This window comes from Balaenoptera acutorostrata, chromosome 4 (genome assembly GCF_949987535.1).
Source record: "Balaenoptera acutorostrata chromosome 4, mBalAcu1.1, whole genome shotgun sequence".
NCBI classification, from domain to species: Eukaryota; Metazoa; Chordata; class Mammalia; order Artiodactyla; family Balaenopteridae; genus Balaenoptera; species Balaenoptera acutorostrata.
In genome coordinates, this window is record NC_080067.1 from 40,408,710 (window position 1) to 40,679,612 (window position 270,903).

Consider the following 270,903-nt stretch of genomic DNA (forward strand, 5'->3'; position numbering starts at 1 on the left):
ACAGTTCTGAAGCAGCAGTCTAATCCCTGTCTCACTTTTGGAAGGTAACTTTTCACCTTAATGCATATTGCCCTCTCCGTAGAGGAGGGGAAAAGGTATGGACCTGCCTTCCTGAGAGCCAAACAGCCCAGAGAAAGGCTCCATTTTGGGAAACCTCGTTGCTCTGTAAAAAGTACCCACTAAACCAGAGAGGTGATTCCAGGAGGAGTTAGCAAAAAAAAAAAGTGCTGTTCAGGTTTTCAGCTGAAAATGGTATCTTTGGGCAACTTTTTTTTTTTTCATCAGAAGTGACCAAACAAAATTAAGATGGCAAAGACTTCCCTGGTGGCGCAGTGGTTAAGAATCCGCCTGCCAATGCAGGGGACACGGGTTCGAGCCCTGGTCCAGGAAGATCCCACATGCCGTGGAGCAACTAAGCCCATGCGCCACAACTACTGAGCCTGTGCTCTAGAGCCCGCAAGCCACAACTACTGAAGCCTGCGCGCCTAGAGCCCGTGCTCCACAAGAGAAGCCACCGCAATGAGAAGCCTGCGCAGCGCAAAGAGTAACCCCCGCTCGCCGCAACTAGAGAAAGCCTGCGTGCAGCAACAAAGACCCAACGCAGCCATAAATACATAAATAAATAAATAAATAAATAAATAAATATTTTAAATGGCGAGACCTCTGTCTGAGACCTAATCCTTGTCCCAGCTCTACCCCATTCCCAACCGCTCACAGAATGGATCATGTGCCCCTTATGTTGAGGTGACCACTTATTTGCTCTCCCGCCTCCTTGAAAGAACGAAAATTATGTTTTGCCACTGATTTAGCCATCTGAAACTCGTCTCAGCACCCTTTCCTGGGTCTGAAGCTGCTGTCTCTAACAGTGCCATCTCATTGTGCTTTGTATCAGTTAGCACTAGAGAAATCTTAAATAGCTTACATACAAAGCTGTTTTTAAGTTTTATACTATTTTGAAACTTTGCTTCTTTCGGGGCACACTGGTCACCCCATCTGGCTGTGAGAGCTCTCTAGTCTGTGGGCTGGCAGTGTGCTGATCTTTTAAAGCTTCTTTCCCCACCCAATCCCCCCTTTTTGGTGAGGTTTCAGTGAGGTTTGTTAGGTGTGCATCCTGCAGCTTAATTGGCTTAAAATGTACTCTCCTTTGGTGTGGTCTCTTTGGGGGCCAGATGGGAGAAAGAAAAACCAATAGTGTAACTGTTTTGATACTGAAAATTGATAAATGTCTTTTTGAAATAAAGAACCAGTCCCTCCCCCCTAATAAAAAACAAAATAAAACAAAACAAAAGCAGGGACTCTAGGAACCAAGAATCAGCCTATCTTCTACCGCTTTTAATGACCCACTTGCAGAATTTGTGCTATCTGTTCCTACAACCTTATACCTGCTGCGTTAGAGATCCTGATTCCCAAGGGAGCATTGCTTCCTAGAAACAACATTAAGTTTCACTGAACTGGAAATTGAACTACTTTGAACTCCTCATGCCAGTGGATAAGCAAGAAAAGAACTACTCTACTGACTGGTTTAGTTGACCCTGATTGTCATGAGAAGGTGGGGTTGTTGCTACACAATGGGGGCAAAAACAAGTACATCTGGATTGTAGGACTCACTGAGGCACCTCTTGGTGATTCTCTGGCCATGAATAGTTGTAAATGGACACTCAAAGCAACTATTGCCTGACAAAGGAAAACAACTGAGGGTTCAAATCTATCAGGGATGAAGGACTGGGTCAACCTACCAGGCGAGCAACCTACAGCAGCTGAAATGCCGACTGAAGGTGAGAGAAACTAGAATGGGTGACAAACGAGGTAACTGATGAATATCAGCTATGATCCTGGGACCAGCTGCAGCAGTGACAATTGTACCTTGGTTTGTTCATCCTCTTTAAGTCTTGTTGAGAAATGGAAACTGACTGATACTTGGAAGGACCGGCCTTGCATCTTCCTTCTTAATGAAGTACAGGAAGTATATCTTGTTCTCATACAAGATCTAGGGTATTATAACAGGATGCAAGTAAATCTGATTGGTTCAAGGGATGTAGTATAGGAGACCCAGCTAATGTATCACCCAGGATGCACTCATCCCTGCCGCCCATTCCACCCAGGCATCAACCATCTGCAAGTCTTCTAGCTATTCAAAATATCCCTACAGTGGTTAAGTCCCAGCCACTGCCACTGTCATCGTACACTGATGGTCCCCACACATAGCCCCAACTGGCACGTGGAGACTGTCCCATTGCAGGCCAGAGGCTCTTGTTGCCCCAGTGGCTGCCTGGAGGGTCTGCATAATACAACCTGGACACATAGGAAGTTAATGCCTCATAGAGTGGATTTCAGCACTGAAAGAAAGTAGGTAGGAAGGAGAACAGGAGATAAAATTTGCACCCTTCCTTCTCTACAATGGAGTGCTCTGAGATGCAGTCTTTCCATATGGCTTCTCTGGAGACATCCTGCAAATCTAGGCATCTCGTTCATGGTGTTGTGAAGTTTTGGCCATCTCAGTAACTCATCCCTTTGAATTTTCTCTCCTTTTTCTGCCTCAATTCCCTTTGACTCTCATTCTTGCTTCCCTGGGAATGCAGCCACCCCACCCTACCCCCAATAAAACGTTAGCATGTCAAACTTTGATGTAGGGTTTTTTTGTGTGATCCTGAGCTAAGATGTCAGCTATTTTAATTTTTTTAAAAAGTGGGTGATTCAGGACTCTCAGTTTCCAGTCCAACACATAAAGAGCTTAGAAGTCACCATTCCTTCCCAACAAGGAAAAATCTAAGCAAACCAAAAAATCAACAATCTCTTCTAAGATCTGTCAGAGAAGTGAGGTCACAAGGCGAACTGCTGCCCCCCAAATTGGAGAGACACACAGGTGAACACAGAAAACCACAACTTACCATTGCAGAAATCCATGAACAGACATCTCCATGGTAACCAGTGCCAGGGCAGGAAAATCTGAACTGTAATTGATGAATTGATGATGGAGGCTCAGTGTGGACAAGTCTGAGACTTAAAAACTACAGAAGGAACCAGTGATGGGGCGGGACGGGATGGGGGGAGCAATTGCTCACACTTTTGTGAGTTTCACCTCACAGGTCCTCACAGTCAATACTGGAGGAAAATCCCCTCAACCTTCCAGCAGGGGAAAAAGGAAAAGAAACCATTTTGAAATATGCTAGAGGATTCTGTCTTCTCAAAAACCACCCCCCCCCCACCTCCACCCCCACCCCCAGGAGAAACTATTTTACCAAAACTTAACCTGCTGGGGTTTTATCAGAGCCTGACCAACTTGAGGGAAGGGAAACACCCAACTCCAGCCCCATCTAACCATCCTGTACCACCTAAGCAGGGGGTGGGGGGGAATACTTAGAAGTACTGGTGAACTTCACAGTCCAGGCACACAGACTCATGAAAAAAGGGAGACCTAATCACAGGACTTTCAAATGCTGCCCACTCCTCCTCCACATGTTACCACCACAACATTAAAGACTTACATACTTCAATTCCTGGTACATCACATCCACCTTTCAACCAAAAATTACAAGGCATACTAAAAGGCAAAAAATACTGTTTGAAGAGGCATGACAATCATCAGAACCAGAGTCAGATATGGTAGGAATGTTGGAATTATCACAACAGTAATTTGAAAAAAACTGTGATTAATATGCTAAGGGTCTTGATGGTAAACGTAGACAACATGCAAAAACAGGACATGTAAGAACACGAAGTAGAGAGATGGAAATTCTAAGAAAGTATCAGAAAGAGGTACTAGAGATCAATAAAGACGTTTGATGGGCTCATTAGGAGAATAGATACAGCAGAGGAAATAATCTCTGAACTTGATGATATGCCAATGGGAACTTCCAAAACTGGAAAGCAAAGAGAATGACGAATTACAAAAAATAGTACAGAATATCCAAAAAATATAGGACAACTATAAAAGGTATAACATACACATAATGGAAATAGAAGGAAAAGAGAGAAAGGAACAGAAGAACTATCTGTAACAACAATGACTGAGAATTTCCCCAGATTAAATGTCAGACACGAAACCACAGATCCAGGAAGCTCAGAGAACACCAAGCAGGATAAATGCCAGCAAAACCACTACAGATTGGTATTGAAACTTCAGAAAATCAAAGCTAAAGGAAAAACCTTGCAAGAAGCTGGAAGGAAAAAACCCTTACCTATAGAGCAACAAAGATAAGAGTCACAACCAACTTCTCCCCAGAAATCACAGAAGCAAAAAGAGAATGGAATGAAATATTTAAAGTGTTGAGAAAAAAAGAAAAAAAACCCCAACAACCAAACCCTATTATCCTAGAACACTGTGCTCTTTGAAATATACTTCAGAAGTGAAGGAGAAATAAAAACACTCTCAGACAAACAAAAATTGAGGGACTTTCTTGCCAGTAGACCTACCTTGCAAGAAATGTTAAATTCTTCAGAGAGAAGGGAAATGATATAGGTCAAACTCATATTTACATAAAGAAGAATATCAAAGAATGAATAAGTGAAGACCAAATAAAAACTTATTTTTCATAATTCTTCTAACAGCTAGCGATTTATTTAAAATAATTAAATAACACTTTTGATTATGTTTGCTTATGTGTGTACATATAAAACACACATATATGTGTGTATATATGTATATGTGCTTATATATGCATATATATAAGTGAAATGAATGACAGCAATGAAACAAGGGAAGGGAGAAATTAGGATTATTTTGCTATTATAATGTATTCACACTACTTGTGGAGTGGCACATAGGCATATCTTGTTTTACTGTGCTTTGCTTTATTGCACTTTTTACAAATTGAAGGTTTGTGGCAACGCTGAGTGAAGCAAGTCTACTGGCATCATTTTTCCAAGAGCATTTGCTTACTTCATGTCTCTATGTCACATTTTGGTAATTCTTGTAATATTTCAAATTTTTTCATTATAATATTTGTTATGATGATCTGTGATCTTTAATATTACTACTGTAATTGTTTTGGGGTACCATGAACTGCAACCATATAAGACAGCAAACTTAATAAATGCATGTGTTCTGACTGCCCCACCTACCGGCCATTCCCTGCTTCTCTCCCTCTCTCCTCAGTCCTCCTTATTCCCTGAGACACAACAATATTGAAATTAGGGAAATTAATAACCCTACAATGGCCTCTAAGTGTTCAAGTGAAAGAAAGAGTTGCACATCTCTCACTTTAATTAAAAGCTAGAAATGATTAAGCTTAGTGAGGAAGGCATGTCAACAGCTGAGATAGGCTGAAAGCTACGCCTCTTGTGCCAAACAGCCAAATTGTGAATGCAGAGGAAGAGTTCTTGAAGGAAAGTGCTACTCCAGCAAACACATGAATGATCAGAAAGCAAAACAGCCCCATTGCTGATATGGAGCAAGTTTTATTAGTCTGCATAGAAGATCAAAATCAGCCATAACATTCCCTTAAACCAAAGTCTAATTCAGAGCAAGGCCCTAATTCTCTTCAATTCTCTGATGTCTGAGAAAGGTGAGTAAGCTGTGGAAGAAAAATTTGAAGCCAGCAGAGGTTGGCTCATGAGGTTTAAAGAAAGACGCTTTCTCCATAACATAAAAGTACAAGATGAAGAAGCAGGTACTGATGTAGAAGCTCCAGCAAGTTATTCAGAAGATCTAGCTAAGATAATTAGTGAAGGTGGCTACACTAAATAACAGGTTTTCGATGTAGATGAAACAGCCTTACATTGGAAGAAAATGCCATCTATTACTTTCATAGCTAGAGAGGAGAAGTTGATGCCTGGCTCCAAAACTTCAAAGGACAGGCTGAGTCTTGTTAAAAGCTAATGCAGCTGGTGACTTTAAGTTGAAGCCATTGCTCATTCACCATTCTGAAAATCCTAGCGCCCTTAAGAATTATGCTAAATCTATTCTGCCTGTGCTCTATAAAGGGAACAACAAAGCCTGGATGACAGCACATCTGTTTACAACATGATTTACTGAATATTTTAAGCTCACTGCTGAGACCTACTCCTCAGAAAAAAGATTCTTTTTGAAATATTATGGCTCACTGACAATGCACCTGGCCACCCAAGAGTTCTGATGGAGATGTACAATGAGATTAATGTTGTTTTCATGCCTACTGACACAACATCCATTCTGCAGCTCATGGATCAAATAGTAATTTTGACTTTCCAGTCTTATTCGTTAAGAAATACATTTTGTAAGGCTATAGCTGCCATAGATAGCAATTCTTCTGATGGACCTGGGTGAAGTAAATTGAAAACCTTCTGGAAAGGATTCACCATTCTAGATGACATTAAGAACATTTGTGATTCATGGGAAGAGGTCAAAATATAAACACTAACAGGACTTCAGAAGAAGTCGATTCCAACCCTCATATATGATTTTGAGGGGTTCAAGACTTCAGTAGAGGAAGTGATTGCACATGTGGTAGAAATAGCAGGAGAACCAGAAGTAGAGCCTGAAGATGTGACTGAATTGCTGAGATCTCATGATAAACTCTAATGAATGAGTTGCTTCTTATGGATGATAAAGAAAGTGGTTTCCTGAGATGGAAACTGCTCCTGGTGAAGATGCTGTGAAGACTGTTGAATTGACAACAAAGGATTTAGAATATTACATAAACTTAGTTGATAAAGCAGTGGCAGGGTTTGAGAGGACTGACTCCAATCTTGAAAGCAGTTCTACTGTGGGTAAAATGCTATCAAACATCATTGTACACTACAGAGAACTCATTCATGAAAGGAAGAGTTAATCAATGTGGTGAACTTCATTGCTGTCTGATTTTAAGAAACTGCCACAGCTACCTCAGCTTTCAGCAAACACCACCCTGATCAGTCAACAGCCATCAACATTGAGGCAAGACCTTCCACCAGCAAAAACATTACAACTTGGTGAAGGCTCAGGTGATGGTTACCATTTTTTATCAAGAAAGTATTTTTTTATTAAGGTATGTACATTTTTTCAGAGATAATGTTATTGCACACTTAATAGACTACACTATAATGTAAACATAACTTATATGCACTGGGAAATGAAAAAATTCATGTGACTCACTTTATTGTGATATTCACTTTATTGTGGAGGTCTGGAACTGAACCCCCAAAATCTCCAGGGTATGTCTGTAGTATTATCTGAAAGTGGACTTGGATTAGGTGTAAATGTATATTGCAAACTCTAGGGCAACCACTAAAAATAGTAAGAGAGAAAATGGAATCATAAAATTATCAATTAAAACCACAAAAGGCAAAAAAAGTGTGAAAGACAAAAATAGGAACAAAGAACAAATAGAAAATAGTAACAAATATGGTAGATATTAATCCAACCATATCAATAATCACTTTAAATATCAATGATCTAAATAAACCTATTAAAAGACAGATTGTCAGAGTGGATCAAAAACCAAGGCCCAATTATATGTTGTCTAAAAGAAACCCACTTTAAATATAAAAACACATAGAGATCAAAGTAAAGAGATAAAGATATACCATGCTAACACTAATCAAAAAGAGTGAGAATAGTTACATTAATTTCAGACAGCAGACCCAGACCAAGGAAAGTTATAGGAATAAAGATGCACATTACATAATGATAAAGGGGTGAATCCTTAATGTGTATGTATCTAACAACAGAGTGTCAAAATATATAAGGCAAAAAACTAAAATAGATGGAATACACTAATAGAGTTGGAGAGTTTAATACTTCTCTATCAGTAATGGACAGATCCAGCAGGCAGAAATTCAGTAAAGACAGAGTTGAACTCAATAACATCATGAGTCAACTGGATATAATAGACATTTATTGATTACTTCATCCAGTAGCAGATTACACATCCTGCTCAAGCTCACATGGAACATTCAAGATAGACCATTTTCTGGGCCATAGAACATACCTTAATAAATGTAAAGAATATATATCATACAATGCCTGCTTTCAAACCATAATGTAATTAAACTAGAAATCAATAATAGAAAGCCAACTGGAAGGTCTCCAAATACTTGGAGATTAAACACCACACTTCTAAATAACCTACGAATCAAAGAAGAAATCTATATTCATTAAAGAAATTGAATTAATAATTAATAACCTTCCAAAACAGAAAGCACCAGGCCCAGATTGGGTTCCCTAGTGAATTCTACCAAACATTTAAGGAAGAAATTATACCAATTCTCTACAATCTCTTCCAGAAGATAGAAACAGAGGGAATACTTCCTAACTCATTCTATGAGACCAGTATTACCCTAACACCAGAACCAAAGACATTATTTAAAAACTACAGCCTAATATCTCTCATGAACATTGACGTAAAAATCCTCAACAAAATATTAGCAAATAAAGTCCAACAATGTGTAAGAAGAATTATACACTATGACCAAGTGGGATTTCTCCCAGGTATGCAAGGTTGTTTCAACATTCAAAAATCAATTAATGTAACCCATCACATCAACAGGCTAAAGAAGAAAAATCACATGGTCATATTAAGAGGTACAAAAAAAGCATTTGACAAAAGCCAGCATGCATTTATGATACAAACTCTCAGCAAACCAGGAATACAAGGGAACATCTTCAACTTGATAACGAACATCTACAAAACACCAACAGCTAACATCACACTTAATGGTGAGAAATTCGAAGCTTTCCTGCTAATATCTGGAATAAGGCAAGGATGTCCACTTTTATCTCTGCTTTTAAATATTGTACTGGAAGTCCTAGCTAATACAACATGACAAGAAAAGGAAACAATAAAAGGTATTCAGATTGAAAAAGAAATAAAATTGTCTTTGTTCACAGATGACATAATTCTTTACATAGAAAATCTAGAAGAATTGACAAAAAATAAAAAAAAAAAAACCTCCTGGAACTAATAAATGATTATAGCAAGGTTGCAGGATACAAGGTTAATATGCAGAAATCAATTGCTTTCCTTATACCAGGAATGAACACGTGGAATTTGAAATTAAAAACACACTACCTTATATATTAGCACCCCCAAAAATGAAATACTTAGGTATAAGCCTAACAAAATGTGTACAAGATCTCTATGAAGCAAGCCTCAAAACTCCAATAAAATATCAGTATATCTAAGGAGAATAAAATAATTGGAGAGATTGCATGTTCATGGATAGAAAGACTCAATATTGTCAAGATGTCAGTTCTTCCCAACTTGATCTATAGATTCAGCACAATTCCAATCAAAGTCCCAGCATATTGTGGACATCAACAGACTATTTCTAAAGTTTATATGAAGATTAAAAGACCCAGAACAACCAATTCAATATTGAAGGAGAAGAACAGTGCTAGAGAGGATGTGGAACAATAGGAACTCTCATTCATTGCGTGGTGGGAAGGCATAATGGTACAGCTATTTTGGAAGACAGTTTGGCAGCTTCTTATGAAACTAAACACAATCTTACCATATGATCCAGTAATCATGCTCCTTGGTACTAACTTAAATGAGTTGAAAACTTATGTCTATGCAAAAACCTACACATTGATATTTATTGCACCTTTATTCATAATTGCCAAAATTTAGAAGCAACCAAGATGTCCTTCAGTAGCTAAATGGATAAACTGTAGTACATTCAGACAATGGAATACTATTCAACACTAAAAAGAAATGAGCTATCACACATGAAAAGACCTGGAGGACATTTAAATGTGTATTTCTAAGTGAAAGAAGCCAATATGAAAAGGCTGTATGGCTCCAAGTATATGACACTATGAAAAAGGAAAAAGTATGGAGACAGTAAAAAGATCAATGGTCTCCAGGGCTTGGGGGTGGAGGGGGGGAAAGATGAATAGGCAGAGCATAAAGGATTTTTAGGGCAGTGAAACTATTCTGTATGATATCACAATGGTGGATATATATCGTTATACATTCATCAAAACCCACAGAATGTGCAATACCAAGAGTGAACCCTAATGTTAACAATGGACTTTAGGTGATAACAATGTGTCATTGTAGGTTCATCAACTGTAGTAAATACAGCCACTGTAGCGGATGATGTCAACAGTGGAGGAAGTTATGGATGGGGCCATATGGGCGGGAACAGAGGGCATAGCGGAAATCTCTGTCCTTCCTGCTCAGTTTTGCTATGAACCTAAAACTGCTCTAAAAAATAAAGTTTATTAACTTTTCAAAAACTGGGTTATTCATGGACGTCATATGTATGGCAACATAACTTTCTAATTCTTTTTCCTTATATTTTCAACTACCATACGTAATATGTTTCTAAACGTTTGGACATTTGGAACAAAACCAATATATTATGTCTCAGCATCTCTACCAGCTGGTGGCTCCCTAAAGACAAGTCCCTATTCTCATAATCCCAGAAGCCAGCTGAGTCTCTAGCCCAGAAGGGATGTTAACCAAATATGCACTAAAGTCTTCACAAAAGGCAATGGTGTATAGGGGAAAGAGAACCAAAGTAGGAGTTGGATTAACATTTCTTGGTGATTTCCTAGGCCCCATGACCTTGGGCAAATCACACGTTCACTGAGATTAATTTTCGGAAGCTACGAAATGGTGATAACCTCATCTCTTCACAAAATTGTTGTAAGGACCAAGCGAGATGCACCACAGATAAAACTATTTTTAAATTGCAGAATCCTTTACAAAAATCAGCTACTCTTACTCATGGGAAATGACTAAATAGACACTAAATTAAAAAGGAGAGAAAAAGATGGGCTGGACGGAAAAAGGGAAATGAAAAAATTAAAGGGAAACAAAGATAAATTCAGTCATCACCACACTTGAAACAAGATTCTGTGCTTTTTCCTCCTTCCCTGCACACAACAAACTGTGACAGCAGACACAGGTTTTCTCTCACATTTTCCCTAAGTTCTCATTCATCAATGTATCAAACATTTACTGAATACAAATAAGTACCAGGCCTTGAGCTAGGAAAGGGCACAAGGCCTAATCAGTGCCCTCAGAGAGGTCTACATCTAGTGGGGTAGGCATACAAGTGAACAGACTGATACAATCGAGGGCAGTCAAAGGCCCCCAAATGGAGCTGAGGGATTCTTGATGGGTTGGGTACAACCAGGGAAGAGGAGATGACAATCAGAGAAGGCTCTCTAGAGGAAAGGACCCTCCAGGATACATCTTGGAAAATGTAGTGAGTAAAGGAGGAAAGGGCAGTCTAAGGCAGAGGAGACCAGGCTATAGAAACAAAGGTACCGAAACAAAGACCTTATATGCAAAGGCTATGGAAACTTATTCCATAAGCGATGGGGATCCACTAAAGGGTTTTAAGTGGGAAAGATGGCTTGATCAGATTTATGTTAAGAAGCTTTACAAGAGGGAGGGGATATGGGGATATATGTACACGCATAGCTGATTCACTAAAAAAAAAAAGAAGCTTTACTCTGTCCTCGTGGATACTGCCACTGCTGCAGGCAACTCTCCCAGGCACCTGTCGCTGCCCAGGCTTGGAATATTCCACCCAGCCTCTAAGAAAGGAGTCAAATGAGAGAACTTTGAAACCTCACAGGGCTTGCTCTAGTCAGACTTGGCAGAGAATGGGGGCTTCCTGGACTCTCTAGCTCTCAAAAGAAAAAAATTAGAAAGCCTGTTAATATCTTGCTTGAGATCTCACTGGCTATGTGATTTCCTTGTAACTGAGTGAGTCCCTGATCCATCCTCCAAACAAATGAAACCCTGGTCAGGAGTCTAACCCGAGCACTGAAAGCTTGCAGTAAAATTTAAGCTTTATTGCTTCCTCTTTCTTGTTAGGCAACCCCCAAATAGTAATCATGAATTCACTTTCCCTTCTCTTCCTTAGTCTATCAGTAGAAGAATACTTCATGTATGGGCGACAGACACACACACAGGGTACCTGGGCGATTGGTCTCATAACCCATCACTTGGCACCAACCATTTATGTTACTACTAAATCACCTTGAGATAGGGTTGACATCCGTATGTAAACTCCTGGATTTTTTTAAGAATACAGATTTCTGGGACTTCCCTGGTGGCGCAGTGGTTAAGACTCCACGCTCCCAATGCAGGGGCCTGGGTTTGATCCCTGGTCAGGGAACTAGATCCCACATGCATGCCACAACTAAGAGTTCACATGCCGCAACTGGAGCCCGCATGCTGCAACTAAGGAGCCCATGTGCTGCAACTAAGGAGTGGGCAAGCCGCAACTAAGGAGCCCATGAGCTGCAACTAAGACCTGGTGCAACCAAATAAATAAATAAATAAATAATCAGAATGCCTCTATATCCATTAAAAAAAGAATACATATTCCATCAAATTAAAAAAGGCAGATAAATTCTATACCTTTTTGCAAATGAATTTCAACAACTTTATACCATGTTAATCTCTTTAAGACAAAGATACTTTAAAAACAAACCAAGGTCTAAGGATGGAACTTTGTGGGTTCAGGACCCCCCAAGATGATGAAATATCTCAGGTTCACAAAGGGATGGAAGATGGGTCCCTCTCCTTTCACCATTACACCCCTACCCCAACCAGCATCCCAGTGCTTGTCCAAAGAGAGGAAGACCCTCAGCACTGGGGAGAAGTTCAGGGTTGGGAACTGAGAGAAAGCAGAGTCTAACTGCTTTCCTCCCCACTCTCCCCACACACAACAAAGATTCAGGTGGCCTAATTGGCCAAATACAGCCTCTTGCCTGCATTGCCTGCATACCCTCCACCCCCCCGCCCACCCCCCCGTCACACGCAGGATTTGGGAGGGATTTTTAAACTGGCAACATCATCACCAAATGCAAATAAACTCATTACATTGAATTTCTTCTCAAGTCGCCTTACAAATATGGTCTTTAAAGCACAGTGAAAACACTCAAGGACATGAAATGCTGCTTAAAACTATCCCTGTAGAAGTGATCTCTTCTGTTGCAAAGAGATGAAAAGGCAAATATTTCTGAGTGCTTCAGGTTCCCTACTCAACAGTCATCACATGAGCTTCAATTGCAAAAAAAAAAAAAAAAAAAATTCACGAAGTGTTTAAAAATCTCCTTTAATTTTATTTTCATGAACTCCAAGAAGAACATCGTTGCAGTTAATGTTACAAAAAAGCAAAGAGGGACATCTGAACATGCAATAAAAAATGGATTCACAGTGAAAATAATGTATGTTGGTACTAAAATATAGTTACTTGGCTCCCTGAAGGGAAAAGCTTTCTTCTAATTATCTATTCACTTGGGTTTTATCATGAGAAAATATTTTTTTTTCTGGAAAGCTTTGGGAAGTTTTCAATTTGTGCTATACTGTTATTGTTAGCATCTGCTGGAAGTCCCTCATTCTGAAAGCCATTATTTGCAGTCTATAATTTAATCAGAAAATTCAAAAGTACAACAAATAGCTTGGCAACTGTGTTCTTGTTACATACAAAGCCATTAGCAAAAATATGTAACAAAATTTATGTGAAACAAACAATTTTGTTCTTATATACAAAAGTTTGCTTTATTCCTCCTACCCTCACAGCCTACTCAAAAATGAGAGGGTGTGGAGGGAGCAGCTACCAATCTCCTTTGAACTCTCCTTCTGGGTGGGGTAGAGAAATCTTAAAAGTAAGTTAACTATTTGAATCTTCTTTTAACTGAGTTACAAAAATGCATCTGGGCTTCTCAATAAAGAACAAAAACTAGGAAAAATGATAATGGCTTTAAAATAAAGAATTCATCCCTTTGTCCTTTGTAAAATCTCTTAACAGAGAGTAAAAATGACTACATTTGTGACTGTGATCTGAGGACACAGAGCAAAGAGCATCTTGGTGAAACATACGGACGGTAGAAACCAAGCTGCTGAGAAGTTTCACATCTAGGGCATGCACATACATCATACCGATAGAGTTTACAGCTCAGGGGAGAAAGGTCAGAAAGGTACACGGGAAATGTCACCCGAAGCTACATACAAACGCATGAACAAGAAGAACACACGGAGTCAAAGGGAGACGGTAATGCAAGTCTAAAAATACATTTTAAAATCATCTCAAAGCCAAGGAACATATTTACTGAAAACTCGGACATTCTACAGAATATCTCGTAAACAGTGAAAATGCAGCTTATTTAAAATGTAAAAAAAAAATAAAAATAAAAATAAATGCAGCTTTATGTAATTCACAGTCTCAAAAGAAAATAAATTTCTGGTTTATCATCACTGCTCGGCTCGGTCTGCAAAACGGAATGATGTGAACAGAACTGGTCGGCATGGCCGGAGCGCAGGGCTGCGCACGCGCCCTCGGGGATGCCGCGGCCCTCCACGCCGCAGCCGCCCTTGGCGCTCCGCAAGTAGCCCGCGATGTACGAGCCGGTGGAGTGCCGGTTCCCCGCGGGCGCCGGCGCGCAGGGTTTGCTTCGAAGAACCACTCCTCCCACAGGGCTGGGGTTCACACTTTTCTGCTTGTTGGCTTCCTGCTTTTCCTTGGCCCGACTGGCAATATTGCGCACTCTGCTCTGACTTCTGGATGACAACTTTCTGACCAGGGCCCTGGGGAATTGATTGACATCTTGCTTGGAATACAGCACTTGGCAGCCGTCTTCCTGGTCAAAGGACACAAGCTTCCGCAGTTGTTCGGTCAGGGCATCTATAGGCTCTAACGACTTTGTTTTCACAGTTACGCCCTTCTTGTCTCTGATGCCAGTTGTAACAAAGCTCTTACTAATACACTGGTACTTGCTTTCAAAATTACAGGCGATGTCCTCTGATGTTAAGTCCCCCAGACTTTTGGATTTGCAAGGACTGGGCAGCTTCAGAGCAGGCAGAGGAGGGTGTGTGGACCGCTCGGGGGCAGGGTCATGCATGTCTTGAACGCTAGACAGGGGCCCAGGGGTCTGGTTCTTTTTTGCATCTGAATTTGAGAAATGGTTATGCATAAAACCAGCACCCTGATAGGCTAGATGAGAAATATTTTGATTTTTGACATCTTGAATACTGTTGAATATTTCAGAGACAGAAGAGTGGAGAGTCTCTTTACAGTAGCCATTTCTCAAGCCTCTTTGAAAATGTTCCACCACATCCTGACTGTATTTCAGTTTTAAAGGAGAAGCGAGGTGACTTGTGCCCTCTCTCCTATATCCATAGGTTGTTAAAGGCAGACTTTGTGAGTCTCCATCCATTTCCACGAGACTGCTCTCCCCAGAATTTAAACAGAGAGTGGCATCCACTATTACATCTTCCAGTGTCAAGTCAGTGGAAGTGGCAGGGCTGCGGTTCTTCAGTATTTCCCAGTCTTTTTTGTGGGTGGGACTTTTTGGTAACCAGCAGGGAGGATTATTAGAGGACAGAGGCAGATTGTTTTCCATGGCCCGTGTCTTGGTCTTCCCAGAAAGGTCATCATCTGCTTTAGTTTTAGAGACAGGAGTGCAGATAGTTTCACAAACAGCTGCATGTGTTGAGCATTCAGAGTTATCGTGCCCCAAGAATGCAATCTGCTCAGGAGATGAGCACAGGAAGGATGACTTGGGTTTTCCACTGGAAAAGCCATGCTTGAAGGGCATTTTTAGGTCCATGGTAGGCAAGGGAGGATGGCCCGCTACCACACTGGGGCTCTGAAGATGCGACACAACTGTGGGGTTAACCTGGTCTCTGGTCTCATCAAACTGGCCAATCAGTGCTGAGATGGAACTGCCAGGCTCATTCTCATTTGTCAAAGTGACATTATCAATAAGATGGGAAATTTCACTCTCCTGGAGAATTGCAGTGGAATGTAAGTCAGGTGTGTCAGAACAGAGAGTAGAGACATCTGACAAAGAAAAGGATGTTGCAGCTCTGCCCTTATCCCAATTACCTTCCAGCTTCTTAATCTCCAGATTGCTTTGAGAAAGGATGCTTCCTGACAATGCGCTTTTCCCTACCACGAAGCCCCCAGCATTCCCGTTTTCCTTGGTTTTCACACCACACAGATCTTGTGTTAGGATAACTGCAGGGTCACGAGCCAAATGCTGCCTTGGGGAGAGGGATTTGTTGGTGCACTGGTGTTCCTGGCGATCACTTAACACATTTGATTTGGTTCTCCCACCCTTTGGACCTGGTACCAACTGTTCTGTGATTGACAAGTTGGCGGTAGAAACAGCAGAGTCCCCGTGGCTGATGTCTTTGTGGAGGAGAGCGCTGGAGGAAGCGGATAACCTTTTGTTGAAATTTGGAAAATGTTGGTCTTTTATACTTGCCTTCCCATCTCTTCTGCCATCCTTATCTTCTGCTGAATGAAACAAACAATATTTTAAGTGACACGTATCACTTTATGTAGGACCTGCAAACACTCATGTTTGTCTTCAGACAGACAAATGGAAAATGTAAATCTGTTACATCGTGACAGAATATAATTATGGATTGCATAGATTTGCAACAAAGTGTCTGTGTGATGGATAAATGGTAAAATATAGTAATTTCACTGAAACTTCCCTTTGAATAGCTATTACATCAGCTAAGGATGTAATATTCATTGTAAAAAAAAATGTCAATGAGTTACCATACTTTTACAGTGAAGATTACCTTAAGTTGTTTCCTATTCAGATTTGTACTACACAGAAGCATGGCAATAAAAACAGAACAAGACAGCTCTGTTAAACAAAGTATTGTGGTACCTGTAAGCAAGATACTGTAAGCTTTCAAAGTTATACATGTGTTAGAGAAAAAAAAAACCCCACACAAATCATTTTGAAAAACATTTTGGCAAAATACTGATTTTAACCAATTAATTTCTAAAACAAATTGGAGGGTGCAATAGATGCATTAAAATATCAGTATCTGTTGACTTTAAAATGTAAAAATAAAGACTTGGTCACCAATTCTATACCATTGCTAATATCTAATTTTCCGTTGATCCTATTTTTTTGGTTTTAATACATAAATTTCATATTGCATTCTCCCCTAAAAGAGGCAGTAAGATATCAGGCACAGTAAGGAAAACTATAAAAATACACAATTCAAAGTAACTTGGGGTACCCCATCCTGTTTAGTATAGTGCTAAGACAATATTGATATTAGGTGTTCAAGGATTCTTAATCACATTATTTTAATGGATTTTATGCTTTCAGTTATGAGAATCAAGAAAATATGTTTAACTTTTTATTAAATATTTTCCTAACTAAAAAAATTCATCATAATAATTTGATAAACCCAAAAATGATAAGGAAAAATATAAAGATTATATGATGTTACCACTCAGATAGCCACTGTAAGCTTTTGTAGAGGGATAGAATTATGTATACAATTTTTTATTCTGAATTTTTTCCACTTAATTTTTCTTCTACATGATAACTTGAATCATTGCATGGTTATGTACTGCTCCATATTTATAAGATTTATACTTTATTATTAAATATATTATGCTATATATATATATGAATAACTTATATAAATTTCCTGTTTTTTAAAGGGAGGAAAGAAACATAACTATTCCTTTCTAACTCACCTTAATGGTAGTAACATCTTAATTGTGGCATTACAGGATTAATTGTTACTAATTTCTTTTGCTTTATTTTCCCCCCAAAATGGAGTTATTTATATTTATATATAGTTTACTTTCCCCCAAAATGGAGTTTTGAAATAAATTTGAAAGCATATATTTCATCTCTTCTCTGATACTGCTCTTAGCAAAATTTCAAACTTGTTAACTGCCTTTTTCTCCTTCAAATAAAGCATTCAAAAATTGGTTTGTCTCCCTACAATATCTTACAAAAAAAATCAATACAAGCAAAGTGGTGTTTGTGAGAAAACAGATCATTGAAATTAGATTGCATGATGAAAGAATTTTGCTAAAAGAAACAGGTATCACATTCTACTGTCTGAAGTGATTTTGATTTAATTAAAACTTACTTGTTGCAGAGACCTCACATGGACACAGTTTTGGTGCTTAAATTATCTAAAATAGGGTGGGGGAAGAGTCACCGACACAAGGCAAGAGCTCTTTGGTACACTGTAAAGCAGATATCACTCTTTATCACGTTCTTGATATGAGTGAAGCATTATGCTTAAATTAGGGGAAAAGATGGGTAATGCCTGGTTCCTATGCCTGAGGAATCTGTGAATGGACAGGAGCTGCAGATGTGCTTTCTTCCCTACCAACATCCAGCGGTCAGGGAAACGAGGCCACAGGAAAACAGCTAATAAGCTACCTCTTGAGGAAGCAAAGATTTCTCAAGTGAAGAAGGTGGATTACTTTTAACATCTGGCTTTTCCTCTTTCTCCATAAACATTTCCAATTGTAGCAACATGTTATATGGTGGGAAAGAAATATAACTAAACTCAACCTCAGAAAAGTCAATTTAATTCTATTCCTCCTCAGAAAATCAGTAAATAGTGTACCCACTTAGAAAACCATGATCTCTGCTCATATTTTGCAGGTTTCACCTCCCTCTGTGGTACCTCATAGACCCATAGGCTCCACGCCATCACATCTGATCCCTCACTGTCAATTTCAGATGCCAATGTTATTTCGAGGCTTTAGGTGACTAGGAGATAGCTCTTCTACCACCCACTCCCCAAAGTTTAAAATATGGTCTAAAAGGTAACACTGTAATGTACTGTAATGATTTATTTTTCAGTATATTTTACTTTGACTACAAAATGTCAGCCATGTCATAATGGTAATTAGGGACCAAAATGGGCCTTAAAGGGGTGTGTTCTTAGAGAAACTTAAAGCATCTTACCCAGAGAGTTTTCTTTTCCTTCTGTGTCTCTTGCAGTTTCGGATATAGGCAGCGACAGAGCCCCCAGAAGACTTCTGTCAACAGGCATAGAGACAGGGCGTGCTTGCAAACTGCGTGTGGTCCTTCTCAGGACCCCATCTTGATCTCTTGCAGCCTCAGACACAGAATCCTTTATCTCTACCATCTCTTGGAAGCCCATTTTGCTCTTTTTTCTGCCTTTGGCTGGAGCACTGGCTGTGCGTCGCAGAATCCTATCTCCAATCGATCGCTTCCGAACATAATGGGAACTGTTTTCCGAAGAGCTGTGCCTGGGATTCTTATTGAACAGCCCCTTCAGACCTTGGAGCTGTCTGTTCTGAAGACACAAAAGGACCAAGCACAAGTTAAGCAAATACCACTGTGTCAACTGCTTGCCTTTTCAATGACAGCTCCATGAAAAATGGATACAAAACGAAATCTCACAGCCACTGAAGAATATTCAAACCAAGAAAACAGCAGCTCACAGCATGTTTGCACAACGTCATGCACATCTTATCAACCTGACTTTGGGAGGAAGGCAGCCTCCCATTTTCACAACCAAGCTTTCCCACAAGTTTCCTGCCCAAAGATGACAAGGTGGTAGGAAGAGTTTCCACAGTGAAAAGACTATAATGAACTTGAGCCACCTTAAAGCAACAGATGCATGTTTTAAAGTGGTGAGCAGGAAGATGGAGCGATGTGAGAGAGCATGCCGCCATGACCACTGAAAGAGAAACGCGCCAGCAACAACCAAGCACCATGCTGAGAAACTACCTTTGTAGCTCCTAGAAAGTGCAATATAGTGTAACTGGGGTTGAGTATTAAAGGGCTCCACTGCAAGGGGGAAAAAAGCACAACAGAACACGATTTGGGCTCATTCAAGAAGGCTGCACAAGTAAAAACAGAAGGAGATAGAACACATATGCTCTATAAACCCTTTCTCCCACTTTGGATTTTTAGTCACAAGTTCATTCATTGCTCAATTCACCACCATCATGTTGTGGTTTATGAATATCAACCCAAACACACCTTGAAGGTAATAAATGACTTACACATGGACATTTATTTAGGAGAGAGAACACAAGTCCTACAGAACACCTTCTTGGCTCAAGTTTTTTTTTTTTTTTAATTAATTAATTAATTTATTTATGGCTGTGTTTGGTCTTCGTTTCTGTGCGAGGGCTTTCTCTAGTTGTGGCAAGTGGGGGCCACTCTTCATCACGGTGCACGGGCCTCTCATTATTGTGGCCTCTCTTGTTGCGGAGCACAGGCTCCAGATGTGCAGGCTCAGTAATTGTGGCTCACGGGCCTAATTGCTCCACAGCCTGTGGGATCTTCCCAGACCAGGGCTCGAACCCGTGTCCCCTGCATTGGCAGGCAGATTCTCAACCACTGCGCCACCAGGGAAGCCCCTTGGCTCAAGTTTTTAACAAACTGATTTTTATTACTTCCCTCAAGCATGTTAAGTGCTAGAGATGCTGCTTTGTTCACCTGGGATTCCTAGAAATTCAAGAATCATTTTTCGATCATTTACATTTGTGTATGTTTAGGCCAGAGGAGAGAGCCCAACAAGTAGCACAAATAGAAACCCAGGACTAAACACAGAAAGTCATAAAACTTTATCACTCTTAGAAATTAGGATCCTTAGCACCTCACCCCTCCCAACTGATGGATGTGAGAATAAACACATACCTCCTATTTCCGGCCAAATTGGTCCACTACCTGCCAGTTGGATTGTAGTCTTTAATAATATTAATATTAGCCAACATTTTTGAGCATTTACTATGTGCCAGGCATCTTTTTAAAAATAAAGTATTTGTTTATGAAGTAGGTACTATTTTTACCCCACATGTACAAATAAGGAAGCGGAAGCACAGAGAATGTATATACCTCTGGAGGAGGAGCTCCAGGCAAAGCAGACCTTCTGATAAAGAGCACTGGACATTCCTGGGCCCTGGTCAATGCTACAGTCCCTCCAAATCACATCTAGTCCTGAAAATTGATTCCAGTGGCCAAGTCCCCAATTACTTGGCATTACCAGAGGACAGCCTATTGATTTGTAAATCTCAAGTGAGCTCTGCAATGAAGAAATTGGCATCAGCAAAGAGCTAGAATACACTTTTATGGTCTCTTCCTTTTAAGTCCTGTGGGTGGCTTTTAATTCATTCGTGATTTTTAGGTTTCCAGTTGAATACAATGGCACTAAATGAATGCATCCTGCCTAGAACTGGCTGGGATCATAGCCCGGTTAGTACAGGGAATTCAAACATCTGAGACTACATTTCCCACTGCAGCCAGCTGGGTCTTTTTAAGGATTATAATAAAATTCAAATATGTAAGTCTATCTTTACTGTTTTAGTCAAACAAATGATTGCCCTAGAGAGTAATAGTTTTCTCAATTCTTTTAAGCCCAGAGAGGGCCCCTAGGTGGAGGGAATGAGTACACACCCCTAAAAAGAGGAAGGAGCACACATGGATGGAGACCTGTGGGCAGGAGAGCACACTGAGAACAGTGTGGGCTGGGCTTCCCTAGAGTTTTCTGTTAAAAAAACAGCTTGTCAAGATACACGTTCCCTTTTATGCAATGAATTAGAAAACTTTATTAAGGACCATATTATTGTTGCATGTGGCTTTAAGCCCTGTGATCTTTCTTACCTTTCCATAGATTTCATTGATTGTTATGTGGACAAATATGGATGCTTCTGTCAGTCCTTCCAAATAGACATGCCGGTAGCCTGATAAAAGTAGAGAAAGTAGTTTCCTTTTAGTTGAACTTGCATTTGGCTTTCCCATGGGTGCAACAGAATTAAATACCTGACTTTACTATAGTTCTTTATGTTAACACTCACATTATCATATAACACATATTTTATATATCATATATGCCATGGATCATGTATATCACATATCATATATTAAATCTTCCAAAGAAAAGGAATGGTCAGTCTAGAGAGAAAAGGCCAGCCAGACTTACCAGGCACTAAGCTGCTAAAGGTCACAGTTCTTTGGCCAACAAAATCTCGTCCAATCGGATCGTGATCCCACACAAGGAACCGAACCAAAGCTATTTCTGGCATGTGTACTGTAAATGTGAGGGTTTCTTCCCACACAGGGTTAAATCCTCAGAGAAATAGGAAAAGACAAATTAGAAAAGCAAAGGGGTTGGCTAAAAATGATTTAGCAGCAACATCTGCAAAGCAGACAGTGAAAATTGCTTGCAATGGTTATTAAACTCGTGAAGACGACTGAGCCACCCTGGGATGCCTTACTGAAATAAAGCCTTGGAATTTACCCCATTGCTAGAAAATAATTGGTAAGAAATTGCCTGTAAATCATTACATCAATTCTAATAATCTTTGATGCCAAATTGCACTGTAGAGAAAGCTCTTTTAGACAATATCCAGAATGTTTCGATAAGCTCAAAAAGTATCTATAGTAGTGACCTAAGAATAATGTTTTAGCAAAAGCAATAAAGAATGATTCCTCTCCCCACCCCCATCCCACCCCAGTAGAATGATGCTTCTCACCCACCAAAGATTCTGCTGCTGTAAGCATCACCAGCAAGCATTTTGTAAGGTTTCAATGCTATGGTACATATACCATCCCATTTAATTCTTATGGTAATCCTCTAAGGGTGGCAGGGCAGAGGTTTTTTTCTAATTAAGAAAAAATATATATTACTGACTTTCAAAAATATATAACTCTTAAAAATTACACAAGTAACCCAGGCTCACTTTTTTTTTTTTTTTTTTAATTTTATAGCTACTTTATTTATTTATTTATTTATTTTTTTTGGCTGTGTTGGGTCTTCGGTTCGTGCGAGGGCTTTCTCTGGTTACGGCAAGTGGGGGCCACTCTTCATCGCGGTGCGGGGACCGCTCTTCATCGCGGTGCGCGGGCCTTTCACTATCGCGGCCCCTCCCGTTGCGGGGCACAGGCTCCAGACGCGCAGGCTCAGTAGCTGTGGCTCACGGGCCCAGCTGCTCCGTGGCATGTGGGATCTTCCCAGACCAGGGCTCGAACCCGTGTCCCCTGCATTAGCAGGCAGATTCTCAACCACTGCGCCACCAGGGAAGCCCCCAGGCTCACTTTTTAACATAGGAAATATAATGCTCGTTTTATAGTCGAGAAAAACTGATGTTCAGAGAAAATAACATGCCTAACATCATACAACTAGTGACAGAGCCAAAGGAGACGAGGCACTGCTGATTTCCAGTGGCTTCTCATGAAGCAAGACCTTAATACATGAAAGATGACATAGTTTCATAGCTACTGAAAATAAATAGGAAAGGCATATAATTCAACTCAAATTCTAAAAGGCAAAACCACGTTTATTTCTTGGTAAAATTCTCTCAGATAAAATAATTAAACTGATAAAAATTCAAGTACTCTATAAGTTTGTTTTTCTTTTCTAAAAATGAAAATTCATGTTATTAAATGTATGCGTTCAGGAGGCATCAGCCACTTAACCCTAATGCCTTAGCTAATGAAATAATTACGGACTGAAAATCATTGAGATGTCCCTCCTGAACAAGAGAAGAGATACTTTTTGTTGACTTAGTGATGACATCTCAATTATTTCTGAGACCAAAAAAAATACATTGAGCATTGGTAGGAAAATGCAGTATGGGAAGTTTGCTTATTTTAAGCATGTTATTTCCTAAGTAACAGGTTTGTGCTACTCTTGAACCCTCAAATTCCTTTCCTTAAACTCCTCTTAAGGTCTCTCTAGAAACCTCTAATTTCCCAAACGTTTTGAGGATTGGGGTTTAGATTTTTTACAGTATTAAGGACTAGAGATTGAGAAAAACACGCATGCAATAATGTTTGTCATATGTATGAATAAGTACAACCTTAGAAGATTACTGTGAAAAAGACATGAGGCTTGAGTAAAGGAAGTTTTCTTTACATGATGGCCAAAACAGAAGAAGAAGGCTGCCCATGCACCGCAAGTACATATTCAAGAAGTAAACTTGCCAGAGCATGCTGCACTTGCCGTTACAGCTGTACATGCTCCAGAAAAAAATGAGAAATCATTAGGACGTGGGCTTCACAAATGAGAACTTTGAGGCAACTCATGTCATGAAAACAATATAAAAATATAATGAGTCATTTTCCTACATGAAGTTTTAACCCAGATCTTTAAAATATAATTCATTTCACTAGAAAAAACCATTTGCTTCAAAAGCAGGAGGCTTGAGAGCCTAGATTACAACATCCGTCAAGATATACCATGCATCAATCCCATATTTACTTAGTTTTATGTGTTGAAAAATCTTAACAAAACTCAGATGGCAGTTACAGATTTTAGAAATTTGTTTCTCTTCCATGTAGAAAAATTCTCTTTTTTAGTGCAAACTCTATTTCTAGAGCATCCTTATTAAAAGTGAACAGAGATTATAATCTTACCATTGTCATCTACCACACGAGTTTGATCTTTACAACAATCTACTGGCAATCCGATAATTTCAACTTCTACAAAAGGATCAATGATCTATATAAATAAAGAAAGTATTACTACAACTGATAAATTTCTACACATGTTAATTTAAGAATATTGGCCAAAATATCACATATCAACAGCAACCCATTTATTTAGGTGCTTACTAAGAAAGAGAAATTGTATCAGATTCAACAGAGTCAACTATGAAGCAGGAATAAAAAAAGATTACATTGTTATTTGCCAATATCTACTAATGCTACAAAAACTTAACCCGATGAACCTTCAACTCCAATTGAAGGTATATAACCAACAGAAATGAGAGCTTCTATCTAGGCAGAAATGCTCAGAGCAGGTGAATTCATAATAGTCACACATTGGAAACAACCTAAACGTCCATTATGAGTAAGATGGATAAACTGTGGAATATTCATTTAATGAATACTACACAGCAATGAAAAAATAACAAAGTTGTGCTACATAGCCATAATGTGGAACAAGCCAGACACAAGAGTGTATACCGTCAGAGTCCATTTACATAAAGTTTGAGCACAGACTAAATGAATCTGTTTTGACAGGGACTGGTATTTGATGGGGGGAGGAGAGGACTGGGAGTAGATATTGACTGGGAGGGTGGGCGGAAGCCTTCTGGGGCTTCTGGATATGTTCTACCTTGATCTGCTTACATAATAATTAATCAAGTTATCCACATTTGATTGGTGTACTTTAATGTAGTTAAATCAATTGTGTACTATGATGTAAATTTAAAAGTATTTAAAAATAAAAAGATGAAAAGGTAATCAAAAGAAAAATATGAGTGTTTAGTGCCCCTCCTCCTCACCTTCACCTCCCCCATACCCCCTGCCCTCTGGGAGAGGGATCCTGCTTTGTTTGTCATCTGTGAGCCCTCCTTTGTAGTGCCAGTACTGGATAAGTAGCAATGAAGGAATAAAATCCTAAGGAACCCAGAAAGGAGAGAATTATGAAGTCTGGGAAAACATATTTTTAGGAGCTTGGAGAGTAAGGAGAATACAGTTCTGGAGGGAACTTCACGGAATATGAGCTAGAGGTATGATAGAAAAACATTTTGAGACAATTAGGTGGATAGACACACTTTTTGTTTACTAAATAAATCACAGCTAAAGTTTACTCATTTTTCCATTAATTCTTTGATGCTAGAAGTTTTTCCTTAGAATAGAACACTGTGGTAAAACTGTACCATTGGGAGTCTTGGATTTGGGGGCAGCTAATAAATATGACTAAGGAAAATAAAATTAAATTCCTTAATCTTAAGGAATTTAAGAGGTTTAATTTAAGTTTAAATTAAGGAATTTAAGAAGCCACAGGCTTGAAGAACAACTTCCTGCTTCGACACTTGGTTCCTGTGCTGGACTTCGGCAAGTTGTGTAACTGTCTGTGCTTCAGTTTCCTCATCTGTAAACCTAAGATAACAGTGTCCACTTCATCATGCTGTAATCCAGGTGACATGCTGGGAGAATGGAACTGGATAGTGGTAGCAAGATTAGGGAGAGATTTGGGAGGTAGAATGTCCAGGAGATGCTAATTGAGTAGCTGTGGAGAGCAAAGAAAAGGTGAAAATTAAAGATGACAATCAATTTTCTGATTAGGAGCAAGAAAAATTATTATTTCATTCTCAGAGATATGAACAGTGCGAGAGATCACAGGCTGAGAATTCAGGGGGACTAGAGGGGGGGAGAAACTATATTTTCATTAGCCTCTGACTAAAACACAAATAGTAGACTATTAGTACTGTAGTTTTGTGCCTGGCAGAAATCACAGATGTTTTCAAGTCCCATTATAGTTGTTGCAGAAATCTCCGTGTATCACCCATACTTATCACGACTTCAAAATTCTAATAGTTATTCAACCCCCCTCTAGATCCTGCTATTTATTGCATATATATTTGTATGTCACAGTTTGTTTTTAATATACTGATAAGTGAATTTCAATATAATTTGTCCTGTGTACCTTTATCTATTTTATTTTATGCATTTAAAAACATTATTCTGAGAAGGGGTCCAAACGCCTCATCAGATGCCAATGGGTTCTATGGCTCAAAAAAGAGTTAAAATCTCCTGACAGAGAACCTCATAAACCACAATAAGGAGGTTGGACTTTATTTTAATTATAAAAGAAAGATAATCCTCATACATTTAAATGATTACTCTAACCCCACAGACTATGCATTACAAAGATAAAGAAATACCGATGCAGTGAAAAACACCTGGAAGAAACCTCCTTATCCAAGTAACATTATCAATCCTAGGATAAACTGACATAATGTGGCCCCTGATATGATACACTGAGAAGGATACACATTGCCCATGTAGTATTCCTGCCAAATATGTTTAGTCTGATTCTAATCATGAACAAACAATCAGGTAATCCAAACTGAAGGACACTCTGGACACAACTGATTTGGACATTTTTAAAAATATCAGTATAATGAAAACAAAAGCTGGAGAACTGTTTTATATTTTAAAAGACCAAAGAGAAATGACAACTAAAAGCAATGTGTGATTCTTAATTGGATTCTGAATCTAAAAAGAAAAAAAGAAGATGTAAGAACAATTTGGGGACAATGGGGGAAAATTGAATATAGATTTTATATTAGATAACATTAGTGTACCCACAAACTATTGGGTATAAGATAGGCTCCAGGATGTATTGTACAACGTGGGAAATACAGCCAATATTTTGTAATGACTATAAATGGACAGTAACCTGTAAAAATTGTATAAAAATTGTTTTAAAATAAAATTTTAAAAAATGAATAAAGTTCTGATGGTCTAAAAAAATAAAATAAAATAGAAAAAAATATATTATTGTACCGATATTAAATGTCATGGGTGTAACAACTGTATTGCGGTTATACAGGATAACCTTCTTGTTCTTAAGAGACAAATGCTGAAGTATTTAGGGATTGGGGTCATGATGTTAACTTACGCTCAAATGACTCTCCAAAGAAAAGAAAATGCATATATATATACACGCATATATATAATTAAATTTTGTTATATTTGCTTTATTTCTCCCTTTCATGTGGATAAGTATATATGTATGTGTATATGTATATTTATGCACACATTTACACATGAAAGGAAGATAAGGCAAAAGTAACAAAATTTAATGACATAACTGGTGAATCTAGGTGCTGGAGATATGGTGTTCATTTTATTATTCTTGCAACTTTCCTGAGGTTTGAAATCTTTCAAAATAAAAAGTTTGGGGGAAAATATAGGAAGTAAGTCTTCCTTTTTGCAGACAATAAAGAAAAATGGAAAGATGAGGAAGTAAGGATAAACTTTCTGATACTACCAAAATAACTATTCTTGCTGCTGAGAGAACAGAATTGGAAGCAGGGAGGCCAGTGAGCTGGGAGGCTACTGCAGCAGAACTGCCAAGAGATGATGGTGGCCTGGATTAGGCTGAAGGCAATGCAGATGGAAGACATGGTCCCACCTGAAGCTCCTACTTTCTGAGAGGGAGGACATGGGGCCATCTGCTGGAGAAAGCGATGAGAACGAATGTTTGAGGAGAGACGAGGTTGAAAATAGCCACTGTGGAGAACAGGATAGAGGACTGATCAGGGGGGAGTTGGGATGGCAGTGCAGCACTACTCGTGGGTCGGTGGAGATCTGAGACAGAGTTGATGGTGGGACCACTGCAGAGCTGCTTGGTTTCACCATCGACATTCAAGATCCAGAAAGGATAATTTAACAGGTGGGAGTGGCAAAGAGCCTGAAGTGATGGACCACTCCTGAGAGGATGGACATGAACAGAGGAGGGGCTGACAGGTAGGGAGAAAATGGAGGCTAAGGAGGCCAAGAGCAGGTGGAGTGGGGATAACGGAATGAAAGCTCTGGAAAGAGCGGAGGCTGTGGTCACAGAGGGAGACATTTTACAATCACGCAACAGAAGTGCAGCAAGGCAAGAGCCAGCCTGTGGCCAGGGAGCAGGTGGCCAATGTGCAGCAGAGGTGAGGGTCACAGTGGATGAGGCAGGCGGACGGAAGGTTAAGATGTTCTCCTAGGCAGCGTGTCTATTAATAACGAAATTGCTCCTTGCATCTCAGTTCAGCATTGCCAGTGTCAGTCTTGAATCGTGAACTGAATTGCATTGCACTCATGCCTCCGAAATAGATGATGCACTGCACTCCAGAAAGAACTGTGTGTGCTTTGCCAATAAGTCAGTCAATATCTGATGAGCTGAGGTCAGTGCTCATTTACAAACACACATACACACAGAACCCTTAAGACATTTCAGATGAAATGTAAACACAATAAAATAAATCACATAATTAACCACTTGGTCGTATACAGCTTACCTCGCCTCGGTCTCCAAACATGGAATCTGGAGGTTTGGGGAGTTGCTGCCCGCTAATCACTTTCAGGATGAACTGCTTCTTAGGGTTGGCAGGAAGTGGATCACCAGAGAAAGGGTTGAAAGTACCTAAGCCAAGTAAAGCAGAGGTTAAAAATCTAGGTTTGGTGGCATGGAAAAATACACACACACACCCACATACCTTAAGCTTGCAGAACAAAGAAACAATAGATGCTGGATTACTATAGTGTTTCTTAAAGCAAAGAAATTATCACATAACTATCAGCGTGTCTTTTGCCTGAAGGCAATGCCAGCTGGCATTTCCATAGCTGTGTTTTTTTGTTAGAATCTATGCTCCCAAAGGCCAGAAGATTGGACCCATTTAAAACAAGTGTCTGTGATGCAATTTTCAACCAAGGCAGGGGGTAAGAGGAACATTTTATTTGAATGTCCGTAGTATAGAAAAGGGGAGCAGTTGTCAGATTCACATAATTTTCCATCCTAAACTATTGCAGGTATAGAGTGAATATAATAAACAGAAAGAAGACCTGAAATTAAGTAAACAGCATAGCAAGAAAACACGCAAAGCACAAAATTCTGAAGACACATCTGTCAACAGTTTTTTACCTGAACTGTTAAAAATCCAACTTGGAAATTTTAAAAAGAATTTTAATAAGCAGAACCAAAAGGAAGTGTTTTTGATCTAACATTGCATTACCTTTTTATGTTGTTGGTGTTAGCACTGTTTTGTAATTGGAATAAACTGACTAAAAAGGGCTTGATAAAATTGTTTCAGGTGTTATTACAATTTTGCCAGCAGGTCTCAGACTCATACTCCCTTAGAGAGTTTCTGAAAGCATTCAGTGAATATCATGCTGGACCACTGGATTTCAGGTGACAATCCACTGCTATTATCCATGTCCCTCTTTAAGTGCATAACATCACAAGGAACATTCTAAACATCACGCTACCCAAATATTAAACAGTTGTGACAAGACTTCTTTATTTACATTTCAATACCGAATTCATCTCTTTTTAAAAAATCATGTTGCAAAACAGAGGCATCACACTTTCCACAGAGCTCCTTCAATAGAGGTCTCCTGCGTTCAGAGCCGTGACTATGAAATTAACACACACCTTTGCACATCTGCTGGGGTTTGAGGACATAGCCGCAATTGCCATTTGTCTTGAATTTGGCTCGATTTAACTGCATCATTCGCCCTTCAGACTGGTAGTTCAATGCCACTGTGCAAGTTCAAAGTTTAAGAGAATTAGGCAAGACGGCAGCGTGGAGTCAAGACACACGGAGAACCGCTCCTCCCCGAGGCATACACACCTAGCTGGCAACCTGCGTTCCAGTAGGGCAGAGGGTTGAAGTTACTGGAATCGATGCGGTAGGCGGAGGGATAAATCCTCGTGAGCTGCTTCTGATTATAAATCATGAACTGCTCAGATTTCTGCTGAACCACCTGATGTGCTCTTGTTTCACTGAATGATAACACATTTCCTGTGGTTCCTAGAAGTTTTTAACAAAGAAAACAGAAACGTGAGAACTGCTGCAAAGAAAACACCACTCATAAAAGATCTTATAATGATGTCGGATTACACCCATAATAAAAGGCAGAGCAAAAGAGTGAATTCAACCAGAGCAGGCGCAGCTCCTGAGCAAGAAAGGTCTATAAAGTTCCACTCTCGGGACTCTTTTGCCATCTCAGATCAGAGCTGTGCATCTTGCTCAGATAACTGCCTATTTCTGGATCCCACATTCTCCCAAGAACTCAATCATCTCACTACTTCATGTCTATCTGACTAGTATGAAGAGGACAGACAGGAAAATTATTTTCTAGGTGCATGATTCAAACGGAATAGCTTTGCCAGAGATCAAGACACCTATGGATAAATAAAACTATCTTTGTAACTCATTCCTGATAAAAGGGAGACATTCATTGAAGGCATTCATCTAAAAAGCATACATATGAAACACATTAAGTGACAGCATTCAGAGTTGAAGAAAATAAAGGGAAAAGACCAATTCCAAAACAGGAAAATTGGGTTTTAAAGTTACTTTGAATAGAATTATGAAACCAGTCAAAACCTATTTGGGAGAAAGGAATAATAATGGAAAAAGAATTCAAAAGAATATTATAAAGAAATAAAAGTTTCAGAAACAAGAACAGTCATCCACCTAGCCAGATTTATAAATAATGGAAAAGTAAAGGGAGGTTAAAAAACAGGAAGCCTATATTAAAGTTTCTGCTTGGAGCATCATCAGAAAGGGTTAATCCAGGACCAACGAAGCTACAAGTTAGGGGGTCATGATGGAGTGAACCTCCAATTATTTAATATCTTACCCTTTTCTCCCAGTACTATCTTTTGTACCACATCTAAAATGCTCCCACCCATCCCACCCCTTCACCAGACATCCATACCTCAGCCCCAAAATGACCACCCCATGTCATCTGGACCTGTTGGAATAGACCAGCCTAGATAAAGATCCAAACTTGCCCAGAGTCTCATTCTCATTCCAATGTGTGCTCTGAACCCAGACTGAGGGACATGGCCCATGAAACAAAGGAGGTGAATTATAATCTTACTGGGCCTGAACTGTATCCAGACTCTGCATGTTTATTCATGCACACAGTCTCCCAGGGCCCTTGTTGTCCTTAGGGTTGTACACCCTTAGTTATTAAACACTGGCCAAATGACTAGCAACTATACTCTACAGCGTGGAACAGTCATAAACACAAGTGGGAGGCAAAGAAATTAGAGGATTACAGTGTTTAATCTGACGATTTCCCTCATATAGACTCTTTCCTTATCAAATATATCAATAGCTTATTGACATAACTTAGCATAGTTTACATATCTCAAGCATACTAAAAATGATCATATTTGTAGATTTTGATGAGGAATACTTTGAACATAAGAGAAAATATAGTCTTTTTGACAAACCACATGCAGATGGAGTAGCACTAAAATTAGTACCACTATTTTCTCTGTCTCTCTACATAAATTACGCACACCACATTATCAGTAAGATGAACTTGCTAATTAGGTACATGTCAATTAGTATATTAATAGAGTTGAGTTGCTTTGCATTAGGATGAGCCATGCATTCATTATCTATTGCTTATTTTGTGGCTAAAACACACACACACACAAAAGACAAAAACAGATAAAGTTCAAGAACTAAATAGTCCTCAATATTATTTTCCATTAAGCTAATAGGATTATGATTACCTAAGGCATGTAGTAGAAATTATATTTCTATGAACCAAATATACCTTTAACTCCATTAAAATACTTCCTGAGTTTATTTTCTAGCTGTGGGCAGATATTACAAGAATGTGATGTTCAGGTACCACTTCACACTGGTCAGAACAGTCATCTCAAAAAGTCTACAAAGGGCTTCCCTGGTGGCGCAGTGGTTGAGAATCTGCCTGCTAATGCAGGGGACACGGGTTCGAGCCCTGGTCTGGGAAGAACCCACATGCCGCGGAGCAACTGGGCCCATGAGCCACAACTACTGAGCCTGCGCATCTGGAGCCTGTGCCCCGCAACGGGAGGGGCCGCGATAGTGAAAGGCCCGCGCACCGCGATGAAGAGTGGCCCCTGCTTGCCGCAACTAGAGAAAGCCCTCGCATGAAACGAAGACCCAACACAGCCAAAAATAAATAAATAAATAAATAAATAAAGTAGCTATTAATTAAAAAAAAAAAAGTCTACAAATAATAAATGCTGGAGAGGGTGTGGAGAAAAGGAAACCCTTCTACACTGTTGGTGGGAACGTAAATTGGTACAGCCACAATGGAGAACAGTATGGAGGTTCATTAAAAAACTAAAAATAGAACTACCATATGATCCTGCAATCCCATTCCTGGGCACATATCCAGAAAAGATGAAAGCTCTAATTCGAAAAGACACACATACCCCAATGTTCACTGCAGCACTATTTCCAATAGCCAAAACATGGAAGCAACCTAAATGCTTATTAACAGAGGAATGGATAAAGAAGATGTGATACATATATACAATGGAATATTACTCATCCATAAAAAAGAATGAAATAATGCCATTTGCAGCAACATGGATGGACCTGGAGATTATCATACTAGCAAAGTCAGACAGAGAAAGACAAATATCATATGATATCACTTACATGTGGGATCTAAAATATGACACAAATGAACTTATTTACAAAACAGAAATAGACTCACAGACATAGAAAACAAACCTATGGTTACAAAAGAGGAAAGGGAAGGGATAAATTAGGAGTTTGGGATTAATATATACACACTACTGTATATAAAATAAAGAACAAGGTCTTACTGTGTAGCACAGAGAACTAAATTCAATACCTTGTAATAACTTATAATGCAAAAGAATCTGGAAAAAAAAAGAATGTGATGTTCACTTGCTGAGAATCCTACAGGTTCTCATGTTCTCACATGTGAAATTAATTTTTTTTTAATAATTGTCACCATCTAAAGAAGGAATCAACACCAAAGGGAAGAAAATCTGCAGATAGAAAAAGATACCCTTGTGGATTGGGGGGAAAAAACTAAAGATTTGAGGAAAGAATCCTGGAGGTTGTGAGGACATAAGACTCAGCACAATGTTGTTTTCCCTTCACTGAGACATGAGAAAATGGGAGATTCTGACGTACATTTCTCTTCCACTAAAATTACAATTAGATTGAAAACCCATATGACCACAGTTTATTTTCATAAGCACCCATTAACTGAACAAAATACAAGTGAGAAAGGAAGAGGATAAAGAGAAAGAGCAGCTAGCAGGAAATTCAGGGTAAGAACAGTTGTAACTAGAATTTCTCAACTCCACATACGGCAACTGATGTGTAAGAAACTGTGAAAGAGTCAATGCTTCTGAAATTTCTGCTCCTGTTGTTAAAATTGCAATCTGTGGATTAAATTATTTTCATCAAGGTCAAAATTTTCAATGAGAAAATACAGGGCGTTTCAAGATGTTGTATTTGTCAATTAATTTCCTCTTTCTTCTAGTCATTCACACTTGGAACAGCCATCTGTGATCTGGCCATCAAACTAGGTCAAGTCTCCATAGTTTGAAGACTGGGAAGACCTTGCTCTGATACATTTGTCTTTTTAATAATAATAAAGTCTTCCTCTGCCCTGTTGGAAATTTCTCTGACCTCTAGCCAATTAGGCAAAGTAATCAGTAGAGCCCTCCCTGTAAGCTAAGCATTGTACCAGCAATCAGTTTCCTGACACTCAAGCTGGATTCTACACAGTTCCAGAAATGTGTGCTGATGATCCGATTAACAAAAGTTTAATTAACAATTGACAAAGAAAGGTCAGGAGTGTGTATCCAGAAGAAGAAACACTCAGGCCTTACCATCATCCACAATGTCCTGGGCTGCCACGGAGTTTGTGTACACAACCAAATCAGAAAGCTCTCGACAGAGCTTCATGGTTTTCCTTCGGCGGCCCAACCTGTAAAATACACACCCAGGACTCATGACATTTTAGAGCTGGAAGAGGTTTGGGCTTTTGGTTACTCCACCTTCCCTACTTGCTCCTGATGGAGCCAGGATTAGAAACCAAGTGTGATTTTTAGTTCAGCATTCTCTCCACCACAACACCGTACTCATGTGGCTTTTTTCACCACTCAGCCAGACTTTATTCACAGTCTCTTCTCCTGAATTTGTGAGTTCTATTGTGAAGGGCTTGATTGCCACCATTACCCAACTATGGAGTAAACCAGAGTTTAGCAGGGAATCACTCTGCTTCGTCAGAAGGAGAACCTGGACTAAAAAGCAGTAGGGATACTGTACTGTCAGTCACAAGAATCCTGTATCTAAAGATAAATACACCAAACTTTCCATAGTCATTATCTTCTAGAGGTATAATTACAGTGATTTTTGTTTTCTTCTTTATGCTTCTTCTATATTCTTCAACTTCTTAAGACAAACATCCATTACTTACTCTCTCTGTACGTCTATATCATCTGTATCCCATAAACCACTCCTAGGATCTGCTCTACAACTTTACAAATTCTGCTACTTACTCTTTGCCACAGTAAAATTCTCCATAGATTATCACATTCCCCACACAGACACACTTTTTTCCTCTAGGAAAACATATCATCATTAAAAACTTCAATCCCCACCAAAGGAGATACACAAATGGCCAATAAGAACATGAAAAGAAGCTCAATATTAGTCATTAAGGAAATGCAAACTAAACTACAGTGAGATACCACTGAATATCTACTAGGTTGGCTATAACCAAAAAGGCAGGCAATAATGAGTGTTGGCAAGGATGAGGAGAAACTGGAATGCTCATATATTGCTGGAGAATTTTAAATGGTACAACTGCTTTGTCAACATAGTTTGTCAGTTCCTCAAAAAATTAAACAGTTACCATGTGACTCAGGAATTCCACTTTTAAGTATATACCCAAGAGAAATAAAAACCTATGTCCACATAAAAACTTAGAATGTTCATAGCAGTATTATTCATAATAGCCGGAAAGTGAAAACAACCTAAATATCCTTCAGCTAATGAATAGATAAATGAAATGCAATATATTCATACAATGGAATATTATTCAACAATAAAAAGGAATGAAGTACTGATACATTCTACAACATGGATGAATCTTGGAAATATTATACTAAGTGAAAGAAGCCAGACAAAAAAGGTCAAATATTGTACGATTCCATTTATATGTAATGTCCAGAAAAGGCAAATCTATAGAGACAAAAAGTAGATTAGTTGGTACCAGAGACTGGGGGAGAGAGAGATGGAAAGTCGCTGCTAATGGTAGAGTTTCTTTCTGGTATGATGAAAATGTTCTGGAATTAGATAGTGATGATATAGATTTATTCACTCAGTGAATATTTATTGAGCATCTATTGGAGATAAAATAGTGAACAAAACAGACAAAAATTCTTACTGTAATGATACTTATATACATTCAACAAAAGAATTAAGGCCAAAATGTGTCAACAACTCATTTTGCCAAGAAGGAAGACATGCACATAGACAGGTATAAAAACCAATGGGAAGAAGAGTCCATGTTCCTCCTTTACCATGTAATTAGGAAATTCTCTAGCCATTGGTAAAAATCTGGTTTTGTGAAAGCAAATGATTATAAATCAGTGTGAGGGAGGTAATGCCTAGAAATGACAAGTAAAACTCCCAGGACACTCCATAACACAGAGAACTTCTGTATAAAGTTAGCTCTTTTTAATCCTTATTTAAAATTGAATTATTTTATTGAAGTCCCAAAAGGACACCGTCATCGATGCTTGAGCCTCGATAGCTATTACGGGCAAATCTCTAATTGACTTAAGAGCAGCATGCAACGTGATTTCATGTGATAGCTTCCCTGGCTATATGATTCAGAGTCAAGCCTTTCTCAAACTTATATTTGAGAACATTCACAGCAGAGGTCTCCTGGAAGGTAATTCTATTTCTCTTATATCCTTTACTGTAACTACATATTGAATTTTCTGTACCCTAAGGGTAGGAACCATGCACATCTCCTTTGCCCTCACTAATTAGTTACTATTTTATGTATGGACATTCTGTTGGAGTGAAGCTCAAATATAAAATTTAATTGAACACTAAATGTGATTCATTCCTATAGGACCTCTATGCCTCCAATTTCGTTTAGTTTCAGTCTTTTGATAAAGTCACAGAGGGGGGTGTGTGTACATGTGCACGTGTTTGTATATCTATCTATCTATGAAGGATATAATTTACATTCCTTTGTGAGACTTACTGTATACATAATTTGCCAGAAAATCCTGTATCAAATCATGTGTCACAATTTGGGTTCTAAAATTATGGCCATTTTACTCATCCCAAATTCTACTGGCAATAATAAAGAAAACAGCAGCTAATATTTTTGAGCACTTAGTTAATTGGAGTAGGGCTCATCAAGCTAAATAGCTTAATTCCTTTAATCCTTACCATGACCCTAAGAAATAGATACAAATGAGGAGCCTAACTTGCCCCGTCTTAAAGTTGGAGGAACAAGAGTTTGAAGTCTGGCTGGTTTCAGATCCCTGACTCTTAACATGTTCTTGTCATCTATCTTCTCCTTCAGTCTCCTGTGAGAGCCCCTCTGTACTAGTTCATGAGGTCCCTCTCTCTTCCCTGAAGATATCTTTTACCTGACGACTGCTACAGCCAGCATTTATTAAGAGCTCACTGTGTGCCAGGCAGCACAAGTCCCCTACATGTTTTATAATCTCACATCCTGTTGATCTTCACATGTCCCACTGCAGAGCTCTTTACCTTGCAATCTGATTTCCTAGACACGTACAAGTAAAACAGCCAAGCTGATGTGGATGGAGAGGCCCCAGGAGCCTGAGCAAGAAACATGGAGAGCTTTCTCACCTGTACAGCTGGCCGGTCTCCTTGCCAGGATTCTGCTGTGCGTCCTCCTCCTCATCAGCACTATAAGATTTAGACCGTGATTTTGTGGTTTTCTGCCGGAAAAATCAGAGTTCACTTAACACAAACTCAGCGCATCAGGTACATCTACGACATACGGAGAAATGAGCTTTAAAATAGACACACACACACACACAAGGACAATTACTTGGAGAAAAACAACTGACCAAATATTGCAGCTTGCCTCACCATCAATAATAAGCATGTCTGTGGCTCAAATTATCTTAAAATATCAAGGCAAAACTGAGGGTTTCATGCTCTCACATTGACTTCTAAGCCACATAAAATGTAGGTCTTAGACTATTAGTCATGCATTGAAGGTCTCTATGAGGGGTAGGGTTAAAGTTGTAATATCTATTTAAACGATTATAAGGGATAAAGTGTCCTCTTATATAGGAAGCTCACTATTCCTTTGACTTACTTATAAAAGGCAGATTTGATAAAAAAGACAAGTAGTAATTTTTAAATGAATAACTACCACTCCTGCTTTTGTTCAGTATGCACTCAAAAACCCATCTAAATCAAACTGTTCATTTGAGACTTTGACCCATTTTAATTTCTAGAGCAGAATGAAAATTGTTACCTACAGGAGTCAGGCTGAAAGACTGTAGGACTAACCTGGTGTCTTTGGACAGATTAGCTGTTAGACATAAAACCTCTTAGGAATGATGCACTTTCAGCCCCACCACATTGGAGATAACCCTAATATTTGGCAACACACACCTCAACAGTACAAATGATGGGGAGGGGCCCGAGTAATTGCAGGAAAACTTGCCACCAAAATTACAGCTTCTACAAACAAAGGTAAGACTTTTAGACAGAGTGCCCTGGACATTTTGGGAACGTGGCTTAGAAAAGGAAAGGGACTCCATCCCCACATTACCATGGAACCAAATCAACTTCCAGATTTTCTCATTCTCAACAAATAAAAAAAATCAAACTACACTGTTGGCATAAACACATTCAACTCTACTGCACTGACAGCGAGGCGCCAATTTAGTCTAGAACATTTTTACGTCTTATTTATGCCTTGAGAACCTCAGTGCACATGGCGTGGACCCAGGCATCTGATGATCTCATGTTCCAGACTGGCCTCTCACCAAGCTGATAAATGGGCTCATCTCTCAAGCTTCCTATTGTGCTTTTTTAAAGGGTAGGACAAAAACATCTGTTCTAAAGGATTATTATTTTTGTGATGATTAAATGAGATGACATGGAAAGTCATTCTGTAAACCACATAATATTAACTTTCAATTTAAAATACTATTAATACTTATTTAAATAACCTATAAATAGTCTTGTAAACATTAACTCTTATGACTTGAGACATAATAAATTCTAATTCTATAGTAGCAAAGGTACTCCCTAAAAGCTTTACTTTGGAAAATAATTTTAATTTAAATGAGTGGTTGTCATCAAGAAATGAAATATTCTCCAATTCCGCATATAGTTAGTAATTTGAGGTGTTACAATAATAAATCTGTCTTTCCCAGGTTCATTTTAAAATATAAAATGCAGAAAGTAGAAATAAGTAATGAATTGCCAATGATAGATATTTGGAGAAATGATGATATATTTTCTTTACATACAGTTTTGACACATCTTATCACAGTTAACATACGACATAATCAGTTTTTCATGTTACTTTTTTATTTAATGTTTTGCATGTTGAGCTCGTCAGAGTGATCATCTTTTAATGGCTGCATAATTGTCCATTGTGTGAATGAATCATGATTTACTTAAGCAGTCTTTATGGGAGAACATTTTGGTTGTTTTCAGTTTATTATGACTATTTTGTCCAACCTTTTAATAAATTATCCTATTGATGGGGCAGGAAATTCCAGATACAACATTCATTAAAGTACAAGAAATGGCCTTGGAGAAACCTCATGCATAAAGTCCATCACTCAATAACTGACTTCTTATTTAACATGTTTTACCTTTTTATTGAAGGTAAAGCATACACTTAGAAAAGCACAAGAATCGTAAGTGTACAGCATGATGGCTTTCCACAAAGTGAAACCACCCAAATGAGGAAATGGAATATTATCTGCCCCAAAGCCTTCAGATTCTCCCGTTTGGTCATCACCTTCTCCCCAAAGGTAACTACTATCCTGACTTTTATCCCATAGATTTTTTTTTGCCTGTTTTTGAGCTTCATATAAATGGACTCAAACTGTATGTACTCTCTTGGGTCTGGCTTCTTTTGCTCAACGTCATGTTTACAAAGATCACACTATTGCATGTAGTTGTAATTTTGTCATTCTCATTGCTGATAAATATTACCTTATGTGAATACGCCACAATTTTTATTCTTTCTAATGCTGATGGACGTTTGAACTGTCTCCCGTTTGTACTACTGCAACTAATGCCCCTGTAAATATCGTTGTTTCAGTCTCATGACACACACCTAACAATGGAACTGATAAGACATGGTTCATAGAGCGGCTTTAGTTGGTACTGGGAAACAGTGTGTGGAAGTAGCTGCACAAAGGCAGGTTCCCATTAGCAGCTGATGAGAGTTCAAGTTGCCCAGCATCCTCACTAACACATGGTGTTGTCAATCTCTTTATGTTTGCTGTTTGTGGTGGGTATACATGGAATCTCATCATCATTTTAGTTTGCATTTCCCAGAGGACAGATAAGGGGGAGAACCGTTTCCATATTAGCCACTTGGATATCTTCTGTTGTGAAGTTCATTTAAGCCTTTTGCTTGTTTTTTAAAAATTAGTGTGCCTTTTTTTATTGATTTGTAGGAATTCTTTATATATTCAGGAAAGAAATCCTTTGTGGACTTGTATAGAATATTGAAAATATTCTTTCCCAGTATGCTATTTGCTCTTTGATACTTCTGATGAACAGAAGTTCTTAAATTTTAAAATAGTTTAATTATCAACTTTTTCCTTTTCTGGGGTCCTCTTTGAGAAATCTGCAGTTATTCCAAGGTCATGATGATAATCTCCTGTCACCTCTAGACTCTTTAAATTACCTGAATTATGCATACTTATCTTTCTTAATTCGTACCTTATGTTTTCCGAAGTTGGTCATGAGGGATCGTCCATGTGTTTTCTTTCCACTTTCCTTCACATCTGGATGCTGAGTAAAGAAAGTATAATATGACTATTTTTCTTCTTTGTTTTTGTTTTTTCCTTAGTTCTGGTGGAAGGGCATGGAGTCCCTCTCTCCTTCCATCTCCAGGTGGGCAGCCAGCAGGTCCTGCTCTACCCTCCACTTCCCTGAAGGTGGCTGTGTCTGCCTTGAGACAGGGGGGACGCTACACAGAGAGACCTGGGCACCACCAGGAGACGGCAGCTGCCAACAGCTCCCCAAAGCTGGGGTCAAGGACCTCTCAGTAATGCCCAGGCGTGCAGGCCTCTCTAATGCCTGTTCACAAGGCTCTCTACAGCACAGGATGTATTCTTTTGAATGCCCTGAGGGGGAATAAATCTTCAGTTAAAAGTAGATTTAATTTTGAAAAATGGCCAAAAGTCATTAACAGCCAATTCAGTTGACTGAAAAAAACTAATCAGACTGATCACTTAATTACTACTTAGAATTTGGAAACATTAAAAATAAATAAAATCCAAGTATATCTATGAGGCAATAAGATTGTTTTTCTTTAAGTAAACTGCAACAGAGCTTATCTGTTCATTGAAATCATTCCCTCTGTGGTGAGCACAGGAAAGATGTATTGTAGATTCTTAATTCCTCCTCATGTGAATTACTTTTCCAGGCTAGAGATCTCTTTACTCTAGGGGACAGAAAGACCACTCTGCTAAAAGGGTTTAGACTCTTTTCCAATTGTCATCCTTAAAAATGTGTATTAGGTGATTCACTGCTAATTACATGATGTAAGAGGAGACCAATAGGCCCCGCCCTCCCAGGACTTTCAGCTGAACAGAGATAATCTCATAAATGGAATAAATGTAGGTGAGCAAAACCACCCAAAATCAAAAGGTCAGGGAGGGCATCTACATATATCCATGGAAACTAATCAAAGATGCAATGCGGGATGGGGAGGGGGAACAGTGAGAACTGGGTTGGGGAAAAGGCAGTTCAGAAAATACTGGAGGAGGGTGGGTGGCAGGTTTACAGGGTAATTTTAGTTGACTGGTTTTTATATATTGACTGCCTTTGAAGATCAATTAAAGCTGATCATTAACTATTCAAAATCCCTAGAATTAAGAAAGTAGTAAGATATGGTCATAGAAGTAACACTGCTCTTCAAGTTAGGAGACCCAGCTCTGCCACCACGTCGCTACAGGTCCCCCATCTCTTTTTTTTGTTGTTGTTAAGGTGATTTAAAATATTATTTATAACCTATTAGAAAAGTTTTACAGAACTAGGCTTATTCAGTCTGAAGAACAGAGAATTGAAAGGGTGTTTTAAGGTGAATGAGAGTCTTTCTGATGGATTTAAGTCTAAGCAGGAAATTATATACATCAATACATTGATGGGAAACAGAAGCTGAACACATAAGAAATACCCTGGGACTCAGAATCAGATGGAAGGAGAGGGATTAATAGGTGAAGCAAAACATAGGAGATTCCAGCACACACTCTGTGCTAAAGACTTGCTCCTCAGTCCTCTTATCTGTGACATGGGGGAGGAATGGACCAATTAACCTCTGAGTTCCTCTCCAGTTCTAGTAGCTCATCTATTAGTAGGGAGACCATGTCATCTATAGTCCAAAACAGGACTCTTAAGAGTGAAATGGGGGCTTCCCTGGTGGCACAGTGTTTAAGAATCTGTCTGCCAATGCAGGGGACATGGGTTCAAGCCCTGGTCCGGGAAGATCCCACATGCCGCGGAGCAACTAGGCCCGTGAGCCACAACTACTGAGCCTGCACTCTAGAGCCCGTGAGCCACAACTACTGAAGCCTGCGCGCCTAGAGCCCGTGCTCCGCAACAAGAGAAGCCACCGCAATGAGAAGCCTGCGCACCACAACAAAGAGTAGTCCCGCTCACCGCAACTAGAGAAAGCCCGCTAGCAGCAACGAAGACTCAACGCAGCCAAAAATAAGTAAATAAAATAAATAAATTTATTTTTTAAAAAAAGAATGAAATGGGGCACCTTTAATAATTACGCTGGGACAATAGGTATAAAGCGAGGTTGCCCCAGGCAAGTTGAGGTATAAGGTCATCCATTTTAATAGGCACCTGCTATGCCCCAAGGATTATGCTAAGTGTATTACATATATTCTCACTTAATATATACAACCATCCCTGGAGATAAGTATAATTAAAATCCTAGTTTTGCAGATAAGAAAAACAGAAGTATAGTGAAGTTAGATAATATGCCCAAAGTTACAAAGCTAGTTGGTGATAAAACAGGGGTTCTGTGTAGTTCTGTCTCCTCTCTGGCTTTCTCCCCCTCCCCCACTCTACACTCCTTTATGTACCAGAGGAATGCACACAGATATCTCTCCCCAACTTGACCTCTCCTTGAGCATCAGCACTGCATCTTTCATTGAATCCATGGATCAAACACTGTGCTAGGAACTCGACATGAATACAAGAGAGACAGCAAGCAAGAGAGATGTAGACTCTGTCCTCCCTGGGCTTGCACTCTTATAATGGAGACAAATGATCATAACACACTATAATAAGACTATGATGGGGAAAGTTCAGGGTACTGCCTGAGGGCACGGGAAGGCCATCTACCTAGACTTGAGGATCAAGGAGGACTAATAAGGGGACATGTTACAAAAGTTGAAGCCAGAAGATAGGCAGACATTATCTACGTGAAGTAAGGAAGAGGAAGTGTGCAAGGAAAAAGTAAACACAAAGGCCAAGTGCCAGGCACATGGCACCTTCCAGGAAACAAAGAAAGGCAGGGGTTGGGTTGTGTATTTGTACTCTACACACGCACATTAGCGGACAAATCAGAGTTGGGGTCAGATGGTGGAGAAAGGATCTTTTGGGCTATAGCTTTCAATTTGAGCTTTACCCTCCAAACTATGAAGAGCATTTGAATGGTTTAAAATAGGAGAGTGATGTGATCAGATGCATGTTTCTGAAATATCGCTATGGTAGTGGTATAAATGAGAGACTGGAGGGAGAGGGACAGCAGCAGAGGTGCAAAAGTTCATGGAAGGAATAATTAAGGCTACCCAGATGGCTGTAGCTGGAATGTCAACAAAGAAGTGAATTCAGAACTCTAAAGAAGCAGACATCCTTCTACTAAGTTCTTCCAGCGTGAAGGATGAGAATTTCATTTTTATTTTACTTTGGGGATCTCCAGGAAAAAGCTGGCCCCAGTAGCACACAGGACTGCACTGCTGAGTGACGATCCAGGAGGGAAGGGAGGTGAAGTGACGAGCTGTCCTGAACCCCACAGCACATTCTCAACCTCGGCTCTACATGTGCATATGTATCTGACGCAGATGGACTTGTCTCAACAGTAACTTGTCTTTGCTTGCCACTGAACCAAAACCATACTTTAAAACTAACACAACAGCAGGGTTAAAAACCCTAACACTTCGTAGTCCAGTTTATTAAAGTTGCAGGCTCCATTTACTTTCTGCAAGTCTGATACGTTCTTGCAGTCACCCAGGTTTAAGGGAGAGTAAAAAATAAGAAAAAGGAGGATGAGTTTTGTCCTACTACATCTCTGAAATTTGAAGTCCCTTACCATCTTACCTGATGGGGAAATTACCATTAGGATCTCTTCCATAAAAAGAAAGATGGGCTTGATTTGTTTCTGCAAAAATCCCCAAGACCTGCTGTTGTCTTTCCAGTTGGAATGATCTAGGATGGAGCAAAGACTTCTCCAAAAGCATAAGGGGGAGTGACTGGCCCAGATTAGCCAAAGAGAGTTCACCAGGGAAGAAGAAGCAGAAATCAAGCTGGGTTAACCGAATGTGATTTTACAGACATTTGTGTGGTTTAAACTAAGAGGCTGGAGGGTCAGGGAGGAAAGGGAGAGGCTTACTGGTATTTATAGAAATGTTTAAGAGAATTCAAAATTGTATGATAAACTGTAAGGGCAGTAATGCTGTAACTGACATTTTGGTTGTCTCCCAACATGCCATTCTGCCCCTCCAGCATGCAGGGGCAGAATGCATTTTCAGAGGGGCAGACCTTGGTGCCAGTTCCAGGGGTAAGTTCTCATTGGCATTAGCAAGCCAATGGTATCCTACGCCCTTGCCAGATTACTGTTCCAAGAAGGACACATATGCAAGGCCACCACGGGGATCAACTCAGGGGTGGGCACATGAGCTAAGATGCCCAACCAGCGCTCAGCACAAACTCTGGTTTGTTGGATGAGGCACATACACTGTCTCACTCTCTCTGGACTTGGACCAAGAAACACATAGCTCAGGGGCCTGTTGGCAGTCACCCTGCAACCACCAGGAGAGGGGGAACCGACATGGGATGAAGCTAATCACATGGTAGGTAGAACAGAAAGACAGGTCTTTGATGACCCTGCTGAGCCTCTGAATTAAGCCCACCTTGAAGGCCACTCTGCAAATGAACTTGCCACTTACCTAACCCAACACCTTTCTTCATTATTTAAGCCATTTTGAATTAGGATTTCTATGTTTGGAAACTAAACAGACCTGAGAAACAGCCAGGCGTTTGAATGGCTGGACTTCTGTAGAGTCTAGAAAGTTACCACCAAAGCTGAGTGGTTGCTCAGATCCAAAAGTGATGGTCTTCCCTCTGCCTGGGGAGCTCTGAGCCCTGGAGGATAGGCGAGAGTAGCAGGGGAGGCTGCTATCAGCTAAGCCAGTGACCACATGGATCTCCTCTGGTCCAGAATACATGCCCTCAATGTCCTGCCATGATAACATCAGTAAACCCACTATCCCTCTTCCTTGCCCATTTATGATATTTTTATTAGAAAGCAGAATAAAAACCTCAGCCAGAGCCCAAACCATTCATTCACTCAGCAACTATATATGAAGGTCATACCAAGTCCCAGGCACTATACAAGTCAGGAAAACAATGGTTATCAAGACTGACATGGTTCCTGCCTTCATAGAATCTACAGTCTAGTTGAGAAGACAGATATTGAACAAATAATTGCAAATGAGTAGGAAAAAAAAACACTTCTTGAAAAAGAAGATATAACAGGCTAACATCAACAATATAAAAGGGGTAGCTAACCTAACCTAGGGGTCAAGGCAGGACTCATTTAGAATACCACATTGATGCTGGAATTTAAAAGCCTAAGTAGGAGTTAGCCAGAGTAGATGTGGAAATGGAGTGTTCCAGGCAGAGGAAATGGAACGTGAGGAAGACCATGGCATTTAGATGGCTGTGGCTGGTGTGACATCGTGGGTGGTGGTGTGGCAGGGAAAATGGGGAGATCTGAGACAGGAGAGGTAGGCAAGGATGGAATTATGTAGTTCCTTGAAAGCCCAGTTAGTTTGTAATTTATCCCAAGTATAATAGGAAGCCACTGAAAAATTTTGAACAGTGGAGTGACATGATCAGATTTGCATTTTTAAAACGTCATGCTGATTTCAGAGTGAAGGTTAGATTTAAAGAGGGCAAGAGAAGTCTAAGTGAGAGTTAACATTGGCTTGAATTAGGACACAGCCGTGGAGAAGAAGTGGACAGACACACACATTCAGAAGGTGTGATCAACAGGGCGTGGAGGCCGCCTGAATGAGTCCCACCCTCACCTGAGCACAAGTGGGGAAGGTGAATGCAGGGGCACTGGGCTTTGTCCTGAGGGTCCCAGTGAAGGAGTATACGAATCATTTCTACACCCACCCACGCACTTTAATCTATTATTCACTATTTCTCTCCATTTTGCAGGAGGAGATTCTCATTTTTCCAGCAATATGAGGATAGAAATGGAAGAAACTGGAGAAGCCTTCCACAAATGACAAATGATCAGAAACAAAGCATGAGGTGCTTTCTTTTTCCTGTTGAAGGACAAGTACAAGAGGGAAATGTATACCTGCTTCAGGTGTGCATTTAAGCCTTCATGCGTGGCCTTCAGTAGTGCCCTCACTGTGAAACTATCAGGATCTTCCTTGTCTCGAATTTGAGATTCTTTTAACAGCGACTCCAGTTTTTTCCTTATGAAAGATTCCACCTGATGCTCAGTGGTCCCGTTATTCTGCGAAGAATTAAACAGTGGAAATAATTTCCCTTAAGGAACACAGAATCACTTAGAACACAGCCTTCACTCAAGCCAACATTGCTGCTATAATTTCTCTCTCAATTACCTGTAAGAAGTTAAGCTTATTGTACTATTTTTTGTCCTTCTCCCACCAGCCCTCCACCAATCCCATAAAATAATGATGACTATGACTGCATTCAACCTTTTACAACCCTATAGTCTTATTATCATTCCCATTTCAGAGACACAGAATCTGATGTTTAGAGAAATAAGTTGATCAAGGTTACAAAGCTAGCAAAGAACTGAGGCAGGATTCCAACTCAGGGCTCCTAAGTCCTTCTCCCCACACTACTTTACACTTTCACTAGAGGGAAGGCCACGGAAAGTTTTGGGAGAATAAGTTTTCTGTACCTACATAGGGAAATTTGAACAAGAATATGCTATTTAAAACAAATCACTTCCTTCACTGAAGGGAAAAAAGTGCTATGGAAATATTTGGAAAGGCGGATTATTCTGAGATAAAATTTCTTTCCTATCTCTGCCCCACTGTGTAATTGGAGGGAATTCACTACTGACCTGTGCCGAGACTCAGCACTGTAATTACCTTAAGATCACAACTAATTTCAAGTGTTTTGGATAACAAAGCTCTGCCCGTGTCCAGGGGGTAATTTACACAATGTTTAAGTGATCAAGGGACCCAGATTTCCTAGAAGTCTGCTTAGTGCAGGTTTTTGGCCCCCTTGTTCTACCTGAAACCAATGGCCCAGGCTCTGTTCACTGCTTCTCTCCTTCTCAACTCCCTCCCCTTCCCCCTATGTCCAACACCATTCCATAAACTCTTCAGCCACTTGCCAAAGGCCAACCCACCCAAAGGCAAGGAAGGGGCACTCCTCCCCCAGAACAATGCCCCTAGTCCTCACCAAAAGTTTAAGACCCATTTTTCCACTTGCAAATTTGTTACTAAGTGGCCGTTATATTTAAACAAGAGAATGGGCAGTTTTTCAGTAATGCATTCATTTTCACAAAATCTTATATGAGCAAAGCAATATAAACACAAAGGGAAATTGGAAAAAAAAAAGGTACATCAGAATAGGTTATTGAATTTCCCTGTATTAATATCACATGCATGAATATCTTTAATATACCCAGTGAATGAGGCACTCCACTTCACTGGAGCCCTCAGGTCCTGCAGGAGATGCAGAGGTGGAAAAGAGCTGGCCTTTGACATCAGGAGCAAAGATCCCATTAGGCTAACAAGGGCATGTTCCTAAATATCCTACCAAGGTCCTCACAGCTGCCTGCAAAACCACAAATGACCTGCACAACAGAGGTTCTGAGAAGGAACACAGCATTCCTGCCTGAGTGACCAGAAAGACCTCAAAGAACAGGGGGGACTCTGTATGGTAACTAAAACTTCAAGAGTGATGAAGAGATGTCATCCATCACTCTAGCAAAGGTTTTACATTACCAAAGCGTGTTTTATAAACATAGGAACAGATTCGTTTTCCTGGAGCAGAAGTTCATGAAGGGGGCTAGTGGCAGATCAAGTTGGAAAAGTACTTTGGGAACAGGTTGTGGAGATGCCTGAAAGCAAGAAGTCAAGAGGTGTGGAGTCGCTGAGTGTCTCTGGGTAGATAAGTGTCTGAGTTGCATTTTAGAAATAACAGTAACCAGGCAGCATGTACAGAAAGAGAAAAGTTACCTTACAAATGAAAAGCCAGACGTGAGGATTGGTTCAAGATGGCGGAGTAGAAGGACGTGCTCTCACTCTCTCTTGCGAGAGCAGAGAGCACTGGAATCACAACTAACTGCTGAACAATCATCGACAGGAAGACACTGGAACTCACCAAAAATGATACCCCATATCCAAGACAAAGGAGAAGCCACAGTGAGACAGTAGGAGGGGTGCAATCACAATAAAATCAACTCCCATAACTTCTGGGTGGGTGACTCACAAACTGGAGAACACTTATACCACAGAAGTCCACCCACTGGAGTGAAGGTTCTGAGCCCCACGTCAGGCTTCCCAACCTGGCAGTCCGGCAATGGGAGGAGGAATTCTTAGAGAATCAGACGTTGAAGGCTAGCAGGATTTGATTGCAGGACTTCAACAGGACTGGGGGAAACAGAGACTCCACTCTTGGAGGGCACACACAAAGTAGTGTGCGCATCGGGACCCAGCAGAAGGAGCAGTGACCCCATAGGAAACTGAACCAGACCTACCTGCTAGTGTTGGAGGGTCTCCTGCAGAGGCAGGGGGTAGCTGTGTCTCACCGTGAGGACAAGGACACTGGCAGCAGAAGTTCTGGGAAGTACTCCTTGGCGTGAGCCCTCCCAGAGTCCGCCATTAGCCCCACCAAAGAGCCCGGGTAGGCTCCAGTGTTGGGTCGCCTCAGGCCAAACAACCAACAGGGAGGGAACCCAGCCCCACCCATCAGCAGACAAGTGGATTAAAGTTTTACTGAGCTCTGCCCACCAGAGCAACAGCCAACTCTACCCACCACCCGTCCCTCCCATCAGGAAACTTGCACAAGCCTCTTAGATAGCCTCATCCTCCAGAGGGCAGACAGCAGAAGCAAGAAAAACTACAATCCTGCAGCCTGAGGAACAAAAACCACATTCACAGAAAGATAGACAAGATGAAAAGACAGAGGGCTATGTACCAGATGAAGGAACAAGATAAAACCCCAGAAAAACAACTAAATGAAGTGGAGATAGGCAACCTTCTAGAAAAAGAATTCAGAATAATGATAGTGAAGATGATCCAGGACCTCGGAAAAAGAATGGAGGCAAAGATCGAGAAGATGAAAGAAATGTTTAACAAAGACCCAGAAGAATTAAAGAACAAACAAACAGAGATGAACAATACAATAAATGAAATGAAAAATACACTAGAAGGAATCAATAGCAGGATAACCGAGGCAGAAGACCGGATAAGTGACCTGGAAGACAGAATGGTGGAATTCACTGTTGCGGAAAAGAATAAAGAAAAAAGAATGAAAAGAAATGAAGACAGCCTAAGAGACCTCTGGGACAACATTAAAGGCAACAACATTCGCATTATAGGGGTCCCAGGAGAAGAGAGAGAGAAAGGACCAGAGAAAATATGTGAAGAGATTATAGTCGAAAACTTCCCTAACATGGGAAAGGAAATAGCCACCCAAGTCCAGGAAGTCCAGAGAGTCCCATACAGGATAAACCCAAGGAGAAACACGCCGAGACACATAATAATCAAACTGGCAAAACCTAAAGAAAAAGAAAAATTGTTGAAAGCAACAAAGGAAAAACAATAAATAACATACAAGGGAACTCCCAGAAGGTTAACAGCTGATTTCTCAGCATAAAGTCCACAAGCCAGAAGGGAGTGGCAAGACATATTTAAAGTGATGAAAGGGAAGAACCTACCACCAGGATCTAGCTGGCAAGGACCTCATTCAGATTTGATGGAGAAATCAAAAGCTTTACAGACAAGCAAAAGCTAAGAGAATTCAGCACCACCAAACCAGCTCTACAACAAATCCTAAAGGAACTTCTCTAAGTGGGAAACACAAGAGAAGAAAAGGACCTACAAAAACAAACCCAAAACAATTAAGAAAAATGGTAATAGGAACATACATATCGATAATTACCTGAAGTGTGAATGGACTAAATGCTCCAACCAAAAGACACAGGCTTGCTGAATGGATACAAAAACAAGACCCATATATATGCTGTTTACAAGAGACCCACTTCAGACCTAGGGACACATACAGACTGAAAGTGAGGGGATAGAAAAAGATACTCCATGCAAATGGAAATCAAAAGAAAGCTGGAGTAGCAATACTCATATCAGATAAAATGGACTTTAAAATAAAGAATGTTACAAGAGACAAGGAAGGACACTACATAATGATCAAGGGATCAATCCAAGAAGAAGATAAAACAATTATAAATATATATGCACCCAACATAGGAGCACCTCAATACATAAGGCAACTACTAACAGCTATAAAAGAGGAAATCGACAGTAACACAATAATAGTGGGGGACTTTAACACCTCACTTACACCAGTGGACAGATCATCCAAAATGAAAATAAATAAGGAAACAGAAGCTTTAAATGACACAATAGACTAGATAGATTTAATTGATATTTATAGGACATTCCATCCAAAAACAGCAGATTACACTTTTTCTCAAGTGCTCACACAACATTCTCCAGGATAGATCCCATCTTGGGTCACAAATCAAGCCTCAGTAAATTTAAGAAAATTGAAATCATATCAAGCATCTTTTCTGACCACAACGCTATGAGACTAGAAATCAATTACAGGGAAAAAAACGTAAAAAACACAAACACATGGAGGTTAAACAATACGTTACTAAATAACCAAGAGATCACTGAAGAAATCAGAGAGGAAATCAAAAAATACCTAGAGACAAATGACAATGAAAACACGATGATCCAAAACCTATGGGATGCAGCAAACACAGTTCTAAGAGGGAAGTTTATAGCAATACAAGCCTACCTCAAGAAACAAGAAAAATCTCAAATAAACAATCTAACCTTACACCTAAAGGAACTAGAGAAAAAAGAACAAACAAAACCCAAAGTTAGCAGAAGGAAAGAAATCATAAAGATCAGAGCAGAAATAAATGAAATACAAGCAAAGAAAACAATAGCAAAGATCAATAAAACTAAAAGCTGGTTCTTTGAGAAGATAAACAAAATTGATAAACCATTAGCCAGACTCATCAAGAAAAAGAGGGAGAGGACTCTAATCAATAAAATTAGAAATGAAAAATGAGAAGTTACAACAGACACAGCAGAAATACAAAGCATCCTAGGAGACTACTACAAGCAACTCTATGCGAAAAAAATGGACAACCTGGAAGAAATGGACAAATTCATGGAAAGGTATAACCTTCCAAGGCTGAACCAGGAAGAAACAGAAAATATGAACAGACCAATCACAAGTAATGAAATTGAAACTGTGATTAAAAATCTTCCAACAAACATTAAGTCCAGGACCAGATGGCTTCAGAGGGGAATTCTATCAAACATTTAGAGAAGAGCTAACACCCATCCTTCTCAAATTCTTCCAAGAAATTGCAGAGGAAGGAACACTCCCAAACTCATTCTATGAGGCCACCATCACCCTGACACCAAAATCAGACAAAGATACTAGAAAAAAAGAAAATTACAGACCAATATCACTGATGAATATACATGCAAAAATCCTCAACAAAATCCTAGCAGACAGAATCCAACAACACATCAAAAGGATCATACACCATGATCAACTGGGATTTATCCCAGGGATGCAAGGATTCTTCAATATATGCAAGTCAGTCAAAGTGATACACCATATTAACAATTTGAAGAATAAAAACCATGTCATCATCTCAATAGATGCAGAAAAAGCTTTTGACAAAATTCAACACCCATTTATGATAAAAACTCTCCAGAAAGTGGGTATAGAGGGAACCTACCTGGACACAGTAAAGGCCATATATGACAAACCCACAGCAAACATCATTCTTTTTTTTTTTTTTTTTTTTTAAAGGATTTTCTTATTTATTTATTTATTTATTTATTTATTTTTGGCTGTGTTGGGTCTTCGGTTCGTGCGAGGGCTTTCTCCAGTTGCGGCAAGCGGGGGCCACTCTTCATCGCGGTGCGGGGACCGCTCTTCATCGCGGTGCGCGGGCCTTTCTCTATCGCGGCCCCTCCCGTCGCGGGGCACAGGCTCCAGACGCGCAGGCTCAGCAATTGTGGCTCACGGGCCCAGCTGCTCCGTGGCATGTGGGGTCTTCCCAGACCAGGGCTCGAACCCGTGTCCCCTGCATTAGCAGGCAGATTCTCAACCACTGCGCCACCAGGGAAGCCCCGCAAACATCATTCTTAATGGTGAAAAACTGAAAGCATTTCCTCTAAGATCAGGAAGAAGACAAGGATGTCCACTCTCACCACTATTATTCAACATAGTTTTGGAAGTCCTAGCCATGGCAATCAGAGAAGAAAAAGAAATAAATGGAATACAAATTGGAAAAGAAGAAGTAAAACTGTCACTGTTTGCAGATGCCATGATACTATACGTAGAGAATCCTAAAGATGTCACCAGAAAACTACTGCAGCTAATCAATGAATTTGGTAAAGTTGCAGGATACAAAATTAATGCACAGAAATCTCTTGCATTCCTATACACTAATGATGGAAAATCTGAAAGAAAAATTAAGGAAACACTCCCATTTACCACTGCAACAAAAAGAATAAAATACCTAGGAATAAACCTACCTAGGGAGACAAAAGACCTGTATGCAGAAAACTATAAGACACTGATGAAAGAAATCAAAGATGATACAAACAGATGGAGAGATATACCATGTTCTTGGATTGGAAGAATCAATATTGTGAAAATGACTATACTATCCAAAGCAATCTACAGATTCAGTGCAATCCCTATCAAATTACCAATGGCATTTTTCACAGAACTAGAGCAAAAAATCTTAAAATTTGTATGGAGACACAAAAGACCCCGAATAGCCAAAGCAGTCTTGAGGGAAAAAAATGTAGCTGGAGGAATCAGATTCCCTGACTTCAGACTCTACTACAAAGCTACAGTAATCAAGACAGTATGGTACTGGCACAAAAACAGAAATATAGATCAATGGAACAGGACAGAAATCCCAGAGATAAGCCCACACACCTATGGTCAACTAATCTATGACAAAGGAGGCAAGGATATACAATGGAGAAAAGACAGTCTCTTAAATAAGTGGTGCTAGGAAAACTTGACAGCTACATGTAAAAGAATGAAATTAGAACACTCCCTAACACCATACACAAAAATAAACTCAAAATGGATTAGAGGCCTAAATGTAAGACCAGACACTATAAAACTCTTAAAGGAAAACAAAGGAAGACTACTCTTTGACATAAATCACAGCAAGATCTTTTTTGATCCACCTCTTAGAGTAATGGAAATAAAAACAAAAATAAACAAATGGGACCTAATGAAACTTCAAAACTTTTGCAAAGCAAAGGAAACTATAAACAAGATGAAAAGACAACCCTCAGAATGGGAGAAAATATTTGCAAAGAAATCAATAGACAAAGGATTAATCTCCAAAATATATAAACAGCTCATGCAGCTCAATAGCAAAAAAACAAACAACTCAATACAAAAATGGGCAGAAGACCTAAATAGACATTTCTCCAAAGAAGACCTACAGATGACCAAAAAGCACATGAAAAGCTGCTCAACATCACTAATTATTAGAGAAATGCAAATCAAAACTACAATGAGGTATCACCTCACACCAGTTAGAATGGGCATCATCAGATAATCTACAAACAATAAATGCTGGAGAGGGTGTGGAGAAAAGGGACCCCTCTTGCACTGTTGGTGGGAATGTAAACTGATACAGCCACTATGGAGAACAGTATGGAGGTTCCTTAAAAAACTAAAAATAGAATTACCATATGACCCAGCAATCCCACTACTGGGCATATACCCAGAGAAAACCATAATTCAAAAAGACACATGCACCCCAATATTCATTGCAGCACTATTCACAATAGCCAGGTCATGGAAGCAACCTAAATGCCTATTGACAAACGACCTGATAAAGAAGCTGTGGTACATATATACAATGGAATATTACTCAGCCATAAAAAGGAACGAAATTGGGTCATTTGTAGAGATGTGGATGGATCTAGAGACTGTCATACAGAGTGAAGTAAGTCAGAAAGAGAAAAAGAAATATCGTATATTAAAGCATATATGTGGAACCTAGAAAAATGGTACAGATGAACCAGTTTGCAGGGCAGAAATTGAGACACAGATATAGAGAACAAATGTAAGGACACCAAAGGGGGAAAGCGGTGGGGTGGTGGTGGTGTGATGAATTGGGAGATTGGGATTGACATATATACACTTATATGTATAAAATGGATAACTAATAAGAACTTGCTACGTAAAAAAATAAATAAAATAAAATTCAAAAATTCAAAAAAAAAAAAAAAAAGAAGAAGAAAAGCCAGACACATTGGTTCCCACTACGAGCACTAAGACCAATGTGCTGGTGGGGGAGTTGATACAGGTGAGAGAGAGTTTGAGAGCATTTTGCATAAAACAAACATATATTGAGCTGTTATATGCAAGGTGAAAACATTGATAAGGTACAACCCCACTGTCATAGAACTCTCAGTGTCACAGAGGAGACAGACACATCAGTGCATAATTACACAACAGGTGCCTGTAGGGTGACAGATGGGCACACAGAGGAGGGGCAGCTCGCCCAGCCTTGGGAATGCAGGAGAGACTTCCAGGAGCAGAGGACGCTTGAGCCGAGCCTTAAAAGAGGCGTGTATTAGGCTCCTGTGGCTGCTACAATAAGTTACCACAAACCTGGTAGCTTAAAATGAAGAGATATTTATTTTTTCACAGTTCTAGAGGGCAGAAGTATGAAGTCAAGCTGTTGTCAGTGCTACTTTCAGCCTCCCCAAGGCTCTCAGGGGAAAACCCTTCCTTGCTTCTTCCAGGTTATGGTGACACCAAGCACTCCTTGGCTTTGGCAACATAACTCTTGTCTCTGCCTGTCTTTGCATGGCCTTCTCCTGTTGTCCCCACTCCTAACATTAATAAAGGATGAGCTGCAAAATAAGGACCCACAAAATGAGGACACTTGTCATTGGATTTTTAAGGGTCACCCGGTTAATTCAGAATGATCTCATCTCAAGATTCTTAACCTAATTACATCTACAAAGGGTCTTTTTCCAAATAAGGTCAAACTCATAGGTACCAGATGGTAAGACTTGGACATATCTTCCGCTGGCCACAAATCAACCTTCTACAATGGGTTGTATGAATAAGAGTTGATAATCTGGCAAAGAGTAGGGTAAAAGCATTCCAACATGAGCAAAACTTGAGCAAAGCAGTATCTATGAGAACTAGTAACCTATATGAACATGGAGAAAAGAGCACCGGGAAACACAGAGAAAGCAACTAAGACTTTATATGTTGTGCTAAGGCTTACAAAGCGCTGTCATGTAACAACACTTTGAACCACGCAAGACCCTTTAAGGCAGCATAAGACTAGCCAGATTTTACTCATAATGATGCAGAGGCAGAAAGATTCAACACCTTGTCCAAACACACATGCCTATGAAGTGGCTGAGTTGGGACCTAAGACTTCCAATTCAAAATTCTGTGTCTACTTCACCATACAGCGCTGCAGTCATCCCTTTTCTACTGTTACAGAAAAAGATAAATTCCTGAGTCAAATTAATCATATTTTAAATAATCTTTATTCCTACAGGACATCTGGGAAATAAAGCATCACAATCTCTCTGTAGAAAAATATACAATAGTAGGTTTCACTTAAGGTCAGAAGTGAATCCAAGAGGGACTTCCCTGGCGGTCCAGTGGGTAAGACTCCACGCTTCCAATGCTGGGGGCGAGGGTTTGATCCCTGGTCGGGGAGCTAAGATCCCACGTGCCACGCAGCCAAAAATAAATAAATAAATAAATTTCTTAAAAAAGGAAGTGAATCCGAGAAAGGAAGTCCAGGTCTCAAACTCCCAACACGTTTCATCAAGTGACCCAGAGCCTGGCAGGGAGCACGTGTGTTGAAAGATCCAAAAGAGAAAGCGTGTAAGAGCACCTAGCATGCCTGGTGTCGCACAAATGCCCCAAATAAGTAAGCATCAGTTTCCTTGCCTGGCTCAGGGCCACGTGAGGAGTCAGAGACAGCGAGGAAATGAACCGTGGCAGTTATGCCCAAATACTTTCAGCAACAGCAAAACAAGGCTAAAGATACAAAGCCAGACCGACTGGTGCTGGTGAAATAATGAATGCTTAACACAAAGGCTATAATTATTCACTTCACAGCCTCTCAACACTGGGAGTTGCTGAAGGAACGATATTTCTGCCTGTTGATCTTTTTCTTCCCTGTGATTTACAGCACAAGAATAAATAAATGTGTGGCTGAGGTTTCATTAATATATTATCGTTCGGCCCCCGAACCCAATAGCACTACTGAAAGAGGGCTGAGACACACTTAACCTGGCAACGGTCAGCCACCGTGCAGCTGCAGCAGGGACCAGAGCTGAAAGCCATACGCATCTTGCTCTTTTGTTCCCTGAGCGGTGGGAGAGGGAGGATATTGCAGCTGGAGTGGGGCGGGGAGGGGAGAGCAGCCCTTCAACATTGTCTGGAGTAGTTTCCACCTGAGCCGCAAGCAGGCTTCCTAATTCCCATTTCTGAGAAGCAAATATGATCTAGGAATATCAACCACAAATAAATAAGTCAAATACAAAACACATTCTTGTTTTGTCTCCAGCGTGAGATGAAAGGATCACTGGAAACAGAGAGGGCTGACCACTTCCAGGCTGGGAAGCAGCAGGAAAGGGGAGGGAGTGGTTTGGGAGTGGGCTGCCCCTTAATGAGGGGTTCTCTCTACCACCATGCAGAGTGGTGCTCTATCTGGGCTGCACACTGGAATCACCAGGGACATGTGGCAAAATTCCAGGCCCCACCCCAGACCAATTACATGGGATCTCTGGGAGAGGACCAGGGCATTGGGATTTTGAAAGCTCCCCTGTCATTCCAATGTGCAGCCAAAGTTGGGGCCTTTGCTTTAAAAATGAAAAACAAAACACTGGAATATCTCACTGTCCCAAAATGTCTTTTTTCCCCCTCTGGGCTAGAGTTGCAGACAGGAAGGATAATATATTAGCTGCCCTTTGTGAGTGCCTTAGAGCTCTCCAAGCTGGCCACCTGAGTGTCTTGGGCTGAAGAGGAGCTGCTTCTCAGCCATCCGAGGCTGTGCATTTACTCCTGTCCTCTCCTGTCTCCTGCCTGCTCCTTTAGCTCCCTTAAAACACTTTCTTCTGCTCAAGGACCAGCTCAGGACTTACATTAGCGATAATCATGCTGCAGCTGCTATTCTTCTTACTGATCGTATCTAACATTTACTGAGTACAAATTATGTGCCAGGCATTGTTCTGAGTTCTTTACAGAGTATGAACTTAACCCTTATGATAATCATTTTCCTTTTTTTTCTTCAGTTAAATAATGATTTCATTCCTTTACTACATAATAAGTCAAATTTATACAACTATGGCAGAGGATGAGAATGGCTTATATTTCCAACCAGGAGAAGTCACTATTCCTTTTTGTAAAACTGAAGTATAGTTGATTTACAATATTATATTATATTATATTAGTTTCAGAATGGAAGAAAATATTTGTAAACAATGCAACCGACAAGAGATTAATCTCTAAAATATACAAACAGCTCATGCAGCTCAGTATCAAAAAACAAACACCTCAATCAAAAAAGGGACAGAAGTACTGTGGAAAATGGTATGGAGGTTCCTCTGAAAACTAAAAATACAATTACCACATGATCCAGTAATCCCACTCCTGAGCATATATCCAGAAAAAACTATAATTCAAAAAGATACATGGACCCTTATGTTCATAGCAGCACTATTCACAATAGCCAAGACATGGAAACAACCTAAATGTCCATTGACAGATGAATGGATAAAGAAGATGTGGTACATATATACAGTGAAATACTACTCAGCCATAAAAAAGAATGAAATAATGCCATTTGCAGCAACATGGATGCAACTAAAGATTATCATACTAAGTGAAGTAAGTCAGAAAGAGAAAGACAAATACCATATGATATCACTCATAAAATATGACACATAAGAAACTATCTATGAAACAGAAACAGAATCAGGAACACAGAGAACAGACTGGTGGTTGCCAAGGGGGAGGGGGGTGGAAGAGGGTTGGATTGGGAGTTTGGGATTAGCAGATGCAAACTGGAATATATAGAATAAACAAAAAGGTCTTACTGTAGAGCACAGGTAACTATATTCAAAATCCTCTGATAAACCATAATGGAAAATATGAAAAAGAGTGTATATATATATGTATAACTGAGTCACTTTGCTGTACAGCAGTAATTAACACAACACTGTAATTCAACTATAATTCAATAAAAAATATATTTTAAAAAAATGGGCAGAAGAGCTAAACAGACATTTCTCCAAAGACATACAGATGGCCAAAAAGCACGTTAAACGATGTTCAACATCACTAATTATTAGAGAAATGCAAATCAAAACAACAATAAGGTATCACCTCACACCAGTCAGAATGGCCATCATCAAAAAATGTACAGACAATAAATGCTGGAGAGGGTGTGGAGAAAAGGAAACCCTCCTACACTGTTGATGGGAATGTAAATTGGTGTAGCCACTATGCAAAATAGTATGGAGGTTCCTTAAAAAACTAAAAATAGAGCTACCATATGATCCAGCAATCCCACTCCTGGACATATATCCAGAGAAAACCATAATTTGAAAAGATACATGCACTCCAATGTTCACAGCAGCACTATTTACAATAGCCAAGACATGGAAGCAACCTAAATGTCCATCAACAGAGGAATGGATAAAGAAGATGTGGTACATATATAATACAATAGAATATTACTCAGCCATAAAAAAGAACAAAATAATGCCATTTGCAGCAACATGGGTGGACCTAGAGATTATCATACTAAGAGAAGTCAGAGAAAGACAAATATCTTACATCACTTATGTGTGGAATCTAAAAAAATGACACAAATGAACTTATTGACAAAACAGAAACAGACTCACAGACATAGAAAATAAACTTATGGTTACCAAAGGGGAAAGGTAGTGGGGAGGGATAAATTAGGAGGTTGAGATTAACACATATGCACTACTATATATAAAATAGATAATCTACAAGGACCTACTGTATAGCATAGAGAACTCTACTCAATATTCTGTAATAACCTATAAGGGAAAAGAATCTGAAAAAGAATAGATATATGTATATGTATAACTGAATCATATGATAGCTCTATTTTTAGTTTTTTAAGGAACCTCCATACTGTTCTCCATAATGATTGTACCAATTTACATTCCCAGCAACAGTGTAGGAGGGTTCCCTTTTCTCCACACCCTCTCCAGCATTTATTGTCTGTAGATTTTTTGATGATGGCCATTCTGACTGGTGTGAGGTGATGCCTTATTGTAGTTTTGATTTGCTTTTCTCTAATAATTAGTGATGTTGAGCATCTTTTCATGTGCTTTTTGGCCATCTGTAGGTCTTCTTTGGAGAAGTGTCTATTTAGATCTTCTGCCCAATTTGTGATTGGGTTGTTGTTTTGATATTGAGCTGCATGAGCTCTTCGTATGTTTTGGAGATTAGTCCCTTGTCGGTCAATTCATTTGCAAATATTTTCTCCCATTCTGTGGGTTTTTTCATTTTGTTTATGGTTTCCTTTGCTGTGCAGAAGCTTTTAAGTTTAATTAGGTCCCATTTGTTTATTTTTGCTTTTATTTTCATTTCTCTAGGAGATGGATCAAAAAATGTCTTAAGGCAATTTATGTCAGAGAGTGTTCTGCCTATGTTTTCCTCTAAGAGTTTTATAGTATCCCAGCCTTACATTTAGATCTTTAATCCATTTTGAGTTTATTTTTGTGTATGGTGTTAGGGAGTGTTCTAATTTCATTCTTTTACATGTAGCTGTCCAGTTTTCCCAGTACCACTTATTGAAGAGACTTTCTTTCCTCCATTGTATATTCTGCCTCCTTTGTCATAGATTAGGTGACCATAGGTGCATAGGTTTATCTCTGGACTTTCTATCCTGTTCCACTGATCTATATTTCTGTTTCTGTTCCAATACCATAGTGTTCTGATTACTGTAGCTTTGTAGTATCGTCTGAAGTCAGGGAACCTGATTTCTCCAGCTCCGTTTTTCTTTCTCATAATTGCTTTGGCTATTCAGGGTCTTTTGTGTTTCCATACAAATTGTAAAAATTTTTGTTCTAATTCTGTGAAATGAATCACTTTGCAGTACACCTGAAACTAACACAACATTGTGAATCAACTATACTCCAATATAAAATAAAAATTAAAAAATTAAAAATAAATTGCTTATTCTTATAATATAGAGTCTGTTAATTTAGTTGCTCTCAGTAAGAATCAGAATTTAGACCCCTTATTCTTTCTGTTTTGTCTCAAGATTTTTTCACATAGTAATAGCTTTTTTAAAGAGTAGAGATCCCCAGGAAGATAAGGAGATAAAATGGATGACTTCAAGATTCTCAAGATGTTATGGCCAGTCACACAATGTACTTGTGCAAGGTCATGAGAGTCCCCTAGGTTTGTAGACCTGCTCCTTCTCCAGGTCAGAGGTCAGTGTCAGCCACGAGAGGACACTCCTACCACAGTTCAGAGCCAACTGGGACAACCCCTTCCCAGGAGTGTGAACGCAACTTATGAAGGTGGGAGGCAGGTCAGAGAGCCAGAAAAACATTTTGACGTATTATTTTGATGTCCATTTAGAAGATGAGGATAAAGAAACTGAGGCCTAGAGTGGCAGAGCCAGGCTTTGACCTAGGCTCCAAAGCCTGTGTGTTTGATGACTGCTACCTAGTATGGCATCTGACCTACTCTGGGTATTCCAGGCTGCCCTCAGCTCTCTTTCCTCTGAATTCACATTCTCTTAAGTCAATTCCACATGACATAACAATATGTCAAGTTTGTTATTATTTGTTGCCAGTGTGATAAGTGTGTCTCTCCAGCTAGATGAACTCCCCAAAAGACATAAATTTGAGAGGTCATACAAAATATCATGCTTGAGAGCAAGGATGGCCCATATAATTTTCCTCCTCTAAATTAATCACTAGATTAATTACTTTATCTATCACAACCCCATTTTCCTAATCTGTAAAACATTAGAAATGATAGTTTCAACCCCATCCCCATGGCTATAGGAATAAAATGAAATTCTATAAGTATAAAGTCCTTAGCATAGTGCTGGTGCTAATAAGGGTTCAACAAGTGGTTCATATTTAAAAGCTGATTTTAGCTCAGGTATAAAAAAATAATAGTACAATGTCAGAAAAATAGCAAAAGGTAATGTTTCTTCAGAGCTGTTAAGCATACATTTTAAAATGTTATTAGAGCAACCATTCTTCATATACATTAAGAAAAAACAAAAAAATACTGTCCAAAATGAATGTAAGTCTGGGTTTGTGCATCTGTACATACATGTGGGTTTATATATGACAGTGTACATTCATGCTTTGAAGTCCCCCACTGCTCCAATGACAGAAGAACTAACAAAGAGAAAAGTCATAATCTTGGTTGAAACAAAATAAACAAGATCACTGCAGATCATAAATGTAGCTGAGCTCCACATTCACAGTGGGAAAAGGTGGCCAAGAATTTGTATCTTATAGTACAATAGAAACTAAAAGTGCTCCACATGCTGTGGGAGATTAGAGCTGGTCTCTCAACATGAAACCAAGGTGGTGAAGAAAGCTGGAATGGGATCCTCGCTTATAATAGGAAACATTAAAAAAAAAAAAAAAAAAAAACTACTGTGAGGAAGATTCAAAATTTAATATCAAAAGAGGGAAGAATAAGAAGACAACCAAAGTGCTGGTTTGCTTGGTGACTGAATGGGTAATATCTTCAGCATCTCTAGTGTCAGAGAACTCTCAATCAATGTAAGGTCTGGTTAGGAACTTGGGGCACAGGTGGGCTGTGTGTGTATGTGTGGGCACCATGGGGGTGGGGGGTGCTTAGTGTTCAAGTAGAAGCAATCCCAAAACCACTAGATAAGAAGGTTAAATACAGAAAGAAGGAGAATGGAAGGGGAAAAAACATTCCACTCAAAACTGAATATTCAACCCAAAATTCTAAAACCCATGTGGAAAAACTAACGCTAAGAGGGAGGGCTAAAAACATCAACACACGGAAAGGAGACTTACTCTTTCACTTTGAAATAAATATGTTTAGATGCTCAAAGATATAAAGAAATAGCTCCATAAAAAGAACAAGAAACTAAGAAGCCAAACAGTAAAATAAGAACAGGTGTCTATGAAAAAAAAAAACAATAAAAATTTTGTAAATCAAGTATATAGTCATTGAAATTAAAAGAATAGCTGGGATAAACTCTGGACCAGACGTAGTCAAAGAGATAATTAATGAATTGGAAAATAATACTGTAAATATATAGTACCCAGAATCAGCAGAGACATAAAGAAAACATTAAAGAATTAAGAGATATAGAAAATAAACTAAGATTCTAACCTAAATCTAATAGTATTTCCAGAAAAAGAAGACTGATGAAATGGCATAAAAACATATTTGAAGAAAAAAACTGTTGAGAATTTTCTAGAATGAAAGAAAACATGAGTTCTCCAGTAGGAAGTGAATACTGAGTGCTAAGAAAAATAAACCTACTCCTAGTCATTTAATAGTGAAGTAACAGAACAGCTAGAATAGAAAGGAAAGACGTATTACCAACAAGAAATAGTTGTAGAAAACAAACTTATGGTTACCAAGGAGGAAAGAGGGAGGAATAAATTGGGAGATTGGGATCGACATAGACACACTACTATATATAAAACAGATAACTAGTAAGAACCTACTGTATAGCACAGAGAACTCTACTCAATACTCTGTAATGACCTATATGGGAAAAGAATCTAAAAAAGAGTGGATATATGTATATGTATAGCTGATTCACCTTGCTATACAGCAGAAACTGACACAACACTGTAAATCAACTACACTCCAATAAAAATTAATTTAAAAAAACAACAGGGATAGTTGAGTTCTCGGCAATAATTCTCAGAAGATAATAACTTTGAAATATAAGGGAAATATATACATACACATATCGATAATAAATACAGTACATTAGACCTTAAATGTTCATTACCTTAACTCTCTGGCAGGGCAGGGAGGAAGAAATTGTATCATATACTAGAAAACAACTGGAATCTTCAGCTCACTTTCCACTCCTCACCCCTTGTCACCAGGATGCAACAGCATGCCCAGCACGTGGGTGTTTACCAAGGAACAGGACCTCACAACATCATGAGGTAACTCATCCTTTCCATGAGCGCTGACAAGTCTTAAAACAACAAGATTCATAATCGCCCTTAAAATGGCTCAAATCATAAAATGAATAACTTAGGAAAGAAGGTCAATCTAAGGTAGTAGGGAGGGAGGAAACTATTAAAGTGTTTAGTGTGAGACATGCAGAGTGAATAATGGTTTTAGGGTACTAACATAACACAAAAAGTGGTTACATGTTACTCTACTAGGGCTTGTTTAAACTTGTTGGAAGGGTTGGTGTTCACGGGATGAGCTTCATGTAGGAGACAGACAGCTTGATATTTGTGCCTAAGAAGCTGGCTGAACCCAGATTCAGAGAGTGCAAGGAAAAAGATACTGAATAGCTCAGCAGAAGACGCAAATAATCAGTGAGGTTGAACTATGGGGGTGGGAAGGCTGTAAGGCACACTGACATTAGAGGACCCCTTAAAGATGAATAATGGTGAGCTGGCCCCACTGAGTCAAATCTGTTAGATTACTGTGCTGTGGTTGAAACGAAGCTGTCCCCGGAGTCTTTGAGCTCTGTGATTCTTGGGTCATTGAACACACCGGCTTTACCTATGGCTTATTACAGTATGAGCCAGATTTTCTCTATGGCTCAAGCCTCGAATTAATGAGGTAGAAGCTTAAAGGATTCACTTAATTCAAAAGAAAGCAGTTCTTAAAAGAGCAAAAGCTTAGGGTGTGGTTTGAATCCCTTAGCTAGACGGTAGACTAGGAGGAGTAAGAAGGCCAGCGTGAGGGTCCTGCCTCCCTCTCTGTTCTAACGTCCGGGTAAAGCTGGGAGAGCCACAGATCCTGCTTCTGACCTCTGCATCTGCTGTTCCCTCCGCCTGGAACAACCTCCCCCAGATATGAGCATGGCTAACCTCGCCTCTTTCCGGTCTTTGCTCACGTGTTACCTTCTCTGTGAGACCTTTCCTGGCCATCCCATCTAAAACGTCAACAGACCCTTTACACACACACTTTCTACACTTCTTCCCTCCCTTTTTCCCTTTAGCACTTACCACTGCCTAGTACACTACACGTTACTTATTGTCTATCCTCCCTTCTCCCACCAATGCAGAGACTCCACGAAGGCAAAGATTTTTGTCTGTTTTGTTCATTGATATATGCCCCAACACCTACAGCATGTTGGTGCATCTCCAACAGGAGTTCCTCCATAAAAATCTTTTGAATGTGCCAATGAATCTTGCATAAGCCCCATGACAGCTAGCATTCCAGTGTTCACGAATGCTAAGCTGAAAATCTTTATTTATTGCAATAATTCAGATATAACTTATAAATCTAACCACATTCTGTTAACTTAAAACTGAGGTTAAGAACTTCCTCTAAGGTAATTATTGGTTTCATACAAACTATGCACAGTACATCTGCCTTTGCAGAAGTATGATGAGACACTCGATTTAGATCAGACAATTTACATTCAACACTCAGATAAGGCATTTGAGCCCTCTGCTGACAACAGAACTAGAAATTGACCGATTACGGGATAACACTTTGGCTTTCTAAATACAGCACAGCCTTTTCTCAGAAGAGCTCAAAAATAGATCAAAAAAAAATTTTGAAAAAGATGAGTAAAAACCTTATATATTTCCACTAGAATGTTGATTTCTTTATATATTTTCTCTCTTAAAGTCTAACAGAGAGACACTTGTAAAACGTTACAGGTAAGGTGCTCTCCACTTTCACTTAGGACCAAATCAAAGAATCCAAATGAAAGATCATGGCTATCTTTATGGAATCACATTCTAAACTCTCGACCTATATGTGTTCCTAGACATCAACCAAGAGACTTTGAAGATTGAGAGGAACCCAGCTGGATATTTTCACAGGTGAATTTATTGGTGTGTTTCCATAAAACTATAGCTAATTCTCTTTTATAATTATAGATATTTAACTTAGAAAGTTAGAAGGCTCACTGACATCAGAAGAAATTTTATATTACTGGGTGGATTTAGAAACTAGAATAACTTGGGTTTTACTCAGAGCAATAAATGACTATTGTGATAGTATCAATAGCTAAATTTCCACCACTCATTTTCACTAAAAACTACATTCCCTAAACACATAACTTAGTCAAGACTCTCTGCTCCTTGCTTCTAAAGGATAGACTACTCTGAGGCTGGCAACCAAGAGTTTTGGGAAACAAGACACAAAGATATTGAAATTCAGAGACAAAAATCTGGCTTATAAAATAAAGCTTAAAGAAAGAACGAAATTACCTATAATCGCAAGTAATTGATTACAAAAATAGCAATTAGCTGGAAGAGCAAAAAAGAAACTAAAATATTAACTGTGTTTTCACTTATGTAAATCTCTTGAGATTAATTTTCTGTAACCATAGCCCTATTAGTGGTATTTAATTGAGCTAATAAAAACTATTAAAAGGCAATAGATTAATACAGATGGTAATTTTTCCTTTTCACTTCAAGGCTGAGTCTTCTCCACTTCATCCCTTCTAAAATGCATTAAAGCCAAGAAAGAACTATCTACTGAGACTTCAGCTGTCATTAAGCTCTTGCCCTCTTTGAAAATAATACCAGCTCTCTTTAATACCTATAGGAAGCCATCACAGTTACTATTATTTCAAAGAGAGTAGACTTTTTTTAATGATGTAGTAATTGAATTCAGGGCAATAATGTAAATTAGCAGATTTTATACAATATTTCTCTTTTTTTAGAGGGTAGAATAATTGTCCAGACATCTAGAGGAATACTACTTTTCTGTAGAAATGAAATTGTAAACCTTACAACAAATTAACATGAGCAGGTGCTACTCTCAGATTGTCATATGTTCCTGGAAATCACGTGAGTTGTAGAAGGTGGGGGAAGTCAAGAAGCCCTAGTCCCCCATAGTGATGGGGGGTGGGGGAGGTCTTTAAGCCTTACATTTCTCCCAGGTTTGCATTTCCACTGGATTACCTGGCTAAATGGTGCTTTTCTACAAAGGCAACTCCTTGATCTAGGACAGAGGTCTGAAGCACCATGCAGTTGGCAAACTATTCTATGCCATTTTATCTGAAATGTGGCAAATTTAAGATTTAGCCAAGAGACCCATGTCTGGAAGAGCTTGGAAATCTTCTGGTCCAAGGTACATTCTCTTAGGGAGGGGATGAGCATTCTAGAGAAGCGTACACACTTGCAGCTGGGTTCTGCGAGCCAGCCTTGACAGGCAGCCTGGCGGGGCTTAAAGCCCATTTATGTAATCAGACAGTGAAATTTCCAACCACAATTTGAGTTTTGACCAAGCTGTAATAGCAGGGAATTTGTCCCTGGAGAGAGGGTCAGATGGGTTAATCACTAACATTCCTTCCAACTCTAGGACACAAGAATCCTTGACTCACTCACTCAATAAACATTTGGGAGTCTTTGTGTCAGCACACAAAGTAATTTTCAATAAATATCCTTTTTACACTACAGCCACCATATCTGTGAAGATTCCAACACAGCAGCAATTTTTTCTGTAGCACACAGAGGGTAAAAATTATGGCCAAGCCTGTAACTTACATAATGGAGCTTGAACTTGCACTCATCTTCAATTTCATCTGCACTGTCTTCATCGGAAACTTCCCCTTCCTCTGCATCATCTCCAAGGTGATAAGGTAACTTCTTGCCCTGAAATGAAACAAAACACTCAATTTAAAGATGAAAATTCAGCAAGATAGGGGTATGGGAATTAAGAGGTACAAACTACTATGTATAAAGTAAGCTACAAGGATATATTGTACAGCACAGGGAAATACAGCAATTATTTTATAATAACTTTAAATTGAGTCTAATCTATAAAAGTATTGAATCACTATGTTATACACCTGAAACGAATATAATATTGTAAGTCAACTATACTTCAGTTAAAAAATAAAATAGGAAATGAAAAATGAAAATTCACAATAGCCAAAAGGTAGAAATAACCCAGTGTCTACCAACAGATGAATGGATAAACAAAACGTGGTATACGCATACACTGAAATGTTATTCAGCTTTTAAAAGTAAGGAAATTCTGACTCATGTTACAACATGGATGAACCTTGAGGACATTAGGCTAAAGGAAATAAGCCAGTCACAAAAGACAACTGTTGTATGATTCCACTTATATAAGGTACCCAGAGTAGCCAAATTCATAGAGACAGGAAGTAAAACAGTGGTATCCAGGGGCTGGAGGAAATGGGTGGTGGGGAAGATGGGAGCTGTTTAATGAGTATGAAGTTTTGGTTTTGCAAGAAAAGAGTTCTGTACATGGCAATGTGAATGTACTTGACACAGCTGAATTGTACACTTAAAAATGGTTAAGATGGTAGGTAAGTTTTATGTTGTGTGTATTGTACCACAATTAAAAATAATTTTTAAAAACTGAAAAATGAAAATAGACTGTCATACTGAGAGAAGTTAAGTCAGACAAAGAGAAATACTGTATGATATCGATGCAGAATCTAAAAATAAATGATACAAATGAACTTATTTATAAAACAGAAACATCTCATAGACTTAGAGAACAAACTTATGGTTACGGGGAGCGGGGGAAGAGATAGTTAGGGAGTGTGGGACTGACGTGTACACACTAATATATTTAAAATGGATAACCAACAAGGACCTACTGTATAGCACAGGGAACTCTGCACATATTATGTAACAACCTAAATGGGAAAAGAATTTGAAAAAGAATAGATACATGTATATGTATAAATGAATCACTCTGCTGTACACCTGAAACTATCACAACATTGTTAATCAACTATTCTCCAGTATAAAGTAAAAAGTTAAAATAAAAAGAATGAAAAATGAGAATAAAATTTGTTATCCCCTTGCCAATCATGACTTCAGACTGACTTGAAGGCAGATCGCTTGAATTAGGGGCAAAACAAAGGGAGAAGAGACTTTCAAGAAAAGGCAGTTTTATTACTTCCAATTAAATACAATTAATTAGGGATACTATATTTACAAGTAAAAATCAGACCAGGCTTCTGTTCGAGAATATATGACTCGTCATAAACAGGCATCACCCCATCCCATGTCCTTAGAGCAGCTTGTTCTCCTGAGCAGGTTAAACGCACCCTTCTCTCCTGCTGGCTGTGTCCTCTGCACTGACCAGACCTGCTTTTATGGACAATGCAATGACACTCCTGCCCAGCCAGAACATGCCCCTCGCAACCACTCACCAACACACTTTAGGAATCAGGGGCTTTTGGACAACAACGGGGAATTCTTATAACAAAATGGTAGAAAACCCAAGTTATAGAATTATACGCACATTATGATTTCAATGATATATAAAAACTCAGGGGAAAAAAATCTGGCAAGAAATATGGCCCATTATTAGGAGTACGAATCTCTGGGTAACAGCATTATGGGTGATAGTTATTTTCTCCTTTTCTACATTTCCTAATTTATATTCAGAAAAAGTAAAAGTAAAAAAAAAAAAAAAAGCAGAAGCAGAAGGCATGGCCCAGGGGCCTGATAAGGGCTTCTAGGACAGCTAACCATCTGTATCAGTAAAAGCATCTTACTTGTAAGCAGAAAGGAATATTAATAGGAAATTGAATCACTCCCAGAATCTTGGGGGTCAGAGGGGGCAGAACCAGACTCTGTGGCTAAGGGACCAAGGTCACTGTGGTAGACAGCCTCTAAAATACCCCCAATGGTTCCTACCTCTTGGTATTCATGTACTTCTATAATGCCTTCCCCTTGAGTGTGGGCTGGACCTAGTGACCCCGTTGAATGAATGGAATACAGCAAAAGCATAAAGATGGGGGAAATTCTTTAAACGTGGAAGGATGTTCATATGCTTGGCAGCCAAAAGTAATGATAAATTTCTAAATATCATCCCAGACTACTACCCAGGCTGACCTTCTCTAAACTAGAGCTCCAGTGACTTCTGTTATATATTCCTGCTCTTCACACCGTGACTGGCCTGCCTTCAGCACTCTGGATCTTCCCCTCATCCACTTCTCCTCCCTCCACAGGACCACCAGCACAGTCAGATTTTCAGAGAACTCTCCCTCCCAGTTTCCTGCATCTTCCCTGATACCCAAAGCTCTTGACCTAAAGGGCTTGGCAAAGAGATAGATTCAAAGTTGGTTAAATCATTTATGTAATGAAAGCAAAATCTATATTAAGAATCCAAACTCTTAGAATTTGAATACTTAAATATTTTCTTCAACTTACAAAAGGATGGTTATAGGTTTAAAAAGGTGGTATTTAATTTGCCTTCATACCCCTATGTAATATACTTATTTGTATGTGCTATCTGCAAAGTGAAAACTACATTCTTTTCCACAGGAATATATATAGCTATAGATATATAAATGTGGCACTAAGCTTCAAATCCCCTTTACTTAAATGTGGCAGTAGGTGGGGAAGCAAGGAGAGAAAGTTGCCATCTAGAGTATTCACAAGGCGCCCTCATTTTCAGTCCTTTCAAAATCCCATTAAAAGACATCAGGGCCATATCTTCTGCCAGCTTTTTCCACATTCCTGGTCTTTGAAAGATACTTTATACAGGCAGATAGGAAGAAAAGCAACACCACAGAAGATTGTTTCTTAACGCCTCTTATGAACAGTGTTACGCCTAAGGAAAATGATAGAATAAACTTAGGTAGAATTTTATGAACTTAACAGTGGTCCAGTGTAAACAAAGAATGACCTAGGAGTCCCCTTCTCATCTACATACTATTTCATGCAGGAGTCACACTCAAGAATTAGATTAATTCCTCCATGGTACATGGAAATATTTCTAGAGACTGGAACCATAGCCATCTCTTAGCTTTTAGCTGCACGGCCCCAGGACAGCGGTAACTGCTCTATGACACATGTGTAAAAGTAAAATGCTTGGACCAGATAAGTTTTCTTTCAGTAATGAGTCTATTGAAAATTACTAAGTTCGTTATTATTTTTGTTCAAAAGCAAATTTTTGTTTAATTTTTAGGAGATACATACACACACAGTTGGCCCTCCGTACTCAAGGGTTGGTTGAATCCGCAGATGTGAAGAGCCAACTATACTAGGCCATTTCATATGAGGGGCTTGAGCATTGTGGATTTGGAACCAATCCTGTGGGTACTGAGGGACTAGTATGTATCTCTCTGTGTGTGTGTGTGTGTGGGTGTGTGTGTGTGTGCATACACACACGGTTGGAAAGTTTGTGTGTCACAGTTATAATAATAAACAACTTGCCCATCTCCAAAGTGGTAAGTAGCCATTCAAATGCTGCCTTTTGGATCACAGACTGCTCTGATGCTAAAGGAACTTAGGAAAATCAGTTCCCTTTTTGTTGCTTCAAATGGGAGTGTGTGGGTCCCGAGATCTAAGAAATCTCCTTAAAGTTTGGAGAAGGTTACTACTAGCAAATGGACTGCAGCTGCTTTGAAATACCCACAGCCCACATTGCTGCCACTCCTTCCAACGAGTGCCTCAGGTCTTCTGGCTTCAATTCTTCCTGGTGCCCATTAGCCCTAGGACAGTCTATGCCCAATGATCCAAAGCCCAGTTATGCAGAAGGGATTCAATGAGTTCATATCAAATATTCCTTAAGTTCCACTGTCCAAATGAGAAGTATTTCAATCAGATGGACTCATTCTGCATTTAACCTTCTGACGCTTGGCTAAAGACCATTTGGGAACATGGAAACATTTACAAGGCTATAAAGCTGACACTGAGCTTTCTAACCTAGCAATCAGTTTTCACCACAAGAGACTGCGTTAGCAAGACTTCAGGAAAATTGACCTTAACGTTATTTCTCGCATTATATAATTGGAGCTTTTATTCAAAATGCTTTCACACGTACAAATGCCCAATGACACCCCTTTGATGGATTCAGCCTATAACTCTCATTTAACTGATAGAAAAACAGGTTTTGACCCATTCTAAAGATGAATACTTTCCATCTTTCCCATTTGCTGTCCTCTCTTAAAGCCCCAGTTAAAGTCTTGCTATGAAATTACACTATCTGACTTTCCTGTGCCTCCTCTGTGATATTTGGTTTTTGTACACACCCTTTTTAAGTAAAATATAACCCCATTTGATCATTAATACTCTACTGCTTTTCCTTAGGTTTTTAGTCTCAAAACAATACAACTATCCAAGATGCTTTTAGTCCAAACACACAAAATTAACTGCAATTAAATAAAATCACGTCAGCAATTTGAGAACACAAGGAGCTGTCTTTCTGGCTATTCCTTGCATTAATAATATTCATTTCAGGTAGCAAGTTTTCTCCCTCAGAAGATCTGTTTATGAAATGCCATTCTATTCACCTACTGCTCCTCCGCATACACACGAATCCTATGGGGCACTGTGTCTGAACGTGTGCTCCACTTTGAAGCGAGCTCTTCTCACTTACATAACCAAGGCTGACCAACCGTGAAGACTTTTTTTTGACAGACAGTTATTGGAGCTTGAAATGGCAGAGAAGAATCTGAAAGAAATGCTTTTGGATACTGACACATGTAATCCAGGGCTCCCGTACACAGACCCCTCTCCAGCGTCAACTACTACAGACTAAAATATTCAGTATTTGGTTTACAGTATTGAGGTTCTCACTTCATAAATACAAATCCCAGCATACGTGGTCAGTCAGTAACAAGCTTTTTCTGAAGGTATGACTATAAATAAGTTGGAACAAGGTGCATGCACAAATCTAGACAACCCTTCATATATTGACTATTATTCTCTTGATAAACCAGTTTTCAGTCCTTAAGGGAGGGAGGGCTTAGCAGGTCATTAGTGCCTTTTATTGCATTCCTGAGGTAATTACCTTCACTAGGATTTTGCCTTTCAAACTTTGAGGGCTTGGAAGCTGCTTGGTCTCTCCTGTGTCTACAGATGACAGGTCGAGTTTGTCTCGGAATATTCCTTTCAGGTACTGAGCAATTTTCCTTTGCTGCTGGACACTGCAGTGATTCTCAATAGACAGTATGACCGGGAACCTGAGAGAACAGCAGCACATTGTAAAGGTGTCGAATACAGCAACTCACAGGGACTTTGGGAAATTATTCTGTATTCATTATGTTCTTACAAGCCTAGTGACAGTATTTGTGAGAGAGGTGATAATTAAAATGCTTCTAAAATGAAAAAGATGAGAGATGCATTAAAAAAAATAACAAACTCCTCTGGCCAAATATATTTTACCAGGCATAAGGGGTGAACAAAATACCAATCCATATGAGATGACTGAGTCTAATATTTTGTAGCTCTCTCTCTCCCTCACACACACATGCACACACACAGTACATATATTTTGTCTCTTTTACAAGGAAAAATAAAAGAGAAAATTTTGAGAGATAAGAAACCTAAAGAAAGAAAACTCATAAGGTAATTTTGTATTATTTATTCAAAAGTCTAGAAACATCTAGGAGACTACTATCATTAAATGAAGATATTTACTCTAAAAATATATATTCAACACACAGCTTGAAAATTACTATTGAGGAAATAACACAATGGAATTTTGTGTTTTATAGCATCCTGTGTCAGGCATTTCAAAATCATTTGTATAGAATTATATACTAGTCTTTACTTTCAGAAAGGAAAAAAAAAAAGTCAAGCATTCACTCTCCTCCAGCACTCAGGGTTCTGTGCAGAGAATGTGAGACCCCAATGGAGCGATTAGTACAGACAGCCTTAGGAACCAGCAATGATTCCATGACCTTACTCCTCTTCTGACTTTGTTTTTTCCTCAGAAAAACAAATTCAGGCTTATTTTCATTTTTTTTCTAGTTTCCATCACATATCTTCTGAAGTACTAGGCAATATATTTTTTTCCGGAATAGTCACACCAATATTTAACTTGCCTAATACGTCTATATGGAGAAAAAAATTTATTTATGTGCTTGTATGAGAAGCACAAACTCCACAATACAGGCTGTGACCTCCTGAAATTACATTCTATCCTCATTAGTAAACCTGATGCCAGAGGTAATACGAGAGATGAACCTTTGTGACTGAGGTCGGTTTGGTTACCGGACTATAATCTGTTTGCTCCTGTGTCCTCACATGGGTTTTACCCCAGAGTGTTAGAAAGAGAGAAAAACAGCAGACTAGCAACCTTGAGTTGTCTGCACAGTCACATCAGGGAGTTCTAGCAATGGATTTTTAAATTATCAATCTGTTTATAAAAAGGCTATCAGTGTCTAATGATGCTTGGTGTATGAAGCAGTGCTCCTCGACAGGGGCTGGGGTGATTGTGCGGCACCCTTCCAAAGGGACATTTGTCAATGTCTGAAGACATTTTTGGTGGTCACAGTGTTGGGGATGGGGGTTGCTACTGGTGTTTAGTGAGTAGAAGTCACGAATTTGCTCACCATCCTGCAATGCACGAGACAGTTCCCCATCACAAAGAATTATCTGATCCAAAATGTCAATAGTGCCAAGGTTGAGAAACCCTGGTGTTAAGATGCGACTAAGGACTTCCCTGGTGGTCCAGTGGTTAAGACGCTGCCCTTCCACTCAGGGGGCGTGGGTTCGATCCCTGGTCAGAGAAGTTCTGCGTGTGGTGTGTTGAGGCCAAAAAAAAACCACACATGAAACAAAAGAAAACATTTTCAGTTTGGGACTTCCCTGGCAGTCCAGTGGTTAAGACTCTGTGCGTCCACTGTAGGGGGGTGCGAGTTCAATCCCTGGTTGGGGAACTAAGATCCCACATGCTGGGCGGCACGGCCAGAAAAAAAAAAAAAAAAAGATGCAACTAGAACTTAAAGCTGCACTTTTAAAATGTGCTAAACAAGCTTATTAACTGTTTTAATTTGAAGTGCTTTTCTCCTAAGGATCCCCAGACTTTAAGTAAGCATAGTCAAGTCACCAGAGGGTCCTCCGAAGTACATAGACAGGAGGTCTTCTCAATGCCCTACTTCACGTGTTGGAAAATAACGGCAAATCACTTCATCAACTTGGCTAAGATTAGTAGCAATCAGGGTAAAAAGACCCATCAGAATTTAGTACTCGGATTCTTCCATGTGGAAGGCACCACAAACCAAACCTGCTATGCAGCAAGTGTCTCTCATCAGAACAGCACTTTAACTTCATATTTAATTAATGAGAAGATGAAATGTTAGAAATTTTAAAGGCTACTAATGTCTATAAAATTAATTTCATGCAATTGTAATTTTAATTTGCCTCTTTTAATGCAAAAATCATTTCTTGAATGTCTGGTATATTGCAGGCACTGGCTAGGCAATAAAGAATGAATAAGGGGGAGTTCCCTGGTGGCCTCGCGGTTAGGATCCTGGGCTTTCACTGCTGGGGCCCGGGTTCAGTGCCTGGTTGGGGAACTGAGATCCTGTAAGACGCACATAGCAGCCAAAAAAAGGGGGGTGGGGAATAAAGTTTTATTTTTAATTTCTTTTAAAAATGAATGAATAAGACATAGCCACATATTTTCAAGGAGTTCATGGTCCTAACTACTTAAAAGGAGCCAAGTCACCAACAGTTGCAAGAAGGTGCTGTATGATATGATAGAAATATGTTGAGTGCTAAGGACAGCGAAAAGCAGCATTTAAATCAGTTGTAGTATTGGTAAGTTTGCCAGAGGGACAAGGCCTAAGCAGTCTTCTAGGATGAGCAAGAATTGGGCAGGTGGAATAATGGAGATGAGTGTTTCAGACAGAGAGAACGGCACAGGTGAGGGTAGGGTCTGTGAAAGCACTGAGATCCCTAGGGACTCCGGAAGACAGTCAGTGACGGCAGAAGCCCAAGTCTCTGTGGAGCAACAGTGGGAGACAACACTGGAAGAGCAGGAAGAGGCCAGGCCTTGAAGGGCACGGAAGGCATGACCATGTACAACAGGGAGTCTTTGAAGGACTTCAAGAATCACAACATCAGCTTATATTTTCAGAAAGGAACATACTACACCAGCGTGGAGGAGAAACCAAAGGGAAATGAAAATGAAGAGGAGGCAGTGGAGTCAAAAGATAATGTAGCAAGTAGAACTGAAAAGATTGGCTGAATCGAGAGTGGACTCCCAGTTTCTAGGTAAAGCCATTGGTAAACAGTGCTAGCCTCCTAACTAGAAGGAAATGGAGCAAGGGGACGCTTGGCGGAAGGAAAGGCTGAGTTCAGTTTGGGGTGGCGGCCCCGTGCTGGTAGGAGTCTTATCCTCGCTCAGTGTTCAGGTTCCCCAAACCTATCATAGTGTGCCTGGCTTAGAGTGGGCGCCTTTAAATATCTAAGTAAACGCCTGCATAAATAATGAAATTTGTTAATTTTCAGGTACCTATGGGATACTCAGATGAATTTGTAATAAGAATTTTTCAATATATCTCTGAAACTTAGGGAAAACGTTCTGGATAGATAATGGGCAAATAACCAAAAAGTAGACCAAGGACAACAACTTAGGAAATAGTGACCATTAAAGGAGTGAGGAAACGGACTAGAAGACCGTAGGCTAAAGAAAGAGGTCGAGAAGCAATGGCAGCAATAGAGGAGAGAATGCTATAATAGAGGCCCCCCAAAAGCAAGTATTAAGGAGGAAATTATCACCATTATCAAATGCCAAGGAGGGGTCAAGCAACATAAGGACCCCAGGCACTTCAGTATACATAGGACATCCAGCAAGTCTGGAAACCAAGATATTATTATTTTATTGTACTGCAATATAATCCCAATAAGCTATTTATTATGTATAGTAACCTGTGTTTCTAAACTTTATAGACACTCTGTACACCCTGGCCTTAGAAATTTTGAGGTCACTCTTTGTAAGAACATGCTTCGAGGAGGCAACATCTTGAGAGAGAATGGGGTAAGGAATAAAGGGAGCACAAGAAAGTATGTACATGTGGCCCTTGTTTGTTCGGTGTTTTGTTGGGAAGGAAGGAGAGAACCAGGGCAGGAGAAAGCGAGACGTAGACTCCAAGGAAGTGTGTGGCTTGGTGGCCGTGTTACATCAGGCAGTGGTCCATGTTCCAGCTGAGCCTGGCTCCCAGCTGCTGCTCTACTTACTCGTTCTTCACAAAGGCATGCTTGTTGATGGTCTCCACAACATCTCTGAAGAGGATCTTTGAAGTGAGCGTGTAACCGTGGTGTACGACCGGCTCTCCATCGGGGCCATCCCAACAGTCAACTGCCAAAAACAGAATGTCACATCAACAAGCCAAAGTTTCTGGTGTGTCCTGATAGTTCTGGAAATAGCAGACAAGTATTAAGTTTATTGTTTGAGCTTATACGTATTATGATCATGACAAAGATGTCAGACCGAAATGAGTGTTCTGGCATATTTATCACAATAAGGAATTAGAGATTATAAATGATTTACTGCAAGTGCTTATAGTTAACAAAGAGGTCATATACATAAGCAGCTTAGCATTTACCAAGAACTCTCATTAGAAACTGATCTAAATCCAATCAAGTATGCCTGAGCATAGTGATATTTCTTAACAGGTTGTTTCTCTAATTTTACTTCTTCTTATTCAGTTTACTATAGTCTTTTAATGTTTCAATGACCCTCTCAAATCAGTAACCGGGTTTTTCATCATTGTCCTCCTAAACTCATTATGTTTCCATTAGATTTATTTCTATTTGATTAATTTGACAGTAGTTCTAAAATAGCATTGACTTCTTAACTTCCAATCTTCAGGCCCTGCTAAGATTTATGTGAATATAGGCAAATGATTTAATAATTTAAAGTATTGCTTCCCCATCCATAAAAGGAAAACTAAACACAGGACTTGAATCATAAGTTTGAGTGATTTATAAGTACATGAAAAGTTGATTATAAACCTGCACGGCACACAGTAATCATTATTGTCATTGATACTATTGATACTGTTACGTGTATGGACAACCTCGCTGACCCCCAGCTGGAGAAAGACCACAGCTTCCTCACCATCCTCCCCAACTTAGAGTTTGCCTTCCCTTGTTTTACACTTTGCCACCAGGCTAATTTCTCAAAACACTGCTTTCTCCATGTCACTACTTTGCTCAAAAGCCTACTCAGTGCATAACATAGCTTCCAACACATAGTATGTACTCAGTAGGTCTATGTTAAATTTATTAATAAACAACTTATAGCAGCTCCTGCCTGCTTAACACCAAGGTCCCTATCTCTGGTGCTAGAGACTGGCTAGCCATTCAACTAAGCCTGTTTTCTCTCTCGTCCTAGCTCACAGGTAGACTACAGTTCCCAGCCTTCCCTTGCAGTAGGACATGGCCATTGAAATGTGGGCAGAAATGGTGTGCACCACTTCCAGGTCTGCTTTATGAAACCCTGCCCTCACAGTTATCCATGCCCTCTCTTCTGCTGTGAGTTTGGAAGTCATGTGCTGAAGATGGCACAGGCACAGACACAGAAGGAAAGAGCCTGTACCCCTAAATCACTGCTTGAAAGAGTCACCCATTAAGAACAGCTATTTCGGACTTCACATAAGAAATAAACTTCAGTTGTTTTAGGGCACAGAGATTTAGGCTTAACTGTTAAAGAAACTAGTTAATTAATATCTTAGCTCCTGTTTGACAAGTCAAACTTATTTTCTCCTACTTCCAACCTCACACTTATTCTTCCAGTTAGGCAAGCTTCCTCACATATGATCCTACTTCCATGCCTTTGCTTCTTTCATTTAAGGTCAACTGAAGTGCCCTCTTTCACTTTGCTTATCTCAATCTCAACCAAGGGTCAAATCCTTGATTAAGGATTTAGATACTAAACCAGGATCCCCCATAGAATTTTGCCAGCTCTCATGCCATTGCCCTTCCTTATGACACGGGGGTCACAAATTCAAATACCAACAAGAACCTAGCAGGTCACATAAATAAATGTAGCAGCCAACATGAAATGTGTGTCTAAATGAGGTAACTATTTCTCACTGTCAGTCAATCATTCCTAAGTAGGAATAAGGACCCAGTTACCAGATCTGAGAAAACTCAAAGGTCTCTTTCCTCTCTCTTTCTGTCTCTCTCTGTAGATAGATGAGAGTTGGGGGGGGGGGGGGGTTCTGTTCCCTAACTAATACAGTTACATATATCAATTAAATACTGCCTATTAAAATATCCTTGGCGGGGTGGGAAATGGAAAAAGGAAAAGGAGAAAGTAGTTTCAAGGTTAAAACCATTGGAATACTGGAAATAAAGTTTAAGAACAAATATTTTGGGATGCTATCATACAGTGTTGTACTGTTCCTTTGGGCCTGTAAATGAGGTCAAACAGATAAAGGCATCTTCTCGGAAGAGATGCTCCATCCCTCTTTTGACATGTGCTTGACATTCTTTAATTTGTCTTTGGATATAAGTGTGAAAAGAATAAACAGGTGTTTCAAAAGTATGTAACTTAAACAATATACCCCAATTTATATCCCATTTTGGAAGAAAAAGGGCATAGGAGGGTTTCTCATAAATGAGCTAATACATTTTCAAAAAGAATGCAAAGTAGATGAGGCAATGCCACAGCTGACTTGATGATCATGTACACATAAAAATATCTCTTCATAAGAAACTACTTTGGGGGCTTCCCTGGTGGCGCAGTGGTTGAGAATCTGCCTGCCAATGCAGGAGACACGGGTTCGGGCCCTGGTCTGGGAGGATCCCACATGCCGCGGAGCGGCTGGGCCCGTGAGCCACGATTGCTGAGCCTGCGCGTCTGGAGCCTGTGCTCCGCAACAAGAGAGGCCGCGATAGTGAGAGGCCCGCGCACCGCGATGAAGAGTGACCCCTGCTTGCCGCAGCTGGAGAAAGCTCTCGCACAGAAACGAAGACCCAACACAGCCAAAAATAAATAAGTAAATAAATAAAAAATAAAAATAAAGGAATTCCTTTAAAAAAAAAAAGAAACTACTTTGGTAATGAAAGAAGGAGCCCTTTTGCTAACATTTATAACACAGGCAGAATATGCATAGTTGAGGATGGTTCTCCTAACGTTCACTTTTTAGGTCTATTTTATCATTTGTCTGTTAAATGAGGATAGCAACATCCCCAAATGGTGCTGCCATCTGAACGCGTGGCATCCATAGCCAAGTTCAAATGGCCATGAAGAGCTCCTGTAAGAGCTAGTGCTATGATGAGAATGTTGGCAAAGTAGAAATCCTCTAACCAATCTCCTAGCCACAAAATAGCCAGGCCCATTTTTTCAATCAGACCACATGTTAGAAGCCCCCAAAAGCACCCTGACAAACAGCTGGTCAGATCTGAAGGCCAGCTGAGAGACTAACATGACAGCTTTTCATAGTGGAACTCAAAATGTTCCACCCTGATAGTGCTCCCAGAGATAACAGGAAAAGTTGTAAACCGATTACAACAACAATACGTCAGTTCCATAATGAAAGTGAAAATCCCCTGGACAGAACATCCATATTTATAAAGCAACTAGGGCTGAAAATCAAGGGAAATGAAAGGCTGTGTAAAAAATGTCATCAATCTGATTTGCTGGCAAACTCACTTCACCAACAAAAGACTTATTCGTCTTCCCCAAGACACCATATATATCCTGACCGAGGACATTGTTGCAGCTGAACTAATGGAGATGGAAAACACAGTATTATCAAAATAGAAGGTTGAAAGTGGAGAGATTCTTCAGGTCACAATACCATGAAAAAACTGTCCAGAATCATTACTCTCCATCTCTAAGAACTATACTTGGCAAAAGCTGCTTCAGAAAATTATCTGTGGAACCTGAAATTTTTAATCCATGACCTGCTACATTCTATAAATCAGGTTCTTTAACTCCTAGCTGCAGCTGTTTAAGAATAAAAACAACTTCATCCAGAAGCAAGGTAGATAAAGCACCACTGGGTGTGTATAGATTGGTGCCTCCAGGTCCAAGCTTGAAGTGTAAACTAAGATCTTCAAATTACAGGGCTGACAGAAATTGTCAGGAGAGCATGAAAAATCATGTTATCAAGTTCTAAAGTCTTCAGGAACACCTAGATATTTAGATGCCAAGCCTAATCACAAGTCAAGCAAATGCCTCCTGTTAAAGCCAACCTCCTCTCTGTGCTGTGTATTGTGCTTCCTAGTCTTCCTTATGTGACCTGATGGCCCTTATTTGATCCCCTCCTTGGGCTGGTCATGTCATTCAATGCTTGTTCTTCCAAAAACCCCAAAGGCTTCCTGGAGAAGCAAAGTGGGGGAGTCAGACAACTTGGGTTCAAATACCAGCTTCCAAGCTTCCTAGCTATGGGACCTTGAGCCACCAACCCTACCCGAAGTTGGGGTGCCTTCTTAAGGAGATTATTCCATCTTCCTTAGTGTTGTAAGAATTAAAGAAGAATGTATGGAAAGCACTTAACCAGAACCTAGCCCACAAAAGGAGACAAAATCATAGTGGTTTCCCTGTTCCTTCCCAGTATATTCAAAGCCAAGGTGACAACCATAGTTTCAGACAGGAAATAGAGCAAGTACAAAGCTGACCAAGTCTCTTAGATAAACACAGTATAATGCTTCTTCTCAACAAAACCTTCCAGAAATAGCAGCTTGACTTTCACTGTCTAGTCACAGATTATTCCAATAGTGCAAACTTCAAGCCAAACAACAGAGGAGAAATTTGCTGACGCAGGCTTGGCGAGGGAGATATTTGAGAGATTGCACATCCTTTGAAATTATATCCAAGCTGTGCATCTTCTCAGTTTGTGTGAATGTCTGGAGCAAGCAACACCTTTTACACAAGGAGGGCAAAGATCAATAGCTTCTATTACTTTGGTGACTGGCAAAGAGGAAGAAAGAAGGTACAAGGGAAGGCCCATGTTCAATTTCATCTGCTGCACACAATTTCCAAAAGCTAATTTTAAAATTAAAAGATCCCTGAAAAAGCTAAAACTAAAAATTATTTGTGCCTTACTATAAATTATCTTAATCAGATAACTTTCCTTCTTAATAGCCCAAGGAACGCCAGAGAATTAGAAGATCTGATTCAGTAAGGAGTTGATCATTAGAACATGGTTAAACTTGGGTAAGACACTGATTTTGGACAGAGAAATCAAAAAAGAAACGATTGGGCACCTGAAAGACCTGAAAAGCAAAGGAAACAGTACAGGGCAAAGAAGTAACAAAATTGCAAAACTGTCTGGAGTTGACTTTCACTTCATGGAGTCACCAGAAGTCATTTTCCACATTTGGCCTCCAAGAAAATGTCACCATTTAAAATGATAGGCAACCATCACTCTGAAGCCAATAAGGGTGTGTGACCTGGCATCTCTATGCATGACAGACTTGTAAAACTGCTTGAGTGCTGAGTGAACAAATGGTTGAATAATGGCTGAGAACAGAATGTTACCTCAAGACCTTTTGTTGCTCAAAATGTTTTCCTTTATGCTCATATTTTATAAGCATCTTCATTATCTAGTTGCTTAAGCTACTCAATTATCAGTCACTATTGTCAGTAGGTGTTCTCTGCATCTACTGCAAAAATTCCATGTCTTAAATCATACACTTCCAGAGGGCTAAATTTGTAGTGGTCCTAATGTTTCTGTATGCAGATAGTTTTTAATACCTGTCCATTTAAAAAATATGTCAATTTGCCTTTATAACATTACTACTACTATTACTGTAACATTACATATGCTACCTTTTGTAGCAGAAAATTCTTTAAGCCAGAAACTATCTGACAAAGAAGAGCTCCTCTACTCACCAGTATTATCTCACTGCCCTACTGCTTTATTCATCTCCCTACACTATTCCACCACCCCAAGAACAACTTGCTACCTACTGCTGACTCCCGTATGCTCCCACCAAAAAGCAGTTCCCCTTTGCTCCATGGAATCTCCATTCCAGTGTAAACAAACCCCCTTTCATCAGCAGATTCTCTAACAAATCCCCTTTCATCATCAGACTCTCTGGAATTCTTCCTCAACCTCCTTATCTTGGTTAACAACCAGTTTACCTGGGAGGATACTACTTCCTTTCTCCACAGATGCTTTTTTTGTATAAATCACAAAATGAGGATGCTACTTTTAAACAACTGTTGTTCTACATTCATTTAAAAAATCCCCCCACTTTTAAACCTCACTTTATCCATCTCTACCTTCCTGATGTCTTCCAAGTGCCTTTTCCGTAGCATTCTTCTTCTACTTAAGTATGTGGTTTACAGTTTTTAATATCCAATTTTTGATCTTTTAATTTTTTAGCTTTGCATCTCCCTGTCAGCGTCCTTTGACTTAAAAGTCCATGTGGGCAATCTACCCAGTCGCTTAACCTTGACCTCAATGCCAACAGCTCCTTGCTTCACTCTAATCATGCTCACCCACCACACGCCCTGCATATAGTCATCACCTCAACTATATCCAAAATCCCACCTTGTGATAATAATTCTCTCTTCTTGTTTATTGTATGTGTGATGCCAACATTCTCAGTATTTCTGTTTCTTTGAATCTTCTAGTCTCTTAACCTCATTTTGTGGCCCCTTCATTTCCTTTTCTAGTTCATGGACCTACTGTCACTTACTTAAAAGAGCTCTCATCAACATCTTGAAGATATTTTATACGACCTAGAAATCCAGAGGCTTGGATCAATTCTAGAATCTGTCTTCACTGCTCCTATACCTAGTCTGTTGGGAATGGGGTGGTGGGGGGCAGTCTGAGCATGCAGATTTGTTATACTTCATGTATAACAAAAAGACTGTTTTGTTAAAGACTGTTTTTGAAATTAGCTAGGCCTTCCCCAATTTATCTTGTCAACTCCTTTCTCATTATTTGCTGATCTTTTTAAGCCCCCCATCCCCCAGCCAACCTCCACCCACTCTACACTTAGTGGATGGTGTTCTCTCCTACTATCCTGAGAAAAGAGAGGGTATCAGGCATTGAACCATTTTAAAATTTCTTGTCCCCTACCCCACCTAAAAACAAAATGAATGAATCCTCATTTTCCCCTCTTCCAAGTCTCAAAACCTCCCCAACCCTGTATCAAGTCTTCCCCTAATGCAGAAAAAATGCCAAGTGACTAACTCACAGCAGATTAGCTACCTGACCTTCCCACTGAAAGGCCACCAAAACTATACAGCAAAAGACACTAATAACCTCCCAGCTGTCAAATGCAACCAGACTGGACACTTAGTCTTTATTTTACTTTTCTATTGCATGGGACATTTTTGACCATTTCATCCCTTAGGTCCAAGTGACTGCTTTGTGTTGGTTGTCTTCGTCAGTTCCCCTTGTTCTTTCTGCTTCGAAAGGTTGGATTGCATAAGTCCTCAGGCCTTGTTCTCTTTGCCACTCCTCTAAGTGATCTTGTCCACTGTGATGTACATTTACACACGAAGGTCTCTGTAAGTGATCTTGTACACTAACACACAGAAAACTCGGAATTGTGGAATCTTTATCTTTTCTGGATCCTTCTGTTGAGTTCACATATTGTTATTTAATTGACTGATAAAAATGTCCACATAAATATTACGAAGTCGCTATAAACTCAACCGATGGAAAGCTGAACTCATTAATGCTCTTCCTCTCAGTCCCCACAGTAGGTGATGGCACCATCATTCATTCCAGCTCCCCCCTTCAAGCCTTACATCCTTTACTTTGCTCACCAGGTCCTGTAAGTTTACTTCTTTAATATCCGTGTAAGCATCTCTCTCGCCTAGTCTAAGCTTTTATGATCCTTCCTTTGAATCATTTCAATAGCCTTCCCACCATTCTCCTTGCTCTAGTTTCACCTTCCTTCCCCCACCACAAACATACATCTTAAAGAAAAATTATCTTCCTACACTGCTGCCCAAGCAATCTTTCTAAACTGCAAGTCTGACCGTATCACTCTAGGTATTAAAACAATCCACTGGACCCACGTTACCAAAAGCTAAAGCTGAAATTCCTTATCACAGCACTCAGAGCCCTTTATCGCTGACCCAAGTCTACCTTCCCAGGCTAACTGATTTCTCATCGTATTTTATGTCACCCCTCACTTTCTGTATCACCTCTCAACCACGTTTGATCCAACTGGTGGAATTCTCACACCATACTATGATTTTTACTGTCCACCCCTTCTTTTTTTTTTTTTTTTTTTTCGTCCACCCCTTCTAATGACTGTGAGCGCCTTAAAGATAGAAACCACGTCTTACATCTGTGTCCTCACCCCCAGGAACCTCCTAGAAATTTAATAAGTGTTGGCTGATTGATAGACCATGAAGTATCTTAAAAATAAATATTTATCCTGAACCATTTTTACCATTGTTTAATCAAAAAAAAAAAATCTTTCTAGGAAAAACTTTCACATTCATCACAATTTTTCAGCACCTGATTGTGTGCCTCCCAAATGCTAGTACAAATCTCTCTCTCTGTTTGAAGTGTCAGGAGGAACCAGAGAGGATTATGAGTTAAGAATGACTTTACAGTGAGTGGGAAAATAGTTCTGATTAGCATGAGTGCATTTTTTTAGGTCTCCATTATTTACACTAGACGTGCCTGACTAAAGCACGTGTGCGCCCACACACACTCGCGCTCAAAGCACGCACCTTCCACGCAGCGACAGCCCTCCTGCAGCACCCGTGCGTACATGTCCACTTTGGACTGAGACAGGAGCTGGTCCCCGGTCAGGTATGTATTGTGGGAGGAAGCGATGTAGTAGTGGCACAGGGGCTGGTCCATGTCCTGGTACACTTCATGGTGCAGTGGGTTAAATATGTCACAAGCAGGACTACGCATGAAGTTCGTGAAGCCTTTGGAAATGAGAGAGAGTGAAGTACTATAGCTTTGAAGCATATATACTTAACCGACTCTAACAAGGACAAAAGAGATCAAAGTTTGTTCATACTGATTACCTCATTTACCTTCAGGACAGCCTTTGCAGGGAATACCGGGGCAATGGGAGATGTGCTTCAGATCAAATAGACAGTGTCAAAAACTGAAATATGACTTTGGGGAGTAGCAGTTTAAATATAACCTACAGAAAAACAGACTTTTTAAGAGTTTTGATTGAGGGAGGGAGGGGGCTTATTGCAAAGCTCTTCAGTAACTGCGGAACTCAAGCTATGATTATTCAGTGTGACCTAATGGGTGGCTCATGCAGTGTTCAAGCCATATTTATCCTAAGTGATATACTGATCAACAGCAACCTGATAGGTTATTAAGTTGATTTGAAAAATAGTATTGTCAGTGCCATAGCTGAGGTAACAGGTCAGAAGTTAGGCATAGCTTAAAATGAGGGTATGATTATTTGACTATGAAACTGGTTTGGCAAGATGCTACTAATGGCTAGCACATTTGAGAAATGTGAAAAAGTATTTCAAGATTACGTAGAAAACCCCATCAGTTTTTCAAAAACATAGTGCCTGGGTAGGAGAGGCATTCATTAACATATTAACAGATATGTGAATGTCCTACAAGTACCTACATGGAATGATTATTAGGGTAAATTATTTCAAGTCTTCAAGAATCCTGTGGTAAAACTACCAGTGAATATCCTCTGAAACTCTGGAGAATTTCTTCATGCTCATCTTTATGGCCATAACTTCGAAATCAGGTTTAACTCCATCTTTTAAGGCCCCACCAAAGAAAAGATTCATTTATTGGTAAAAAAAAAGGTCCAAATTAGTTTATCTTCTTTGGTTGTTTTTAAAATAGCTTTTAATTATATAAATATTAAATAATTTCTCTTCGTTTTAATTAGCCTCTATCCCTGGAAGTAAACATACAGTATCATACCCCCTTGTCCACACTGAGCCTGTTTGGGGGAATAGGAGGCCAACAATCAAAATTGGTAAGATAAACCACGGTATCATATGCTCTTGCAGGAAGTGGGATGCCCCAGTAGTTTTTTATATTAAGATTATCTATTCTGCCTGGGACCTGTTCTCTTTTGGAGAGCAGCCTACAAATTTCTTTCCCTACATATTTTAAATACATATGACTTACAGATACATGTAGCTATATTCATGCCATATCATTTATACGTAATATCCTAGGAGCTAGATTCTGAATATATAACTGTGGGCAAGTTACTTAATTTCTTTTTTCTTTTTTTTTTTAAATTTATTCATTCATTCATTTATTTTTGGCTGCATTGGGTCCTCATCACTGAGTGCGGGCCCTCTCTAGTTGCAGAGAGTGGGGGCCACTCCTCATTGTGGTGTGCAGGCAGCCTCTCCCGTTGTGGAGCATGGGCTCCAGGCACACGGGCCCCAGCAGTTGCGGCATGCGGGTTCAGTAGCCGTGGCGCAAGGGACTAGCCGTTCCATTGCATGTGGGATCCCCCGGACCAGGGCTCCAACCCGTGACCCCTGCATTGGCAGATGGATTCTCAACCACTGCACCACCAGGGAAGTCCCAAATTACTTAATTTCTTTAAGCCTCACTTTCCTCAATTATAAAATGAGATAGTCATATTAACAAAATTTGTGGTTCCTACAACCTCTCTACCACTACCAACTAGGGAAAACAAATTAGTTGCCAACATTTAAAAACAAAAAAAACCAAAAAAACATGTTTACTTATTTTAGGGCCAAATTTCCCTTCATGAGATTATCTGGTTGAGACTATTTCTAAAAATTAACCATTTGAGAAAAGTCAAAATATTTCTTGGCATCTATCATACATAGTGGCATCAAGTTGACTTGCCTGGAGTAGAAAATGCTACTGTCCTTGCAAAAGTAAAAGAAACAGCAAAATCATGGCATCTGTTTTGTAGGAAAATATGTGTGTCATGGGTTTTATTTGAATCATCTGTAATTCCAAGGTTATCTCCCTATTTCTTTTCCTAAAAATTTTGCTAGAATGTAACTTAGCAAACTGAACTGAGAAATGAGAAATTAAGGATATTGGTTATTTTACCTTCTATGCCAAGGACATTTTTTGCCTTATTTTCTTCAGAAACTTCAAATTTTCTTATGACGTCAATACAATAGTCTGTTGTCACATTCGTCATCTAAACAAAACAGAACAATAGTACAGTACCTGCAATTTCATGAGATATGTTCCTCTATGCTAAAAGGGCATACTGATTTTTTTTAAGCATTCGTGATACAGTGCAAAATGGTTAAATGAGCCATATTTGAGGTTACTAGTGTCATAACTACTTAACCTTTGGAAAATGATCATGATCTCAGTATTCCTTATACCTTTCAGATTTAATCAGGGAAAACAGTCCTTCAACTACTAGACAAATGTTCTCTATGAAGCAACAAGATTAATAAAACCAAGTCAATAATCAGTGCAAATGCATTGCCAAGTATCCACTCACTGTAAGCTAGTAGTTATCTGCAAAAGTAATGCTTTCTACACAAACACTGAGGTTTGCTAATCATAAATTGTATGCAAAAAGAAAATGACTCTCTACCAAAGAAGCGTATTCTAGGTAAATCCACCTGTGTGTTTATAGCTACAGATCCTTCAACCGATTCATGAGAGCAGTCTGCCATGGTGACTCAAGAACACAAAGGTTAGCAAAAGAAAATAAAAATAAAAAGGCAGGTGAGAATTCTGGAGTGAGAATGCTTGTATTCAAATCAGCTGGCTCATATTATTAACAGTGTGGTCTTAAATAAGTCACTCACCTTCTCTGTGGCTACCTTATAAGGAAGTTGTGGGGATTAAATTGATTAATATTTGTAAGAAAAATGTATGGTACCAAAAAAGCAGTATATGCTAACATTACTGAGTTAGTCTCAAGTTTGCTGCATGTACATTTCATGCTTAGTATCACTGGGAAAAGCAAACTCTTTGAGAATAATTTCTTTAATACTAATAAAGGATGCAATATTTTTATCAAAAATCCATTCAGCCCCACAATCTCACAATGGTATTTAAATATACTAACAAGCACCAGAGCAGACAGCAGAAGCAAGAAGAACTAAAATCTTGCAGTCTGTGGAACGAAAACCACATTCACAGAAAGATAGACAAAATGAAAAGGCACAGGACTATGTACCAGATGAAGGAACAAGATAAAACCCCAGAAAAAACAACTAAATGAAGTGGAGATAGGTAACCTTCCAGAAAAAGAATTCAGAATAATGATAGTGAAGATGATCCAGGACACTGGAAAAAGAATTGAGGCAAAGATCTAAAAGATGCAAGAAATGTTTAACAAAGACCTAGAAGAATTAAAGAACACCTAGAAGAAGAATAAACAAATAGAGATGAACAATACAATAACTGAAATGAAAAATAGAAGGTATTTCTACTTTTTTTTTTTTTTTTTTTTTTGATTCTAGAAGGAATCAATAGCAGAATAACTGAGGCAGAAAACGGGTAAGTGACCTGGAAGACAGAATGGCAGAATTCACTGCCACGGAAAAAAATAAAGAAAAATGAATGAAAAGAAATGAAGACAGCCTAAGAGACCTCTGGGACAACATTAAATGCACCAACATTCACAGTATAGGGGTCCCAGAAGGAGAAGAAAGAGAGAAAGAACCTAGAGAAAATATTTGAAGTGATTATAGTTGAAAACTTCCTTAGCATGGGAAAGGAAATAGCCACCCAAGTCCAGGAAGCACAGAGAGTCCCATGCAGGATAAACCCAAGGAGAAACATGCTGAGATACATAGTAACCAAACTGACAAAAATTAAAGACAAAGAAAAATTATTAAAAGCAGCAAGGGAAAAACGACAAATAACATACAAGGGAACTCCCATAAGTTTAACAGCTGATTTCTCAGCAGAAACTCTACAAGCCAGAAGGGAGGGGCATGATATACTTAAAGTGATGAAAAGGAAGAACCTACAACCAAGATTACTCTACCCGGCAAGGATCTCATTCAGATTTGATGGAGAAATCAAAAGCTTTACAGACAAGAAAAAGCTAAGAGAATTCAGCACCATGAAACCAGCTCTACAACAAATACTAAAGGAACTTCTCTAAGTGGGAAACACAAGAGAAGAAAAGGACCTACAAAAACAAACCCAAAACAATTAAGAAAATGGTCATAGGAACATACATATTGATAATTACCTTAAACGTGAATGCATTAAATGCTCCAACCAAAAGACACAGGCTTGCTGAATGGATACAAAAACAAGATCCATCTATATGCTGTCTACAAGAGACCCATTTCAGACCTAGGGACACATACAGACTGAAAGTGAGGGGATGGAAAAAGATATTCCACGCAAATGGAAATCAAAAGAAAGCTGGAGTAGCTATACTCATATCAGATAAAATAGACTTTAAAATAAAGAATGTTACAAGAGACAAGGAAGGACACTACATAATGATCAAGGGATCAATCCAAGAAGAAGATATAACAATTATAAATACATATGCACCCAACATAGGAGCACTTCAATACATAAGGCAACTGCTAACAGCTATAAAAGAGGAAATCGACAGTAACACAATAATAGTGGGGGACTTTAAAACCTCACTTACACCAATGGACAGATCATCCAAAATGAAAATAAATAAGGAAACAGAAGCTTTAAATGACACAATAGACCAGATAGATTTAATTGATATTTATAGGACATTCCATCCAAAAACAGCAGATTACACGTTCTTCTCAAGTGCACACAGAACATTCTCCAGGATAGATCCCATCTTGGGTCACAAATCAAGCCTCAGTAAATTTAAGAAAATTGAAATCATATCAAGCATCTTTTCTGACCACAACGCTATGATATTAGAAATGAATTACAGGGGAAAAAACGTAAAAAACACAAACACATGGAGGTTAAACAATACGTTACTAAATAACCAAGAGACCACTGAAGAAATCAAAGAGGATATCAAAAAATACCTAGAGACAAATGACAATGAAAACACGATGATCCAAAACCTATGGGATGCAGCAAAAGCAGTTCTAAAAGGGAAGTTTATAGCTATACAAGCCTACCTCAAGAAACAAGAAAAATCTCAAGTAAACAATCTAACCTTACATCTAAATGAACTAGAGAAACAAGAACAAACAAAATCCAAAGTTAGCAGAAGGAAAGAAATCATAAAGATCAGAGCAGAAATAAATGAAAAAATACAAACAAAGAAAACAATAGCAAAGATCAATAAAAGCAAAAGCTGGTTCTCTGAGAAGATAAACAAAATTGATAAAGCATTAGCCAGACTCATCAAGAAAAACAGGGAGAGGACTCAAATCAATGAAATTAGAAGTGAAAAAGGAGAAGTTACAACAGACACCGCAGAAATACAAAGCATCCTAAGAGACTACTACAAGCAACTCTATGCCGATAAAATGGACAACCAGGAAGAAATGGACAAATTCTTAGAAAGGTATAACCTTCCAAGACTGAGCCAGAAAGAAATAGAAAATATGAACAGACCAATCACAAGTAATGAAATTGAAACTGTGATTAAAAATCTTCCAACAAACAAAAGTCCAGGACCTGATAGCATCACAGGTGAATTCTATCAAACATTTAGAGAAGAGCTAACACCCATCCTTCTCAAACTCTTCCAAAAAACTGCAGAGGAAGGAACACTCCCAAACTTATTCTATGAGGCTACCATCACCCTGATAGCAAACCAGACAAAGATACTACAAAAAAAGAAAATTACAGACCAATATCACTGATGAATATAGATGCAAAAATCCTCAACAAAATACTAGCAAACAGAATCCAACAACACATTAAAAGGATCACACACCATGATCAAGTGGGATTTATCCCAGGGATGCAAGGATTCTTCTATATACACAAATCAATCAATGTGATACACCATATTAACAAATTGAAGAATAAAAACCATATGATCATCTCAATAGATGCAGAAAAAGCTTTTGACAAAATTCAACACCCATTTCTGATAAAAACTCTCCAGAAAGTGGGCATAGAGGGAACCTACCTCAACATAATAAAGGCCGTATATGACAAACCCACAGCAAACATCATTCTCAATGGTGAAAAACTGAAAGCATTTCCTCTAAGATCAGGAACGAGACAAGGATGTCCACTCTCACCACTATTATTCAACATAGTTCTGGAAGTTCTAGCCACAGCAATCAGAGAAGAAAAAGAAATAAAAGGAATACAGATTGGAAAAGAATAAGTAAAACTGTCACTGTTTGCAGATGACATGATACTATACATAGAGAATCCTAAAAGTGCCAGCAGAAAACTGCTAGAGCTAACCAATGAATTTGGTAAAGTTGCAGGATACAAAATTAATGCCCAGAAATCTCTTGCATTCCTATACACTAACAACAAAAGATCAGAAAGAGAAATTAAGGAAACAATCCCATTTACCATTGCAACAAAAAGAATAAGATACCTAGGAATAAACCTACCTAGGGAGACAAAAGACCTGTATGCAGAAAACTATAAGACACTGATGAAAGAAATTAAAGATGATACCAACAGATGGAGAGATATACCATGTTCTTGGATTGAAAGAATCAATATTGTGAAAATGACTATATTACCCAAAGCAATCTACAGATTCAATGCAATCCCTATCAAATTACCAAAGGCATTTTTTACAGAACTAGAACAAATCATCTTAAAATTTGTATGGAGACACAAAAGACCCCAAATAGCCAAAGCAGTCTTGAGGGAAAAAAACGGAGCTGGAGGAATGGGACTCCCTGACTTCAGACTATACTACAAAGCTACAGTAATCAAGACAATATGGTACTGGCACAAAAACAGAAACATAGGTCAATGGAACAAGATAGCCCAGAGATAAACCCACGCACCTATGGTCAACTAATCTACGACAAAGGAGGTAAAGATATACAATGGCGAAAAGACAGTCTCTTCAATAAGTGGTGCTAGGAAAACTGGACAGCTACATGTAAAAGAATGAAATTAGAACACTCCCTAACACCACACAAAAATATACTCAAAATGGATTCGAGACCTAAATGTAAGACTGGACACTATAAAACTCTTAGAGGAAAACATAGGAAGCACACTCTTTGACATAAATCACAGCAAGATCTTTTTTGATCCACCTCCTAGAGTAATGGAAATAAAAACAAAAATAAACAAATGGGACCTAATGAAACTTGAAAGCTTTTGCACAGCAAAGGAAACCATAAACAAGACGAAAAGACAACCCTCAGAATGGAAGAATATATTTGCAAATGAATCAATGGACAAAGGATTAATTTCCAAAATATATAAACAGCTCATTCAGCTCAATATTAAAGAAACAAACAACCCAATCCAAAAATGGGCAGAAGACCTAAATAGACATTTCTCCAAAGAAGACATACAGACGGCCAAGAAGCACATGAAAAGATGCTCAACATCACTAATTATTAGAGAAATGCAAATCAAAACTACAATGAGGTATCACCTCACACCAGTTAGAATGGGCATCATCAGAAAATCTACAAACAACAAATGCTGGAGAGGGTGTGGAGAAAAGGGAACCCTCTTGCACTGTTGGTGGGAATGTAAATTGATACAGCCACTATGGAGAACAGTATGGAGGTTCCTTAAAAAACTAAAAATAGATTTACCATATGATCCAGCAATCCCACTACTGGGCATATACCCAGAGAAAACCATAATTCAAAAAGACACATGCACCCCAATGTTCACTGCAGCAGTATTTACAATAGCCAGGTCATGGATGCAACCTAAATGCACATCAACAGACGAATGAATAAAGAAGTTGTGATACATATATACAATGGAATATTACTCAGCCATAAAAAGGAACGAAATTGATTCATTTGTTGAGACATGGATGGATCTAGAGACTGTCATACAGAGTGAAGTAAGTCAGAAGAGAAAAACAAATATCGTATATTAACGTATGTATGTGGAACCTAGAAAAATGGTACAGATGAACCGGTTTGCAGGGCAGAAGTTGAGACACAGATGTAGAGAACAAACGTATGGACACCAAGGGGGGAAAACCGCGGTGGGGTGGGGATGCTGGTGTGCTGAATTGGGCAACCGGGATTGACATGTATACACTGATGTGTATAAAACTGATGACTAATAAGAACCTGCATATAAAAAAACAAACAAACAAAACACCTAATAGTAAACTTTCTTTGGGTTATTTGTATGGACATACAATATGGACAACTAATATTGTTGTCCACATATGGACAACTAATCTATGACAAAGGATTAGTTGTCCACATATGGACAACTAATCTATGACAAAGGAGGCAAGGATATACAATGGAGAAAAGACAGTCTCTTCAATAAGTGGTGCTGGGAAAACTGGACAGCTACATGTACAAGTATGAAATTACAGCACACCCTAACACCATACACAAAAATAAACTCAAAATGGATTAAAGGCCTAAATGTAAGACTGGACACTATAAAACTTTTACAGTAAAATGTAGGAAGAACACTCTTTGACATAAATCACAACAACATTTTTTTGACCCACCTCCTAGAGAAATGGAAATAAAAACAAAAATAAACAAATGGAACCGAATGAAACTTAAAAGCTTTTGCACAGCAAAGGAAACTATAAACAACATGAAAAGACAACCCTCAGAATCGGAGAAAACATTTGCAAAGAAATCAATAGACAAAGGATTAATCTCCAAAATATATAAACAGCTCATGCAGCTCAATATTAAAAAAAACAAACAACCCAATCCAAAAATGGGCAGAAGACCTAAATAGACATTCCTCCAAAGAAGACATACAGATGGCCAAGAGGCACATGAAAAGCTGCTCAACATCACTAATTATTAGAGAAATGCAAATCAAAACTACAATGAGGTATCACCTCACACCAGTCAGAATGGGCATCATTGGGCTTCCCTGGTGGCGCAGTGGTTAAGAATCTGCCTGCCAATGCAGGGGACACGGGTTTGAGCCCTGGCCCAGGAAGATCCCACATGCCGTGGAGTAACTAAGCCCGTGCACCACAACTACTGAGCCTGTGCTGTAGAGCCCGCAAGCCACAACTCCTGAAGCCCACAAGCCACAACTACTGAAGCCCGCACACCTAGAGCCCGTGCTCTGCAACAAGAGAAGCCACTGCAATGAGAAGCCCACGTACCGCAACAAAGAGAGCCCCTGCTCCCTGCAACTAGAGAAAGCCCGCATGCAGCAATGAAGACCCAACGCAGCCAAAAATAATAAATAAAAATTAAATAAATAAATTTAAAAAAAATAGAATGGGCATCATCAGAAAATCTACAAACAACAAGTGTGGAGTAGGTGTGGAGAAAAGGAACCCTCTTGCACTGTCGGTGGGAATGTAAATTGATACAGACACTGTGGAGAACAGTATGGAGGGTCCTTAAAAAACTAAAAATAGAACTACCATATGACCCAGCAATCCCACTACTGGGCATATACCCTGAGAAAACCATAATTCAAAAAGAGTCATGTACCACAATGTTCATTGCAGCACTATTTACAATAGCCAGGTCATGGAAGCAACCTAAATGCCCATTGACAGACGGATGGATAAAGAAGATGTGGTACATATGTACAATGGAATGTTACTCAGCCATAAAAAGGAATGAAACTGGGTCATTTGTTGAGATGTGGATGGACCTAGAGACTGTCATACAGAGTGAAGTAAGTCAGAAAGAGAAAAACAAATATCGTATATTAATGCATATATGTGGAACCTAGAAAAATGGTACAGATGAAAAGGCAGAAATAGAGACACAGATGTAGAGAACAAACATATGGACACCAAGGGGGGAAAGTGGGGGGGGAGGGTAGTGGGATGAATTGGGAGATTGGGATTGACATGTATACAGATGTGTATAAAATAGATAATAAGAACTTGCTGTATTAAAAAATTTTTTTAATAAAATAAAAAAGATCAATCAATCAATAAATAAATATACTAATGATAGAGGAAGCTAACTTTGGAGCCAGTATTTTATATTTCAATGGTATTCTCAAAAATTCCATTATCTCTTAGGTTCAATACCTATGCTTTAGTGAAATCTAATTCAAACTGTCTATTTAATAGCACTTAACTTATTGCAGGGGAAAAAAAAGCTCTGTTATGCAACCATTTTTTGTATGTTTGAAAGAGCACAGAATGCTTTTTTTCCCCTAAAACTAGCTGCATAAAGGCTAACACATTCTCTGAGTAAATTTTATAACCTTTACTGCATGCAGAGGCCTACATTACCAGACACCACCCGAAAATACCGTATATAAATGAAACCATGCTACCTGCGAGGAACTCAACTGACCTAGTCTGGCTTTAAGCAGCTCATTAATTTGTCTGCTATAAGCTAGAGAGACTTATCACATGCAGTCTAAAAGATAAATAATTTCTCACAAAATAGAAAGAACCAAATTGATAAAAATTGTATATGCCATTGGAAGACTGAGTTTACATTGCAATTATTTGGTTTACGAGGCCATTTGTTCAGAGATGTTGGGGCCTTGCACTAGACTCAAGTAGTCTACCAGGAGCCCATGAGATCTAAAAAAATTCAAGCCAACAAAAAAAAAAAACCCCGGCATCCTGGGATGGAGCTAATTGCCAATGAGAACATGTTACTAGCTCAAAATACAAAGCAGAATGTGTTAACAAAAATCATCATATTTTAAAAGTATTCATTAAATTGGTGAAAATATCAGTAGGCATTCTAGGAAGCCCACAATTTCCTGGGCACCATATAAGAATTAATGGGAGCTAATCCAAAATTCAAGTATTAAGGATTAACTCAGTGAAATACATTAAAAGCTATAACAATGAGAATTGAAATGTAAGTCAGTCTGCTCCCATCCTTCCACCATCTCTGCTTTCATTTAATTAACTTCCCAATAGCAAAATCTTGCATTTTACATAATTGACTTTTTCGGACCTCACTTTGAAAGTTACATTGGGATTTTACTGTATGAATGAAGGTTTAACATAGTTTAATGCTCTTTATTGTTCTTTTTTCCCTTGTTTTGCTTTCTATTTGACATGGCTGATAAGATGAAATAGAAACATTTTCTCCCTGTTTCCCGTGGAGTTCACTTGAAAGTCCTGTTTGCTATCAATATCTGAGCCACTCACTGTCTCTTAACACTAGTGATTGTTTTTTCTATACAGGGCAATTTGTGCTAAAAGAAGAACTTGAGGAAAACTTGATTACGTTTATATAATGTAGTCAATGCTATGCAGTTTATAAAAAGCTTTTACATCCATAATCTTAAATAGTTCTTGTAAATTTAGTATCTTTATCCTCATCCTGTAGGTAGGAAAACTGACACTGAGAATGGTTAATTATCACAACCAAAGTCATAAAATCATTAAAAGGCAGCACCAAAGTTCAAATGTCAACCTTCTCAATTCAAGTCCAAAGCTTTTTCTTTTATGCTGTATCTACTGTCTGGGTGTTTTCTTTTTTTTTTTTTTCTTTTTTTTTTTGTCTGGGTGTTTTCTTTATTTCTACTAAGAAATTGAAATACTTACTTTTAAAAGTGATTATTTTTTCAGTATAGCTGAAACTCCTGGATCTTAACTTTTGAAATTTTTGCAACTTTCAAATCAGTTATCATAATTTGACCTCTTTGATGATTCCAGATTGGAATGACTCCCCAAACACACAAAACACAAAATCATAAAATAATTTGCAAAGAATTTTAACGTTCCTAAACTCTCTTCCATTTATTTTTACCAAGTAACATATCCATAATTAAGTCAGTCAAAACAGAGACGCTTATGACTAAAAGCAGAATTCCCCCTCTATACGCAGAGCCACTGTCCAGAGGTAAAAAGGCCAACATCTCTAGATATTTCTTGTGGAATGAGTCTTTATACTCCTAATTATTATGTTAATGATGCTATTTTCTATTTCATACACTTTAAACATTATCTCTTAACTTTTTATTGTTTTTAAATAAAGACAACTCTTTTGGGCCAGCAAAACTAACTTTCACCCTCTATCCATCCTCCCAATACAGTTATATCTTAACTTTTATTAAACTACAATTCAGTATGTAAATTGTCCTGAATATGCAAATGTTAACATTAGGTCTATTGTATAATCTGATTGTGTTTCTATTCTTACAGAATTTTTTTCTGATTTAACTGCTGGAATTCCCATCCATTCGTTTAATTTGTATTGTCCCTATCACAAATTCTTCCCAATGACTCTAATGGTCTCTTGGTATAATTTTCCACAACAAAGGCAAGAGGGAATCCATGAATTCCATTTTTTCCACTATAAAGGTCCTCCTTCCTCCAGGCTGGTTGAGTTCTAAAATTTCACTCAGCTTTTTGTCCCAATTTCATTCTGTCACTCTTATCAAAGAGCACTTGAGAGTTAAATTATTTATTTCTTGCACATATTCTTGTGTGTGTTATGTGTGTTTTTTATTCTGTGCACACATTTGGTTGACAAATTGACCAGGTAGAAAGTTCTAGGTTGGAAATCACTGCTTCATGTTTTTTGGCTTCCAGAGTTGCTGTTGAGAAGTCTGATGCCATTCTGATTCCAATCCTTTTTACAGGACCTGTCTTTGTTCATTAATTTGATAAGGCTTTTTTTCCCCCCTTTCTGCAAGTCTTTAGGGTTTCATTTTATCCTTGGCATTGCAAAATTTCACTTTGATTTGTCTTTGCGTGGATCTTTCTACATTCACTGTGTTTGGCACTCAGTGGACCCTGCCAATTTAGACATTCCTCCCTTTTGGTGCTAATCATTTTTTGTATTACTTATTTGATAATATCCTCCCTTCTATTTTTTCTTATCTTTTTCTGTAACTCCTGTTATTCAGATAGTGGACTTTCAGGATCGATCTACTAATTTCCTTATGTTTTTCCATTTCTTTTCTGTTTGTTCTCCTTTTGGGACAATTTTCTCAACTTTATCTTCTAAGCCAACTAATGAATTTAGTTCTCTGCTCTCTTCTTCCTCTGAATCTTCTTTTCTCGTAGCATCTTTCTCTTGCTTCATGGCTGAAACTTTTTTAATCGCTCTGCTGTATTAATGTCAGTTTTTAAAGTTTCCTTCTCCCTGCATTGCCTCTATTTCCTCCAAGTTTCTTGATTCTATTTGTTTGCCTTTGTCTCTTTTTTATAGCAGAGAATTTCCTCAAACGTGGTAAGCCTTGGTTATTTAAAACCCATTTTTTAAATCGACTATTTAAAAACCTATTTCAAACTAAGGCAAGAAAAAATGGGCTGGAAGCTCTGTATTCATGAGCAGAGCTTACTGACTAGTGGGCTTCACTGTAGAATTCTCTGGCTGGACTCAGGAAAATTCTGATGTAAATATCTTTAGGGGTTTTTTTTCCCTTGGGTTGGTGTGTTAGTTTCCTAGGGCTGCTATAATAAAGTACCACAAACTCAGGGCTGAAAACAACAGAAACTTATTCCCTCTCAGTCCTGGAGGACAGAAGTCCAAAATCAAGGTGTTAAAAGGGATGATTCCCTCTGGAGACTTGGAGGGAGAATCTATTCCATACCTCTCCCCTTGCTTCTGATGGCTGCTGGCAAATCTTGGCATTCCTTGGCTTGGAGCTTCATAACTACAACCTGCTTCCATCTTCACACAGCCACCTTCCCTCTGTGTGTCTATGTCCTCTTTTCTGTTGCTTATAAGAACACTCATCATTGGATTTAGGGGCCACACAAAATGTAGGATAATTTCATCTTAACATCCTTAAGTACATCTACATAGACCCTACTTCCAAATAAGGTCACATTTACAGATACTTGGAGTTAAGGACTTGGACGTATCTTTTCAGGCTACTATTCAACCCACTATAGTCTGTAATATGCCTCTAAGGAAATTTTTCCAATGTCCTACTTGGAAGGGATAAACCTGGGATCTGAACCTTGGAAGAGGGTTATTGCTCTCACACTTCAATGCATAAATGTTCACTTAATCTTTGTATTCATATCTATTTTTGTGAAATAAACCTCCCAAAACTTAGAAACTTAAAACCACCACCACTTATCAATACTTGCTCACAATTGTGTAGGATGGTAAGTGGGACTGAGTCCGGCCACACGGTTATTGTGTTTTCACCTAGGGGTTACTCACATGACTGCAGGCATCTAGTCAGGTGACTACAGTCAGATGGTCCAAAATGGCCTCACCAACATGACTGTGGCTGGTGCTGGCTGTTGGCTGGGCCTCATCACGTGGTCTCTCCTCTTCTCGCTTCCTCACATGATAGTCTCACAGCCCCAACAGGGCAAGAGCGGAACTGCCAAGGCTCCCTGAAGCCTACATTCCTTGTACATCAATTCTGCTACAATCCATTAGTCAAACCAGGTCACAAAGCCAGCCCAGATTCAAGGGGCAGAAAAACAGACTCCACCTCTTGATGGGAGGAGAGGCAATGTCACGCTGCAAAGCCACACACATACAGGGATGTGGGAGCTACTGTAGCCATCTTTATAAACCATCTGCCACGTTCCTCATGTTTCAGTGCCCACACTCAGGTGTGCCTGGTATGCCTCAGCCCAGATTCTTTTGGTCCGTCCTCCTCCAGCTCTTATTTTCAGTTTTATGCCAGGGTGGAGAAGGGACAGCTGTCCTGCTGCAAGAGGTAGGGGAGAGAATCTGGAGCCCTAACTACATCTGGATCAGACTTCCAACCGGTGCTTGTGTTTTCAACCCCTGCTCTTCTCCTGTTTTCAGAGTATCATGTGAATTTCATTTTTGATCTTTCTTGGGTTCTTCTGGGCAAGTGAACATGCTTTGTGGTTTCTTTCTCCGTGGGCTTGAGTTTCAGTGCTCCGGGGTCTCTTTTGGATCAGACAAGTTTTAAGATTTTGTTGTTTCTGTTTCCTCTCCTATTCTCTTTGTCCTTGTGGTTTTACAGGGGGGAGAGGTCTTTTTACTGTATTTTTGGGTAATTTCAGCAGGGAGTAGAGAAACCTCTCTAAATGAGTGGTCATTCAGTTTCCAGCTGAATAAGACAACCATGATGGTTATTTATCTCCCCAGAATGGCTACTCTCACTCATCCAAAAATTAATCCACAAATTTCAAAGCATTTAAATACATGACTATTTCACAGAAAAATGTCATTTGGGAACTATATTCAAGGGAGAAAAAATATTACAAGACATAATTACTCTGAACAGTCTCTCACTGCTTTAACTGTGAATAATTAAGAAATAATGAAACAAATTCAGGAAAGCCTCTTAAAGGAATGCTTTTACGATGAGGAGAATGCTTTAAAAAAAAAAGATAAAGGTACACTAGCACCAGAAAGGGGTAGTTATAGCAAAGAAGAATTTATAATTATTTCTCACAAGAGAGGTAAGATTAGAATGACCATGACTCTCACCAAACAAGTCTGGATTCAGTAAAGGGTAATGAAGGGAGAGGGAACAAATGACATCTATAATTGGATCAGAAGAATCAAGGAAATATTTCAGCAGAAAGAATAAAAAAGCAAAAGGAGCAACTGTTAGAACCACCACAAAGGGCTAATGTATAGGTCTATGTCATAAAGTTCAGTAAGAAGAGGGCGCTGTAGCATGGGATCAGAAAAGTTCCGAAAATTCCCCTGGAATTGACCATCCACATGCATATTTCAGACAAAAACACTACATAAATAGAAATCTGCTTTTGACTTATCTATGGAAGTAGCTTTTGCTCTTGGTTAACAGCTAGAAGCGTTTGCAAGCTGTAAGGGCTCTTCAATATTCCTGCCTTCTCTTCCTCACTCTTCAATCCATGAGAAACAAAAAGATAAAAAGAAGGTAGAGCCTTGCTAAGAAAGGTTGTCAAGGAGAGTGGGGGGAATGAAATCAATTTCTCACTCCTGAACAAAAACTCTGAAAAGAATTGAACTCAAAACACATTCAGCGCCAGTGCCAAAAAATGGATAGGAACTCTGGAGGAGATGAAGGTTGCTTTTTGGCAAACAGGGGAAAAAATGAAACAAAGAGCCTCAACCAACTCTCGTACTCTGGAACCACAGACCAGTGGACATCTGTGATCTTGACCTGTGGATGTAAGGAAGCAACGGAAGAGAAACCTCAGCCAACCGGCTTCTTCCTTAACTGGCACTTCTTCACAGATATAAAAGACAGTAAGAATTTACCTTAGCACATCATATTTTAAGGATGAAAGTCCTAATCAAACAGCAATTGGACCTGTCAGAGGCATAAATTCAATTTGCAAAGAGCTTCAGTGGAATAAAAATCTGACTCACAGGCCAATATTTGAACTCCCATAATCCCGGACAGCATATGTGGCCGGCAGTGATATTTCATTTCACAACTGAGTAAATCTGTAAAATTTGAATACTCTGGTGTCTACACCAATCTTACGCCATCAGAAACAAATGAATTTCTGCCATATGGATCATCAAATTGCCTCAGATTCGCTCCACTGTGAAAATCCCATTTTGAAACTCAAAACCCCACAAAACTCTTGACTAATGACCCTCCTGCTGCACTTTTAGATCATGTCCAATTTTTCTCTGTTTTAAAGAATGCTGAAATGCACAACTTTATAACTTTTTTTTTTCTATACACAATTATTTCCTTAGGATGAATTACTAGATGTAAAATGGATTGGTAAAAATTTTATATATTATATAAAATTTAATGATAAAACTGCCCATAGAAAGATTGTACCATTCCCCAGCTTCACCAGAAATATAAGAAATGGACACCATGTTTGGTAGTATATTTTTTTTAACCTTTACTAATTTGCTGGGTGAAAAATGGTCTCTTAACATTGTAAATCAACTATACTCCAATAAAAAAATTTTTTTTAATGGAAATAATGCAGAAGCATATTAAAGTAAAAAGTAAAATTCAAAAAAAGTCTGTTTTATTTCACATTTTTAAATTACTAGTGAAGGATGAACATTTTTAATAGATCATTGACGTGCAATTTTTTTTATATGTTTCAAATGTTTTGCACATTTTTCTATTGGGGAGTCATCTTTTCCCTAAATAGTCTATGAGAGCACTTTCCATATTAAGGAAATTCACTATTTCTCTCTTTTGTATATTATAAATATTTTCTGAGTTTGTATTTGACATTCATTTTATGATGTTTGATATATTGGACCACATATAAAGTTTCAGGACATTAATATTTTCCTTTATGGTTTATGCCTCTTGATATATGATAATTTAAAAAAATTTCTTTCACATTATACCTATATGTAGCTTCAGGCTAGTTTAGAAAATTAAACCGGAAACGCGTAATCATCTTCCAGGAGCAGATGTCACAAAACACTGGCTTCTGTTTTCCCCAACTAAAATTTACCAGTTGAATGTCAATATAACAAAAGGAGGGAAGAAACATATGCCCCTTAGCAAGTGACATCCACTATTGCTATTCAAATGGATTGGGTAAATTCCACTAGCACAAATGAATTTGAAGTCACTTTCTTTTAACATTTTAATTTCTCACACTGCTGTGCTTCTGAATATCTCTGTCAAAGGGCTTTCACATTCATCATCCCAATCAATTTTCAATCTGACATTGTGAGATAAGAAAGGTAGGTATCGGGCTTCCCTGGTGGCACAGTGGTTGAGAATCTGCCTGCCAATGCAGGGGACACGGGTTCGAGCCCTGGTCTGGGAAGATCCCACATGCTGCGGAGCAACTAGGCCCGTGAGCCACAACTACTGAGCCTGTGCGTCTGGAGCCTGTGCGCCACAACAAGAGAGGCCGCGACAGTGAAAGGCCCATGCACCGCGATGAAGAGTGGCCCCCGCTTGCCGCAACTAGAGAAAGCCCTCGCACAGAAACGAAGACCCAACACAGCCAAAAATAAATAAATAAATAAATAAATAAATTTTAAAAATTTATTAAAAAAAAAGAAGGGTAGGTATCAGCCCCCCTTTGTACAGATCAGGAAACCAAGGCTCAGAAACAATACTGATTGGCCTGCGCAAGATTCTCCAACCGATAAAGCTTGCAGGATATGAAACGCAGATTTTCTGTACCCCTGGTCTAAGGTTCTTTCCACTGTACTGGGAAGAGTTCTTCTGATGACAGTGCAGGAGTAGTTATAATTGCAGGTAAACAGGGAATAGAGATTTAGAAAGGGCATGTTCTCTGGGGAAAAATAATTCTTCTATTACCCCATTCCCATTTTCTGCCTATCTTAAGAGCTAACTTTGTTAATGGAGAATCTCTGCCTTTGCCAAATTATCAAACTAAAATAACTGATTTTGATAAAACATTTTGCTAACACTATCTGGCTTAATCCTTAAAGCAACAACAAAATGTATAAAATCTGAATCTGTAATTCCTAAAATGTATGTGATTGTGGTAATGGGATAAAGTAAGATATTACCAGGTCTAGTGTCTTTTTTCTGACACCACCAACTCTCTGATTCTCCGACACTAAGTGGGTATCCAACAATGCAATTCAGTTATGACATTAACCATCTGGAGTTAGCATTAGACCCTACAGGGCTCAGTCCCACAGACTAACCCCACTTCAGATGCCAGCCGCAAATGAGGTGCTCAGGTTACCCCCACTTCTGCCTGGCCTACTACAAATTTGGGAGTTTGGGACATTACTTAAAACAGTAAAAATAGATTTTAATCAGTAACTATTGCAAAACGGAAAAAGAGAGCTCAGTATAGAACTGGCTTATTTTCGAATACAAGTGGGGATTTATAGCCAAGGAGCAAGGTAGGGGTCAGTGGAGGCATAAGAGGGGATTCTGGCTAACCCGACCTAACAGGATTCTTCCTGAAATGCAGGCCAGGGTGATCAAATATCACCCAGGGAATTGTGGTAGGCAAGGAACTTTATCAGATATTGAGGACGATTAGATATCGAGGATGGAGATTCTGGTTAAACTGACTTAGGATTCTTGCTACAGCTGGCTCTTAAGGACAAGGCCAAAGGATGGAACCTTCGAAAAAATGGCTCAAAAGAGCCTGCTTAGAGTTTGTTTCATTAAGGAGAAAGTCTTTGTCAATTCCCACAACTCAGTTTCCAAGATTCGTTAGAATGACTCACAGAACTCAGAAAAGTGATTTACTTACTATTACTGGTTTATTATAAAGTATACAGCTCAGCCAAAATGAAAGAGATGCACAGGGTAAGGTATGAAGGAAGATATTTACCAATGAATTACTATATTGCTAGTTAAGAATTATGTCATAGTTAATAAGCATCTAGCTATATCATTACTATAAAGAAAACATTACCATGGTATCTGAAAGGAAACACATGAGTTAATTGTCACTACTCTGTGGAAAAATATGCATATTTAAGGTTAAAAATTGTATAAGTGTTCAATTTGTCACTCCCTCTTTAAAGATGCTGGAAACACATTTTAAATAACTCATAGATAAGATTTTTGTGGAATTGTGATATTTACCCCTCTATCCTAAATTTAAAGTATACCTACACCCAACTTCAAGAAAAACTCATGTATCTTTCACAAGTATTTTTAAGTAAACATTCAGTTAACAGTCTAATGATACCTTTTGCTCCACCTTCAAAAACTGAGCCAGTTCTTCCACAGTTAGGTGATCTTTCTTGTCACTGTAGCTCAAAAGCAGCAAATAAAGGTCCCGTCTCAATGACATCATTTTGTAAAAAACACAGAACTCTTCAAATGTCAAAGTTCCCTGATTCTCATCTGTATCAGCTTCCTGAAAGAGGCATAGAAAATAACAAGGCAGTGTGAGAGTTTGAAATAGGAAATTCAGTAGCCGGAAATAATATTTACTATAAAAAAGGCTAATACACATTTCACAAATGGTAAACAAGTTCTTTTCAAGCACACATGGATCAATTTAAAAACTGACTATATATTAGGCCAAAAAAAGTTTCAAATTATAAAGAATCAACCTCATAAAAACTAATTTCTCTGATCACAGTAAATTTATAAAGCAACCAACAAAGCTTAAGAAAAACTGTGTCTGGAAAAAACACATTTCTAAATAGGAAATGAAACATACAGAAGTAAACGCACGCACCACATACAACTTGCGTGATGCAGTAGTTAGAGGGAAACTTGAAGTTTTCAATGTATAAGCAAAGTAGATTAAAATCAGAGAAGCTAATAATTCAACTCCAAACGCTAGAAAAAAGTTAAGCTAAAGAAAATAGAAGGAAATAAATTATAAACAAAAGCAGAAAGCAATGAAATAGAAAACAAGCAGATATAACATCAAAGGTGAGCAATTAAACCAAAAGCTGGTCTTTTGACAAAACTAATAAAAGAAATTTTGGACAAGACTAATCAAGAACAAAAGAGAGAAAATACATTTAATGAAAATTAAATACATGATGAAAATTAATACATGATGAAAATTCTAGTCTCTCATCAGCTTCTGAACTGCGATTCAATCAAATAATTTTTACCTATAATAGAATCTGTCTTAATTCTGCACAGGTAGCTTATTGCTCTTACAGCCATCAGCATCATTGGTACCTTTTCCTCCATAAAAGCCTGAAAAATCCAACTGGACTGATCGCTAGTTGAAATTATTTGTTCCTAGTAATTATTGAGCAAGGATCTTTCGCCACGTACCTGCCTTCAGATTGGCTGAATTTGTCATAAGACCATAAAACTGTTGGGGATATATAATGAGTAACCAATCCATTTACATGATCTCCTTTCTTTTAAGTGAACACAGTTGTAGCTGAGCAAAAACTGACAGGGACTGAATGGCATTTTGAAATTCATAGATGTTGTGACATACAGTCAGCTGGTATGTGGTTTTAAATACAGTTTTGAAAGTCAAAGTGTGTATAAAAATATACTTTTTTAAACTTTGCTAACTTTGGGTCAATTATGAGCAAACACTTAGACCAATATTTAAATCGTACACTGTTTCTTTGTGATGCTGTTGGTGTGCCTTCTGTCATTTTAAAGGCAGAGACAGATTGGTCTACAGAATACCAACATTTCTGGTATTGGAGGCTCTTGGTTGTAGAGTCTTTGCATCCAAAGAAAGTAGGTCTAATGTTCACATTTCTGCCATAACTTTGTTTCAAAATTATCTAACCCTGGATCGAGAGATGATACATTTTTCAAGACTTCCTTGGAAATGCCTAAACCATTAAGAACAGTAAAACTCTAAGGTTTAAGCAATAGCATCAAAGACTTCAAAAGAAGCTATCCATACCTTAAAAGATTATTTTTTTAAAAAACCAGTTGAATCTTGCACTGCAACAAAAAGGCAAAGAAAATTCCAGGAAGGCTTTAATGTCTTTACCAGCAATTCGTTAAAAAAAAAAAGTTCCTTAAAATAATACTAAGATCTTTGTTTCCATCACTCCACCCTGAACACTCACAGAACTCTGCTACATGCAAGACCTATGATAGAAATATTCTACATACAATAAAAGCCCAGCTGCTTCTCTAGTCACTCCCGGCTTGAGAAGTCTTTCAGTCTTTAAATCCAAGGTCATAAAAAGAGACCTTAATGTTTTCTTAAAACTTCTCTAAAGCATTAACTTTGAACTTGCAAGACTTTTGACATAAACATTTCCCGGTTTACCCTCTAAAATACTTAGTGTATTAGAGATGAAATATGTCTGAAGGAGGAAAAAATATAGGAGTAAAAATAGTTTAATATCTTATGTTACTTCTCTATCTTATTTCCAAAAAGTACCCACCAAATCATTATTTTTGTAGGTATAGACTTTGCCCTCCTATGTAAGCATGGCCTCTCTGATTTAATCAGAGCTATCTCTCCAGTACTATGAATATCTCCTATGGAAAGGAACGCATGGGGAGGTGGGGCTCGAAACAGAACAAAAGTAAGGTGTCACAGGGAGTGCCAAGAACATGGCAAACCTTTCCATATACTTTAAAGACAATTCACTCTGTGACAACTCATTTCCCCTCCAAAGTCCCTCATTCTACCTCTGGTTCCTTTTATAGACTATCTCATTCCTTCCTCTTCTTTCCTTTCTCTTCAGTGCAATAGGACCAAGTTCCCCCAGTGCAAACCATCTCCAGCTTCCAAGGACAAGACCACAGGACCTGTGACCGTAAGAGGTCACAGATCGAAGCCATCCTCCATCTTCCATTCATTGTTGCAACTCACCCCTCATGCTGTTTCTGCCCTTACCATCTCTGATAACACGAGGTTAGAAAACAAAGGAAGCACAAAACATTAAACATCATAAAATATAACCCTTATACTTAATTTTACACATTAAAAATATCACCTACCTAGTCACTTAGAAAATCACTGCAAAACATGGATTATACATATGACTTATCTCCAAATAAGAGCATTTCCTAAATTAGTAGTCTACTAATTACTAATAATCTAACATGTCTTTGCACCAACTTTAACTTAACAGAACTCACTTTTGCACCTTAGGTGGAAGACTGAGTACAATACCAGCTGGGGGCCACAGAATAAGTTTGGGCCCATGGATATTCCCCCAGAACTTACCAACAGGGAAAGAGCATCTCATCTAACACCAACAAGCAGTGGAGTGAACTTCTGGAGGGCTCCCTAAATGGTAGAAGTGATACAGCACTTCTAAGCCTCATGGATTCTAAATCTTAAACTCCTCTGTAACAAAATAGAGGGCTCTTGAGGATTTCGACACGTGCTATTTTGTCACGTTACTCAGTCTTTATTCTGATCCTCACAGCAGACCATGAGGTTGGTAGATGAGATCTTATCATCCTCTCCAAGTGACTTGATCCCATTTACCCCGTTATTTAAGTGTCAGATAAAATGCTTAGAATTACTCTCTGAAAATGGCAACAACAACAACAAAGCACTTTAGGAAGCGAAACTGTGGATGCACGTTAAGTTTAGGAAGTTTTCCTTGATGGAATAAAATGCCTCTGTCTTCAAAGAAAAACAAAACAATACAGAGTAGTAATATTAGCTTCCAACAAGACAAAATAGCCTGTTGAAATACCTCAGTATATCGATAACCTCCAACGTGTATTTTACATAAGGCCAATCCAATTGTGAAAATATACCTGAAACATTTGTCTGACTTTTCTTCGGGGCAGATTGACATTTAGTTTGTGCATCAATTGGTGTATCTCTTCAATGTTCAATAAGCCATCACCATTCTTATCAGCTTCCTCAAAGGTCTGCTTCACCCACTTGCAGAAAGGTCAAGAAAAACACTTGCATTTTCATCAAAATAAAAACTGCTTTCACAGAATACTCACAAGGACATTTATCATTAACACCAAACTTGAGAAGAAATTCTTTTGAGGAGGACCTGCAATCCACAGGCTTTTAGTGAGCTACTAACAGTGACAACAACAAAAGGAGCTGGGGGAAGGAGACCACATATAGGTGATTCCCTTCACTGGGAAATGAGAGTCAAACCATATTATTCTGGGAGCTTCTTTAACATTTTATCCAAACTGTTAAAGCATCTCTATGATGTGATGAGACCCCATGTATACCAAATTTAGGCCTTATCTTCTCCATCTATGACCTTTCATCCAGTATTTTTTTTTTTTACCTTCACAATACCCCAGCACAACATGATCTTTTCAATTCCCTTTTCTCAGTCCCACTCTTACATTTAGAAGCTTAGACCATCTCATTCAATCTCCTCATTGTTCAGATGAGGATATAAAACTAGAAGAGAGGGAGAAATTTGGTAAGAATTAGTAAGAGAACCAGGTCTCGACCCCAGGTCTCCTCCCACTTGGTCTAGCACTGTTTTCTCCTGCACAGAAGGCCTGTCTCTACACTGCTCCTCTTCCTATGACTAGCTTTGACAATTCTTACCTAATATCCCCAACTTCTAAATCAAGGGCATTAATAGGAACTGCAAGCCTGATATAATAGAGGTTGCTTCAAAGCTCAGGTATGATACTAGGTGCCTGAGGATATGAGTTTAGATACAAAGGATTTACATCATGTGAACTGAGATTTTAAAAGGCCCCCAGGAGGATGAGTCTTGGGTCGTTTTACATAGTGAGGAAGCAGAATAACTGGTAACAAATGGATGAGTTTAAAATTCCCAGTTAAGTTTTAGCAGAGGGCTTTTTAAAAATGTATGATTTACAGTTGTTAAGGGGTAGATAACAGAAGGTAGGAATGGTATGTATATTTAGAAAACCAAATTGAGCTTCAAAATTCAAAGGGTAATGAAGAGGAAAAGAATGAAGATGAAGGAAGAAAAACAGAATCAAAGTAAGGGAAAGACTTAGGTTTAAATCTAAGAAATGGGAGAATGGGAGTAGGTCAAAGGAAAGTGTCAAAGAATAACATTTGCTTATCAAACAGGTGACATCAAACTGAAAATTTTTCATTTACGACAAAATATTAACTAACCTCCCAGTAGTAATTCAGAACACTTATACTTCTTAGGTGATTCAAACTATGATTATAGGAGATTATACCTTAGAAAGTAAAAACTGGAAAATTACTCTTATTTCTCCTAAAGTTAAATAGAAGTGATTTTTCAATCGTAAATATCTGTTTCACATTTTGTTCCCTTTATAACATTTGAATATAACCAGCCCAGTTCTTTCAAATTCAATTGTTCCTCATAGAGTTCAGGCAGGACCTCATTATATATGATACCTGGAAATTAAAGGATGACCCAGGACCAGGGGAAAAATAACTGAAGAATCAAAAGAGTGAAACATTTGGGCCAATTACTAGTAAGTACCTGAATCTCATTTTTTTCTGTTTTCTGGGAATACAGCACCCATTGCATGAGCTCTATTTCCTTTGACTGTGAACACCGCTCCGTGCCCCACAAAATATTTGGCCAGAGTTCAAAGAAATGAATAAATGAGTCCAAGGATGGCAGCCTTTTCATCCTTTTATTCTATACTTCTTTATCAAAGCATCTCAAAGACTTCTCCAGAGAAGAAGCAGGTACAAGCAGACACTAAGCATGAATATTCTGCAGAAACAAACGCTTTTGGGTGAGCCTGTGTCTGCAAGGCCTTCAGCGTCAACACACAAGCTGGCCTTGACAATTGGTTTAGGGGATCTGGGATTGGTAAGACAGAAACAGAGGTCGACTCAGATCAAGAAATATACACTACTTCTGATTCCATGCTGACCTGGCCCTGTGACAGTGGGTCACTTACATCACCTCTTGGGGCTTCCATTTCTTCATGTACAATGTCAGTGAGCACAACTAGATGACCTTGAAGCCCCTTCCAACTGTAAGATTCTATGAAAGCAAATACCATTCTCTCTCAGTAACAGAACACATGGTATAAGATATAATTGCAGGTAAAAGTATTCTGATACCTCAAAGTTGTTGTTCATAATTAAGACATGAGTGCCCAAGAAAACCCTGAATTAATGATTCATAGCCAATACATGATAAATTTAAGAAAAGAAATAGTAATTCTGCAAAGAAAAACTAGGAGAGTAAAAACTGAATGAAAAGTTATGGCCTAGTATTGTTTAATCAAAAAACTTTAGGAGAATGTAAAGCATTGAACGGTATTATTTAGTGCAGGGGTGGGCAAACTTTTTCTGAAGAGGGCCTGATAATAAACATTTTAGGTTTTGCAGGCCATTTGGTCTCAATTGCAACTACTCTACTATGCCATTGTTACACAGAAGCTACCATAGACAATACATAAATTAATTGGCATAAAATTTCATGTGTCACAAAACTTTATACTTCTTTTGACTTTTTCAACCATTGAAAACCCATTGTTAGCTCAGGAGCCCATATAAAAAGGTGGTGGGTCAGATTTACCTACAGGCTGCAGTTTGCAGGACTCCTGATTTATAGGGAAGGTGTAAGGCTTCAGTTTACAACACCCATAAAGTCTTCTACAGGTAATAATTTCCCAAGTGGCATCAAGAGGTAAGGTGGGGGCATCAAGGAGGAGAATGATCTGATGGAGGAATATGCCAGCATCATCATCTTTGCATGCTGGGACCATCGACTTTTCAGACATCAATCTATCCGAACAGGAAAAGCAAAAGATTTGCCAATCCTTATCTCTCTTTAGCAGTAACAACAGCAGCTACTATTTATAAAATGCTTAATATGAGCTGGACAGTGTTCAAAGCACTTTGTGTATAATCAACTCATTTGATGGTCACACAATGACATAGGGCGGGCACCATCATTATCATCATCACCATGTTACAGATAAAGACTCTGAAGTAAAAGAGTTTAAGTAAGTCCCCCAAAGTTACATAGTACACATCAGAGCTGAGGCTGGACCCAGACAAGGCAGCACTGTCTCGCTCCTTAACCACAAGACTGTATTGCTTCTGATAGACACGAGTACTTCATCTACCTCCATTCAACATGGCCACACTGCAGAAATAACTTGAATTTCACTTTACACTGGATGGATTTTTTTCATACAACTATTTAAGATTCATTATTCTCATTATTCATTCACAGTTGAAATTTTCAGGCCTAACTGAAATGTAATGATAATGAACATATCAGCTCTGTTCTCCTCAATTAATGTTATTAAATTTACATCCAATCAAGGATGTCATTCTGATTTTAAGACATTATCTAAACCCCTATCCAATTCTGACAAATCTGTATGAGAATGGTTCTCTGACTCAGTATAATATTCCCTATTTTTGACATCAGCTTCCTCTTCATTATTCATTAATTTCCTGTTTCCTTTTCTTTCCTCACTGACATAAGCATCAACTCTTCAATATTTCTTATAAAATTGTTCCTCTGTGGGGTTCTGGGGTACACTCGCTTTCCAGATAGCATATTTTCAGAGTATAAAATTCCTCAACTGTCAGTCTGATTAATTCAAATATGAAAACTTTCTACTGCCAGTAAACATGGACAAACAAATCATGTTCAAAATACTATTCACCTAAGCTGGTAAAAATTCAAACTAGAGTATTATAACTTTAGGACATTAAATGTAATCCCCAAGGTAACCACAAAGAAAACAGCTATAGAATTTATACAAATGGTATTTAAATATTTTGATACAAAAAAAAAAAAAGAAGACAGTAATGCAAGAAATAAGAGACCAAAAAAGCTATAAGGCATAAAGAAAACAAATAGCACAATAACAGATATTAATCCTTATCAATAATTATTTTAATGTAAATGAATTAAACTCCCCAATCAAAAGGCAGATTGACAGAATAGATAAAAACTCATGACCCTACTCTATGCTGTCTAAAAGAGACTCACTTGAGATCCAAAAACGCAAACAGGTTGAAAATGAAAGGATGGAAAAAGATACTCCATGCAAATCATAACAAAAAGAGAGCTGGGGTGGCTATACTAACACCAAACAATAGACTTTAAATCAAAAAAAGGCTGTAAGAGACAAAGAAGGATATTATGTATTAATAGAATTCTCAATACAGCAAGATATAACAGTTATAGACATTTATGCATCTAATGACAGATCATCAAAATATATAAGGCAAAAACGGTGAAAATTGTAGAGAGAAATAATTCTACAATAATACTTGGAGACTTCAGTACCTCACTCACAATAGTGGATAGAACAACTAGACAGAACTAAGGAAATAAAGAATTTAAACAACACAATAAACCAACTAGATCTAACAGACATATACAGACACTCTACCCAACAATAACAGCATATACAGTCTTCTCAAGTGCACATGGGACATTTTCAGAATAGATCACATTTGAGGGCAGCAATTAAGTCTCAATAGATTTAAAAAGACAGATAGCAGAAAGAAGGAAATAAGAAAGATGAGAACAGATATGAAGTAGAAAAACAACTGAGAAGAATCAATGAAACCAGAAGTAGTTTTATCAAAAAGATCAATAAAATTGACAAACCTTTTGTTAGATGGACGAAGAGAAAAAAAGACTCAAAGTACTAAAATCAGAAGTGAAAGTGGGGACATTACTACTGATTCTACAGAAACATAAAGGACCATAAGATACTACTATAAAAAATTATACACCAAAAAATTGAATAACCTAGATGAAATGGACAAATTCCTAGAAATATAAAACCTACAAAGACTATATCACAAATAGAAAATCTGAATAGATCTATAACTAATAAGAAGATTGAATCAGTAATCAAAAATCTCTCAACAAAGAAAATCCCTGGACTTGATGGTTACACTGGTGAATTCTATCAAATATTTAAAGAACAAATACCAAAATCCTCAAATTTTTCCAGAAAAAATTAAAGTGGAGGGAACACTTCCTAACTCATTCTATGAGGTCACCAAAGGCAGACAAAGACACTACAAGATAACTACAGACCATTATCTCTTATTTACACTGATGCAAAAATCCTCAACAATATATAGTTGATCCTTGAACACCAGGGGTTTGAATTGTGTGGATCCACTTATATGGGAAATTTTTTTCAATAAATAAGTACTACAGTACTACACAATCTGCAGCTGGTTGAATCCACAGATACAGAACCTCAGATACGGAGGGCCAACTATAAAGTTATACTCAGATTTTCAACTGCTCAGGAGGTCTGCACCCCAACTCCTGCATTGTTCAAGGGTCAGCTGTACTAGCAGTACAATTCAGCAGCATATTAAAAGGATTATACACCATGACCAAGTGGGATTTAGTCCTGGAATACAAGGATGGTTCAACATATAAGAATTGATCAAAGTAATATGCTGCATCAACATAATGAAGAGAAAAACCACAATCATCTCAATTGATGCAGAAAAAGCATCTGACAAAATTCAACACACTTTCACGATAAAAACACTCAACAAAATAGAAATAGAAGAAAACTACCTCAATATAATAAAAGCAATATATGAAAAAACCACAGCAAATATTATATTCAATAGTTAGAGACTGAAAGCTTTTTCTCTAAGATCAGGAACAAGGCAAGGATGCCTGCCTTCACCACTTCTTCTCAGCATAGTACTAGAAGTTCTAGCCAGAGCAACTAGGCAAGAAAAAGAAATAAAAGCCATCCAAATCTGAAAGGAAGAAGTATAATTATCTGTTTGCAGATGATATGATCTTACATGTAGAAAACCTTAAAGACTTGCAGAAGAGTAGAGCAATACCACACTTCTCACTAATTTCTTTTACTTTGAAAAAGTTATTTTTCATAAAAATACATTAACATGTAATAGTTTATTATAATTTTTAGTGAGATATTTTTGAAATTCTCAGATTTAATGTCTTATATGACAAATATCAATAGATTGAACCCACATAAAAACTCTTTGGAGTCTTCAGTTTTTAAAAATGCAAAAAGGGTCCTGAGATCAAAATCCAATTATGTTAATTTCTCTTGTCAGAGGTTGGTTTAGCAATGGGCCTGTAATAGCATTTCTGGCCATTGATGAGAGGTAGTCTTGTGTGGAGCTCCTGGGAAGTTTTTCTTTGCTCTTAAAAAAAAAAAGGCGGGGGGTGGTTATGAGAAGAAACTTTGTTCCCTCTGGGCAGGACTTCTCTGTGTTTAGAGCTGCTGCACTTCTCTTTGACCAAAGGGTAGTCAGCTTAAGGACCAAGCCAACATGCTGAGAATGGCAGAACCTAGGTTTCTAATGACATTTCTAAGCCACTGAATTAACTAACCCTGGAACCGCTCTATCTCAGATCTCTTGTTCATGAGAAAATGAATATTCTTTATTGTTTGAGGCACTGTTAGTATGGTTCTGTGGCTTGCACCGGAGAGCATTCTCAATGATTCAGTATTTGTTTTTTATCAAAGGTAAAGGAGTTAGGAAGCAAACTAGCAGGAAAAAGCACAGAGAGTTAATTCCTATGTTTATGTTTTGTTCATTTATGAATCCCAGTTGCATTTATCTGCATGCTGTGAATACTGATGAAAACATCATGGCTCATCAGCTCAGACCTTTACACTGTCAACATCCTTTCAGGGGCTGAATATTTCCAGTCTGCTCCAACAATGCCCTTGGTGAGGGATTATAGCTAGAGCAGCACAAATTTACCACCACTCTGGGAAAAAATTAGGGTGCACATTCCAGTGACACCCAAGGAAGGAAGTGGTACTATTTCCTACATGGAGAGGGGGAACATGTATTCTTAAGACCATTCAAAATGTGAGGAAGGGAACCAAAGCGGTCAACGAGCCTAACACCCTCACTTTACAGATAAGGAAACTGAGGCCAGAAAGGCCATACATGTCACAGATTGTGAAAGTAAATCCAGTGTCCTCAGAAGTCTGCACCTCAGTTCACACAAGCTTAAGTTTCTACATGTTCAATGCATTCATTTACTTGGGGTGGGAGTGAGGAGGGGACAGAAAGGTACTAAGGGTAAAGAAAAACACAGCAATGGGGGGCTTCCCTGGTGGCACAGTGGTTAAGAATCCACCTGCCAATGCAGGGGACACGGGTTTGAGCCCTGGTCTGGGAAGATCCCACATGCCGCGGAGCAACTGAGCCTGTGCGTCACAACTACTGAGCCTGCGCTGTAGAGCCTGTGAGCCACAACTACTGAAGCCCGCGCGCCTAGAGCCCGTGCTCTGCAACAAGAGAAGCCACCGCAATGAGAAGCCCGCACAGCACAACGAAGAGTAGCCCCCCACTCGCTGCAACTAGAGAAAGCCTGCACGCAGCAACAAAGACACAATGCAACCAAAAATAAATAAATAAAAATTATTAAATTAAATTTAAAAAACAGCAAGGAAAGTGGATTTAAGCCTCAAAATTATGGGAAAAAAATACAGTCTAATCCACACACACACACACACACACACACACACACACACACTCACACACAGTTTAGAATTAAAGTTCTAAGGAGGATATTGGTCGTGGGTCCTCTGCCTTTTGGCAAGGGAATCTTCATCACTGATGCCGGCCATCAGGTACTTGAGGCCTGTGATCCAGGTGCGGGCCTCCTCAGGGTTTGAGGTGATGAGGTCCAGGGACTCCATGTGGTTGCCATGGTAGATGGTGAAGCAGCAGCTGGGATCAAAGTTCCCCTCAGCCTGTCTGTGGAATATTTCAGACTGCCGACCCTCGGTGACTTTGTAAATGGAGTCAATAAGTACTGTGAGGAAAGAGATACACAGTTACAGATACACAGATTCACAGTGGCAGGTGAAGATATGTAGGCAAAGCAAAATCATCTTAAAATTTAAAAATAAAATTCATTGTCTGTGAATCGTGATATTAAGCCCAAATGTGAAATACAAGCTCTGTCATTTCCTGCTAGTAACCTTCTCCATGTACCACTTTACTCTCCTGGACAGCCAGACAACACCCTCCTAGGTGTTGCGTCAGGATGTACTGAAATTTATGATAGGAAGACAGATATACCCAGCAGGACAAGAAGGTTGGTAGAAAAGGGGGCTATGAATATGTCAAATGTATAATTTATACGTTTATGCAAGGAAAACATACAAAGACCTAGAGCCAACTTCGACGTTTTACAATATGCATAAAACAGCAATTAAAAATTGAAGGGAAAAAAAAATTTGGTGGTAACCAAAGAGCATAGCTAAATGTGATTGGGATTTATAGAGAGAAAGCTATGAGGGTAAAGGCAGAGCGGGGCTTAGAGAGGCGGAGGGGAAAACACAGTGGCAGCCCAGGGAAAGAGACATAAAGATACAGAAACACGAGGCCCACTCCACAGATGTTGAACAGGCCATTTACACTGGACTGAAAAGCTCAAGAGGGAGAGTAATGGGAGATAAAGCTGGAAAGAGATAAATCGAGCTAGAGGCTAGATTATGAGGGGCTGGAGTAACAGACCAGAGATTAGCATTATTTAGGTAGTGGAGCAACGCTGCAAGTGTGTGTCAGAGAAGCACTTGCTGAGCGGATTACTTTAGACTAAGACAGTATTTTTTGTTTGTTTGCTTGCTTGTTTGGGGGCATGAATCAGAAGGGTTGCAATCTTACTGACTGCCCATATACACCGTCCACGCCTCTGCTCTGCCTTAATGGCACAGTCCCAATTTGTCTTTCTAACTCATTCTCCACATGACTCACAGGGAAATGAGCCTACGCCCAGCCCCAGGGCAAGTTCTAGTGGGTCCAAGCCAGTGGGGTGGCCCCACTCCTGTGTCCTACGATTGCTTTAGGTGTGGGAACATAACCCAGTTCTAACCAAGGAGACATGGGCACCCTGCTTTGAGAGAAGGGTGTGGAAAGGGGTTCTTCCCTCTTGAAAAGGAAGCACTGAAGAGAAGGTCCCTTTCTGCATCTTCACGATCCTATCAGTTTTGAAGCCACGTTGCTGCTGCCTCAATTACGATGTCAACACACAAGGGACAGAGCCAAGGGCACTCAGGGAAAACAGAACTAGAGACTCAACGTCCCACGCCTGAGGCCGGCCAATCTGAGTTTCTTGTTATGTGAGAGAATAAATTTGTGTATCACGTAAGCCTAATTAGTCGGGGTCGTCTATGAGTTGAAGAGGAAAGCATCTTATCTGATAGGGGCAGAAGAAACTAGCAAAATGGAGCTTGGTTAGGAGACTTTGCAATAGGCCACTGGAAAGGTGAAGAGACCCTGGACGAAGAAGACCCCTGTGAAAACAGGAGGGAGGGAGCAGATGAGAGGTCCACTACGGGGGACTCAGCAAGGACTTGGTGCTGAGTGTAGAAGGTGTGGGAGAGAGGCTTTACAGAGGAGACAGATCAACGCTATTTTACTTGATATCACTGAAACAATTTTGTTAATTCATTCATCAGTTAACTGTGTTCAGAATATGTCAAAACACTTTAAATCCCACTGGATTTATGATGCCCTTTACTTTTTATAGGAAAATAAAAGACCTCAAGATATAAAACCTCATATCCCAACTAAAAAAATATGTCTCCAACACAGAGGAAATATTACCATTTACAGCACTCGTGGATAAAACTTTTTATGGATTTAAATTCCTCCAAAGAATTAACAAAAGTAAAAATGGTCATCACTTATTCTGTCTCTTCACATTCTCTAACAACTGACCCTAAAACTTGCAGAAATATGAAAAGTTTACGGATCTGAAGCTTCAGAGCCCACCCAATAGAACCCATGTGTTACTCTGTCAAGCCAAACAGAGAATTCAAAAGTTAGTCTTACTTTTTGCCTTCTCGCTCTTCCTAGAGGGTCTCCATCGGAGGCGGGTCCGGTGCTCATCCAGGTAAAAGAGCCGGACGAGCCCTTTGGTCCCACGCTTCAGTTTGATCATCTGTGTCCCGGACTGCATAACACTCATGCATCTTTCAACTGCAAACAAGATTAGAGTACATTCAGCTCTCACACAATGCAGGTGAGTCCTGGTGTTCAGAAACCTTACTGTCAAATAAAACTTCTGATCACACCCTAAAGGCTCAAGATCCAGAAGACAAATTTAGAAGAGGTAATCTGAAGAGAGAGTTGTTAAAGAATTGATTCATCAGGCTTAAACCAGTAAAAAGCCTTACTGATAGAAATAAAATTCTACTTCTAGATAAACAATGCATTACTGTTGAACAGAGCATCTTTTGTTCTAGCTTGCAACATGCTTTTTGGTATAAGATCAATGATAATTTGGTACTTGAATTTAAAGCACAGTTCTCAGACTTCATGCTAATACTTGTGAGTTTTTATATAGCCAGCAGTAAAAACATCTTACGATAATGCTTCAAAATGCAATTTAAAAAAACACGACGGGCAAAATGTTTTAACAATTGTTGAAGTTGTTTATGGGTTCACATTATAATTTTGTGTATGCCTGAAAACAGCTAAATAAATGTTTTAAAATGTGATGAGGAAAAAAATCAAGTTTTCACAATTAAACATAAAATATTTGTTCAGGAATTTAGCTGCTAGGATTTTCTAAGTAGAGAAATAACTCGGTGATTGAACTCAGATAAAATCCAAATCACTTATTATCCAAGTTAATGCTATCATTTAAATTCTCCTCTTTGAGATGAACCTTGATGGAAGTGAGCATGTGTATCTATTGGTGTTGTCTGTTTCCCTTTCTTTGTTAATAGCACCCGCTTTTCCTTTGGAAATACTTCTTTCCCAATCCATGTGCCTTTGGTGGCCTGTCAATCACCCCAAGCAAGAAATGGGCACCTGACTTAAGCTGAGAGCAAATCTGACTCCCTTCCAAGGAACATGAACCCTGAGTAGAGCACTGAATGAAAACAGAACTGAGTCATTTCAAAGTATAAGATTTAAGAGACACTCCTGGTTGGCCACCCCAAGATGTTACAGTTGTCACAGTTACTCTTCCTGAAGCTGGCAAATTATTCCATTTTCCCCTTGGTTCTCCAAGTTATACAATACTCTTCCAAACGCCCTTTTCTCATTGCATCAGCCAGAAACAGCTTCTGTTTCACCGACTAATACATAGGCACAGATGCAACCATTAAAGCACTAGGAACAACTGGCTCTGAGTACCTACCTGATCAAGCAGCCTACCGTTAGATAAAAGAAACGCAGTAAGTCAACTCCAACAGTGTTAGGCTTCGGCTTCTTTGGCTAACTTGTTTTTACTAGGAAAAAACCTGATTCCAAAGCTTAACATTGTATGCACAGAGTACTCAAGGTAACTTCAACATAACCAACTTCCACTATTTCCTCCATGCAGAGCCTTTTCTTCTCCCAAAGAAATCAAGGAAGAACTGCACAAAATCAAGCATGGTCTTAGGATTTGATACTGCAAGAAAGGTGAAGTGTAGGTTGCTGTTACCCATTTCATATGACATACCAAATATACAAGTAATAAAATACTCCTTAAGAAAAAAAAACATGCAAACTTAAAATGTTTACTTTGAAGCCCAGAACAAAATTTGAGATTTGGTTTCACGCACATTAGTAAATTTACCTACCACTGAGCACCATTCATTTAGGTGATGAAAGCCACAGATTTGAATTCTTGACAGTCACCCTGACCATCTCACACCAGTAATTAGAGGGAGAACAGAAGACAGTCAGTGTATCAAGATAAAATCATCAAGTCTAACCACGCAAGCCAAAACTCCCAGAAAAATCTATTAGAACCTCTTTGGCCACTGACCTTAGGTCACATCAGTAAGCAGATCTTCACAGTCACCCCCTGCACCATGCACAGGGCTACATAATGAGGTGAAGCAGAGAACAAGGAGACTTTGACTTAAAGACGTTAAATTTCAAGAGCATGAAACCTTTAAAAAGATAACTTATAAATGTAGTTTAGAGCTATGGTTCAGAACAGTGTTTGGATCTAGACAGCCTGGGATAGAACTCCATATCTGCCACTTATTAGCTGTAGGAGGTTAGGCACATTATTTAATCCCTCTGTGCCTCTATGCCTTTGTCTATAAAATGGCAATAATGTTACCCCTTGAAATGTTGTTGAAGACTGAATGAGTTAATTCATGTAAAGTACTGAAAATGGTGCCTGGAACAATATAAACACTGTAAATGGTAGCTCTTATTACAGTTTTATTACTGATATTTTTAAAAATAAATGCCAAGACAAAAATACATGAGAGTCCATAGTAAAAAGAGAATACAGTGTGCTGGGATGGGGATGAGTGTGGTAATAAAACAGTGTCAATGGAGGCTTGGGGGCAGGAAAGAGCAGGGGTATGATCAGAGGATCGGAAAAGACGGTCCTCTGTCTACAGTGACCTAAAGGGGATTAACAGGATATTTGATCCTTTGGGCCAGATAAGACTAGGTGTCGGGGGTTAGGAGTGCTGGCCTAAGATTTAAATCCAACAGCAATAAGAGATTCACTCGATATTTCTGAGCAAAGGAGTAGTGGAATAAAAAAAAATCAAAATTCAGGAAGATGTCTGTTTGGGAAAAGAGAATAAAATGAACTGTTTATACCAGAACAGAAAATTGAATTAACTGTACCATCAGAGATCTAAAGCAAAGACTACAGACCTATGGAAAGGACCGTCTATATATCTGGCATGGTGCCCTCTACTTTATTCACACTGCCCCTTCTTTCCCTTTACTTTTCACAGTCCCATTTCTTTTCCCTGAAATGGAACTGCTATGGCTACAATATTCTCAGCATTTTAACAGGAAAAGCACAGTGATATAAAAGTTTAATCACTTACTTGAGCTAATAAATACCGCCTATCACTTAGCATCATCCAAAGAAACCCAAACATTTTAGAAAGTGGAATCCAACCCCTTAGAGAGAGAAAGTGTTTGAATAATATATTAAATATTCACTAGCTTCACATTTATCCCACCAACTCATCCATGGGCTAAAACTCCAGTATTATCCATTGTCAAGAACAACTATATATGATCAAAATATACTTGGCAGAGCTAGGGTCTGAAACAATGTGTTGCTTAAAGTGTTTATGTAGTCGCTTTATGCTTTCTCCATGATGTTCCCTATCACACAAAAAAAAGCCACGTAATCAGTCACCTTGAAAAAATCAAGTCTAGTGAAGTCTCGAAAGTCATCTAAACCCATTCCTCCCTTCCTCAAACCAGACAGTCCATTGGAGCTGTACAGCTAACCAGAGAAGGAGCACCCTCCTTCTTTCTAACTCTTACCCACTGGGAAATAATCACCCATGTGAGAGACAAAAGATTCTTCTAGTGTCAGCTAAACTACTTAGGGGTCAGCATAATCTCTTCATGTTCTACCTTCAGTTGAGATAGGTAACAGTACCCGCTATAAAAGTTATTCACCAGCCATGCCAGATCAGTAGATTCCATAAAATAGGGTGAGAAACAAGGAGACAAAGGCAAAATTCCAGGGGCAGGAAAACAAGGGAAGAGTGACAGAGGCTGAGGATGATGTAACCTCATCACACACACATTTCCATTGCTGGAAGGTATCTGGGGAAAGTCTGCAAATACAGGTTACAGGTTCAGGCAGCTACGAACAATGTCTCTGATATCACATTCTCCCTGTGGTAGCCTTAATATTTTTAGAAAAGAAGTCTATTTGGATACAATGCAGCAATGTTCAAGAATATTAAGGGAGAAACGCCCATCAGCCCATTACATAACACACATACTGTTTTTGTCTATTGTGCTCCAGGCGTCAATATGAATACAAATTTGACATATTGGTTGCAATCATGATATTTCAGCCATTTGGCACCCTGCTTTTTTTCATTTGTATTGTAAACAGCTTTCCATGTTTTTACAGACTCTTAATAATTATTATTTTAATCGCTGCATAACAGAATAGTATAAATATTTAAAGAGCAGAACAGATGAGTAGAGGACTGCATTTCTAACTTTACTACATAATTAGAGTTTTAAAACTCTCAGAGTCTCATCTGTAAAATAAAAGGCATAACAAAGTGGTCTATAAGGTCCTTTAGAATTCATCTCTTTAAAGGGATTAAATCAATCATTTCTGCCACAGTTAGTTTAAAATAAGTAAATTTCCTTAGGGTTTATCAGTTCACTAAGTCCCTCAAGCAGAAAATGCTGTTAAAAAATACACTTCCTATTTGAAGCATCGTAGTAGAAAGTATCATTTGGGGGGAGATGCCCAACATTTCCACTAAGTCTATATGGCATCCAAGTGGGTTCAAGTCTTTAAGCCAAGGTCGAATCAGAGAAAATCACATTCTGTTAGGAATGCCATACATGCCACCTGATGACAGCTTTGAGATATAACTTACATACATTAAAATTCAAATGTTTTAAATGTACAGCTCCGTGGCTTTGGCATACTTAGAGTTGTGTGATGATTTAATTTAGTTTACTTTTTTTTTTTAATTTATTTTTGGGTGCGTTGGGTCTTCGTTGCTGCACGTGGGCTTTCTCTGGTTGTGGTGCGCAGGCTTCTCATTGCGGTGGCTTCTCTTGTTGCTGAGCACGGGCTCTAGGCGTGCAGGCTTCAGTAGTTGCAACACATGGGCTTAGTAGCACGTGGGCCCTAGAACACATGGGCTTCAGTAGTTGTGGCATGTGTGCTCAGTAGTTGTGGCTCATGGCTTTAGAGCACATGCTCAGTAGTTGTGGCACACGGGCTTAGTTGCTCCACAGCATGTGGGATCTTCCTGGACCAGGGATCGAACCCATGTCCCCTGAATTGGCAGGCAGATTCTTAACCACTGTGCCACCAGGGAAGTCCCTGATGATCTAATTTTAGAAAATTTCCATCACCCCAAGAAGAAACCTCATGCCCATTTGCAGTCACTTCCCATTTTCACTCACAGTTCTAGACAACCACCAACCTACTTTCTGTCTCTACAGATGGGCCTTTTGCAGATATTTCATATAAATGAAAATCATACAATATGCAGTCTTTTGTGTCTGGCTTCTTTCACTCAGCATAATGTTTCTGAGGTTCCTATGATGATTGTGTTCATTCGTTTTGTCTTCTCTTTCCCCTTCTTCCCTGACATCACACGAAACTCTTCCACTGTCACTTAGGGTAAAAATGATGCAGAATGGGAGACTGGCTGAATAAAATAATATACACATACACACAAGGCAGTACTATGCAACTATAAAAAATAATAAGCTCTCTATGAACTGATACAGAGTTTCCAGGAGATAATAGTAAGTGAAAAAGGCAAAGCGTTAAGTAAGCATATATACATTTATAGTATGCTACTTCTCGTGAAATAAAAAAGGATGGGAATTTTTTTTAATATACAAATATTATTCATCATTACAAAAAGAAATATAAGAAGGATAACCCAGAAAACAGCGAAACTGGTTACCTGTAAGCATGGGAGAGAATTGAGTGAAGCGGGTAAGGAAGGGACTGATACCGCTCGTAGGATCCTACGTGTTCAAAGTTAAATTGAATCAGTGAGAATGAGAGGAGTGGAAACAAACACAAAAAGTAAACAAATTCACACACACATAGACACAAGTATTTGTGTATGTATTTGTATGCTTGTGTGGACATATACACAAGCATACAGATCTTGTATTTCCTAGATCTGTTCTCTAACAGGCCAAGAAGCAAAATCCCCTCCAATAGTAATGAGCACACCTGGTGCCCTGCTCATTCTCTGCTCTAAAGGTCACCTTGAGACAGTTTCTCACATACAGCCTCATGGCCATGCCTGTGCTGAGGCCATACAAAAATATCACTTGCACTCTCTTGTAAACACATCTATTCTGGGACACTGATTAACAAAAACTGTGCGGTGCGGGCAAAAAAACAAAAGTCCAGATCCTCTGCAAGAGAATCTTTTCAGCCAAAAGGTACATGAAAAATGTGAACTGATTTCTTGCCAGCTTCCACAGATCAGAGTAAATCTGTGTGGCTGAAAGGAATTAGTTTCTGAAAACAATTTCATTTCTATATGGAAACGGTACCAAATAATGCAGGTAATGTTTCTGTCAAAGGAAGGAAAGGGAGATTTCCTAAAATCATCAGAGCAGAAGTAAAGGGTATGCTTAGGTCTCAGCACAGACCAAAAACATATTTTGGGACCTGGTACATAGTGAGTCCTGAGACACCTTGCTGATGGGCTGGATGACAGAGTCAGTCCAGATTTAGGGACAGAAGGAGGGGTAGCAAAAAGAGCTCTGGTTTGGGTTCTGTCACTAACTAGCTGTGTGGACTTCAGAAGGTCACTAAGTATTGCTGATTATCCTACTTCCCTCAACCTAAAAATACATTTTCCTCTAAGTTCTGTGATCTTGCTGATCTGGCTTTCACAAATATTATTTTATCGTTCGATAAGCTGAAAGCCTAGTTCAATCCAAAAGCCTATTAGAATAACTTTAAAGAAAAAAAAAAGCTGATTAACATCTGGATCTCTTACTACAACATGAATTTTCAAAATGATCTTTATATAAAATATAACTGCTCTCACAGGGAATGGCTTCAACTTGAAATGCTCTTTCATGCCAGTAATAAGGCCTTAAAGTCAAATAATATCAGCTTATAAGTGTGCTTACAAACAGCCGTGGAGAGCTCCACTCTTATTAAGTCATGATTCTTCCCAGTGAAAAGCAAACAATGTGAAGTTCATTGATTTTTTTTTTCATTGCCTAAATCACTCCTGTGAAGAAGATAAGACTATTTGAAAGGCTTTTAGAAATTAATTGATTAGCAGTAACATTCTAGAACTTGTTTGCAAACTCTATATACACATAGTCACTATGTTTGCAAAGTTGATAAATACATATGGGAGGATTTAGGTCAAAGAAAGGGTGAAATGAATTAATCAGTAATGTTTTAAATGTCAGAACCTTTTTTCTATTTTATTAAAGCCTTTCACATGATACTTTCTTTTTTAATAAGACCTGTTTTATATTCAACAATTGTTTCTGGTCCATAATTGTTAGCCCTGGGGGAACAATTGAAATACAAACAAGAAATCATAACAAGATTGTTTTGTTGGTTTTGTTTTAATGTCATCCCATGGGGAAGGGTTATATGAATTAATTTTAAAATTCTAAATTTAGTTCCATCCACTATGTAAAGAGTTTTCTACATCAACATAAGAAATGACAATGTTGTCACCATTCAACAATATGGTTTGTATACATATATGTATATGTATGTATGTATATATATACATACATAGACTATAGATCCTGTTCTGTCATTTATTTAGTGATATGACATTGTACTGAATACCTGGGAGCAAAATTCCCAAGCCACGGTAAATACTGAACTGTATTTATAAAGACCATTGTCATCCAGCAAGGCTCTTCCATGGTTCTTCACCCTGGCTGTACATTAAAATCACTTGGGCACTTCCTTAAAAGTGTTGATCACAAAGCCCCACCGCATACCAATTAAATCAGCATCTCTCAGGGTACGACTGGACTGGGCGTCTATTTTGTCTGTTGATTTGTTTAGTCCTCCCAGGGATTCTACTGGATATCCAGAGTGAAGACTACTGACATATATTATGTGACTTATTCCTCTTAATATCTCTGTGCAGTAGGTAGAGATAATTAATTGCCTCTCATTATAGAGTCAGAGAAATGAAGAACCTGTCTGAGGTCATAAAGCTAGGAAATGGCAGAGCCAGGTTTGAAATCAGGTGCCCTGAGCCCTGGAGCAACTCTCATTCTGTTTCACGATGTGGACTGCCTGCCTTCAAGTCCTGTCTGGGCCGCTAACTGGCTCATCACTGATAAGTCTTTCCAACAGCTTTGCCTCCAATTTTCTCATCCATAAAAACAAGGAATCTGTTTGCTGGTTCCTTAGACCCTTTCTAGCAAATACTAAAAATCTATAATATACCAGATCTAGCTTTTGTAAACTTTATCACAGTGATACTACAACTTCATGGGAATGACAACTCTAGTAAGTAGTATGTAAAAATAACAATAAAATAGGGGGTGGGATGCAAAAAAAAATAGGGATAATAAGGAATGGGGGTGGGGAATGTGGCATGGATCAGGTGAACTCCAGAGGAGACAGAGTTTGAGCCTGACTCCTGATGAAAATAATAAGAACACTTGGTGCATTTTTTACATTGTTCTTGTTCTAGGTCTGTGCACATTTTTTCTTCCCACTTAGAGTATGCAAACAGTAGCTGTGATTACTTTAAATGAATTATAAATACTCTGTTTACCACAGTAAAAATTAGACCTTGGCATTTCTTCTTAGTAACTAGAAAGCCAGTTTCATTTATTGCTTACTCCTCATCTTAGTTGTTTCCTTGATGGCACTGGACAAGGGGACTTAGTGAGGCTTAACCTTCCCTAAAACCAGTAAAATATTTTCCCTTAGTTCTACAAAAACTGCCATGTCAAAGCACAAAAGCATCTCTACTGGGCATATTAAAAATAATAAAAAGTTTACTATACCATGCATTAATTTCAAAATGCTAGCTTGTTGTTTGACTGATGGTTAGGTCAAAATGGAAGGGTACACAGCTGTTAGGAGACGGAAGTCAAGTGTGATCCTTGGACAAATCCAACTTCTCTTAAGGCAGCAACTGGTCCCCAAGCTTGGCTTTCTTTGAGATAACAGACTCCCAGACCACGTCTCCAGAAATCCTTGTTGCTTGAGAATCTGTATTTTAAAAGCTCTCCCAGGTAATTCTGAGGCCCATTTAAGTTGGGAAAACACAGCTCCAGGCACCATTACTGCTCACCGAACCTGTTTAGCATGTGGTCAGTGGGAGCCAATCAGTTTCCCAGGTACAGCACTTAATTCAGAGTCACTTAAATGAAAGAAGCAAAGGCTTACTAGCTCGGTTGTATATTAGGATGTTAGCACAAAGTCTCATCCTCTACTGAAAAAATATGAAATATCCCAGTTAAAGCAAGGGTTAAAAGATATGAAATTCTGACTTTCAAATAATCGTTACTGATTATGTCTCTATAACTTCTTGTCCCCTTGGGAGCTGCTCAGCACCTCACAATTTCAGATCTACTCTAACTTGTAATTAGCTGCTAAGTAGGGCAGAGGTGCTTTCTTAGTTCTGAGCCTTATGACCAGTCCGCATTTTATCTGATCTCACCTACACCCCAACCAGAGACATTTCTTTGAAAAGCAAGATACCTCGACACGAAACTTACACAGTGGGCTACACACACTAACACAGAATAAGTGTCTGTTGAGGTTGTTAGTGTCTCATTTATTTCTTGAAGTCACTGTACACACTTTCCACTTACCTCCTGCGTTTTATTTTAACTGCATTTTAAAAGAATGTCTATTTTGTACTCTAACAAATTCATAAACCCCCAGCAGTTCCCAGTTCTTACACTTAAGCCTCTATACCCCTCACCAACCACTGGTTTGCGGAGTTGATCCTTTTTCCCCGAAAACAGCAACAACAACAACAAAGTCAAGAAAGTTTAACTGATTTCATGCAAACTGTCCTAATTTTGTCCACAGAAGTCCTACTTCTGTGTGCCTGTAAGGCTTTCTGTCTATGAGTCAAAGAACAGACAATGGAGGAAGAGATCACATTTTCTCTAGAAAACAAAGAGCTTCCCTACCCCCAAGGCTTTGTTGCTTTCAGGCCAAGCGGAAGGAGACCACCTGCTGAGCAGAAGCAGGCCTGGCACCTTCCAGCCACAGCCAGTTGGAAACCAAGTTGTACGGCATTTAAAACAGGCACCTTATTTCTGCAGCAGGTGGTTTTGTGCGGGGGGGGGGGGGGGGGACTCCATACTAAAAAAAAAAAAAAACCAAAAATAGATCTCCCCGTGGTAAGGAAAATGCCTCAGCATATCCCCTCAGGTTTATTTTTCAAAAATCGTTAGTCCCCCACCCCAACCCTGGTCCTAATATCATAAGCTTTTCCTTTTTTGATTTTTTAATACCACGTAAACATCACTAAGTAACTGAGCATTCACCATAGCTTATCTGTGGCATTTTGATTAGAGTCGTTATCCCAAATCACTGATTATAGATCTTAAAATCATTTTTTTAAGTAGAAAAATCTAAAAATGGGAGAAAGATGAAAAAACCCGAAAACTTCTTTTAAGCAAAATTTGCATAATCAGAGCAGATGCGCTATAAAGTTTTCTAAATAGTGTCCCCCCCCAAAAAAGGCCAGCATTAAAACCGAAACTAACTGGTTACAAGACTCCTTGAGTCTCTCTGCATTCAGAAATAATTGCACACATAACACACGCATGTGCATGTGCACACAAACATTCTCACACTTCTTCAGCAGTATAAGGATGCCCACCAAGCAAGAACAAACAGGGCTGAGAAGCGCCCATGATTACCCTATGACCGGTGGGGTAAATCTTGGGAAGCATACAGGAACCGACAAGGGACAGAAAAAATGTCAGGGAGGGTCGGGAGAGTGTCAGGGACGGATCAAGAAAGAATAGGAAATATTAAACACAGTGGTGGCAGGGACACGAAGAAGCAACTGGAAGCAAAACTTTCGATGGTAGAAGAAGAGAGTCAGTGAGAAAGAACCAAAAGATAAGAAAGAGCTGTGGCCCAGGAAAAAAGCAGGAGGTAGGCAGAAAGTTGATGAACACCTGACAGCCGTCTTAATATCAGAAACATAGGACACTGGGGGAGTCATACATGACATCAGTAGTCAATGGAATGCAGGACCTAGTTCAGCCACTATCGTCTACACAATTTTAAGCACGTGAGCAACGCCATATGACTCAGTCTGTCCTCATAGAAGCTTTTCCAGGGTAAGGATTCTACACTTTCTATAACATAGGCAAAGGATAGAAGTCCTAATGGAAAAGGATGATAAACTTAACTACATATAAAAATATCTATATAAACCATAAACATAATTCAAAATAAGCAAAAGATTAGGAGAAAACATTTGCAAAGAGACATAACAGAAAAAAGGATTAATATCCATGATCTAAAGGGTTCCTGCAAGTCAATAAGCAAAAGGATAAGAAGAGACAATTCACAGAAGAAATGACCAATAAATAGATAGAAGAAAATGCTTAACCTTACTCATGGTTAAAAGCTTAAAGTAAAAAGTGAAATGATATTTCACCTGATAAGCGCAAATTTTAATGTGAAGAAAGCTATTGTGGATGAAGTTGCAGGGCTAATAATAAGATTATAAATTAGGTAACATTATTTGAATCAATTAAGCAATATTTACCTAAATTTAAAATAAACATGCACTTTGACCTTGCAATCATAGTACCAGGGATTTATCCTGTACAAATAGTGGCATAATAAAGCAAGAAACAGAGGTAATATGGCTGATCACTACCACCTTGTTTGTAATTGTCTAAAAACAAACTAGAAACCACCTAAATGTTGATGAGGCCTGATTAAATAAATTATGAGTTAGTCATAAAATATTATGATGTCATTTAAAATAATACAATAGATCTAAATTTGCCAAAATAGAAAGCTGTCCAAGATACATTATTAAGTGAATAAAAAGTTACAAAGCAATATTTAGAGCATGACAATTCTATTTGAGTTTTGTAACATACATAAATATATGTTATATAGTCTTGGAAAATTTCTGGAATTTGTGGAAAAGGAATGGTACTTAAAGAGGAAGAGACAAGGGTACTTCAATTCCTACCTTAAAGCCTTCTGTACTGCTAAAGAATTTTCTTGTCTTTGCCATGAGCCAGTACTGCTTTGAAAAAAAATTTTTTTAACATATGTGAAGTGTTATATTTACTTTAAAATTGCATGTAGTTTGCAAGAGCAAGCAAAATAAAATATCGCCACTCCTTTGCAATTCTGCCAACTGCAAACATGAAGGGGAAAAAAAAAAAGTCCAAAGACCTGCATTCAAATCCTGGGTTCATTTCTCAGTCACACTGTCCCCAGGTCTACCTAGCTGACTCTGAGCCAGTCACCTTCACATGTTAAACACAATAATCATGGTAAAGATTCAATGAGATAAAGTATAATAAGTGTCATGCTCAATTCTCAGCACACATTGCACCTTCAACAAACACTAGTTTCTTCCTAAGTGATATCACAGCTCAGAGAAACTAGCAGCTCAAGGTATTGTCAGCAGACTCTGAATCACTGAAAACTCTACGTCAGGACAATACAACTGCTTCCGAATGTTGAAGGAACATTTGGTTTCTATGCCACCCTATGCAATGTGGCCTAATCCTGGGGTACTGATTCCAGCCCACACACAGATGACTCCAAATGTAGATCTCTGGCACCGTTCTCCACCTTCAGTTGCAGGCATCTATGTACAACTGCCGGATGACAGCGCTGGGATATCTAAGAATCTTAAACATCACATCGATCCTAAACCTGCTCCTGCCCCAGACTCTCCATCTCAGTAAATGGCTTCACCATCCCCTAAGTAAGCCCAAAACCAAGAAGTCATCATTGTTTCCTTTCTCCATCCTTCACAAAGTCTTGACTCTTCATGGAAAGCACAACCCAAATCCATCATTTCTCTCTATCAGTATGGCAACCTGGTGATTCAAACCCCACCATCCTCTCTCTCCTAGATGTCTAAGCATTCCAGCTGACCTCTCTGCTTCCCCTCATAAAAGTTCTCCATGTCATAGCAATCGTGGTATTTTTTTTTCTTTTTCTTGGTTTTTTTTTTTGTAGGTCCTTGTTGTTTATCCATTTTATATACAGTAGTGTGTGTCTGCTAATCACAAACTCCTAATTTATCCCTCCCCTATCCCCTTTCCCCTTTGGTAACCACAAGTTTGTTTTCTATGTCTGTGAGTATGTTTCTGTTTTTTATATAAGTTCACTTGTATCATATTTTCTTTTCTTTTCGGCTGCATTGGGTCTTTGTTGCTGTGCGAGGGCTTTCTCTAGTTGTGGCGAGCGGGGGCTACTCTTGGTTGAGGTGCGCGGGCTTCTCACTGCAGTGGCTTCTCTTGTTGCAGAGCATGGGCTCTAGGCGCGTGGGCTTCAGTAGTTGTGGCTCGCGGGCTCTAGAGCACAGGCTCAGTAGCTGTGGCGCACGGGCTCAGTTGCTCCATGGCATGTGGGATCCTCCTGGACCAGGGATCAAACCCGTGTCCCCTGCACTGGCAGGCAGATTCTTAAACACTGCACTAACAGGGAAATCCCTGTATCATATTTTAGATTCCACAAATAAGTGATATCATATGGTATTTGTCTTTGTCTGACTTTCTTCACTTAGTATGATAATCTCTAGGTCCATCCACGTTGCTGCAAGTGGCATTATTTCATTCTTTTTTATGGCTGAGTAGTATTCCATTGTATATATGTACCACATCTTCTTTATCCATTCCTCTGTCGATGGGCATTTAGGTGGCTTCCATGTCTTGGCTATTGTGAATAGTGCTGCTGTGAACATTGACGTGCATGTACCTTTTCAAATTAGAGTTTTCTCCAGATATAGGCCCAGGGGAGGGACTGCAGGATCATATATCTCTATTTTTAGCTTTTTAAGGAACCTCCATACTGTTCTCCATAGTGTCTGCACCAATTTACATTCCCACCAACAGTGTAGGAGGGTTCCCTTTTCTCCACTCTCTCTCCAGCATTTATTATTTGTAGACTTTTTAATGATGGCCATTCTGACCAATGTGAGGTGATACCTCGTAGCTTTGATTTGCATTTCTCTATTTAGGTCTTCTGCCCGTTTTGTGATTGGGTTGGGTTATTTTGTTGTTGTTGTTATTAATGTGGTATTTTTTAAAGGTCAAGTAGACTTTTCAGAAAAATCCAACAGCCTCTCACAATAAGTATAATTAATCCCAAACTCCTCGCTACAGGCCTACACAATCTCCCTCCAGCCTGTCTGTCCTACTCCTCTTCCTATGATCACTGGGCTCCACATGGTTCCCCAGTTCACTGTGACTCACTGTCCCTTCTCTCTCGAATGCTTTGCCTCCATATTTTTGCAAGACTGACTCCTTCTTGCAATTCAGGTTAGAATTAAGTAACCCAGAGGAATAGGTCCTGATCACCCAAACTGGAGAGGCCTCCTGGTTGTCTATTATTAACAGCCATTTACTTTATTTTCTGTCATTTCCCACTAAAATGTTCGCTCCATGAAAATAGAAATGTTTTATTCACTCGTGATTCCCTGTGCCTAGAACAGTGCCTGGCACACAGTGGTGATGCCACACGTTTTTGTTTATTGGATTAACGATTTTGTGGTTCCTGACAAACAGATCTAAAAGAGATCCCCGACTGTTATCTGTCGCCATGGAAAAAAAAGTATTTATGAATAAAAGCTGGGGATTGATTTGTGTTTATCCCAGGAACAGTGATTTCTTTAGCAGTTAAAACTAAGGTTAGAGTAAGAGTCAGTATGGATGATGAGAAATGATAACTATCAGCTTAGTGGCAATCAATGTATCGTCATTTCTGCTAATAATGAATAATATGACTGAAAGTGTTTTTATTAGACCTTTGAGAGTATAGTGGAGTCACCTAGCTGGCCGGAGGGCTCATCTAATCAAAATATTTTATTCTCCCAGAACTCCAAGTTAAGTATAAGTAAACTTCCTAAAGTTGTTCGTGAGCTATCCATGTGATTTCACTGTATTATGGATGAGGCAGCATTATTATAAGCCCTTTCAGTTATTCTGGTGACTCATCTGCTCATTTGGTATCTACCATCTACATTTGCTTTTTTCTGACTCCTGCACTGTAGTGAATCACACAAAAGTAAGGCTCCAACATTACATCCGTATACTGTACATCACAAGAAAAGGAGAAAAGACTAGAAGACTTTATACCAAAATGCCAACCGTAGTCATTTCTGGATTACAGGGTTATGGATGATTCATAATTTTCTTCATTTTCTTCTGTGTTTTCCATTGTTTACAGTTAACAAGCAATATTTTAAAAATAACTTTTTTGATTAAATATCTAATATGCTATTTGCCCATATGGAATAAGAACTGAAAAAGATTTGAAAATTAAAAGACAAATACTAAAATGCCTTAATATGATGGAGAAGGTTTTTAGAATTTAAAATATTCTTTTTCAGGGCTTCCCTGGTGGCGCAGTGGTTGAGAATCTGCCTGCTAATGCAGGGCACACGGGTTCAAGCCCTGGTCTGGGAAGATCCCACATGCCGCGGAGCAACTAGGCCCGTGAGCCACAACTACTGAGCCTGCGCGTCTGGAGCCTGTGCTCTGCAACAAGAGAGGCCACGATAGTGAGAGGCCCACGCACCGCGATGAAGAGTGGCCCCCACTTGCCGCAACTAGAGAAAGCCCTCGCACAGAAACGAAGACCCAACACAGCCATAAATAAATAAATAAAATTTAAAATAAATAAATAAATAAAATATTCTTTTTCAGTTACCACAAAAACTACTTCTAATCTTTAATTTTGAAGAGAAAAATATCTGCCTTATTCCTAAAAGTCATTTCTCTTAACCCTAAAATTTGATCCAAATTTATTATTAAAAATTTTACTGATCCATATTTAAGTCACATTTGCCTGACTTAGAGCCATAGCAAAGCATAAGACAGAAAACAATTCTGGTAATTTTGGTAAATTCAGAAAAGCATAGTAGTAGATCCAACAAACAAATCACAAGCCTTAAAAATGGGATGGTGTTCTTGAACGTAAGTGATTGTATAAGCCTCAGTATAATGCTAGGATCATTGCCAAATTCAAGCTATGCTATGTTTAAACATAATGCATGTAGCAGGAGCAATAGGACTTCAGTCCAAAAAAACCATTGAGGCAGCAGCATAAGTCAACACCCAGGAGATGCACAAGCCTTCCCAGGATGTCTGCTCACCCTGCCCTGGGTCACAACATTCATATGGGATTCAACAACCTATAGACCCTCATCCCATTAGGCTGCTTCCCTAAAGATCTATTCACAGGACAATTACGTCCCAGTCTGCGTGCTATTTTAAATTTTTGCAACGGACTCAGCACCCCAATTGCTAATAAGTGCTGTAATCAGAAATTCTTTTCCTCTAGCAGAACAAGAGCAATTCAAACATCGGAGTTTATCCCCACAATCCAGATCTGAAAGCTAAAAAAGCACCAACTAGGCCTACATCTTCTTTAAATCTCAGAAAACATTTGCAGCACTGTGAAAGCAGTGTGATTCTAATGATAGAAAACACTTTTGATGAATAATGCAAAAGCATCTGTCAGTATTTAGGAAACAATCACCACTACTGGCCATTTGAACAAGTCCATTCTAGGTGAACGAATAACCAGAAGGACTCTTCTTTGTTTTTAAGTATTCGATTCAGGAACATAAAAATAATCAACAAGGTTCATTTAACTGGAATCATATTTCCAACCAATGTACCCTTCCTTCTGTTCTTGAAATGTGGGGATCCAAAGTTTAAGCCATTCAAGCCAGCTTGACTCATCTAAAGCAGCTTTCAGTAGTTTCACAGTGACCATCAGCTCTGTCAGATGGTGGATGTGGCTTCAGAGGGTCATACCAGCAAATGATAATTACTGTGTTAAAAGAGCTATTCTCAGTGGTATAAGTATCCCAGCTACCAAAAAGCTACAAGTGGAAACCCTACAAAACCAGCTGATTTGTTGTTATAAAGTATCTTATTCCAACCCATTGCAAGCACTCACTACTCCCTGTATCTCTATCAAAAACAAAAAGTCACATCTCCTTTAAATCAATTACCATGCTCTAGTCCAGAATTTGGAATTATTCAGGACAACTGAATCAAGTATCTATTACCTTCTAGAGCCATCATCATATCCATGAACAAACCAGCTGTAAAGCAGTGTATCACTAGAGACAAAATATTTCCCAGTCCAAGCTGCAGTTTCTATAATACAATTTTCTGCCTTCCTCATCTGTATTCTGAGATGACTGGGCCTAAGTCAATTTAACTGTGTCTCTATATAGCCATGCCCATGTAGGCACTTTAAAGTGCTTGATCACAGAAGATTGTTAAGGGCTCTGCTCAAAGGAAGATCTTACAAAAGGAAAAAAAAAAAATTCCCTAGTACAGTTAATTTAAAATGAGAAAGACAGGGAAGGAGAAAGGGAGAAAGAGAGAGAGAGGAAGCAAGGAGGGAAAGGAAGAATTTCTTAAAGTTTTACCTGATTTATGGGACTCTTACTAGTAAACGAAAGAGGACAGCCTGCACATGACCTGTAATAGTAATATTATGAATGCTCATGGCATTCACATTAGGGAAGTAACCCCCATTTGAGTTTGTGATCTTAATAAAAAGCTTGTTTCTAACTTGCCAGATTCCTAGGCTGACCTCCTTGCCCTATCCCTCTTAGACGACACATCAAAATTCTTTCCTGGAAAAAAAAGTCACTTTCACTTCTACTGCTAACATTGCCAATGACGACAACAAGCTACCATAAAATATTTTTTATGACTCTGTTTCCCCTCCCTTGAGTGTGAAGAACTCCTAAGTACAATATCTCCCTTTTTACGATGGTCAGTTTTACTGACAGGGTCAGAGGAGAGAAAGGGCAGAAGATGTGGTAGAACGTGAAAAACGTCACTCTTGAGAGTTGAGAGGGGTCTATAGCTCCCCTGGTGGAGGTATCAAGAGTTTCCTACTGTCAAGATGCCCACCTTCTCAAATGTGTCATAGTCCAAAAACGTAAATGTCCTAAGAGGCTACATATTTTAAATGTTATAATCTTCCTGTTTTACTTATTGTCTGTCTCTCCCACTAGAAATAAGTTCCATGAGGTTAAGAATTTTTATCTGGAAATGCTAATCAAAACTACAATGAGGTATCACCTCACACTGGTCAGAATGGCCATCATCCAAAAATCTACAAACAATAAATGCTGGAGAGTGTGTGGAGAAAAGGGAACCCTGTTACACTGTTGGTAGGGATATAAACTGATACAGCCACTATGGAGAACAGTATGGAGGTTCCTTTAAAAACTAAAACAGAACTACCATATGACCCAGCAATCCCACTACTGGGCATATACTCGGAGAAAGCCATAATTCAAAAACATACATGCACCCCGATGTTCACTGCAGCACTATTTACAATAGCCAGGACATAGAAGCAACCTAAGTGTCCATCAGCAGAGGAATGGATAAAGAAGATGTGGTACATATATACAATGGAATATTACTCAGCCATAAAAAGGAGCGAAATTGGGTCATTTGTAGAGACGTGGATGGATCTAGAGACTGTCATACAGAGTGAAGTAAGTCAGAAAGAGAAAAACAAATATCGTATATTAACGCATGTATGTGGAACCTAGAAAAATGGTACAGATGAACCGGTTTGCAGGGGAGAAGTTGAGACACAGATGTAGAGAGCAAACGTATGGACACCAAGGGGGGAAAACCACGGTGGGGTGGGGATGGTGGTGTGCTGAATTGGGCGATTGGGATTGACATGTATACACTGATGTGTATAAAATTGATGACTAATAAGAACCTGCAGTATAAAAAAACAAAGAAAACAACTAATACTAAACTTTGGGTATTTGTATGGAAATATGTTAATATAAATGTTTCAGACATTACATGAAATTTCTAAAAATCTTATATATTCTGGTATAACGTTGTAAGTCATAATTCTAGTTATTACTTTAAAATGTATATCTCAGAAATAACTAAATTTCCTTGTCAATTGCATTATTATGAAGTTTCATCTAATCTTTAACCATGGTCATTTTTAAGTCTTTTGTCATTTACCCACAGTTCTGGGTGTACTCTGATGCTTTTGCAAATATGTTCCTATAAAAGGGTTTCATCTTCAAGGAATTCATGGAAAAGACTCTGACAAGTACAGGTTTCTGGTAATTGACTATACTGCTGAACCGAATGAATAAGCATTTTCAGAACTCTAATGGAAAACTGATGAATTCATAAAGGTGCTAACAAAAGATCAAGATGAAAAAAAAAATTAATTACATGGGACTGAGTGAACTGATGAGGATGATTATAATTTTTGTGACTTTGTTTGAATTAAAAAAGAAAAAAATCCCACAAGGACTCAGAGGCAAAAAATATACAAATCAATTTTCACTGCAAAGTAAAGGAGCTGTTACAGTGAAGGATTACTGGACTGAATGTCAATATTATGACATAATATGAGTGTGTTTCGTGTTTGGTAATTGCAATCATTGTTGCTTTTGTTGTGGTCATCCATTTACAATGCTTGGTGTCAGTCTATTTATCTCTTGTAGAAATAAAATACAGTGTGTGTGTGTGTGTGTGTGTGCGCGTGTGGAAAAAAAACCCAAAAAAACAAAATAGTCATTCAACAGAGATAGATTGCCCCATGCAATGCATCTAACTTTAGTTTAAATGTTATACATAGGACAATTTAAATTTTACCTTTAATTGTCAGAACAAATCTCAGCTTTTTCCTCCCAACCTGATTAAGGTCTAGGACTTTGAGACCTTAATTTGTGGTCTGAACATTGTAAAATATATTTGAATGTAAAAATTGTATTAAAAAATAAAACTAGGGCTTCCCTGGTGGCGCAGTGGTTGAGAATCTGCCTGCCAATGCAGGGGACACGGGTTCGAGCCCTGGTCTGGGAAGATCCCACATGCCACGGAGCAACTGGGCCCGTGAGCCACAATTACTGAGCCTGCACGTCTGGAGCCTGCGCTCCGCAACAAGAGAGGCTGCGATGGTGAGAGGCCCGCGCACCGTGATGAAGAGTGGTCCCCGCTTGCCGCAACTAGAGAAAGCCCTCGCACAGAAACGAAGACTCAACACAGTCATAAATAAATAAATAAATAAATAAAAGAACGTGAATTTCTTAAAAAAAAATAAATAAATAAATAAAACTGGCTAGGACTATTGAGCCCTAGATCAGAGGTCCATCACTCGGTTGGCTAGTCAGTTCCAGAAGAAACAAACCTTTAACTTTGGCCAGCCCCTGGACACATCAAGTAAAAAGGGAGTAGAAGAGAACTGTGTATGAATTTGAGCAGGCCACTATTACTAGAAAAACCTGTTAGGTTCCCTCCTAACACAAGATGAGAAAAGTCCTTAGGATAAGCAAAATGCCATTGTTGGTAAGGACTGGTTTCAAAGTTCATATCCCTTTTTCCTTCAAATGAGAAAATCACCTACATTCAATTAGCACTTGAGCTCATCTGCTATGGAAAATGTGTTTTGTAAATAGTCCCACATCTTACCATATTTATTTTCTCAGACAGAAATCATATTAATTAATTCTTGCACCTCTCCATAAAGGACAGGACAGACCTGTAGTTAATACTGAAGATTAGGAGATTATCTTTGCCATAATCAGTATACATCAAGAGCACATTTTCATAACCAAAGAACCTTTCCACCTACTTAAGTATGTTTATTCAGTAGATTTAAAGTAAACTTTCAAATCACCAACTTCAGAGAAAACATTCCATTTCAAAATGTATTCAAATTGGGCTCTTGTATGGTGTTTTTACGAAATTATTAACATACCATCTTCTTATGAAAAGCTATCCGACATCTCTGAGAGCACTAACCAGGGCATAAAGGAAACAAGGTACTCAACAGTTAAGAATTCTACACTGATTCTCAGACAGAAACTTGAGAGCAAGGATCATCCTGAGCTTTAGCACATCTACTGATGGCATTTATTAGTGGGTTACACTTTCTTCTCCTTATTTATTTCCCAGTGGTTATCCTGGCACAGCTCTCCAAATGATTTTTTTAAGGCATTTAATTTTAAGAACGCAAGTTCAAGTACACTCCCTCCCTTACTGCAGGAGAAGGTAATTTCAAATATTCAACAAATAGGTTTACCAACAGGTCTTTTTCTAAGGGTTTCCTACTTTTCATCCACTATCATTCTAAGAAATATTCCCATGAAATAATCCCTTCAACAGTTCCCATATTAAACCTTAAAAATACAATGCCATACCTTCAACCACACACAAGTCCTCCCACAAGTACCAGTTCCCACAAAGAGCTAAATTTAAGCCTGATGGGAGAGACAAAACTCCATTCCTCTTAGACTCTGGGACCTACACTTTGGACATGAAGAGCTGACTTTGCCATCAAAGCTCATCCTTCTTTTCTCCAAGCAGCCAGCTGTGACTTCATTTTGGGCTTTAGACTATGATTTTTCTGATTTTTCTCTTTGCATGTGAATGTTTATTTGTGAATTCTTGAACTTTGAGCTACCTGCAAATCTAGAAATGATTTGTGCAAATTGCCATGTTCATAATCATAAAGGCTCCAGCTTCCCAGATTATAAAAAATCTCTTGTTATTTAATTAATCTCAAACTCATAATGTCCTGCAACATTGTTGTTGGAAAATTTCTGTTTTTCCAACATGTCTATTCTCTTACACATAACTAGAATGAGTAAAATTTCTGAATAAATCAGAGGCATCTGTACAGGCAAATGATTAAAGAGTTTGACTGCCTGCCACAATATTGGAACAAGATCTGGGAGAAAATATTACTGAATAAAGGATTACAAACGTGGACATGCAAGTAAATGCAGCTTAAATATACACCATTAGTTTCCTCAAAAAATAGACTTTAGACATGCTTATATTCCATGCATCTCTGTATTACAGCACTTTAAATAATCTAGGTAATGAATAAATATTTATTAAAACGAATACATCTTAAAAACCACAAGATATACCACCTGATTGAAAAGGCAACTTTTTGGTGGCATTAGGCTCCCCATAAATAAACCACATATAAGGCAATCACAGTCCTTGATACCAAAGACAAAAGCCCAAGTGTATTTGAAGATGTCTGGGGATAAGTGGGGGAGGGGACTCAAAGGTGGAATATTTAAAAGAGTTCCCTGTGTTTTCACCTGGGAGCCCTTTGAACACTCCCACCCAGCAAATGGCAGCCTGTTTTCACAACCACTACTACCCATGTGAACATCTCCCAGGCTCAGTGCACCAATGAGCCCATCTTACTCTCGTCCATTAGATTCACTTCCCCAAGAACTTGTAGTAGGGCCTGAGAAATTAGTTTCCGTCTCTGCTGATCACTTGCAGGAAAGATCTAAACCAGGAGTTATGAGATGGCCATTTCCTAGCATGCCAAAGCAGAGAAAAGCAGTCTGCAAAAAAAGAGAATGAGGCAGGTAGTAGGGAGAGCCATGGAGATCAGAGTTGGGCATCCAGTACTGCCTATGCTCCTAGCTACAGTCTCCTGTGAAGCCTGGCCATCAGTGCGGTTCCTTGAGTTGACTCAATATCCAAGATGTCTGCAGAGTAAAAAGGTGGGGTACAATAAGAATAAGAGAAAGGATGCAATGATAGTCTGGGCTTCCTTTGAGGGCTCTGCGAGCCACTGAAGGGCTTTAAACAGAGTGACCCATATTTGGGAATCATCTTTACAAATACCACCCTGGCTGAGAATGGGCTCAAATGGAGCAAGATGGCAGTGAGGAGGTTTCATGGTAATTTAACAGCCTATAGTCCCAGGGAAGTATCTGTTGCTAATGTTTAATGCTGCCTGCTGGCATAATTTAAACAGATGGGCTATTTCTCTTCAAAGGAGCATGCTTTATGTAAGATCTCTAAACATTACACAAAACTCATTCTTTGTCACCCCAGCACAATGAATTATTAGATTGTTAGTCTAAACCTTCATGAGTATGTAATTAAATCATTAGCATTAGAGATTAAGTCACTAGAGAGTTTCCATTATTTAATAGCACTGTATTTTGGAATTGCCCAGGGAGAACATCACTCTACTGCTTTTAGCATGGTCTCTAACATTTCTTCCTGAATGTTGTCGTTCCTTTCCTTCCTAAGCCTCTCAAAGTAAATTTCAACACATGAATTCATATAGTATTACTTGGTAGCAGATACTTTTGCTAATTTCACAGAATCTTTCTAAATCCCTTAAGATTGGGTGCTTTGTGCATTTCTAAACATAATTGATTATTAAGTTGGCTAAAGAGAGGGAGAGCACAAGTTGGGTATTGAAATGGGAACCAACTTCACATTCTACAACTACTCAAGATCTACAGCAGGTGCAGCTCTTGGACCACATTTTTAAAACTGATTTTCATTCTAAAAAATAAACCACAAAAACAAATACTTTTTAAGATTATTTCACTGGCACTGACATTTATCTTTTTTTTAATTAAAAATGTTGAGAATTTAAGTCAATATTTTCTATAAGCTGTCTTTATAGATTTTTTTTTTTTTAAGAGTTAAATGGTCAGGAACGTTATACTGACTTGTATTTCTATCTGTATAATAAGCCCAAATTTTCCCTAACTATGCTTGATCCATTTTGTGGTCAAAATTTGGGGCATCAAAACTCAAGTTTAGGGCACCTGAATCCTGCTAATAGAAAATTCAACTAAACCTTCAAAAAAAAAAAAACCTGTTTTATTCTGGCAGAGATGTTATCAAACACTATCAGCCAAAAATCTTAATAAAACCACTAATTCAAAGACTCACCAGCTACTGAAGGGTGGCATATTAAAAAATGGGTCAAATGTAATTTTTTCCAGTTCTAAGAACAGTGAAAACATTAATACAATAATAAAAAAGAACAGCTAAACTTTATCAAGCACTTAATATGTACCCACAATGCACTATTCACAGTGCTTGGCATGCTTCCGATCATTTAATAATCAAAATAACCCTATGAGTAGTACTATCATTATCCCTATATTACAGCAGAGGATACCGAGGCATAAATAAACTAAGTAATTTCCCCAAGGTCACGCAACCAAGAAGTGGTGGAATAGGATTCGAGCATCCACACTGAACTACTTTCCAAGACCCACATATTACCTTGGGTTAAAAAAAAAAAATCACTGCATTCTTTAGTATAATGAAAGCAGAAAGAAAAAATATTCAGGGTAAGCTGCAGACTCTTCCACGATGCTTCTACCAACAGTTTCATTGAAGGAAGCCTAAGGCACTCCACTCTGCAGTAGTTTCTATAGCCAATTTTAAATAACCAATTTTAAAAAGACAAATGTATAAACAAGTGGCAACCTCAAGACTTTATATCTTAAAATTATATTCAGTAGGACAGTCCTATGGCACCCAGAGGTGAAGTGCATTTCCCAAGTAAGGATCTTCCCAAAGCCAGGAGGTCAATAGAAGGTCACAGTTCTTTTGGGGACATGACCCAGGCTCTTCAAGGAGTACCCATACACTTAACCAGTGACAATCACACAGCAAACAGCCAAAATGTCAAAGAAATCAACCAAGTATGATCAGCTATTTGTATTTTCCCCATTAGTATTATTGTTCCCTTTAGAATAACAAGTGTTCTTTTATCAATGGTCTATATTCACATGGAAACAGATACCAAAAAAATTTTTTTTTTAATGCATGAGAATATCCTTCCACTAACTTCAGATTTTTCTATAGTTTGTGTAGTGGAGGTTGGGGGAAATGGCACTGACCAAATTTTAACTAACTAACTTGAATTTAGCTCACCAAATTTTGTTTTATGGGACTATGGTTTAAGAATCACTGATCCACAGCCCTTCATATCCTTTGTGATTAATATATTTATTCTAAATAACTGCCTGCCATGCTAACTAGTAGAAAATTTTGCCATTTCCCTCATCTCTTCTAGACATTAAATTTATGTTTGGGCTTTTTAAATAAGCAGGGAATTAGAACTAAATGTAGAACTAAGACCAAACAGTCCTATTTTCTGGTTCAGGGAGATAAGGCTTTAGGCAAACAAGCAAAAAAAAAAAAAAAAAAAAGCCATGATAATTAGCTAACCCAATTACAAAATATAGAACAGAATGCACAAATACCCTCTGTCCATTCTGGATGATGTCAGGCACTTGAATGAACAAGGGCAGAAAATTCACCTGAAAAGCTGCTCATATACAGGAACTTTATCTACAGTATTTGAATTTCTGTGGGCATATTAGTTAAACAAATTCTCCTGGTAAAATGGTTCTCAAGCATTGGGGCCCTAGAAATCATCTCATTCATAAAAATAAACATTTTGGCTTTATTTTGTTAGGTATTTTCCTAAAAATAATAACCCTTGTGATCAAAAACACACATTTGCAAATTGTTTGTTACTGAAAACAAGTGGGTTTAATGGTCCACAATCAATGTACAGAAGAAGCAAAAGAGCCTGTGTTTTTCTTTTTAACCTCAGGCAGATACTGCCCATTACTTATTCAGGCATGCTTTGGCCTTGTGCGTAGCTTTAAAATATTCCCCAGCCTCCTTTGCACATATGGGATACCAAGTCATGTTACTAATTTCTGGCCAATGTGATGTAAGTGCAAGTTCATGAGTGGATTTCTATGAAAAGTATTCTAAAAGGGGACTAATTCAGTTAACGGGTGCCCTTTTGTTATTGATCCTTCCTGCTATCTGAATGTAGATTATGATGGCTGGAACTGCAGCAATCATCTTGCAATTACAAGGCTTCCTTGAACAAGGAACCAAGAGCTTTCCCTTTTCCCTTCTCTCTCCCCCTTCTTCTCCCTGTATCACACAGCATAATAATTACAAAAGTCCTAACAATGTAGGGAAGACAGAAGAAACCTGAAACCTGGAAGGGCACAGTTGCCACAACAGTCCTGCACTGCCTATCCTCAGGATTTTTACATGTAGAAAAATGAATTCTTGTTTAAGGCACTGTTATTTAGATTTCATGTTATATACCTGGCTTTAATCCCAAAACAATACCTGTGGGAGCCAGCCTCCAAGAGAGCTCACCCTGCCAGATAGTCAAGGTATCTGACTATACCCGATATCTTTGTAGAGTCTCCTCCCACATTGAATCAGGCAGCCTATAGCATATGGCAAAAGGGAACTGTGATTTCCAAAGCTAGGTCATAAAGGGCCTTGCAGCTTCCAAGCTGGTTTCATGGATCATTCCACTCTGGGGTTAACGTCACAACATCATAAGGAAATTCAAGCAGCCCTGTGGAGATACCCACATGAAGAGAAACTGAGGTCTCCCACCAGCAACCACTTGAGAAGCACACAAGGAAGCCACCTTGCAAGAGGATCCTCCCTCTCCAGTCAAACCTTCAGATGACTGCAGTCTCATCCGATATCTGACTGTATTCTCATAAGACACCCCAAGCCAGAACCAGACATTCCTGAATTCCAGACTCAGAGAAACTATGAAAGGTAATAAGTGGTTATTCATTTGGGGGTAATCTGTTATTGGCGATGGATAATAAAATGTGTGTCTGTTGGCATTAATCCTCCAGAACACCCTGGTATTGTAATGTAGCACCCATGAAATTAACCTTGAACTGCTCAAAATTATTTCATTAGTTATACTCAGTATTCACAGGGGATTAGTTTCAGGACCCCTGGTGGATACCAAATCCATGGATGCTCAAGTCCCTTATATAAAATGGTGTAGCACAGTCAGCTCTCCATACCTGCAGGTTCCACATCTGCAGATTTAACCAACCCTGAATCAAACTCCATTGGTACAGAGGGCTGAGTGTATTCTGCATTATCATTTTATTAAACCTGCCAACATGATGCCCTGTAGCACATAAGTTCTATGAGACTAAGGATCATGTCTGGTTTTGCTCATCATTGTATTTCCCCAATATATGCAACAGAACTTGGCATGTTCAGTACGTATTTGTTGAATAAATGAACAAATAAATGTATGACTGAAGAATGAAGGAATAGTGGCAGTCAGGTACTAAGGTCATTTAGTTGTGTGATTTTTATTTTCTTCTCTCTTTGTTGGCTAGTCCTGCCTGACCAGTGGCATGTTGTACAATACATGAAAGAGCCTGCCCAGTCCTTGATTGTTATCAGGCCCAGAAAAGAAAATTAACTTGAGATCACATCCTGAATTGGTTTCCATTCCATTTTGTTTTGAATTCCAAATAAAAAACAGAGCGACTGGGATGAAGGGTCAGTGATGTTAACAGATAGGTATGATCACAGAGGTAGCACCTTGTAGCAGAGAAGGTGACAAACACAAAGCTATGGGAAGATGAAGGGATGTGAAGGGTGGGGTTACATGGTCCCACTCTCCAGAGTCACAGCCCTAATCACTCTCTGCGATCTCTGGGACCCAGAGCTATTTAATCCCCAATTTAAGAAGCACTTGAGGTGAATTCAACAAGTCTAAAACTACTAACTCCAAAAAGTATACCATAAAAGAAACAATTTTTTGAAGGAGAAAGAAAGCAATTCCCAAGAAAGGAAATTCAAATCTTGATTTTATGTTAAATCATATTTTTTTATTCTTGTTTTAGTCCTCCAATTACTATCTCTAGATCAGAACAAAGGAAAATACAGTCATCTCTCAGTGGATACCAAAATCTGCAGTTGCTCAAGTCCCATAGTTGGCCAACCCTCTGTATTCGTGGTTCTGTATCCACGGAAACAACCAACCAATCAACCAACTACATGTAGTACTGTAGTATTTATTGAAAAAAATCTGCATATGTCAACTCATACAGTTCAAACCCATATTGTTCAAGGGTCAACTGTATTCACTTCCTAATACTCCCCTCTTCTGTTCTTAGGACAGGTTGCTCTTTTATTTATTTATTTTTAATTAATTTATTTTATTTATTTATTTTTGGCTGCATTGGGTCTTCATTGCTGTGCACGGGCTTTCTCTTGTTGCAGCGAGCAGGGGCTACTCTTCATTGCAATGCATGGACTTCTCATTGCGGTGGCTTCTCTTGTTGAGGAGCACAGGCTCTAGGTGCGCAGGCTCAGTAGTTGTGGCTCGCCAGCTCTAGAGCACAGGCTCAGTAGTTGTGGCGCATGAGCTTAGTTCCTCCGCGGCATGTGGGATCTTCCCAGACCAAGGCTCGAACCCATGTCCCCTGTATTGGCAGGCATATTCTTAACCACTGTGCCACCAGGGAAGCTCAGTTTGCTCTTTTAAATATACAACCCAAGCCAGTACAGTGGTAGCAACATCCTGCCAGGGAACTCCTATAAAAGTTTCTGTCTAAATAGAGATTGACAAACAAGGAGATAAGGCAAAAATTCCTTTTTCACTTATTCTCAGCAAGGTACATCTATGTCAACAGTATATAGCCCTAGACTCTAAAGGAAAGTGATAAAATAAGAATTTTTTTTATTGACATAGCACTTCATAATTTTCAAAGGCCTCCTCCTACATTATCTTACCTATTTCCCACAGCAACCCTATGAGGCATAATGAGAAGGAAATATTGAGATTTCTTCCCTAGGAAGCCCAAAACCCATATGTCCAACTGCTCCTAGACCTCTCCATCCAGATATCCCAGTACCCCAGACCACTTCAAACTCAACAAGTATAAAACCAAACTCTCCATCAACCCCACTGTTTTAAGGGTACCTGGAGTTTGTTTTAAAATTCCAGTATGTTTGGTAGGACACATAGATACAGAAATGACTGTCATGTAGGAACAAGTTTTGTACACTCTCAGCTCCCTACAAACAGGAGGCACTGCAGTGCGGGGCAGGGGGCACAGAGGGAAGACCAGGGTCAGTCAGGAGGCAGAGGGGGGATCGGGGTGGGGCGAGGGTGAAATGAGGGCAAGAGCCTTTCCTGTGGTTTCCACAGGAAGGATCAGGTGAGGCCAGGTGAATGAGCTGAGGATTCACTAGTTTAAATAATTTTAGCAGGCTGTGGGACTTAGGGGCTATCTCTACTTAGCTGGTACCCGGGTGTTGGGTGATTAGGGCAGGTGAATAGTGACATGGGTATAAGAGACTGATAAATGAGGCAGTTGGGGTGACAACTCTGGATTGCTTGGTTTGCGTATATAAAAAGTATGCTCACAGGTGAGTTTTTAGCTCTAGGAATTAGCTAACCCTGGGAGGGGCAGTCCCCCAGGGTCAGTAAGGTCCCAGATGTGAAGCATCAGAGTACAGAAAATAAAAAAAGAAATGGTTAATACACCTACCTACACATCGTTGCCCATCCGGTTTCAGTCTCATGAATGGGTGGCATCACCAACTTCCCACGGGCCCAAGCCAGACACTTTGCTACTACTGACTCTTCCACTCTCCTACACCACAGGTCTTCCCTTCTCTCTCCTGGATATCTCCCCTCGGACCCCACCCTGCTCAGTCCTTCATCTCTAACCTTGGCTATCACACCATACCTTTGGAATGCTATCCTGGAAAAGCTAGCCAGTGTCATGGTCCTAGCTCACCCACCCCCCTCCTCAGTACTGACAATAGTGACCTTTCAATGTGCAGCTCTAACCACTGAACTCCCATGCTCAAATCCTTAGAAGACTTTTATCTTTATAAAAAGTAAGTGAAATTGTACCCTCAACTCCTTAATAAGAGTCCCCCAAAATCCTTGAGTAAAACTAGCCTTCTAGGAATAGCCCCCTTTTGTCCTGACACTTCCCCAAATGACCCAGAGAGTGAGGTCACCACAATTTGGGGAACACAGGCCTAAGCAGAGAACCTAAATCAAGGTTTTTCTGGAGAAGCCTCCTAACCAGCCAGCCTCATTTCCCACACAGCCCGCCTCCTGCCCCAAGTTCACACCCTTGACTCACCCTAACTCTGAAAATGTAAACCCTGAACACATCATGCCTCTGATAGTCTTTGACCTGATTTTGCTGGACTGGCTCTTGATAAAAGAGTTCAGTGAAGCAATGGAGTGTAGGGGACATTACAATACATACCTGTGGTGGTTTAAGACATATCCACAAATTCTTTGCCACTCCTGTCATTGAGAGATCAAGTCCAATTCCCCAACTCTCGGATATGGCTTCGCCTTAGTGACTCATATCTGACAATCAGAACGCACCACCAGAACAAATACCAGTATAGACTCAAGACTTCTTGCAGCTGTGCAAAATTAACCATCACCTTCATTCTTGATTTCCAACTCTCCCCAGAGAGTGAAACAATTTTATATAAATGCAGTATCATGCAGGGCAAACCCCATCTGCTTTTCCTATTCAGTAGGCTGAAGATACAAAAGCTTAGCTAATGCATGTATTCTTAACCTGAGAGTCAATAAGGAAAATGAATGTGCTCTCCCATCCAGCATAACAACAAGCATGTGCGCTCCTAACAATTTAAATAACTCACTGCACACACTTTAACAGTCCCAGGATGAAAGATGCTTGACGGCTTCATTCAAAAGTACTCTAACAATGTTCCTGGGACAGCACTAACAGCCAAGGCATATTTCCTAAACCGCTTTCTCTCAAACTTGCAGAATCTTTTAGATAGATCAAAGGACACAATTAACAGGAAATTGCATTTTCTTTGCAGATCAACAAAGCAGCCAATTTAGGAGATCAGAAAGAAAAAAAGTTGTACACAGAGCTTTAGGAAAAAATAGAGAATCCAGATGTTCCTGGTAAAACAATGCCCACACGATCTTTGACATGGAAAAGGTTTTAACTGATGACTAGCAAACACTTAAATTAACCCCATGCCTGCCCCCTAAAATTTAACGAGAACTTCCCATGCCTTTAAAAAATAAAGAAAAAATTTAACATTTAAAACTCCTGAGGTAAGAGAAAAAGAGATGATTGTCTGAAGAGTAAGCATTAATTCTTTTATGCACTCAACAAGTAGTTTTAAGCATCTATGGAATATCTAATCCAGTACTAAGAATTTCTAAGCCTAAATCAGAGGTACAGTCTTAAATCCTGGGCACGTAACCTGTTCTCTTCCGTTTCCTTAGTATTGACTGTCCTCGCTATATGTAGTAGAGGAATTTTGGCAGGGTTTTTGGAAGGAGCAATTTGTGTCTTCAATCTGCCAAGTTTACCCAAAGGTGGTAAAAGAGGAATTTGTACATGTTTTCAAACAGAAAGCTTGAAAATTTGACTCTTGGATCAAATGAGAGAAGAAGCATAACAATCAGTGATACAGTCATCTAAAAATCCCCCAGCCTTAGGAGTATAGCTCTACTATACTGGCTCAGGAGATTGTATCCAGAGGGTCACAGCTCAGGAATTTAAATTCTTCCTCAACCCCAGGGGGCAAGGGTGGTGCTGTTGGAGATTTCCTGATATCCAACCTCAACCCTCTTACATTCATCAAGTCAGATTAAAAACCAAGAAACAAACAAAAAGAGGCAGAGGAACCATCACCATAAGATGTTGGTAGCCTCGAAAGGGAAAAGAAGTCACTAAAAGGCAGCTTAAGAGCAGGTGGGACCATTTATAGCCTAGGTACGGTTACAGGTCTCTGGTCTTGGTATCTTTCCCAGAAAAAGGAGGCCCCTCCTTTGCAAAGGCCCCTACTTCTCTGGCGAATGTCAGCTTCCAACAGGGAGAGAGGCCTGGTCACATTTAAATTTCCCTAAGTGCCAAATTATTTATGTAGTCATTCATTCTATCTTTCAACAAATAAATAGTGTCTAACTGTGTACAAGATGTATTTGGAGGTGCTAAGGATATAATAATGAACATGACACACAGAATTAAGCAAGCATGATTGACAGTACACAACAAATTAGACAACAAATTATTTCATAATATTTGTCACAAGTGCTATGAAAAGAGCAGGATATAAAGAGAAAGCAAATGACAGAGGACCTGACAGAGGCTGGGCTGCCAGGGAAGGGAAGGCTTCCCTGTGGAGGTGGCTTTTCATCTGAGCTCAGACCTAGCAGCAGCTAACAGGGAACAGGTAGGCGGGCGCAGCCCATTACAGTGATGCACACGGGCGGGGCGCTGGGACGTGGCAGGAGGGGAAGCAGGACAGATCTCGTAGGGTCTCCTAGGCCACACTAAGGATCTCGGCTTTCATAATAAGAGCAAGAGAAATGCACTGGAGGCTTTTAAGCAGGGAAGTGACATGATGAGGTTCATCTTTTCTAAAGATCAGGACAGCCTGGGAGGACAACAGTGAGGCTGAGAGGACAATCGGAGAAATACAGCTACATAAGGGGTGACTTAGACCAGGGCAGAGCTGAGCTACGCGGGCTCATAATTTGAGGTCTTCGTCACTGATTTAAAGACATGTCTGCAACTGCCCGAAGAAAGTAAGGCAAAGAAGCCTCTCCTCCAGAGCCCCCCAATAATACCTTGATCAACAGAACAAACGCTACCACTCAGCAGGCCTTGTCCTCCTTACAGGGAGGTCAGGTGAGCACATACCCTTCAGGCAGGGCCAGCACATGTGGTGGGCTGGCTGTGTAGACCACAAGTAGTACAGTACACATCCTATGCAACAGTACAGAGCAACCCTGCTATGGGGGGGTGGAGGGGGCAGGGGTCTCACCTCCTACCCTGTAATGAGTTCCAACCCATTTTCTCCATCTCAACTTTCTAGTGATTACATCACTCCCTTATCACAGAGCTACCCAGCTGACCCATCTTTTTTTTTTTTTTTTTAAGAAATTCACGTTCTTTTATTTATTTATTTATTTATTTATGACTGTGTTGAGTCTTCGTTTCTGCGCGAGGGCCTTCTCTAGTTGCGGCAAGTGGGGACCACTCTTCATCGCGGTGCGCGGGCCTCTCACCATCGCGGCCTCTCTTGTTGCGGAGCACAGGCTCCAGACGCGCAGGCTCAGTAATTGTGGCTCACGGGCCCAGTTGCTCCGTGGCATGTGGGATCTTCCCAGACCAGGGCTCGAACCCGTGTCCCCTGCATTGGCAGGCAGATTCTCAACCACTGCGCCACCAGGGAAGCCCACCCAGCTGACCCATCTTTAATCCAGCTTTGATTTGGACTAAGATGATTGTAGTGGGAATGGAGGGAAAGAGAACAATTCCAAAGTCTCTTAAGAAGTAGAATTAGGGACTTATTTTATTTAATTTAATTTTGGCTGCATTGGGTATTTGTTGCCGCGTGAGCTTTCTCTAGTTGCGGCAAGCGGGGGCTACTCTTCGTTGCGGTGCGCGGGCTTCTCATTGCAGGGACTTCTCTTGTTGCAGAGCACGGGCTCTAGGCGCGCGGGCTTCAGTAGTTGTGGCACGTGGGCTCAGTCGTTGTGGCTCACGGGCTCTAGAGCACAGGCCCAGTAGTTGTGGCGCACAGGCTTAGTTGCTCTGCGGCATGTGGGATCTTCCTGGACCAGGGCTAGAAACCGTGTCCCCTGCATTGGCAGGCGGATTCTTAACCACTGCGCCACAGGGAAGTCCCTAGAACGTTTCTTTTAAACTAAAGAAGAAATGGTAAAACACACCAAAGTCAGAATTTAAAAGAAAATGGGTAAATATATTTTCAATATATACGACAGATACTCCATTTGCCTCACTCAATGAGTTACTGCAAGTCAATAAGAAAAAGATAAACCAATACAAAAATGGTTACAGGACAGACAATATATAGAAGAGGAAATTACCAAAAGATGCTCAACAATGCCAATGATTCCAGAAATGCAGATTTAAACAAGAATATTCTACTGTTGGCTGATATCATCCAGTGTTGGCTAGAGTGTGGGTAAGCAGGCACTCTCATAGACTGAGGAAATTTAGCCACATCTAAAAATTTTCCTATTCTTTAAACCTGCAACTTCAAAGCTTGGAGTTTACATACTGCACAAGGGTACAAAGGCAAATGTAAGTGAATGTTTGTCATAGCATTATTAGTAAGAACAAAAAACTTAAACATCCATCAACAGAAAACTAGTTTCTTAAAATATGGTACAGCCATCATTATAGAAAACAATACAGTTGTTAAAAAGAATGAGGTAGATGTGTATTTAATGACATGAGTGTGTGTGTGTGGGTGTGTGTGTGTGCCTAGAGAAGGAAGTAAAACAAAACCAATTAAACAGAATGTATAAGGTCATACATTTTTATTGTTAAGATAATGTATGTTTGCATGTGCACAGGTAAAGTTGGGAAAGATACAGAAAATTGTCAATTGTGAATACCTACAAAGGTTGGATTAGCCCGTAGGGAACAGAGAAGTATAGCTCAAAAAGACTTTTACATTTTATTTCATATACTTCTGTATCATTAAAATGTCCAGTGATAAGCTAATATTAATCATTTTTAAACTAATAAGAATATCTTAATATGAAAAAAAATCTCTGGAGTTTAATGTTCTTCAGTAAGTGAACTAAAATATTGAGTAAGTATACTCTCTTCTTATTCCCTTTACTTCTGGATCACTTTCTGTTTCAGTATGAAATTACTTACCAGCCAATCTCACATGAAACAAGAAATCGCTGTTTTCTTCTTCCACTTATATCGTTAGGCAGATTAGATGTTCCAATTATCTTCTCTGAAGTGCTGCTCTTTCTAAATCAGTCCTCGGAAATGATCAATTCTTAGCTAAGATAAACTAAAAGGAAACCTGAGTACCTATCTCTTGGCCTCCATTTTTCAAGTCTCAACTTCCTAGGCTTTCCTCCCTCCAGGAATCTCTAAAAATATGTAAGTTATGCCTCAGAGCCTGTAGACCCATGGAGTTAACCATGCAGAACAAGCTGATTAATTTGACTTTCTCGGTGAACATAATGATCAAATCATGGTAAATGAGCAGGAGGACAGAGCAAAGTCCAAGTGGGATGTTAGCGTTTATTTGACTTTACATCTAACCCTAGGTCTCATTTTTCCAAGCATTCCAGGAGCATTTAGGCCACGAGAGCCAGTTAGCTTTAATCACTCATGCTGCTCTATCCCTCAAATGGCTAGAACGTTTAAAAAGCACCACATTAAACTTCTTACACGTGGTCATTTTATAGCTTGCTAATAATCTACATTTGCACAGCATCATTTATCTAATGCACGCAAAGAAGCCAGCATGGCCTAGATGGCTAGACTCAGACTATTATCCACCAGAGCTCTGCAGTCAGTAGGACAAATCCACACTCAGTTCTGGGAGGCCAGAATTTCCCTTCAGGTTAGCAAAGGGAGAGAGTTGTGTTTTGTTTTTTGTTTGGGACTCTGTTGAACACATTCACATTTTCTGAGCCCACTCTGAACACAGCACAACACTTTCAAGATCATTCATTCACCAAACATTTAGGACTAGATACCATCTGCGTTTCGCAGAGCGCTTATTACACGCAGGAAGATCTTTAAGCACTTGATCTCATTTACTTCTCCTCACTGCTGCTTTCAGACCACGCTCCCTCTCACGCCTAAAACTGAAGCACATACCTCCGCTTATGACACCCGCCCCCTCGCCTTGCTGCAGACACATACACCAGCCGCTCAGGCACTCCCCCTATTCACTGACAGTTTCTGCACCCAGCTCCACTTTTACTCCTGTCCTCATTCCTGTTGACACTGACTTAGAGCTGGAAGACACACCCAAGGCTCTGACATTTTTGTTCCTGGATCTCCTCACTTCCAAAAATCTTGTCCTCAAACCACCTCGGCCTCCCACTTCAATGGTGTCACCCTAGACCTCTAATTATACAATTACCACTAATTGTTTCATTCCTAAAATCTCCACTTCAAGCTTTCCACTAGACTATCACCACCAGTTCTGTTTTGTTTTGTTTTGTTTTCTCCATTCCTCTGTTATCCCAATTACTTGACCCCATCATTAGTTTTTGGCTTTTGTTTTTAAACTGTCCATACGCCTTCCTCATGGCCCTCTTTACCCAGCATTGGTTGGATAGCCTTGCATGCACACAAAACTCCTTCACCCTACTCTCCCTCGCTCACATCAGCGCCTGTCTCCACTCCTTCCGTGCCTGCGCTCGGTTGGCAAGAACAAAACACAGCAACAAGTCTCGTTTTTAAAGTTACACCATCGATTTTCAAACAGGCCCTCATTTCCCTTCTCAGTTCATTCCCTCACACTCCAAAATGACTTCTATATAACTCTTCTTTTGAAATCGCCAATACCATTCCCACTCTCAGCTAATAACTGTGCTTCTAATTTCACCAATATGAGAAATAGGTAGAGAAATTACCCATTCCACCCGCCATCTTTATCTACTGTCCACATGCACTGCTTCCTCTCTCTCCTGCATCATCAGTTTGTTTTCTCTCTGCTAGATGATACGCAATAGTTTTCAAATGTGCCATAAAAAGTCCCTTAAATATTCCACACCTTGACGCCACACTCCTCTCTGGTGACCAGCCCATGTCTCTATATATCTTTAGTGAAAAAACTCCTCAAAAACGGTTATCTGTCTCTCTCCACTTCTTTCCCTCCCACTTTCTCTTTAATCCATTCCAACCAGGCCTTTCTCTCTACCTCTCCACTGAAACCATGCTAATTAAGCATGCCCATGACCTCCATGTTACCAAATCCAATGGCCATTTCTTAGTATTCATTGTACTCAACTCCACAGTGGCATTTGGCCCAGTTGACCACACCTTCTCCTTGAAAGGCTGCCCCCTAATGGTTCCTGCAACACCATATTCCCCTAATGTTTCTCATATCATACTGGCCAGTCCTCCTTGGTTTCTTTTGTTTGGTTCCTTCTTTCCCTGAGCTCCAAATCTGGAGAACTCCATCTTCTTTCACTCATTCCTTACAGAGCTTAGCAAGTTACTGTGACTTTAAGTATGCTGACAATTTCAAAAATGGATATCTACAAAGCTACACCCTCTCACCTATCAACATCTCCACCTAGAGGTCTAATAAACATCTCAATCTTAATATGTCCAGAGAAAAATTATGGACACCCACCACCACCACCACGACCTGCTCTTCAGTCAAACCTTCCCATCTCAGAAAAAGGCATCACCATCACCCTATTTATCCTGGATGGTTCTCTGGCACATCCCACATCCAGCCAATCAGGAAGTCCCATCCAGTAAACCCTTAAAACATATTCTGAGACTGATCACTTCTTATAACATGCCCAGTTATCACTCCAGTTCAGACATCATCATCTCATAGAATAACATTGTAATTAGTCTCCCAGTTTCTCTCAACTCATTAAGTCCATCTTCTGTGGTGCCGTCCAAGAGGTCCCTCTAAAGAGAATTCTGTCACTTCCCCCTTAACATCCTCCAATGGCTTCCAGTTACCCTTAGGAAAAAATCTAAATACCATGGTTGGATACACACAAAAAAACTCAAAATGGATTAAAGACCTAAATGTAAGGTCAGACACTATAAAACTCCTAGAGGAAGACATAGGCAGAACACTCTTTGACATAAAACACAGCAGATCTTTTTTGACCCACCTCCTAGAGTAATGGAAATAAAAAACAAAAATAAACAAATGGGACTTAATGAAACTTAAAAGCTTTTGCACAGCAAAGGAAACTACAAACAAGATGAAAAGACAACCCTCAGAATGGGAGAAAATATTTGCAAATGAAGCAACTGACAAAGGATCAAAAATATACAATCAGGTCATGCAACTCAGTATCAAAAAAACAAACAACCCAATCTAAAAATGGGCAGAAGACCTAAATAGACATTTCTCCAAAGAAGACATACAGATAGCCAACAAACACATGAAAAGATGCTCAACATCACTAATAATTAGAGAAATGCAAATCAAAACCACAATGAGGTATTACCTCACACCAGTCAGAATGGCCATCATCAAAAAATCTACAAACAATAAATGCTGGAGAGGGTGTGGAGAAAAGGGAACCCTCCTGCACTGTTGGTGGGAATGCAAATTGATACAGCCACTATGGAGAACAGTATGGACGTTCCTTTGAAAACTAAAAATAGAACTACCATATGACCCAGCAATCCCACTACTGGGCATATACCCTCAGAAAACCATAATTCAAAAAGATACATGTACCACAGTGTTCATTGCAGCACTATTTACAATTGCCAGGACATGGAAACAACCTAAATGTCCATCGACAGATGAATGGATAAAGAAGATGTGGCACATATATACAATGGAATATTACTCAGCCATAAAAAGAAAGGAAATTGAGTTATTTGTAATGAGGTGCATGGACCTAGAGTCTGTCATACAGAGTGAAGTCAGAAAGAGAAAAACAATTACTGTATGCTAACACACATATATGGAATCTAAAAAAAACGGTACTGATGAACCTAGTGGCAGGGCAGGAATAAAGACAAAGACATAGAGAATGGACTTGAGGACATGGGGGTGGGGGGGGGGGAAGGGAGGGAAAGCTGGGACGAAGTGAGAGAGTAGCACTGGCATATATACACTACCAAATGTAAAATAGATAGCTAGTGGGAAGCAGCAGCATGGAACAGGGATATCAGCTCGGGGCTTTGTGACCACCTAGAGGGGTGGGATAGGGAGGGTGAGAGGGAGGCTCAAGAGGGAGGAAATATGGGGATATATGTATACATATAGCTGATTCACTTTGTTGTACAACAGAAACTAACACAACATTGTAAAGCAATTATACGCCAATAAAGATATTTTTAAAAAGTTAAAAAAAAAATACATACATAACATGGTCGGACCTGTGGCTACTTCTCTGAATCCATGTCCTAATATTCTTTTAGCTCTTATATGGTCACTTTCTCACATTATTCGGGATTCTGCTCAATTATCACCTCTTATAAAGGTCTTCTTGGAGCCTTCTTTCTAAAATATTCCCGTTTCGTAGCTATTTCTCTCTGGTACTTGGATCGATCTTGTACTTTCAGAATCTTTGCAAATAAAAGAAACTGCCTGAATCCAGATCTATCCATACATCCACCAAAGAAGAGCAAATAATATTGATACCATCTATAACCCACTCCCAGAGCATAGCTAGGAGTCAGAGTACACTACAGAGTTCGATTTACATAAAAGTGATCAAATACATGGCATAATCAAACATAGTCAGTCCCAGAATCAGATAGCTATTGCATGAAAAAGAGAAGAGGGTAGTAGTAGGGACCTGGAGATGGTGGAAAACAGACAAAAATCTCTCTCAGAAAGAAAAGGAACCATCTAAAAGGCTAGTAAACCCTAAGAAAGCAGAAAGGAAAGAAGAAAATTTTTGAGTAAGATTACTAAATAAATTTTAAAATGCAGATTCCTTGGTAGAAAACACCAACAAAACAGACCAAAAAAAAAAAAAAACCCAATAACAAACCTACTCAAGAAAAAAAAAAGAGAAAGCATAAACAAAATAAACTTCAAAAGGGAAAAAATATTGAAACAGGTTATGTTTAAAATACCAAAAAACAATCTTTCACCAACTCTAAGCAAATAAATCTGAAAACCCAGATAAAAGGGATACTTTCCTTAAAACAATGCATTTACTGCATTTCCAACTCAAACTTAAACATCAATTTTCATAGAAGAAATAGAGAAAATTATTCCCCCAAATAAACTACTGCCATAAAGCACCACAGACCCATGTAGTTTTATGGGGGAATTCTACCAAACCTTCAAGGAATTGATAATCCCTATGCTAATAAAACTGCTCCAGAGCAAACAAAAAGAAGCATAAATTGCCAAATTCATTTTATGAAGCAGATATAATACTGATACCTAAACTTAACTTTTAAAAAGACTACCAAAAACCCCCTACAAATCTCACTTATGAATATTGATGTGAAATCATATATAAAAAGTGAGTAACAAAAAATACAAATATTGCATTAACAAGTGGAATTTTTTTCCAGGAATGCAAGAATGATTCACTTTTAGACATTACACATTCATTAATGTAATTTACCATCTTAATAGATTTAAGGAGAAAAACCATATGATTATCTCTAGAAATACTAAAAGGGCCTCTGATAGAATTCAATACCATTCCTGATTTCAAAAAAGAAAAAAAAAAAAACCACTCAAAAATTAATGGATGTGTGTAAGTGTGTCCTTCAGTCCTAAAGCCAGCATCTTATTTAATGGGGAAACACTAGAATAACTTGACTAATGTCTGAAATAAGGCAAGGTTGCTCATTATCTTTATATAATATTGTATTAGAAGAGGCATTAGCCAATGTAATCAGACAAGAAAAAAGCAACTAAAGACATGAAAATTAGATATAATTGCATTTCCTTTCTATTTGTAGATTATGCAATAGTATACCTATAAAACCCAAGATAATTAAAGATAAAATTTTAAATAATTTAGTAAAGCAGAGAGTTATAAACTTAGCATACATATAGTCATATGTCATACAGTCATATAATCATGCAGTAACCAGTTAGAAGATATAATGGGAAAGAAAATACCATAAGCAGAAACAGAAAACCTTTTTTTTTTTTTTTTGGTGTTTCTGCAGGTAAACAAGTTGATTCTTATACAAAGAAAAATAAACAAGCAGAAGCTCAGAAAAGGGATTTCTGCTTCTGACCAAGACAGAGTAACCCACCTTAAAAAAAAAAAAAAAAACCTTAACAAAATATATGAAACAATAACTTTCAAGACTTCAGTATAGGGGAGAATTTACAAGGGTATTTTTCCTCTACCCTTGTAAATTCTCAACTGGGAACTCAACAAAAGGCAGATTAGCAAGAGAGAAACATACAAATTTATTTAATATAAGTTTTACATGACACAGGAGGCTTCATAAGGAAATGAAGACCCAAAGAAATAGTTAAAACTGATTGTTTTTAATGCTAGGTTTCATGAAGAGTGGAAAGTTATGCAGCAATATGATAGGACAGAGAGTATGAAGTAAGTTCATTTAATTGGGGGAAACCTAGCAAGGCCTGTTTGTTCAGATTCCTCTCTGTGCCCCTTTGTCTTCAGAGATAAAGAAACTCTTTTCCTCTGGTTATATGGGCACCTCTTACATAAAAACTTTATGACTTGCTTCAGGGGAAGGTCAGAAAGTCCTTCTTACAAAACACTCCCAAACTCATTTTAAATGACTAGCATTACCCTGATATTAAAGCTAGATAAGGACACTATAAGCAAATAAAACTATAGACCAATATCCCTGATAAATATAGATGCAAAAACTCTCAACAAAATATTAGGAAACCAAATGCAACAGCACATTAAAAGGATCACACACCACAATCAAGAGGGATTTATCCCTGGGATGCAGCTAGTTCAACATACACAAATAAATGTGATACGCCACATTAATACAATGAAAGATAAAAAAATCATATGATCACTTCAATAGATGGAGAAAAAGCAACTGACAAAATACAAGATCCTTTCATGATAAAAAAAAATCCTCAACAAATTGGGTATACAAGGAACAAACCTCAACACAATAAAAGCCATATATGATAAACCCGCAGCCAACATCATAACTCAATGGTGAAATGCTGAAAGCTTTTCTTCTAAGACCAGGAACAAGAAGAGTGTGCCCATTCTCACTACTCCTATTTAAAACAGTACTGTTAAGTCCTAGCCAGAGCAATCAGACAAGAAATAAAAGGCATCCAAATCAGAAAGGAAGAAGTAAAACTAACTGTTTGCAGATGATATGATCTTACACATAAAAAATCCTAGGGATTTCCCTGGTGGCGCAGTGGTTAAGAATCCACCTGCCAATGCAGGGGACATGGGTTCGAGCCCTGGTCTAGGAAGATCCCACATGCTGCAGAGCAACCAAGACCATGTGCCACAACTACTGTGTGCTCTAGAGCCCACGTGCCACAACTACTGAGCTCGCGTGCCACAACTGCTGAAGCCCGTGCACCTAGAGCCCATGCTCCGCAACAAGAGAAGCCACAACAATGAGAAGACCATGTACCACCATGAAGAATAGCCACCGCTCGCCACAACTAGAGAAAGCCCGCACGCAGCAACAAAGACCCAACGCGGACAAAAATAAATTAATTAATTAAAAAAAATTTTTTTAAGAAATATATTTTTTTTAAATCCTAAAGATGCCACCAAAAAGTGGTTAGAACTAATCAAAGAATTCAGTAAAGTTGCAGGATACAAATTCAACATAGAGAAATTAGTTGTGTTTCTAGGGACTTCCCTGGCAGTCCAGTGGTTAAGACTCCACCCCCTTCCAGTGCAGGGGGCGCTGGTTCGATCCCTAGTCAGGGAGCTAAGATCCCACACGTCTTGTGGCCCAAAAAACCAAAACATAAAACAGAAGCAATACTGTAACAAATTCAATAAAGACTTTAAAAATGGTCCACATCAAAAAAAAAAAATTTTTTTAAAAAGAAGAAATTAGTTGTGTTTCTATATACCAACAAAAAAAAAATTTGAAAAAGAAATTAAAAAAAAAATTCCATTTGCAATAGCATCAATAACAATATAAATACTCAGGAATAATTTAACCAAGGAAGTGAAAAATCTGTACACTGAAAACTACATTACATTGATGAAAGAAACTGAAAAATACACAAACAAATGGAAAGATATCTCATATTCATGGATAGAATTAGTATTATTAAAATACCCATACTACCCCAAAAAATCTAGATTCAATTCAATCTCTAACAAAAGTCCAATGACTTTTTCTCATAGACATAAGAAAAACAATCCTAAAATGTGTATAGAATCACAAAAGATGCAAAGTAGCCAAAGCAATCTTGAGAAACCACAACAAAGCTGGAGGCATCACATTTCATGATTTCAAAATATATTACAAAGCTATAGTAACCAAAACAGTATGGTACTGGGATATAACTAGACATATAAACCAATGGAACATAATTGAGAGCCCAGAAATAAATCCTCACATATATGATCAACTAATATTTGACCAGGGAGCAAAGAATACTAAACAGGGAAAGTATCCTCTTCAATAAATGGTATTGGGAAAACTGGATAACCATATGCAGAAGAAAGAAATTGGACCCCTATCTTATACCCCCTCACAAAAATTAACTCAAAATGGATTAAAAACTTAAACATAATAACTGAAAATGTAAAACTCCTAGAACAAAACAAAGGGGAAAAGCAATGATTTTTTGGATTTAACACCAAAGAATAAGCAACAAAAGCAAGAATTAGTAAGTGGCACTATACCAGACTAGAAAATACAGCCAAAGGAAAAAAAAATCAATGAAAAGGTAACCCACGGAAGGGAATAAAATATTTTCAAATCATATATCTGATACAGGGTTAATCTCCAAAATATATAAAGAACTCATTCAACATAATAGCCACCAAAAAAATCTGGTTAAAAAATGGGCAAAGGAATACATACAAATGACCAACAGGTACATGAACTCATCAGGGAAATGCAAATCAAAGTCACAGTGAGATATTGCCTCACACCTATTTAAAACGCTATCATCAAAAAGTAAAAAAACAGCAAGTATTGGCTTGAATGTAGGGGAGAAAAAGGATCCTATGTACTATTGGTGGGAATGGAAATTGGTGCAGCCACCAGGGAAAACAGCATGAAGTTTCTATAAGAAATTAAAAATAGGGCTTCCCTGGTGGCGCAGTAGTTAAGAATCCACCTGCCAATGCAGGGGACACGGGTTTGAGCCCTGGTCTGGGAAGATCCCACACGCTGCAGAGCAACTAAGCCCATGCACCACAACTACTGAGCCTGCGCTCTAGAGCTGGTGAGCCACAGCTACTGAGCCAGCATGCCACAACTACTGAAGCCCACGAGCCTAGAGCCCGTGCTCCGCAACAAGAGAAGCCACCGCAACGAAGAGTAGCCCCCGCTGGCTGCAACTAGAGAAAGCCTGCACGCAGCAACGAAGACCCAATGCAGAGTAAATGAATAAATAAATAAATAAACAAACAAATAAATAAATAAATAAATAAGAAATTAAAAATAGAACTACCATACGATCCGTCGATCCCACCTCTGGGTATATACCCAAAGGAAATGAAAATAGGATCTCGAAGTATGTGCACTCCCATGTTCACTTCAGCATTATTCACAATAGCTAAGACATGGAAACAACATAAGTGTCCATCAGTGGAAGAATGGATAAAGAAGATGTGGCATATATATCCAATGGAATATTATTCAGACATGAGAAAGAAGGAAATTCTGCCATTTGCAACAACATGGATGAACCCTGAGTGCGTTATGCTAAGGGAAGTAAATCAACCAGGAAAAATGAATACTGTATGATACCATTTATATGTGGAATCTATAAAAGCTGAACTCATAGAAACAGAGTGGAGTGGTGGTTACCAGGGGATGGTTAGACAGAGGGATGCCAAGAGGAATCCAAATACACGGGCCTTGCTAAATTTCCCCCAGTTTACTACCCTTAGCTCATACCCTTTTTTCCTATCACATTTTTCCACTCTTCATCAAACCTACTATAAAAACGTTCTGGCTTAACCGGTACTTCAGGTCTTCATTTCCTTATGAAGGCTCCGGTGTCATATAAAACTTATATTAAATAAATTTGTATGCTATTTTTGGCAGTCCAATTTACAGGGCCCTCTGCCAGAGAAGCTAGGAGGGTTGTAGGAAATACAATTTTTCCTCACCTATATTATTTCAAAAATATTTATTGAATTATAAAATCTGAAACTATACTTTTGAGAAAAAGCTAAGATATTCCCCATCATTTCCCATTTTTTACTCCTTAAGCTTTATTAGTAGAGTATTAAATGTCATTTAGTAAAGAATATTTCTTAAAAAATAAAACTTGCTTTTAAAGAAGTGTGTTTCCATAGTTAATCTCTATTCATCTTTGATGCAACAACTTAAGTCTGTTTTTATCTAATGGTTAAATAATCCTACTGAGAAGTATGCCTTTCATACTTGGAAAGAAGTAGTCACACATTTAGTTGCATTCTTTTTCCCTTGGCTGCCTGCCAAAAACAATCACAGTTTGATATTACAGCTTCTCCTTCAGAAGTCATTAAGAAGTTAATCTTACTTAGAAAACATAATTACCCAGCAGCCCATAGAACCTATCTACTTGTCAAAGCAGTAGTACCACACTCACAAAGACAAACCCAAATTGTCTCCCTAGCTATCCCATCACCACTGTTTGGAGCTAGCTATCCCATCACCACCCATTACAATGCATCAGTCACTGGAAATCAAGCCTCCTCAGCTCCTTTGAAGCATGAAGAAGCAATGGAGCTGAAGATGGTGAAGGACATTAGGCACAGGTCAGTTAAGTTCCTAGTCATCAGGATAAGAGATATGTCTCAACAACCAAGGAGACTTCCCTAACTCAAAATTGCAAAATACTCCTATATTTCTCCTGACCACCAGACAGCGGTGAGATGTTCACTCACCCTTAATCTTCTTCCAACATCAGTCGAACATGAGAGAACAAGGCCTTCTGCTTCATTTGACATTGGTGTATCAAGTGCCTACTATGTGATTTCTCTTATTTAACATGGAAAGCATTTCTATCTCTAAATTCATTACCTATACCCATGAATGGGGGAGCCAGATGTCTTCTAGAATGGAAGGATCTTTTGAAAAGGCATCCACACCTGGTTTATAAAGGCACTGCCCCCTCTGTGTGTCAGTCTTCAGTGCCTAACAGGCTGAACACAATTAAAGACTTTTCCTAATAGTGCAGACCCCGTGGCCACCTGTGCACATCATCTTTAGGAGAACTGTATTCTTTGCACAAGTCAACAGCCACTTTTATCAGCCTCTTCTCTCACTAAGCTAGCTCTCAGAGCAAATTCTGAAATTCTTAAGAATGCTGCAGAAGCTGAAGGCATGTGAAAATCAGACTGCAGCAGCAGACCAACGCCAAGGCTATTTCCAGCCAGCTACAGTAGGTCATACACAATAAGGATGTTTCAACAGTTAATAGCCCTTAAAAACCCGCTATGTGCACAGCACTATACTAAAATGCATAGGGATTTATAAGGAAAACAGCACTGTTTCTGCCCCTTAGAAACATATACTCCATCCTACTATCTTAATATTAGAAGTGATCTAACTACAGCTACACCTGAACTTTCGTTAAATTATTTCAACTACTGCAGGAATGGGAAGGTGGGGAAGGGGGCATAAAATAATTCTTCTACCCATTTACCCATATCAGCCTCATGAATTTTGCTTCATCTTTTGTGTATTTGGATCTTACATTATTAAAAGAAAATCAACAAGCTCCTTTTAAAAAGAAATCCCTTTAAAAGAAAATGGTTCTGAAGAACCTAGGGGCAGGACAGGAATAAAGACACAAACATAGAGAATGGACTTGAGGACACGGGGATGGGGAGGGGTAAGCTGGGACGAAGTGAGAGAGTGGCACGGACATACATACACTACCAAATGTAAAATAGAATAGATAGCTAGTGGGAAGCAGCTGCATAGCACAGGGAGATCAGCTCAGTGCCTTGTGTCCACCTAGAGGGGTGGGATAGAGAAGGTGGGAGGGAGACGCAAGAGGGAGGGGATATGGGGATATATGTATATGTATAGCTGATTCACTTTGTTATAGAGCAGAAACTAACACACCATTGTAAAGCAATTATACTCCAATAAAGATGTTTAAAAAAATAAAGAAAGAAAAAAAGAAATCCCTTGTTGGAAAATGAATTGACAATTTTCCTTTTCCTATGTACCTTAGGATGAGCAGCTCCCCTAGAGTGACTTCATAGGTAATTGAATTTCATATGAAATTTACCAAATAACAAAGGTCTGCTGTGCTCTGCAGAACATTCCATATAGCCCAAATCCCAACCCGCCTGAGGCTTTCAAACTTAATGTCACATGGAAAACTGGCATACTGAGGAACAGAGGAGTATTGTCCCCTTGATAGGTCAGCAGAATCAATACAGAAAGCCCAAAAACTGACCCAAGATGGAGCTGTCACTTCCATATCCTGGCTGGGGGCCTGTCACCCACATAGTTCAATAAAACGCCTTGAAGGTACAACTCTGTACAAGCTTATCATGGGGATATTCATAATTATATAGAGGAACTACCGTGATGTAAAAGCAATATGTATTTATTGTACCATAAGCCTGAGACTAGAAAATAAGAGACCAGAGAGAGCAGAGAATGCATTACAACCAAATATCCCCAGTCCCAATGAGAACTCTGAATTGTTCACTGATTGATCTTTGCCTCCTGTGTCTATGTATTTCTTTTTTCAATAATTAAAAAGATTATTAAATTAAAATTCCCAATATTTTAACAGTAAACAATTAAGGACCAACTCCCACTGTTGTAGATTCTAGGGGGCCAAGTGAAATGAGACTCTCTCCTTTTTCTGCTAGTTTCTTAGGAGTAATATATCTGAGTATTTTCTTTTCTTTTTTTTGCATTTTATTTTATTTTTTGAATTTTTGAATTTTATTAATTCTTTTGTACAGCAGGTTCTTATTAGTTATCTATTTTATACAAATTAGTGTATATACGTCAATGCCAATCTCCCAATTCAGCACACCACCCCCACCCCCACCCCGCTTTCCCCCCTTAATGTCCGTACGTTTTTCTCTACATCTGTGTCTCAATTTCTGCCATGCAAACTGGTTCATCTGTACCATTTTTCTAGGTTCCACATACATGCGTTAATAAACAATATTTCTTTTTCTCTTTCTGACTTACTTCACTCTGTATGACAGTCTCTAGATCCATCCACGACTCAACAAATGACCCAATTTCGTTCCTTTTTATGGCTGAGTACTATACCATTATAGATATATATACCACATCTTCTTTATCCATTTGTCTGTCGATGGGCATTTAGGTTGCTTCCATGTCCTGGCTATTGTAAATAGTGCTGCAATGAACATTGGGGTGCATGTGTCTTTTTGAATTCTGGTTTTCTCTGGGTATATGCCCAGTAGTGGGATTGCTGGGTCATATGGTAATTCTGGTTTTAGTTTTTTAAGGACCCTCCATACTGTGCTCCATAGTGGCTGTATCAATTTACATTCCCACCAACAGTGCAAGAGGGTTCCCTTTTCTCCACACCCTCTCCACCATTTGTTGTTTGTAGATTTTCTGATGATGCCCATTCTAACTGGTGTGAGGTAATACCTCATTGTAGTTTTGATTTTCATTTCTCTAATAATTAGTGATGTTGAGCAGCTTTTCATGTGCTTCTTGGCCATCTGTATGTCTTCTTTGGAGAAATGTGTATTTAGGTCTTCTGCCCATTTTTGGATTGGGTTGTTTGTTTTTTTAATATTGAGCTGCATGAGCTGTTTACATATTTTGGAGATTAATCCTTTGTCAGTTGCTTCATTTGCAAATATTTTCTCCCATTCTGAGGGTTGTCTTTTCGTCTTGTTTGTAGTTTCCTTTGCTGTGCAAAAGCTTTTAAATTTCATTAGGTCCCATTTGTTTATTTTTGTTTTTATTTCCATTACTCTAGGAGGTGGATCAAAAAAGATCTTGCTGTGATTTATGTCAAAGAGTGTTCTGCCTATGTTTTTCTCTAACAGTTTTATAGTGTCCAGTCTTACATTTAGGTCTCTAATCCATTTTGAGTTTATTTTTGTGTATGGTGTTAGGGAGTGCTCTAATTTCATTCTTTTACATGTAGCTGTCCAGTTTTCCCAGCACCACTTATTGAAGAGACTGTCTTTTCTCCACTGTATATCCTTGCCCCCTTTGTCATAGATTAGTTGACCATAGGTGCGTCGGTTAATCTCTGGGCTTTCTATCCTGTTCCATTGATCTATATTTCTGTTTTTGTGCCAGTACCATATTGTCTTGATTACTGTAGATTTGTACTATAGTCTGAAGTCAGGGAATCTATTTCCTCCAGCTCCATTTCTTTCCCTCAAGACTGCTTTGGCTATTCTGGGTTCCTTGTATCTCTATACAAATTATAAGATATTTTGTTCTAGTTCTGTGAAAAATGCCATTGGTAGTTTGATAGGGATTGCATTGAATCTGTAGATTGCTTTGGGTAGTATAGTCATTTTCACAATGTTGATTCTTCCAATCCAAGAACATGGTATATCTCTCCATCTGTTGGTATCATCTTTAATTTCTTTCATCAGTGTCTTATAGTTTTCTGCATACAGGTCATTTGTCTCCCTAGGTAGGTTTATTCCTAGGTATTTTATTCTTTTTGTTGCAATGGCAAATGGGAGTGTTTCCATAATTTCTCTTTCAGATTTTTCATCAGTAGTGTATAGGAATGCAAGAGATTTCTGTGCATTAATTTTGTATCCTGCCACTTTACCAAATTCATTGATTAGCTCTAGTAGTTTTCTGCTGGCATCTTCAGGATTCCCTATGTATAGTATCATGTCATCTGCAAACAGTGACAGTTTTACTTCTTCTTTTCCAATCTGTATTCCTTTTATTTCTTTTTCTTCTCTGACTGCCGTGGCTAAGACTTCCAAAACTATGCTGAATAATAGTGGTGAGAGTGGACATCCTTGTCCCGTTCCTGATCTTAGAGGAAATGCTTTCAGTTTTTCACCATTGAGAATGATGTTTGCTGTGGGTTTGTCGTATATGGCCTTTATTATGTTGAGGTAGGTTCCCTCTATGCCCACTTTCTGGAGAGTTTTTATCATAAATGGCTGTTGAATTTTTTCAAAAGCTTTTTCTGCATCTATTGAAATGATCATATGGTTTTTATTCTTCAGTTTGTTAATATGGTGTATCACATTGACTGATTTGCATATATGGAAGAATCCTTGCATCCCTGGGATAAATCCCACTTGATCATGGTGTATGATCGTTTTAATATGTTGTTGGATTCTGTTTGCTAGTATTTTGTTAAGGATTTTTGCATCTATATTCATCAGTGATATTGGTCTGTAATTTTCTTTTTTTCTAGTATCTTTGTCTGGTTTTGGTATCAGGGCGATGGTGGCCTCATAGAATGAGTTTGGGAGTGTTCCTTCCTCTGCAATTTTTTGGAAGAGTTTGAGAAGGATGGGTGTTAGCTCTTCTCTAAATGTTTGATAGAATTCACCTGTGAAGCCATCTGGCCCTGGACTTTGGTTTGTTGGAAGTTTTTTAATCACAGTTTCAATATCATTACTTGTGATTGGTCTGTTCACATTTTCTATTTCTTCCTGCTTCGGTCTTCGAAGGTTATACCTTTCTAAGAATTTGTCCATTTCTTCCAGGTTGTCCATTTTATTGGCATAGAGGTGCTTGTAGTAGTCTCTTAGGATGCTTTCTATATCTGCAGTGTCTGTTGTAACTTCTCCTTTTTCATTTCTAATTTTATTGATTTGAGTCCTCTTCCTCTTTTTCTTGATGAGTCTGGCTAATGGTTTATCAATTTTGTTTATCTTCTCAAAGAACCAGGTTTTAGCTTTATTGATCTTTGCTTTTGTTTTCTTTTTTTCTATTTCATTTATTTCTGCTTTGATCTTTATGATTTCTTTCCTTCTACTAACTTTGGGTTTTGTTTGTTCTTCGTTCTGTAGTTCCTTTAAGTGTAAGGTTAGATTGTTTATTTGAGATGTTTGTTGTTTCTTGAGGTAGGATTGTACTGCTATAAACTTCCCTCTTAGAACTGCTTCTGCTGCATCCCATAGGTTTTGGATCATCGTGTTTTCATTGTCATTTGTCTCTAGGTATTTTTTGATTTCCTCTTTGATTTCTTCAGTGATCTCTTGGTTATTTCGTAACGTATTGTTTAGCCTCCATGTGTTTGTGTTTTTCACGTTTTTTGCCCTGTAATTGATTTCTAATCTCATAGCGTTGTGGTCAGAAAAGATGCTTGATATGATTTCAATTTTCTTAAATTTACTGAGGCTTGATTTGTGACCCAAGATGTGATCTATCCTGGAGAATGTTCTGTGCGCACTTGAGAAGAACGTGTAATCTGCTGTTTTGGATGGAATGTCTTAGAAATGTCAATTAAATCTATCTGGTTTATTGTGTCATTTAAAGCTTCTGTTTCCTTATTGATTTTGTTTGGATGATCTGTCCATTGGTGTACGTAAGGTGTTAAAGTCCCCCACTATTATTGTGTTACTGTCGATTTCCTCTCTTATAGCTGTTAGTAGTTGCCTTATGTATTGAGGTGCTCCTATGTTGGGTGCATATATATTTATAATTGTTATATCTTCTTCTTGGATTGATCCCTTGATCATTATGTAGTGTCATTCCTTGTCTCTTGTAACACTCTTTATTTTAAAGTCTATTTTATCTGATATGAGTATTGCTACTCCAGCTTTCTTTTGATTTCCATTTCCATGGAATATCTTTTTTCCATCCCCTCACTTTCAGTCTGTATGTGTCCCTAGGTCTGAAGTGGGTCTCTTGTAGACCACATATATATGGGTCTTGCTTTTGTATCCATTTAGCGAACCTGTGTCTTTTGGTTGGAGCATTTAATGCATCCCTGTTTAAGGTAATTATCAATATGTATGCTTCTATGACCATTTTCTTAATTGTTTTGGGTTTTTGTAGGTCCTTTTCTTCTCTTGTGTTTCCCACTTAGAGAATTTCCTTTAGCATTTGTTGTAGAGCTGGTTTGGTGGTGCTGAATTCTCTTAGCTTTTCCTTGTCTGTAAAGCTTTTGATTTCTCCATCAAATCTGAATGAGATACTGGCCGGGGAGAGTAATCTTGGTTGTAGTTTCTTCCCTTTCATCATTTTAAATAGGTCATGCCCCTCCCTTCTGGCTTGTAGAGTTTCTGCTGAGAAATCCGCTGTTAACCTTATGGGAGTTCCTTTGTATGTTATTTTTCGTTTTTCCCTTGCTGCTTTCAATAATTTTTCTTTGCCTTTAATTTTTGCCAATTTGATTACTATGTGTCTCGGTGTGTTTCTCTTTGGGTTTATCCTGCCTGGGACTCTCTGCCCTTCCTGGACTTGGGTGGCTATTTCCTTTCCCATGTTAGGGAAGTTTTCAACTATAATCTCTTCAAATATTTTCCGGGGTCCTTTCTCTCTCTCTTCTCCTTCTGGGACCCGTATAATGCGAATATTGTTGTGTTTAATGTGGTCCCAGGGGTCTCTTAGGCTGTCTTCATTTCTTTTCATTCTTTTTTCTTTATTCTGTTCCACGGCAGTGAATTCCACCATTCTGTCTTCCAGGTCACTTATCCGGTCTTCTGCCTCGGTTATCCTGCTATTGATTCCTTCTAGTGTATTTTTCATTTCAGTTATTGTATTGTTCATCTCTGTTTGTTTGTTCTTTAATTCTTCTAGGTCTTTGTTAAACATTTCTTGCATCCTCTCGATCTTTGCCTCCTTTCTTTTTCTGAGGTCCTGGATCATCTTCACTATCATTATTCTGAATTCTTTTTCTGAAAGGTTGCCTATCTCCACTTCATTTAGTTGTTTTTCTGGGGTTTTATCTTGTTCCTTCATCTGGTACATAGCTCTCTGCCTTTTCATCTTGTCTATTTTTCTGTGAATGTGGTTTTTGTTCCACAGGCTGCAGGATTGTAGTTTTTCTTGCTTCTGCTGTCTGCCCTCTGGAGGATGAGGCTAAGAGGCTTGTGCAAGTTTCCTGATGGGAGGGACTGGTGGTGGGTAGAGCTGGCTGTTGCTCTGGTGGGCAAAGTTCAGTAAAACTTTAATCTGCTTGTCTGCTGATGGGTGGGGCTGGGTTCCCTCTCCGTTGGTTGTTTGGCCTGAGGCCACCCAACACTTGAGCATACCCTGGCTCTTTGGTGGGGCTAGTGTTGGACTTTAGGAGTGCTCATGCTAAGGAGTACTTCGCAGAACTTCTGCTGCCAGTGTCCTTGTCCTCATGGTGAAACACAGCCACCCCCCGCCTCTGCAGGAGACCCTCCAACACTAGCAGGGAGCTCTGGTTCAGTCTCCTATGGGGTCACTGCTCTTTCCACGGTCCCAATGCACACACTACTTTGTGTGTGCCCTCCAAGAGTGGAGTCTCTGTTTCTCCCAGTCCTGTCGAAGTCCTGCAATCAAATCCTGCTGGCCTTCAAAGTCTGATTCTCTAGGAATTTCTCCTCCCATTCCTGGACCCCCAGGTTGGGAAGCCTGATGTGGGGCTCAGAACCTTCACTCCAGTGGGTGGACTTCTGTGGTATAAGTGTTCTCCAGTTTGTGAGTCACCCGCCCAGCAGTTATGGGATTTGTTTTTATTGTGATTGCACCCCTCCTACCGTCTCATTGTGGCTCTCCTTTGTCTTTGGATGTGGGGTATCTTCTTTGGTGAGTTCCAGTGTCTTCCTGTTGATGATTGTTCAGCAGTTAGTTGTGATTCCGGTCCTCTTGCAAGAGGGAGTGAGAGCACGTCCTTCTACTCCGCCATCTTGAACCAATCTCCTATCCTCATATTTTCAATGGCTAAGTTCTACAAAGAGTATACTATAAAATACAACTGTGCAAAACAAAAATGAGAAAAAGCTACAAATACATATGTACTATACATAGCTGTAAAAACATCCCTTTTGGAACATGTGATTTAATCAACTTAGACAAGTGCCTTTGGTTAGATTTGGGTAACTACGAATATGCATGGAGAAGTAAATCTTGACCCCGTTCTATCACTAACTAACTGATGAAATCTCATACTTTTTCTCTTTCCTCTTCTGCCCCTCTCCTTCACTTTCCATAACCTAGCCAAAGTTTTCAACCTCCTGATTATTCCAGTTGCACAGACTGCGCTCCAGATATTGATGTCTATAAGATATTAGCTCCCAGGAAAATTCTCCCTATCTCTCAAAGGTAAGGAGATCTGCCAATTCTTTTTGTATCTTCTCCCACTAAGCTGTATGTGCCTCAAGCAGAGACTCTGGCTTATTTATCCTACTATTCTTGGCACCTGGTCCAATGCATGGTGCATAACAGCTACCCGGCAGTCAATAAATGTTATTTCAGTGAACTTCGTCTCCATTACCTAGCTTAATATCTCTATGTGCTAAATGCTGAATTTGTACTGATTGACTGATATATATATATATATATATATACATATATATATAAATATTTATTTATTTGGCTGCGCCAGGTCTTAGTTGCGGCATGTGGGATCTTTGTTGCAGCGTGTGGGATCTTAGTTGCGGCATGCAGGATCTTTGTTGCAGCGTGTGGGATCTTTAGTTGCGGCATGCAGGATCTTTTTAGTTGCAGCATGTGGGATCTAGTTCCCTGACCAGGGATCGAAGCCGGGCCCTCTGCATTGGGAGTGCAGTCTTAACCACTGGACCCCCAGGGAAGTCCCTGATATATACTCTTAATTTGCCAATCACTAGAAGAAAAGAGTTATTATCAAGTTTGCACTACTATTGTTCAGGCTGTCATGTCTTCAAACTTGCAAAAGTCAGGCTTCATAACAAGCAAAAGCAAACATTCATGAGACAGTGCACTTGTAAAATAAAAGCATTCCTCAGTCAACTGTCCCTTATTCTGCCTTTTACTCCCTGCAATAATCACTCACTTAATATTTGCCAACGATAATGAGTTGAATAGTGATGCACCATACACAGTTTGATGACTGGACCAATTATAATGATGAGAAGGAGCATTTGTTTCTGTTCAGAAAAGAACCTGGCAAAGGCAGCATAGTAGAGGGGATTCAGCTGGGCCTGCACTCAGGGTGCCTGATTATTTTTGCTCTTTGGCTATTCAAAGAGTGCAAAGGAACCCACAGTGCTCATCCGCTCGGACAGAGAGGCATCTTTCCTCCTAAAGTTGCCTTCCGGCTGCATAATCTCTGAGCTGCAGGGCTCTAAAAAGAGATTTCAGCCCCTCGGTAAAGATTCCCTGAGCATCTGCTACATCTCAGACACTACACTGAATATCAAATGAATGAGACCTCAGACGCTCACAGTCTAGTCCAAAGGTCAGCAAACTTTTTCTGTAAAGAGCCGTATAGTAAATGTTTTAGGCTTTGTGGGCCATACAGTCTCTGTGGCAATCACTCAACTTTGCTTGTAGTACAAATGCATCCTTAGAAAATATGTACACTATTGAACATGGCTGTGTTCCAATAAAGCTTTATTTACAAAAACAGGCAGCAGGTCAGATTGGCCCACAGGACGTAGTTTGCTAATTCTTGGTCTAATCCACAGGTCGGGTACATTCTTTAATGCAAAACAGAGATATCTGTGTTGATGAAAGCTTCCCCCTTGTATCTGTGTAACATTTCAGAAATAATGAAGCTATTTCATATATAATGACTCAAAGTTTATTCCTCATACCAACTCTTTGCAGTGGGTAGGTCTTATTATCCTCATTTTATAAGTGAGAAAACTTAAGCTCAAATAAAGAACTTTAAGTCATCCCACAACAAGGAGTGGAGGTAGGATCTGAGCTTCTGCGTAATAGGCAGAGATTACTATGTGTTCACCAAAAGTAATTTCCTCTTCCGCCAGGGCACACACCAGACTACATTTCCCAGGCTCCTCTGCAGTTAGGTATGTCCATGTGCTTGGGTTCTGGCCAGTAGAATTTCCACCTTGCCCCTTAAAACTTCCTCATAAAAATCTCCTATACACGATTCTCTATTTCCTTTACACTTTTTACTTGGCTGGGAAGGAGACACCCCTAGGGCAACCTTGTAAGTCACATGTTGACAAAAGCAGAACCACAAAATTGAAAGACCCTGAGTCCATGAACCACCACCTGGAAGAGAGCCACCCAACCAGAAACATCTGCATTATTAGACTAGGAAAGCTGTAGGAAATTTACATTAAGCCACTGAGATACAGAGCTTTATCTGTTACAGCAACTCCCTTAACAAACGCAGCCTGTGCCCAGGTCCAGTGCTGTTTGCACTCAGCTATAGAAGAGATGTAAAGGCTGTGTTTATCAGGCATGAAGCAGAAGAGATCATATGTCAGACAGGAGATATATCAGAATAAGCAAGGGGTGCGTTTAAGAAAGTACAAATTGTTCTAAATGGTTAGATAGAAAATTAGCAAAGCAGTGGAAGGAGAGCCAGCAAAGATAAGCACTGGGAAGGGACTTGTCTACAACCCTAAAGAAAAAGGACTTGGAGAGAAAAAGAGACAGCCAAAAATAAGAGAAGTGCCATTAGTACAGCCAACCAGAGGAAGAATAGGCTCGAGGCAGTGAGACCATCTCAAGAGTCTCAGGATAGTCCTGGCATAATCAGAGCAGAGCTGTGAACTAGCAGAAGATTGTTCTTTACATAACTTGTTTCTTAGGTTTTTTTTCTGATTATAAATGTAATATGTGCTAATTATAAATGTATGAAGAATTGAGAAGAAAATAAAACATATATAATCCCATAGTCAACGGTAACTAGTATTATAACTTTGAGGTATAAACTTCTGAACTTATTTTGCCTTTTTTATGCACATATATGTAGGCATTAAGAAAAATGGGAATATAATATTTTCCAATGAATATAACCATGGGAAATCTCATATCAAAAGATCTTCACAGCATTGTGAGTAGCTGCATTGCCCCATGATATAGATGTGTTATTTTTCAAAAATCAGTTATTTCCTAGAGCACATTTAGGTTGTTCCCCTTTTCTTGCTATTACAAAAAAAAATTACTGCAATACATTGATAGATATATCTGTGCAAATGTGCAAGTACTTTTACAAAGTTAAAAAAAAAAAAAAAAGACTTTTTACCAAGGGTCAAACTGCCCTCCAGAAATACTAATTCAGATTCCCACTAGCTATGTATAAAAATGTCCATTTCCCCACACCTCTACTGACACTGGATATCTTTTTTTTTTAATCCTTTGCCAGTCAGGTTAGGCAAAAACAAAAAACAAACCTCTCATTTAATTTTTGAAAACACAGTTAAACAATTTTTTAGTTCTCTTCCTTGTATTTTTAAAAAAACATCCTGTTTCATCTGTGGAAGATCCTAAATGCATAACATTTAGAAGTTATCTTTAAGGTGACAGTATGCTTAGTTTATACAATTGGTCTTAGTGACTAGAAGCAGAGCAACTTCTGGATTTGAAAGACTTAACATGAAGAAATCAGCACGAACAATCAAATACTAATTCTTCTCAGGGGATACTTCCCAAGTGATACTGCATACTGTAGGTGAGCTACGACTATCAGAATTGAGTGGGTAATCTGTTTCTAAATTAAAAAGCTGTTTTGCTAATTACAGTCAACTTTATTTAACTTATTGCTTCCTTAGATTTTTTCTTTCATACTTTTATCAATGCTTGACTTATTTTTGGTTTTGGTTATACAGTAGGTACCTAAAAGGGTAAGTACCCAAGAATGAGTGGAAAAATACAAATAGAAACTGATAAAGGTTGTCAATACTGAGAGAAAGGAAGGAGGGGACACAGACGAGGGGTGAGCAGAACACAGGTACCGAAATGAGCAGGCGTGCGTTATTAGGGGAGGGATGCAACATTCACTGAAGCCCTAGGTACCAAGCACTGGGCAAGACTAGTTACACACATCTTCTCATTTAATCCTCACAACTCTTTGAAATGCATGGAATCCATATTTGTTAAATGAGGAAAAGAGTGCCAGAGAAATTGACCCAGGTGATTACCTAAAAGGCTAAGCTGCTATTAGAACTTTTGGTTGTTTTTTGCTGCTATTTTATTCCAAATCCCACATTCTCCCCCAGTGTACCACTGCACTGGAGAAATCCTGTGCTCTCCCTGCCACCAGTTTCCCTTGTGTCTCATTAAAGGGTACAAAGAAACAAAGAAATGGTAAAGTTAAAAATGTGAGAATGGGGGAAGGTCCCAGAAATACGAATAAAAGAACAAGGAAAATAAATTATGTATTGAATAAATGAGAAAATAAAGAAAATGAAGAAAGGAGTGTAAACGTGGAATTGTGTCCAAAAGAATAAAGGAGTAGCACAAAAGAATGGCATAAAAAAAACCACATTAACATATGCACACTACTATATATAAAATAGATAATCAACAAGGACCTACTATATAGCACAGGGAACTCTCCTCAATATTCTGTGATGACCTATATGGGAAAAGAATCTGAAAAAGAATGGATATATGAATATGTATAACTGAATCACTTTGCTGTACACCTGAAACTAACACGTTTTAAATCAACTATACTCCAATATAAAATAAAAATTGGGGCTTCCCTGGTGGCGCAGTGGTTGAGAGTCTGTCTGCCTGCCGGTGCAGGGGACACGGGTTCAAGCCCTGGTCTGGGAGGATCCCACATGCCGCGGAGCGACTTGGCCCGTGAGCCACAATTACTGAGCCTGCGCGTCTGGAGCCTGTGCTCCGCAACAAGAGAGGCCGCGATAGTGAGAGGCCCGCGCACCGCGATGAAGAGTGGCCCCCGCTTGCCGCAACTGGAGAAAGCCCTCGCGCAGAAACGAAGACCCAACACAGCCATAAATAAATTTTAAAAAATTAAAATAAAAATTAAACTTAAATTTAATAAAATAAGATTACAGATAGAAGAAAACACACATTAGTCAAATGAAGAAGAAGTATAAAAAGGTAAATAAATAGCTAGAAACCGCAGAATTACAAAACTGAATTGTTCAACCAAGAAACAGTATGTTCAGCCCCTTAATCTTGACCTGTTCCTAAAGGAACCCATTTTCCATTCTGTTACTATTCATTACCATACACCAATTTCCACCCTTTTTAAATGCAGTGACCAAAATTGAACTCGCTCTTCAAATAAGGGCCGCATCCACCCAGTAAATCCCAAGAGATCGTTAGCCATGGCCTGCTGACACTATTTGTACTAACGGTCGATAACTTTAGAACTTTCATCAGTTTGTTGCTCTCCAAGATCCTTATGGCTTCTGCCAAGCCTGCCAATGTTTTTGTTGCTTTGTTTTTGTTCTTAACAACACTTCTGAGCTCAGAATGAGAAAAATCACAGAAAGCATCTTAGAAAGATCCCCTAACCCAACACAAAGGGTAGGTAACTGCTCCAAGATCTTACAGCTAACCATGTCTGAGCCAGAATAATACCAACCATTGATTCTGATCTTCATGGACTTGCATGTGGCTTTATAAATCAAATACATTCTAAATTTTATTTCTATGAAAAAAAAAAAGAACAAAAGGAAATTAGAAAACTAGGGCAGGGACGTTTAAAAACAAAAAGGAAGACTTTGTGGAGGAGAGGTCACAAGCAACAAGAGTGAGTGCCCAGAGCAGAAAAAGAAAGAAATGCAAGCCTAAGAAGAATGGGGTGGCTTCGTTCTTCATTCATTTTATTCTTCCTTTGTTCCTTTCTGCCTATCTTGCTTCCATCTGCCACATCTTCAGGGGAAAATAGGTGTAAATTTGAGACAGAAAAAAAAAGTAAATAGTGAAAGAATATGAACTAAAGTTCAGAATGACTATACACCATGATTAAATAAGAAGATTGGTCAACCAAATTTTTTAAATAAGATGAAAATTAAGTGGTAAATAAGAAATATGAAACATGATTCCCCCCTTCCCCCCACTACACCACCAAAATTTGTATATTCCTATTACGCTCCCCATGCCTGCTTTCTTTCATTTTCCTACTTGATTTTCTGAGCTTCATTTTTCGAAACATCAATGAGAACCTGAGAAAAGAAACGAGTAACTAAAAAGTATAAAAATGAGAGAATAAGGATGAAATAATATAAATTAACCTTAAAACCCCAGTATCAGGAGAATGCTCATTGTATGAGAGGAATTTAGTTACTAAATCTAGCTTAGTAACTAAGTAATTCTAGCTAAATAAGTAATAGCTGAGGTCCTACCTCATGTTCACACTGGGGCTCAACAAGTAAAGATGGGAAGGTAAGTTACGAATGGTCCACACAATTTATATTTTTCATCCTCCTTGCTGATTACATAAAAATTTAATTCCCAGGAAACCTTCCCTACTGATGTGACTCCTTTCTGTATATGTGTGCACACACCTAACACACACTCCTGGAAGGATGCAAACCCACGTGCCAAAATACCAAGCACAATTATATCTGAGGAGTGAGAAAAGCAAGGAGAAATTTCACTTAGTACTTAATATAAAATCAATATTGCTTGTTTTTTTAAACAGTCTTTGGACATAACTTTGGACATTCAAAATAAACAATAAAGAAAAGGGCAAATGAAGAACTTAGACATGAGGGGAAAATGTGCAAAGAGAAACTATAAAAGGGAAAGTAACAAAATTGCTCTTCACAGCTTTTACATCATTCCTTCTTATCTCTTCTCCTGATTTTGTACATTTGAAGGGGGGGGGGTGCCTCAGACCCCTGCTTGTATATTTTCTCAAATTTTATTTTTTCATACCCTCCCTGGGGGAAAAAACAGACAATACTGACATCAATTTTAAAGAAAAGTGAGAAGCAACAGGTCACTGGATTAGATGAAAACCTTATGTTACACACATCTACCACTGTGGCTTATTCTTTAAACAGATCAGTAGAAACAATCATTCACCTTTCTTCAAAGAGACAGCTGAAGTAACTCTAGCTCACCCATGGTAGCTTCTGTTTTGCTGACAAGTAATTAGAGACCATAACAGATCATTCGTCAAAACCTCAATGACAAGTGTTCATGGCCTTGATATGCCTGAACCAATTTCTCAAGTAGATTGCAGGACTCTTTATCTTTGGCTGTTGAGTCAATCCTTCACAGCACTTCTTTTCTCCTTAAATACCCTATATTTTCCTAAAATACCATTTTTTTCCGTAACATGCCACTTTTATATCATCCATTCACTCCAAAGCTTACCATCCTCTCCCCTTCTTTGTTAGATCCAGCCCAAACTCCTCATGGGAGTAACAAAAACCTTGTGTGATCTGGTCCCACGCTAACCATTCTTATCCCACTGCTTCCCTATACTAACCCCCATGTAATCTACCACACATTCTTCTTTCTGTTTCTTACTCAGGAAGTACTCATTTGCAGGTCCCTTTACTCAAGGTAATGTCAGGCCAGGCTAATGGCTGGGGAAAGACATCTGCAGAAAGCAGAAGTTAAACCAAGATGTCTGTAGAGATACAGTAGAGAACCCTGTACAGAGAAGGCAATCGATTGCTTCCTGCCTACATATCTTACCACCTACAGGACAATAATATCATCACTAAGAGAGGGAACATGACTGCAAGTCGAGCTCCAAAGTCAGCCAACAGGATTCAAATGTCAGCTCTACCCATTACACTGTGACCTAGGGCAAGTTACAATATTTTTCTCTTTCCACACCCCAAAAATGGAGATACCTATACTCGCCTCATTGAGCTATGATCAAGACTGCTAGCTGTCAAATTATCAGGTTCTCAATGTTCTCTAATGAATTTGATGCCATCATGGGATAAAGAAATCTCCAGAATCTGTCCTTTTCCTCATATACCAACTTCTGAAGTAGTGCCCTTAAATAAAGTTAACTTAGGCAATCACCTTGCTCTGGTGAGCATTCATATAGTCAAAATTGTGTAAACATATGTAATCATTGTATATAAACTTTGCTTACTGATAATAAACTTTTTAGGACTTCCCTGGTGGCGCAGCGGTTAAGAATCCACCTGCCGATCCAGGGGACATGGGTTCGATCCCTGGTCTGGGAAGATCCCACATGCCACAGAGCAACTCAGCCCATGAGCCACAACTACTGAGCCTGAGCTCTAGAGCCCACGAGCCACAACTACTGAGCCCACGTGCCAAGAGCCCGTGCTCCGCAACAAGAGAATCTACCACAATCAGAAGCCCACGCACCACAATGAAGAGTAGCCCCCGCTCGCCACAACTAGAGAAAGCCCACGTGCAGCAACGAAGACCCAATGCAGCCAACAAAAATAATAAATAAACTTTTTAAATCAACCTATTATTGAAACATGGAATGAGTATTTATGAATACAGAAAAAGAATGGAAAAATTATTATATGTGAGAAAAGTTAGGAGGGATAACCGAGAGAAAGGATTGGTAAAAGGGAGCACTATGATCACTGAATAGAGTATTTCTTTTTTTTTTTTAATTTACTTATTTATTTATTTATGGCTGCTTTGGGCCTTCGTTGCTGTGTGCAGGCTTTCTCTAGTTGCAGTGAGCGGGGGCTACTCTTCATTGCATTGCACAGGCTTCTCATTACAGTGGCTTCTCCTGTTGCGGAGCACAGGCTCTAGGCGCATGGGCTTCAGTAGCTGTGGCACAGGTGCTCAGTAGCTGTGGCTCGGGGGCTGTAGAGCACAGGCTCAGTAGTTGTGGCACACGGGCTTAGTTGCTCTGCAGCATATGGGATCTTCCCAGACCAGGGCTCAAACCCGTGTCCCCTGCATTGGCGGGCAGATTCTTAACCACTGTGCCACCAGGGAAGCCCCCTGAATAGAGTATTTCTATTTGGCAGAGCAGGGAACATGAAAGTATAAAAGAATTGTTAAAGTTAGAAAGGTAAGCAATGGAGTAACTGAGAGACATGGGTTATAAGTGAGTTAATTCCTCATCTACCATAGAATAAAATCAATAGACAATATCAAAAATTGAAAATCAGTAAATAGTATAGTACATCATTTAGAGATATGAAAGTAACACTAAAACTCTACAAAAAAGGATAGTAAAAGTAGTTTATTTAAGAAAGAGGTGAAGAGGGCTAAGAGAGGGAACTATACTTTTTGTGCTAATTCTTCTATACTACTATGTTTAAATTTCTATTTTCAAAAATAAGAAAATATAACTGAAAAAAAATCTATTCACAATACCAACTAAAACCACAAGAATAAACCTAAAAAGAAACGTGGACAACCTGCATGAGAAGAAAACTCTAAATCTTCACTGACATAAAAGAAGACCTAAATATGGTGCCTTCTACTGTGTTCCTGAAAAGGAGGACTCAATATCTTAATGTTGATGGTTCTCCGCAGTTAATTTATAAATGTAATGCAATTCCAATCAAAAATCCCAACAAAATTACTCTTGGGACTAGAGAGGCTCTTTCTAAAATTCATCTGGAATAGAAAATACGTGAAAAGAGCCAAAATTTTTTGAATAAGGACAATGATGGAGAACTTGCCCTAACAGATAGTTCAAGAAATAGACTTAGAGAATGAACTTGTGGTTACCAGAGGGGAAGGATGCGGGGAAGGGATAGTCAGGGAGTTTGGGATCGACATGTACACATTGTTATATTTTAAATGGATAACCAACAAGGACCTACTATATAGCACAGGGACCTCTGCTCAATGTTATGCGGCAGCCTGGATGGGAGGGGAGTTTGGAGGAGAATGGATACATGTATATGTATGGCTGGGTCCCTTTGCTGTGCACCTGAAACTATCACAACATTGTTAATTGGCTATACTCCAATATAAAATAAAAAGTTAAAAAAAAATGTTTGCCCCAGTTGACCCTGCAGTTCCATTTCTTGGAGTTTATCCTGAAGGAGAGAGGCAAGTATGCCAAGATGTGCATAACTGCTAATAAAAAATATAAAAAGTAAAAAAAAAAAAATGACTGATAGATCTGTGGATCAGGATAAAGTACACGGCGTCATGAGCATCATCATCCTCATTAAATAAAGAAAGAGCCATTTTCAACAAAAACAAAATTAAGCACCAAGGAATGGCCACCGACCTCCCAGCTCTAATGTTTTAGTTGGAGTGATTATGCAAGCAACATGACAACACTGAAACCAATGTCCTACAACCTAAAAAAGGTGGAGTTGGGGTTCTCTGAGCTTCTTGGGGAAATAGTTTTTTGTTCTCTGTAAGAGAAGAGCAGACATACTCATTATTAGGCACAATTCTGTCTAATGGGCAAGAGGTTGCAAACTTAGTAAGAACAGAAATGTTAAATTTCGTATAAGGCAAATACCTACTTGTAGCTAATTTAGTTCAACTACAAGACAGTGACTGGATACAAAGCGTATGCAGAGGAAGAAGCAGTGTGAGTTTTAGGGCAGCTGTGACCAGGGCAGAGGACACCAATGTGGACTTGAGAGCCTAGTGTTTTCTCCTGAAAGAACATCTAAGCTAAGAAACCCAAGTTGAGGCCACTGTATTCTCACCTGTTCACTTCAACAGCCTTCTGGTCTTCCTTGCTCAAGCCTCACCCCTCCCATCATTCCCTAAACTGTTGTCAGAGAGATCTGAAATTCAAATCAGGTTAATCTCTCCCCAGCTTAAAACCATCTGCTTTTTTTTTTCTTGGATAATGCCTACATTTCTTAACCTGGATTATGAGGTCTTTGATTGGCCCTTGCCTACTTCATCTTCAATCTTTGCCTATCCACCTGATATAATCCTTCTTATCCTTCAAGGCTCAGTTCAAATGTCACCTCCAGAAATCCTTTGCTGACTTCTCCATGCTCAAGGTACCATTGGAATTCTCCCCTGCTACAGTGCTACCGTAGTTACAATGATATGAGCATGTCTTTGCACTAGGTCATGACTTATTGGAAAAGAGGTTAATACTTTTATTCACTTTCATACCCCCAATCGGCACCTTGTAAATAAAGTATATGTTTGATATATTTGGTTATTCATTTTCAGCAGTTAAGAATTCCACAAGGACCTCTCAGTTTTCCCCTCCTTAAAAATGGCCTTGAACAAAGAGTTCAAATGACGCAAGATGAGAGAGATCACAAATATCTAAATGTTTAGCATCTGCTAAAAGCAAAAATCTGTATTTGAAGAGAGTGGGTCCAGCCATCATGATGTGGGAATTGGAGGGCCTGATTCCAGTCACAGATCTGATCCATGTCTTAAGAGAAAATTGCACAGCCTTTTTTTTCTCCTTTAGAAAGAGAAAGATTATTATGGTTTCTTGCTGCTCTAGGAATCTAGGACTCACTCTTACATTGACACCAGCCCTTCCATAAGGCATTCAAACACAGCACGCACACTGCTGGCATGTAGGTTATATTAAGCCAAGGGGAAAATTAGTAGCAGATGGTACCAAGGTTCTAGGTCAAAGTGCTTTTGATTTGCACTCCAGAACAAATGCAAATTCTTTTCAACTAAAGTAGACAGAATATGCATTATCCTTATTTTCATGACTGTATCATTTTCCATTTCTGTCGTCCTTTTCCATCTTCCAAATGCTTTCAGAGACATTATACCAGTAATTCTTGTAACAACCTTGTTAAGTAAAGCAAGAAAGCAGTGTTCTCTCTTGTTACTAAAAAGGAAACTGGGGTTCCTAGACATGATGAGATTATAAAACACTTGCCTTACATGTCCGAAGCTTGCTCTGACTTCTGTTTTTATGCTGCAAATCAAGTCCCTTACATATTCAGTGTTGTTTTAAGAATCAATAAAGATGCCTTCTAATTCGGAGGTTTATAGTACGTTGCATTAAATTACAAGGCAAATGATGACAATAAGAATAATTCCCTAAGGATATGCACAAATACAAAATGTAAGAGCAAACATGAGTTTTACACTTAATAGATGTTTTAAGACTAAGGATATACCATCAAAACTCAGGTTTCTTCTTTCTGGTCTTCCTGCCTCTGAATGAACATTTTTCAACTTCGTACCCCCATAAATTGAAATCACTTCCACTGACATTACTGTTAAATAATGCAACTCAGATTTCAAGAGAATTCAGAATCTATTAATTTCACACACTTTGAAATGGAGTTGATCTGTATAATTTAAAAGGTTCCACTTCATAGTGATTTGGAATTCAGAAGAAAGATTTATTCTTAAAAAGTCTTGCTACCCACTAAGATGATTTTAATACCAAGATGGACAGTCCATAAAGAAAATTTTTCACTCAGCAAAATAAATCATTAAAATGAATAAATGAAAATCTATTAAGTAAAATATGAAGTATATGCCCATTTTAAAAATCTCTAGTAAGACCATCTCTATGTGACTACATCTACCTTCAAACAAGACACCTTACATTTGTCAACTTTAAAAGCTTATCTGACTAGAAAAATTCATTCAAATTTCCATTAGGTTTAAGAATCAAAGCTTAATTTTAACTTTAATCCTAAAGATTACTTTATGTGATAAAAGTAATAGAAGTCATTTTCATCATTACTTCCCTGATGTGTAAAGCAAGACAATTCTGCTGTTATGCTATGCCATTCAATTGACTCCCACGTTCAGCATACAAAAGAGTTTCCAAACATATTAAAAGATAAAACTCTAATGGAAAACCCTTCTGACAAACTGCATACTGAGTAAACCAAATCCTACCCTATTTCTGTATAAAAGCTCCTTCCTAAGTCTTAGAAAAGTCAGTTATACCCAGAAAATCTCAACCATGGTTTAATTTATATTTTGAATAAAAAGCAAGCATCCCTGCTGGTACTGCAAACATGGCACATTGAAGTTGATATCATCAACTAGCAACAACCTCGAGACAGGCTCTCAGATGTAGCATTCACATGATAAAGTTACATTTGAGTAGACGCACATGAATAATCTAAATAGCTGACAAATTTCAGTTTGAAGACAAGTTCAGAAGACATTTCTTGACATGTCATTTATTCTGTCTGACCAGGCAGGAACATTTCTTATAATTCAAAAACAATCTCCATATATTTCAAATTTCCGATCTCCTAACTCATACTTTAAAATGTGTTTTTCATGCAGGGGAGCTGACAGATAGGCTCTGAGAACATGATACATGGATTCTGCCTCCATTTTATCCAGGCTGAATACTTATGCCATTTCATTTTCAAAAGCTAATTATTTTCACTCTTCATGACTTTCTTTAATTGATACAAATTGGGAATGATTTTGTCCAGATTAATGTAGGAAGTTAAAATAGAGTTTTAACCATCATTATTCAAACTGAATAAGACTAGACAATGTTTAAATTAAAACCCACTGTTTATAAGTATCAGACAAATGAGATTTTTAAGCATGTCTGTATCCTTGACTTATATCCTAAGAATACAAATGGTTTTGTCACTGACCACTTTACTATAATGATACACTTCCAATTTGTCAGCATGCAAATTCTACCATTATAAAAGTACACATTGGCAAGAAAAAAAGACTAATCAAAAATACTTTGTTACCTTTTCCTCTCATATTGAAATACAATACCTCAAATATGTTGTCAAGAGTTCAAATAAATCTTTAACTTAACTCGACATGAAATAAAATGACATGTATAGCATCTTTTACTAGGACTATTACACTTACCTTAAAATTGGTAGTATGACTCTTACCTTTTTCTGGACTTAAGTTTTTATACACTTCAAGGTCTGCCATTAAATTTAATATTGTTAAACATTATTGGCAAGAGCAGTAATATTTCTCTCTAAAGGCAAAGCCTTTTCCTGATACACATCTCCAAAAGGGAAAAAGAAAAAAAAAAGGCAAAGAAATCCTTAGCAGCCCCAAGAACTTGACTCATGTTGCCCTTTATGGCATGATGAGGTCTTCACAATTCAGGCTTTACAGTGTGGAAAAAATAAATCCATGAGATATGATTACAGAACTTTGTCCCAAAGTGAAAAGCACAGCCAGATAAGAACACTAGAAGCATCTGCTCAGGGCTGCCGCTATTGTGGGAATGCAGGCACTGTGGCTACTTTGGGTATGAGACATGCATGCTTAGTGCAGCGCTGAAAGCCCTCAAGGCATTATGCACATTTAATGTCTGGGAAGTGTAGGTCTTTAACCATCAAAGAAACCTCCTCACCTACAGAGGCCACTGAGAAACACTGATTACCATGGTAGTGACGCAGGCTGAATGCAGAAAATGAATGCACACACACAGAGACACACTGAAGCACACACAGACACGCACACACTCTCGGAAGCAAACATCACTCCATTTGAGGCAAAAACAATCCACTGAAAATAAGCTACGTGTGGTCCTCTACACTGCACACTGCGTTTGTGCCAGTCAGGTTAAGCACGTATGTGCTGACAGTGTTGAAGCTTTTCCTTGATTTTTGTCCTGATTCCACACACAAACATAGCAACGATCACAGAAAAGACTGGCATGTTTCCAACTTAGAATGAATGAGGTTACAGTAAAAAAACACTTAGGCAGTGAGGGTTACTTCTCAGGTAAAAAGCATATCCCTGTGGGCAATGTAAGTAGCATGAATGGGTCTGAAACAGCCAGTTTTTAGTGAATGAACCAGCATGTTATCAGAGGACAATTTTCCCTCAAGTATACAAAAGCATTATTTGCATGTTTTAATCCACTTCTTCATAGAGACAGGCAGAAAGACAGGTAGATATTTCAAAAACAATTTACTATAGTCTTATATTTAAGCGTTGTAACTAGGTCTCTTCATCTTGAGCATTAACTCCCTTACTCCCAGAATTCTCTATCTAGTATCAACCCCTCTTACCATTTTCTTCTTCGGGGCTTCAGATGTGGCCCCTGAGACTCCCAGCACCTCCCATGCCAGTGTCAACCCCTTTACTCCATTCTCATCAGGACCACCCAGCCCAGACTCCTAACCGACCCCTCTCCTCTAAGATGCAAAGCTCTACCCCAATTCCCATTCACTTGTTTCCCAACTGGCATACCCCTCAGCCAATTTGCAAACCCCACTATTTACTCTTAAATACTCCTGAGAAATTTGAATTTCAAAGGTGTGTGTGGGTACAAACAATTAAAACATCCTTCTGGCAAGATTTTATCTGGCATACATATATACACAACTATACAAAACAGCAGTTAAGAGTTTAAGAGCCTTTGGGGACTTCCCTGGTGGCACAGTAGTTAAGACTTTGCGCTCCCAATGCAGGGGACCCGGGTTCGATCCCTGATCCAGGAACTAGATCCCACATGCATGCCTCAACTAAGAGTTTATATGCCACAACTAAGGAGCCCCCCAGCCACAACTAAGACCAGACGCAACCAAATAAATAAGTAAATAAATACTTAAAAAAAAAAAAAAAAAAAAAGGAGTTTAAGACCCCAGGTTTCCCTGGGTTCAAATACTGACTCTGCCACCAACTAGCTGTGTGACCTTGGGCAAGTTACTTAAAATCTTTGCTCCTTGGTTTCCTTATTTGTACAGTAGGCATATTAATAGTTCCCACTTCAAAGTGTTACTGCAAAATTTTAATACATATAAAGTGCTTAGACTCACAATTATTTTATATTATCATTGTTATGCTATTATAATTAGTCTGGAAATCCTTTACATCAACCCAGAAAAGAAGTGGATTTTATTGTTTAATCTGAACTAACCAGGGCTTTGAACACACAGTAGCACCCCAAAATTTGAGATATCTCAGAAATACTCCTGTTAAATAATTCAAATAATTAATACTCCTAGATAATCTTATACAAAAAGACAGTGGTTTCCGTAACACAAAATTGGTGCCAAGTGATGGATTTCTAGTTCCTTTAGCTTCCCAGAACCAAAGCTACCTGAAAAGCAAAAGGCATCTTTGGGTCAATTTCCCGCTCAATCTGGAAAAGAGATGGAAACCAAAGTGGCCCCAAGGAAGGCTTGGAAAACCTCTCTTCTTGCTTTTCCTTACAAAGAGCCCCCACCACAATCTTCTGATGTCAAGAGAAGGGAGCGCGAGGGGAGGGAGTAAACTGCACCTCACCCTCCTCATCCACAGGGGTGTCTTTTCCTCCCCAAAGTTCTCCAGCCCTCTCGCCCTAGGCTCCTCCCTGGAAAAGCTTGTGTACAGGTTAGATATGGAGCCCAACAGCACAGCAATGGGCAGTGCCTTGCGTTTATCCTGAGCGGCTCTGGGGCACCCTCAAGGGCCAAGCCAGATACCCAGTGTGCGCACTCAGTGGCTCCACAGGGCAGGTAGACGATTTTTATTTTATTTTTTTTAAATGTATTTATTTTATTTATTTTTTGGCTGCATTGGGTCCTCGTTGCTGTGCACGGGCTTTCTCTAGTTGTGGTGAGCGGGGGCTACTCTTCGTTGCGGTTCGCGGTCTTCTCGTTGCGGTGGCTTCACTTGTTGCGGAGCACGGGTTCTAGGCACGTGGGCTTCAGTAGTTGCGGCTTGCGGGCTCTAGAGCACAGGCTCAGTAGTTGTGGTGCACGGGCTTAGTTGCTCCGTGGCATGTGGGATCTTCCCGGACCAGGGCTCGAACCCGCGTCCCCTGCATTGGCAGGCGGATTCTTAACCACTGCGCTACCAGGGAGGCCCTAGATGACTTTTAAAAAGCAGGCATGGCCCATGAGTATGCATTTGACCACCAAGGAACCCTCATGGATTTTTTGAGAGCCCAGAAATATCGACCCCTTATTAAATACCCAATGTCTCAGCAGCAGTAAATAACCTTCTGTGCAGCCCATTCAAAAAAAATCATAAAACAAACACCAATTCTAAAGTCAGCAGGGGCACTGGATGACACAAACATGGCAGCCACGTTACTTAATGAGTCAACGATGATAAAAGCTACCATTTACCGAAGACCACTACACAAACATGCCCTTCTCTAAATCTTCATGAAACTTCTGCAAGGAGATATATTAAGATCCAAGAAAAATATTCAAGTGGACAAGATGTGCTAGAACAAAAATTCAAACTCAGGCCAACTCTAGATCCGGGCCCTTCCCACCAGCTCCACACTTCAGGTCATGGGAACCATCTGCAAGATTTCAGGCCTGATTTCAGAATTCCTTGCTTTTCCCAGTTAGAGAATATTCCCACACAATGCCAGAGCTGTTAGGGCCTCTGGCATAGGAGCTTAAAAGGAAAAATAGCCTGTAAAACCCAAAATAATCCCAAATTACCCATTCAATTTCTTAAAGTATATTCACAATTTTGTTTACAACATGCAAAGTAGCACAAAAGTAAGTGGAGAGCAGCAGTAGCTTCTCAGTGTAAGAGCCTCCGGGTGGTGCCCAGCCTGGACCTTCCACAGACCCTGTCCTCTGGCCCTTCATTCAAAGCACCTAGGTAACTTGGTGAGGAGTGGATTTCACAGGAACTTTCACACACCGCTAATGTATTATAAACTGAGATCATGAATCGTAACAAACTTAATAGGAAGTCAGTCATCAGGCAAGATGCAGCAAGTTTCGTAAAAATGTTTGTACTTATTTTAGTCAATAATCATTATAGCTAGAAAGCTATCATAAAGCAATCACCAGAAATATAAAAATCTATGTACAAGGATATTTCCTTAGTATTAGTTATAATAGTAAATAACTAAAGCTAAATGCCTATCAACAAGGGAATGATTAAATAAAATATATATTCATGCTTTGGAATACTATCTAGCCATTAACAATGTTTTTAAGACACTGCAACTACCTAGAGAATGTTTGACAAGCTATGTGAAAAAAGGATCCAAACTAAATATACGAGTTTAATTATGTAAAATACATGTGTATAGAAACACAGAATAAAGGACTAGAAAAAACATGTGAAAAAGATTAACAATGGAACCTCCAAGTGTTCTTATTTTCTTCTGAAATTTAACTATATTGTAATTTTTTAGAATCAGCATTTCTTTCTTTTATTCAGGGAAAAAAAAAATTTTTTTTTTTTTTTTACAGTGTAGCCAGTTTAGTAACACTCAACTAGGGAGGAGATAATCCTTTCCCACTGCTGTGTTGAAACGATGGAGAATTTTGAGGATTACTAACATTTCTGAAGCACTTTACTATGTTTCAGACACTGCTCCTAGCATTGTACACACCTTATTTAATCCTTACGGTGTCCCTGTGAGTGAATTCGGTATAATCCTTTCTTCAGCTTCAGATGTGAAAACTGAAGCAGAGATAAGTAACTTCCCTGAGCTGGCACAGCAAATGAGTGCTAGACATAGGCTTTGAATGCCCACTGTCTGTCTCCAGGGCCAGTACTCTTCACCAGATAAGGTAACACAGAGATCTTGAGCATGTCATATATATCCCGCTAACTGTTTTTTTCATCTGAAAGCCCCGTGGAACAATAAAAGGAGCTACTAGAGCTTAAATCCTTTCAGAAAATTTCACTGTGCACTCAACTACACAGGAAACCCAAAGTCCTCAAAATAAGTCATATAGCAAAATCACCAGAGTAACTACACAAACACATGAAACCCCAAAACAAGAATCCTACACATACGTACAAACCAAAAAAGCTAGATGTGGGGAAATTCCCACATAGATGCTTCAGGGAGGTGTTCCCAGGATGAGCAAGCACATTTGCTTCCAGAAAACAGAGGGTACCTACCACTGCAGCACTGTCCTGTGTGAGCCCCCCTGCTTAGCCCCAAGCTGTTCCAGGTCATTCTGGGGACTCTGGGCACCAGTCCTTCATCAAAATCCCCCGACTACTCAGGGCCTTCTGTACTCAACTAGCTGTCCTGAGCAATATCTGGCTTTTAAGTAGAGGCACCACCATCCCATTACTTGGCCTATGTGAATCACAGAGATTAAAAAAAAAAAAAAAAGCAGCTAACTGAAGGATAGAGACTTTAGCCTGTGAGTGTCTATTAATCTATGGGTTGGCACTGAAAATCTGCTCTCAGTTTCTATTTACAATGGATTCAACTCACTAGATTAAAGCTGCTGCAGTCACTGCAAATTTGGAGTTAAATGGATTAAAAAGAGTAGAGATCATATATCAATTCAAACAAACCAGCACAGTGCATGCCTGTGGCCTATTCATCACCGGTGCATTTGAGGGAATCGCCATTATGTAAAGCTCAGAAACCCCTGTCAGGAATATGCTGAAAAACTGCTAGAACTTTTCCATCCAGTCCCATGGAACAAAATGAAATGCTACCATGAGTTCCTTTTCAAAGGAAGAGTTAAGGCGCTCCAGAGACAAAGGTGTACACGAAGTACCAATACATTCAATAGCAATGATAATGATAACCTCATGCTCGTCCTGCATACCATGCATACGTGCTTAACAGGTTATTGCCAGCCATCATCAATTGCTAGACAACAGAGTATAACCAAAAACTTAAATTGCAAGCCCAGTATACAACAAAAATTTCAGCTGAGAGCAGAGGTAGAACTGTAGGTTTCCATCCAGCGCCTGTTAAACTAATACTGAGAATGGCAGAAACAAGGGTTTTATTTAGACAGCAGGATGAACATGGCTGTTTATTCAACATCGGAGAGAATAACTACACGTTCTAATGATATAGAACACGTCCTATAGATCACACATGCTTGTCAAGTAAACCAATTTGGACTTCCCCTACATTAGAAACCTGACACACAGCAGCAGGCAGCAATTGCTACACATTTTTAAGCATCTGAATTCCAAAACAAACTGAGTATTACCCGTATTTAATTTCGCTACGTTCCACGGGACAGAGGGGAGACACACTTTAGGCCGACAGTTCTTTGCAATGATGCCTCCTTGATGATTTATTGATCTCCCGTTCAAGACTCTTGGCTTTAAAATAAAACTCTCATTTTTTTTTTGAAAGACTTGACTACTTGTTGGTCATGACACTTTCAATTTTATGGGTTAGCATAAAAATTTATAGGCACGTCACTGTCAGTTTGATGATGATGTCAATATAATTCAAAATAAAATCCCTAGTAGGCTCAGAGCTTGATTTCAGCTTGAGCTATCCACGAAAACAACCGAGACCTCACGGGCAGGATCTTAGTCACTGGCCCTGTAAGCAACCCGAGAGCTTGCAGCCAGTGATCATATACAGCACTTGAACTGGTTTTGACAGAGACTTGAGAAATGTGAAAATTCAATTGACACTTGGGTTTCATGAACTCACACCCAGATATAAACAAAGGTAGCTGGACTTTATAAATCAGCATCAACTCTTTGGATATCTACCATCAGTTCTGATCAGTGTTAATTATAACATTAATAGAGGGGAATTAACCAGAGATAGGTAGGCACGTGGGAATCGCTAATGGTTGCTGACAGTGACATATATTAAAACAAGTATCTACCCTGAGGGCTAACGCTTTAATTAAATTCTCAAGATTGAAGTAGTGACATGTTCAACCTCCCCCACAGCACTCAGGAGGCACTTGTACCTTGAACAGAAGCCCCTTAAACTTCTCCCGTGGGAGGAGGAGCTGGACAGCTTGAGTGTAAAAGTCCAGAAGAAACCCTAAGTGCTTGTACTCTCCAGCTAAAGGAGGACTGTTTTCTTATACAATAACCATGCTTGTGCGTATCTGATATTTTTTTTTAATAAATTTATTTATTTTATTTATTTATTTTTGGCTGTGTTGGGTCTTCATTGCTGCGCACAGGCTTTCTCTAGTTGTGGCGAGCAGGGGCTGTTCTTCGTTGCGGCACGCAGGCTTTTCATTGCGGTGGCTTCTCTTGTTGCGGAGCACGGGCTCTAGGCACGTGGGCTTCAGTAGTTGTGGCACTTGGGCTCAGTAGTTGTGGCTCGCGGGCTCTAGAGCATAGGCTCAGTAGTTGTGGTGCACGGGCTTAGTTGCTCCGCGGCATGTGGGATCTTCCCGGACCGGGGCTCGAACCTGTGTCGCCTGCACTGGCAGGCGGATTCTTAGCCACTGCGCCACCAGGGAAGTCCCCGTATCTGATATTTTAATAGAGGAAATTTTTCCATGCTTTAACTTGACATCCCTGGGTCTAATAAAAGGTAAATGATATTATGTGCCAGGCCTTGCTTGGCTTACAGCCAGTTAAAGAAGGAGTACAATATGTGCATTCAAATGGGAGGCACATATGGTCATCATAACGCAACCCCCTTATCTGGTGATACTGAACCCCTGAACACCATATATACAGACTGATCCCATGAGGAATGCAAACATAAAGATAACAATGAGGAGAGAGGAGTGGGGAAAAGGAGATTCTAGATTAAGAAACAACCTCCTTCTATACAAAGCTCTTCTGAGTACCAAGAGTTGAGAGCAACTCAGGTGCCCAGAATACAGAGTCAGTAGCCACAAAAGTTCAGGCACAAGAGACAGAAGCTACACTTCTGTAAAGTCTCTCACAGGCCAGCCCAAGCCAAGGCCTGGCTAAGGAGGGGCCAGACCCCAAGGCTCCTTCAGCATAGCAAGCTGGCTTCAGGGCTGTTGACCTTTGCACAGCTGACCACAGACTCTCCAGAGAATAGGAAGCTGGTCTCCAGGAGAGCGGGGTGGACATTAACCCCCCTGAAGGACAGAAAAAGAGATGCACTCCTGGGCTTCCCTGGTGGCGCAGTGGTTGAGAATCTGCCTGCCAATGCAGGGGACACGGGTTCGAGCCCTGGTCTGGGAAGATCCCACATGCCGCGGAGCAACTAGGCCCGTGAGCCACAACTACTGAGCCTGCACGTCTGGAGCCTGTGCTCCGCAACAAGAGAGGCCGCGACAGTGAGAGGCCCGCGCACCGCGATGAAGAGTGGCCCCCGCTCGCCGCAACTAGAGAGAGCCCGCGCACAGAAAAGAAGACCCAACACAGCCAAAAACTAATTAATTAATTAATTAATAATAAAGTGATAAAAAAAAAAAAAGAGATGCACTCCTCTGAAAATCTAATCCTGTCATGGCTGAGGAGGACATGTTCATAACACAACATGACCTTTAGGGAAAGGATGACTTTAAATGACCTAGGCAGAGAGACATCACCCCCTTTCTGGAAGAAAACCAAAGTAAGAGATGGTACTGACTCCTCTGATAACAATTTTCAATATGTCACAGCACACAGAACTATCACAACAGTCTAAATTCCTAACGTAGATTACTCTACAGAAATGAAAAATCGACTCCTTTGTCTCCTTCTTGATGAAATAGAAAGTGAATGTTCTCCCAACTTCAGCAGCGCATTTTTCACACGTATTAATATTTTGTGGTCTCTCTTCCACAAGTCAAACAACTTCACTTCTTCAGCCTTTCTCCTTATTTCCTCAACAATGATCCTGATTTATTCTTTTTATGACTAATAGCCATCCCAACAGGTAGATGGGACACAGCAAACAGAGCACCATAATGTAAGCTCCTTGACAGCAGGAATGGTGACTTCCTTGTTCACTGATGTATCCCTGGGCCTAGAATGGATCAGGCCTTAGTGACACCAAGAAGGTCTGAGCAGGAGGACCCAACCGAACACGGGAACTCAGATTCCAAACAGTTCTCCAGTTCTCAGGCAGACACTGGGAATAAAGCAGGACCTGGACCCCAAATGATGACAGAGGGACTCCAAAAGCTAGGAGCATGAAGGAAACCAGTTGCTGGAATTGTGATATACAGTAAGGGCGAATGAGGGAGTGACCACAGGCAGCCTTTTTCTACAAATATAGGAGAAGATTAATATAGAAACTACTCATAGGCAGTTCCTTTGAGACAAAAATTACTGATTTATTAAAGTTTCCCAAATGGCTTTCTAGTTAACACTTTACCCCAGGAATTTAGGATGAAAGAGAGCCAGCCTGTGGTACCAAAAAGAAGGTAGAATTCCTAAGGAGAAAAACAGAAAGGACAGGTCAAGTCCAAATCCAGAAATAATTAAACACAGTGCAGGGAGAGTTGCAGGCATGGAATAACTGGAAGCGATGTGACAGCCATTGGATATGGGATCAAGAAGACCTGAGGTCAAATCTGGGTTCCACCAGGTAGCTCAGCAATCTGAGCCAAGTTATTTTAAGTCCCTCAAAGCCTCAGTTTCCTCATCTCCAACAGTACCTACAATAACATATGCAAAAGCTCCTAGCCCAGTACAGAAAGACGCTAATCAGGACCAGCTATATAATCTGCAAGTTCAGTGTGAAATGGAAATATGGGGCTTTCCCCCCAAAATAAAGAATTTTCAGACAGCAACAGCAGAGCATTCAACTAAGCACAGGGTCCTTCTAAGGCACAGATCACACACAAGTGAAGCGGGCCCTCACCCTAAGAACTTGGTAGGTTTTGTGATGCTGTAACATTTTCTCCATGTTTGTTACTCTCCTTCTCCCTTCTCTGTTTCCCTATAGATATCGGTTGAAAAAAAGTTCTTTCAAAAATAAAGGACCTTAAAAAGAAATTAAACAGACTTATTGATGTTGAATTTACTTAGGTTAATAACTGTACCCTGCTTATGTAAGAGAATATTCCTATTGTTAGGAAATTCACAATGAGGTATTTGGGGCAAAGAGCTATGAGGTAGGCAGCTTATTCTCAAATTATTCAGAAAAAATAAGTGTGTGTGTGTGGAAAGAGAGGGTGTGCAAGCATACAGTGACAAAGCAAATGGGGTAAAATTCAACAGTAAATAAATCTGGGTAAAGGATATATGGAGGTTCTTTGTTGCATATTCTTGCAACTTGTCTATGAAGATAAAATTATTTCCAAAGAAAAAGCTAATGTAACATAAAGGTCCCATGTGAGCTCTGGGGGAGAAGAGGGAAGAAGAGGGTAACAGCAAAGAGAGGCAAGATTGAAAGCTCTGTTTAGATAGGGGCTGTTTCTTCTTTGTTAACTGCTAAATCCTCAGCACAGAACCTAGGTCAATAAATATTTAAGGCAGGAAGGAGAAAAGGGCAAACATCCCATGGGGAATAAGGGCTCAGGGCAAGGACAAATGATTGATGGTTACACCAGCACTTGGGAATCAGCGAGCTGCCTCTGTTTAGAATGAGACCAAAGAATCTCAACCAGAGGCACATGGTGTGACATGGTGTATACCGCACACTGCACTACCAGGGCCTTGGTTCTCACCGCTTACTAAGAGTTCGGTTAGATCCAGCTTGGGCCCACCATTTAACCTTCCCAGGCTTCAGGGTCCTCACTGATGAAATGTGGAAAGTTACTAACCCATTCACCAAGTACTTACCGGATGTCTCCCATAGGCCAGGCCCTCAAGTCATGTTCCCTGTTCTCTAGAGCTTTCATTCTAGAAGGGATCTCACAAATGACTGCATTAAATAATTTCTTGATGTCTCTTCCAGCCCTGAAAATTCTATGCAAAAATTCTGGGGCTTTTTACTTCAAAAATGAGAATGAATATTATAGTTTAACCACTCTCTAAAGTACTCATAATAAATGCATACTCTCTTAAAGGTGAAAATATACTCAGATGCCCTATGTTCATAACTTAAAAGAAGTCTGTATACACAGGCAGGGAAATGCCTAAGAGCATATATAATTAAGCCTTCTGCAAATGATCAAGTTGATTTTAGTTGCCAAAATTCTAGTTCCTTGACAAGTTATATAAATAGCAAGAATTTCAAAAATCTAACAGAGCTCTGTAGATAGAAAAAACATTATAAAGATAGAAATACATTTTTAAAAGCAATAAATTTATCAATGAGAAAAACAACTTTGTAGTGTAGATTAATGATTAGTGTTAAAATTACAGCATCAAAAGTATTTTAATTTTCTGCTTCATCAGTCCTCCTCATTCACAGTCAACTAGCACAAAAATGGTTACAAAGGTTAATTTTGTTAAAGACCTTGGAGAAAAGAGGAAAGAATTGCTCCTTCATGAATACTAAAGATAATAAAATAGGAAACCAATAACATTTTATCACTTTATATAAATTAATCTAATTTAGAAATAATTTAGTACTATGATTTATGCAGAACTTGTTATCTAGCCAAGAAAAATTTTTATATCACCAGTATCAGAAAACATGGTACCTACGCTTGCCAGATATTAAGCATCTGCATTACTTTATACAATTTAGGAGAAATGGTAAGGGTAGAGGATCAAAAAATATAATTATGAGATTCAAAGAGATCAAAGTAAGAGGCATATGATAATATTATTTCCCAGATGGGTTCTCAGGAGCTAAAATAAGAGTACACATCTACGAAAGATGGTTGCAATCACAGGCTGCAAGTTGAGATAACTGAAACTGAGTATTTGTCCTTGAAAAACAACCATTCTCCTGACACTAACATAATTCACAAAGATCTGGACACTCTTACTATTTCTTGGTAGATGCAAAGAGGGACCACTAAAGAGTTAACTTCCACAACTAAAGGCTATTCATCTGTGGTTTTACAAAGCAGCAGCTTTAAACGTTTTATTACTAGAAATGAAAAACGTTCTAAATGTCCTTTGGATTCATGGAGTCAACACTTTATCAGAGAGTAAATTACCAGATAGTGAAATCATTACTTGATCTAAATGCTACATGGATTATATGACTTTATTTGTAAAGTTCAGCACCTGGTTCCCCAGAGAGTTAATAATCATTTATTAGCCATGAAGACAAAAGAAGTCAGTTGGATGCCACCAGGTGAGGAGAGCCCTGTCTCACAGAGCCCTGCTGCCCTCAGTGATGGAGAAACCAGAGCGATGCTCAGTACGCCCCCTCCTCCAGCAGCTCTGCAATGAATACTTCACACTCACCTGGCCAACACACAGAGGCTTTAAAATGCTTTCATGTAAAATTGTTTTTATGTCACAATAGTCCAATGCTATAAAGATGTAACCATTTCCAATAATCAGAAAAGGCAGAGATTTGTGAGATTGATCCCACAGAAAATCCACTTACCATTTCATAATATTTAGCTCAGATCATAAAGGCCAGCTGAGTTGGAATGGCAGAATGTTGGCTTTTAGAATTAACCCTGCAACTAGCTGGTTGAATATGAATATGCTTTCTCATCTATAAAAGGAGAGTGGTTTTAGTCAAAGGTTTATAATGTTCCAAAGGGGCAAGTAACAGATTGCTTTGAAATATGATGAAAGCTAAGGACTTTGTTCATAGGAGGGGGATGAACAAATGTATATGCAGATATACACAGAGTGTTTGGAATGATATTTTCAGAGATTTCACAGCTTCCTGAAGCCCAGCTAGAGGTTCTGTTCAGAATTCCCCAATCAGATGGCTTCTCAAGTCCTTTCTAGTTCTGCTATGCCATGCATATAGTTAAGGATGTGTTGCTTACATCCTTAACTATATACACAAGTTTCCATCCTCTAAATGTGTTGGTTTGTGGGAGTTATTCTCTTCCCTCTAACCCCATTCCTCTTCCACCAGTTCCTTGAAGAATAAGGACTAACCCCTCACTCATGAGGACTCACACCCAAGCCCAGTGGGTCTCTCAGAGCAGCACTGCCCACACTTTACTGTACACTCAATCACCTGGAGATCTGGGGAAAATGCAGATTCCAATACAGCAGGTCCCAGGTGGGGCTGAGTCCACATTTCTAACAAGCTCCCAGGGACCACTCCAGTAGATACCAGCTCTCAGCCCCTACCCCAGTTCCCTAAGCTCCCTTCTCAGCCTGAGGGCAGCTCACCATGGTGTTTCTGTGGAGTTCTCTAGTGACCTCTAAAAGGTCTGAAGTTCTTTTAAAACATTCGAATCCATCCTACCCATCCCCAAATCCGAACTGCTTTAAAAGAAAAAACTTCGTGTAATACATCATTGTGTCACAATAGTGGAAAAACTCTGGATTTTAGAGTATGACAAACCTGGGTTTGAACACCATAACCTAACAATGTGGTTTTTGGCAAAATGTTTACCTGAGTTTCATCCCTAAAACTGTCCTGATGAAAGACTTAAAAGCGATAACGCTGGATGCAAACTATTATATACAGGATGGATAAACAACAAGGTCCTACTGTATAGCACAGGGAACTATATTCAATATCCTGTGATAAACCATAATGGAAAAGAATATGAAAAAGAATATATATATATTTGTAACTGAGTCACTTTGCTGTACAGCAGAAATTAACACAACATTGTAAATCTTCTATAAAATTTCTTTAAAAGAGATAATGCTAGTAAAGCAACCAGCATCGCCAGTCCTAATGATAACCTTGATTCAGCATCAGCGCTAACATTTCCTGATGGTGCCCCAAGAATACTGGAATACAGAATCCACCGATTCCTCCTGACAAGGTCGAAACTTAGTTATCTTAACATTGACCCCAAATTCCTCTTTGTGTTCCCCATATGACTCCAATGTGCAAAGAAGGAACTATCATGCAAAACAAGGGTGATCTGAGAAGACAAGATTTTTCCTTCACAACTCTGAACTTCTAGGAATAACATAGGGACACTGAGAATCAGTCTTCTCACATGTGAAGTGATGAAGGCAGAACATATGTCTACAGGGGCGGACAAAGTTTGCCTTAGTTTTCCAGGGTAGATAGACAAACACAATTCTAATAATACTCAAGATTAATCTGATGTACTCCAAATGATGGTACTGATCTCCCAATTCCTGGGCTTCATATTTATATCTGCATCCATCCTTTAATTTATCCTGTTGTGAACTGTGTAGTCTTCATTATGGATTAATCAAAACAAAACACTTCATACATTCTGCTTCCTGTTGTTAAGAATCTTCCCAAAGTATTTCTGTTTACCATCAAGAGGCCATGGATAACCTTGTGAAGTCAGTTAAGGCTAAAAGGTATATATTTGTATCATGCAACAAATATATCAGCTGTAATGTTAAGACAAGTCATACTTAAAGGGCACTAAGAAAGCATGATATTAAAAGGAATATGAAATAAATCTGTTGGAAAAAAATGACCATATGAAGGTGAGCATATCACTTGCCCCTCCCACTCCTCTGCATAAAATCAAGAGTTTCATGCATCACTTTTGCTCATACTAGCAAATAATTACATACTGTTCTAAATCACTAAATTAATTCGATTTAGTTTACTGATTAGATCAATATTTTAGTAAGTCAACAATTTTAGCCCAGTGATTCTCACCCCTCACAGTGCATCAAAATCACCTGAAGTTAAACAGAAAGATACATATATAAGGAATGAAAGGATGACCACACAGGCGCCCACCCCAACCCGCCTAGAGATGATTTAACTAGGATTGGGTAGAACCCAACCACCAGTATTTTTTAAGCACCCCAGCAGATTCTAATGTATAACTAGAGTTAAGAATCACTACTTAGGACTTCCCTGGTGGCGCAGTGGTTAAGAATCCTCCTGCCAGTGCAGGGGACACAGGTTCGATCCCTGGTCTGGGAAGATCCCACATGCCGCGGAGCAACTAAACCCGTGCACCACAACTACTGAGCCCAGGCAACACAACTACTGAAGCGGGCACGCCTAGAGCCGGTGCTCCGCAACAAGAGAAGTCACTGCAATGAGAAGCCCGCACGCCACAATGAAAAGTAGCCCCCGCTCACAGCAACTAAAGAAAACCCTCGCGCAGCAACAAAGACCCAACGCAGCCTAAATAAATAAATTATTTTAAAAAAAAGAATCACTACTTAGTCTTTGGTTTTTAAATCACTTTAAGAAAGTACAGACTTAAAACACATACTGAGATTATAGATTACTTCTTCCTATTTCTTTAGTCTTTTCTATACTCTCCAACTTTTCAATGGTGAACTTGTACTGCTATCAGAAAAAAAATAAGTGAAAAAAAATTTTATAGAAAACCAGCATCCACAAAATGCCAAGCATAAATGACTCCTACATTTTCTGCTTCTATGTTCAAACACATACTTGCATCCATATTCTTATGAGATGTCCCCCCTTGCATACCTTCAAGATTCAGTATAAAATAGGCTATCATCACAGAAAAATAACCATTATCAAATTCATGAATTCTATAGTTCCGTTGAGAGAATATGTATTTGCCACCTTAAGTCTGGAGTATTCAACACACCAGAATCTAATTGGTTGCCCATCGGAATTACCTGAAGAGTTCTAAAAATTCCCCCAGGCCCTAGCCATAACCCAGACCAATTAATCAGAACCTCTAGGCTGGGACCCACACAACAGTTTTTTTAATACCTCCAGGTGATTCCAACGTGCAACCAAGTCTGGGAACCATTGGCTAAAAGAGTTAATTAATACAAGTCTCTAGAGATAAGCCTCTGCTGAAAGGTATTGAAATTCTGACACTGGTATAATTTCAAAAAATGGTCATTTGTGGATATGCATTGATATTCAATTTCAAGTTGCCAAGGAATAAAATAGGACACTAAACAATAAATGTGTGCACTGTTCTCCCTTTTAATTGGGAATAAGTCACCACCTTCTACATTCCAATACAAGACAAGAAGTTCTGAGATCACTGTTATATGTCAGTCACATATTCTGGCCAAGAAAGGAATATTGACAAGACAAAATTGGACAAAAAATGTTTTCACAGATTCTACATTTATTCTACCCAAGTAGGTATTATTCTTGGGGTAACTTTGCTACCTAGAAGTCAGAAATGTACTCTCCTGTTGCTTGAGATTCTTAGATGAAAGGCCTAGATGCTCACCATTTTTCTTGTTTGTAAATCTGAAATAAAAGTGCATCTTCTTAACTTTTTTTTTTTAATTTATTTATTTATTTTTGGCTGTGTTGGGTCTTCGTTTCTGTGCGAGGGCTTTCTCTAGTTGTGGCAAGTGGGGGCCACTCTTCATCGCGGTGCACGGGCCTCTCACTATCGCGGCCTCTCTTGTTGCGGAGCACAGGCTCCAGACGCGCAGGCTCAGCAGTTGTGGCTCACGGGCCTAGTTGCTCCGCGGCATGTGGGATCTTCCCAGACCAGGGCTCGAACCCGTGTCCCCTGCATTGGCAGGCAGATTCTCAACCACTGCGCCACCAGGGAAGCCCCCATCTTCTTAACTTTTAAAGAAGCTGTTTGATTATTCTCTTCATGCACCCCCAAGCCTCCTTTCCTCCTCTCTTAGTGAGAAAGCTGGTGCTTTTGTTTTGGTGCATGTCTATTCTGCTCTCTGGGGTAAGAATTACCCCACAGATGACAACTCACTTCTGTGCCTGAAGATTTTCAGACTCAAGCAGCAGAGAATTTTAATAGTATGCAAAATACTGCAATTAAACATCTTTTATTAATAGGGTTATTTTAACAGGCAAAACCTCCATTTTCAGAGTTGAATAAAATAAACCCATATATAACAAACATGGAAATTCTGGAAGTATTATTAAATGAATTCAAAAAGTCTAAGAAATTCTTTTAAAGAAATGGGTTTGTCCTTTTCCACTTTGAGGCATTATACATCTGTAATCATCTTTTCTAAAGCACACTAGGATTCTCAGCAAAGTGGGCTTTCCCTTCTCAATCTCAGGAAGGAATGGTTTAGGCGTATTCTTTTGTTCTCCAAGGCAAAAGCATGAGTGAAGGGAAGAAGAGGGTCTGCAGCCAAGGGACTGATGCATTCCACAGCACAAAGACGAAAGGCCAAGAGGCACATGAAAAGATGCTCAACATCACTGATTATCAGAAAAATGCAATACAATGAGGTGTCACCTCACACCAGTCAGAATGGCCAACGTCAAAAAACCTACAAACAATAAATGCTGGAGAGGGTGTGGAGAAAAGGGAAACCTCTTGCACTGTTGGTGGGAATGTAAATCGGTACAGCCACTATGGAGAACAGTATGGAGGTCCCTTAAAAAACTAAAAATAGAGCTACCATATGATCCAGCAATCCCACTCCTGGGCAAATATCCAGAGAAAACCATAATTCGAAAAGATACGTGTACCCCAATATTCATTGCAGCACTATTTACAATAGCCAGGGCATGGAAGCAACCTAAATGTCTATCAATAGAGGAATGGATAAAGAAGATGTGGTATATATAGAGAATGGACTATTACTCAGCCATAAAAAAGAATGAAATAACGTCATTTGCAGCAATGGATGGACCTAGAGATTATCGTACTAAGTGAAGGAATTCAGACAGAGAAAGACAAATATCATGATATATAGCTTATATGTGGAATCTAAAAACATGGTACAGGGCTTCCCTGGTGGCGCAGTGGTTGAGAGTCTGCCTGCTAATGCAGGGGACACGGGTTCGAGCCCTGGTCTGGGAAGATCCCACATGCCGCGGAGCGGCTGGGCCCGTGAGCCACAGCTGCTGAGCCTGCGCGTCTGGAGCCTGTGCCCCGCAACGGGAGGGGCCGTGATAGTGAAAGGCCCGCGCACCGCGATGAAGAGCGGTCCCCGCACCGCAATGAAGAGTGGCCCCCGCTTGCCGCAACTGGAGAAAGCCCTCGCACGAACCGAAGACCCAACACAGCCAAAAATAAATAAATAAATAAATAAAGTAGGGGAAAAAAAAAAATTAAAAAAAAAAAAAAAAAACATGGTACAAATGAACCTATTTACAAAACAGAAATAGTCACAAATGTAGAAAACAAACTTATGGTTACCAAGGTTGGTGGGGAGGGATAAATTGGGAGATTGGGATTGACATATACACACTACTATATATTAAATAGAAAATCAACAAGGACCTACTGTATAGCACAGGGAACTCTCCTCAATATTCTGTGATGACCTATATGGGAAAAGAATCAGAAAAAGAGTGGATATATGTATATGTATAACTGATTGACTTTGCTGTACAGCAGAAACTAACACAACATTGTAAATCAACCATTCTCCAATAAAAATTAATTTAAAAAAAAAAAAGGCCAAACTTGAGGGTGCAAAAATAATGAAACAGTAGGTGGTTCTTATCTCCCCTGTAATTAAAATGAGTGTATGCAATGCACTCTACTATGTACTGGAGATACGAGTGAGAACAGTCTCTGCTCCCCTGGAACTTAGAAGTACAAGGAGGACAAAAATTAAACTGGTTATCACAAAATTAATTGTTTTATTACAACAGTGATAATGCAATGAGGCAGCAATGCAGGGTGACAGGAGAGCATACAAAGGGGACTGACCCGGTCTGGGAAGTCAGTATAAGCTTCTCTGCAGAGGGGACCCTTATTCTGGGGTCTGAAGGATGGGGTAGCAGCCAGCTAAGCAAAGAAGGGGTAAGTTTTGTGGGCAAGGAACGGGAAGGTCAGTGTAGCTGTGGTGCAAAGAGGGAGGGGAAGCAAGAGATAAGGCTGGCAAGGCAGCCGGGTACCGGTGGGGAAGAGGGAATTCTGCTCCAGACATGCAGAGTCTGAGGACCTGCAGGCATCACTGGAGCTGTCAGGTAGGAGGATGGACATCTGGGTAAGGTGCTAAGCCAGGAATACACTGTTAGGAGCTATCGGCACATAGATGGGAGTTGAAGCTGCGGGAATGGGTGAAAAACACACTAGGCTATGGGCTTTAAATTTTTTTAAAATCTGACTATCCCTTTGAAACCAACAGTTTGCATCTGTAACAACCCCAAACATACCTGCTGAAATGAATGAGCCCTAAAAATATATAAACTATCACAGGTCCACTGGGATGACTTTTCATGTACACAGTGTAAAGGACCAAACTGGAATTTTTAATCTTTGTTTTGATAGATGGGAGACAAGAGGGTTTTGTGATTACAAATACAATCACTAATAATTATTACTGTGGTCCAAGAAAAAAATCTGGACCTTTTGTATAACTAAATTAAATAATTATGCTGCCCTGGAAGAACCCTGAATCTACCCGTGGAAAGACGTTTCATCCTCCCATCAATCTCTGTGCATACATTAGGCACAGAGTAGAAAAGACAACTGGGAAAATGAGAGAGCAGAGGAAAATTAATTATAATTATGGAAATGCAGCTTAAAGAACAAAGGCTTAAATTTGTAACACAGGTCTAAGGGGACATAATTCTCTTAAGTAACCACTTAAAACATGAGAAGTCTGCAAATCTGAAGGAAAAGCTGACTGTTTATTAGATATATTTCTTCTAAGTAACTAGAAAATTGGTATTCCCAAGCATAAAGGAATAAAATAATCAAGGGCCCTTCTGCTTGACTGGACTCCCAACGGCCATAGGTTTGAGAGAATTTGAGAGTCTATCGGGAAAGGCCAGCCAAGGATATCACTTAACACAACAGGCTTGTTTCAAACAACGACTAAAGCTAAAGCTTCAAAGACTGACCACTGTTAACTTCTCATCCATCTGGGCTTCCCAGGTATCCAGATCTTCAGTTTGCCATTTTGCTACACATTCCACCGGGATCTTTTCATGCCCTCCATCATTGCAGAATGTGAATGACCTCAACACGGAAAGCATGACAAAAGAGAACACAGTGGGTTCTCTTTTGTCAGCAAAATCCCATCAAATTAGATTCCCGATGGGGAAAAGAGGCCGAGACATCTCACCATGGATTTTTATAAATCTAGATCGTTGCTTGGCTCTGATCAATCCAGCTACACAACCTTGCAAGAAGCAAGCACAATAAAGAACACTAGTACCTTTGGGGAAAGGAAGTCTCTCTAATCCAAAATGTTCGTGGACAAGGACCAGCCCGGAGTGGCTCTTGAGAGGTCCAAGGAGAACTGTCAGGGGTGAAGAGGGTGGGATTCCATCCATTCAAAATCACATGACCTGAGCCCCTGTTACGTGTACAGCCTAGGCACCTGGAGTGGCACAAACAGTACTCTGAAGATTAAAATCGGAGCCCCCCTCATTCCCAGAGACAAGCAGGGGAAGAGCTACAAAAGAATAATTCAGAGGCTTCCTAAGGTCTGTGGGAGTAGCCCCCATAACAGCGTGAGAAGAAACAGAGATTGAGATCAGGAGGTCTGGGAGGAGGACAGGAGCAACTTCATAGCCAGCCCATCCTCCACAGCCCGCAGCAGCCTGCAGAGCTCCATGTGCAGAAACACGGAGATAAGAGAAAAGGCAGGGACCAGGGAGTTGCCCAAGAGTCCTCAGGGCAAGGGAAGCCAGGCTTCAGCCAGAGGGAATAAGAAATGGACAACGGGTGGGGCTGAAGGGAGACAGCGGGTCCTCTCTGCAGAGTCCTTGGTGACAGAGGAGTCAGGGTGAAACCAAACATCCACAGAAGATGAAACAGGAGAGAGAGTGTTGATCATCTCACCGCCACTAACATACAAACTGGCCGGGGTGCAGCTCAAAGACCTTTGCTTTTCCCCCATCTCTCTTCCTTGTACCAAAATCTGAGGATCTAGGCCTTGAATTCCTCCTTCAAGGAGAAGAACTATAGCAGAGCCAAATGAACGCCCACCCTGAACCCCTGACAGACAGGTCAGGCCCATGATGCAGGTAAGGGAGAAGATGGGATTTAGATGAGTTTGAGATTAACCTTTTAAACTGGATTAGACCCTCAGTAACCAGAAGTAGCCAGAAAGTAATAGAATCTGCCCAAGATGTTGCAAAGAGTATTTTTTAAAGTAGTAATTGGTGAAAAATAAAACAATTTTGTTTATATGCTACACCAAGTTGAGAATGTTCAATAAACCAGTTTGGTCATCATGGAGAAAGACCAAAAAAAGAAAAAAAAAGGAAATGAACTTTGGATTTTGATATAAATAGCATTTCACTGAGACTTTCCTTGACAATTTTCTCTGTCTCCAAGGGATGAAGGAAGAACACATGTTCCCAAAAAGTTATAGAATAAGATTGTTTCATACTAGCTCACATTAAAGTTTGTGTTCTAACTAGATATAAGTATCTACTTTTGTAAGGCCTGAATGGCTGGCTCTGATTTGTCTCGGGCAAGGGAAGAAGTACATAAATCAGTTTGGTCAGTTAGTTCACTATAAATTCCCCAGCTGGCCTCTGTTTAAAAGTGGCCTGAGGAGGGGAAGTGGAGAAACAAGCATTTCTTGAAATTTTACCACTTAGGAAGAAGTTTAGAGGTCATTTGTCCTAAACTGAAGCATTTTGCTGACATGGAAACGTAGTCCCAAAGGGACAACTCATCCAAAGCAACCCAGAGGGAGGGTGGCCCCTGCAAGATGCCACACCTGGGACAGGCCTTGCTCCCTTTGCTGAGCCTTCACTGCCTCTGGCATGTTCGCGAGATGCCCCTGAACATCACAGACCTGAAAGTATACCTGCCCTCTGTGCTTTCTGCCTGGTGGCCGTGGAGGGGGGAGGGGGAGACTTGAGTGTGGGGCTAAAGAGGAATCTTCTGGGCAAGGCTGCTTCCAGAATTAGTTCTATTATATCATTTAAATGACTCAAGTACATTCTCTCCCTTTAAGGCCTTTTTTTTTTTTTTTATACTTTCTCTCAACTGTCTTTGAAATTTTTTCCATGCAGTGTTCCTCTAAGAGATAATATTTTTGATCTTAATGATGTTCACAATATCTTGACTATCATTGCATTAGCAGGAATTCTCTGTGCACTGGTATTTTTCTGGACCTAGAAGAGGATGTAGGTACAGTCATTGGCCGGAAAAGCTAGGCTTTGACTCAGTAAAGAAATGACACTCTGATAAAAAAAAATCTAGTAACGCCCCAAACCGCTAAAGCAGGCAGGCTGCCAAAGTCATACCTTGCTAATAAACTGGCCTAAATTAATGAGAACCAAAATTCATGCCTGCATAATTTCATTCTCCTTTCATATTTACCAGGCCGGATCTGGCATTCTTCTTTTTTACAACGAGGATGGAATTCCAGTGAGAACTTCTCCACTCTTCTTCTTTGAGTATAATGATGTTTGTCCTGAAAGCTTGTCAGTCCTAGCTCCTGGTCTCTCCATGTTTGGGAGGGACTCAAGAACAACCCTACACACACAAACACACAAACACACACACACACACCCCTAAGAACAACCCTACACACACACACACCTAAGAACAACCCTACACACACACACACACACACACACACACCTAAGAACAACCCTACACACACACACACACACACACCTAAGAACAACTCTACACACACACACACACACACACACACCCTAAAGGGAAATGCAGCTTTTTGCCAGTGCAAAGGTAACTACAAAGTTTACAATCAAACAAGAATCTTACTCCTCTTCACTGCCATCTTGTCAGCCCTCTCTTCCCATGTTCTGGCCTGTAGGACACTCCCGTTCACCACACATCCTGTTTGACTACACAGAGACCACAACGTTGCTGCTAGAAGGGAACTTTGGAATCTGGAAAAAACCCTCATTTTAGAAATAGGGAAACTGAGGGTCACCTAGGTGACAAAGGCTACACAAGTGAGTCATAAAAATGGAGCTAGAACTAGTCTCTGGGTTCCAATTCAAGCCTACTTTCTTTTACAAACTGGCAGTCCAGTTTCTGTCCTACATCACCAGTTAGGCCTCTGGCCAGGAAGGGGAGGCTGGCTAAAAACTAACTGTTTAATTAACTAAATTAATTAGTTTGATTAGAAGTTTGTTGTGAGGCAAAGTCAAAGTACATATAAGGCACTTTTTAAAAAGACATACTACATAAATATTTAATAACAGAACTATCCTTAATTTTATCCCTAGATAGTAAGAGACACTCGTAATTCAATTCAAAACCTTTCTAGTCTAGATTTGTCTTGGTCATTCAGAAACATTCACATAACAACATGAGAGCAACAGAAATAAATTTCAATATAGTAAGTAGGGGTGATACCATACAACTTACAGGAAAGCAACATCACAATTTTTTCCAACCTCACAATTTTTCCAACATCACAATTATAACTAGCAGTGCATGAAAACAAAAATTAAGTCACCTCCAAGTAGGAACTCAAATGTTTGAAAAAAGCTTATGTGCATTAGAAATTGGATATATATAAATTGTAAATACACTGATAACAGGTTTAAGAATATGTGTCCCAGGTCAGAAAAAAAATGCTGCAATTCACGACAGCCAAGAGAAAGAGCTGAGGGTACAGGTAATTTTCAAATAAAAATAATTCATGAAAATATAAGCCATTAAAGCAAGGTTCATACTACACAAATTATTCTTTGCTCAAGTTTTTTCTTTATATCAAACATGTTAAAACAAAAGCCAACTAGAGAAAACCTCTGGCAATTGGCTTCTTTGATAGGCTCAAAATCCCTTTGGATTCAAGATTCCCTAAAAATCTGGGCAAATGCCAGACAAGTAGGAAATACAAAAACAGTTCATCATAATGCCTACCACGGGTCCTCTCCTCACTGACACCGAATTAAGTCAATTCAACCAGCTCATTTCTGTTACCTAGTACCCACCATTTCCTACCTTTTCCAGGTATTCCATTCCTACATCAGAATTGTTGCGGAGATGAGAGGAGATAAAAGACCGGATAGAAACAGACAATTAGTGTTACTCTTTGGGTTGCGGGATTGTGGGTAATTTTCTACATTGTTTCCAATGAGAACCTACCGCCTCCATACTCAGAAAGGGAGGCTATGAACGTGCTTTATGAACTGTGAAACAGTATACAAATGTTACATTTGTATTTTTACTTTTATTGACCCCCTACTGCCCACCTAGTCCTCATTTTAAGGTGGTTCCTTTCTCCTGGGAATACTGCTTAAGTCTGGCTAGCACAATTTGCACATCTGAGTCTGCATATTCTAAAAGTCTATTATCTTGCAGAGGAAATGGTTCTTTTCTGTTTATAATGGAAGGGGTTTTGTTTCTTTTTGTTTGGCTTGATTTGGTTATGTAAGGAGAGTTACCAGCAGACCAGGAGAAGCCCCTCTAAAAGAAATCTGACCTTTCTGACTCAACATGTCCTGTCCCCTATCTTTTCTCAGAAATGTTCAGAAATCATCTACAAAGATGTTATCACTAGCGCTCCCTTGGCTTAAAATATACCAAGACTCCTCACAATCCTCCATAAAGTTAAATAAATTCCTGTCTTCACAGACATTACTTTTCTGCAGAAGTAAATATAGTGGAAGAGAAGAGGCATCATTCTTTCCTGAATTACAAATCCTTTGGCATACAGATCCAAAATGATATTTTAACTATCAGAAATACTTAAAGCTACTGCTTTATTATAAATGAACAGAATCATAATTCTAACTGGCTTTAGTCCTTTTAATCTTGGGAAGATTTGATATCTCTAAGTCTTCTCAAATGAGTAATTCTTCAACGTAAGTAACCAATTCATATTTTAAGTATTCTACTGCCCTCTTGTGAATCTCATGTTCAGAGACAAGACAGCTCACAAAATACATGCAGCAACTGTAATTCTCAGAAATACTTCAATGGAATCTCAGAGACTAGAACTAGAAAGAACCTAAAAAATCATTGAGACCAGCACACTCATTTCACAGAGGAGAAAACAGAGATCCTGAAGGATTATATAACTTGGTCAAGATCAGACATGGCTAGTTAATAGCAGAGCGAATACTGTTGAATAGAACTTAAACCTCTCAGAGTGTTAATTTTTCTATTAAAATGGAGATGCAGCCTGGAAAAAAAAATAGTGGGGTTTTGGAGTTAAGCAGATACGAGTTTGATTTTAGATCACCACTTCAACAACCTCCCCAAACCTCTGTTTCCCCATCCATAAAATGGGATGAATAATAACTATCCCAAAGGTGTTGAAAGGATTCAATAGGATCATGTTCCTCAAGCCCTCAGCAAAACTATCAGCAATACAGTAATTCACTAAGTGGTAACACAGCTGTAACAATACATAGGAAATTGTTTTTAAGTTGTTATAGCCTTTGAGATCTCTGGACAAAGGTATTCTAAAATAATGAATGAATAAAATCTGAACTTTTTCAAAATTGGCACAAAACTTGGAAAAAATAAAGCTAATTTTTCTAACTCCTGTGTTTCTTTATCATATTTATTCTTTTTTTTTTTAATACAAGTAAATTTGTAACAGAAACCACCACATAGCAAACACTGTGTGAGAGATGAAGCAACGAACAGGGTCCTTAGATGAGGTTCACAGGGAAACAAAGCAGAACTCAGTGCCAGCGTGTTAAGTCACCATATCTTAGTCTCCTTTGCTAAGAGGCTGTCGCCACTGCAATGCCAAGAGAGCCAGCCTGGAAGGGTAGAGGCTAGAATTTTAGATCTGACCTTGCTAGTAACTGGCTATGCCAACTTGGGCTGGTCATTTCATCTCTGCTTCCCTTTCTTGACCTGTAAATGAAGGCATCCTCTACGGAGTAAAGTCCGATAGTGAGGTGGCATAATGAACGTGAAAAAACATTGTAAAATGTGCTTTAACAAAGTAAGTAGGGTTAAGTTTGTTATCTTAAACTTAATCTAAAGCAAAAAAAAAAAGTAAGTCTGCACTAAATTGGGGAAGAAAAACCAAACTTAGAAAGTTGAAGGCAGCTTAGATCAAGGATTCTGTTCAGAAGCACTCCACTTCTCATGAAATCTCTCTCTTCCCTCTACAATTCCACCAGCTCTGAATGGAGATTATTCCAAAAATTCTGCCAACACATGAATCTCTGACTCTTAAGTAAATTTCACTCAAGGGCATCCTGATACCAGGATTGACAGAGCTTATCCCTGGCTGTATGTCACAAAACAAATATGCCAGCAGGGTAAAGGCAATTCACCTTAGTTTGCCATGAAAATGACTAACGTTGATTATTCTCTGATTTACAGCTGCAGTCATCCACCCTGATAGTTATGGTTAAGTGCCCTCACCTGCTCTGATTTTATGTGGAGCCTGATAGAAGGCACACCCCATGCTGGTTATAAGCCCTGATTGATGATACACTGATATTAACCGAGCACTACCTATGTATGGGTCTAGCTCCCCAAATTTCAAACATCGGAAAGGGATATTACTGGAGTTGACAATGTAGTAGAAAAGGAAAGGCACCGACATAAACTAACCTGAGACGTAGAAAGTAACGATGCCGTTATGGTTGCTGAGGTGCGGCACACAGCTTGCAACTCTGCGGAATGAGTCCCGTGGGGATTCTTGGGTAACTTTTCATCAACAAGTTAACTCAAGCTCTTGGTTCAACCCAACAATCATACCACATTTGCATCCAGAGTGCTGGAATAAAAGTGCTCTCAGAAACGAAAGATCCGCCTACAGGAGTAGAAAAGGCAACTCACCGTGAAACAGACTGTTGTCCACCAGAAAATGCCTGCGGTACTGCACACAGTTCCTTTTCTCCAAGTTCCAGTAACTCATTGTCAGAAGATTTCTGGCACAGCATCAAAACCAAATTGCTCTGTCAAGGGAAACGGAAGGAGACGAAAATGAAGAAGGCGGAAGCCACACGCTCACGCTGGCCGCCTGACGCCGTTAGTCCCCGGGCATCAGCGGGCAGCACGCAGGCCTCACACCTTCTCCACGTGGGGAGCTGGAATGCCCCAGGCCCCAAGAAGTTCCCCACAAGTCTTCCCACTGGCTAGAAGGTCACTTAACGTACCACAACAGGAGCTTTTTCTAATAGCACCTTACGGGGCTCAAAGTTACCGCTGTCCTGGGGGGAAAAAAATCAATCCACCAACGGAGAACAAGTTTCAGAACTGGTTTATGTGCTCCAGGCTTCGCCCACACTCAGCCAGGACTCAAACCAGTCAATGCTGGTAGCTTTTCAGGAAATCTCAGTTGCAGGCGGAAAGGGGACTAACAACAGGAGGGTGACTGTCATTCCCAGTTTCCGACTTCTGTGTCAGCGCCAGTCTGGTGGACGGCATACCTGATCAATCCAGGGAAATTATAGAAATTATAATTAGAAATTATAGAAATTAGAAATTATAGAAATTAGAAATTATAATGGCGTCCATGAAGCCACGGGCCAGGCAAACACAGTAACAAAGGCTGCCTCCCTCTCTTGGACTCACTATGGGTGTCCATTTAGGGCCCCTAGGGCCTGCCTCTGCCCCCTGTAACCAGAGCCGGGTGAACAAGCAGCGGGCCCGCTCCTCCAGAAGGCTTGCCCCTCCACGGACAGAGAAACACGGTGCTAACCAGAGCGAGGACTTGAAAGGCAGAGATGGCAGCTGACGAATTAGACTCCTCCAGAAGCCGGTGTGCATAACGCAGAACAAGGCTCCCTTTGTTCACAGGATTTGGCTAAAGCAACTTTTCAGAATTCCATCTTCTTTTCTGGTCACAGAATAAAGCCAGGCAAAACCAAGCAAGGCTGGCATGAAGGAAGATCCACAGGTGGGAAGCAATTTGTCTATCTGTCCTATTAAAGCAACCTACACTTTTGTAAAGGCGCTCCAGGATGGAGTCAGTACTGAAAAAAATAAATGATCAGAGCCGTGCCTATTCATTAATGAGACCACAATTGGTGTAGGTTCCTAAAGCTTTTGCCAGAGCTTCTCCTTGGCTCCCTAAGCCTCATGCTTCCTCCCTCCCCTAACTGTAACCTATCCTACCTTTTCTCGGGCTCCAGGAGACCTTGCTCCCCCTTCTTCTTACCCCACCCCCACCTGGCTAAATCTGGCTGCTTCTCCCACTCCCTCGGGCTGAGGGTGAGTCCCATCATGCCAAGATACAATCACTCAAGGAACCAACTGTAAAATAAGATAGAAAACAGGTGATTATGGAGACAACCCTCCCTGCCCCCTCCCCACCCAGTACGCCATACTACAAGGATTTCTTTCAAAAAGTATTTTAGTTATACAGTTAGATATGCTCAGTTTTAAAAAAAACTCAATACTGAAACTCGAAAAAAATGTTTTCACTGAAAATCCCCTCTTCCCTCATTTCATGTCTCTCTCCTGGAATGACCACTTTTGCTTGGTGTGAATCATTCCAGTCTTTTTTATGCATTTATTTATACATATATTCATGTATTCGATTTTGAAGACATGTTTTTTAATAAGAATACCTTTTTTCAAGAATTGGAAATAATTTTCGGTAATATCAGTAGTAACTATTTCCTACAAAAGTATATTCATGATTTATATTAGACATATTTTACAAAAAAAAAGAAATACTTTAGGTTACACAGAATTAAGGAGAACTGTCTGTATTCATGCTAACTTTTCCTTACTAACTTGATCTTATGGTTTCATGTGTCATTCTTTTTTTTTAAACATCTTTATTGGAGTATAATTGTTTTACAATGTTATGTTAGTTTCTGCTGTATAACAAAGTGAATCAACTATATGTATACATATATCCCCATATCCCCTCCCTCTTGCGTCTCCCTCCCACACTCCCTATCCCACCCCTCTAGGTGGTCACAAAGCACCAGCTGATCTCCCTGTGCTATGCCTCTGCTTCCTACTAGCTATCTATTTTACATTTGGTAGTGTATATATGTCCATGCCACTCTCTCACTTCGTCCCAGCTTACCCTTCCCCCTCCCTGTGTCCTCAAGTCCATTCTCTATGTCTGCGTCTTTATTCCTGTCCTGCCCCTAGGTTCATCAGAACCATTTTTTTTTTTAGATTCCATATATATGTGTTAGTATATGGTATTTGTTTTTCTCTTTCTGACTTACTTCACTCTGTATGACAGACGCTAGGTCCATCCACCTTACTACAAATAACTCAATTTCGTCTCTTTTTATGGCTGAGTAATATTCCATTGTATATATGTGCCACATCTTCTTTATCCAATCATCTGTCGATGGACACTTAGGTTGCTTCTCATGTGTCATTATTCTTTATTTTTCCCTCTCTGTTCATTCTCAATCCAAGGAAGAGGGTTAGAGGAATCAGAAGATGAAAGAATAAGGTGCTTTTGTGTATAGTTAACAAAACACAAGCACATACCTGACTCTCATTTGGCCCTTCCTTTTAACCAGATGAAAGGAGAGAAGAGGATGTTAGAGTCAGTGACTCACCCATGCTGCTAGGAAAAAGCAGCAGTGGGACTTGAAATCGTACCTTTGGATTGCAAACTCTGCTGGGTAGGTGTTTTTAAGAAGAGGGGACTCAGTTTAAATGGTTGAACTAGAACACAAAGGTATAAGTAATTGAACCCTATGGTCTCCAGGCTGTGTGTCTCCTATTTTGGTTAATCATTGGCATGTCTTACCTCCCCTGGCATCTATTTGCTGCTGAAGGGCAGACAGTAAGCCACCCCTGAGTGCCAGACCTGAGCTGTGCACACACTACAGGCCCTCGGTAAACATCAGTGACGCCCTTGCTCTATGCCCCATTTCCTGGATTCCCTCCAGTATGAGACTGAAGGAAGGAAGTGCCCACTCTGGCCTCCAGAATCACAGCAAATGATTTCAAAATTGAGAGATAACTGGAGGTGGAGGTAATGAATGGAGCCAGTAGGGCTGAGGCAGGGGAAGAGACAGCTGTGCAATAAAGCCAATCTCAGCCACAAACAGATTTAGAGGAACCAGGGGCCCAGCACTCACTAAGGGGAAGCAACTGAAAGGGACCTTAGAAATGAGCTCAGCCAAACCTCACATGGTGTAGCCAGAAGGAAACTGAGGCCCAGAAAGTAGGTGTAACTTGCAAGATAGCACTGCTAGCTAGCTATTCGAGAAAGCTGGCAGGAACCCCAGGCCCAGCAGTACCAAAGCAGGGATCTTTTGAGTGTTTCATGATCCCATTTGTGTGAACATAATGGGTGAAAATATCTACTAAAATATACTTTCATTGATTTAATATTTGCTATTTAATATATGTTATATTTGGAACTCTTTATAGAACATACAGATCCCCAATCCTTGTAAAAAATTAATAACTGACAGTGACTAAGGAACATCGGGTAGAGAAACAACTCATTATTAAGACTAGTTTCAAATCCTGCCTTCAGAACAAGGTTAATATGAACTTTTTTCATGGATGGTAAAGTTATAGGAAATGCTATATGTATGTATTTTATTTATCTTTAACAATTTCTTTTTATCCATTTTTAGAACTTGAAACATGCAGAAAAGCTAAAAAAAAAAAAAAAACAAAACTTACATAGTGATATCACTTATCACCCAAAAACAACTACCATGGATACTGTGGTCTTTTTTTTTAAACAAACTACATCCTATTTGTTTGAAGCCTTTTTTTTTTTTTCACATAACTTACTAATATATTGTGACATTCTAGCCATATCAATAAACATACTTCTACAGAATACATATGTGATTTGAAAAAGAAATTGTAATCAGCTCTACTCAAAACCTCCAAACTCCAAAAACTCGAAAGCAGCAACAAGAAATAAAAGAAGCCAAGCAAGCATGCAGACAGGATTCATCAGATGAACTAAAAATATCTAAAAAGTTGAAATGTTCCTAAGCCCTTTTTTTTTTTTTTTTTTAATTTATTTTTGACTGTGTTGGGTCCTCGTTGCTACGCATGGGCTTTCTTCTAGTTGCAGACAGCGGGGGCCACTCCTTGTCGCGGTGCACGGGTCCCTCACTACGGTGGCCTCTCCCGCCGCAGAGGCGCGTGGGCCCCAGCAGCCGTGGCACGCGAGCTCAGCAGCTGCGGCTCGCGGGCTCCAGAGCACAGGCTCAGCAGCTCTGGTGCACGGGCCTAGCCGCTCCGCAGCATGTGGGATCTTCCCGGACCAGGGCCCGAACCCTTCTCGCCTAGCATTGGCAGGCGAACTCCCAACCACTGCGCCACCAGGGAAGCCCCCCTAAGCCCATTTTATAAGCGATTAGTAACTTTTATAATCATTCCACATTTCTTTATTTTTGCCATTTTTTTCTGTAGATACATGACCAAAGTTGCCAGTGTCAAACTACAGGCCAGACATAAACCTGTGTGGCAGGACACCATGAAGAAAGAAAATATTAGAAATTCGAGGACACTTTTCACTAAGAAAAGCAGGAACGATTTTGATTAATAAGCATTTGTCAATGCGTTTAAAACTCCACAAAGGAAAGCGAAATCCTTCACAGCAACACCCATTTTAACTAAAGCCCCCTAAGAAAAAGCACACAGTGGCAGCCACTACCGGTTGTCCCCTGCTTCCTCTGGTTTTCCTCTAGGAAACACCTTCTCCCACTTTCTTTCCATGAGACTTAGCTGGTGTCAGCTTCATCCCAATTCAGGTGGGGACGTGGCTTAGGTCTGACAAAGCTGAGCACTGCCTCCCCCAGGCCATACTAGTACAGATGGTGCACATGGCCCACCTAATTCGGACCAATGAGAGTCAGGCATGGATGTCTGTCTGAACTGTTGGAGAAAAGAAACTTCCTTTTCTATTGGACTCAAGGTTGTGAGGCTGTGAAGTTGTGAAGCCTAGAAACCTAGAACTCCTGGCAGCCATCTTGTTACTACAAGAGAAAAAAAAAATCTATGTGAGACTGGATTCAACCCAGAGGAATGAAAATAAACTTGGTCCTACTGATATCATTTAAGGCACACTTGAAGCCAGATCTCTCCCTGTACTTTTTAGTTAAATGAGCCAGTACCTTCCCTTCCTTGCTTTGTTTAGTTTTGTTTAAGCCATATTGAGTTGGGTTTACTGTCACTTGCAACCCAAGAGTTCTGACTGATGAAATGTGTCAGCAAAGCAGAGTAAAGAGAGCCCACCGGGCAGTCATGAGCTCTCTTTTTTGGTTTCATCTCTAACAATTGACTCACTGGGGGACCTTGGGCCAGGTTTTTTGGCTGGTCCTCTGAGTTTCAAAATATGACTCCATATTTACTTGGGCTTTCCCTAGGGATATGCTGCATTCAAGTCCTTTGTTCTGGTAGTAAAGGATTCCCTCACACCCCTTGAAGGTGTATTTTAAGCAGAGCAAACCCTGAAATCTTTTCTTCTTTAGAATTCTCTTAACTGTTTTTACATGTGAGGCAAATCTATATCACTGCTTTAACATGAGTTTTATGGAACACTACAAATCTACTCAAGCCACTTGAATGGCTTAATAAAAAACAAACTATTCAAGTTCATATATGGAAATCAGAGTTCTAACAAAGGAAAAGCAGGAATAGGAGAATCTTAAAAGAGAACTTTGGGGAAGGCGGAATATATTCATATATGTGTATGTATGTGTATATATACACACACACACACACACACATTTTTTTTTTAAAGTAGAGGGATTTGTTACTACATGCTGACTATCTCCACCTCTTCACCTACTGTGACTGCTACTACCACAGCCAATTCTTCTCTGGCACCCCTCTTCCATAAAAGCCAACACTCCCACTCCCACTCCTTTATATTCTTTCTTTCTTAAAAATATTATTTGTAAATAATTTTTTGGTTCATACAATATTTCCATTTATATCTTGCATTTTTAAAAAAATGATCCTTACAATAGCCCTATAAGTCATGCATCATTAAGCATGAGTTCAAAGAGGCTAATAGGAAATAGTAGGTTGCAAATTCATGGCTTCTGACTCCAAATCCACTGTCCCAGTCCCAGGGCTACACTCTGTCCAGCCGTGTTTCCTCCCTGACACTCCTTCCCTATGGAAAGAACCTAGAGTTGTATTACTCATAATATACAAGGTTAATTCTTCTCACCTCCACCACTCAATCCAACTCCACTATGGGTCAATGAAGGGGAAGAGCCAGAAGAAGGAGAAGAGATGACTAAATGAAACATTACTTATTCAAAATATACCTACCTTGTCCCTCCAGCCAGGAGACTTTGGAGTATACAGACTGGAGGGGATCCAAGCAAAGTGTCAGTTCTTTGAGAATCAAATGGTGGGAGGTTTCTTTGCAATGAAATTTGAGTGAGCTGTTTGGACCAAGCTCAGAAACACCAAGGCCAAATTTGCGAGCCAGAAATCATTGTGAAAACTATCTGAGGGGTTCAGGTGCTTACCAAATTGCTAACAACAGGGAGGAAGGCTATAGCCAGAAATTAAAACAATGCATAAACTCACCCTGCTGTTGGAAAAGGAGTAACTGCTTCATGGGATGCAGTAAGGCATCAAGGGACAATGGGGAAATGTCTGACTGGATGTCAAGAGGCCAGAGTTGCAGCCCAATCCGCCCTCTGACTAAACAGTGTCAAGTAAATCTCTTCAATCCCCTGTGCTCGGGCTGCCTCATCTTTGGAACAAAAGATGAGTGGTGGTGAATGAGACGCTCTCTCAGAGCTTCCAAACTTAATATTCTACATTAATAAGGACTATGGGCAACCCCTACCCCCGCCTAATATCCCCATCATTCAGCTGTAATTATCAATTAAAATAGCCCTGAGAAACCAGAGTTAATTCCCATTAGTATACCCTTTAACTCATATGGAGAAGTGATTTCCTTCTTAAGCCTCGCTGAGAGACAAAAGACATAACTAATATGCTCTGACAGCAATATTCATAAAACAGGAAGTGCTTAGAAAAAGGAAGGCAGAGGGGAAAAGTCCCCAAACTGTGTCCTGCACCTCACAGCCTCTGACACAACACGTTTGGGAATTTCTGCACCAAGGTCTCTCTAATGGTTGAGAATTCAAACTCAGTCCAGTTAAAAGCTAAGATTTCAAAGACGGCTGCTCTTCTCTCATTTCTCCACTAATTTTAAGACAAACAAATCAGGAGACTTACACAGCGCAGGGATGGGATGGGAGGGCCCATGGCTCCTGTCCCCTGGACCAGGCCTAGACTAACAGGTTCTAAAGCAGCTCAGACGCCTGGGTCAGAAGGCCCTGGTCAGAGGGGCCCCACTCCACTCCACAGATGGCAGGTCACTATCCTCCCCTCCCCCTTCATAAGCTCCCTCCCCCACTTCCCACAGGTTTCCAAGCACTGCCAAACTGGTTGTTAAAGGGCTCTGCAAACAGCCTAATTCCATAGCTAGCCCCCTCCCAGCTATGTACACACAGGGAAAGAAAGAAAAGGGTACTTTGTTCATTTTTTAAGGCTCACAGGGGACACCACTAAACCCCCAGTTCCCAGTGTGTTTTCTTTAAGCCATCAGGAGCTGAAAATGCTCTGAGCTAAGTTGAGCAGTGAGATACAATCACCCTCCAAAGACACATGGATGCTTCATTTGAAAGGGCTGGTTTCAAGTATATAATAATATGTATCCAGTGCTCAAAAGAGTTCATACCTTTTGGTTCAGTAATTCAGCTGCTGGAAATATATCAGAAAGAAATCTTTAAAGATACAAAAATGTATACACAAAAAATATTCACTGCATCATTTTTTATGATGCAGAAAAATTAGAACACTAAATAGTCAGCTACTGGGGTAGCATTGACTGTAGGATAGATATTAACAATTGTGTTCTGTAAAAACTTTGTAAGTGAACATGGAAAATGCTCATGATATGATGCTATGTGAAAAAATAGGATACAGTATGGTATCAACCATCAAAAGCAGTATTGCATAGAATAATAGATCTTGATCTTAAGAAACAAAGTGCTTTTAATATTTTACCACTAAGTGTGATGTTTGCCATAGGTTATTTGTAAATATTCTTTATGTTAAGAAAACTGCCTCTATTCTGATTTTCTGAACAGCTTTTTGCATAATTTGATATTAAACATTATAAGACATTTTCTCTGCATCTACTTAGATCATAAGATATGTCTCCATTAATCTGTTAATATGAATTTTCTAATGTTAAATCAACCCTGCAATCCCAAGATAATACATTGCGAACAAATTGGATTTATCTTTTTAACACATTGCTAGATTTGGCCTGCTCAGGTTTTATGATTGTTACTTGTATATTTCTAAGTAAGTTTGGCCTATAATTTCCATTTCTCATATTGTTCTTGACAAGTTTTTATACTGAGGTTATCACAGCTTCAAAAAATATGTTTCTATTCCCTGGAATGATTTATGCAAGTTTGAAATTATTTTTTCCTTGAGTGCTTGGTAGAACTTGCTCATAAATCCATCTAAACCTAGACCTTCCTTTATGGAGAAATATTTGACTAATGGTTTATTTAATTTAAAAATTATAGAATTATTTAGTCTATTTTTTCTAATTTAGTTTTAATAAGTTATACTTGTCTAGAAAGGTATTCATTTCCTCTAAGCTTTCAAATGTTTTAGCATAATGTATTTCATAATTTTTTTTTACTATCTACAACATCTGCTTTTCCACTCCTAATATTGTTTAGGAATATTGTGCCTCTCTCCTCTTCTTTTGAAATTGGCCTCACCAAGTGTTCATCAACATTACTAGCTTTTACCAAGAGCCAAACTGTATCATTTTTGATCCTCTCCATTGAATAATATGGAATTATTATTATTTCCTTCCATCTATTTTCTCTGGGTCTATTTTGCATCTTTTTCTAACTCTTCAACTTCAACATCTAGCTAATTTTCAGGCTTTCTTCTTTTCTAATATAAGCATTTATACATGCTTTAGCTGCTTATCCCCACTCCAAGTCTTGACCCAAAATATTTTTTTTATCATTCAGTTAAAAATATGTTCTGATTTCCATTGCAACTTCTTTGATCCAAGGGTTATTTTGAAATATATTTCTATAATTATTCATAGTCATCTTTTGTTATCAGTTTCTAGCTTAACTGCACTGTGGTCACAGATCTGGTCTGGATGATATCAACCATTGTTCGCTGTTAAGACTTGCTTGATGACATAGTTTGAGGTCACTTTTTATAATGTTCTATGTGTGTTTGAAAATAATGTGTATTCTGCAGTTTTGAGATGCAATGACCTTCACATGTCTATCAGCTCAAACTTACTAACTGTATTGCTCATATCTTGTATGTGGTAGCTGACCTCTTCCCCTCTTTATCAAGTACTGATGAAGTATATTAAAATATCACTGGGAAGGGAATTCGCTGGTGGTCCAGTGGTTAGGATTCCATGCTGTCACTGCCGAGGGCCCAGGTTCAATCCCTGGTTGGGGAACTAAGATCCCACAAGCCACGCAGCATGGCAAAAAAAAAAAAAAAAAAAAAAAAAAAAATCACTGGGAATATATGTGTTTCCCATTGTAGTTCTCTCAATTTTTGCGTAATATATGTTGAGACCATGTATTAGAGACCACTTTTGCGTAATATATATTGAGACCACATTTAAAAACCACAAAAGGTTTTTCTCTGATGAGTTCAAACTTTTGAACCAATATGACCTTCTTTTATCTCTAAAAATGCTTTTGACATTTAAAGTCTATTTCATCTGATATCAATATTGCCAGCTTTTAGTTTTTGATGTTAATAGTGACAGCTTTTAGTTTGTAATCACCCATTTATCTTTTTCTATTATTTTACCTTCACCTTTCTGTACCCTTACGTTTTAGACATGTCTTTTATAAACAGCAAATAGCTGAATTTTCATTTTTCATGTAGTCTAACAACCTTTGGTTTCTTTATAGTTGCTAATACATTGGATTTTATTTCTACATCTTATTTTGTGTTTGCTACTAGTCGCCTATTCTATATTTCTTTTCTCAACTTTCTTGACTTCAAATTTAATAGTTTTCTCATTTCAATTTTCCCTGTTAGAAAGTTATTCATTCATTCTTTTACTAAATTTTAGTGGTTGCCCTAGAAATTTTAACAGGTACACTTTACTTATCAAAGTATAAATTTAATCTGTAACTTTAACTTCCTCCCAAACTATACAGGAACTTTAGACGATACTGACACTCCTTCTGCTTCTCCAACTTATTTATGTCACTTATTTTACCTAGTTCCCACTGAAGACATGATTATTACTTTATACAGTCAATGGGTGTTTTACTTACAAATTTTCCTTTTCTTTGTTCTTCATTTTTTGTTTCTGAGACATTCCATCTGGTAATAATTTTATTTTTCCTGAAATGTATCCTTTTTGTGAGGATCTGCTAGAATTCTAGGGTTTGTTGGGGGGTTTTTTGTTTGTTGGTTGGTTGGTTTTAAGTCTGAGAGTCTTTATTTTGTCTTTGCTTTTTAAAGATATTCTTAATGAAAACTGAATCCTAAGCTGATAGTTAATTTCTATCAGGGCATGAAATTTAATATTCTACTGTCTTCTGGCTTCTATTGTCACACCATCAGGATAATTTGTCATGTCTTTGAAAATAAGCTGCCTCTTCTCTCTGACCTTGCTTAAGATCTTCTATTTTATGCTCTGCAATTTAATTATATTTTGTCTGTGTGGATTTTTCCTTATCCCGAATGGAATTCAGATGACTTCATGAATATGGAAAGTGATGCTTTTTATCAGTCCTTGAGAACTGCCAGTCATTATCTCTTTAAATGTTGCCTCTTCCCATTTTCTCTCTTCTTCTGAAATTATAATTAAACTTACATTGAGTCTGAATTCTCTGTCTTCCACATTGATTAACCTTTATTTTGGGTTTTTCATTGTCTTGCCTCTCTGTTGCCATCTGAAAATTTTCTTCAGATCTATCATTCAGTTGACAATTTCCCTGTTCAGCTTGGGTTAATCTGTTCACTGAGTTTTTTTTTTTTTTTTCCCCAAATTCTATAATATTTGGTTCTTTCTCAAATCAGCTTGGTTAGTCTTCAGAGTTTCTGGTTCTCAGCTTAAATCTTGTGTTTAGTGATTTTTTTTCAAACTATGAGATGCTCATTTTCCTTCTATTGTCCTTCTACCTAGGACAAAAGGTTCATTCAGTTTTTTCCGTAAGATGGCTCCAGTAGCACTTAGTTGTCTTTAACTTCATTTGAAACAATTTTGTTAAATTGTATGCGATAGCTGTCATATCAGTGTGCATTTTAAAAAAGACTTATCTAATAATTAGTGATGTTGAGCATCTTTTCATGTGCCTCTTGGCCATCTGTATGTCTTCCTTGGTGAAATGCCAATTTAGGTCTTCTGCCCATTTTTTAATTGGATTTTTTTTTTTGATATTGAACTCCATGAGCTGTGTGTATATTTTGGAGATAAATCCTTTGTTGTTTCATTTGCAAATATTTTTTCCCATTCTGAGGGTTGTCTTTTTGTCTTGTTTATGGTTTCCTTTGCTGTGCAAAAGTTTTAAAGTTTAATTAAGTGCCATTTGTTTATTTTTGTTTTTATTTCCGTTACTCTAGGAGGTGGGTCAAAAAAGAGAAATGCAAATCAAAACTACAATGAGGTATCAACTCACACCAGTCAGAATGGCTATCATCAAAAAATCTAGAAACAATAAATGCTGGAAAGGGTGTGGGGAAAAGGGAACCCTCCTGCACCGTTTGTGGGAATGTAAATTGATACAACCACTATGGAAAACAGTATGGAGGTTCCTTAAAAAACTAAAAATAGAACTACCATATGACCCAGCAATCCCACTACTGGGCATATAGCCTGAGAACACCATAATTCAAAAAGAGACATGTACCACAATGTTCACTGCAGCACTATATACAATAGCCAGGACACGGAACCAACCTAAATGTCCATCGACAGATGACTGGATAAAGAAGATGTGGCACATATATACAATGGAATATTACACAGCCATAAAAAGAAACGAAATTGAGTTATTTGTAGTGAGGTGGATGGACCTAGAGTCTGTCACACAGAGTGAAGTAAGTCAAAAGGAGAAAAACAAATACCGTATGCTAACACATATATATGGAATCTAAAAAAAAAAATGGTACTAATGAACCTAGTTGCAGGGCAGGAATAAAGATGTAGACAGAGAATGGACTTGAGGACATGGGGTGGGAGGGGGAAGCTGGGGCAAAGTGAGAGTAGCATCGACATATATACACTACTGAATGTAAAATAGTTAGCTAGTGGGAAGCAGCAGCATAGCACAGGGAAGTCAGCTCGGTGCTTTGCAATGACCTAGAGGGGTGGGATAGGGAGGACGGGAGGGAGGCTCAAGAAGGAGGGGATATGGGGACATATGTATGCATATGGCTGATTCATTCCGGTGTACGACAGAAACTAACGCAGTATTGTGAAGCAATTATACTCCAATAAAGATCTATTAAAAATAAAAATAAAAAAATTTAAAAAGGCATCAAAATTGGTGAATTTTTTATAGCCATTTTAATATTGAAGATGGAAGAAAAAAAGCAACATTTTCCATACATTATGCTTTATTATTTCAAGAAAGGTAAAAATGCAACTGAAACGCACAAAAATATTTGTGCAGTGTATGGAAAAGGTGCTGTGACTGATCAAATATGTCAAAAGTGGTTTGTGAAGTTTCATGGAGATTTCTCGCTGAACGATGCTCCCTGGTCGGGTAGACCAGTTGAAGTTGATAGTGATCAAATCGAGACATTAATTGAGATAACGTTATACCACGAGGGAGATAGCCGACATACTCAAACTATCCAAATCAAGCACTGAAAATCATTTGCACCAGCTTGGTTATGTTCATCGCTTTGATGTTTGGGTTCCATGTAAGTTCAGCGAAAAAAACCTTCTTGACCGTATTTCCTCACGCGATTCTCTACTGAAACGTAATGAAAACGTTCCGTTTTTAAAACAAATTGTGATGAGCGATGAAAAGTGGATACTGTACAACAATGTGGAACGGAAGAGATCGTGGGGCAAGCAAAATGAACCACCACCAACCACAACAAAGGCCAGTCTTCATCCAAAGAAGGTAATGTTGTATATTAATGTTGGTGGGATTGGAAGGGAGTCCTCTATTATGAGCTCCTTCTGGAGAACCAAGCGATTAATTCCAACAAGTACTGCTCCCAATTAGACCAACTGAAAGCAACACTCAATGAAAATCGCCCAGAATCAGTCAACAGAAAACGCATAATCTTCCATCAGGATAACGCAAGACCACATGTTTCTTTGATCACCAGGCAAAAACTGTTACAGCTTGGCTGGGAAGTTCTGATTCATCCGCCATATTCACCAGACGTTGCACCTTCAGATTTCCATTTATTTCGGTCTTTAAAAATTCTCTTAATAGAAAAAATTTCAATTCCCTGGAAGACTGTAAAAGGCACCTGGAACAGTTCTTTGATCAAAAAGATAAAAAGTTTTGGGAAGAAGGAATTATGAAGTTTCATGAAAAATGGCAGAAGGTAGTGGAACAAAAGGGTGAACACGTTGTTCAATAAAGTTCTTGGTGAAAATGAAAAATGTGTCTTATTTTTACTTAAAAAACCGAAGGCACATTTTGGCCCACACAATAATTTCATTGGTGGGGATTCTTTGAAGTCTAGGATAAAAATAGATTCTTCCAAAGGAAGGGGAAAAATTGGTGTTCACTCAGTACCAGGGACACTTGCAATGTAGGAACTCTTTAAATCAAATTTTCATCTTGAGGTTTTTCTGACCACCTAGTTATTATGATTCCAGATGCAAATCTGTATTAAAGCTGGCTCAGGATCACAAATTCTCAGGACCAAATAATCAGGATCTGCTCAGAACCAAGATTTTTGAAAGGTGATTTTCCTTACAATATTATAGGGTTAGAAAGAAGGTAGGTAATTATTTTTATTTTTGTTTTTATTCTAATTCACCCTTACAATGAGGGAGAAGCCCTTTGAAGTCCTAGCTTTATGACCAAATGGTCCCTCTCAGATGTTTTAACTTTATCTCTTGTCCCCTGTACCCTCAGGCCATGAAAGCAAAAGTTCAAGTTAACCTGGTTTGGCAAATGTCCTCAAGGCAAAAAGCCAGCTTCATTACTCAGTAGACCCCTCTTCACTTAGCATTTAAAGCCTGAATATTCATTACTTTCTTACAGGTTACTGCACTTAAGAAACTAATCTTTCTACTGTACCCAACATATTCAAATTGTTTCATCGGGAGTATTAGTGAACTATATTGCTAGAAACAGAATTCAAGCCTGGGAATTCACATTCAAAGTCACAGAACCTTGCAATCTGACAGTCAAATCAGGACCTGATCTAACCCAAAAGCTTATTAGCTCAGTGCCTGCTAATTTGTAATAACGGCTGATACTTTTTAGCACTTCCTATGTGCCAGGTACTGCGGTAAATATTTTACGAAATATTATTTTTTTCATCTTTACAGTGATCCTAAGGGCTAGGTATAATTATTATCCCCATTTTATAGATAGAGAAACTGAAGCACAGAGAGGTTAAGTAATTACCTAAGGCCCACAGCTATCAAGTGACAGCACTGGTACTTGAACTAAATAAAAATTAACTTCAGTGATTACACTCTTAAGATCTATGTAATTTTACTCCCTAATAAATAATGAATATAAGACAGGGAAAGAGAAAAAGACAATAAAAGAAAGAGAAAGGGAGCGAATGCACTACTAGGTATGGCAAACTCAGTAATGAGATCCAGACTTTTCAATGTACCATCTTTTCCAATTCCCTATGTTCATGTAAGGGTTGAAATATTTTTCATCTTTCTAAAAATATATTCCTTCATTTCAAAAGTGGGCACGAAGTGCAGATTGGAAATTAAAACTACATTGAAAAAAAAACACTCAAAGGAATGACTGTTTGGTAATTAGATTTCAACTCTCAGTGGCCATAAGTCTTGAAATCCAGCCCAATATTAACACCTTTGATCACATTTGAAGACTATTCCTGATGACACACTAACAGCAGATATTTTTTTTCACAATTCTAATTTTATTTACTTATGTGTAGGTCTAACATCCAAAAAATCCTTGATTTTATACTAGTTGTCTCTAAACTAGTGATTTCCATACTTTTTGAATATTAGAAATGGACTTCAGAATAGCTCCACCCACAATTCCTTCATATATAAGGATGCCCAAAATTCAGTCTCAGAAATGGCAACCCCCAGAGAAGGGCAGATCCCCCAGCTTTCCCAAGTTCATCTTACCCTCTCTCCTGTCCGCTTCCCTACCCACCAGTGAGAGAAAGGAGCTTATCACAAGGAATGTGTTGGATTCCCAACTTTGCCTGCTTTCCCTAACCCTTCCACCCAGCAATACGAGCGGCTCCAACAGGAGATCTGCCTTGAACTGGGCAATTAAACCTCCAGTCAATACCTTCTCTCCTTCCCAACCACAGCAGGGTGAGTAGGGGAAGTGCCCCCCTTTTTGTGTTCAAAAATAGGAGCTCAGGACCCCTCAATGTGCAAAAAGCTATAATCAAATCAATTTATGAATCAAATAACCCACAAGTATGCTCTGGGCCCTACTATACGTACTGAGGGGATGGAGAGATGCCTAAACACTGTCCCAGTCATCAAGAAGCCAATGATCTAGATGGGAGAATAGTGCATAGATAGAAACAAAAGATTTATATAAAACTTGCACGGAAAAGGCAGAATGTATGATTGGTGGCAAATGAAGCATACTGTAAAGGTTCAAAGAAAAGAAACCAAGGCTGTCAGGAAAGAGTTCCTGGACGGTGGGAGCATGGAGCTAGATCTCAAAGGATCAGTAGGTTTAAAAGAGGGAAGATGAGAAGGGAGGGGAATAGGAAGGGCAGTTTAGTAGGAAGGCACTGTGAATGCTCAAAATACTGCTCAGTTATCAAGGTAAAAATTACTAATTTACATTGTTAATATGATGTTTAAATACATTGTGATAGGGAATTCCCTGGCCATCCAGTGGTTAAGACTCCCCCCTTTCACTGCTGAGGGCACAGTTTCGATCCCTGGCCGGAGAACTAAGATCCCACAAGCTGTGTGGTACAGCCAAAAAAATAAAAAAATACATTGTGATATAACAAAGTATATACAAGGAAATTGGCAAAAATAACATTTCACCAAGAATGCCTAAGCATAACTTATTCAGAATATAAATCCTGCAATAGACCTCTCTTTAAAAGGATGGTAGTGATCAAAGACAATTTTGCAAAGATTTCAGCCTAAGACAATGGTGGTAAAATTAAGAATTAAAGTTTAGTTTCGCTAAAGCCAGCAGAGATGTTAACTTTCTAACTGTTCAACAGAGAACTTATATCAATGCGAATATAAGAATATCAGAAATTATAAAAAGGACAAGTAAAAGGTCCTCAAAGCAATACAGAAGGAGATGGGATATTAAACCTAATTTGCTCATATAAATTCTCAAGTTCAAAAGAACATCAAAAAAACTAGTCAAATATTTTAAATTGTGGAAACTCAGCTTTGTTTTTCATGTGCCAAATCCTTAATTTTTAAGAAGCTCTGGGGAAAAAAATCCGAAGCTGATGGAGGTAGCCCAAGTTAAATGCATCTAACACATTTCGTGTTAACTTACTATTTTCAAGCTTATAAGTTCTTGATTCTTTAAGTCTAGGTAATAAACAGCCTGTTTGAAGTTGCCATCTGAAGAAAGGTGTCATAGAAAGCATTAATGAGAAAAAATAGGGAAATAAAACCCAAACAGTATTACAAATTTCTCAAATGAAATTTATAGTATGGATTTGGTGTTTTCTTCTTAAACTAGAACAAAATAGATTATAGACACAGCAACTAACTCCTGGTTATTTGTCACTGGCCTATATGTTTTCTATTATATTCTCTTGCATAGTGTCCTTCCCTTGAATAGCTAATATGTTCCCACTAAAATCATGGGAACCAGACTGAGACACTATTCTAGCGGCCAGGTCTTGGTTCACGGCCACCCTCAGAATCCTCCATTATTCCAAAAGAATCTCGTCCACATTCAAGGAAGAGCAGGGTTCTCCTGAGTGTCCAAACAAAGAGAATCAGAACCCACCAAAGTCTGAACGCTCAACATTTCTCCTTTCCTTCAGTAATGCTAGGACACAAGAACCTATGCAGCCACAAGAGACAATAAGGAATTCAACTTAGCTATGATCCCAGGGAGTGGGAACCAAGCAGTGCTACAGCCAAGCCCAGTGTTGACACCATCCTGCCAGGACTGGAGATACTTTTGGATTCCAAAGACACCAACTCTCCCAGACCTGTGGAGATGAGTGAAATATTTGAGACTTGGAAGGAAGTGTGAAAAGCAACTAAATGCTTATCATATAAGAAAAGGAAGTGTGCTGACTCTGATCCTCCATCAGGCAGTGATCTGAAACCTATTCATTTGTTTCTTCAAAATTGATTTTTTAATCTATAATAGAAAGAATGAAGTGACACCTTCTATTCTGAGGCTCTGCTCAAAATGGAAATGTGTAAAGTCACCCGTAAGTGAATATGAGAAAAGCAAGTTTTATCTATATCAAGATGCTAATTTTTTACCTATCAGGTTAGCAAAAATCGATAAGTTTAATGACAAACTGTGTTGGTGAGGGTGTGGAGAAATCATCATGTAATACATTTCTGGTAAGGGTAAAAATTGTACAAATTCTACTGAAGTCAATTTGATGATATTTATCAAAATTACAAATGTACATACCTTTGACTTAGCAATCCCACTTCCAAAAATATATTCTATAGCCATACTTGAACATGCAAACAGTGTATATATAGAGTTATTCACTGTACCATTGTTTTCAAAAGATCAGAAGCAACCTAATTGTCCATTAATCTGATTAAATTTTAGTATATCCATACATTGGAAAATATTTAGCCCTTAAAAAAAAAAGTCCAGAAGAGCCAACATAATATTGAACAAAGTTGGGAGACTGAAACTATCTTACTCAAGACTTACTCTAAAGCTACAGTAATCAAGACAGTGTGGTATTGAAGAAAGAGTAGATAAATAGGTCAATGGAACAGAATACATAGCCCAGAAATAGACCCACATAAATGGAATCACTGATCTTTTACAAACAAGCAAAGGCAATACTACGGAACAAAGACAGTTCTTTTCAAAAAAAAAAAAGGTGCTGGAACAACTGGGCATCCACATGCGAAGAAATGAATCTAAACATAGACCTTATACCCTTCACAAAAATTAACTCAAAATGAATCACAAACCTAAATTTAAAACACAAAACTATAAAACTCCTAGAAGATAACAGGAAAAAAATCTAGATGACCTTGGGCATGGTGGTGACTTTTTAGATACTACACCAAAGGGATGATCCATGAAACAAAGAATTGATAAGCTGAACTTCATTAAAACTTAAACCTTCTGCTCTGTGAAAAACAACGTCAAGAGAATGAAAAGACGAGCCACAGACTGGGAGAGGATATTTGCAAAAGACACATCTGATAAAAGACTATTATTCAAAGTACACACAGAATTCTTAAAACACAAAAAACCACCTGATTTAAAAATGGGCCAGAAACCCTAACAGACACCTCACCAAAGATATAGAGATGGCAAAGAAGCATACAAAAAGATGCTCTACATGATACGTCATCAGGAAATGCAAATTAAAACAATGAAATACCATTATACACCTATCAGAATGGCCAAAATCCAGAACACTCACACCACAGAATGTCGGTGAGGATGTAGAGCAACAGGAGTGCTCCTTCCTTGCTGGTGGGGATGTAAAACGGCACAGCCACTTTGCAAGACAGTTCGGCAGTTTCTTACAAAACTAAACATATTCTTACCATACGATCCGGCAGTTGTGCTCCTTGGTATTCACACAAAGGAGTTGACAACATATGTCCACACAAAAACCTGCACATGAACGTTTATAGCAACTTGATTCGTAATTGCCAAAACTTGGAAGTAATCGAGATATCCTGCAGTAGGTGAAGGCAGAACACAGGATGTTTAGGGCAGTGAAAACACAGTGTATGATATCACAATGATGGATACAGGTCATTACATATTTGTCCAAAGCCATAGAACACACAACACCAAGAGTTAACTATAATGTAAACCATGTAATCTAGGTGACTATCATGTGTCAATGTGGGTCCTCAATTGTAACAAATGCACCATTCTGCTGGGGGTTGTTGGTAATGGGGTGTCTATGCATGGGTGGGGCAGGGAGCACATGGGAAAGTCTGCACCTTCCCTTCAATTTTGCTGTGTACCTACAACTGCTTTTTTCAAATAAAGTAAAAAGAAAAAAGAATTAAGAAGCTCTATGTGCTGATATGAAATGGTATATAAAATATATTGTTACAAGAAAAAATGCAGAATCATATGGATGGTACATTACCATTTGATTCTTAAAAGGAAGAAAGCATCCATATGTATTTGCTTGTATATATATATCTTTGAAAAAATACATAAGAAACTAATAACACTATTGGTCTATTAAAGAACTGGACGGCTGAAGGACAGAGGTGAGAGAATTTTCACTAAATGGCCTTTTAGCTTTAAAAAAAAAATTTTACACATGAGAATGTATGATCTATTCAGTTATTCTTTTCTAGCAAAAGTTACAGAGTAATAAGAATAATTCTGTGAGGAAAGAATGTTTTATTTACTTCACCAAATTTGAGGTGAGAAATTTTCAAGAAAGTGCTGAGAGCTGACCCTGACTTGAGTTTTTGCTTTTGATTGAAACTGGACACTAAATAATAGATTTCACATTTCTCTTTTGACAAGTGAAAAAGAAGTTGGTACACAGTTTGTGTTCACTCTCTTCCAAGACTGCATTTTAACGATTTACCCAGTAAACAGAAAACTACTTCCAATTCACAACCTATTTCAAACAAGAAAAGCTGTGGTTCACAATAAAACATTTGTACACAAGCTTTTTTTTTTTTTTTCTTGTTCAATTTGAGAAGAAAAGATTCCTCTGACATTCACATTCAGACACTGCTCAGCAAAATAAAATCATCACATTATAGGGATTCCTCTATGGGGAAAAAAAATGGGGCAGGGTGTGCGGGGCTTTCTGGGCTTCACTCCATAAACACACTGCCAGCATAAGACAGGTTTAGTGACTCAGGAGTGGGACAGGTCTGATTCCCATTGGCCCACTGAGTCTGGGGGCAGCCAATACCTGATGCTCTATGAGAGGGAAGAAAACCATGAAAATTCAAAACAAACCTCCCCAAGCCCTGTTATTGAAACCCAGTGTTAAAAAAACATTTAAAAATGACTAAACACACACACAAAAAAAATTACCAAACGTGAAATTTGAGACTTAAAAAGATAGTAAAAAAGAGAATTTCTTTTCTTTGAAATCACTTCCCAGTTTCATACTTCTACCACTTAGGACCCAGGAGTTGGTTACTTATTTCTTCATTATTGAAACCCAAGTATTGTTTTTCTTACTTTAATTTTAGTTATTAAGTTTCAAAATCTAAAGGCATAAAAAGGTATACAATGAAGAGTTTACCTCTGGTATCTGTCTCGCAACTAACATTATTAGTTTCTAGTGTGTCCTTCAAGAAATATTCTATATGCATGGAAGAAAATCCTCCCTTCTTTTCTCAACCCTCCCTTTCTGTTTTACACAAATGGTTGTATGGAACCAACAGTCTTTACATTGAAATAAAAATCAAAGGATCTTTTGGGCTTCCCTGGTGGCGCAGTGGTTGAGAATCTGCCTGCCAATGCAGGGGACACGGGTTCGAGCCCTGGTCTGGGAAGATCCCACATGCCGTAGAGCAACTGGGCCCGTGAGCCACAACTACTGAGCCTGCGCGTCTGGAGCTTGTGCTCTGCAACAAGAGAGGCCCGCGCACCACGATGAAGAGTAGCCCCCGCTCACTGCAACTAGAGAAAGCCCTTGCACAGAAACGAAGACCAAACACAGCCATAAATAAATAAATAAATAAATAAATAAATTTATTTAAAAAAAAAAAAATCAAAGGATCTTTTCCTAATCCTAACTCCTTTTTCTATAAAGAAATCTTTTTTTAAAAAAATTTCTTTTCAATCCCATATCACTCAAAGTTAAGAAAGAGTTGCTTGGCAAAAAGAAATAGGAGGTCTAGAGAACTAAATAACATACAATTACACAGCAAATCAACTCACTTAACTTCTGGTCCAGGATTCTGACACCTGAAAAAAAACATACAGGTCTTCAGAGTTCCCACCAGAGGTTCCGCTAGCACTCCACGGGGACCTGTTCCAAGATCCAGAGGCTCCTTCAGTTAAATTGAAGAGGGAGAGAAGAGGGAAGTAGGAAGCTGAATTCAAATGTTTGGTTCTGGTGGACTAGCAACAAGGAAGTGAAGGCAGATCTAAGAGAAACCATGATTGCCTTAGATCAGTTAATCAGTAACTCACATGCGATAGCACCAACTAGATCTTTCTGCCTTCCAGTGGCAATTTAAAGCTAAGGCATGGGCACCTGAACGGTTGGACAGGTTCTCAAGTCCCTTGCTAAATTCAGAAGACCGAGCCACAGAGAAAAGAGGCTGATAGTAGGATAAGACACAGAAAAACTCATGAATAAGGAAACTCAGAGCGCTCCAGGGTCCTATGCGTTGCCTCAAGCGAGGCTGGCATCCAATCTTCTGAAACCGTCCACCTTTTCTTTTCCCCTGGAGTCAGAGACATAGGGAGAAAAGAAAGCCCAGGATAGAGGTGTGCTTTTAAGGTGTGGTGTACTAATAAGGTCAGTAGACCAGGTGTCTGCTGGCAATGTCAAGGTTCAAGTCCCATTTCAGCTCTGTGAGCGTGGACATTCCTGAGCCTCAGTTTATTCATGGGTAAACCCACTCAAAAATACTGCAAATCTGAAACCAGCTTAGTACAGTCTCAACACCACAGCCAGAGTGGTTTTAGAAGCACCAAAACTCCAGATTCTAGCCTAAGTTTAGAAACTTTCAGCAACTGTGCAAGTTGATTCAGGTCTCCAGTTTGAAAAGCATTACAGAAAGACACCATCTGATTCTATCCAGCAGTAAAGTTTATGCAAGATAAAAATCAACATCTAAGTCTTGGGATGCCAGAAAATACACATTAAAATCATGAGGGGTCCTCTTAGACCCAGCACAATTTGACAACACAATCTCAAAGTGATAAGTGGGCCACTTTGATGTGAAAAAGCATCTGCAGAAGAGAATCTAAACACCACTCACTTCTAAACAAATAGCCAACACAGTTTATAAACAAAGTCTTGAATGTTTTTCTGGAACCAGGCCTGAATTTATAACCTCCTAAACTCCATAGAGGGAATGCAGCTTCTCCACTCACCAAAAAGCTGATCAGAAAAACCTCTAAATGTCTATTTTGATTGGCATGGTGAGTTTGAAATGAAAACTCAGTATTTTTCATAAATTAAGCCTTGCTTTTCTGAGTGGCAACATGATGTAGTAGAGCACGTAGGCAGACAGACCTGGGTTCAAATTCCAAGACTATTCCATACTCACTTAGATCTTGGGCAAGAAACTAATCTCCAGGTCTCACTAGTAACATGGGATAATAATTCCTGCATCTTTTTATGTATTTTAAAGTGACCTAAAATAAATGCCCAGGCACATGGTTGGAATAAATCATGGCAGAATTCCTCAGGCCAAAATACATGCTGAAAAATCTCTCTTTGGCGTTTATGCATGTGAACCATATACATTCTCATGACATACACGTGGTTATAACCAAATATCAGAAGGTGCCCACTGTCAATTCCACGCAGGGAAATTAGATTAAGTCATAAAACATTGCTGGTGTTTGACCATTTTATAACTACATCTACAGCAAGTTCATATGGTTACAAATACCCAAAGTCTAGAGCAAGGATTTCCTATCTGTCCTCCCTAGATTTCCTAGAAACAGCAGGATCATTAGAAATCAGAACATTTTCACCCCGGTTCTTTCATTTATTAGCTGTATGACTTTAAGAAAATCCTTTAGCAACCTTGGGCCCTGGTGTCCTGATTCATATAATAAAAATAGTAGACGTATTTTTCTGCTCTGTAATTTCATGATGATCAGGAGGCACAAGCATTTAGTTTAGTGCATCTAAAATGCAGACTTGATGAGAATTTTTTTTTAACTTTGCTATAAAAGTTTTCTTAGTTGTCCCTCTGTGTTCATCCTGTCCTCTTTTACTTTGAAGCACGGAAGACAGAGACCCTGAGGATAATAACACAAAGCTGTGTAAACTTCTTCATGGGCTTCTTAAAATGCACTTCTAATTCGGCACACCCTACCACAGCAGTCCTGGATTTCTCCTTAAACAAAAATGGTCACGGGTGTCAAAGAGATGTGAGTGAGTGTCCACTGAACTGTGTCTAAATGATTTTCCTTGTGAGCAAAGCCAGCCTGGAATAAGCCCCTACTAGTGAGGAAAGAGAACATGCTTCCCAGGCCGAGGAGGCATTGTTCAAAGTAATGAGTTCTGCACCACTTGGGCCACAATTCACAGCTGAGTCTGATTTTCCAAGACAGAGAGCAATAACCAAATGGGGATGATCTTCAGCAAGCTTCTCTGAGCTGATAATAGTAGACTCATGAGGTGGTGCAGGAAAGGAGGCTACAGTCTCCCTAACCTTCTATGTCCTAGGAGTGACAATAGGAAATGTTGGTCAACCTTGGTCAATATTATGCCAGAGATTTGTCACTGCTGTAATGGATTTCAGTAGAGTCTGAACTCATGAAAAATGCCTAGAAATTATTCCAGTTCAAAAGTTAAAATGTTCAAATGCCTTACTGTATTCCTTTTATCCGTCTACCATAATTTTGTATCCTTCCTTTTTTTTTTTTTTTTCTGCTCAGAGAAATGATAGTCATGATCCTTCAAGCATGCAGACCAACACTATTCTTAGAAGGGAGCTGTAGGAGGTTTATTATGTCGTGAAACACGGAGCCAGAACAAAGGACTACTGAATCACTCACCTTATCTTCATCTAAGAAACCTGAGAATTACAGGATTCCTCTGTTGCTCCCAAACTCAGAGCTGCACTTGCCAAGAAGGAAGGTTTTAGGGCCAAGACTACATTACAAAAAAGTAAAAAGATAGGTGCACACAATGCTTCTTACCATATATATAAGATTCTTATCTAAAATGCTCAAAAACAATCTTCAGGGTTTTTTTAAATCAGAATTTAAGCATTTGTTTCTGAATCTAGACATCTGATTACTTGGCACTTAATTAAGTGCTCCCCTTAAGAATACCAGATAGTATCTGTACCCTGAAAACCTGAAACAGGATTAGAATTATTGCAGAAGTCACAAGCCTTAGTTCATTGAGGACAGATATCTAGGTTTATTTGTCTATATCATATATAACTAGCTTTCAATAAATATCTGTTGACTAAATGAATAAATAAAGTAGAAAGCATGTAACAGTTTTCCTAGTATATTACATCAAAGCACCCTAACATAAAGCACCTTTATCATATTCTATTTCTATAATTCTATCCTTATATTTAGAAGACTGATTCTAAAAATAAGTTTAACTGATGTTGATGATGTGGGAAAATGTTATCAAACAGAAGCAATGACTGTAACAGCTTTTATGAAGAATCTGGTGCAGCGATAAATCCTGGCTCTGCCCATCAACCTTCCCTCCCTTTGTCTCATCCCATCGCCGCCACCACACCCCCCCCCCCCCACCGCCTTCCCCCAAGCACTCCCAATCTCATTATCCCATGATCTGCTAAACTGCAGTTTATACCTCCTGGAACCAGCAGAAACACATGTCACTGAGAATCAGGGAACTGGAGGCAGTTACGAGCCACCAAATAGGGTCACAAAGTATCTGAACCTAGAAATTAAGACGTTTTCTATTTTTTTAATTATGAAAAAAAAGAAAAATGTAATTGGACATTTTTAAACATTTGAGCTAGATGGATTGCATAATGTCTCGGCATTTATAATGACTGCGATGGGAGAGAGAACTTTAACAGCATGTTTTTTGCTAATCATCTGAAAAATCATATTACCGTTGACTTCATTTGCTGATGGTGGAAGGATATTGTCTGAAAACCTCTACCACTAATAAACATTTGCTATTCTTGAAGGCAGATTATTTAAAAATAGGATACTGCAAGACAGTACTCATGTGTTACTTCATCTAAGGTATTTTTATGCCACACTTTATCCCAGGAAGAGTAACTTCATTTTAAAACTTTTATTAGCAGTTAATTCTAACCAATGTTTAGTTAACAGCAACTAGGTATACCAATCATGCTGCCAAATATTGATGCAACCTAAGAAACAGTGAGCCACAGGAAGCTACAGCTCATTCTACATGCCCCTTAAGATGTGTACCCTTGCCAAATGCTAACCCGTGTGTAAACAAATGAAACTTTTAAAGGGGGATGGAGCTGTCAAGACTTACAATTTTAAGAAAAGGAAAACGACTCTCAATCTCTTAACAGAAAGCTTGAGGAATCTGACTGGTTCCTATCAAGGCTTCTTGAACATTCCCTTAAGATTAAACCCAGAAGTGACCAAAACACCGGAGCAACTGGAAAAACAATCACTTCTTCTGGGAAAGCCCTTGTTTCTTTTCTTTGGCATTTTACTTTGGTCCATTTTGGAACGCATCTCGTTCTCATAAACAAGCCAAAAGGAAGACACAGGTGCTGCCAGTTTGTACGCTCCCGGCTCTCCACCTGCGGAAAGGCGGCGCAGGTCTGTCCCCTTAATGCTCAAGAGCAAACACCTGACCAATTCTTTTTTTTTTTTTTAACTGCTTAACCAGTAAGTAAAAATATTTTATTGGTCTCCACTTTCATGGGCTAGAAGAGGGGGGGAAAAATCTCAAATACTGCCCTAATATGCAATTCCTCACCTCTTCCGTCTAAGATCAAAGTGGTATTGCCATGGGAGGTGGGAGGAGTCCTCTTTTAAATTTTAACTGGTTATTGTTTGAATGCTGAATTCCTAACGTCAAAATGAGATCATAAACTTATTCCGAGTTACAAACAACAAAGAATAAGTCTGAGGGAGCGCGAAAGAGGGCGCCGCAGACACCCTGCAGGGAACAGGGCTTGGGGGCACGCGGGGTGGCGTCTCGGACTCGCGGCGCGGTCGCCATGGGAACCCCGCGCAGGCGCAGAGCGCGCCGCTGTGTGGCCGGGACTTGCCTCTACCGCTCAGCGCCGCGCCGCTCCGGTGCCCCTGGTTTATTCCAGGAAGGGGCAATGGAGTAAATCCTCCTCGCGCTGAGAGCACCAGGTCTTCTGCGAAAACGCCCTAAGTGGGGTCACCGGGCGCAGGAAGAACCGTGAGACTCCAAATGTAATGGACACCGCACTCCCCTTGCTGGGAAAAGCGGACCTGCTCTCTTTGCGGCGTCCGGCGGTCAGAGACCGGTCCCGGGGGTCCCGCGTGGGGGTGAAGCATCCTGCAACGAGCGATGCTTTACCCTCCACGGGGCGTAAACCCCACTCACCACCACAAGAGACCCGAGAATGAAATTCTGGCGCGGGCTCACACACCCATTCTGCCGAATTACGGAACCCCAAGACCAGCCGAGGTCCAGTTCTCCGCACAGGGGTTTGGGGGATCCCCACTCACACCACCACTCACACTGTCCTAAAGAGCGTGTCCCGGCCGGAACTGCAACGAGAGGAACTCGAGCCACCTGCTCACTTGCACACGGGGGCTGCTGTAACAGTCCTCTTTTTCTTTCTCGTCCCCCCGCCCCGCCTCATTCCCCCCCAAAGCACTGACCTGCTCAACTTCTGAGTGTTCGGGAGATGAAGGACTCCTCGGAGTCGCCGGCAGAGCAGCAACCTCCAAAGTGCTGGCGCGATGAGTTATTGGCCCCTGTGACTCCAACTTCAAAACCTTGTCGAGGAGCAGAAGAGCCCCCAAGAAGGGCCCTTCTCCACACCGGCCTGCAGAACCCCCGAGACGGGCTGGGCAGAGTGGGGCGCCGCAGCCACAACCTGCTTTCTCATTCAAATGCTCACGCTCACTCCAGCGCCCCCTCCCTCCCAGCCCCGCAGCTCCCGCGGAAATCAGGAACTGGAGCTCGGGAGAGCGGACTGGAGCTCCCGCCGCCACCACTGGGCCCAGCCGGCTGGGTGGAGGGGGCTGAGCGCCGGACCCGGACCCCTGGGCCTACACCTCCTTGCGGGGCTCGCCGGCAGGCAAGGGCCAGAAGCACTGGGAATGAAGTTTTCTTCTTCTTCTTCTTCTTCCTCAAGTTTCAAAGGGTCCCAAGCCCAGGGAAACCCCCTTGACACTCAGTTTGGGGCTGTGCTCCGGAGAGCGGTGGTGGGAAAGTACAGGAGTTTGGCGAAATGAAGTTGGCGAGGAAGGGCGCAGGGACTGTGTGCAGGTTGTACCAAAGTAAAAAGTGTCAGAACTACATCTTAAATTCCGAACTGCCCGTTTTCTCTCCCCTCGCATTTTGTACCATTCTAAGAAAAATAGCATCTATTATGCTGCTATAACCAACGAGATCTGTCGTGAGTCAAGTCCAGCTAAGACTGAGGAAGAGAGAGGGTAGTTAACACTGCTTTTATTCCCTCGCGCCCCCCCCCCCGCCCCGCCCCATCTCTTCTTCCAGATGCTTCTCCTAAGCGCTAACAGGCCAATTATTCAATCAGATCAATTTGATGGCAGGTGGACTCAAGCGGTGAATGAGAGCACGGCCCTGGCGGAGGAAAGCTTGCACACAGTAGGCACTCAAATGGTGCTGAAACGATGAAGTCTAGTGAGCGTCCTGACGTGATGAGTGACGAGGTCGCTGCGGCTGTTGGAACGCTGACCACCGCTGGCCCGGGCAGCAGCCGTGTGATCCGGCTTCGGGATTCCAGGATTTGCATTTATCAGCCTTCATTCAACCTGCCCTATTGTTAGTTCAAAGCCTGGCTGGGAGGGACTGGGAGACGCTGCTCCTCACTCACCTTCAGTTTAAAATTCTCCACCAATAAGAAGGTCCTAGAAAAGCTGGCAGCTTGGGGTTGGCAGGGATTTTCTGGGCTTAGTGGCAACATAAACTAAAGTCATTTTCTTTTTCAAGCGTGAATTTGCTCAGGAAGTTACAAATGAGTGCCGGAGTTCGGAGAGCTTGGCTGCCCGTCAGCTTTGACGGACAGTTAGTGTGAGGGGTGGTAGCACCGTGACCTCTCAGCGCAAGATCTAAGGTTTCACCTTTTCATCCCACTTAGCCGATACCATAGAAACAACCCATTTGTATTATTCAATTCAACAGAGGCAATTACAATGTCACAGCAAAGCACCATGGGCAAGAAGAAACTTTATCCCGAAAGCAATCCTGGACTTTCAGAAAAAAGGAAAAAGCTACCAGAATAGTCACTTGGATTTCTTCCTGCCAGGGTACCAGGAAGAAATCAGTCTGGGAAAAGATGTATAAGGTCCTTTGGCTCCATAGAAAGAAACCTTCCCAAATTTTCTTGCCCAGCTGCAAATCCCCAGTTTATAAGAAATTAAACAGATATCCCTTCTACCCCTAGATTGCTTTTTGGAGATTTGTTTGACTGGTAATCTCCATGGTGAGTAGGAAGTCCCCCCACCCCCCACCAAAAAAAAAAAAAAAAAGAGAGAAAGATACCAAGACACCCCCTCACACAGCCACAGAAGTTATCCACCCCCCAACCTCCTGTTTGTCTTTCTCATATCAAAAACTGCAGATGCAAATGGTGAAATAAACTCATACAAAGTTCATAACAAGAGCACTTGTTTGCTGTGCATTCTTTATTTTGATAGTTTTAATCGATTTCCATAATTTTGAGAACTTTAAATTTTTTTTAAATTATGCAATATTTCGAAACTACCAAAAACAAGGCAAACATGCATATCATACTCTCCCTCCCCCACCCCTTCTTTTTTAAATAAAGTGTTACAAATACAGTTAAAACCCCATCTCCTGGCCCTTCTCCCTCCCTTTCTCCTCAAAGGCAACCATTCTGAAGTTGGTGTGAATCATACTTCATCATGGTCTTAATGTATATATCCATAAATCTTTTAATGTAGCTTTTCCCTCTGAGTCTTTTTTTCACCATTAATCAGAGAAAAACTACTAACTAAAACCAAGAAAATATTGTTGTTTCATTGCTAAGTTTTTAGAAGCAGGACAGAACCATTTTTCCCTGCTTGTGACAATCAGAGGGAACAATAACAAAGGGATTAGACAGTGGGTAGGACAGTGGGTAGTAAACAGCATCTCTAGGTTACACAAACCCTTCCATGGTTACCGAACAGTCAATAGGAAAACAAAACAAATAATACCCTCTTCTGCATTCACTGGTTACAAGGGAATTGGAGAAAATGGGACCTAGGTTAACACTTCTTTAGGCAGGTAAAACAAAAGTCCTATATGGTAATAAAGTAGTTTTTTGACTGGTCTCTTGGTCACGTAAGCTATAATCTTTTAGTAAGGATTTCCAAGTGTAAGGAACTCCTGCTGCTAGCTCAATTCAAGGTTGAAATCAGCCCTGCTGAAAAATCTGGGGTTGAATTCTCTCAGCTTCCCCATACACAGGGACCTCCATCCATGCAGTGAGTTACAGAAAGCCCTTTATAGCACTCCTTTGACTTAACCTCCTCCCAGCAGTAAAAGGGCTATGAAAGCACCAAGTTTTCTTAAATGCCATTGACTGGTGAAAGACATCCTTCCCAACCCCCCTCTCCTCTCGCTTCCAGAGCGATGACTCTCATTAATTATACTGGCACAGCACTGCCTGGCCTCCCTTCTAAATAGCTGCCAGATTCCTACATATCACCTCTGCCTTGATACAGAATGTGCACTGACACCAAGATCACAGAAAATCCTGTAAAAGGTGCCTGATACACGGTAGATGATGGATGTGCCTCGTGGTGGGCCCGCTGTGCTGCATATCGTAAGGAGTTCTTAGAAAACTGCACTAGAAATCTGTGTTGGAAATAGCTTTTTCTAGCTGTACAAAAATCATGCTTTCAGTTGCCAAAATAGCTATATTTGAGACACTCAAATTTAGCCAGCAGTAATATGCGTGAAACAAGAGCGTGAAGGAGATGAATGTTATCCCTGTTTTAATCAATGCACCAAGAAATCAAGAGAATGACCAAAGAGCTTAACAACTGTCAAGGAGGAGTTACTGCTCTTTCAACACATATGTCTTAAGCACTTGCCATGTACCAGGCACTGCTTAAGTCTTAGCTGGAATATAGATAGTACTCCTGAAATACAGAGCAGTAGCTGTCCTTATGGCTTATTTAGATAAAAATCCCAAATCAAACTAGCTTGAGGGAAAAAGGCAACGTGCTGACTCCTACCTTAAGACAGGAGAAAGGATAAGGGCTTCAGTAAAGACTGGATCCAGGCATTCAGAGTCACCATCACGCTCATTCTCACTTTTGCTCCTACTCTTTTTCTCTCTCTGCTTTTTTTCAGTATTTTGATCGTATTCACTCCTACTACACACGAGCGTCCTCTACAGGCTGGTGGGGATGGAGCATGACCAGGGACAGCTCCAGACTTCTATCGTCTCAGCTAATGATCCCAGGGGAAGAGAGGCCTTCTTGCTTTTACCATCTGTAAATAAGATTGAAAGAGGGGCTTCCCTGGTGGCGCAATGGTTAAGAATCCGCCTGCCAACGCAGGAGACACAGGTTTGAGCCCTGGTCCGGGAAGATCCCACATGACGCCAAGCAACTAAGACCGTGCGCCACAACTACTGAGCCCGTGCGCCACAACTACTGAGCCCGTGCGCCACAACTACTGAGCCCCTGTGCCACAACTACTGAAGCCCGCCCGCCTAGAGCCTGTGCTCCCAACAAAAGAATCCACCGCAATGAGAAGCCCGAGCACTGCAACAAAGAGTAGCCCCCGCTCACCACAACTAGAGAAAAGCCCGCACGCCACATCAAAGACCCAACGCAGCCAAAAATAAATAGATAAATAAATAAATTTATAAAAAACAGAAAAGATTGAAAGGGATTCTAATTGACCCGGTTCAAGTCACGTGTCCATCCTTAGGTCAATTAATGTGGTCAGCAACAAATAGAGTATATATGTGGCCAGTTCCTGATTATATACCCACCCCTATAGGCAGGAAGGTGGGATACTATGAGTAGCAGCCCCACCAGAACTTGGTGGAGTCAGGGAGGATTTGCTCACCATAGTAAGGGGGTTGCTCTTCCCAAATGAGGATAGGAAGGGAATCTGGCAGATGAAAAAAGCAGGTGTTCCCTACAGTGCCCTCTCCTGAATGTGCCACTAAAGAAAGACAGGAACACCTTTTGTACAGATTCATATGTGTATGACAGAAAAATGAGAAGAGAAACTTCCTGAGTCCATCAGGAAGGATGGGGGGTAGGGAAGTAGACCAGTGTAAGTGCCACCAATCTTTCCCTCCCCCGCTGGAGAGTCATGTGTCCACATATGTGGCCAACCGTCATGCTGAGATGGAGATGGAGAGAAAGGAACATAAGCAGAATGGATGATCTTGGGAAGAGTTGCTTGGGTTTATGTTTTTTACTTTTTATCATGGAAATTTTCATACATATACAAAAGTAGAATAGTACAATGAAGCTCTATGTATTAACCAGTTTCAACAATTATAAATACTTTGCCAATCTTTTATCTATTCAGGATTATGGGAAATCCACTGGAATACTTAAATTCATAATGGAAGAAATGCATGCCTCCAAAATAACTAAACTAAATAAGACCAGTACATGTGAAGCTTCTTAGCAAAGTGTCTGGTACAAAATGAGCTCTCAAAAATGTCAGTTATCTTTACTGCTATTATTGGCAACCTGTTTCAAGCTTTAAAATGCTAACAAAGTCTACACATTGAAATGTACTTGGCCTACAAAAGAAAAAAAATTTTAAGGCTAAACTCTTTACCAATAGACAATAAATAACATTTTTAAATGATCCATTTTTAAATAGGCTATTCATATTCTTTTTTCTAAAAAGCCTTTATAATTGTTTCCCCTTTTATATGGAAATGTCAAAAATATTACAAGCAAATGCAATTTTCACCTTACAAATAAGGAGAAAATATAGGTTAAATTGTTTGTCAAGATAAGGAATGAGTTTGGACTAGATACCCAAATTCTAAACTCTAGGTTCCCTACTTTAATACCTTGGGAAAGAAATTCATCCTGTGAATGCTGGATGAAGGTAAAATAGCAGAGTTGTGGCCGCCTAAGTTCTTCAATTCAACTAAGATTTTCTTATACACCAGTTATACATCTCAAGAGAGTTTCAGTTCCCAGCATAGAATGAATATTTTAAAAGGCAGAAAGTATGCTAATTAAAGTGAACTTGTCCCATTTTCTATTTTTTCCCAACTTATTTCGTTGTTTTTTTCTCTTGGGGGTTGGGGGAGGGAATGAAGTATTTTACAGGAAACAATAGTGTCAGAGCCCCTTTTCCTTCCTCCTGAAAGCTTCACAACTCAGCTCTGTGTGTTTTGTTTCTAAAAAGACCTCCCACAGAGCCAATATCTACAACTTTCAAGATGGCCAGAGCCTGAGGGTCAGGACAGGCATATAACTGAAGTACTTCCTACAGCATAGGAAATAATATTAAAACTTTGAGATTGCATGTTTCCATTACGGAATATACTGGGTTTCTCCCTCCTGTACCACACCATTGGAAATTCCTGCAGAATCCCATAATATAATCAAAAGAAAAATGAATCTTCTTAATCTAATTGCAGACCAGTCATCTAATGCAGCAATCATTTTTATAGACATTGAACAAAAGTTTAGGCAAATGAGCAAATTGTATTGCAGAGAGAAAATGTAGAAAGAAACTGGTAAGACAATACAAATTCTAAAACTTTGAAAGCTGGGGGCTGGACGAGGCAATTTACACCATGAGGAAAATTCTATTTGGAACCCTAATGAGGTATGCACTCTCTATTACTAACACTTGTTTATTTAAACCAGACAACAAGTGGTTAGGTTTTCCCATACAAACACAGTGAAAGGGAAAACTGCATTTTAAAAACCATATGTTAGTTTTTGTTTTATTTGCATATTTAAACTAAATATATACTTAGGGGGCTTGATTTGTCCAAAATAAATATCATGTTCAAATTTGACAAGCTTAAAAAATGTCCTTTCAGACTATTTAAGGCAAATTAATCTTCTTGGTGTAGGATCATGAGAGGTATAGGGGAAAATTAGACTGGGAAAATAGGTTTTGGTCAAAATGAGAAGGCAATGCTGTAATGGTCCACTTCATTCCTTATTTGATTCCTTTATTTAACAAATATTTATAGAGTTCCCCAGTGAGCAAGAAACTGAGCTAAATGCTGTGGAGGGAGCAGAAATGATCCAAAATTTATAAGGTATCGTTTGAGTAACAGGACCCACTATACCTTGGATGTGAAAGAAGACAGGCAGATCTGCACATAATGTGTCAAGGGCTAAAATAGATATGTGTAGTGTTGTTGAAGAACAGAAGAGGGCGCTAATTACTCATTTCATTGATGGTTAAAGTCTCTACAAGATGTGTTTTGATAACCGAAACAAACACCCCAGTGAACTCAATTTTTGTAAAACCTCATTTCTGTCTGAATTAGCTGTGGTCCTAACTTTAGTTATATAAATCTGTTGATTTGGCTTCTTCAAGAGTGTGTGGAGAATGAGCGCTTCTGTCCTTTCAGTAACCCAAATATTTTTGCATTCCAAGCCAGTACACACATTCAAATATATTTGTAACAAAAAAATGTAACAAACCAACACTTATCTTTGCTATGTGCAATGCACTCTTATATATTATCTTCTGTTCTTTTCTTTTTTTTTTTTTTTTAATGTCCCTCATTGCCTGCAATTTTTTTTTTTTTTTTTTTTTTTATGACTGTGTTGAGTCTTCGTTTCTGTGCGAGGGCTTTCTCTAGTTGCGGCAAGTGGGGACCACTCTTCATCGCGGTGCGCGGGCCTCTCACTATTGCGGCCTCTCTTGTTGCAGAGCACAGGCTCCAGACGCGCAGGCTCAGTAATTGTGGCTCACGGGCCCAGTTGCTCCGTGGCATGTGGGATCTTCCCAGACCAGGGCTCGACTCCGTGTCCCCTGCATTGGCAGGCAGATTCTCAACCACTGCACCACCAGGGAAGCCCCTATCTTTTCTAATTGCTAGTGGCAACCCAATAAATTGATTCCCCATCTCACTAATTATAGTTCATGGCCTACAGCTGAAAAACACAGTTCCAATATGTCCTTTAAAAGTGAAAAGGAGGGCTTCCCTGGTGGCGCAGTGGTTGAGAATCTGCCTGCCAATGCAGGGGACACGGGTTCGAGCCCTGGTCAGGGAGGATCCCACATGCCGCGGAGCGACTAGGCCCGTGAGCCACAACTGCTGAGCCTGCGCGTCTGGAGCCTGTGCTCCGCAACAAGAGAGGCTGCAATAGTGAGAGGCCCGCACACCGTGATGAAGAGTGGCCCCCACTTGCCGCAACTAGAGAAAGCCCTCACACAGAAACGAAGACCCAACACAGCCATAAATAAATAAATAAATAAATAAAATTTAAAAAATAAAATAAAAATAAAGCAAATAATTAAAAAAAAAAAGTGAAAAGGAGGCAAAGCAGTAGTGTTCAGTACACTGATAGATATCAAAGCCATACAGAATTAAATCTCTGGGAGAAAAAAAAAAAAGGCATGTGATTGCTCAACCCTTTGGCCATGAACCCACATCAACAGAAAGGGGCTTCTAAAGTTGTCCAGCCCTCAAAGGGTGGATTCTCCCTAATGCCTACTTGTGAAGAGGCTATGGAAAATAAGGGCAATCTTCCAGATAGCAGAACTGAGCACCCAGAATGACTGAGAAATTCACACACTGCCAGGACTGGGAGTTACCACTGTCCAGCAGGGTGAGACATATGCTATAAACTACTGACATTCTATTTTCCCTCCACGTTGTAGATTGGATGCACTGACATTTGGCCTTAGGCTTCCAGATCATGAGGAACTACCCTGGGACCTAAGCAAAAGGAATTCGTACCACTCAGAGATTCCAAACTACGGTATGGACTTACTTCCTAAATGAACTCACCTTCTTTCCTGAGGAATACTGAACCCTAGAATCATCAGTATCTTAATCAAACTCTTTTCATCATAGTTTGCAAAACTTCAAAATTTGTAGCTAATTAATGGCATTATTGATACACTGTTTTCCAACTTTGATACCATTTTTTTCCATTCTAATATTTGTTTGATATTTTGACATAATTTGAATAGAAGTTAAATGAGTGAGCTCAACAACCATCTTGAAATAGAAATACGGTTCTTTTTTTTTTTAATAAATTTATTTACTTATTTATTTTTGACTACATTGGGTCTTCATTGCTGCGCACGGGCTTTCTCTAGTTGCGGCGAGCGGGGGCCACTCCTCGTTGCGGTGTGAGGGCTTCTCATTGCAGTGGCCTCTCCTGTTGCGGAGCACGGGCTCTAGGTGCGTGGGCTTCAGTAGTTGTGGCTTGTGGGCTTCAGCAGTTGTAGCTCACGGGCTCCAGAGCGCAGGCTCAGCAGTTGTGGCGCTTGGGCTCAGTTGCTCCCCAGCATGTGGGATCCTCCCGGACCAGGGCTCGAACCTGTGTCCCCTGCACTGGCAGGCAGATTCCTAACCACTGTGCAACCAGGGAAGCCCTATGGTTCATTTTTAAGCTTTTTTTTACTATTTTACTTTTAAATTTCTGTTAACATTTTAATTTCTAATCCTGGGTTTCTTTATTTTCTTCACTCTTTTCATAAATTTGCATTACTTTCTTCTTGCGATTTGCCTTCAATGAAATAGCTACCTTGGTAATGGCATTAGAAAAGTTCCAAACCACTGGTGGGGTTTGGGACATGCTACCCCAAAATATGGCACTTTAGTATATTGAATATTTTAAGCTGAAGGAGTTTGAGAAAACAGCAGAAGGAGGAAGTTCACTCTGACCTCCTTCCCTCACCCTTCTTCCCTGAAACAGGCCATAAAATCCTCACATGAGAAGTGCTGGAGGAAAGGAGCAGCCTTATCTCCAAAGACAAAGGGATACTGAGAGGAATCCTAACAAACAGGACTTGCTAAATTTTCCCCAGTTTACAATTACCTCAGACTCCTTTCCCTATCATATTCCTCCATGACTGTGTACTCCTCATCAAGCCTACCATGAAGTACTCAGGTCTAACAATTTCTTTGGGTCTTTATTTCCTTATGAAGGCTCTTGTGTCATATAAAACTTGTATTAAATAAATACGTGTGCTTTTCTCCTGTTAATCTTTGTCAGTTTAATTTTCAAACCCAGCCAGGGACCCTCAGAAGGTCAAGGAAAACTTTTCCCTCCTCACACCACAAAAAAGAGCCAGAAAATGATCTCCACCCCAGCTATCCCAGCAGCAGTTGCTTCTCCTTAGTATGTCTGCCATCTCTTTTAATGGTGACTTAAGCAATAATGACTCTGCTGGCGCCTTGAACTTCTGAAATGCTGCTGTTTCTTGGCTTCTTGAAATATGCTGTCTCTTTATGAAAAGTCACTGTCTTCAAACCAATGCCATATGCAACCATTGAATTTAGGACAGACGGTCAACAATATGCCCCTTGACAGCACATGGAATTACATTTCTCCAGGGAGAGACTCATATCTCAAAGATGTAAACTTCACCTTGGTGAGGAATCAAATGATGCTGGAGACCCTTCTACACTGTTAGAGGGAATGTAAATTGGTACAGCCACTATGGAGAACAGTATGGCGGTTCCTAAAAAACTGAAAATAGAACTACCATATGATACTGCAATCCCACTCCATGGCATATATCCAGACAAAACTATTACAATTCGAAAAGATACATGCACCCCAATGTTCATTGCAGCACTATTTACAAAAGCCAAGACATGGAAACAACCTAAATGTCCATCGACAGACGAATGGATAAAGAAGATGTGGTACATATATATACAAAGGAATACTACTCAGCCATAAAAAAGAATGAAATAATGCCACTTGCAGCAACATGGGTGGACCTAGAGATTATCACACTAAGTGAAGTAAGTCAGACAGAGAAAGACAAATATCATATGGTATCACTTATATGTAGAATCTGGGAAAAAAAAAAAAAAGATACAAATGATGCTGGAGAAATCCAGAAGAGGATACAACTCTTGGCACACCATTGCCTGCCTGCTTCAGATGCAGTTAACTCTCCTAAAGCACGTTTTGCAAGTGTACCAGGTTGGTATGAGGTACTGACTGGGACCTTTACCACGCTCGGAGTTACCAGAGATGAGAGACAGCAAAAGTGTTGGGATCAGTAGCCCTAATTTTTCTTTGACTCCAGTTTTTAAAAGATGGCATTTCAGGCAGCAGATTCCCCAGGCTTTCCCAGGGGTGGGAAAGGTCAAGCCAATTTAGAAGGTTCCATGACCAGGAGATATAAGAGGTCTTGGAGTAAGGAGGAGTTGGGCAGTTAGTTTGTCAGGCAGCAACCATCCCTGCCCTCTCCTATCTACATAGGGGAGAAAGACCTGACATTAGCACTGCACTCTCCTTTCTACAAGACTGAAGGTGCCATGTATCCTGTTTCCACTAAGACTGGAAATAGGGATTATCTCTTTCCTGACATTTACTAAGCCAGTGGACCTCATTTTCCTAAGGAGAAAGAAGCATGGTAAAAAGAGGGACGCAAAGGAGGAAATGCCTGGTGGTCAGTTTGTGACCACAGGAGTTTCCCGTAAGTTGGGCTGACATCACAGAAAGTGGCAGGGATGATCAGGCTTGCTAGTACAGCCCCCAGCATACACGGTGAGCGGAGCAACCAAGCCCAGTCACCTTGCACAAGCAAACTCAAGTGTCCTTCCCATCCCAGACGGTGAGAATCCAGCAGTCAAAGGCTATGGACTAGACTGCCTTGGGAGTCAAGCAGGTGGGGAAAGAAGAGCTAAGAATCTCCCAAGCCTGAGGATTATGATAGCGAGCCCTTATGGAGCCCTCACTGAACAGTAATTGTCCCATGTGCTAGACAAGAGCCAGTATTTGTCCCTCTGTCTCATGGATGGAACTAACAGAAACACCAACACAACAAACAGAAAGCAACATGTAAGGAGCCCTTAGTTGTCCGTTTTCTTCCTTTGGATGTTGCTGGAATACGCTTTTAGCTGCCAGTAATGACAGTGCTCAATGATACGTATGGGCATAGTTTTCACTCTTCTCCCAAGTTTTGTTCACCATTAATTATGATAAAGCTGGTATTGCTGTCAACATGGCATATATAAGAAGTATGATTGAAAAATGAAAAACAAATAAAACCCCAAAAAGGAAACGTGGATCTAAGACAAAATAGATTTGAAAGGGCCATAAAAATTCAACCTTTTAGAAATACAAGAAGAACTAAATTCATTTGATAGAAATATATTTAAAAAGGGTTCTAAATACCCAAGATACCAAAAGGAAAAAAGGTCAGGGAGAAAACGGTGGTCATAGACTCTGTTGTTTTGAAGATAAGAGACTAAGAAGTAGTAAATCCTCTATTTGAAAAAAGTAAAGAACCTGGGCTTTGGTCAAAAATTCAGCCTAAAAGGACTTTTCCACTTTTTCAAATGGCCCTGTTATAACCATCTCCAGTGACAAAGATCTAGCCTCTCTGCAATTATCTAGTTCACCCTGCCCTTGGACCATCAAACAAACTGGTCTGATCAGGGTTCCCTACTATATCTTCAAGGGAAAGATTAGACCAGGTCACCTAGTCCCCAGAAACACCTGCACCAGCCCCACACTCACACAGCTTAACTGGAAAGACAAAAGCTGGTAGAGGCCATCAGTGATAACTGTGGTGAGATCTGACATCATTCGGAGGCAAACCAGGAAAAAAAAAAAAGGCTCAAGAGCTTGCCACAAAACTAGTTTAACATCCCTAAATAAAAATCTTGTGGGCTTCCCTGGTGGCGCAGTGGTTGAGAATCTGCCTGCCAATGCAGAGGACACGGGTTCGAGCCCTGGTCTGGGAAGATCCCACATGCCGCAGAGCAACTGGGCCCGTGAGCCACAATTACTGAGCCTGCGTGTCTGGAGCCTGTGTTCCGCAACAAGAGAGGCCACGATAATGAGAGGCCCGCGCACTGCAATGAAGAATGGCCCCCACTTGCCGCAACTAGAGAAAGCCCTCACACAGAAACGAAGACCCAACACAGCCATAAAAAAAATAAATAAATAAATAAACCCAAAGTTTAAAAAAAAAAAAATTTTAAAAAAATAAAAATAAAAATAAATCTTGTTAAAATCTCTACATAAAAATAAAACATCCTCTCAAAACAAAACAAAAAGCTATTGAGGCATTAGACCCAGGGAATAAAAACTACCACATAACTTCCTATCCTACCCCAAAGATGATGAAATAAAGTCACACACACAAAAAGTATCTTTGGAAGATTTGAGACCTCACTAAAAATTAATGTTGTTTAATTAGAAAATGTTGAGAAATCTACTTTGCTATGTTTTAAACAGGAAAGCAGCAGTTTCCTGTTTTAATCAGGTAGCAGCAGTAAACTTCTCATTCTGTGTTATTGATTCTGACAGGAGTCAACTATTTAGACCAGATGATACCTCTGACTTTGGTCAGGATCACAAGTCATTAAGAAAAACTTCTGGAGGGACTTCCCTGATGATCCAGTGGTAAAGAATCTGCCTTCCAATGCAGGGGACACAGGTTCGATCCCTGGTCAGGGAACTAAGATCCCACATGCTGCAGGGGAACTAAGCCCACGCGCCACAACTACTAAGCCCATGCGCCTCAACTAGAGGGAAGCCTGCACACTGCAAGAAAGAGCCCGTGTGCCGCAACTAAGACCAGACGCAGCCAAAAATAAATAAATAAATTAATTAAATAATTATAAAAAAAGAAAAACTTCTGGACACATTGTGGGTGGATTATTGCTGGTGTTGTGAAAGAAGCTTATACTGTCAGGAGGATTTTAGCAGCAAGTATGTGTGTATATCACATCCTCAAACCAACTAAAACTGGCTTTAAAAATAAAGAAATTTACTATCTCGCGGAATAAGAAATTGGGAGGCAAGAGAGTTCAAGCCCTTAGGGGCTCGACAATGTCAGAAGGCATCCCTATTCTTGTCATCCTGTGTGCTGCCATCCTCGGCTCATTCATGATTTTGTCCTCAGGATTATCCCCCTCATCTAACAACAGGTAGAAATAAGCCACTCTTTACTAGTAGAAAATGGTCTAAGTACCTTCTCTTGTAGCTCTGCCTCAAATTCACAAGCAGTTATAAAGCAGTGGAGAGAAAAGAGCAGCCTCAGACATTATGCATAAAGAGTCCCTTTATTATAAGTAATCAAAAGTAAACAAATACTCTCTTTAAACAAAAGTTAAATATGGCTGCCCAAAATGACTAAAATAATACAATGGCCAATAGTTAAACTCTCTCTTCACATATTATCACTACATGTATATCGCACTCAACCTGATAACTTTTTATAGAGCGTTTCATTTTTCCTAAAAAGATATTACATTAATCACAATTTATTTAAATTATTCTGATATTACATTTATAAGAATCATCTCTTAAATATTTAAATACATTAGAATGCAACTTTGATCATTTGGGGAAATTTCCCATTTCAACTCAATGAAAAATATCCATTATATTTATCCATTATATTTTATTCTTTTTGGAGTAGGTCACCTCCAGATCTCTTGGAATATTTCATCCTTTTCTACGAAAGTGTACGCGACTCAGAAGTTCTCTGAACTTCAGTATTAAGGAGTAGTTATTCATGTTTTCTTTCCATGTTTCATAAGTCCCTCTAAATTTGTCATAATAACTTTCTTTTTTCAAGTTGAAATCTGATCCAATTTTTTTAAAATAACTGTCTTTTTTCCATATTTCTCTCCAGGAGCCTTTGAATTTTTCCAAATAACTTTCTTTTTCAGATTCTTCCTTCCATATTCCTTCTCCTTTTTTTAAGGCTATTAATTCAGCTTTAAGTAAGTTTCTGTGAATTCTCCAATAGATTTTAGAATCATAATTTAGCCCTTTAACGAGAACAGTTTTGCCAAGGCCTCTTCTCAAAATTTCTTCATTCAGACTCACACTAAAATATCTACCCTTGAATAAAAAAATAACACAAGCCAATTATTTAATAAAGTTAACTAGCATACCTGTAACACTTTATTTACTTTAAAATCAGTCATTCTGCAACTTGAGTCCTCCAAATAAAAGTCAAAAGTATAAATGCAAAAGGGTCCTTAAGAGCTTAAAACAGTTAACGCTAAATCCAAGAATTTCATTAATAGAAGAGACCATTGCTCAAAGACAACTGACTCTTTTATAACATATGGTTCTCCACAGGCTCACTGGTCTCCTACCCAAAAATGTGTAGAAGCAATAAAGTACGAAAAGGGTTTTTTGCTTTTATTGTTGTCGTTTGGAGGGGAAATGGAGCACACACCAGATAGGTAAAATGACAGGAGGCCATAGCAAAAGAGAAACTAAAGAAAAGTAACGAAACTAAAAAGCAGACAAACGCAAAATGAAATGAATCATCACTGAACTGTTAATTTAGGTTCAGAATTCCAGTGTTGAGGAAGGCACTGGCATGTAAATACATTTTTAAAAGATGTCCCGTGAAATAATGAACATAAAAATAGTCCTGGCCTTTGAATCTTCACCCTTCAGGAAATTTCATTCATACCTCACTGCCTAATGAAACCAGATAAATGGGATTTTTTTTTTTCTCGCTAATTTACAGTGTAGGAGATCCTGCTTAGCTATTTCCATAGTCCTTGTGGGATTTTAACCTACAAGATTAATTTAAACAAAGTATTAGTAATTTTATAGCTTCATTAGACAAGTAATTCACAGTTAAATTTTTTTAATGTGAAAACTAAAGGTTTAAAGTAGGAAACATTTTCTAAGACTATCTAAAGGAATAAAGTAACCTTTTGTTCCTTTAAATGCAGTAGGTTTTGGTACATGATGATAAGCAGTTAATACAGTTTTAAAGGGATTATCATATTTGTCTCAGTGTTTTAAATTTAATGAGCTGAACCAAAATAAAAATAATTAAAATTCAACCTCACACCACAGTAAAATTCAACAGAAGTAAATTACCGAAATATGCATAAAGCATAATTTGGTCACCTTGTAGGAAAGAGTATAAGGTAAAGACAGATAAGGTGAAGTGTGGGCTCAGGAGCCAGGAAGAGCTGGGCTGGAATACCAGTTCTTCCACTTGGTTACCCGGAGTCCTCCCTGTAAATGGGAATAAAATGATTCCATAGGGGGGTTTTGAGGATAAATAATATATACTCCTCAATTGAAAAGAGAAGTTAATATTTTTGTAAGGCCTTTGGGATCTTTTATATACTTTTGTATTATCAACTTAGTCAAGTGTAAGATGCTTCAACCAATCGGTATTGGATAATTCTTATTTTGAAAGAACTGAATGTGATCTGGACATGCAAAAATTAATGGATTTCATTAGGTGTTCTATTAATAATTCAAAAAGCTTTTAATAATTAAAATGGTTACAATTCTAATCACTTTAATGTGAGGTTATTTTTTTCTTCAGATTATTCTTGTTTGTTATATAATAAGGAACTTTAAAAATAAGAAAAATTACCCTCAATCCTGTTATAATAACATTTCAACTATTTTATTTTTCCTTGTTCTTTTTTCAGTAATTGTCCACCAAAAGAAATTTGGAAGAAGGCACATCGAAGGACTCAAGACATGACAGGGCAACAGTAATGAAGCTCTAAGGCATCCCCGGTTACAGAATGGCTAATGGCCAATCATAAAGGTAAGGAACCCGAGGCAATGTCTTCAGATGACTGACTACTGATCATGAATAGTATTTAAATATGCCCAGTAGTATTAAATATGCTCAATGTTTTTAGAGTTCAAAGACTTATATGTCAAGGCATACCTATCTACAAGGTATTGGACCAGAATGAGCAATATTTACCTTCAGAAAACACCCTTGCTCTTTGTAATTTCCAGTTGACAAGTCGCACTCAACAAGTGGTTTATAATAACAAGTGTGATATAATGTCCATAAATAAATGTATAAGATACTCCTTAAACTGGCAATGTCCAGAGTCGTTAATAATTTGAAGTGTTTTTACTTTTTCTTAATTTTCTAGTTTTTCTATAATAAACATATAAACATAATTTTTTCTATAATAAACAAATTTTATAGCAAAATTTATATATAAAACATCTAGTTCTCTATACATAATCACTGAGTAGTACTTTAAAAAGACAAAAAAATTCAGTCTCGTTATATATTCAAGGTTCTGATTAATGAGGAGTTTATGTATTAAATAATAAGAATAAAATATTGCTAGTTATTTCTTCACACTACTTACCTTATTCACTAAAAGGTAGCAAAAGAGTGCTGAATTCTCCTTTCCAAGAAGTTGGAACCATACTACTTGGGAAGGTTTTAGCTCTTTTTGTAACCACACCTTCCCAGTTTCAGTGAGTTCTACTCCAGCCAACTTAACCAGCAAAGCACCACATGGCTCTTCTAAAAGGGTTAGGTAGAAAAGAGTTTTAGCTTTAATACCAGTTACAAAAGCAAATTCCAAAGTCATTTGGGCTCCAAAAAACAACTGGATATATTATGTTTATTTATAAATACCCAGACTCTCTAGATATAGATCCATTCATTTCTAGAGTCAACTTGTCTTTTAAAACAATACAAGTATGTAACAGATGGAATAATTTCAAAAACTCATTTCAGTAAGCTCCAGAACAGGATGTGGGGTTTAAACAATTTACCTTTTTTTAAAAAATCTGCCAGATTTATTTCTATGCACACATACACGTAATGCTACAAGATATGTCGTTCAATAATATAAGCTCCTACGACCAATAGGACTGTATAAACTGCGTTTTCACTTAATGTACTGAGGATACTTTCCCATCTCAATAAATATTAATATCAACATTATTTTTTTTATATACATTTTACAAAACTGACTTCCAGACAGGATTTTATCAATTTATTATCCAAGTAACATAGTAATAAGAAAGTTTGGGCAAACTCTTGATAAAATTTTAACCAATTAAACTTTAATAACAGGATTTTATTGTAGAAGAAGTTTATAACTTTCCATAAAGGATAATGGCTGACAAAAAAAAAAATCTTGATGACTTTTTTTGGAAAGAAAGTATACATTTAACATATGTTAAACTCTTATACAAGTAGCTGAAAGTATAAAGTTAAGTTCATTTAATTGCTAGGGAAAAAGTAATACTTGAGTTCAGGAAGATATCCTAGAAGCTTGCCACAATATTATTTGATGATAGAAAAACATTTTCTTTAGGGCATGGGTTCTTGAAACCTGTCCTAGAGTTTCAGTTAGAGAAGTATCAAAAGTTGTAAGTAGGATTATGTCCTTAGAAAAATTTGTGACACAGTAAATACACAAATTAGATTAAGGCAGAACATATAATAAAGACTAGATGAATTCAAATCATTGGTACATAATGAGTTAAGGGAAGCCTGAAGATTCTGAGGTCTCTCTTCAATCCTTTAATGCTGCCATCAACACCAGCTGTCTTCCAACAAAACAACCTCTAGTCTTTAAGACCAAAACTTTGGGGACCAAAAACATGAATCTAAGTCAACACTATCAACCTTAAGTATTAATGTCCTAATTCTTCACTTCACAAAAGGTCACTGGGATTCCTTTAAAATTAGCAATTCCCCATTAAGCATTTAAAATATGATGCGGCCAATAAAAATTTAAAAATAAATCTTCCAAGAACTAATCTACTGAATAAGGTTAGTTATAGCCATCATATATTTTTGCCCAAACAGTTGAGGTTTTTTTGAAAAAGGAGATGCAACTTTTAATGCTTATGATGTCTAATTTTAGCTTTGTGTGAATCCCTCTATCTTACCAGCTCTTCAACAAATCTCTTATGCACATATTTTAAAAAAGCCTAATTCATACTGGATTGGATGACACAGATAATGCCAAAGGTTATAAGGGGACAGCAACATGGGCTCCAGTGGAAGAGCCCAAGAGCAGGACTTGGGTTTTGCAGAATGAACAGAGAGGCAGGAGGAGGAGGAAGAAGTGAGTATGTCAAGTAAGGGAAAGACCATGGGCACCTGGAGAAAACTGCAGACACAAGATGAATACTGAAGCAAATCACCACTAAGGGGTCTGTTATATTTCTGTTCCATCAGATGGGTCGGAAACTTCATGACTAAATATTCTTAAGGTTTTTATAAACATAGTACATGATAGAAAAACAACTGATTTATACCCTCGATTTAGAAAACATTATAAGTGAATTCATGACAATGGACAATTTCACGAGACAGGAGTATCACATATGTCAAAAAGATTATTTTTTACCATCCGGGATAGGAGAAGCTTTGAGTAATATCCTCACTAGACTGAAGGTTTTGTGACTACTGTAGGATCACATCCACTGTTTGCCACTATATACTGAGACTGTGACAAAACAGCAGGCATTCAGTAAACATTTATTGAAGAAATGAAATGTCCTAAGAGTTTCGCTTCATAAAAATTTTCAGCTCTGTGTGTGTTTGCCTCCTCATCATACACACCAAAGATAAGATCATGGAAGGAAGGGATATCACAGAATGGTCATGAGGAAGGAGTCTTGGAAATATTATAATTCTCTTCTTTGATGGTGGTGGAAACCATAAGCCAAAACTAGAAACAGAACACAAGCTCTCCACGCCAACACACATTCTACTACACCACACAGACTCTACTCTGATGCAGTTATCTGAGCTAAATCTTTTTGGTTAGAATGGCCTTAACTTGGGGAGCCTGAATCTTAGCCCTCCTTACAATAAAATCAAAAGTCCATCCCTGGGACTTCCCTGGTGGCGCAGTGGTTAAGAACCTGCCTGCCAATGCAGGGGACACGGGTTTGATCCCAGGAAGATCCCACATGCCGCGGAGCAACTAAGCCCATGTGCCACAACTACTGAGCCTGTGCGCCACAACTACTGAAGCCCGCACTCCCCAGAGCCCATGTGCTGCAACTATTGAGCCCACGCACCACAACTACTGAAGCCCACATGCTCTAGGGCCCACATGCCACAACTACTGAGCCCATGTGCTGCAACTACTGAAGCCTGTGCACCTAGAGCCTGTGCTCCGCAACAAGAGAAGCCACCGCAATGAGAAGCCCGCACACCGCAACGAAGAGTAGCCCCTGCTCGCCACAACTAGAGAAAGCCTGCGTGCAGCAACAAAGACCAACACAGCCAAAAAAAATTAATTAATTAAAAAAATTAAAAATAAAAAAAAATAAAAGTCCATCTCTATCCTACAGGCCAGGTAGTAAAAATAGTGAAAGGAACATAAGGAGCTTTCAATTAACAGCTATTTTTAAATGAAAAAGATTATGCTGTAACATCTTATTATATCATTCAAAATAGTGCTTGGAAAGCAACCTTCTAGTTCTACAACCATTTTATAAGTAAACAGGTTAACTAATGAAAATGCAAAATGATCTCTTTAACATCAACAATTTATGTCAGTTACAAAAAGTATTAACACTACCGTGACATTTGTACTGGTTATCATCTGTTGGGATGCATAAGACATGTCTGTTTCTTTAACTTTTGCATCTCTATACATAAAGTTGTGGACTGGGTAGCAGAAAATCTGTTTTCTACCTTTGATTTCATCAACTGTTAGGTAGATGGCTTCATACATGGCCTTTAACCTCTATAGAAAATATTTAAATAAGTTGGGGGAGAAAAGTAAGTTTCCTTTCAGCTCTAAAATTTTGATCGTTTGTACCAACTTGATCAACATTTTTATTTGATGTGAAACCCATTAATAACAATATGTGTATATGGCAGTTAGAGTGCTGTGGCATTGCTCGACTTCCAGGGCAGATTCCCACTGAGCACCATCCCTGGAGTTGCGCGATGTACAGCCTGGACAATCACAAGTGATGACCTTGCTGTCTAAGGACTAAAGAATCATCACTATTTCAGACAGGAGAGATTTAAATTATTGCAGCATTATTACAACAACTGAAAAGGTAGAGGACTTATGAAGTATAAACCATGCTTACAGCTGAAATGGCCAATAAATAAACATCTCAGGTATCTTTCTTTAGGGAACAATACTGTTTGATTTGTTAAAGAAGTCAATCATGTCAGGTATGTTTGGGAAAAAAAAAATCAATCTTATTCCTTTGCAGCCCTATCTAATTGAACAGAGTGATATTCATTCATCTGAGGCTAAAGAAATAAGAACCCCTTTCTTCAAAACAGTAAAATAATATTAAGACGATCTTTAAATATAACTCAGTTAATTCATTTGACAAATTTTGCCAAGTCTCTGTTGGCTAACAATTATTTTTCTAGGGACTGTGAATAATGAGATAGATAAGAAAAGTTCCCTGCCCACCAGGGGCTCACAGTTTAATAGAAGGATATAAACCTAGATATATAATTAACAGGAAAATGTGTTTCAGTACTGTAATTGCAGTGTGTATAAATTGCTTGGGGGATAGGAAAGAAAGAGGCTAATTCTGCTTGGGAGTTAAGGAGAGCTTCACAGAAGAGCTGACATTTGAGCTAGATCCTAAAGAATCCACAGGAGCCAAGTCACTCAGGGCAAAGAACTATGCCCAGGGCATGAGAACACATGGAAGCAGCAGGCATGTCTGTGTGGCTGGGGGCTTTGCCATGAAGCAGGGAGAAATGGGAATTGCAGCAGCAAAGCTATGGACTCTGCCCAGCTCTCCAGCCTCCTTTGGTGTCTCTTGTCCCCTTCTTTCCTATGTCCCGGCCAGACGAGCCTTCACGTGCTTACCAAAAGAGCCAACTCATCCCCACACATACTCTTCCTAGACAGCCCCCTCCCATTCTTCGGGTATCTGATTAAATAGCAACTCCTCAGTGAGGCCTTCTCTGACCACCATATATGTAGGTTCGCCCTTCATACAACCTCCAATAATTCTCATCCTATACCCTGATCCTTTTCTTCATAGCTCTTAGGACAATTTTTCATCTGTTTGTTGCCCATCTTCCACCTGTACTATAAGCTCCAAGGGGTAGAGTGGTCTTGTTTATCTCACTCCGCACATACGGCTAGCATAGGACCTAGAACATAACATGTGCTCAATATTTGTGGAATAAATGCTTGAATGCCTGAATGAACCACTGAGTGGTTGAATGAGAAAAGGAGGGAAGGAAGAAAAGAAATCTGGAGCCAAATTAAATAGTTCCTGTATGTAAGTCAAGAATTTGGACTTTCCCTCATAGACGATGGAGAGTTACTAAAAATTAAAATGACTTTTTTTTGCTATTTTTAAAATAACTTCTAATAAAGGAACATTAAAATAGTTATTTAGTTTTATTATTTTTGCACCTTACTTACTTCTCCATGAAGATAGAATAGGTAAAGTAATGGGAATATGTTCAATCTCGAAACCATTCTCGGTTATTCGGTGCAGTCGTCCTCGTAGTTTAACATTCCTTCTTATAAATTCTACTGGAATATCTGAAGAGCTTGTGAATTTTGATGTCTGTTGATTTACAAGGAGAAAAATATAACATTTTATTACCATTTTCATGTTAAAATGAAGCATGTCAAATTCTCTAAACATTTTTATTTATTTATTTATTTATTTATTTATTTTTGGCTGTGTTGGGTCTTCGTTTCTGTGCGAGGGCTTCCTCCAGTTGCGGCAAGCGGGGGCCACTCTTCATCGCAGTGCGCGGGCCTCTCACTGTCGCGGCCTCTCTTGTTGCGGAGCACAGGCTCCAGACGCGCAGGCTCAGCAGTCGTGGCTCACGGGCCCAGTTGCTCCGCGGCATGTGGGATCTTCCCAGACCAGGGCTCGAACCCGTGTCCCCGGCATTGGCAGGCAGATTCTCAACCACTGCGCCACCAGGGAAGCCCTCTAAACATTTTAAAGAAGATAAAACCACTGAAAATTTTTAATTTGGTTCTTAATTTTATATTAAAATTTTAATAAGATTTAACAGAAAGTGTTTATGGGAACATTATCTAGAAATCTTTAGTCATTATTTTACTATTTCAGACTACTATATAGAGAACATTAAACAGACTCCTGACTTCTAAAAGCTTACATCCTCGAAATACGACACAATCCATCAAAAAGCAGTGAGTCTGAACGTGGCACCACACAAACCTGTCTAAACAGTCACTGTCCTATACTAGAGATGCACCATCTATTCATGCAGGTACTGCTGGGAGAACCTAACCAAAACTGAGGCAAGTTAAGTTTGACTACTAATCAACAAGGTTTTTTTCCTTATTTTTTATCTCATAGGAGAAAAAGGCCCCTCCTAAAAGGCCAACATTAGGAATTTATTTAGATACCTAACACCTTGGAGTTAGTCAACATTTTATACCTGTGTCTTCCATGTCAACAGTACTATAGAGACAAGCGTAATTCATCATCATGGCTGGGTGAGAGCCTCATACAGGCAGAAGGATAAATGAGTACCCAACTTCCTAAGATAGTAAAGTTGGTCTAAACATTAAAAAAATTTTTTCAAACAAGAAAAATATTGTAGCAGACAAATCCAGAATGTGGAACATTAAAAATGGGATAAATGACTTGGTTACTCTAACAAATCAATGGTGTAAAGGGGAAAAAATGGGGGTGGGGGTCTAGACTGTTATAAAATAAATGAGTCATAAGAGATATAACAAACAAATGCAATATATGGACCATTTGAATCCTGATTTGAACAGATCATCTGTTGAAAAAAGACACCACTGAGACAATCAAGGAACTCTTAATATGGTCTGGGTATTAGATGATGCTAAGGGGTTGTTAATTATCTTAGATGTGATAATGTTCTAGGACAGACGGACACTGTGAGTCTCTTGATGCGGCACAACAGGAAGCAGTATACACCGTCACCTTCTTGTTCACACTAAATCTACCAAGGAAACACAAATCCAGACTGTGGGACATTCTCTAAGACAAGTGGCTTGGGCTCTTCAAAAATGGCAGTGTCATGACAGACAAAAATTAAACATAAAGATAAAGTGGGACTAAAAGTCTAGATTAAAGGAGACTAAAGAGACATGACAACTAAATACAGTGTGTGATCCTGGACTGAACCTTAGACTGGGGAAAAAACAGCTACAAAGGATATTTTCAGAAGATAAATATGAATCTGAACTGGATTTTAGATATTACTGCAAAAATGTTAAATTTATTAGGTGTGATATTAATGTGACTATGTAGGAAAATATCCCTGCTCTTAGGAAGTACACTATGAAGTCCTTATGGGACAAGTTCCATCATGTCTGTAACTTGCTTTCAAATGGTTTCACTGAGGGAGAGAGAGAAAGCGCAACCATGGAAAAATGTTAACAACTGGTGAATCTAGATAAAAAGGAGGTGACTGCTTCTTCTGGAGAAAACACTGTGAGGAAAAAGATTCTGAAGGTACGTATTGTCAGCATTCGGTCAAGAATGTGGAACATGCAGAATGTAAACAAAAGGGAAGAGAAATCCTAAATCAAACACACATGAAGAGTTTGAGTGAGTCACCTGACAGAAGTTGTCTACGAAAAGTTTATGGGTAAGACAGAGAAATGTGGGCTACACATCCATGCAGATGGCTCCCAGTATGGTTCTGGGACATCGCTAGGGTAGCACTGATGAGTTAATGTCAGTGGGAGGGGCACTCTAGGAGTAAGTAAGCCACGGGGCTCTGACCTGGATCCTCTCCTGTTTAGTATGATCACCAGTGACTTGAATGCGAGCATAAGGATCGAACATCAGCAGGTCTGATGCTTGGAAGGGTATGAATACTAAGTCAGAGTTAGTATTTAAAAAGATCCTGACAATTAGAATGAATGGCTACAACATAAAAGTCTGCCCCTGTATTCTCCCAAACTAAAGGATCAAGAGAATAAAGTAGCATATATGAAAAAGATTTACAGGTTTTAGTTAGCTGTGAACTCAAAATGAGTGAAAGTGTGATAAGGCTGCCAAAAACAAAAAGTGCAAACTCCCTCTCCTCTTTGCCCACCCCCTCACCACTCCCCTCTGCAAAGTTCCACCCAAAGCAACATTATTAGGAGCAGGATCCAGAACAAGGGAGGTGAGGGAGAGAATACTCTAAATCAGGCTCTAAGTGGAATCTATCAGGCTGTTCTGGGTGTCATATTTCATAAAAGACTTCATCGAACTGGAACAAAGCCAGAAGAGGAGAAAAAAGATGGTAAAGAGCCTGGAAACTACATCACATGAGAAAACCAAGAGTATTTTGCACAAGGAAGGCAAGACTTAGAAGGAGTAGAGAGGGACGTTAAAGATGTCTTCAACTACTAAAGGTCCATCCTTTAAATTCTGAGGTGTTTTCATTAAAGGATACACATAAAAGGGCAAAAGTGTGCCTTGATGCTTGGAGTTTTGGAAGTTATTAAGGAGCTAGGGGAGGAAATGGAAAAACGTAGACCCCAATGTTCTACTTTCAAGAAGCTCACAGTCTATGTGAAGAACCTCTAAAGGCAGATCCCATTGCATCTACCTCATGATGGGAGGAATCCAATAATCCCTCAACAGCCAAAAGTTCAGTGCAGCATTTCTGTGACACAGAAGGCATTATCTGGAAGAGGAAAAGACAATATGCATAAAACCAGAAAACAACTATAGAGCAACACATGAACAGGTTTAATATAAAGTGTAAGTGCTAAAGGGTCAAAATGGAAAGGATAGGAACACCTGAGGAAGACATCTTTCAACAAAAAAATCCTGAGTTTGTGATAAACACAGCCTGCTCTCCGGAGCAGGCAGAAAGATGATCCCACTAACAAGGGTGCTATGCCCAAGCTTCAGAGGGTGAAGGGCGTGTCCTAAAGGCAAACAGACAAAAGCTGGAAGCATCGCAGTGAAGAGAAAATAATAAGGGTTTTAAATTCAGGAAGATGTCATATGAAATCCAGTTCTGCCATGTACTAGCCGGATGATCTTGTGAGGGTTATTTCTTTGACCATCCATCTCCTCATCTATAAAAGTTAGGCATAAGAATACCTCTATCACAGAATTATTTTACCTATTAAATGAAATTATATATATAAAGTGCTCAGCACAGTACCGAACTTAATAATCTTTTTTATTTTTTAAATACGAAATTTGGAATTGTCAATCTGTAATTGAAAGAATATGAGAAACTGATAAACTCTCAGAGGGAAGAAGAAGGAGAGAAAACCAGCAATCCAAAAAGAAAGCTGGAGAGGTATCATCAAGGCTCCTTGTGGCAAGATATCAATGCAACATCCGTTCCCAAACCCCTTCTCCCTTGCCAACATGCTCTGTATGGGGTGGAAAAGCTAAATGGCCACTTGCCCAGCCTACTTTCCCCAGTTAGAGGTGGCCATGTGACAAAAGGATGTGAGCAAAGGTCTACAGAGGGCTTCCGGGAACGTTTTTGCTTTTTGCATAAAAGGAAAAGATGCGGCTAGCACCTTCCTTCCTTTTTCCTCTCCTCCTGCCTTGAGCAGCCTGCGATAGCAGCCATCTGTGCCATGAGGAAAGGCAAGGGAAATCAGACAGTCCTAAATTCTATGTTACTGAGCCAGGGAAGCAACGCTAGCAGCCTCTAACCTCCAAACTTCTTGTGACATGAGAAATATCAACTTTTTAATTGGTTAAGCCACTGTTGATTGGGGTTTCTCTTATTTCTAGCTAAACCTCTCCAACTGTTCTATAACATAGTTTTTTATCCACTAATGTTCCAATGTTCTTTTTCTCTTCCTTAGTCTGCTCTTCTCATCACTATTATCAAAAACCATAAAATCTAAGAAAAAGACACCAAACTTAAGTCTAAAATAAATAACCTCATAACTATATATATATATATATATATATATATATATATATATATATATCATTGAATAATTTGCATAAGTCAATGATGTACCTAACATAAGCAGGATTAGGACATGAAAGTCAATGAGAAAAAAAAAAAGAGTGAAAGTCAGTGAGAATAAAAGTGAAACAGTAACACACTCTGCTTTTAATATTACCAAAGTGAAGTACTGAACTATATACTAAAAATAACAAAAAACTTAAAATGATCTCTAATTGATTCATGTGTTTTTTTAAGGGCTAACAAGAGAAATGATCCCTCAGCACTATTTTCCCCTAAACTCCTAATCAGATAATTTAATATTTTGGCAATTTTGGAAACTTCAAAATACAGATATGTCATGGAATGTAGAGATATAAGAAAATGAAAAAAGTAGAACAAAAAGAACTAAAGTTTCAAAAGCTCCATTCTAGAAAAATATACATAGGCTAAAAATGAATGACTTACAAAATCATGGAGGTGTTATAAGAAAGAGCCTATTAAATATAAGGTTAAAAATGAGTTCAAGCCCCCCCACCCCAAAAAAGACAGCCACTTCAGTAAATGGTGTTGGGAAAACCTGACAGCTACATGTCAAAGAATGAAACTGGACTACACTCCATGCACAAAAGTAAATTCAAAATGGATTAAAGACTTAAACGTAAGGCCTGAAACCATAAACCTTCTAGAATAAAACACAGGCAGTATGCTCTTTGCCATCAGTCTTATATTTTTTTGGATATGCCTCCTCAGGCAAAGGAAACAAAAGTGAAAATAAACAAATGGGACATCAAACTAAAAAGCTTTTGCACGGTGAAGGAAACTATCAACAAAACAAATAGGCAGCCTACTGAATGGGAGAAGATATTTACAAATGATATATCCAATAAGGGCTTAATTTCCAAAATATACAAAGAATTTATACAACTCAGCATCAAAAAAACAAACAACCCAATTAAAATACGGGCAGAAGACCTAAAGATACATTTTTCCAATGTATACCAAAGACAGTATACAGATGGCCAACAGGCACACGAAAAGATGCTCAACATCACTAATCATCAGGGAAATGCAAATCAAAACCACAATGAGATATCACCTCACACTTGTCCCAACTGCTATTATCAAAAAGACAACAAATAACAAGTGTTGGTGAGGATGTGGAGAAAAGGGAACCCTCGTGTACTGTTGGTGGGAATGTAAATTGGTGCTGCCACTATGCAGAATAGTATGGAGGTTCCTCAAAAAATTAAAAATACAACTACCATATGATCAAGCAATTCCACTCCTGGGTATTTGTCCAAAGAAAATGAAAACACTAATTTGAAAAGATGTATGTACCCACATGTTCACTGCAGCATCATTTACAGTGGCCAAGATATGGAAGCAACCTAAATGCCTATCGATAGATGAATGGATAAAGAAGATGTGGTATGTATATATACAATGGAATATTACTCAGCCATAAAAAAGAATGGAATCTTGCCACTTGCAACAACATGGATGGACCTAGAGGGTATTATGCTAAATGAATAAGTCAGACAGAGAAAGATAAGTACTGTATGATTTCACTTATACGTGGACTCTGAAAAATAAATGAACAAATGCAACAAAACAGAAACACAGTCATACATACAGAGAACAAACAGGTGGTTGCCAGAGGGGAGGGGAGGGAGGGAAGGAAAGAAATAGGTAAGGGAGATAAGACTAGGAGATAAACTTCTAGTTACAAAATAAATGAGTCACAGGTATGAAGTGTACAGCATGGGGAATTTAGTCAGTAATTATGCAATATCTTTGTATGGTGACATGGTAACTAGACTTGTTCGTGGTGATCATTTTGAAACGTATTGAAATATCAAATCACTACGTTGTGTAACAGGAAGTAACATAGTGTTGTAGGTCAATTTTACTTCAAAAACAAACTCATACAAAAAAAGATCAGATTTGCGGTTAGGAGAGGTGGGGGTAGGGGAAGGGGAAACTTGGAAGGTACAAACTTCTAGTTATAAGATAAATAAGTACTAGGGATGTAATGTTCAACATGATTAATATAATGAACACTGCTGTAAGTTATCTATGAAAGTGGTTGAGAGAGGAAATTCTAAGACTTCTCATCACAAGGAAAAAAATTTTTTTTCTATTTATTTAATTTCGTATCTATATGAGATGATGGATGTTCACTAAATTTACTGTGGTGATCATTTCATGAGGTGTGTAAGTCAAATCATTATGCTGTACATCTTAAACTTACACTTTCACTGTATGTCAATTACCTCTCACTTTAAAAAGATGAGTGCAAGGCACTAAAACAAAAAGAAGGGAAAAGAGAGACAAAAGTTTTGAAATTGGTGTCTGGGTGAAAAGGCAACAGTTGGAAAAGATATAGTATGATAAAGTAATGGGGTGTAGTCAATGATAATATAAAACAATATAGAGATAAGTGTAGGAAATAAATATATATAGAAGCAATATATCCATCGCAGTTGGATGACACATGACACTGACACTGAACATGACACTGAAATTACATCCTATGATAACAATAAGGTGTATTAAAAAATACTTGTAAATCTTGAATTATCAAATGGATTTCCACAATGTCTATTATTAATACATTATTGAAAGGGCAAAAAAATACACTAAATGAAAGCATAAATTATTTAGTTCTAAGGGACATAATTCAATGGCGATTTAAATTTAATACCACCATAGGAAACACTTTTGACTGTTTTCAACATCTGAAATGCAAATTTAGTGTTTACACTATTCTAGCAAATTAAATCCTTTTCAGATTCCTTTTTAAGCAGGAAGAAAAATGATTATGGAAATACAAGCTGTGCAATTACTTTCCATAAAATCCTGTGTATGTTACTTTTAAACCAATATCTTAAAATATGTTCATTGTTCTAAAATACTATTTAAAAGCTTCTAATATGAATAACAAAATGATACACTGCTTGAGATATCATCTTTCTCGTTTGAAGTGAGAAAAATTAACTGTCTGGTGCTTATCATAATGTCTTCTTCATTTGTTTAACTTACCAGTCGAACACTTCTTAGAAGTAACATTACTCCAGCTATGGCCATTACGGTGCTGATGTTCTTCAAAAAGAGATTTAATGATTAATCCTAAGTATTATTCACAATAGTGAAAGTACTAATTAGAAGGCAGAAAAAAAAAATCCTCCCTGTACCTAACTGCCCAAATAAGGCATATCCTTCAACTAAAGGTCTACTTCTTCCAAAAAAACTAACTGCCCACCCGCCCATTAATCTTCCCCTTTTTCTCCAACCAAACTGGCACACACAGTAATTATATACATAATATGGTACTGCTCTCTTATTGATTGTATTGCTTTAACCATGAGTTCCCTGAATGCATGAATTAGTCTAATACGTCTTCTGCAAGGCCCACAGGAACTCCATAACCCTGAGTCTGCAGGCAGAATTTAAGTATCTGGTAGAAAACTTTATCACCAAAACCTTAAAATATAGCACTTGGGAAATACATGTTGCAAACAGTTGGGGAAAACTTAGCGATGCCTTTAAAGTGCTTCGTTTAAACTGAAACAGACCTAAAGGAGTTTAATTAATTAATAAGGATCCTGTAATTCCCTCAACAGTGGTAATCTAACATGCTTTCCTTCAATAAATACAACTAAGCATATAAGAGATGAAGTTGAAAATATACACAAGGGTACATTCTGTGATTGGATTATTTGGAATGAAATATCCATGTGCTAACTTAACACTGTTTCCTCCCCAATGCTGATGAGGTTATTTTTTTAAGTTGTAATAACCAATGCATCTCTTCCTGCTTAACTGGAAGAACCAAGGCCTTGTCAATTAACATACATGTGTGTGTATATTCACATATATATATACTGTATTAATGCTACAAATATTTATCTAGCACTTACTAAGTGGTAGTTACTACTCTAAGGACTGAGCTGCACTGGTGAGTGAAAACAGGCATGGTCCTGGCTCTTGTGTTGCTTGGCTGCAAAGTATTTGCAAAGCTGATGATCCTACTCAACTTTCCAGCGGAATTCAACAAAGTTCATCATTCCAGCTGAAAACATACTCTCCACTTGGCTTCCAGGACACCTGGTTTTCCTGATTTTCCTCCTCCTCCCTGTCTGTTTCTTCCTAGTCTTTGCTGACCTCCTTTTCATGCCCCAAATTCTAAATGTTAGAGAGGCCCCCAGGTCTCAGTTCTAGGGCTTCTTCAGGAGCTTTTCTGACTGGCTCCAAGACATCATCCAAGCTTTAAATACTACTCAAGGTTTATGCAGCCCATTCCCAAAGTTATATGCCCAGTTCTGATTTCCCTTCAATACATGACTCCTGTCTCCAGTTGCCTAGAACATCTACAGCTACGTTTATAAGTCTAATGACCATCTTCAAGTTCACACATCTCCATTTAGAGGTCTCATGGGCATCCTCAAGTTCACACGTGCAAAAAGCTCCCTAGATTTCCCTAACAATTCATTTATCCCAACTCCTCTATGTCAGCAATTTCCAACACCATTCACGAAGCAGGCAGCCCCCTTTATTCCTCTCTTTGTTAGAAAGAAAGGAATCACCACAATCCTCTCTCGTCTAGTCGCCGAAGATGCAGCCCTCCTCCCCGACCCCCACCCCCGCCCTTTGTTGGAACTCCAGTGGCCTCTCACTGCATTAAAGAAACGAACTCGTCCACTCTCCGCAGGCCTATGGAGTTACGTGCCCTGCTTTGGTCTCTGCCCGGCCCTTCCCAACTGCCCCCGCGGCCCCGCACACGCTGCCCTGACCGGGCGGCCCTCGAGCTGCTCCCCCGCGGCCCTCCATGCCTCCCCGGCCCGGCGGGTCCGCTGCCCGGGCCTCCCCAGGACGCGTCTCCCTCAGGCTCAGCCGCGCAGCCCGCGCCCACCACCTGCCCGACCGGCGGGTCTGCGGTACCCGGACGAGACGCAGGTGGTCGTCTGCCCATTGCGAGATCCACGCCACCACGTTGGGCGCTGCTCGGTCCCGGTCCGGCGGCGAGGTGCCGGCGGCCGCGGGCCTCCCCGCCATGTTGCCGACCTCCCGCGAGCCCGCGCCGCCTCTTTGACCGGGCGACAGGGGGCGCCGCTCTCCGCGAGCGGGCGGACGTGTTCGCGCTCCTCCGGCTGGAGGGAAGCCGTCCGAGCCGACCGCCGGGTCCCCTTTTCCGCAGCCTAGGAGTGGCCGGGGGCAGGCCTCCCAACCCGTAAAGAGATATCTTCACAGTGACCCCAGCATTTATGCAGGGTTTTCCCACAGCGCAGGAGATCTCTGTGGTACGGGGACAGGAGCTGCAGAATTCCTGGCCATGCTGATGGGAGATGATCACTTTCAACTCGCTTAACTCACATCAGCGTGGGTAGCATGTGCCACGCAAGAAAGAAAACTGAAGTAGATCATTCCTTCCACCTGCTCCCAAATATAACAAGATGCGTATTTCTTATAGTTGAATTGTTGCTTCCTAAGCCAAATATCAGATGCTCTAAATCTTTGAACTGTTAATTGATTAAATGTAGGGAGCTGACATATTCCAAAAATCACTACATGGATATTAACTTATTGTGGTAATCATTTTGCAATACATGCTTATATCAAATCATTATGGTGTACACCTAAAACTATGAAATGTTATGTCAATTATATATCAATAAAAAATCAATAGTTAGTGTATTTTAAAACAAAAATAAGTCACAGTACAGTGCAAATTATATAATATTTATGTAAAAAAAATTGTGTGCCTGAACCATGAAAAGCTGTGCAAGAAACCTGTAACAGGGATTACCGCTGGGAGGAAGGATTTGGGGGTAGGAATGGGAGGGAGGTTTCACTATCTGCCGGCTCTAATAGAACATTTTGCAATGACAGAAATGTTCTGTATCTGCACTGTCCAGTTTCATAGGTAATAGCCACATGTGGCTATTGTGTGCTTGAGATGTAGCTAGTGCAACTAAGGAACTGAATTTTTAATTTTATTAATTTTGATTAATTTAAATCATCACAACTGGCTAGTGGCTATCGTATTGGACAGTTTTGTTTTACCGTATGCATATATTCCCTTTAAAAGTCAAAATAGAGTATGCTGTATTCCTAATAACACATATTATAAGGATTGCTTCAAGGAATGTATTGTCTGAGTACTGTAGTCAATGCAAAGTAAATACAATAGCTAACACTTAGATCTTGCTTACTATGTGCCAGGCACCGTCCTAAATACTTTTCATATATTAACACCTTTGATCCTCATAGTAACTTTATGAAGTAGATACTATTATTCATCTCAGTTTTAAAGAGGAAGTATTTACAGAGTGATTAAGCCAGTAGCCAAGGTCACCCAGCCAAAAAGTGGTGAGCTGGGATGTAGTGCTGGGATTCAACTCAGCCAGCTGGCTCTGTCTGTGCACTTAACCACAACACTGACTCCCACAAAGGCAATCAGCTAAATCACATAAATGCTTATAAATTTCCAGTGAAGGTACAACCCAAATGATATTGGGGAAAATCCAAAAAAAAGATACACTACAACCAAAATCTTTAATCACTATTTCAAATAAAAACAAAAGTTCTGTATATTAATAGATTTTGAATAGCTTTAGTTAATAAATGAAAAAATAAGATTTGGGGCAATTATGTGTCTAATTCTGCTTCCTTTGCTTTTCCAAGGTCCTGTATCTCTTACCTCCTTTCTGCTCCCACACTCACTGTCCTAGCTGAAGATAACTAGTCTGTTCTCCCTACTTTCCATCCCAGTCTTTTTTTCTATACCCCAGATATCAGCCACCTGGGTGTCTCTAAGACTTCTCAAAAGGTCCTTCTCAATAATATTTCAGCATCGTCCCACTAACCAGTGATGTGGGAAGTATAGTGCCTGCCCCAGGATTTCTGCAGATTAACCAGCAATTTAATATTCTCCTGGGGTAGCTCCACCAAGGAACCCTGCTCCTTTTACTGCTGGTGACCTCTGAGAACTCACTGGATATGTTGCTTAGGCGAGTAGAGAGGTAGGCACAAAAAGGCACACTTAGATTCTCTGCCCATCCCTTAATTTCTCACAATACCACAGACACAAAGACTGTGTCTATAATGACTTTTTGAGGAAAGTTTGATATTAACTAGGTACAATTACATTTTTAAAAAATCAACTACATATTAAAGTGAATGTTCCTAGAATCCAAAGAAAAAGGGGAAAAAAATTGAATGGGACCACTTACAAAAACCCCCCAGTTTCTATCCTTGGCTTCTGAAATCAGGAAATGAGGTAGTGAAACTCTGAAATGTTTGCCTCCTGGGGTTATCACTACAGTCCTTAGCTCTTATTAAATTTACATGCACTGTTTACTTTCACTTCAGGTCATTAATCTGGCAATTAAGTCTATGTAAGGAATTTCTGACAGATCATTGCAAATTATATACAGACAAAATCTTTAATATATTAATATATATCCCTAATTTTAGCCTTTGCGGTAGAATCATATTTAT

The 270,903-nt window shown here is 39.2% G+C and overlaps 2 protein-coding genes across 10 annotated transcripts; both read right to left on the reverse strand.

Moving 5' to 3' along the window:
• Nucleotides 1-12,982: 12,982 nt before the first annotated feature.
• PLCH1 (phospholipase C eta 1) lies at nucleotides 12,983-237,524 on the reverse strand. Of its 3 annotated transcripts, XM_057546093.1 has the most exons (24): nucleotides 237,309-237,524; nucleotides 210,352-210,470; nucleotides 117,483-117,629; nucleotides 115,212-115,455; nucleotides 107,498-107,627; nucleotides 104,016-104,186; nucleotides 86,567-86,660; nucleotides 84,253-84,456; nucleotides 75,828-75,948; nucleotides 71,650-71,821; nucleotides 66,408-66,515; nucleotides 45,779-45,940; nucleotides 39,889-39,960; nucleotides 36,808-36,899; nucleotides 33,795-33,892; nucleotides 29,758-29,937; nucleotides 29,559-29,666; nucleotides 28,426-28,550; nucleotides 24,047-24,131; nucleotides 21,612-21,758; nucleotides 21,293-21,372; nucleotides 19,412-19,471; nucleotides 18,620-18,974; nucleotides 12,983-16,167 (listed from the first exon to the last, which is right to left on the reverse strand). In XM_057546093.1, the coding sequence occupies exons 2-24, from the start codon at nucleotides 210,428-210,430 to the stop codon at nucleotides 14,084-14,086; spliced, it is 5,118 nt and encodes a 1,705-aa protein (XP_057402076.1). In that variant the 5' UTR covers nucleotides 210,431-210,470; nucleotides 237,309-237,524; the 3' UTR covers nucleotides 12,983-14,083. The 3 variants fall into 3 exon arrangements, with proteins under 3 accessions (XP_057402076.1, XP_057402073.1, XP_057402074.1); XM_057546090.1 differs by lacking the exon at nucleotides 19,412-19,471; XM_057546091.1 differs by lacking the exons at nucleotides 19,412-19,471; nucleotides 107,498-107,627; nucleotides 115,212-115,455; ... (1 more) ...; nucleotides 210,352-210,470; nucleotides 237,309-237,524 and adding an exon at nucleotides 104,514-104,571.
• A 13,315-nt stretch (nucleotides 237,525-250,839) lies between these two features.
• C4H3orf33 (chromosome 4 C3orf33 homolog) lies at nucleotides 250,840-268,503 on the reverse strand. Of its 7 annotated transcripts, XR_009008206.1 has the most exons (7): nucleotides 268,345-268,503; nucleotides 266,446-266,505; nucleotides 262,081-262,158; nucleotides 258,938-259,085; nucleotides 253,910-254,070; nucleotides 253,507-253,689; nucleotides 251,519-251,645 (listed from the first exon to the last, which is right to left on the reverse strand). XR_009008206.1 is itself a non-coding variant. In XM_057545730.1 (6 exons), exons 1-6 carry the CDS (start codon nucleotides 268,456-268,458, stop codon nucleotides 251,244-251,246), a joined length of 963 nt encoding a protein of 320 aa, XP_057401713.1. In that variant the 5' UTR covers nucleotides 268,459-268,503; the 3' UTR covers nucleotides 250,840-251,243. The 7 variants fall into 7 exon arrangements, 6 of the variants coding, with proteins under 6 accessions (XP_057401713.1, XP_057401716.1, XP_057401715.1 ...); XM_057545730.1 differs by lacking the exon at nucleotides 253,507-253,689 and having other exon boundaries at nucleotides 250,840-251,645; XM_057545733.1 differs by lacking the exon at nucleotides 253,507-253,689 and having other exon boundaries at nucleotides 250,840-251,645; nucleotides 266,446-266,532; nucleotides 268,345-268,473.
• Nucleotides 268,504-270,903: the final 2,400 nt, after the last annotated feature.

What these genes read in the sequence shown, in the direction of transcription:
- PLCH1 (XM_057546093.1), bottom strand. Translation starts at nt 210,430, where the DNA reads ATGAGTTACTGGAACTTGGAGAAAAGGAACTGTGTGCAGTACCGCAGG. An exon ending in GCAAGTTCAAGCTCCATTAT is followed by an intron (nt 45,941 to 66,407) that starts GTAAGTTACAGG and finishes AATTCTTCGCAG; the next exon opens with AATAACGGGACCACTGAGCA. An exon ending in GAGACCGGCCAGCTGTACAG is followed by an intron (nt 33,893 to 36,807) that starts GTGAGAAAGCTC and finishes TGTATTTTACAG; the next exon opens with GTTGGGCCGCCGAAGGAAAA.
- C4H3orf33 (XM_057545730.1), bottom strand. Translation starts at nt 268,458, where the DNA reads ATGGCGGGGAGGCCCGCGGCCGCCGGCACCTCGCCGCCGGACCGGGAC. An exon ending in TGGATTCCTCCCATCATGAG is followed by an intron (nt 259,086 to 262,080) that starts GTAGATGCAATG and finishes GTAAATCAACAG; the next exon opens with ACATCAAAATTCACAAGCTC. An exon ending in TATTCTATCTTCATGGAGAA is followed by an intron (nt 254,071 to 258,937) that starts GTAAGTAAGGTG and finishes TAACCCTTTTAG; the next exon opens with AAGAGCCATGTGGTGCTTTG.